Raw genomic sequence first — 281,869 nt, 5'->3', positions numbered from 1 at the left:
TAGGGGTGGCAGTGAGGGTCAGGGCCCCTCCCTGATACCTTTCCCGGTGAGGAAAGAGGCTGAGCAGCAGTGGTTCCTAAAGGTGTAAAAGGTGTTCCATGAGCGTGTGTTGTGCCAAAAGAAAAAAGAAAAGTTTGTAATCATGTACATTCAGGAACCGTGGATTGGCATACAGGAAGTTTATTTCCCACAGGCCTTCTCAGAGCCTTTATTATGCTAATGTGCATTGTGAGCCCCGCCCCCCACCCCACCACTCCTTCTAAGAAGGGCTACAGCTCACAGTGTTACCCTTACTTGGTTTTGACCTTGGGATGCCTTTGTCCCAGGACACCTTGATTGACTGTGTTACAGGATGCACGTTCCAGTGATAGTCTGAGACGTGGTGCCTCAGCCCTGGTCCTCTGCAACCAAGACTCTAGTTCCTTGACCACACCTCCCCACAGCCCTGTCACTGAGCAAGTCTGTTTAGAGAAAGACGGGGTGAAGCAGGTGTGGCCCTCTTCTCAGGGAAGGAGAACAAAGGCAGTGCCAGGGGACAGCCCTTTCTCCGACTCCGGGGACTTGCTGGGCTCCGTGGCACCAGACAGCAGCTGGGGCCACTGCTTCACTGAGAGCCTTGGGGCCCCAAAGTCTCCCTGGGATCACTGTTTTTGTTGCTGCAGGTTCTGAGATGGGACTGATCCACCAGTCATGGGTCACTCGAACGGTGGACTTGTTCTCATTTGTGTCTCTGAACCAGCACTGCCCGCAACAGAAGAAAGAAGGTGGGAGCAATTTTCTAAGAAATTAGAACAAGGACCATCAGATAATTCTTTTTTTTTTTAATTAATTAATTAATTTATTTTTGGCTGCGTTGGGTCTTAGTTGCTGCGCGTGGGCTTTCTCTAGTGGCGGCGAGCGGGGACTACTCTTGGTTGTGGTGCACAGGCTTCTCATTGCAGTGGCTTCCCTTGTTGCGGAGCGCGGGCTCTAGGCGTGCGCGCTTCAGTAGTTGTGGAGTGCGGGCTAATCAGTTGTGGCTCACGGGCTCTAGAGCGCAGGCTCAGTAGTTGTGGTGCACGGGCTTAGTTGCTCCGCGGCATGTGGGAACTTCCTGGACCAGGGCTCGAACCCGTGTCCCCTGCTTTGGCAGGCAAATTCTTAACCACTGCGCCACGAGGGAAATCCATCATCAGAGAATTCCTTACCAACTTGGACTTTGCAGCAAAGGCCCCAGAGTGGATTCTGTAGGAACCAGAAGTATATACGGCATGAACTCTAACATCCCTCAAGGAGCTTACAGCCCAGATTCCCAGAACCTCTTGGAAAGGGCACCAGGATCTCCAACCCTGGGTGAGAGTCCAGAGCACGGGAACCTTAGTCACAGCCCTGTGTTTGTTTCTCTGGAACGTGTCCCAGGCTGTGGGGTTAGCAATAACAACCCTTCTTAAGAAAATGATTCTCGAGCGTGAGATTGTCTCAGGGGAGAGGCAGGAGGCAGGAGAGCGAGGTGTAAGCAGGGAGAGTCCGAGTCAGCAGCTGGTCGGGAGAAGGAGCCCAGCCGGGAAGGCTGGGACTGCGGAAACAGGCAGAAGTAGCAACCTTCAACCCAGGACGGGGAAGGGACCCCATTGTCTTCTAGGGAATGGTCTGTGGGGAGAAAACCTCAGTCAGAGGGGAAGGGAGAGTAGCTGCCCCCACCTCAGCCCAGCCCAGCCCATATCTTCCTGGACTCTAGGTCCATGGCCGAACCTTCCACAGCCCTGCCACGTCGGCATCCCCGAGTGAGTCTCTGCAGGGATAAGACAGGGCCTGCCCGGGACACACTGGTGGAAACAGATCAGACGTACAGGACCTGAGGGGGACCTCACTTCTCTCCAGAACATTCTTTCCAACCCATATCATAGCCTGTATTTTCTCACTGATCCAAGTCTCTGCCACTGTGGTCACAGGCCTCCTGGATCTTAATGTGTCCCATGAGAAGCACTGAGGGGCAACCATGGAGCTGTGGGATTCATGTGGGGCCCAGGACCTCAGAGCAGACTAGGAAGGGCTCTTAGGGCTCTGCTGGTGCACAGGGAGGGTTCGGGGGAGAGGGCCAGATATGGACAGAAGCACGGGGACTGGCACTGAGGCAGAATGTGCCCCCGGCGAGGGTCAGGTAGAGCATTAGTGAGGACTCAGGAGGTCCAAGTGTGGTCTGGGCTTGACCACAGGCCTTGACAGGTCAGAGGACAATGAACACAGTGAGGGGCTGAGAACAGGAGCCCAGTCCAGGATGGCTTCCAGGTGGTGCTCCGACAAGTGGCTAAAAGGAATGGCTTCAGTTTTTGGCCAGGTTGCTGTAGCTAGCTGGCTGCAATGACTGGGGAACAGATCCATCTAGGGATACTAAGGAAGCCACTACAAGGACCCCGAGCGGGGGGCATTAGCTGTGCCCGTGCCTGAACCCCCCAGCCTGTCAGCCCCAGGGCAAGCCCCTGGGCTAGTTCAGTACCTTCTGCTGGGCATCTTGAAGGTCACTTCTCAGCATAGCCTGCAGATCAAAGGGGTGGGTGTTGGGTATGTAACTCGCTGTGACACGATTTTCCCCGGCCTTACTGGGCAAAGAAGGAAAAATAGGAAAGTGCTGGACCCTCCCCCTGCCCCCCTCCACCGAGGCCTGGCTCCTGGACAGCCAGGATCCTCACCACCAATTTCTTCCCTGCCTCCCCAGCACATTCACGTCCCTCTTTGTCACTCTTAATTCCTACCATGGCTCCACATGCTGGGGGTAGGGGTGGGGAAAGGCCTGCCTTAGGCCCCTCCTTCCTCATCAAGCATTTGAACAGCCAACAAGTGCTGGGCACTGTGGTGGCAAAGAAGCTATGGGCTGATGACCAACCAGGACTGGGGTGTGAACCGTGGAGGGACTGCTCAGCCCAGTAGGTCCCGTCTCATTCCACCAGCCTGCAACTGGCTGCAGAGCCTGCTGGATTGGGAAAGCCCCAGCTCAGGGGTGGGGCAGGAGAGCGGCTGAGGGAGGGTGTGCATGGACCTGGGTCCTCAAGGAGGTGAGCTGGGTCTTCCTTCTATGATGGCCTGATCACTGTTGTCTCCCAGGGTCAAGAGAAAGATGGTGAACCAGCGCCTAAAAGGGTGAAGCCCAGGATGGGGTTTGGAGAACAGGGGGTAAAGTGGGGCACATCCAAAGGAAAAGCAGTGAGCACCTTCTTGGGTCTTCTGCTTGATGGTGCTGCCTAATCCCGTCGTCTCCTACCCCACTGTCTCTCCCCCATCCCACTGACCTGTCTACTAAGAAAAAGCACTTAGGGCTGCCCTGTTTGATTCTGACCATGAGGAACCCCACCCCCATCCTGATTGCCCCATTACAGCTGAGGATGCTTTGGGGTCACTGAGGCTTGGGATAGTGCTGAGAAAGGTAAGCAATGCTGGGGATTACTTCTTATCTGAATGCCACTTTCACCCCGAACGTTACTTCTTATCTTGCTGCCAAGGACCCTCTGACTTTAGCCCCTTTTCAGATCTTCCACCCATGAGTCCACCTGAGTGGAGCTTCCCAATGGTGCCTGGAGAATAAAGGTTGCCAACAGCTCAGAAAAATTCTTCTGTCTGGGATCTTCCCAGACACGTATGTCCCTGTCTTTGGGACTGTTTTTTTAAAAAAAGTTCAAGTGTACTATTCATACAGTAAATTGTGCAAATCACAAGCGTGCAATCTGATGAGTTTTCGTAGCCTGAACAACAACAGCATCCAGGTCAAGAAACAGAGAGCAATAGCACACCTCCCTCCCTCGTAACCCCTTCCCGTCTGGGGCCGTGTTGTATTTCACTCAAAGATCGATCACAGAGCTCTGAAATGGTTCCACAGCAGTCTGCAAATGGCAATGGGATCCCAGAAGGCCAACACAGACTTGTGTCTGGCAATGCCAACACGGTGGCATATGCTGCTCTCTGGGGCTACTGGGGATGTGTTACCAGCAACCCCTGTGGCAGGGGCAGGGTGTGTGGAAATAAGTGGGGTTGTTTTCTTGTTTTGACTGAAGGAAAAATGTGAGGAAACAGCTCTGGGGGAGAAAGAACTCTTGAGGGCTTGGGCAAGGTGACCTTGATCGAAGTCTTGACGTGCCAGACCCCAGCATCTGCACTTGCAGAGGAAAGGCAGGAGGCTGGGAGAGGGTGAGGCTGGGTGAGGGTGAGGCATGGTCCTTCTCACTCGGACCAAGGCAAGACTGAGACCCTGGGCTCCTGACAAGAGTGGCTGCATACTCTCCAGTAAATCCCTAAACTTCAGCTTCCTCAGCTGCAAAACAAAGGGGAGGGACACTCAGGCTCCCACGTCCCTCCTTGCGCTGAGACCCTAGGCATCCTGTAACCCCTTTACAAGCATTTCAGGACAACTGGCACTCACCTTCAACTGCGATCAGTGAGGTAGCCGACCTCCAACGATCACTGCTTCCTGGCATTCGCACCCTGGTGTCATCCCCTCCTACATCTTATCAGGGCTGGTGTGTGTAAACAATAGGATACTGTAGACACGAGAGTATGTCATTTCTGAGATTAGCTTATGAAAGTCAATGCACCTCCATCTCAGTCTCTGTCTCTCTGGTCATTTGCTCTGGAGAAAGCCAGCAGCCCTCTGGAGAGGTCGGTGTGACAAGGAACTGAGTGAGCTCGAGGTGGAGCCAGGAGGCAGATCCAGGTCCAGGCAAAGCTTCAGATGACTGCGGTTCTGGCTGAGAGCTTGACTGCAACCTCAGGAGACAGCCTGAGCCAGAACTGCCCAGCTAAGTCAGTCTTGGAGTCCTGACTCTCAGAAATTGTGTGAGAGAACAAATATTTGTTGTTTTAGCCTGCTTAGTTTTGGGGTAACTTAACAGCATAAGTTAATACAATCCAGCCCTCGACCCATGTCCTAGGGTATTGAAAAAGTCCTCAGAGGAAGCCTGGGCCCCCAGCTCTGGCCTTCAGAGCAGCTTGCTCCCACATTCAGTGTCAGTGGCGTGCTGGAGCTGGCTCATGCTGGCTCGTGAGCGTCGAATGGGATCATACTGATGGTGTGAAATCAGCCATGGCAGAAGTATTTATGCCACAGAAATAGGTGACTACTGTAAATGACTCCTCTCTTGCAGCCAATTGTCAAACATTTATCAGCACACCACTGCCCTTGTCTCCATCCCTGTATCTCTTTAAACAATTATGATATATTTCAAGTTTAAAGAATAAAATAACAACCTCTTGTGTACTGATCACCCATTTTAAGAACTAAAGCACTCATCAATTCAGCAGACACCCCCTGTATCCCTAGTTTCACAAGCTCTTCCCTCCCAACGTGAAGTAAATCACTATTCTGAATTTTATGTTTATCAAGGCCATGCATTTTTGGGTACTTTTACTACATACAGATGTGTTCCTAAACAATATATTGTCCTTTGTGGTAGTAATGTACTGCATGTTTTAGAATTTTATATAAATGGCATTGTAGAGTATGTGTTCCCTGACATCCTACCTCTTTCTCTCAATGTTGTTTATGAGTCATCCATGTTGATATGATTAGCTTTATTTCATTTACTTTTACTTATATACAGTATATTCCATTGTATGACTAGACCACAATTTATCAAGCCACTCTCCTGTCGGTAGGCATTTAAGGTATTTTATTGGGTTGGCCAAAAAATTCGTTCAGGTTTTTCCATAAGATATTATGGAAAAACCCGAAAGAACCTTTTGGCCAACACAATATTTTATTTTTGCAATTAAAAAAATTATTTTTTTATTTTTGCAATTTTGAATAACACACCTATCGGCATTTTAAACTCCTGCCTCTTTTAACACGTGCGAAAGTTTCTCTAACACATTTCCCTGGGAGTGGCATTCCTGGGTCATAGAGTATACATACCTGCAACTTAACAACATTGCCAAATTGCTCACCAGAGTAGCTGTACTTCAAGTCAAGAATGTTCACAGCACCTTCATTCATGATAGTCCAGTTCACATTGCCAATCACTAGGAGAATGGGGAAACAAATATGGTATATCCATACAATGGAATACTACTTAGCAATAAAAAGGACTTAACTGCTGCTACCTGCAGCAACATGGATGAATCTCACAGATGCTATGTTGAATGAAAGAACCCAAAAGTTTATATGAAGTCCTAAAACAGGCAGAATGAGTCTGTGAGGAAAGCAGTTAGAATATTAGTTGTCTCAAGGAGAGGTGGATGAAGTGGGAAGAGGTATGATGGAACCCTTTGGGCTTCTGGAAGGATTCCATGCCTTGACGTGGGTGGTGGTTACCTGGGTATGTATGTAGGTAAAATACATCAAGCTGTATACCTAAGATTGTGCACTCTGTGTGCTCTCTGTACGTGGGTTGTTACCCCTCAATTTAAAAAATGTAGAAAACAAAAGCCACAACCAAAGTGGCTGAACCAGTTTACACCCTCACTGGCAGTGAGCCTGCTACTAGGATAGTGAGACTTTTCATTTTGCCTATCTAGGAGGTGTGAAATGGTATCCTACTATGTTTCCCTGGTTATTGGTGAGCCATTCCCATCTTTTGCCCATTTTTCTATTTGCCTCATTGTAAAGTTCTTATATATTTTGGCAATGAGTCCTTTGTAGATCATGTATTGCAAATATACCTTCTACCAGTGTATGACTTGTCTTTTCAAGTTTTAAACATCTTTTGATAAACCAAAGGTTTAAATTCCCATGTGATCAAATTTATCAATTTTCCTTTATACTCTGTGCTTGTTGTTCCATATTTACAGAATTTGCCTGCACTATGAGGTAATAAAAATATTCTCCTAATACTGTTTTCTAAAAAAATTTCCAAGTAATGCTGTATACATTTGTATTTTTAACCCACTTAAAATTTACATTTGTGTATGATGAAAGGTGGCGCTGATCTACTTTCTTTTATCCCACTTAAATGAGCAGGAAAAAGAACAACATGGTTTCTTCTGCACAGAGCTTGGCAAAAGCCAAGTAGACACTATGTGCTCACTTTACCTTGTGGTCTTGAGTTCCTAAATGAATCTCCCTTCTGAGCTTTTCCAACCAGGAAAATTATTTTCTCCCTGCAGTCTCTTTTCTTCTTTTAGCTCTCTGCCTGCTGTGGAGGCACTGAACACCTGAGAATATAAAAGAATACAGGGTCCCCCTAGTACATGCATTTAAAACTTAGTCCAGCCAATTACAGTTACACTTAAAACCTGTATTGTAAATCTGGGGCTTGACTGCAGAGATGGTGCCAGGCATAGCTGGGCTCAAAGGGTATTTGTTGACTGGGAGAATGGATAATGCTGCCTGTTTGTTCCTGCTACTTCTGCCAGTGACCAGCTGTGGGGACCTGACCAAGTCATTTAATGCCTCCACCTCTGCCCCTTTCCACACCCCTCCCTGTGGATCATGGACATCTTCTAGTCAGGGGTACTGTTCTTCCTGTATAACCTGCAAGCCTGGCCAAGTCAGGGCAGGGAGACAGGACTGACCAAACACATGACTATATGTGCACTCAGCCACCCTTTCCTTCACTGTCTGGTGAGGGCTGGGGTCAGTCAGAAAGAAGTGCACACATCAGGGTGCTGGACATTTTGTACTTAACTGGTTAAGGCTCCAGGCACTGAAGCCAGAAGACTGCCTGGGTTTGAGTCCTCACTCTTCCACTTCTAGCTGGGAATTCTTGAGCTAGTTACTTAATTTCTCTGAGCTTTAGTTTCCTTGTCTGCAAATGGGTTAACAGGTAAAACACTTAGAACTGTGCCAAGCACATAGTAAGTGCTCAGTGAAGATCAGCTATTACTATTACCTGCAACAGAAAGTTTAGGAAGAGGGATTTTATGCAGCAGAAATTTCTGTTCCACGTCACCTGAAAGATCATTTTCTTCTGGCTGGGAGTTTTAAAATATGAAAGAGCTCCCAGATACTGTTCCCTTGGGCACTGTTCCAGGTTTCGGATTCTTATCTTCCTCAGCTTTGGGTCAGGGAAGAGAAAGGGATGGAAAGGATGAGCTGCATGAGGCCCCTGGACATGCTGGGCTTGACTCTTTTAATTTGAATTAGTGACCAAATTTAAAATTAGGAAGATTTCACATTAAAAAAGAAAACAAAACTGCATTTCCAGCTTGTCTTGAAAGATCTGGCTGGGCTGGGACATCATTCCTGCACGGTATCCAACAGATAACTGCCCTTTTAGATGTGCCTTGGGTCTTCTTGGTGCTGTCATCCACCCTCACTTGGCTCCTGGGCTGTAGGTATTTGGGTGTGGCACCCCCTGAGAGGACAAGCAAGATACACTACCTCTGATGAGTTGTCCTATGCTGTTTGTGGGCCAGGGTGAGACTTGTGGGCGGGTTGCTCCTAGAGAAGGAAGAGCCCCAGGTAGGGCCTGGAGTGGGAGGGTTCCAGGGAAGCTAAACCAGAAGGTGTGGTTTCCTGGGCAGCTGAAATGGGCCATCTTGAGGAGGGAGGGCAAGTGGGTAAGGGGTGCCGGGGCCCCGTCTTGCTCTGCCCCTGCAGCCATCACCTCTCTGCCCATGACCTCAGCAACCCAAGGAAGCTCCTGAACGGGGATATTCTATGGATGGAGATTGGCCAACTCTCATTGCTAACACTGGGTCCTTCTGTGGACTTCTACTCCAGCATCTGTTTTTTTTTTTTTTTTTTTTTTTGCTGTACGCAGGCCTCTCACTGTTGTGGCCTCTCCCATTGCGGAGCACAGGCTCTGGACGCGCAGGCTCAGCGGCCATGGCTCACGGGCCTAGCCGCTCCGCGGCATGTGGGATCTTCCCGGACCGGGGCACGAACCCGTGTCCCTTGAATCGGCAGGCGGACTCTCAACCACTGTGCCACCAGGGAAGCCCTCCAGCATCTGTTCTTACCCTCACCTTCTCCCATTACTGTAATACTCCTGCAATCGTAGGCTAGACCTTGCCTTCCTCTCCTTCCATTGCCTCTGCACTCCCTCCCCTTAGCCATTAGATCCAGGCCAGCCTCACCAGCCTGCCGGGAAGGCAGCAGACTTGTCCTCTCAACTTCCAGGAAGAACCTTAAGCATAGTAAGTGCTTTATAAAATAGTATTTTGTTGATGAGGTAACACATGTACAACCCTTGGTAATGCTCAACAAACGCTGATTCCTTTCCTCCCCACCCCAATCCCTTGTTTCCCCCTTTTTTTCTGTCAAACCTCTACTAAGTCTCTAGTAACATCTCAAAATTTTGAGACCTGATACTGCCATTCCCCTGTTTACAATTCTTAATAGTTCCCTGCTGTCTGCAAAATAAAGGCCTTTCACAAAGTGGGCCCAAGCTTCCCTCCTGCGGTATCGGCACGCATTATCCTCCATCCTGGGCAGATTGAGCCACTCTGTTCAGTCCTCCTTCTCAGTCTTTGCTTGATCTCCCTGCCTGGAACGCCACCTCCGCCTCTGTGCCTGACTGGGGCTTTCGGTCCGCTCCCGCCCCGGCTACCCCAGGACGCCTTTCCTGACAACAGCCCAACCCACGGTGGTCTCTCTTGCCCTGTGACCCCCCCCGCTGTCTCTTGTCCCCTCTCCGAGAAGTTTCCTATTGCAGCCTGGAAAGAGCGTCGGAAGCAGTTTCGTCAGGTAACTGTGGTGCAGAGAGGACCCCTGGTGTCTTTGGAACTTTCCGGAATCCCCAGACGCCCGCGCACCCAACTCCCCACCCCACCCCCGTTCCAGCACACGGGGCAGCCAATCTAGAGTGAGTGTGCCTGCTGGAGCCTGGGAGTGAAGGCTCGGACATGGGCGCGTAGGGTGGGCTCTTGCCCTGGAGGGGTCCTTGGAATAAAAGGAGCGTGGACGCTGTAAAGGCGGCTTTACTGACAAAGCACATGGCCGCCCCGTCGCAGGAGCTTGTGAATCGCGTCCTATTTCATAAGGGTTAAACTGAGGCCCCAAAGAGGTAAATGACTTGACCAGGGTCACTAGGTGAGTGGCATGCCCCACTTGGGCCCCTGGCTCTCGTGTGTGTGTGCGTGTGTGTGCGTGTGTAAGCCGTCCGCAACGGCTGCAGCCGCCGAGCCCGCCTCCGTTCGGGAGCCCGCCTCCGTTCGGGAGCCCGGCTCTGGGTGGGCGGTGGAGCCCTCCGCCCGGCCTGGTGGAAGGGGCGGGGCCCCGGGCGGGGCCGACACAGGTGCTCCGCATACGGCCGGCGGGGGGGAAGGGGCGGCTCCGCGGGGCTTTATAAGCGGCCCCGGGTGCACGGCCGTGCGCGGCTCGCTGCAAAAATAGTGCCCACGTGTCTGTACGTCCCTCGCCGCGCCGGCCAGACGCCTGCCGGCCGGTCCGTCCGTCCCGCTGGGCCACGCCAGCCCCATGGCGTTCCCGCTGGTAAGAGCTGCTCACCGCCCGCCCGGGCGGGGCTGGGCGGGGCCGCGGTCCGTGTCGCGGCAGCTAACGGTCCGCGCGCAACCTCGGCCGGTCCGCGGTACCCTCCTTTCCCGCCCCCACCCGTGCGCGCAAGTCCCGGGCGGGGCGCGGGTCACGTGCCCGCGAGCGTGGGGCCTCGTGGAGGGGTGTGTGGCGAAGGGGGGGGGGTAGGGAGCCTCCTCGTGACTCAGGGCCTTTGGGCTTAAAGGCGCCGCGGCTCTCCGGGGGCGGCCGGTGGGGCCTCCGAGCTGCGTTGCAGACGCCCGTTGGCCTCGAGTGTCTGTCCAGACGGGAGCAGACCGGACGGAAGGGCGCCCCCGCGCCCGGAACATTTCCTTTTCCCGCAGCCGTCGCACGTGAGAGTCTAAGCCACAGGCGCTCCTGGGAGCTCACGCGCCTGGCAGCGACCCCCGCGAATCTCGTTCGTACCCAGTGGGCAGCGGGGAAGGGCGGCCGGGGCGGGGCGGGGCTGCTGGCGGCGAAGACCTTTGCGCTGGGCCTCGGTTCAAGGGACAGCGCCACGACGGCAGTGGGCGCGTCTCCTTTAAGGCGGAGGGATTAGGCCCCTCGTGCCGTCCGCGCGCGCTTCTTTGGCCCGTGAGGTCACGTGGCTTCACACGTTCGTTAGGCGCAGGAGCTGGAGTTCTGGGGCGGGGTTGGCTAGGTAGGGTCGGGCGCTGGAGGGTGGCCGGCACGTGCAAAGCGGCTTTGCGCTGGGGAGCCCCGCGGCACAGAGGTAGGTCCTGGGGGCATGGGCGGGGGTCCTGCAGGCCGCGGAGGTGCCCCAGGTGTGGAGCTGACCTAAGCCGCGCCAGCTTCGGTTTTTCCCACCCCGAGTTCTCTGACCGCGGAGAAGCGTGCGTGTGGCCTTGGCTTTGTCATTCTCTCAGCCCAAGACCAGACCAGGTTCCCAGACTCGGGTGGGTGTTGGCGCGGGCCCAGCGCTGGTTTCGGGTTTGGCGGAGCAGTGGCTGGGGGCACAGCCTGGTTGCTTCGCTTGGTCAGCACGCAGGTTAGAAAGGCCTGTGCCTGCACTGAGCCCCCGGGGCGGGGAGGGGGGGTACTCAGACCAGGAAAAGGTTACTCACCTTTGGTTGTCCCACTTGGCGTCATTCCCCGGTTTTTTCTTCGCGTGAGTGTTGTCTGCAGTCAAGTCGACCCTGACTTTCTTGCGTCATTCCCAGAGGACCCGGGCAGGCCAGGGTCCTTGTAAGTGGCCCAGCGCCGCCCACAGGACTGAGAAAGCCCGAGCGGATACTTGCGCTCTGGAGCACGTCCTCGCGTGCACGGGTTATTTTTTAGTGGCATTTCGCACGGTGCAAGCGGTCCTGCGCTATGATTGCGCTCGCGAAGCAAGTGGGAAGCACGGAGACTCCACGACAGCGCTCAGAGCCGGGGGTGCCGGCTGTGACCCCCTCCCCCACCCCACCCCGCAAGCCCGGCTCTGCTTAGCGCTGCATTTCGTTGGCAGCTGCCTCCTTTGGTCTCCCTGGCTACCGATCTGCTGCCTTGCTCTCTCGCTGGCACCTGAGTAAACTGCTGGGCGAGGGGCGAGGGGGGTTCGCTGGTATCCACAGGTGTACCGCCTGCCTCTGGTCTGCCCCTCAGGTGACGGTGCTGACATGTGCCAGCTGGAAGTGTCTGTCTCCTGAGAATAGTTTGCACCCTTAGGTTCAGGTTCTGTTTGAGCTTAGGGACACAGGCTGGGTTAAAAACAAAAATAAATCGCAACAGGCGGAAGGAAACCTTGGAAACTTCAGGCTGGTGGTGGTTTTCCTGGTTGGTTGATTGGTTTTTGTCGTAGGTAGAAGGGAAGTGGAAGGAAGTTCTGCTTCTGGAGCTCCGTGGAGCTCAGGGCTGTCGGAGCCCCTCAGGAGAGTAGAGTTCAGGGCTGACCGCGGGTCTTGGGAGCGTCCTCGTTGAGCTCGCTTTGAGCTGCACTGTATTCCCGTTGCTGCAGTTTGGCTTTTGCCACAGCGATGTAATTTAAACTTGAGGAGTGGTTTGGCAGTACGTGCTCGGTTTATAGAACTAGGATTAGGAAGTTGACTACTCTATAAAGTCAGTCTTTATAGTATAGAAATACTTGCCATCCCGCCTCCGGAGGGTTGTCTTATAAACATCCCGCTGGCCCAGGCTCCCCTGTGGGGAAGGGGAACTGTGCCGGCCTGTACAGCCGGCAGGAGGTTGGAGAGCGAATGCGTGTGTCGAGTGACCATGGAAACATGAGCAGTTTGGATTGAGCCTTAGGCACTTGGTGCAGGAATGTTTCTGTGGTCTTGTCTTTCTTTCCTGCGGTCCCAGTACCAGTGTCTGTGAGTCAGTAAGTGGAGGAAGGTGATAAAAGTAGTGCGGCTCCATGCTCAACACCCAACTTGTTAAGAGGTTAATGATAATAGCTGTCTTTGTAAGTTTTTTCAGGGGTGACCAAGCAACTTATTTTGTTTTTAATCCTTAAAATGGGTTGCAAACCCAAATCCCTACAGGGGCCTGAGGTAACAGAAATGAGTAAATGGAAAGAAAGTAGAGTAGTGCCTACTGAACTACAGAATTTGCTTAAAGGAGAGCCAGTAGCCTGGTTCTTGGCCATGCAGAAGTGTGGGCCCAGAGTTCATGAATCTTTGACTTTTTTCCTAGTTAAGCTGCCAATCTCTGTTTTTTACATGTAGCAATTAAAAAATTGAGAACACTGGATGGTTCAAAGTCTCTGAAGATTGGATTCAACCTGAGGGCTAGTTTGGGGTCTTTGTCTTAAAACATCCCTTTTCGATTTTCTCCCTATTTTGCAGATGATGAAACAGGCTTAGAAATCAAGTCAGGAGGCTATCAAGTGATAAAACCAGTGTGTGAACCTAGGTCTTTCTGGTGCCGTAGCTGAACCTATGGTATTATGTGTATTCCCGTATGTCAGAGGGGTCAAGGGGTTATTGGTGGTGTGCATTGTATAGAAATGCAGTGGTCTATGGGCTGGTCACATTCATAGGCAAAGTGAGCCTTAACTGCATTGGAGGGAATCTCTGGTTGCTGTGGAAGTCAGTGTGGGTCTTCTGAGCGTTAGCACAGCAGTGTTGATGTCAGGAGGAATGTGCTGTGTCTATCATTCCATAATGTGTGCCAGAGCAGTTAGCTGATTCTGAGAGAGCCAGAGGTCTGGAGAAGTCAGGCTCCTCCCACTGTGGGGGTGACCCTCCCAAACCTCTACACAAAAGACTGTCCTCTTTCAGGACAGTTAAATTTCAGCAACATTTCCCTTCTGAGACTAGGCATATTTGAAATTATGGTTTTGTAAGACCTGTGAAAGTAGAATGGGGCTTATTAAATCTCACCTTTTTTCTCTTAGCTAAAATTTCCATAATTCTGTCTTTTAGATTTCCAGGCAGAATTAATAAGGGTTTTAGCAGTATGTGGTAAAATCTGGGATAAGCTCCCAGGGCATAAAAGAGCCCTGCACCAGGACTAAGGAGCTGGCGTTTCATTCTGGGCAACACTTAGAATCTTAGTGTATAATCCACGGTAGCAGATGTAAAGGGATATGTACCTTTATTTCTGTATCTTATTCCCAAAGGATTTAAAGCATAAGGAAGTGAAGAGCATATTCTGAGATGTTGTCAAAGGAATATTTCAGTGAGAATGCAGACTCACATACACACCAGAAAACTTTTTTTTACCTGTGGTCTGGGAAGTTTTTGGAAAGATGGAAACTTTAAAATGTTACTTGTCCCCAGCTGCTGCTTTAGCTACCTTTACAGGCCAGGGTCTCAGCTGCGAGTTCAGTGTTTGTGAATTTGGTGAAGGGGAATCGTGAGATGACTCAAGTAGCTCTCTGCTCGTATTTTAGTGTTTATATGCTAGGTAATATCTGTGCAAAGCTTTTCATTCATTGTTTTCAGCTGAATGTTCCCTATAATTGTTAGCTGTTTGTTTAAAGGGCAGATTAATTAGTGGGTAGTACTTCTGGCTTGAAGTTTGGGATAGAAATGCATACCAAACCCAGATATTAGTGTTTAGGCTGCTGTCTTCAGTAGCTAGTGGTGGAGGCAGTAGAAGAATCATGGGCTCAAATAGCAAATTATTTTCTCTCATATGGAAGAGCTCTACTAATCCCATCCTGTTCTGCAAATCTGCTTTTCCTAGGCAGTATCTAAGCTGTACTGACTCTGGGGAGAACTTGCCAGAAAGCCTGGGGGTAGGGGATGAGGGATAGGAAGAGGGTTGGACTTAAGAGGTTGGAGTGGAGGAACTTACATAAAGAATTTTTGCTTCTCTCTGTTGTTTGAGTTAAAACCAAGATGCATTGCTTGCACCCTTTCAGTATTTGGATACTGCTGACCCCGCCTCCTTTGCCCCACATACTGCAGCTTTGAAAATGCCCTTTTTCTTTCCTGCCATTGTTGGAGCCTGATTTTAGTTATACCTGTGTATGAGAGCTTGTCATCTTCTGGAAGCACACAGATTCCAGGTGTTGAAAGTTTTTATGTTCAGGATAGGACCCCCCAAAACAAGGCATTTTTCAGTTACAGTAAACTGGCTGAAAAGATTGAACTAAAAAATACATAATATGTATAATATTTCATATTTTTCATAGGGAAATTACCTGACTTTGCATAAGAAGTCAGTATCCAAATTTGAGAGTGTTAAATTTACATTGTAGACAAAATTTTCAGAGTTTTGTTACTGAGATTTAAAAAGACTCCTGTTAGGAACTATTTTGTTTACTCAGCATATAATGTGTTTTTAAGTAACACAGGTGTGGGGGAAATATTCCTGGTTAAATAGGGTTGAGCTTTGCTTTCAGCGGTGCAGAAGAACACTTAGGCATGGATAGCTTTTGAATTCTACTTCACTTTTCAATATTCCTGTATGGTTAGAGTACCCTTTTGATTTTTAAGGCATTTTGTGATGACTTTCCTTGAGGTAATTGGAGAATTCCCAGAGGGCAGGTCTAAAGATTGATTTGTGTGCTAAAAATGGGTCACAGTTGTGTGTAGCTGCTGATTCTGGGAGTAACTTGACTTCTAATAGTGTGACTGGTTTCTTTATTCTTGGCCAGCATAATATGCTGACAAACTATCATCTTGACAGGCTTAGCGCCCTGAAGTTTTCTTTGATAAAGGTGGGGGAGTAGCTCTCCTCTTGTTGAAGGAAAGCATTTACCTTGAAGGGCAGGTTGGGTTTCTTTGTGTCTTTTGACAGAACACTTAATCTCTTACTACTTAACACCTGTGCTCTCTGCATTCTGGCTTTGTGCTCCTGGCTTCTGGCTCTGACACCATCTGTCTCCTGAGTCTGCCCTTTCTCCTGAGACTTTTTTAAGCTGTACGTTTGGAATTGTTTTGAAGCTCAGGAGGTGTTGGAGACCTGTCTGCCTCCCAGGTATAACTTGGAGTTGACACCAAGCCTGGATTATAGTGTCTCAGTATGTTCACGGATGAGGAGAATTAAGCTTAGCATGAAAAATGGTTATTTATACAGTGAGAGGATGATAGAACCAAAACTGGAACCCAGGTCTCTTTATTTCCAAACTAGTGTTATTTCTGGAATTCACGCACCTTGCTCTTTGTTATATTGATCTCTCATTATCTTTCATTTTACTTAAAATTTCCACTTGGTTCATAAGACTCTGGTTTCCTAGTTTTTCTTCTTTTCTCTGGTCTATTTCTCGTCCTGGCACTCACAGGCTTCCTCCTCCTCCCCGTGGATGCCACATTCCTCGTGGCTCATTCTGTTGGCTCATTTTTGTTCTCTTTTACAGAGGGCCTGTGTGTTCCTATAGCACCAGGTCACGTTTTAGGTTGAGCTCTTTTTGCCCTGATTGTTCTCAAGAACCATAGTTGTGATTAGCTTACTGAATGAATGTGTCTATCTGAGGCATATTAAACCTAGGAGGTCTCAAAACTACCAATTTCTTCCTTTTCCTCATCTTCTGGGGCTAATCTAATTATATCCCTTCTACCCAATTACTAGTCAGTTTTTTTCTGACTAGGGTCTAGTGTCCTCTTGGGGGAAAGAACTGTGTTTGGGTGTTTTTTTGTTTTAATTTTTTTTTTTAACCCTGAAGGCCCCAGTACAGATGGATGCTAGGTAAATACGTACTTGTAGCTTTCGTTCGGAAACCTCTCCCCAGTTTCTGTAACGATAAAGCCTTGATGTTATCTAACTCTTGTCTCCCTTAACTCCTGTGTATCCTTTTATCCGTTCTCCATTCCCATTGCTACCACTAGTTCAGGTCTCCCTTGGATGAATATTTTCAGTCTGCTTTTCTACCTTCCTCCTCAGTTATTCCTGCCTATTCAATATCTACCGCTCTGTGTGGAGCTGTGTCATAGTAATGTAATGGTCTTATTGTTCCCAGACACATTCCTCAGACCCGCAGTCCTTGGGTCTTTTTTATTTTTGGCTGTGTTGGGTCTTTGTTGCTGCGCACGGGCTTTCTGTAGTTGTGGCAAGTGGGGGCTATTCTTCGTTGCGGTGTGTGGGCTTCTCATTGCGGTGGCTTCTCGTTGTGGAGCACAGGCTCTAGGCTCTAGAGCGCAGACTCAGTAGTTGTGGCGCACTGGCTTAGTTGCTCAAATCTTACAGTTGCATGTGGGATCTTCTCGGACCAGGGCTCGAATCCGTGTCCCCTGCATTGGCAGGCGGATTCTTAACCACAGTGGCACCAGGGAAGCCCTGGTCCTTGGGTCTTAATGGGTGGTTGTATCTCCCAAGCTGAATAGTGAGCTCTGGATGAGAGGGTATTTTCCTGTATCCTTTCTCATCCCCTTTCTCATCCCCTACACACCTCTCCACGGAACAAATAGTGAGGTGTTGCTGATTAAATACAGGAATTTTAAAATGAAACTCAAACTTCCTTTGGATTTTTGGACTTGAAGAGGCTGAATTTGTCTCTGCCGGTCAGGAGCTTACGCCAGCTCCACCACCCTGCTGCTTTTCCCACTCATATTGCCCTGCCTGAGTTTGGGAGGCTCTCTTAATGCTAAAATTTCTGAATGTGTCAGATGGAGCTGAGAACAGTATTTCCCTGCCCTTGGAAGAGGCTCCCCCCACAGCTTCAGAGTTGGCACAGAGCAGTTCCCTGACCTGGTCTCTCCTCTCCTCCTCTCTTGTTTTTCAGGCTGCCTTGATGCAGAAGGAAGAGGAGAGCCAGGCTGGGATTCTGACTTGAGTACTAGTGCCCTGTTAACCTGGTTGACTTGCGGAAGATTTTCAGTTTTGCTAAGCATGTCTTTTTCTTTGTAATGAGACTCAGACAAGCTCATAAATTTTTGTGACGAACAAAGAAACTGGAGGGTCTGGATGGTTGGTTATATAGGCCCTTTTCTTGCCCTCTCCAGTTGGACTTAGCTTCCTTTACCATCCCTCTTTTCCGGTTATTGAAGGATTGTCCTCCTCCCTATTCAAAGAGCAGTTTTGTGTCTTGGTGTCCATCTTCTCTCATACCTTCAGGACCTCTTGGTCAGTTGTCCCTGCCACATCTTTTATCTCTGTCTGTAAACATGGTCATCTCTCTCTCATGTTTAGACTTTTCCTAGTACAACAGCCCCTCCAGCAACTAGCCTCACTGGCTTTTCTTAGCTTCCCCATCAAGCTTTTGTACAGAGTAACCTGCCCCCCCCCCCCCCCCGCAGTCTTTACTGCCTCACCCTTTATTCATCTCTTAAATCCTTGAGATCTGACATCATAGGATCCTGTTCCCTCTCACACATTCTGTTCTGAAACTCTTTTTAGCAAATTCATTTTGCCCTATCAAATCTTACAGACATATCTTGAGCCTTTCAGGATGTTTGCATTCCTGCTGAGATGTTCTTATAAGATCTTTGAAAAGTGCAAATTTGATCACCTATTCTATGAGGCAGTGGTTCTCAAACATTTTCATCTCAGGATTCCTTTATACTCTTAAAATTTTGAGGACCTCAGGAGCCTTCACGCATGTGAATCATATCTGTCACTATTTACCCATTAGAAATTTAAACTGAAAATAAATTTATCCATTAGTCATTTAAAAGTAACAAATCTATTACGTACTAACAATTGTATTTTCCAAAACAAAAAAAACTGAGAAAAGTAAGCATTTTTCTATACGTTTGTTAACCTTTTTAGTATCTGATTTAATAGAAGCTGGGTTTTGTTGTCTGCCTCTGTAATCTGTTGCCATACGTTGTTTTGGTAGATGTATATGAGGAAAATTTGGTCTCACATAGATATGTAGTTGGAAGAGGAGAAATATTTTAATAGCCTTTTCAGGTGATTTGGCTTTTCCTCTTTGGCGCCAACAAGTGGTAACTTCTTAAAGGTTCCAGTTGTCCTTCAGTATCCATGGGGGATTGGTTCCAGGACCCCCCATGGATTCCAAAATCCGGGATGCTCTAGTTCCCTATGTAAAATCACACAGTATTTGTTTATAACCCGCGCAATCCTTCCATATACCTCAGATCATCTCTAGATTACTTATAGTACCTAATACTATGTAAGTAATTGTAAATACAACATAAATGCCAGTTAAATAGTTGGCCAGTGCATGGCAAAATCAGCTTTTGCTTTTTGGAAATTTCTGGAATATTTTCCCCTAATAATTTTACCCTGTGGTTAGCTGAATCTGCAGATGAGGAACCCAAGGATATAAAGGTCCAACTGTAGTTGCAACATGAAATCTGAAGCCGTATGGATGTACTCTTCATGCTCTGTTATGTTAAAATGCATTGGTCTGTCTTGCACTTTGGATGTCATCTACCCATGTCTGATTTTGTAACATCATGTTTTAATCATTTGACAAATGTTGGTTCACTGAGTTGTGCAGTATTGCAAATACTGGTTAATAGCACCACCAGTCTCATCAGAAAAGTCTTTTAAAGTATTGAGGAAGGTGTCAAGTTCAAGTGGTGGCAAATACAGTTTTTCCAGAATTCTTATTTTTTTCTTCCAAGTTCAGATTTTATCGTTAGCAACAGATACTGACAATGATTTATCTTTTGAAGCTACTGGCTTAACTTTGTTTTCAAGAGAATGTTTGCCAAATACCCAAAATTGATAACCATAGTATGTCAGTTGTTTCAAGTATTACAAAAATTATTTCATGGGAAAAAAAAAGGCTAATTCTTCTTGAAACTCAAACACAAATACTTAAAAAAAATTTTTTTTTTTAAATTCTTATTTTTTGGCTGTGTTGGGTCTTCGTTGCTGCACGTGGGCTTTCTCTAGATGTGGCAAGCTGGGGCTACTCTTCGTCGCGGTGCATGGGCTTCTCATTGTGGTGGCTTCTCGTTGCGGAGCACGGGCTCTAGGCTCATGGGCTCTAGAGCGCAGGCTCAGTAGTTGTGGTTCACGGGCTCAGTTACTCCGCGGCATGTGGGATCTTCCCGGACCAGGGCTCGACCCGTGTCCCCTGCATTGGCAGGAGGATTCTTAACCACTGCACCACCAGGGAAGTCCCCTGTCTCAGAGAATATTAAAGGCATGTACTCAAGGGTTGAGATTTAGTAAAATTTTTACTGTTTACCCAAGGACATAGTAAATCTGGCTTTTTCTGGGAATTCATACCATAAGGAATACAATAAATTTTGCTACAGTTTATTGGCATTGCCTTGATTTCTGCTAAGGTGCCAGATTTACCTACTTCTATTGCTTTTGTATCATCAGTGCAAATGTCAACACAGTGAAAAAATAAACTGATATCTTAGAATTATGAAAATAGTTTTGTTTTCATGGACCTCTGAAAGGGTGGGTACCCAGACTCTGCTTTGAGAACTACTGCCACAGAATAAGGTCAAGTTCCTTAGTTAGTGTATAAAGTCTCTCATGGTCTGACTTCAGCTTAGTGGCCACGTTTGAGCCCTTGCTGGTCTATTCCTTGAACTTTTAAAAAATTGGGTAGTAACATACATGCAGTAAAAGGCACTAGTGTTAGTGTATAGCTTGATCAATTTTTACATGTTTATATAGTTTTATGTATTTTTACTTATTTATGTTTATTATTTTTATATATCACAAATCAAGATGCAGAACATTTCCAACACTCTGTAAGGTTCCTTTGTGCCTTTTATCCCTTCCCCTCTCCACACACACACACACACACACACACACACACACACACACAGTTAAATACTGTTCTGATTTCTGTTGTCATCAGTTGGCTTTGCCTGTTTTTGAACTTCTTATAAATGAAATCATGTAGCATGTACTCTTGAGTTTGGCCTTTTTTTTTTCCCCACAGTTCAGTTTCTGTGAGGTTTCTGTAAGTTGCAGTGTAGTACAGAAGTTTTGTTTTTGCTGTATAGTACTACATTAGAGATGTGAATAATTATCCATCTTACACGTTACAGATGTGAACAATTTAGACATGCTTATGGGTGTGCAGAAAAGAATTAACATAGCAGATCTCACTGCTGTCCTTTGGCTGGTGTCTGGGAACTTGGATTTTGAGTTGCCACCATTCCCAGAACTGGTTAAGAATGATTTACTCTACATAAACTATATTAGGTATAGTAAATCATTGGCTTTAAGTATAGCAATATGGTTTAGGTATAGTAATATGCCTGTTTGGCAAAACCTTTTAACCTTTTTACCTACCTACTATCCTTTCTAATTGCTGTGTATGTTTATTATTAGGCTTATGATATAGCATATAACTTAATTGTTTATGTGCTTGTGTTCCCATTAGACTAATTCCTTGGGAGCTGGGGCTGTCTTATTTATCCTCTCTCCTCAGAATAGCTCCTGGTGTATGGTGAGAATGTAATCAGTAAATATAATTGTAATCTTTGGGTCCCCAAGCACGAGGTCATATTGTTCATGGCTTCCTTGTTTTTTGTTCATGTGGAATTGTCTCTGCTCCAAACTTAAAATCCCAAATCCTGAAATGACTTTGAGTGGCCAAGAGCTTTGACAGTGAAAAGAGATAGAATTGATGAGTGAATATTGGTTTTGTTCTTGTCTTAATAATTAAGAAAGGAGTCACTACAATTTATGGAGGTTGTGATGGAGGTGGTAAAAATACCTATGAAATGAATATAATATGGGTCTGCTTTTCCTGTGGTATCTGTATTGAGTGCCTGCAAATTTAGCAGATATTATGTTGGGTGCTACTTTGATAAAGGCCTTGAACGATCTTACAGTTTATCAAATGCAGAGCTAACTATGCATACAGCAAACAGTTTGACAGGTAAGTGTGACAAGAGCTACAGTTATAGTGACCATGTGTTTTACGTATTCTTGAGCAGTCTTGGTATTAAATATTCCCTTAATGTTCTCATAAACCTGTCCTGGAAATTGTAGTATTTCCTTTTCCAGACTGAGTTTATAGAGCGAAAAGAATATTGGGCATTAAATGCATTCTGTAGAAACTGAAGAATAACCAGAAAAGTAAAGGGAGAGCCAGGAGAAAGTGGTTCCTGAATTAAATGAGTGGAGAGTAGCCGAGGATCAGATACCCAAAGATGTCAATCAAGTAAGATAGATTTGAAGTATCGGTTGGGTTTGGCAACTCAGGTCATTAATGTAGTTTCTTTTGGGGGGAGAAGGACATGCTGGCAGGATATTATGGGTTGAGAGGAAGGATGAACAGGAGGTTCAGAAGTAAATATGGCATATTTTCTAAAAGATTGGTGGTAGAGCAAAAGGAAGAAAGGCAGTGGCTTAACAGAATGTTTTAAATCAAGGAAGATGTGGTTTTTTTTAAGATGAGAGAGCCTTGAGCATACTTACTAATGGGAAGGAACCAGTGGAGAACAGAGAGGGAAGTGAGATCATGAATGAAGAGGAGGTGGTATCTTGAGTCTTGTATCTGGTCTCTTTCTGCAGATAAGGACCTGCAGCCTTATCTCCTTTATTCTTGGTGAGCCTCCCTGCCCAGTCTTGTTCCTGCACTCCCTTTCCTTGAATTTACTGGGTTCTGTATCCACTCTGTGCTTGTTCTTTGTCTATTATGTTCTTCTTCAGACTTGCTTATTGAAATTCTGCTTTTTCATTAATCCCTAGCTTAAAAGTCTGAATTGTTAAACCATCCTAGGTACCTTAAATATACTCATCTCTTCTGTAGTATTTTGTACTTACCTTGATCTCCACTTACCTAGCTGGTTGTCTGTCTTTCTCCCACTTAGCTCGTTCTCCCTAGGGCATGGATTATGTTTTACATATTTCAGTAATCTCAACATCTGACCTAGCAAGTTTTTAGTATTTATGAAATATTAGACTATGTGACACTGTCATTTTGTTGGTAGAAAAGGTAGGATATTGACAACTTCATATGGATCAACCAATAAATTTTTATTCCTTACATTCTTGCACAGAAGACTTGAGGTGGAAGTTTAAGAATGGACAAGCAAGGACCAAGGAGAAAGTTAGAGAAGCATTTCTTAACAGCTGTAGAGTCACTGAAATTCAAACAGAAACTGGCTTTGAGTGACCAGGAGACTAAAGCAAACATGGAAACTTGGCTAGATTTACGTTTTCCCATAATGTAAGGAAAACATCAGTTCCTTAGGGGAAACTGTAACATTTCCTTATCTTGGTCTGAATGACATTTTACTGAGTGGGTAGTCATACAAGTGCTGTTCGAAATTGTGGTAAACAGTATCCTCAAAATCCTGAGTGTACATGCTAAAGAGGTTTTATTCAGCTTTATTATTACTTACTAAAAAATTGAGACCAAATTGCCAAAGTACGTCTCAGAACCACTTTTTTTGGGATACCTAAGTATATTACTTTCTTTTGCTGTACAATAGGTTAAAAAAACCAAAATGTTCAAGACCAGTGCTATTAACTAAAAATATCTGATTAATTAGAAAACTTTATTCTCAGAAAAATTTTTAGCATGAACGGTTTTGCAAAGGGAGTCAGTGGATTCCAATCCATGGAACCCCAGGCTTAAAACTCCATCAGGAGGAGTAGATAAACTGTGTCCCATTCAGACAGTCTTCCATAAATCTTTCAGCTGGCTTTTGAGGACTCAGGTAATAGTCTTGAAGTGGTCTGCAGTGTAGATATTTTGTTGTTGATTAAAGGCAAACTTAATGAAAACAAACCCAGAAGGTGGTAGAGTTGGCATTCATTTGTGACAAATATCCACAAACCAGGATTTTGACCTGAAGGAATGGCCATTTCATCACCATGTTGATCCTGGGTTATACGGTATTTGAAGACAAGGCCAGGGTTTCTAAAATAGGGCAAATCTAGATTTGTTCTGGCATACAAATAGGTATAACATTTTAGGATCTTATTCCTGAACTAGCAAACATAGCTGCATGGTGTGGGTTCAGATTTTAAAGAATTATGAGTGGTAGTTTCAAACCATTAAGGCAAAAAACCCTCTAGTTATGTGCTATAAGCTTCTCTGTGAACTTGATTAGGATAAGTTGAAAGCATACTTATGAGTAACAGTGATGGAGTTGGGAGACATTTGTCCCTAATAAGTTACCGAGCGTATCCAGGCACTTTAATTTCTCATTACCACAAAGTCTGCAAGGTAGGTGGGTACTCCATTTTCTACCTAAGGCAACCAAGGCTCAAAGAAGTTACTTAAGTGGTAAACTTAGTATTTGTACTCCAAAGCATATAGACCTCCTTTCCAGTCTGCTCTATTCTCCCATACCTAACACTCGGCCATGCTGGACCACTTTTGATAATGCTGCTCTGTTCTCTGTGTTCTTCAGACCTTCGTCTTACCCTCACTTCCAGGCACATTCTCTTCCTCTGAGTCCCCTCAGCTCAGAGGACAGTGTATGTTTACAGCACATTGTAGCTTGTGTTGTGATTGTTCACGACATAATCAGGTCTTAGTTCCCTTTCTAGACTTCAAAAAATTTTTTTTGACTGAGTCTCTGTCTAACCTGCCTACCCTTAGAATGCTGCTGTAGATAGCAGGCAATTGGTTAATGGTTATTAGGCAGGGGATGAATGAAGCATGTAGCCTTAAGATCCGCAGATTGATTATAAGTGCTTATTATCTTAGCCCTTGTGAAGTTGCCTTAACGAAGTTGAAAATCATCTTAGAAATCTACAGTTGTGAAAAGGGCCTTGTGTCAGTGGATTTAACCATTCTCGGTGGGACCTCTCTGGAGGGCTTGGGAAAACAACCTTGCAGGACTCTTTCAAGAGCTTGAAAATGATATGGAACTCAAGTTTGTCCCTTTAAGGCCATCCTGCAGAGTTTATAAAATTGTAAATGTTTCTGGTCATTCTCATGCTTATACCTGGATTTTAATAGGTTAAACAAAATAACACCAGGCTTTTTAAATTTTGTTTTGAAGTTATCACCTACAAGATCTTAGGTGCTAGTTTCCTTACTTGGTCTGTTTCCCCCTGCCCCAAGGTAATTGGGAATGATATAACTGATGAGTCAGGCTCCCCTTAGAAGATTCAGTCTGTCAGCCAGTATCTCATTGCTTAAATGTCAGGCATGGGATGTGGTGAGCGAGGGAGATTGAAAAGTGAAGAATGGTACCTAGATTTCTGTCTAGGGCACCTGGAGGATGGTGGTGTTATTTGCTAAGACAGAGAATACCAAAAGAATCACTTGGGTGGGGATTCAGTTCATGTTTATGTATCTGGGAGTGCTTTTCTCATTCAGTAATGTCTTACCTGAGTTGTAAGTACTTTTAATGATCGTGTGGAATTGTATAACTTATTTAAACAATTCCCTTTGGGTGGTGTTTGTACCACTCTTGGTCCTGACCGTGTCTTTTCCTGTGATTATATCTTCAGATGTAAAAATGGTAGCTACCATATGCCAGCACCATCCTAAGTGCTGTAAACATCTCATCAGAAGGTTGGTAGGTACTCTTCTGCCATTTCACAAATGGGGAAACTGTGGCACAGAGATTAATAACTGCCAGTAAATGGCAGAACCAAACTTTTTAAACAACTGTATTGAGATATAATTTGCATAACCGTAAAGTTCACCTTTCAACTGTAAAGTAGGTGGTACTCCATTTTGTACCTAAGGCAACCAAGGCTCAAAGAAGATACTTAAGTGGTAAACTTAGTATTTGTACTCCAAAGCGTATACACCATCTTTCCATACATATATTTACAATATATGTATACATATATACATATATTTACATCACTGTAGTCTAATTTTAGAATATTTTCATAATCTCAAAAAGAAATTTTGTACCTATTAGACACGACCTTCTAACCTGCTCCCCACATCCCCAGTTGAAGGCAGCTAATCAACTTTATTTTTTTTTTATAAATTTATTTTATTTTAGTTTTGGCTGTGTTGGGTCTTTGTTGCTGCGTGCGGGCTTTCTCCAGTTGCGGCGAGTGGGGGCTACTCTTCGTTGCGGTGCACAGGCTTCTCATTGTGGTGGCTTCTCTTGCTGTGGAGCACGGGCTCTAGGTGCACAGGCTTCAGTAGTTGCAGCACGCAGGCTCAGTGGTTGTGGCTTGTGGGCTTTAGAGCGCAGGCTCAGTAGTTGTGGCACACGGGCTTAGTTGCTCCGCAGCACGTGGGATCTTCCTGGACCAGGACTGGAACCCGTGTCCCCTGCATTGGCAGGCGATTCTTAACCATTGCACCACCAGGGAAGCCCCAACTAATCTACTTTAGATTTGCCTATTCTGGATGTTTCATATAATTGGGCTCATATAATCTGTGGTCCTGTGTGACTGGTTTCTTTCACTTAATGTTTTTGAGGTTTACTTGTGTTGTAGTTTGTATCAGTACTTCATTCTTTTTTATTGCCAAATAATCTATTGTGTAGATAAATTCAAGATTTGAACCAGGTGTGTCTGGTTCTTAAAGCTCATGTTGCTGCTACCATGCCATTCTACTTCCTATACATGTCCCATTATGTTAGAAGGTTCTTGAGGCAGCATCTTACATTTCAGTGTTTCTCCCTCTTATGGTTCTCTCAGGGTGCCTTGCTTAGAGTGAAGTATTTTAATATATAGGCAAGAAACCCAAGTCCTTGTTAACTTTAACTTGTGGTGTTGGATTAGAAGAAAGGAGGTGTGAAGTCTCTATTAAAAGGGAGAGTAGAGGGCTTCCCTGGTGGCGCAGTGGTTGAGAGTCTACCTGCCGATGCATGGGACACGGGTTCGTGCCCCGGTCCGGGAAGATCCCACATGCCGCGGAGCGACTGGGCCCATGAGGCATGGCCGCTGAGCTTGCGCGTCCGGAGCCTGTGCTCCGCAATGGGAGAGGCCACAACAGTGAGAGGCCTGCGTACCGCAAAAAAAAAAAAAAAAAGAAAAAGGGAGAGTAGAAAATCTAAACATCTTTTTTCTGCGTCTAGGAGGAAGACGCAGGAAGGATAAAAGATTGCTGGGACAATCAGGAAGCACCTGCGCTCTCCACGTGTAGCAATGCCAATATCTTTCGAAGGATAAATGCCATATTGGATAATTCTCTGGATTTCAGTAGAGTCTGCACTACACCTGTAAATCGAGGAATCCATGATCATTTGCCAGGTGACTTATATTTGAAAACTTGGATGTGCTAGGCATGTGTACACAGCTGTTTCTAGGCAGCTTCCTGGTGACGCCTATGAAGAATGACCTTGAATCTCTGACAACACTTGCCCCTTTTGTAGTTTGCCTTGTGGATTGGGTCCCCTTTGGGGTGAAGACTTCCTTCGATTATAATACAGAAATCTTTTTTATGATTCACAAGACGATTAGGTGAAAAAGGATAGGTCAAAGTGACAGGGCTATTTATATATACAATTACAGTAGAGTCACATATGTTAAGGTAGGTTTTCTAATAGCTGCATTAGGAAAGTTTAAAAAAGTGTAATACTTGATCTAACCCAGCGTAGTCAAAATATCGTGTCAACATGTAATCAACATAAAAAACTTTTAATGAGATATTCTTTCGTTAGTACTAAGACTTCAAAATCCAGTGTATATTTTACATTTACAGCAGAGCTCAATTTGAATTAGCTTCATTTCAAGTGCTCAGTAGCCACATGTGACTAGTGGCTACTGTATGGGATGGTGCAGCTCTTCAGTGTTTTAATTTCTTTCAAAATGAGTGCAAGTCAACAAGCGTTTGATTTTTATGATATTTAGTATATTCCACAGAATAGTTGGGGAGAGGGGAGCATCTCCTGAAGATGATTCTTCACAAGGAGGCTTGGGTGTCCTAACAGTGTTTCATAATCTTTTTGTGGGAGTTGCAACATATTATAGGAATGTTGATGGAATATTTTTTGTTTGAATTATTTTAGATGAAAATGAACGTGTTTTTAATTTTGTAAACGGACCTTGAAAATATTTGGTAAAACACAGATTCTCAGAACAAGGACTGGTAATTGCTGTTTTTTAGTTACAAATTCTTTGATTTATTTTTAACTTGACCTTGGAAATAATTCCCACAAAGATGTAGGAGCATGTGAACATAAAGTAGCTAAATGTTTAAGGGAGAAGTCCATTAGGAAGGAGATGGCCCCATGGAATTTATTTATTAAATTGTGCTGGAAGGGAAATGAGAGAAGAGCATGGGGGCTGGGAGATACCGGTGGGTCTTGTCTCTTCTAACTTCCAAAAGAGTATACATGGGATGTTTTCTGTTATTTGGAGTCAGCTGTGAGCTAACCCTTATTCTTTAGCTTATGCTGAGTTAAAAATTCAGAGAACCTGCTTGCTATGTATGCATTGTTTTTTCCTTTTCAGAAAGTTGCATGAGTTACATTCCAATAAGAATGACACTCAACAATGACTTAAATTTCACTGGGTTGCTTCAGACATGCTGGAACTTTTATGGTTTATAGCAAAGTATTTTTCAGCTAATGCTAGGTTGTTGACTTGTGTGAGGGGAAGGCTCCTGGTCAGTGAGACAGGAGCTTTGAGGAGTGTACGTTTGCAGTTGGCCAGGGCGCCCGGTGGCCTCGCTGGCAAGATGCCAGGTGCTGGTGAAAGTGACCATCCCACTCTGCCCAGGTCACTGACTGGCCAGACTACAAGGTACAGACTTCTTGGCCTCTTCAGGGTCTTCTCAGGGCACGGGTTCAAGAAGAGTACCTTGAAGAAATAGGGAAACCTGGCTTGTAAGGTTGCCCTTGGGCAGTGAGATAAAGTAGATAGTTTTTCCAGCTGTAGGGCAGAATGGTACCTCCCCAAATGCCTCACAGAGTCCTCCTGGGGGGCTCAATAAGGAAAGCAGTACTGCAGTTTGAAGGGACCTCAAGGGATCGTAGGAGAGGTTCTGGTCAAGGTGTTCTGGGCTGTCCTTCGCACATATCTAGCCCCCACGGTATGGTCAGCTCTCTCCTTGTCCCCACCTGAGATGTTGGTGCAGGGCTGTGGGCTCTTGGTCTTGAGTGGTGAGGCAGGGCTGCCTGGCCTAGAGCAGAGAGCAGCTTTCCCAGGTTTCCCCAGCAGGAAAACCCACCTTGTGGTTAATGAGCAAGTAAACTTGGGCATGTATTTTCCATGAGGAACTTCAACGTGAATTTGCAGCTTCTGGTCAGAAGTAATCCTATTACCTAAGGAGATAATCAGAATGATAAAAACCTAAGAACAAGGGCTTCCCTGGTGGCGCAGTGGTTGAGAGTCTGCCTGCTGATGCAGGGGACGCGGGTTCGTGCCCCAGTCCGGGAAGATCCCACATGCCGCGGAGCGGCTGGGCCTGTGAGCCATGGCCCCTGAGCCTGCATGTTTGGAGCCTGTGCTCCGCAACGGGAGAGGCCACAACAGGGAGAGGCCCGCACTGCAAAAAACAAAAACAAACCTAAGAACAAGATTGGTTATCACAGTATTATAACTAGGGACAATTTGATGACAACAAAAGCTGAAGTAACTATGCAGTGGAATGCTCTGCAGTTATTGATATGATGTTTGTAGAAGACTACTTAATGATATAGATAATCACAGTACCTGAAGTGAAAAAGCAAAGTGCAAAACAGTATGGTCTCAGGTATGTATATATGTATAGAAAAAGACTGGAATGACAAGACATAAATGTAGCAGTGAAGGTGTAATGGGTAATTTGTTTTCTGTGTGCTTTCCCCTACTGGTTCTTCTGTGACAAACATGGGTTTTTTTAAAATAAATAAATTAATTTATATTTTTTGGCCTCATTGGGTCCTTGTTGCTGCACGTGGGCTTTCTCTCTAGTTGTGGCAAGTGGGGGCTACTCTTCATTGTGGTGCGTGGCCTTCTCATTGCGGTGGCTTCTGTTGTTGCGGAGCACAGGTTGTAGGTGCATGGGCTTCAGTAGTTGTGGCTCATGGGCTTAGTTGCTCCACGGCATGTGGGATCTTCCCGGACCAGGGCTCAAATCCGTGTCCCCTGCATTGGCAGGCAGATTCTTAACCACTGCGCCACCAGGGCAGTCCCCAAACATGTTTTATAATAAAAACAACTTGTTAAAAATGGTGTATGTTGGCACAGTGTTTCACATTGCTGTTTGAATTTTGCATAGGCGAATTTAATTTTAATTGCACACCTTGTTTCGTATAGGTATACCTAACTTTGCAATAGTTATGTATCATTTATTTTTTTCATTTGAGCAAATGTTTGCATTGTCATTTGCAAGGCTGTGTGTTAGCTGTGACAAAATTTCATTACATATAGTATGCAGTGAGAGTAGTATCAGAACTACACGCTCAGTTGATAAGGTATTATTGGGAAAGTGCTGTGGCAGGGTCAAAGGAAGGAGAGACTGTACTGGTTAGGGAACTAGGAAACACTTTTGGATGAAGTAGCATTTGAAACGTGCCTTGAAGAAGAGAAAGCCATTTCATTGTAACTGGATGTTGAGTAGATTTTTTTTTTTTTTTTTTTTTTTACTGTCGCTTCAGAATTAGCATTGGGGTCCAAAGCTGAAATTGAAGAGGTGTTGCTAAATGACCTGTGGTACAGTGACAGTCCCCAAGAGTTGGAGCCAGGTACACCTCACTGGCTTCACAGATACGAAGAGGTCACAGAGCTGTCCCTACTACCACAAACATCTCAGCCTTTCCCTGGTCTGTGTAAGAAGACTGCTTAGGGAGGGCAGCATTTGAAGTGATTCCCTCCCCTCTTAGTGGAGCACAGTGGGGCGCAATGCTGCTTCCGCTGTCAAGCCAAGCGAGTTTGGAAGTGTCTTCCAAGAGAAGCATTTGTATAGGTTGAGGGGGCTTCCAAGAAGGAAGGCAAGGTTGAGCCCATTGTTAGGCAGCAGACTTGCTCTCTGTCCTTGACTGAGTAGAGATGAAAGAGAAATTGAGAGAAGATGTGGGGCAGGGAGGGAGGAGGGTGGAGGGTGGCTGGAGCTGTCTGATTCCCACCAGTTGACACACAGGGAAGTTGTGACTTTCTGTGGTTCAGGAGAGGTTGCAGAAGGCCTGAGCTTTTGGGCTAGCATCCCACCAAGATGGCCCTTGTTGTTGTGTATGGGGTGGTAGGAGTTGGGATGGGGCTGGAAGGGTAGGCTAGAGCCGGATCTCTTACACAGCAATTCCTCATGAGAGGGGTGTCTGCTACCTAGAGGGCCCTTTCCCCACTCCCTGGTCCCTTAAACCATAATCTATCAATATTAAACAATGAGGAAGGAGGGAAATGGGCTGTAAATGGACATGTGATTAAAGCATAAATGAACTGAGTATTTATTTAGTGTCTGTAAAGTGTGAAAATTGGTAAGATGAGGTTAAGGGACATCTTAACTACTGGATGGGCTGGAGGCAGTGACTGGAGGAAAAAGTTTCACGTTAACTCCCTGAGAAAAGGGAAAGATTAGTCAAAGTAGTTCACAGTAAGGTGTGGGACTGAAACACTGATTAAGATTTTTTTATTTAAGTGTAATACACATACAGAAAAGTACATATCATAAGTGAAGAGCTCACACCGTCTCCAACTGAACACAAGCATGTAACTGGCACCCAGATCTAGATGAACTGCTGACTTTCAATTTAGGACCAAAGAAGTGTATAATTGTACAGATGTATTGAATTTCTGACTGAGATGGTTTCCTTTTTTATTCTGGAGTATCATCAGTAAATTGTCTGAAAAGCTATTCTGAAATAAATTTTACTGTATTCAGGGACTTCCCTGGTGGCACAGTGGTTGGGAATCTGCCGGCCGGTGCGGGGGACGCGGGTTCGAGCCCTGGTCCAGGAGGATCCCGCATGCCGCAGCGCGACTGAGCCCGTGTGCCACAACTACTGAGCCTGAGCTCTAGAACCCGTGCACCACAACTACTGGGCCCGTGTGCCACAACTGCTGAAGCCCGCACGCCTGGAGACTGTGCTCTGCAACGGGAGAGGCCGCCGTGGTGAGGGGCCCGCGCGCTACAGTGAAGAGTGGCCCCCGCTTGCCGCAAGTAGGGAAAGCCCGTGTGCAGCGACAAAGACCCAATGCAGCCAAAAAACAAATAATAATAATTTTACTATATTCAGCCCCAGCTAACAGGCGACAGTTGAAATTACTCTCGGGAAGTCTTGTTTCCCACGAAATAAATATTTTATAGAACCTTAATATATGGCTTTAGCAGTTAAAAATTTAACTTTTAATCCAGGTATAACATACATACAGAAAAGTATGTATGATACTTTTACTATGATAAATATGCAAATTCAATGAATTTTCACATACCAAACACATCTTGTATATATCCACTCATATATAGAGGCAATAGACCAGAAACCCCCAGAAACTCTGCAGGTTCTTAACTAGTGAAGGGTAAACCACCATGCTGACTTTTAGATGCATACATTAGTTCTGCCTGGTTTTGAACTTACATAAATAGAATCATAAATATATACTCTTCAGCTGTGAAATTCATCCATATCACAGCCAGTAGTTGTGGATCATTTGTTCCCACTGCTATACTGTATTCTGTTGTATGAATATTCATTCTGGCTTATTCATTCTACTGTTAATAGACATTTGGGGCCATTATGAATAGTGCTGCTATGAGCATGTCTTTTGGTGAACTTATTTCTTTTGGGTGTACTCCTAGGAGAGTGTTGGCTTATAGGGTATGTGTGATTTCAGCATTAATAGATGCTGCCAGTTTTTCACAGCAAGTGCACCGGTTTACACTTGTGACAATGTCAGGTGGTTTGGGTTAGTTCCACATCCTCACTAACAATTGGTATTGTCTTTTTCACTGGTCATTTTGGTGAGTATGTAATGGCATCTCTGTTGCGGTTTTAATTTTCATTTCCCTGATGACTCATGAAGTTGAACACCTTTTCATATGTCTGTTGACCTTTGGATATCCGCTTTCCTGAAGTGCCTTTTCAGGTCTTACCCTAATATTTCTTTATGGTTACCTGCCTTTTTCCTGTTTACTTGTTGCTCTTTCCTGTTTACTGTTTATATATTCTGCATATGAGTTCTTTGATATATAGAATAAAAATGTTTTCTTCCAACCTGTAGCTTGTCTTTATACTTTTTTTTTTTTTTTTGCGGTATGTGGGCCTCTCACTGTTGTGGCCTCTCCCGTTGCAGAGCACAGGCTCTGAACGCGCAGGCTCAGCGGCCATGGCTCACGGGCCCAGCCACTCCGTGGCATGTGGGATCCTCCCGGACCAGGGCACGAAGCCGTGTCCCCTGCATTGGCAGGCGGACTCTCAACCACTGCGCCACCAGGGAAGCCCTCTTTATGCTTTTAATTGGTATATTTTGAATAACATAATTTAAGTTTTAATGATGTCCAGTTTATCGACTTTTCAAATGTGGTTAATCCTTTGTGTCCTGTTTAAGAAATGTTTCCCTATTCCAAAGTCATGAAGATATTTTGTGTCTCATTTTAAAAACTTATTGTTTTACCTTTCACTCTTAGATTTCCAACCCATCTGGGATTAATTTTGTACATGGTGGAAGGTCAAGATTCATTTTTTTCTGTATAGATAGCCAGTTGACCCAGTACTATGTTGAAAAAAAAAAATCCCTTTTCATTGCACTGCTGTCACCTTTCTCATAAATCAAGTATATATGTTGTATGTGCATATTGATTTTCTTCCATTGAGCTGTTTATCTGTCCTTGTCTTAGTTACTACAACTTTATAGTAGATTTTGATATTTGGTAGTGAAGTCCTCTGGCTTTGTCCTTCATGATTCTTGGTTCCTCTTGGATTTTTGCATTTCCACATGGTCATAGATTTAGCTTGTCAGTATCACGTCGTTCCACCCCCCCAACCCCCACTCCCAAACGCTGCTGGAATTTTGATTGAGATTTCATTGAATCTATGAATAAATTTATAGAAAATTGGTATGTTGATGACAAATCTTTGAATTCATAAAGTTGGTGTATCCTTTCATTTATCAGGTCTTTAATTTTTCTCAATGTTTTATAGACATCTTGGACATCCTTTTTTAGGTTCATCTCTAGGTCTGGGTAGGTGTCTGTCTAATGCTACTGTAAATGATTTTTGTGTGTGTCGTTTTCTGTTTAGTTGCTGTTGCCTGATGGTCTTTTCTAATGTGGGCTCCAGAGCTGGATATACATACTGTTGAGTTTTGGAAATTTGAGTCCCTCTTACATGCAAATTTAAGTTTATGGTATTCTGTTTTCTAAATGTTCTGTAGTTTCAGTCTGCGAGTGGTTTTATTCACTTTTGTTGATCCATGTGGTTTTTGGAGGATATATGGAGAGATTTGTATTTAGGCAGCTGCCCATTTTCCAATAGGAACCAGGAAATCTGATCGTGCTGATCTTGTTTGAAAAAAAATATGCATGTGCGTGTACACACATACCTTGGCAAAATGTACACCAAAATTTTTTATATTAAAATATTAATGATGTACACACCTTTTAGAATGTCTGAAATTAAGAAGACTGACCATGCCAAGAATGACATGAATGTGGAAGATCTGGAACTTTCATAAACTGCTGGGGGGAATGCAAAATGGTACAACTGTTTGGAAAACAGTTTGGTAGATTCCTAAAAAGTTAAACACTTACCTACCATATGACCCAGCAGTTCTACTCATAGATTTTTTAAAGAAAATTTTGTTTTCGAATAGTTTTTGATTTATAGAAAAATTACAAAAGTAGTGCAAAGAGTTCTTGTATATATTCCTATCCAGTTTCCCCTGTTGTTAACATCTGACATTAGTATGGTGAATTTCTGTCACATTTGTCACAACTAATGAAACAGTATTGACACTATAGTGCATATTTAATTTTGATTTTCTTATTTTTTGCCTAATGTCCTTTTTCTGTACCAAGATCCCATATTATATTTAGTCCCATGTCTGTTTAGGCTCTTCTAGACTGTGACAGTTTCTCACTTCCCTTGTTTTTGATGACCTTGACAGTTTTAGGCAGTACTAGTCACACTCAACAGAAATGAAAGCATATATCCATAGACAGACTTGTACACAAACGTTCATAACCTCTTTATTTGTGATAGCCAACAAAGTGGACACAACCCCAATGTCCATCAGTTGGGAAATGGATAAACAAATGGTGGCATGTCCATACAAAAGAATATTATTTATCATTGTGTACCACAGCATAGATGAATCTCAGGATAATTATACTCAGTGAAAGAAGCCTGACAAAAAAAGAGAATATACTTAAAATTCCATTTACATAGAATTCTAGAAAATACAAACTAGTCTGTAGTGACAGAAAGCAGATCCGTAGTTTGCTGGGGAAAGGGGCACAGGGACGGGGAAGGGGAGGGATTACAAAGGGGCATGAGGAAACTTGGGGATGATGGATATATTCATTTTCTTGATTGTGGTGGTGGTTCCATGGAAGTAACATACTGAAACATCAAAATTTGCACTTTAAATATGTGCAGTTTATTAAGTCAATTATACCTCAGTAGATCTGTCAACATTTTTAAAACAGCAGTTATCTCTGAATGGTGGGATTTAAATGTACTTGTTTTGCTTTTGTAGAGAATTTTTTACTATTAAATATTTCAAAATAGAGAAACGAGTAGAAAATCAATTATCTCTGTGTATCTACCGCCCATCTTTAACAAATGTTAAGATTTTGACATGTTTGAAACTTTTTGAGGCAACATGAAACATCAAATAAAACTTTGCGTTTGTTGTGTTTGTCTGTTTCCCCTAGTCTCCTTGAGGCCAGCGCCATCTTTTTAAAAAAATATTTATTTATTTATTTGGCTGAGTCGGGTCTTTAGTTGCAACATGTGGGATCTTTTGTTGCAGTGCAAGGGCTCTTTGTTGCGGTGTGCATGCTTCTCTCTAGTTGTGGCATGTAGGCTCCGGAGTGCGTGGGCTCAGTAGCTGCAGCATGTAGGCTCTCTAGTTGGGGCACGCGGGCTCTAGAGTTCACGGGCCTAGTTGCCCCATGGTATGTGGGATCCTGGTTCCCCGAACAGGGATCCAACCCCCGTCCCCTGCTTTGGAAGACGGGTGCTTAACCACTGGACCACCAGGGAAGTCCCCCTACTCTTTCTTCTAGAGATAACAACTCTCCTAAAGTTGGTGTATTTCCTTTATACTTTTACGTATTTGTCCATAAACATTGCTTTGTGTGTTTTAATTTTTTATGTAAATAGAACATACATTCAGGAAAGTACACAAGTAAGTATACAATGGGGTGAATTATCACAAAGAAACACCCATGTAACCGTAGCTCAAATTAAGAAACAGAATGTTACCAGCACCTAAGAAGACCCCTTATACCTCTATCTAAATGTCGTGCTTTAAAGCAGCGGTCCCCAACCTTTTTGGCACCAGGGACCAGTTTTGTGGAAGACAGTTTTTCCTCGGATGGGGTCAGGGGAGGTGGTTCAGGCGGTAATGCGAGCGATGGGGAGCGGCAGCTCGCTCGCCTGCCTGCTGCTCATCTCCTGCTGTGTGGCCCGGTTCCTAACAGGCCGCAGACTGGTGCTGGTCCGAGGCCTGGGGGTTGGGGACCCCTGCTTTAAAGGTTTACATAAATAGTATAACATATATTGTCTTTCTGGTATATGCTACCCACCCCCAGTGTATCATTACATTTACACTGTGTCCATATTGATATTGAAGTCAAACCAGTGCATTTGAATTGCTGTGTATTAGTATTTTACATAAATATATACATTATTTACCTGATCCTCTGCTGGTAGATGTTTAGGTCTCTTCCAGTTTTCTGCTGTTGTAAACAGTATTTTGGTGAACATCCTTGTTTATATCTCCTTGTGTGCATGTAACAAGAATTTCTTTAGCATATGTGCCTAGATGTGAATTGCAGGGTAATTAGGTATACTATCTTTAAACTTTAAGTTGCTGACTTCTTTTTCAAAGTGAATTTATCAATTTACAATCCAGTCAGGATTTCATGAGAGCTTTTCTCCATATCTTTGCAGACCTTAATTATTGTCACACTTCAAAATTTCAGTCACTCAGGGTATAAAGCTAACTTAATTTTGTTTTTGTTCATATAAAATATTTTCTTCAGTTAAAAGAATACATGTAGCATATATGATCTGCTGTCAACCCAGAAAAGGTCTCTAGAACTGTGCCCCAGGGTTCTTTTCCTTTATACTGTCTGGTGCGTTTCTTGAGATTCTTTTATATATTAGTATATAATTAAAATCACTGAGTTAGGTGAAATCATGGAGGGAATGCTATTCTGGTACATAGAAGAATTGTTAAGCAGAATACTTAATTGAGTATTCTCTACCTAGAAAAAAAATCCTACCCTTTTTCAAGATTGGCTTGGTTACCACCTCTGAAAACTTTTTCACATTCTTCTGCCTAACGTGTTCCATTGTCTGTTTGATCTTGCTCCATCTAACAGAGCCATTCTTGGTTCTTCCAGATTGTTTGTTAACCCACTATATGGTGGTATAAATGTAAACACGTATTCTGAAGTGGGGAGGTTAAAGTATAGTTTTGAAAAAGCATATTAAATTTGCCCATTTCATAATAAACCTACACAAAGTAAAGTGCAGGCTCTGGTTGCAGGTTACTTGAGAACAAATGGTGGCTGTGTTACTGATTTGCTCTAACCATAGAGATTAAATTTCTGTAACACAGGCATAGTAATAGTACCCATTTATAGGATTTTTGTGAAGCTTAAGATACGTGTATTGAGTACCTAGAATAATGCCTATAACTACACTTACTAAATGGTGGCAGTGATTATGGTGGTGTGTGTATATGAAGAATGCAGTCATGAGAGCATTGCTGGGGTCATGTTTTGTTTTGTTTTTTTAATTAATTTATTATTTGTTTTTGGTCGCATTGGGTCTTTGTTGCTGTGCGCGGGCTTTCTCTAGTTGCGGCAAGTGGGGGCTACACTTCGTTGCGGTGCACAGGCTTCTCATTGCGGTGGCTTCTCGTTGTGGAGCATGGGCTCTAGGTGCACGGACTTAAGTAGTTGCAGCACATGGGCTCAGTAGTTGTGGCTCACAGACTCTAGAGTGCAGGTTCAGTAGTTGTGGTGCACGGGCTTAGTTGCTCCGTAGCATGTGAGATCTTCCCGGACCAGGGCGTGAACCTGTGTCTCCTGCATTGGCAGGCAGGTTCTTAACCACTGTGCCACCAGGGAAGCCCTGGGGTCATGTATTTTTAAAAGTTGAACTACTGGGACTTCCCTGGTGGTCCAGTGGTTAAGACTCTGCGCTTCCACTGCAGGGGGTGTGGGTTCAATCCCTGGTTGGGGAACTAAGATCCCTGCCTGCTGTGTGGTGCAGCCAAAAAAAAAAATTTCAAATAAAGTCTGCTCCCACATTCAGTATTGATAATATCTAAGCGTTTTTTCTTTTTTATTGTGGCAAAATAAAATTTAGCATCTTCACCATTGTTAAGTGTACAGTTCAGTGGTATTAGATACATTCACATAGTTGTGCAAAAGTCACCACCATCCATCTGCCTAACTCTCTTCATCTTGTAAAAAGGAAACTGTATACCTATTAAGCAATAACTCCCCATTCTTCCCTCCCCCCAGTCCTTGGCAACCCCCATTATATTTTATGTCTTTATGGTTTTGACTACCTCAGGTAAGTGGAATCATACAGTGTTTGTTTTTTGTGACTTACTTCACTCAGGATAATGTCCTCAAGGTTTATCCATGTTCTAGTATTTAGCAGAATTTCTTCCTTTTTCAGGCTGAATAATGTACTCCATTGTACATATGTACCACATTTTGCTTATTCATTCATTTATCGATGGATACTTGGGTTGCTTCCACATTTTATCTATTGTGAACAACGCTGCTGTGAATGAATATGGATGTACAAATATTTTTTTGAGATCCTGCTTTCAACTCTTTTGGGTATATACCAAGAGGTGTTATTGCTGGATCACATGGTAATTCTATTTTTAATTTTTTGAGGAATTGCCATACTGTTTTCCATAGAGGCTATACTGTTTTACATCCCTACCAGTAGTGCACAAGAGTTGCAGTTTCTCCACACCCTCACCAACACTTGTTTGCTTTTTTTTTTAATGTGGCCATCCTAATGGGTGTGAGGTGTTACCTTTTTTTTTTTGTTGTTGTTGTTGTTTTTTGCGGTACGCGGGCCTCTCACTGTTGTGGCCTCTCCCGTTGCGGAGCACAGGCTCTGGACGCGCAGGCTCAGCGGCCATGGCTCACGGGCCCAGCCGCTCCGCGGCATGTGGGATCCTCCCGGACTGGGGCACGAACCTGTGTCCCCTGCATCGGCAGGTGGACTCTCAACCACTGCGCCACCAGGGAAGCCCAGGTGTTATCTTATAGTATTGATTTTCATTTTTCTAGTGATTAGTGATGTTTAGCATCTTTTCATGTGCTTATTGGCCATTTCTGTATCTTCTTTGTAGAAGTGTCTATTACAAGCCCTTTGTCCACTTTTAAATTGGGTGGTTTGGTTTCTTGTTGAGTTTTAGGAGTTCTCTATATATTCTGGATATTAATTCCTTATTAGATGTATGATTTGCAAATATTTTCTCCAGTTCTGTGGGTTGACTTGTTACTCTGTGTCTCTTGATGTACAAAGTTTTTACATTTTCATGAAATCTGATTGTTTTTTCTTTTGTTATTTGTGCCTGTGGAGTCGTAGTCAAGAAATCATTGCTAAACCCAGTGTCATGAAGGTTTTGTCCTGTGTTTTCCTCCAAGAGTTTTATTGTTTTAGGTTTTATATTTTGGTCGTTGATCCACTTAGAGTAAAATGGTGTTGGGTGAGGGTCTAACTTCATTCTTTTGAAGGTGGATATCCAGTTCTCCAAGCACCATTTGTTGGAAAGACTGTACTTTCCCCCATTGAATAATCTTGGTATTCCTGTTAAAAATCATTTGACCATATATGCAAGGGTTTATTTCCAGGCCTTCTATTCCATTGGTCTATATGTCTGTCTTTATGCTAATATTATACTGTTTTGATTAGTGTAGCTTTGTAGTAAGTTTTAAAACCAGGAAACATGAGTCCTTGTGTTTTGTTGTTCTTCGTCAAGATTGTTTTGGCTATTCGGGTCACTTGAGATTCCATATGAATTTTAGGATGGATTTTTCTGTTTCTGCAAAAAAATGTTATTGGGGTTTTGATAGGGATTGCACTGAATCTTTAGATCACTTTGGGTAGTATTGACAATTTAACGATATTAAGTCTTGCAGTTCATGAACATAGGATGTGTTTACATTTACTTATGTCATCCTTAATTTCTTACAGCAGTGTTTTGTAGTTTTCATTGTACAAGTCTTTTATCTTCTTGGCTAAGTTAATTCCTAAGTATTTTACTCTTTTTGATGCTATTATAAATGGAATTGTTTTTGTAATTTCCTTTTCAGATTGTTCGTTATTTGTGTATATAATTGCAACTGGTTTTTGTGTGTTGGCTTCTTATCTGTTGCTTTGCTGAATTCATTTATTAGTTCTAACAGTATTTTTGTGGAGTCTAGGATTTTCTGCATATAAGAGTGTATTCTCCTCAGAGATAATTTTACTTCTTCCTTTCCAACTTGGATGCCTTTTATTTATTTTTCTTGCCTAATTAATTGCTCTGGGTGGAACTTCCAGTACTATGTTGAAAGAAATGTGAAAGCAGGCATCTTTGCCTTGTTCCTGATCTTAGAGAAAAAGCTTTCAGTCTTTCACCATTGAATATGATGTTTTCTGTGGGTTTTACATATATGGCATTTATTATGTGGAGGTAATTTCCTTCTATTCCTATTTTGTTGAGTGATCATGAAAAAGTGTTGAATTTTGACAAATGCTTTTCTGCATCAACTGAGTTGATCATGTGGTTTTTTTCCCTTCATTTTGTTGATGTGGTGTATTACACTGGCTTTTTGTTTTGTCTTTTTTGTGTGTGTGTTTTTATTTTTGTATGTTGAACCATCCTTGGCTCTCCAGGAATAAATCCAACTTGGTCATGGTGTATAATTCTTTTAGTGTGCTGTTGAATTCTGTTTGCTAGTATTTTGTTGGGGATTTTTACATCAGTGTTCATAAGGGGTATTGGTCTGTAGTTTTCTAGTAGTGTCTTTTTATAGTATCAGGATTATGCTGGTTTCATAGAATGAATTGGGAAGTGTTCCCTCCTCTTCAGTTTTTTGGAAAAGTTTGAGAAGAGTTGGTATTAATTATTGTTTAAATGTTTGATAGAATTCACCAGTGAAACCATCAGGTCCAGAAGTTTTCTTTGTTGGGAGAGTCTTGATTACTGATTCAATCTCCTTACTAGTAATACATAGATTCAGATTGTCTATTTGTTTGTGATTTAGTCTTTGTAAGTTACGTTTCTAGGAGTTTGTCCGCTGCATCTAGGTTATCAAATTTTGGGGTATATAGTTGTTCACAAGTACTCTTTTAATTCTTTTATTTCTGTGGAATAGGTAGTAACGTCCCCACCTTCATTATTGATTTAGAAATTGGAGTCTTCTCTCCAGGTTTTCTTAGTCCATCTAGATAAAGTTTCGTTTCTGTTGATCTTTTCAAAAAACCAACTTATGATTTTATTGACTTTTCTGTGTTGTTGTTTTGTTTTCTATGTTGTTTATTTCTGCTCTAATCTTTATTATTTTCTTCCTTCTCCTAGCTTTGGTTTAGTTTGTTCTTTTTTTTAGTTCCTTAAGTTGTAAAGTTAGGTTGTTGATTTGAGTTTTTTCTTGTTTTTAATATGATCTTTTATAGATATAAATTTCCTTCACTTTTGCTGCATCCCTTAAGTTTTTGTATGTTGTGTTTTTCTCATTTGTCTCTAAATGTTTTCTGATTTCCATTCTCATTTCTTCTTTGATCCATTGGTTGTTTAAAAGTATGTTATTCAGTTTCCACAGTTCTGTGAATTTTTCAGTTTTACTTTCGTTATTATTTCTAACTCCATCCTGTTGTTGTCAGAGAAGATACTTTGTATGATATGTTTTAAAATCTATTGAGACTTAATTTGTGGCCTAACATATGGAAAATGTCCCATATGCACTTGGGAATGTGCATTTGTTGTTGGGTAGAATGTTCCATATAGGTTTCTTAGATCTAGTTGGTTTATTTTGTTGCTGAGGTCTTGTATTTGCTTATTTAAATGTCTTCTGTCTGGTTGTTCTGTTCATTATTGTGAGTGGGATATTTAAATCTCCAGCTATTAGTGTAGAACCATCTATTTCTCCCTTCAATTCTTAGTTTGTGCTTCATATGTTTTGATGGTCTGTCATTAGGTGCATAAATGTTTATAAGTAGTATATATATCATCTAGCTATATTGAGTCTTTTATTAACATATAATGTCCTTTTTTGTCTGTTTTAACCTTTTTTGACTTAGTCTATTTCGTCTGACATTAGTATAGCCACCACTGCTCTCTTTTGGTTACTGTTTGCATGGAATATCTTTTTATGTCCTTTCACTTTCATTCTGTTTGTCTCTTTGGATCTTGAGTCTCTTGTAGACAGGACATATATGGGTCATATGTTTTTATCCATTCTGCATATCTGTCTTTTGATTGGAGAGTTTAATCCAGTGGTCCCCAACCTTTTTGGCACCAGGGACTGGTTTTGTGGAAGACGATTTTTCCACGGACGGGGCAGGGATGGTTTCGGGATGATTCAAGTGCATTACATTTATTGTGAACTTTATTTCTATTATTATTACATTGTAACATATAATTAAATAATTGTATGACTCACCATAAAGCAGAATCAGCAGCTGTAAATACAGATGAAGCTTCGCTTGCTTGCCCCCCGCTCACCTCCTGCCCTGTGGCCCAGTTCCTAACAGGCCATGGACTGGTACTGGTCTGTAGTCCAGGGGTTGGGGATCCCTGGTTTAATCCATTTACATCATTTAATTGCTGATAAGGAGAAGATTGACATTTGTCATTGTGTTGTTTTTTTCCTATATGCCTTATAGCCTAAATCATGTAGAAAAAGGATACAGCTACAAACCATGTTATAATCAAACTAGGTTTTATAATTGCCCGTGTATTTACCTTTATTGAGATCTTTTTTCCTCCATGCAGCTTCAGGTTCCTGTCCAGTGTCTTTTCATTTCACCTTTCAAGACTCCCTTGACTATTTCTTGCAGGACAGGTTGGTGGTCCTGAGCTCCCTCAGCTTTTGTTTCTGGAGCTGTCTTGATTTTTCCCTCACTTTGGAAGGACAGTTATGCTGGATACAGGATTCTCAGTTAACAGTTTTTTTCTTTTAGCAGTTTGAATATATCAGCCCTCAGTTTTCTGGCATCAAAACCTTTCGATAAGAAATCTGTTGATAATCTTACTGAGGATCCTTGTAAGTGATGATTTGCTTCTCTCTGCTCCTTTCAAGGTTCTCTTTGTCTTTGTCTCTTAAAAATTTGATTATAATGCGTCTTTTTTTTTGCGAAACGCGGGCCTCTCACTGTCGTGGCCTCTCCCGTTGCGGAGCAGCAGGCTCTGGACGCGCAGGCTCAGTGGCCATGGCTCACGGGTGCAGCCGCTCCGCGGCATGTGGGATCTTCCTGGACCAGGGCACAAACCTGTGTCCCCTGCATCGGCAGGTGGACTCTCAACCACTGCGCCACCAGGGAAGCCCATATAATGCATCTTGATGTGAGTCTCTCAGTTCACCTCACTTGGAGTATTTTGACCTTCAGTATTTATATTCATTTAAATCAAATCTCAGAAGTTTCCAACCATTATTTCTATAAATATTCTCTCCACTTCCCTCCCCACCACCCCACTCCTTCTCTTGGGCTTCCCATGATGCATTTGTTAGTCTACTTATGGTGTCCCACAGGTCCCTGAGGTTCTGTTCACATATCTTAAATCTTTTTTTCTTTCTGATCCTCAGCCTTTATAATTTTCATTGTCCCATCTTCAGGATCACTAATTCTTCTGCCTGCTCAAATATTCTTTTGAATCCCTTTAGTGAAATTTTCATTTCAGTTACAGCATTTTTCAGCTTCAGAATTTCTTTTTTTTTTTTTAGGCTGTCTTTTTTTTTTTTTTTTGGCTGCACTGTGTAGCTTGTGAGATCTTAGTTCCCTGACCAGGGATTGAACCTGGACCATTGGCAGTGAAAGGGTGGAGTCCTAACCACTGTACTGCCAGGGAATTCCCTAGGTTTTCTATTTCTTTATTGACATTTCCATTGTTCCATTTCACACATTGTCTTCTTGACTTTACATCTTCCTTTAGTTCTTTGAGTATTTTTAAGACCATTGTTTTAAATTCTTTGTCTAGCATATCTGCCATTAGGTCTTTTTCAGGGACAATTTTATTGATTTCTGTTTTTCCTTTTTTTTTTTTTTTGCGGTATGCGGGCCTCTCCCTGTTGTGGCCTCTCCCGTTGCGGAGCACAGGCTCCAGAAGCGCAGGCTCAGCGGCCATGGCTCATGGGCTTAGCCGCTCCGCGGCATGTGGGCTCTTCCCAGACTGGGGCACAAACCCGTGTCCCCTGCATTGGCAGGCGGACTCTCAACCACTGCGCCACCAGGGAAGCCCAGCATATATATATTTTTTTAACATTGAATTTTAAAAAATATTTATTTTATTTATCTTTGGCTGTGTTGGGTCTTCGTTGCTGCACATGGGCTTTCTCCAGTTGTGGAGAGCGGGGGCTACTCTTTGTTGTCATGCGCGGGCTTCTCATTGCGGTGGCCTCTCTTGCTGTGGAGCACCAGCTCCAGGTGCACTTCAGCAGTTGCAGCACGTGGGCTCAGTAGTTGTGACTCACGGGCTCCAGAGCACAGTCTCAGTAGTTGTGGCACACAGGCTTTGTTGCTCCGCACCATGTGGGATCTTCCCGGACCGGGACTCCAACCTGTGTCCCTTGCATTGGCAGGGAGATTCTCAACCACTGCATCACCAGGGAAGCCCACAGTACAGTACTATTAACTGTAGTCACCATGCTGTACATTACATCCCTTTGACTTATTTATTTTATAACTGGAAGTTTATACCTTTTGAGTTTCTTCACTCACTCCCCACTTCCCCCCACCCCACCTCTGACGACCACCAATCTATCTCTGTATCTGCGAGCTTGGTGGTAACTTTTTTTTTTTCATTTTTAGATTCCACATGTGAGTGAGATCATATAGTATTTGTCTTTCTTTGACTTATCTCACTTAGCATAATGCCCTCCGTACATGCTGTCACAAATGGCAAGCTTCACTTTTCTTTTACAGCTGAATAATATTCTTTGTATACACACACCCCCCACATTTTATTTACCCATTCATCTGTCCGTGAACACACGTAGGTTGTTTACATTTCTTGGCTCTTGTAAATAATGCCACTGTGAACATGGGGATGCATATATCTTTTCAAGTTAGTGTTTTCGTTTTCTTCAGATAAATACCCAGAAATAGAATTGCTGGATCATATGATAATTCTAGATTTAATTTGTTGAGGAACCTCCATACTGTTTCCTGTAGTGGCTACACCAATTTAAATTCTCACCGACAGTGCACAAGGGTTCCCTTTTCTCCACGTCCTCACCAACACTCATTACTTTTTGTCTTTTTGATAATAACCATTCTAACAAGTGTAAGGTGATAATCTCATTGTGGTGTTGATTTGCATATCCCTGATGATTAGTGGCATGTAGAGCATCTTTTTATATACTGCTTGGCCATCTGTATATCTTCTTTGGAAGATGTGTATTCAGATCCTCTGCTTATTCTTTCATTTAATTATTATTATTATTATTTTGCTATTGAGTTGTATAAATTTTCTATATATTTTGAATATTAACCTCTTATCGCATATGTGACTTGCAGGTATTTTCTTCCATTCAGTAGATTGCTGTTTCATTTTGTTGGTGGTAGAATTACTGACATGCTTGACATTGGTAATTTGTGCTTTTTTTTCTTTGTCAGGTTTATTAATTGTTTTAAAGATGAACTTTTGGCTTTGAATTTCTTACCCACTCTCATACTTTTATATGGCATTAGTTTTTTTCTTTTTTTCCTATTGCTTTCTTTGGGTTTTATTTACTGTTCTTTTTCTGACTTCTTGAAGTGGAGGTGCTTAGAGTATGACATTTTAGATAAAATTCATGTATAATATGTCCACCATTTTAAAATGTACAATTCAGTGGTTTTAGTGTGCTCACAAAATTCCGAAACCATCACCACTACCTAGTTCCAGAACATTTTCATCACACCAAAAAGAAAACCCCTACCCATTAAACATCACTCCCATCTGCAGTTCCCCCATTGCCTAGCAACCACTAATTTACTTTTGGTCTCTGTGGATTTGCCTACCCTGTATATTTCACGTATGGAATGATGTAATATGTGATCTTTCAAGTTTGGCTTCTTTCACTTAGCATAGTATTTTCAAGATCCATCCATGTTGTACCATGAATCAGTACATCATTCCTTTTTCTGGCTGAATAATATTCCATTATATGGACATGTTACATTTTCTTTATCCATTAAGATGATGGGTATTTGGGTTGTTTCTACTTTTGACTATTATGAATAACAAACACTGTTAAGAACATTCATATAGAAGTTTTTGTATGGAAATATGTTTTCAGTTTTCTTAGGTATATACCTGGAGTGAGTTTGTGGATCATGTGTAGTATCTCAGTGTTTAACTTTTTGAGAAACTGCCAAACTGTTTTCCAAAGCAGCTGCACCATTTTACATTCCCACCAGCAATGTATGAGGGTTTGAGTTTTTCCATATCCTCATCAGTACTTTTTATTATCTTTTTGATCTTTGTTGTGGTGCTTGGGCTTCTCACTGCAGTGGCTTCTCTTTGTTGCAGGGCATGGGCCCTAGAGCGTGTGGGCTTCAGTAGTTGTGGCTCGTGGGCTCTAGAGCACAGGCTCAGTAGTTATGGCACACGGGCTTAGTTGCTCCAAGGTATGTGGGATCTTCCAGGACCAGGGATTGAACCTGCACTGGCAGGCGAATTCTTAACCACTGCGCCACCAGTGGAGTCCCCCATTGTTTTTTTGATTTCTCTAAGGATGTTGAGCTTATGGGCTCTTTTATATTTTCTTTGGACAAATATCTCTTTAAATCCTTAGCTCATTTTATAATGAGGTGTTTTTTTTTTAACTGTTGAGCTATGAGTTCTTTATACATTCTAGATGTTAGACCCTGATGAGATGTATGATTTGCAAATATTTTCTTCATTCCGTGGGTTGTCTCTTTGCTTTCTTGATAGTGTCCTCCTTTGTAGCACAAAAGTTTTAAATTTTAACGAAGCTTTATTCATCTATTTTTGCCCCGCTTTGGTTGCTAGTATTTTTGGTGTCATATCTGAGACACCATTGCCTGATCCAGTGTTGCAAAGATTTATCCCTTTGTTTTCTTCTAAAAGTTTTCTAGTTACCACGCTTAGTTTTATGATCCATTTTTTGTTAATTTCTGTATGTGGTGTAAGGTAGGCGTCCAACTTCATTCTTTTGCATGTAGATACTCAGTTGTCCAAGAACTGTTTGTTGAAAAGAATATTCTTTCCCCATTGAATGATCTTGGCATCCTTGTAGAAAATCAGTTGACCATCAATACAAGGATTTATTTCTGAACTCGCAGTTCTATCCCATTGATAAAGCCAGTACCACACAGTCTTTATTACTGTAGCTTGGTGGTAAGTTTTGAAATTGGGAAATACGATTCTTCCAACACTGAGATGGTTTTGGGTATTCATGGTTACTTGCATTTCCATATGAATTTTAATATCAGCTTGTTAATTTCTCTCGAAAAGGCAGTTGCGACTTTGATCTGTAGATCGATTTGGAGACTGTTGCTATTTTAATAGTAAGTCTTTCAACGCATAAACATGAGGTAGCTTTAAGTTTAATTTCTTTCAACAGTGTTTTATAGGTTTCAGTGTGTAAGTCTTGCACTGTGTAAGTCTTTTTATTCTTTTCGATGCTGTCGTAAATTAAATTTTTTTCTTAATTTAATTTTCAGATTATTCATTGCTAGTGTATAGAAATAGAATTGATTTTTGTATATTGATGTTGTACCCTGCCACTTTGCTGAACTCATTTATTAGCTCTAATTGTTTTTTTTGTAGATATCTTAGGACCTTCGATATCCAAGATCATGTCTTCTGTGAATAGAGTTTTACTTTTTCCTTTCCAATCTAGATGTCTTTTGTTTTTCCTGCCTAATTGCCTTGACTAGAACCTTCAGTACAATTTTGAATAAAAATTACAAGAGTAGGCATTCTTGTCTTGTTCCCGTCATAGGGGACAGCTTTCAGTCTTTGACCATTAAATATAATGTTAGATATGGGGTTTTGGTAGAAGCACTTTATAAGGTTGAGATTGTTCCCTTCTGTCCCTAGTTTATTGAATTTCTTAAATCAGGAAAGAGTGTTCTGTTTTGTCAAATATAGTACTTTTTCTGGGTTGGTTGAGATGATTGTGTAATTTTTGTCCTGGTATGGTATATTTTACTGGTTGGTTAACATGTTGAATCAGCCTTGCATTCTTGGGAAAAGTCTCATTTGGTCATGGTGTATAATCCTTTTTATGTGCTACTACATTTGCTTTGTTAGTATTTTGTGAAGGATTTTTGTGTTTATATTCATAAGGGATATAGGTCTGATTTTTCTGGTGATGTCTTTATCTACTTTTGGTATCAGGATATACTGACCTCATGACTGAGTTGTAAAGTGTTCGCTCTTCCCTTTTTTGGGGGGGAAGATTTTATGTAGAATTGGTGTAATTTCTTTTTAAGCCTTGAAGAATTCACCAGTAAGGCCATTTGGTCCTGGACTTTTCTTTGTGGGAAGTTGTTGTTCAGGCTCTTCGCTTATCATAGGTGTATTCAAATTGCCTGTTTCTTCTTGTGTCAGTTTTGGTAGTTCGTGTCTTTGTAGAAATTTATTTCACATCGGTTTTCTAATTTGACTTACAGTTATACAATTTTACAAGAGATAGTAATCTCTTTTAGTTTCTGTAGTCCCTTTTTATTTCTGTAAGGTTGGTAGTAATGTCCCCACTTTCATTTCTGATTTTAGTAATTTGAGTCTTTGATCTTGTTTCATGATCAGTCTAGCTTAAGGTCTGTCAATTTTGCAGATGTTTCAAAGAACTAACTTTTGGTTTTGTTGATTTTTCTCTATATTTTTCTGGTCTTTATTTTATTTCTGCTTTAACCTTTGTTACTTCTTTTCTTCTGCTTGCTTTGTTTTGTTTCGTTGCTGTTTTTCTAGTTCCTTAAGGCATGTTGGGTTATTCAAGATCTTTTTTAATATAGGCACTTACAACTATAACTTTCCTTGCAAGTACTGCCTTCACTATATGCCATAAATTTTAGTATTTCATTTTTTTATTCAATTCATTCATTTTGCTTTTTCCCATGTGATTTCTTTCAGCCACTGATTGTTTAATTTCTATGTATTCATGAATTTTCCATTTTTCCTTCTGTTATAGATTTCTAACTCCATTGTGTTCAGAGAACATTCTTTGTGTGATTTGAGGCCTTTCAAATTTGTTGAGACTTGTTTTATGGAATTACATATGATCTGTCTTGGAGAATATTCAGTATCAACTTAAAAATATGTATTCTGCTGTTGTTGGATGGAGTGTTTTATAGGTATCTGTTCTAGTTGGTTTATAGTGTTCAAATCTTGTGTCCTTGGTGATCTTCTGTCTTCTTGTTCTGTTCATTGTTGAAATTGTGGTATTGATGTTTCAACTATTACTCTTGAAATATCTATTTATCCTATCAATTCTGTCAGTTTTTACTTCATATATTTTGGTGCTTTGTTCTTAGATTCACTTGTGTTTATAATTGTTATGTCTTCTTGATGGATTGACCCTTTTATCATTAGAGAAAGTCCTTATTTGTCTTTAATAACAATTTTTGTCTTAAGGTTTATTTTGTCTGATATTAGTATAGTCCCTCCAGTGGTCTTTTGATTACTCTTTGCAGGATATATATATTTCCATCTTTTTACTTTTAACTTATTTGTGTCTTTGAGTCTGAAGTTTGTCTCTTCTGTACAACATATATTTAGATCATGGTTTTCTAAAATCCATGTAAAAAAATCTGACTTATTTATTTATTTTTGGCTGCATTGGGTCTTCATTGCTGTGCGTGGGCTTTCTCTAGTTGTGGCGAGCGGGGGCTGCTCTTTGTTGCAGTGTGTGGGATTCTCATTGTGGTGGCTTCTTTTGTTGCGGAGCACGGGCTCTAGGCGCATGGGCTCCAATAGTTGTGGCATGTGGGCTCAGTAGTTGTGACTCGTGGGCTCTAGAACACAGGCTCAGTAGTTGTGGCGCACAGGCTTATTAGTTGCTCTGAGCCATATGGGATCTTCCCGGACCAGGGATTGAACCCATGTTCCCTGCATCGGCAGGCGGATTCTTAACCACTGTGCCACCAGGGAAGTCCCTAAAAATCTGACTTCTTAATTGGACAGTTTAGTCTACCTATATTTAATGTAATTAATGGCAAGGTAGGATATACATCTATCATTTTGCTGTTTGTTTTCCATTTATCGTATGTTTTTTCTTTCTCTATTCCTCATTAACTCTTTTAAGTAGATATTTTCTAGTGTACCATTTTAATTTCCTTGTCTTTTCTTTTAGAATATTTTTAGTTATTTTCTTAATGGCTGCCCTGGAGATTACAACTAGCATCTTAATTCATAACAGTCTAGTTCAGATTAATACCAATTTAATTTCAGTAGTACAGTTGACCCTGAATGTGGGTTTGAACTGCATGGAACCACTTATATGCAGATATTTTTCAGTAGTATATACTGCGGTATTACACAGTCTGTGGTTGGTTGAATTCTGTCAGTGTGGAGGAACCATGGATATGGAGGGCCGAGTATAAGTTATATAAGGTTAACCTCCACATTGTTCAAGGGTCAGCTGTATGTAAAAACTTTGCTCCAGTATTGCTACATTCCCTCTCTTTTGTGCTGTTAATGTCATATGAATTACATTATGTGCATTGTGTGCCCTTCAACACAGATTTATAATTACTGCTGTATTCATTTATCTTTTAATAAGATAGAAAAATTATGAACAGCTATATTTATGCTGTCTTTAATATTTACCTGTGTAGTTGGCTTTTCTGGTGTCTTTGTTACTTTGTGTGGATTAAAGTAACTTTCTAGTTTATCTTTTCATTTTAACCTGAAGGACTACCTTTAGTATTTATGTAGGGCAAGTTTGCTAGCAGCAAACTCTCTCAGGTTTTATTTGGGAATATCTTAATTTATTCATTTTCAAAGGAATGTTTTATTGGCCATAGAAATTCTGGGTTGAGTTTGTTCTTTCAACACTGTGAATGTGTCATCTTACTGCCTTCTGGCCTCCGTGGTTTCTGATGAGAAATCAGTTGTTAATCTTATTGAGGATATATGATGGGTTGCTTTTCTTTTGCACATTTCAAGATTCTCCTTGTCTCTGGCTTTCAACAGTTTGAGTATGATGTGTCTCATTGTGGCTCTCTTTGAATTTATCCTACTTGAAGTTCATTTAATTTCTTGGATGTATAGATTGATGGTTTTCATCAAATTTGGGATATTTTCTGTCATTTTTTTCTTCACATATTCTTCTTTCCCCTGTTTTCTCTGTCCTCTCCTTTTGGGACTTCTAGATTGTATCCCAGAGGTATCCGAGATTGCTCATTTTTCTTCATTACTTTTTCTTTCTCTTTCTCAGACTGGATAATCTCAGTGGACTTATCTCCAGGTTCACTGATTCTGTCTTCTGCCTGTTTAAATCCTGAGACCCTGTAGTGAATTTTTCATTTCAGTTACTGTACTTTGCAGTGCCACAATTTCTAACTGGTTCTTTTTTATAATTTCTCTTTCTTCATTGATATTGTTTGGCATGTCTACCACGAAAAACAGAAGGCTACAAATCAGAGTTTACTTGGAGTCTTAGTAATTGCAATTCAGGAGACACAGATTTAGGTAAAACTGAAAGAGTGTTCAGGGAAGAGCAGCAGTCAGGGGATTATAATGACAAAAGCCACAAGGGCTACAAGGTTGTCAAAATAGTCTGGCAAGAGTTATGATTGGGGCTTCCCTGGTGGTGCAGTGGTTGAGAGTCTGCCTGCCGATAAAGGGGACACGGGTTCGTGCCCCGGTCCCGGAAGATCCCACATGCCGTGGAGCGGCTGGGCCCGTGAGCCATGGCCGCTGAGCCTGCGCGTCTGGAGCCTGTGCTCCGCAACGGGAGAGGCCACAGCAGTGAGAGGCCCGCGTACCAGAAAAAAAAAAAAAAAAGGTATGATTGGCTCTGATACAAGAAAGGAGATGTTTGCCCTTAAGGGATAGGCTGTAATGAGTTATTTTAGGGTAAGCGTTCAGTAAGGATCTTGAGTTCTTGGAACACTGAGAAGATGTTCTGGATGCCCATGTTAAGACAATAAGTGGTCAAAAGGCCAGGTTCCATCCAGGCTGAGGCATGCATAAGTCACACTTCTCAGTGGCCTCCTGGCTCCATTTTAGAGAGCTCCCTTAGTAATACTGACTCGATTTTGATTTTCCTTTCACAGGTGAGACATTGTTCCTATGCATCCCTTTAGTCTTTTAGACATTTTTTCCTTTGGCTCCTCAAACGTAGTTAAAATAACTGATTGAAGTCTTGGTCTAGTACTTGAAATGCTTAGTCTAAGGTCATTTCTTTTGATTGACTGATTATTTTTCCCCCTGTGAATGGGTCATATTTTCTTGGTTTGTTTTTCTTTGCATATTTTGTAAATACTTCGTTGAAAAGGGGACACTAAATAGTTTAATACGACAAGTCTGGAAATCAGATTACCCCTTTTCCCCAGAGTTTGTTCTTTCTGTTTGTTGTTGTTTAGTGACTTTTCTCAACTAATTCTGTAAAGTTTTCCTTTTTACTTCTTAAAAAAATTTTTATTGCGGTATAGGTGCTTTAGAGTGTTGTGTTGGTTTCTACTGTACAGCAACATGAATCAGTTATACATATACATATATCCCCTCTTTTTTGGATTTCCTTCCCATTTAAGTCACCACAGAGCATTGAGTAGAGTTCCCTGTGCTATACAGTAGACTCTCATTAGTTGTTTATTTTATAATACTATCAATAGTGTATAATCTCTCTTTGGTTATCTTAGTGGTCAGCTAACGATTGGACGGAGGTTTCCTTACATGCCTGGAACCAGTAAGTCTTTCGTCCTTTGCCAAGGGGTCCAGCATGCCTTCCATGCTGATCCATACAGCTTAGTGAGTAGCCTTCACTTCCCTGCTTGTGCAGAGGCTCATGGTTAATCAGAAGTGAGAACTTAGGGCCTTCCAGTTTCACAGGGATATGTTGAACTTTTTAAAGCCCTCTGTGTGTATCTCATTCCTCAGCTTTTCCTTTTAAGCTTTTTTGGTAGTCTATTGTTTGCCTAAACTGTTACTTACTACCTGAGGCACCAGATGTTTAATGCTTGCCTTTGATTGTTTAACAGACTTCTCTCCTAGAGAAAGGCTGTTCATACTGGGTGAGCTCCAAGGCAGGACAAAGACAGCCTAGAAAAATGGAAGCTTCCATGGAACCACTGCAAAAATCAAGTAATGACAGTCTCTGGGGATGGGACTTGACCTCCAATCCTGTTCTGCCCCTTCTGGTGGCTTCCAGGATGCTAATTTTCACTGTGATTGTGGGCTCTTGGTTTTTAAGGTTACTGCAGAGCTAGAGAGGAGGTGGGAGTAGTGCAAGTTAAAAGGTCTGAAAGTGTACTCTTTTTACCAGGATTAGCTACTTTGTGATTTAAATATTCCTGATTACTGCAAGCCTTTGTTTAATTTTCAGAGTTCTGAAAAAGTTCAGTCTGACAGTTTTTGCTGGTGTTCTCACTTCTTTTATGGAGGAGAGAGGTCCTTGCTCTGCCATTCCACTGACATCATCCTGATCATTGATTTGTAATCTTTCGAATACATGCACCACAGGCTGTACGTTTCCTTCTAAGCATGGATTTAAGTGCATTCTGTGACCTGTGATGTGTTTTTACTTATCATTCAGTTAAAAATATTTTCTTAATTCCATTGGATGTCTTGTTGATCCCTGAAGAAGTGTGTGGTTTAACTTCAAAACATTTGGGACTTTTTGTTGTCTTTTTATAAATAGTGTTTTACCTTAATTGTACTATATTCATAGAAAATCTTCCATGTGGTTTTAGTCTTCAGAAGTTGTTGAGACTTCTTTATGCCCTGCTTTGTTAAAGGTTGTATGTACACTTGTGGAGAAAGTGTGTTGACCACATGTTCACTGCAGTGTTGTGTTTGTGTCAGTTAGGTCAGGTTTGTTAATTTTATGTTTGATCTTCCATATTCTTATTTGTGGTTATCTTATTCTATCAGTTACCAAGAGAAATGTGTTAAAATCACTAGCTTTTATTGTAGTCTTGACTATCTCTCATTTGAGGTTTGTTGATTTTTTTTTCTGTTATAGATTTTTATAGACTGTTGAGTTTTAGAATTATCCCTCTAGGGGATTGGTCCCTTTATACTCATGAAATGCCCTTCTTTATCTCTTATGTTTTTGCCTTAACATTATTTTGTTTGACATTTGTTTAGCTACACCAGCTTTCTTTGGTTAGTTTTGGCATGGCGTATCTTTTCTCATATTTTTCAACCTATCAGTAACCTTCTGTTTTTAAGACACGACTTTGGAAAGCAGCATATAGTTGAAATTTTGATTTTTAACTAATTCTACCAATATGTGTCTTAATTGCAGTTTGGGTTTTTTTAAAAAACATGTAGTTGAACTATTAATATACTTACAATATTAAGTATATCACCTTTATTGGGTCTTTGTCCTTCATGTTCTGTGTGGCCTTCTTTTGGGTTAATCAAGTGTTCCTTATTCATACTTAGCCTTCCTGTTGTATGATTTTTTTTTTTTTTACATCTTTATTGGAGTATAATTGCTTTACAATGGTATGTTAGTTTCAGCTTCACAACAAAATGAATCAGTTATATATATACATATGTTCCCATATCTCTTCCCGCTTGGGTCTCCCTCCCTCCCACCCTCCCTATCCCACCCCTCCAGGCGGTCACAAAGCACCGAGCTGATCTCCCTGTGCTATGCGGCTGCTTCCCACTAGCTATCTACCTTACGTTTGGTAGTGTATATATGTCCATGCCTCTCTCTCGCTTTGTCACCGTTTACCCTTCCCCCTCCCCATAGCCTCAAGTCCATTCTCTAGTAAGTCTGTGTCTTTATTCCTGTTTCACCCCTAGGTTTTTCATGACATTTTTTCCCCTTAAATTCCATATATATGTGTTAGCATACGGTATCTGTCTCTCTCTTTCTGACTTACTTCACTCTGTATGACAGATTCTAGATCTATCCACCTCATTACAGATAGCTCAATTTCGTTTCTTTTTATGGCTGAGTAATATTCCATTGTATATATGTGCCACGTCGTCTTTATCCATTCATCCGATGATGGACACTTAGGTTGTTTCCATCTCTGGGCTATTGTAAATAGAGCTGCAGTGAACATTTTGGTTCATGACTCTTTTTGAATTACGGTTTTCTCAGGGTATATGCCCAGTAGTGGGATTGCTGGGTCATATGGTAATTCTATTTTTAGTTTGTTAAGGAACCTCCATACTGTTCTCCACAGTGGCTGTATCAATTTACATTTCCACCAACAGTGCAAGAGTGTTCCCTTTTCTCCACACCCCCTCCAGCATTTATTGTTTCTAGATTTTTTGATGATGGCCATTCTGACTGGTGTGAGATGATATCTCATTGTAGTTTTGATTTGCATTTCTCTAATGATTAGTGATGTTGAGCATTCTTTCCTGTGTTTGTTGGCAGTCTGTATATCTTCTTTAGAGAAATGTCTATTTAGGTCTTCTGCCCATTTTTGGATTGGGTTGTTTGTTTTTTTGTTATTGAGCTGCATGAGCTGCTTCTAAATTTTGGAGATTAATCCTTTGTCAGTTGCTTCATTTGCAAATATTTCTCCTATTCTGAGGGTTGCCTTTTGGTCTTGTTTATGGTTTCCTTTGCTGTGCAAAAGCTTTTAAGTTTCATTAGGTCCCATTTGTTTATTTTTGTTTTTATTTCCATTTCTCTAGGAGGTGGGTCAAAAAGGACCTTGCTGTGATTTATGTCATAGAGTGTCCTGCCTATGTTTTCCTCTAAAAGTTTGATAGTTTCTGGCCTTACATTTAGGTCTTTAATCCATTTTGAGCTTATTTTTGTGGATGGTGTTAGGGAGTGATCTAATCTCATACTTTTACATGTACCTGTGCAGTTTTCCCAGCACCACTTATTGAAGAGGCTGTCCTTTCTCCACTGTACATTCCTGCCTCCTTTATCAAAGATAAGGTGACCATATGTGCGTGGGTTTATCTCTGGGCTTTCTATCCTGTTCCATTGATCTGTATTTCTGTTTTTGTGCCAGTACCATACTGTCTTGATTACTGTAGCTTTGTAGTATAGTCTGAAGTCAGGAAGCCTGATTCCTCCGGCTCCGTTTTTCGTTCTCAAGATTGCTTTGGCTATTCGGGGTCTTTTGTGTTTCCATACAAATTGTGAAATTTTTTGTTCCAGTTCTGTGAAAAATGCCAGTGGTAGTTTGATAGGCATTGCATTGAATCTGTAGATTGCTTTGGGTAGTAGAGTCATTTTCACAATGTTGATTCTTCCAATCCAAGAACATGGTATATCTCTCCATCTATTTGTATCATCTTTAATTTCTTTCATCAGTGTCTTATAATTTTCTGCATACAGGTCTTTTGTCTCCTTAGGTAGGTTTATTCCTAGATATTTTATTCTTTTTGTTGCAGTGGTAAATGGGAGTGTTTTCTTGATTTCACTTTCAGATTTTTCATCCTTAGTGTATAGGAATGCCAGAGATTTCTGTGCATTAATTTTGTATCCTGCTACTTTACCAGATTCATTGATTAGCTCTAGTAGTTTTCTGGTAGCATCTTTAGGATTCTCTATGTATAGTATCATGTCATCTGCAAAGAGTGACAGCTTTACTTCTTCTTTTCCGATTTGGATTCCTTTTATTTCCTTTTCTTCTCTGATTGCTGTGGCTAAAACTTCCAAAACTATGTTGAATAAGAGTGGTGAGAGTGGGCAGCCTTGTCTTGTTCCTGATCTTAGTGGAAATGCTTTCAGTTTTTCACCATTGAGGACGATGTTGTCTGTGGGTTTGTCATATATGGCCTTTATTACGTTGAGGAAAGTTCCCTCTATGCCTACTTTCTGCAGGGTTTTTTTTTTATCATAAATGGGTGTTGAATTTTGTCAAAAGCTTTCTCTGCATCTATTGAGATGATCATATGGTTTTTCTCCTTCAGTTTGTTAATATGGTGTATCACGTTGATTGATTTGCGTATATTGAAGAATCCTTGCATTCCTGGAATAAACCCCACTTGATCATGATGTATGATCCATTTAATGTGCTGTTGGATTCTGTTTGCTAGTATTTTGTTGAGGATTTTTGCATCTATGTTCATCAGTGATATTGGCCTGTAGTTTTCTTTCTTTGTGACATCCTTGTCTGGTTTTGGTATCAGGGTGATGGTGGCCTCGTAGAATGAGTTGGGGAGTGTTCCTCCCTCTGCTATATTTTGGAAGTGTTTGAGAAGGATAGGTGATAGCTCTTCTCTAAATGTTTGATAGAATTCGCCTGTGAAGCCATCTGATCCTGGGCTTTTGTTTGTTGGAAGATTTTTAATCACAGTTTCAATTTCAGTGCTTGTGATTGGTCTGTTCATATTTTCTATTTCTTCCTGATTCAGTCTTGGCAGGTTGTGCATTTCTAAGAATTTGTCCATTTCTTCCAGGTTGTCCATTTTATTGCCATAGAGTTGCTTGTAGTAATCTCTCATGATCTTTTGTATTTCTGCAGTGTCACTTGTTACTTCTTTTTCATTTCTAATTCTGTTGATTTGAGTCTTCTCCCTTTTTTTCTTCATGAGTCTGGCTAATGGTTTATCAATTTTGTTTATCTTCTTAAAGAACCAGCTTTTAGTTTTATTGATCTTTGCTATCGTTTCCTTCATTTCTTTTTCATTTATTTCTGATCTGATTTTTATGATTTCTTTCCTTCTGCTAACTTCGGGGTTTTTCTGTTCTTTCTCTAATTGCTTCAGGTGCAAGGTTAGGTTGTTTATTCGAGGTGTTTCCTGTTTCTTAAGGTAGGATTGTATTGCTATAAACTTCCCTCTTAGAACTGCTTTTGCTGCATCCCATAGATTTTGAGTCGTTGTGTCTTCATTGTCATTTGTTTCTAGGTATTTTTTGATTTCCTCTTTGATTTCTTCAGTGATCACTTCGTTATTAAGTAGTGTATTGTTTAGCCTCCATGTGTTTGTATTTTTTACAGATCTTTTCCTGTAATTGATGTCTAGTCTCATAGCGTTGTGGTCGGAAAAGATACTTGATACAATATCAGTTTTCTTAAATTTACCAAGGCTTGATTTGTGACCCAAGATATGATCTATCCTGGAGAATGTTCCATGAGCACTTGAGAAAAATGTGTATTCTGTTGTTTTTGGATGGAATGTCCTATAAATATCAATTAAGTCCATCTTGTTTAATGTATCATTTAAAGCTTCTGTTTCCTTATTTATTTTCATTTTGGATGATCTGTCCATTGGTGAAAGTGGGGTGTTAAAGTCCCCTAGTATGAATGTGTTACTGTCGATTTCCCCTTTTATGGCTGTTAGTATTTGCCTTATGTATTGAGGTGCTCCTATGTTGGGTGCATAAATATTTACAATTGGTATATCTTATTCTTGGATCGATCCCTTGATCATTATGTAGTGTCCTTCTTTGTCTCTTCTAATAGTCTTTATTTTAAAGTCTATTTTGTCTGATATGAGAATTGCTACTCCAGCTTTCTTTTGGTTTCCATTTGCATGAAATACCTTTTTCCATCCCCTTACTTTCAGTCTGTATGTGTCTCTAGGTCCGAAGTGGGTCTCTTGTAGACAGCAAATATATGGGTCTTGTTTTTGTATCCATTCAGCCAATCTGTGTCTTTTGGTGGGAGCATTTAGTCTATTTACATTTAAGGTAATTATCGATATGTATGTTCCCATTCCCATTTTCTTAATTGTTTTGAGTTCGTTATTGTAGGTCTTTTCCTTCTTTTGTGTTTCTTTTGTGTTTCTTGCCTAGAGAAGTTCCTTTAGCAGTTGTTGTAGAGCTGTCTCTCAGCTTTTGCTTGTCTGTAGAGGTTTTAATTTCTCCATCAAATCTGAATGAGATCCTTGCTGGGTAGAGTAATCTTGGTTGCAGGTTTTTCTCCTTCATCACTTTCAATATGTCCTGCCACTCCCTTCTGGCTTGCAGAGTTTCTGCTGAAAGATGAGCTGTTAACCTTATGGGGATTCCCTTGTGTGTTATTTGTTGTTTTTCCCTTGCTGCTTTTAATATGCTTTCTTTGTATTTAATTTTTGACAGTTTGATTAATATGTGTCTTGGCGTATTTCTCCTTGGATTTATCCTGTATGGGACTCTCTGTGCTTCCTGGACTTGATTAACTATTTCCTTTCCCATATTAGGGAAGTTTTCTACTGTAATCTCTTCAAATATTTTCTCAGTCCCTTTCTTTTTCTCTTCTTCTTCTGGAACCCCTATAATTCGAATGTTGGTGCGTTTAATGTTGTCCCAGAGGTCTCTGAGACTGTCCTCAGTTCTTTTCATTCTTTTTTCTTTATTCTGCTCTGCATGAGTTATTTCCACTATTTAATCTTCCAGGTCACTTATCCGTTCTTTTGCCTCAGTTATTCTGCTATTGATCCCATCTAGAGTATTTTTCATTTCATTTATTGTGTTGTTCATCATTGTTTGTTTCATCTTTAGTTCTTCTAGGTACTTGTTAAATGTTTCTTGTATTTTTTCTATTCTATTTCCAAGATTTTGGATCATCTTTACTATCATTATTCTGAATTCTTTTTCAGGTAGACTGCCTATTTCCTCTTCATTTGTTAGGTCTGGTGGGTTTTTATCTTGCTCCTTGATCTGCTGTGTGTTTTTCTGTCTTTTCATTTTGCTTATCTTACTGTGTTTGGGGTCTCCTTTTTCAGGCTGAAGGTTCGTAGTTCCTGTTGTTTTTAGTGTCTGTCCCCAGTGGCTAAGGTTGGTTCAGTGGGTTGTGTAGGCTTCCTGGTGGAGGGGACTAGTGCCTGTGTTCTGGTGGATGAGGCTGGATCTTGTCTTTCTGGTGGGCAGGTCCATGTCTGGTGGTGTGTTTTGGGGTGTCTGTAGACTTATTATGATTTTGGGCAGCCTCTCTGCTAATGGGTGGGGTTGTGTTCCTGTCTTGCTAGTTGTTTGGCGTAGGATGTCCAGCACTGTAGCTTGCTGGCCGTTGAGTGAAGCTGGGTGCTGGCGTTGAGATGGAGATCTCTGGGAGATTTTCGCCGTTTGATATTATGTTCAGCTGGGAGGCCTCTTGTGGACCAGTGTCCTGAAGTTGGCTCTCCCACCTCAGAGGCACAGCACTAACTCCTGGCTGCAGCACCAAGAGCCTTTCATCCACACGGCTCCTTAATTTGGGATGATTCGTTGTCTATTCATGTATTCCACAGATGCAGGGTTCATCACGTTGATTGTGGAGCTTTAATCCGCTGCTTCTGAGGCTGCTGGGAGAGATTTCCCTTTCTCTTCTTTGTTCTCACAGCCCCCAGGGGCTCAGCTTTGGATTTGGCCCCGCCTGTGCGTGTAGGTCACCGGAGGGCGTCTGTTCTTTGCTCAGACAGGACGGGGTTAAAGGAGCCGCTGATTCGGAGGCTCTGGCTCACTCAGGCCGGGGGAGCGGGGGTGGTGGTGGTGGTGGTGGTGGTGGTAGGGAGGGTCATGGAGTGCGGGGCGGGCCTGCGGCGGCAGAGGCCGGCGTGACGTTGCACCAGCCTGAGGCGCGCTGTGCGTTCTCCCGGGGAAGTTGTCCCTGGATCCCGGGACCCTGGCAGTGGCGGGCTGCACAGGCTTCCCGGAATGGGGGTGTGGATAGTGACCTGTGTTTGCACACAGGCTTCTTGGTGGCGGCAGCAGCGGCCTTAGCGTTTCATGTCTGTCTCTGGGGTCCGCACTTTTAGCCGCGGCTCGCGCCCATCTCTGGAGCTCCTTTAAGCAGCGTTCTTAATCCCCTCTACTCGCGCACCAGGAAATAAAGAGGGAAGAAAAAGTCTCTTGCCTCTTCGGCAGGTCCAGACTTTTCCCCCTGCAGGCTGTGTTCACGCCGCCAACCCCAGTCCTCTCCGGCGCTGCGACTGAAGCCGGAGCCTCAGCTCCCAGCCCCGCCCGCCCCGGCGGGTGAGCAGACAAGCCTCTCGGCTGGTGAGTGCCCGTCGGCCCTGATCCTCTGTGCTGCAATGTCTCCGCTTTGCCCTCCGCACCCCTGTTGCTGTGCTCTCCTCCGCGACTCCGAAGCTCCCCCACTCTGCCACCCGCAGTCTCCGCCCGCGAAGGGGCTTCCTAGTGTGTGGACACTTTTCCTCCTTCACAGCTCCCTCCCGCTGGTGCGGGTCCCGTCTCTATCCTTTTGTCTCTGTTTATTTTTTTCTTTTGCCCTAATCAGGTACGTGGGGGGTTTCTTGCCTTTTGGGAGGTCTGAGGTCTTCTGCCAGCGTTCAGTAGGTGTTCTGTAGGAGTTGTTCCACGTGTAGATGTATTTCTGGTGTATCTGTGGGGAGGAAGGTGATCTCCGCGTCTTACTCTTCCGCCATCTTCCCGGAAGTCTCCCACAGGTAGGAGACAGCTAAATATGCAAGTATCTCAGTGGCTTCTTAAGTGATGGGGAAGATGTGATGCACGAAGGACACCAACTCAAGTCTCACAGCTTAGTTCTGTGATCTTGGACCAGGCAGTTAACTTCTCTGTGCCTCAGATTTCCTTTCGTGCAGCACCTCCTCGCCGCAGAGGCCCAGTCAGGTGCGAGGGAAAGGCTGTCGCTTTCATGCCGCGCACGGAAGAAGCCCGCGAGGCTGGCGCAGGACGCTCGCGCATGACCCCTGTTGTATGATTAAACATTCTTTTACTGTTCTTTTTCTGGGTGCCCTAGGGATTACAGCGCACATCTTTGACTTATTAGTATCTCACAAATTAGTGCTTTCATCACTTCTGGAAAATGTGAAGACCTTATAGAACTCCAGTTAGCCTGTCCCCACAGTTTTTATGTTGCCGTTACTAAGCATTTTAATTGTGTATCTATCTATCTATCTATATATATATTTTTTTTTTTGCGGTATGCGTGCCTCTCACTGTTCTGGCCTCTCCCGTTGCGGAGCACAGGCTCCAGACGCGCAGGCTCAGCGGCCATGGCTCACGGGCCTAGCCGCTCCGTGGCATGTGGGATCTTCCCGGACCAGGGCACGAACCCTGCATTGGCAGGCAGACTCTCAACCACTGCACCACCAGGGAAGCCCTGTATATATATTTTTTAAATCCCAGAAGGAATTATTTTATATAATCATTATTTACTTAGTCTTGCTCACATATTTCCTATTTTCATTGTTCTTTTTTTCTGAATTTCTGTGCTTTCATGTGGGTTCATTCTCCTTCTGGCTGAGGAACATCTTTAGTGTGAGTGTACTGGTAATGAATTCTTTTTTATTTTCCCTGAAAATGTCTTTATTTCATCTTCCTTTCTTAGGCTATATTTGCTGGTTGTAGAATTCTGGCTTGGCTCATTCAGTCTGTATTTGTTGTTTATCTTCAGGCTTTCAAGGTTTTGTTGACAAATCAATCTTTTTTTGAAATCTCTTGTCTTTGTCTCTTCTGTTTGTTTTAATTTTCCCTGTGTTTTTTCTGCTATTTCACTCTTAGTCTACATGTGATACTTTTTTTTTGTTTGTTTTAATTTTAATTTTGTTTGTTTTAATTTTGTTTGTTTGTTTTAATTTTCCCTGTGTTTTTTCTGCTATTTCACTCTTAGTCTACATGTGATACTTCTTTTTTTTTTTTTTTTTTGCTTATGAGTTCTTGGTCTTCTTTTATGTATGGATTGGTATCTTCGGTACTCAGTTTACAGCCATTATCTCTTCATATATTTCCTCTGTTTCCTTTTGCTGTGACTCTAATTAAACATTTATTCTACTTTCATTTATTCTACTTTCTCATTCTGTCCTTCTCGCATCCTCTCTTTGGTATTTTCTTTTTTTGTTGTTTCTCCCCTTCATTTTGAATATTTTGGTGCTATGTTCTAGTTCACTTCTTTTCCCAAACTGTGCCTCATTTGCTGCCAAACTCCACCTTTGAGATTTAAATTTCCAGTATCTTGGCAGAGGTTTTGGGCCTTGATTTCATTCTGGTTCACTTTTACCCTGAGGTATTCTTGGGGATCTCAGCTCAATAGATACGGTGTCCTATTAGACTCCCTGCTGGGGCATGCTTTGAATCTTCTCTCCCTTTGCCTCTCCAGGCCTTAGAACCAAAACCCAACTTTGCTGAATGGGCATATACATTCATAGGATCAGTGATTTTGGTGCTCTGGTAATTTGCTTTCTCTTCTGGATTTTGGCTTTTCTTTTTTCCCCAGAATTAGGCTGGTTTTCCACTATCTTCTAAGATCTAAGATGTCTTTTTTATTAATTCAGGATTTTCTATTTTTAGGAAGAAGATTAATCTGAATAACCTTGTCATTACCGCAGATGAAACTTGAATGGTTTAAAATTTTTTTAACTCTTATTTTAATTGTCCTCTGGTACTAGTACCTATTGTGAACAGTTGCTATAAAGAGGAGTGAGATAGTACATGTAAAGAGCTTAGGAAGTGTCCAGTTGAATGGTAGTTTTGCAGTTTTCTTTCATTTTTCAACATATATTGTCCTCCTGCTTAATATAATTCTGGGAAAACTGCTTTGTCTTTCCACCTCACTATTAAGTTTTCAGGGTCTATCTTTTCTATCAGTCAGACCACATATTGACTTTACTTACATAATCACATTTTAACTTTCAGTGTCTCCAGTGGATGTTCTAGGATCTTTCTGGGAATACAATATTTATTTTAAAGTCTTGTTCTTGGCTTTATTTTCCTTTATTTCATCAAGTATAGGTTTTATGTTAAGATTTGCTGTCTCATTGAATCTGTTGGTTTTCTGAAAATATTTGGTCAGTACCGGTTGTAATTTGTATTTTAAAATGGGTTTTGTATTTGAGATTGCCTGAAGGCGTGTTTGCGTGCACTGTGTAAGTTTACTCCAGCCTGCCCTCAGAATGGAAAGAATACTTCATAGGTGATATTGGGTACTTCTGTAAATTGATCTTAGCAGCTATTGATCATTACTACCTAGTTGCATTAATTTATTAGGGGTTGCCAAATAGCAGTTTTCTAATTCTCATGCCTTTATTTATTAGCTGGTATACTTTTACAGAAGTAAACTTACTTTCATCAACTGTTTGGTTAACCTGAAAAATAGGACACTTAGAAAAGGCAGATAAACGCTTGATGATTATTCTCTATTTTCTTTCATAATATTGACCTGATTTTCCAGGGTTCTTCAAAGCTGACCAGTAAATTGTTTTTCAGTGTCACTGTGGACTCATGGATTTAGTGTGTTTGATGTGTCTTGATCCATTGCAGTCATCCTTTTTTGCTCAGATTATCTAGTCTTTGAACAGTTGAGCTTCTTCACGTCCAGTAGGATGGCTGTAAGGAAAAAAAAAAAGATAATAACCGTTATTGAAAAACTAGTACTCTCATACATTGCTAATGTGAAATATTCTAGCCGCTTTGGAAAACAGTTTGGCAGTTACTCCAAAGGTTAAACACAGAGTTACTGTATGACCCAGAAATTTGTTCCTGGGAGTATACTTAAGAGAAATGAAAGCATGTGTCCATGCAAGACTTGTACATGAATGTTTACAATATTTTTCATAGTGCCCAAAACATGGGGACAATTCAGATGTCAGTTGATGAGTGGTATAACAAAATGTGGTATATCCATACAGAGGAATAGTTGGCAGTAAGAAGGAATGAAGACCTGATTCATACTAAAGCATGGATGAACCTTAAACAGTATGCTAAAGTGAGAAAAGCTAGTTAAGAAAGATCACATATTATATCATTCCACCTATATGAGTTGCCCAGAATAGGCAAATACAGAGATTAATGGGTTGCTTAGGGCTGGGAGAGGTAGGAGGGAATTGAAGTGACTGCTGAAAGGGTATGGGTTTCTTTGTGGGGTGATGGAATGTTCTAAATTTAATTGTGATCATTGCACAACTCTGTGGAAATGTTAAAAACCATTGAATTATATGCTTTTAATGGGTGAATATGTGATCAAGGAGAAAAGATATTTGTACTACATAACAGGATTAAATTTCTTAAATTAGAGTATTCTTATGAATTTAATGAGACTAACAACCCTGTAAAAAGTTAAAACACACACGAAGAGACAGTTCTTTTAGTCAGCGTATAATAAACTGCTCTAGACGCTATGAATACAGTTGTGAACAGATATGCTCCTATAAAAGAGGTGTGAACTATACGTAACTACAGAAGTATGGTGGGGAATAGGAACAAATAATATTTCAGGTTACGCTAAGTAATAGGAAAGAAACTGAACAAGGGGACGTGATAAGGAATGACTGGGGTAGGGGATTAGTGGTTACATAAATTATTTCTCCACACATTATTGAGGGAAGGCCTCTGTCTGAGGAGGTGACATTTAAGCTGAAGACCTGCACGATGAGCCAGCCATGTAGAGAAACTGGTTTAACACCAGGATAAAACTGTTATAAGCAGAGGGAACAGGAAGGCCTTGGAGTGGGTGGATGGGCCTGAATTTGGTATATTTAAGGGGCGACAAGGCTTTTAAGGGTGTGGGAGGTGATAAAGCAGAGAGAACGGTTAGGAGACTGCTGCAGTAGTCCAGGTGAAAAGTGTGTTTGGCTTGGACTAGTATGGTAATAATGGAGACAAGGTAAGTGGACAGATTTAGTATGAATTTCACAAGTAGGTTTAATAAGACTTGCCAATTGTGGGGGCTGAAGGAGAGCAGAATCGAATTTTGTCTGGCAAACTTAAGTGGATCCATTTTCTGAAATGGGAACTATTGGGGGAAACGGGGACAAATAACAAATGAAAAAATGCTGAATTTTGTAAAAGTAAGTTAAAGAGATATGGTAGACCCTTGTCATTCAGTCTCAGAATCTTATCACAAATTTAAACAATGGGATTTTATTTTTTACCTGTCAGATTCATAAAAAGTAAAGTTTGGCAAGGGTGTGGAGAAATAGTCCTTAGTAGTTGGAAAAAATTTTTTAATTTATTTATTTTTTGGCTGTGTTGGGTCTTCGTTGCTGCACGTGGGCTTTCTCTAATTGCGGCGAGTGGGGGCTACTCTGTTTTGGTGCGTGGGCTTCTCATTGTGGTGGCTTCTCTTGTTGCGGAGCATGGGCTCTAGGCATGGGTTTCAGTAGTTGTGGTACACAGGCTCAGTAGTTGTGGCGCATGGGCTTAGTTGCTCTGCGGCATTTGGGATCTTCCAAGGCCAGGGCTCGAACCTGTGTCCCCTTGCAATGGCAGGCAGATTCTTAACCACTGCACCACCAGGGAAGTCCCTGTAGTTGGAAATGTAAACTGCTATGACTCTTGGGGCAGTTTTGGCCAATGTCTTATTGATTTAAACCTATTGGATCATGAGGTATTTGCACTTACCAAGTATGTTTGCCTGAGAAAGTCAAAAATAAATAGATGTTTATTGCCCTATTTTTATTTATTTATTTAGTTTTTTGAAGAACATGACCAAAGACACGTGATTTATTTGATTTGGAGTGGCAATAACATGATACCAAAATTTGATTTTCCCAACAAATAGATTTGAGAAATTGGGGTACCATTATTATAAATTCTAATCCCACCTTTGATACATTGAAAATACTCCAGATGATACCTCATTATGCAATTATTTTATGACTTATAATAATTAAATAACTTGCTTCTGTGAGCAAATGGTTTTCACCATACACTTAATCATATTACCAATTTAGTTAACGCAGAAGTCCTGCCCTTAGGGTCTAGTATTTTAAAAGACTGTAAATGGAATTTACAGTGTTTCAGGTAGACCAACATGGAAGTAACAAAAGAAACAATTTCCTATATCATCTTGGGTTATCTGCTAACCTCCTGAAGCATGAGATCTTACTACTCCTATAATTATTTTTGCCCTATTATTTTAGAAGAAGAAATAACTACTGGGAACAACCTGAATGTTCATCAATAGAGAAATAGTTGAATATATTTATTATGTTCATAAAATGGACTACTTGTCACAAAAGAAGAAAGTTGATCTCTGTACACATCTGGAAAGATATCCAAAATACATCATTTGAAAAAATTGTGAAATAGTGTATTTGACTTTCGGTGTATATTTTAAAATTTTTATTTTTTAAACTTTTTTTAGTATTTATTTTCCTTATTCTTTTAGCTGTATTGGGTCTTAGTTGCAGCACACAGTATCTTCGTTGAGGCGTGTGGGATCTTTCGTTATGACACACAGTCTCTGCGGCGCACAGGCTTTTCTCTAGCTGTGGCGTGCAGGTTTTCTCTCTAGTTGTAGTGCATGGGCTCCAGGGCCTGTGGGCTCTGTAGTTGTGGCACATGGGCTCCAGAGGGTATTGGCTCTGTAGTTTGTGACATGTGGGCTCTCTCGTCGAGCTCGGCACATGAGCTCAGTAGTTGTGGCACTTGGGCTTAGTTGCCCCATGGCCTGTGGGATCTCAGTTTCCCGACCAGGAACCAAACCTGCGTCTCCTGCATTGGAAGGCAGGTTCTTTACCACTGGACCACCAGGGAAGTCCCGGGTTTTTTTTTTGTTTTGTTTTTTAAAGAAACTGTGCATTTACATGTTTGTGTGCATGAAAGAATCTTCAAAAGGCACCTTGGGGCTGGGGAATTTGAGGAAGGAGATGATTCTCACTTCAGGTAAGAAAGGAAAATATGAAGTTGTGCATGCTATTATCAGTAACTTTTAATGTGGCAGTGAACTTCCCTGTAAGTCTTTGTATCTCATTCTCCTAATAGAATCCTGGAAGTACTAGACTACTAACATTTGTTCTGGATATAAACATAAAGAGATGAAGAGCATCCCAAAAGTTTTACCAAATCCTTTTTTTAAAGAAGACGGTTTGTTTTTATTTAAATGTTCTGTGTGTGGTTTTTTTTTTTTTTTTTTTTTTTTTTTTACCATATTGTGAGTTCCTTTGTCAGAGAGCCATACCCAGATTTTAAATTCTTAAAACCATTTTCTGAATTCTTTTTTGTAATTTATATTTGCTATAGACAATAGCAAATAGACTATTTGCTATTTACATTTGCTATAGACAATTTGGAAAATTCAAGTACAGATATATCCTACTACCTATAGTCTACTTCAGTTGTTTAGATGCTGTTAGAGTGTCTTTCTACATATTTCTGGATATTTTCATGCAGTTGTGATCTCTTTCCCCAACACTTGAGCATTCTTCTTTATCATGTACTGAGATATGAATTTTAATGTATAAGTTCCTACTCCAGAAAACTAGTTTTTCACCATTAATAGCTTTGTGACAGATATCTTTATAGGTAGATATTTCTCTGCATTTATGAGTATTTAATTAGCGATTTTTAGCAGTAAAGTTACTAGGTTGAACAGTTAATATTTTTAATGTTTTTGATGATTTATGGAAATGCTCTCTTTTTATGATCCCTGTAGTAGGTTAGAATGCTTATCTCACCATATATGCAGAGAAGGAAATTATCAAAATGACTGAGCACCGTTGAATATTATACCTTTAATTTTCCTAGTTCGGTAACCAGAATTCTTATTTTAATTTCCATTTCTTTCTTTTTTTTTTTTTTTTTTGTGCGGTACGCGGGCCTCTCACTGTTGCGGCCTCTCCCGTTGCGGAGCACAGGCTCCGGACGCGCAGGCTCAGCGGCCATGGCTCACGGGCCCAGCCGCTCCGCGACATGTAGGATCTTCCCAGACCGGGGCACAAACCCGTGTCCCCTGCATCAGCAGGCGGACTCTCAACCACTGCGCCATCAGGAAAGCCCATCCATTTCTTATAAAGTGGAATAAAATTTTTTTAGAAAAACACTACAAGTCCTGTATCTTTTTCCTTGTTGAATTTCCTGCTGACATTTTTTTTATGGCCGTGCCATGTGGCTTGCAGGGATTCAGGGATCGAACCCGTGCCCCTTGCAGGGGATGCAGGGAGTCTTAACCACTGCACTGCCAGGGAAGCCCCCAGACCTTTTTTTTTTTTTTTTTCTGTTGGGGCGGAAACTCCACAGGCAATCTGAAAAATCAGACTACCTTAAAGACAGTTGTGATTCCTTCCTTTGTAGTGAAGTTAAAAGAAGATATGTAGCTTTTTAATTCATTGTTACATAATTTCTAATGAATAAAATCCCAGGGGGAAATGCTTTAAAATGGGTTTAGACTGGCAAATATTCCTTACAGGCAGCTTTAACTCTGAAATGTTAATGATGGCTAGGAATAGTAATCGTCTTAAATTCACACCTGTGTAGTTCTATATCTCTGTGTACAAAGGTGTGTGTACAGGGGAGAATCCAAATTTAGAATAGCTGTGAAACCAGTTTGAACATATGTCCTTAGATTCTTTCCCCATAAACACAAAAGTACAAACTAACTTATAAGTGGTACTATTTATTCTTATGTGGATCAGTTTGGTTATTACTAGCAATCTGGCTATCCTAGACAAAATGTAACTTAATTAACTTTTTGTTCTGACCAAAACCCAGAGAGGGAGAGATCAAATTTATTTAATGTGCCCGTTTTTTTTAAAGGGAGGTAATATTTTTTTTTTAATTAATTAATTAATTTATTTTTGGCTGTGTTGGGTCTTCGTTTCTGTGCGAGGGCTTTCTCTAGTTGCGGCAAGCGAGGGGCCACTCTTCATCGCGGTGCGTGGGCCTCTCGCTGTCGCGGCCTCTCCCGTTGCAGAGCACAGGCTCCAGACGCGCAGGCTCAGTAGCTGTGGCGCACGGGCTTAGTTGCTCCGCGGCATGTGGGATCTTCCCAGACCAGGGCTCGAACCTGTGTCCCCTGCATTGGCAGGCGGACTCTCAGCCGCTGCGCCACCAGGGAATGCCAAAGGGAGGTAATATTTAAAACCAGAGACCTCTACAGACAGTGCCATAGTTTTAAAGTGCTTTACGTCTTACCAAGTGCTTAGAAAAATGTAGTCATAATGTTTTTAGAATATTCTTCTTCTTCTTTTTTTTTTTAATCCTTACAGAGCACAATAATACCAGCTTGCTAATGTAGGGGAAAGGCCACTGGATAAGAACTCATCCTCAAAGAAAAGAGGGCAGAGGAAATGAAATTGATAGCTACTGGCTGTTTTTTTCCTTCTGTTTGGAAAAAAATGCTTCAACTGTCTAATAATCAGATGTTGTAAATTAGATTAACAAGATATTTGAAAAGCATACTTAAGGAAATCTTAACCGACATTCCCCCATTAGGCCAGGGAACCCCCTTAATACTTTAATATCATCATATCTCTTTCCTTCCTAGCTCTTCACTCACATTATAGTTTATCACTTGTATGATTATTTAGATTGTCTTCACCACTAGATTGTCAGTCCATACAGGCAAGAGCTGTAGCTGGTTATCCTTACTTATCATATTCCTGTTGCCTAGCTAGTGCCTGACACATGAGACTCTCATTTAATAGGTAAATATTTTTTTTAACCTATTATTTTGGCAGAGCTTAAACGTTGGATATTATCAGTGTTGATAAAGGTGTTCACAAATGCATAGAAAATGGTATGAGAGGAATATATATTAAACTGTTAATTCAGAGGAGACTATAAGATTGAGAATGGAGGAGTGCTGCAAGAATGTGAAAATGATCTTTTCCTTTTTACTCTGTGTGTTGTCTTGATTTTTACCTTTTTTATTCTTTTTTAACACATAAAGTGTACTTCTACACTGAGTGCTAGCTGTGTCATCTTGCTCACATTGCTTTACTTCTTTTGAGCCTTGGTATCAATACTTGTAAAATGGACGTAGTGCCTTCTCCATATGGTATTTTAAAATTTTAATAGTATATTTTATTATATTCATCAATTTATTTATTTTTTTTTTAGATTTCACATAAAGGTGATATCATACGGTATTTACCTTTCTCTGTCAGACTTACTTCACTTGACACAATACCCTCCACGTCCATCCATGTTGTTGCAAGTGGCAAAATTTCATTCTTTTTTATGGCTGAGGAGTATTCCGTTGTTTATATCTACCCGTCTTCTTTATCCATTCATCTGTTGATGGACACTTAGGTTGCTAATAAAAAAGAAACAGGCTCACAGATACAGAGAGCAAACTAGTGGTTACCAGCGCAGGGGGTGGGGGAGGGAAGGGACAAGGTAGGGGTAGGGAATTAAGAGGTACAAACTATTATGTATAAAATAATCTACAAGGATGTACAACACAGAATATAGCCATATTTTATAATAACTATAAATGGAATATAACCTTTAAAAATTGTAAATTACTGTTTGTATACCTATAATTTATATAATATTGTACATCACCTGTACTTCAATTGAAACATATTTTTCTATTTAATATAAAATATTTTAAAATGTGATTTATATAAAAATTGAGGTATTTTATGATTTGCTTTTTTATACTAAGTCTTCAAAATGCAGAAATTAAAAAATTTTGAGATTATAATTGATGTACAATATTGTGTTAGTTTTAGGTGTACAACATAGTGATTGTATACATGTTTATTGTGAAATGATATACAGCTTATTTTCCTGATATGCGTTATATTTTATACTCACAGCTCATCTTGATTTGAACTATAAATTTTCATCTGAAGTAGTCGATACGTATTTAGGTGCCATAATGTTGAAAATGTAGATTCACGTATTCAGGTTGTTCTGAACCATACTTAAAAGTTTTCCAGTAACAGACTAGAATTACCAGATTTTTAATTTAAATTTCAATCAGTTAAAATTTAAAATTCCTTTCCCACTTGTAACAGCTACTTTTTAAGTGCTCAGTGGCTTCCTGTTGCTAGTGGGTTCCGAATTGGACGTGACAATTCCAGAGGAATATGTATTAGATTGACAGGACAGTGAGTGGTGTCCTTTTGTTCTCACTAGGGCTCTTCAATCCAGGTTTGCTCTTGTCCTTGGCTCTCTAAGAGAAATTCCCAGCTACCATATTTACTGTAGGGATGACTTCCATTGCGCCAATGTCTCGACAGACATTGATCAGGAAGCAGAACCACAATGAGTGTTGTGGACTAAGGGATTTATTATAGGACTTAACTCATTACACAGTTGAGGGAGGAGTGGGGTTTGGAAGATCAGGGAAGCTGCACTAACCAGCCTTCCTGAAGCACTGGCATAGGTGGACAGTTGGGGCCCACAGGGCACTCCAGAAAGCCAGGCCCATCTAGCTGCTAGAGTCAGGCCTGAAGGGTTGCTGGTGGAGAGTCTGTAGAAGGCTGTTGCCACTGCACCTGGTGGTGGGCCTGGGCTTGCTTTTGTCTTCAGGGCCTGTTGTAGGGTGGAGGAGTTGGATGTGGAGTGGAGGAGAACAAGCAGAGCTGGAACCTGCCAGCGTCTCAGTGTCTGTTCCTCACTGTGTCAGCGCTGCCGACCTGAGGTTCTTTTACTTTCTCAGCCAATTCCAGGCACAGTCACCTGTGGAGAGCGGGACAGAACAATACTTGGACTTGAGGAGTACAAGTGTGAAAGAGCTGCAGTGGAAAGTGGAGGGGTGTGTGTGTGTGTGTGTGTGTGTGCAACCTTAAGACTCCAATCCGTGAAAATAAATAAACCTTGTGCGATTGTTCTAGAGCCTTTCCACAGACTCTCCTCTTTTTCTCACTTTTTGAAGTAGGGAATGTGATGTTTAATTTCCGATATCCTTGGTCTGCATAGTACCATCCCCATCTGTTGCAATGTCGGGGCTTTACCACTAAAAGCCTAAGGCTTGATTATGTCTTGATCACAAGTAAGATTACTCCCACTTTAGTGTGTGCATTCTAGTTTTTGAATGTAGATGTTTTACATCTTTTTGACTGAAAAAGAAATGAGTACTATTAATGGGGGAAGAGGGAAACGTCAAGGATTAAGGCTTCTGGAATCAATCCAAGAGAGGGTGTTTCTGCTGTGAGTTGAGGGGCTTAGACTAAGTAGACTCCAAAGTCTCTTCTATTTTTAATATTCTGTGGTTTATTTTACTTTAATTGAATTTTAATCCTAATTTTATATTGTCATTGAACTCCTAATGTCAAATTTAAAATCTCTCTACATGAACTTTTCTTTGTAGAAATTTTTAATTTTTCAAATTTATTTAGGGGATGTTAAGTCTGAGTTACCCTTCTTAGTAACATGTATTTTTTTCTTATTATCATAATATGTTCATTGTAAAAATTTTGAAGAAAACAGATAATTAGAAGGAAAAAAATCATAGGTAATCCCGCTACCCAGATACAACTACTGTTAACATTTTAGTGTATCTCTCCAGTATTTTTCTTATATTTACTAAAGAGAAAGCTTTCTGAACATACTATGTAGTAATTTGCCTCTTTCTCTTCTTTTATCTTTTTGTGTCACTAACTTCCCATGTCTTTTTCAACGTTACATAGCATTTTACTTTGTAAGATTGACGCATTATGGGATTTTTAACCTGAGTCTGTGGATAGAATTCAGGGAGTCGAGTATCTTGGGCAGGGAAACACTTAGATATTTATTTTCACCAGCGTTTAACTGAAATGTAGCATTTCCTTCTAAATGTGGACAAAAAGTCAAAATAATATTAGCCGGACCTAATTCTTCGGCAATAATAATAATCATCAGTAGGATGATTAGACATTTCTTGTCTGATTGCTTTATAGTCATTGTACATATCTTGAGGTGTTGTACATTCATCACTACAAAATTATGATCACTATTGTACATATTTAACATTATTTTTAGAAGGTATCCATTCATAGGCTTTAGCACATTGCCAAATGGTTCATGGAACGAAAAGTTAAGAATTTCAAACTGTTGGAGATAGTTTGCTTAAATAGGTGTCTATTTTAAACACTAGTAGAAGTACCTGAAGTTAAACTTTTGCTTATATCTGTGATTATTTGGACATAGGATAAATCTCTAAAAGCAAAATTTTTTCATCAGATAAGTACTTTTAAAGCATTTAGTTAGATTGGCTTCCAGAAATGTTGTATTAGTTTACTATCTTACTAAACTATCTGAAAGCACCCAGTTCTTTCTAAATCATTAGCTTTTATATTCTCTAGATCTGTTATGATTGGCACTGTAATGGGTCTTCAATTTGGTGTAATGTTCAAGGAACTTCTGCAGATCCCAAAATTTGAACCAGTATAGCATCAGGCATAGTAACATTTTGTTGTGTTTAGATTATGCTAGTTTTATTTACAACTTGGGGACACCACCTGGACAGCATGTTGTATTCCAGGACTCTGTACCAGAGTCTTCAAAACATTCTGCTTCAGGAACTCCCACACCAGAGCCATAGATGAGGTGGAGCTAGACTTAAATCTGCAGTTTTCGTTTTTGTTCTCCATGAGGAAGAAATTGTCACCTTCAAAAACTATATATGTACATGGCAATGGAATCTTGGAAACACCAGAATGTGAAATTGACATTTTACTGAATAAGTGGGTGTTTAGGGGAAGGATGATAAGAAGGGGGAGGAGCTAGTATTGAGAGTTGAACTCCTGGTAGGATGGGATAGGTTTAGAACAGAGCTCCATAGGGACCTAACTGGAGAAAACAGAATCCATTAATAATTTACTGATAAAGCAAGTCTGATTTGGGGTAGTATGAGTGTAGACCTGGACCTGAGAAAGTGCCCTGGAGCAGGGGAGAGGCAGGAAAGCAGGTTGGTCCCTGGATTTGGATCCCACTTCTACCACTTAGTAGCTTTCTTGCTTTGGTCCTATCTGATCCTTGTTGGCTCACTAGTTTTAAAAAAAAAAAAAGAAGAAGAAGATGATTTAACCAGGTGGTCTTTTTAGCTCCTTTCTTGCTTTCCTTTATTGCTGACTCTCTCATCTGGTGCCGGCATCAGGGGCTTTGTCCAGAGATACTCATCCTGCCTGTAGTAATTACTTGTTTGGTCAGTCCTTGCTGAAGGGCTTGAATTACACAGAACACTCTTATTTGCAAATGATCAAACACCTAATTAGAATTAACTTTAGCAAAACGTGGGATGTGTTGGAAGGCTGTTGGTATATAGCTCACAGAACAGGAAGAAATTTTGTTGAGGTTGTATCTCTTTGCTGCCTCTCTTCCAGTGTGAGTTTCATTTTCTCCTTTTGCATAATTTTCTTTTATCTAAGGAAGGGGCTGTGTTCACATCCTCTGGCATCATGAAGTCAGGAAATGATTCTTTCTTTCCAATACCCAGTTAGAAAAATCTTAGGGAAAAAGTCTCAATTAGCTTGGCTTGAGTTATGCCCATACCAGGACTGGTCTCTGTAGTCATAGGGATGAGTTATTATGACCCAGGTTGGGTCAGATGCCCATCTGTGGACCATCACTGTAATCAGTGATGCAGAATCCAGCAAGAAGATGGCATTTGCCATTAGGACCACTTGGATGGTATAGAAAGAAAAACAGTTCAACAAAAACCTGGGGTGTTGGAAATTTTTAAAAACATGATCTTGGGGTTTCAGGGACTAAGCAGCAGCAGTCTTCAAACATTTGTATCTATCCAATTTTTAAAAAACAATGTACCCCACAGTGAGATCCAGTTCACACGCATTAGGATGGTCATTGTCCCCCGCCCTTCACAAAAAAAAAGCCCAGACAAACCAGAAAATAACAAGTGTTGGCAAGGATGTAGAGAAATTGAAACACTTACGCTTTGCAGAATGCAAAAGGGTGTAGATGCTGTGGTAAATAATGCAGTGGTTCCTAAAAAAAATATTCAACATAGAATTACTGTATGATCCAGCAGTTCCACTTCTAAGTATATATATGTAAAAGAAGTGAACTCAGGACGGGAACACATATTTTTACACTGATATTCATAGCAGTACTATTCATTCACAGTAGCCAAAAGGTGGAAAGAAATGGCCCAAATGTCCATGGACAGATAAATGGATAAACAAAATGTGGTACATACATCCAGTGGAATATTATTCATCCTTAAAAAGGAAGGAAAATTTGATACATGCTACAGTATGGATAAACCTTGAGGATATTCTGCTAAGCGAAATACGCCAGACGCAATAGACAAATATTGCATGACATTACTTCTTGGAGGTACCTGAAATAATGGAATTCAGAGGCAGAAAATGGCTACCAGAGACTGGGGGAAGAGTTAGTGAGGAGTTAGTATTTAATGGGTACAGAGTTTTAATTTGAGATGAAAAAGTTGTGGCAATGGTTAGTGGTAATAGGTGCGCAAAAATGTGAATGTACTCAATGCCTCTAAATTGAACACTTTAAAATGGTTATAATGGTAAAATTTTATGTTAGATATATTTTACCACAATAAAAAACATTAAAAAAACACAATGTACTCCTTGCACATTTAACTTGGTATCTAAAATTTCATCGAAAAATGTATCCAGTGGAATCAAAATTTGTAGAGATTTTTATCCATAATATCTGTTTAAAAAACTGTAAATTAGCTCTTTAATTAAAGTTAAAGCTCTTTAATTAAAGTGGGAAATTTCTCGTTATTCCTTTTCTCCTTTACTTGTATTTCTAGTCTACTTCTCGCACAGAACGTTATACTAATGAAATGTTTTACAGTTTTAGTCTTCTGTTGATCACGTGTTATACTTCTCTGCAACAAAAACTACATAAATTGAAAATTTAAATTATTTCCTGTGACTAAAAGGCTGTAAGTGTTTTGGATTGCTGTGGCCATTGATTGCTAGGACAATTGATTAAGACTTTATTGGAAATGCTTTTTAATGAGAGAAATGAGGCGTTTTTATAACTCATGTAATTTTGGATGACTCACGTATTGCCAGAATGACTCAGCATTTTCAACACCAAATACATTCCTCTTTTCTGTTTTTATAGATCTGTGCCCTACTGAGTAAACTTGTTCACATAAATAAGTAGATGGGAAATGAGGGTATTGTTATAGAGCAGTGTCATTCAGTTGTTTGAACTCCTTGACTTGTATGCAAAAAATCAGTCATCTATCATTATTTTTAGTCATTTACTTGCCAGCAGTTCCATTCACTCCTTCATATTTGTTGAAAAGAAGGAACTGGAAACCATCTAAGTTGTGAAAAGATTTGTTACCTGAGGCATCAGTCATTGAATTTCTCAGTTTTTTGGAAGTATTCCAAGAATGCTTATGGAGATTTCAGATGACTATGTTTTTCTTTCACTTAGAGACCTGTTTAACTCATTACCTGAAGGATTGAGAAAATTAAAAGGCTGTTAAGTTAAAAAATATACCCTTACGAATACAGTGTTTTTAAATGCTTTTTTTTTTGGCTGTGCCGTGTGGCTTGCGGGATCTTAGTTCCCCTACCAGGGATTGAACCCAGGCCCTTGGCAGTGAAAGTGTGGAGTCCTGACCACTGGACCGCCAGGGAATTCCCTTAAAATACTTTTTATCTTATCACTTGCTTTATGTTTTGTCAAAACCTTGGGTCTGTAGATCTTAACTCATTCTGTTTATGGAAAATGTCAACCATAAAATCTAATTTAATGAAGTTCGTTTTTATCATCAAACCAGTTACTGCTTTTAGTCAGAAAAAGTCTAACTTCATTTTCCCCCAGCGTTTTATTTTGAACATTTTCAAGCATACAGAAAACATGAATGAATTATAAAGTGAACACCCATAATACCCATCACCTAGACTCTGCAGTCAACATTTTGTCATATTTATTTCGCTCAGTGTAATTGAGATTCATCCATGTTGGTGTATGTATCAATAGTCTATTCTTTTTTATTGCTGAGTAATTTCTAGTATATGTATGTATACACCACATTTTATTCTTCTGTTAATGGTCACTTGGATTCATTCCAGGTTTTGGTGATTATGCATAAAGTTGCTATCACCATTCACGTACAGGTCTTTTTGTAGACATACACTTGCATTCCTCTTAGTTCAATACCTAGGAGTAGAATTTCTGGGTCATAGGATAGTATATGTATAATTGTATAAGAAATTGGCAGAGCTTTTTCAAAAGTGGTTGTACCATCATAAAATAATATATGGAAGTTCTGATCGGCAACACCAAATGTTGGCAGACTGTGGAGCAGTCTTTAATTTTAGCCATCTGGTGGGTATGTAGTAGTTTCTCATTGTGGTTTAATTTGCATTTCTTTGATGACTAATGGTGTTGAGCATTTTTTCTAGTGCTTATTGTCCAGTTCTGTATTTTTGTGTGAAATGCCTTTTGAAGATTTGTCTGCCCTTTTAAAAATTGATTTTTTCTTTTACTTTTGAGTTGTTAATATTTCTTATATACTCCACATACTAGCCATTTGTCAGGTATGGTTGCAGATACTTTCTACCATTTTGTAGGTTACTTAATTATTTTCTTAATGGTGTCTTGATGAGCAGACGTTTTTAATTTTGATAAGTCCAGCGTATCAAAACTTTCTGTAATGATCGTTGCTCTCTGTGTCCTCCGTAAGAAACATTGCTATGCATCCCCCTGGCCCCCCCGCCCTAGGTCAGAAAGATAGTCTGTATTTTCTTAGAGAAGCTTTAAAAAGTTAAAACTTTTACTTTTAGGTCTCTCTGATTAATATTAAATTAATGTTTGTAAATGGTGTGAGGTAGGGGGGTCAAGGTTCATTCTCCCCCCCCCCCCCCCGCCGCATATGGGTATTTGGCTGTTCCAGCACCATTTGTTAAAAATGTCGTCATTGAATTGCTTGAAGGCGTGTATATTACTGGGGTTGCATTGAGTATGTGGATCAATTTGGTGGGAAATGACTTTTTAATAATATTGAGGGCTTCCCTGGTGGCGCAGTGGTTGAGAGTCTGCCTGCCAATGCAGGGGACACAGGTTCATGCCCCGGTCCGGGAAGATCCCACGTGCCAATGCAGCGGCGGGGCCCGTAAGCCATGGCCACTGAGCCTGCGCGTCCGGAGCCTGTGCTCCGCAACGGGAGAGGCCACAACAGTGAGAGGCCCACGTACCGCAAAAAAAAAAAAAATAAAAAAAAAATAATAATAATAATATTGAATTTTCCAGTATGTAAACATGTTTATATGCCATTTTAAAATCTAAACATTGTTAATATTTATTTTCAGAAACATTATAGAAATTGCTTTGAAATAAATTACAGAATTCATTTGAAGATCATTAATGTGGTTGAGACTAAAATGAGCCAATGATCATATTTTTATGGTGGGAAGTACAAAGTAAACCTAATAACCTCTCATACCTTAATCTGTAATGTGGCTAAAGTATAGCTGAAATTATAAGGAAGCTTTCTTTGAACATCCTAGGCATCATGCATTCCCTCTCTTCTGAACTACTGTTATTAACACACAGGTTAACAGTACATGGTTCTCTTAGAGTGTGAACTTCCAGGGAGTTGTGATTGACTCAAGTTCAGCCTTTAAAGTTTGATGAATAGTGTGAGAGAAAGTTAGTAAGCCTGGAGATTGGCTTTGATCTGAGAGGCTACAGGGAGCCGTTGAAGGGCACTTGTTTAGGAGAATGAACACCATGAAGAGGGGGTGTTGTGTAAGAATGGGATGAATTACCTGGAAGAGAGAGTCTGGGGCAGGAAGACCATTTTAAACTCTTAATGCTCAAAGTGTGCTCAGCAAACCAGTAGTGTAAGATATCACTTGGGAGTAGGTTAAGAATGCAGATTCTGGGACCTGACCCACACCCACTGAGTTAGAGTCAGTGTTGTAAAGATTCCCAAGTCATTCCTATGCCCATGAAAGTCTGAGAAGTACTGCTTTAGGGAAACGTTCAGTCCCCCTGGTGTGAGTGGTTAAAGGGCCCCAGTGCACACAACAGTTGACATGATCGTGGCAGATGTCTGACTTCTTGCATGTTGGCTCTTTCTCTTTAGATTGTCAAAATGGATGTTTAGAATCATTTCTGTTTTCTTGAGTTGGCGGTGTGGGGGCAGGGGAATAGTCTTTCAAACAGTCTTTTTAGAAATACATTCTAAGAAATGCTACTTTATGGGCTTTTTAAAACTTCAGGAACCATATATCGTTGATTTAAGTAGCCTCAACAGACTGTAAGGTCAGTTATTTAAAAGAAATTTAATGGGGACAAGTGATTCAATGTCCTTTGCTATTCCCAGGGACTGGAATTTGGAGATGAAGTTGAGATTTTGTAGAAGATTTCAAGTGTGGTTGCTGTACAAATTGTAATAGTGCGCTTGTTGAAAGTCTAAAGAGAAAGAAAGGAGAAGACGGCTTTCGTTGTACAGTTTGTGCAATAACTAAAGTACAGTAAATCCACTAGCAGCCTGCTACCCTCACACATAAACTGTTTGTATTTTTCTGTACTCCTTTACCACCATCATCTGTCAACATACAAAATTTTCACATAGTTATATAATCATGATACAGATGCAACTTTGTAGTCTGCTTTACGTCATTTAACATATTACCCTGCTCCCCAGCTCCTCCTCTTCCCTCCTTATCCAGCTGTTCTGCCGTCTTCTTCCTTCTCTTTCCTCTCATCCCTTACCTCCCTGGCTGGCCTCCCTAGCTTGGATCTCTGGTTCATCTTGGGCCCTCTACCACATTATTTCTTATTTAAGAGTGTACAGAGATTTTCCACTGCATGCTTGAGCATCAGTTTGATATTCCTCAGTTCTCAGTTCTTCCTGGCTTGGCTAGCCCAAACACACGTTGCTTATTACCTTCTCCCCTATTACCTCCTCCGAACCAGGTCCCTTTCTGCCGAGGATCAGCTCTTGATGCATCTGCTGTGTGAAGCCATCTCTGGTTTCCCAGGGGCCTCAACAGACTTCTTGCAGTCACCATCTACCTTTATACAATGGAACCTGACTTAATGGTTTCATAAATGGGGGCTTACTGCTCTGCTCTTGTTTCATTTCCCTACTTGGCAGATGCTCAAGAATGATAGCTGCAGAGAACCCTGAGCAGCTTCATGCTAAGTTTTGTTGGCAGAGGAGTCATCAGAGGACAGACATGTTCTTATGCTGAGGATGGAAATGACTAGAGTTGAGGCTATACTACTCTGAGCCCTAGAGCCAGAGCCCCTGGGTCACCTCTGCATTTTGAGTCTGCCAGGGGTTACTGTATTTTAGACTGTGGCAGACTTTGGGTCAGTTTACTTGTTTCCATGAGTTGTCCAGTTGCTAAGAAGTTTGAGAGATTAACTATAAAGAAGATAACTGATATTTTCAAAGGGAGATGCTTTTAAATTTTTGAACCAAATTAAGAAACTTAAATCGGAAATGTTGTGTAGGTACTGATAGAGAAACGTGTAGGGTTAGGGTTAGGGTTGATGTAGAAAGCATTTAAGCTGAGACATTATTCAAATAGATATCCTTAGAAGGAGAAGTCTCACTTCATCATGTGCTCGTTCCCAGTTTTTAGTATCTTCGGAGTGTCTAGTTTGTGCTTGGCTAAAGGTTATAAAGAATATCCTCCCATAAAAAGGGTCAAGTTCCTGTCCAGCATCAGGTGTGAGTTTGAGAAGCAAAGATGGGCTTTACTTAGTAAAATCAGGCTTTGTGTTTCAGACCTTTCAACTTACTGAGTGTTATCCTGTGTTGACAGTTAACTTCTCAGACTTCCTGTCAATGTAGATCGAAGAGGTAGAACAGAATGGACATGTTTGGAGAGCTGGGATCAGGAAGCCATTAGAAAAGAGGCTTTTTGGGGTAAAATGTTTTTGAACACAAATGGCCGCAGATAAGAGTGATCGTGCCTACCAGTTCACCTAGGACTGTCTCTGTTCAAGCTTGCTGTCCTGGTATGATTATTAATATTTGCCCCCTTTCTCTCTCAAAAGTGCCTTCGTTTGGATGATAACTTATGTGGTCATCTACTAAAAGCAACATACTGATAAAATACTTTGTGCCAGACACTGTACCAAATGCTTTATGTAATCCTTGCAAAACACCTGAAAGGTAGCTGCTGTTGCCGCTTTACAGATGAAAAGATGCTCAGAAAGGTTTAGTAACTTGACCAAGATCACACGGTGGCAGACCTGGTGAGTAAAGCAAGGTCTATCAGACTTTTAAAGCGACTTAATTTTTCCCAGCCTGCCACACCAAGGGGTTAACAGGGTCTTCTATTAATTTGAGGAACTAGTGAAAGAATCCTACAATGGTAGTGCAAGCCTTTACCTAAAAGAAACAGTGGAATGGAGAATGTCTGGATAAAGATAAAAAGGTGATGTCTTAGTGGAAATGCTGGGATTAAAGGGAGAGAGTTACACTGTATTTAGATCTTCAGGCTCCTAGATGCTTGTAGCCATTTGTTTCTAAATGGACTTAAACTGATGTGCTGCTCAGGCCTGAGGTCTTTCTGCTTGGGTTTGGAAGTTCATGGTAGTTGTATAGATCAGTGCTACTCAAACTTTTATGTGCATTAATATCAACTGGGAGTCTTGTTAAAATGTAGATCAATTCCATAGGTCTCAAGTGGAGTCTGAGATTCTGTGTTTATAACAAGCACCTAGTGATGCTGATATTGCTGGTCTGCCACACTGTAGTTTGGGTAGCAAGAGTATAGTTGATTAGATTCTCTCTGCCTGGGGCATGAGGGTACCCATATCCACAAATGCCCTGATTTTAGATGGGGAAGGGAGGAACGATTGCTTCTAGTTGTAGGTGTGCTCACATTGTGGTGGAAGGGACTACATAGATAGCTGGTGTAGGTGGGGAATAGGTACTTAAATATGGATTTTTTAAAGGAAGCATTGTGTTTTTATAATTAATACATATGGATTATTTTTAAAGTATATCCTTAGCTTAGGGGAAAGGGGGACAGAGAAGCAGGAGGGAGTGGTCTGGGGTGGGGGCGACACCAGCATGGGTGAGTTCTTGCTCAGCCTGTGCAGTGGTGAAGAAGGCTTTGATAGACACAGACAGGGAGCAAGCAGAGTATCTACAGCCAGACAGGAATAATGTGGATGGATGACACAGCAGCAAAGCTCTTAAAAAAAAAAAAAAAAAGCCAAGGGGAGGAGTCCCTCCCACAGACTGGCCATTTTCCCCCTCTAGGCTATGCCTGAGTGCCTGTGGACAGAAGGGTATACTCAGGAGGCTCTGGCCAGCTGTTCCTGTGGATAACAGCATTATCCTCCACTCTGCCCACTTCGTAACCCTGTCCTGGGCGGTCCCAGGTGGGCATGCTTCCCGTATCTGGTTACTTCTTCTTGTAACATGGGAAAACAAGCAGGGTGGAGTGCTGCCTACCTGGTCTAGGTGCGAGCAGCGTGCTCGCTGAAGCTGGGACCTTCGCTTTACCCTCCTTTCTGAGGAAGAAGCCTTGTGACTGGAGGGCATGTTGGAAAAGGACTGATGCAGGAGAGTATGTTGGCAGACAGGAAATGGCAGTTTCCAGAAGCTCTGGGCAGAGCTGGACTTGGTGCTGGAGCTGTGAGTGGTCACCGAAATAGGGCTTTGGTCCTGGGCAGCACCCCTGAGAAGGGGGCCTGGGCAGCCAGAGGCATCAGTGATCCTTACAGCTGGCCAGTGTATCCTGAGTGCTCCTGGAAAAGCAAGAGAAACAGTATTGACAGAGACAGGTGATGTGAACTCCTGCACATGGGGTTTCTGATAAGGCATAGTCCTGCTTCTGAGACTGTTTCTCTTATTTCGGTCTGTCAGACACTGTTTTGGGAGTGTTTCCTCAGTCTGTACCTACACTTGCAGGAGGGAGGAGCTGGTCCTGCTGTATCTGCTCGTGATTGATGCCCATCCTTTTTGGGGTGAGGGAACTTGGGAGCAGGGAGTATCCTAGTCAGGACAGATCTTACTCTGGCATGTGGGTTGCCCAGTGACTCCCCCTCCCCCTGCCGAAGCTGACCCCCTTTCTCTGATCAGCTGCTCCTGACAAGCCTGGAGCACCAAGTGTTGTTCCCCAGGGTCTGAGTGTACAGTGTTTTTCTGAAGGTTGTCCCATCCTCAGTGGTAAACACTGCTGTGTCAGGGTACTGCTCAGGGGCCACTTGGAGCACATAGATTTTTGCTAGCAGAATTGTGAAGCTTTGCATCGGGCTGCAAAACCAGGGCTTGAGCAAGCAGCTGGAGAGAGTCCAGGACTAGAGTGTTTTTGGGTTTGGGGGGTGGAGAGCAGAGGGAGGGAAAGGGAGGGGCAGGAGGGCAGAGCTACACAAGCAGGCAGTCTGCTGCTTTGGCTTTGCTGTCGGCAGAGAGGACTTCAGTCGTGCCTGAGGGCCGCTTGGCCACTATTGCTGTAGACCGGAGGGCGCTGCCTCGCAACCCTGACTTACCGGCACTGCACCCGGACTGTTCCAAGTAGCTGTTGTGCTGTCTTTTCCCTGGGAGGCAAGTCTCCTCCCTGTTGTCCCCTCCTGCTCCTCCCCCGTTCTGTGAGGGATGATGCCGCTCTCTATTGCACGGCTCAGCCGGCTGATGTCACTGGCAGCGGGAAGCATCAGCAGCCTGATCACATGCTGGCCCAGTCTGTAATGCAGACGGGATAGGGGTGTGTATGTGGGGAGAGGGGCTGTATGGCAACTGCTCTTCCTCTGATACCCCCAAAAGTGCAGGGGCAGCGGCTGCAGCATCCAGCCAGCTTGGATGTCTGGTCCTTGAGCCTAAGGAAACTATTATTAATATTATTTATTGTTGATAATACTGGGGAAAACAGCCCTTAACTCTGGGGTTCTGCTGTCCTCCTGTCCAAAGCAGACTTCCAGGACTCTGAAGAAACAGTTACAAGCAGGATGCTTTTCCCCACCTCTGCGCAAGATTCTTCCCGTGGCCTCCCAGATGCAAATGACTTGTGCCTTGGCCTGCAGTCCCTCAGTCTCACAGGCTGGGACCGACCCTGGAGCACCCAGGACTCAGATTCTTCAGCCCAGAGCAGCACACACTCAGGTGAGTGCCAGAAAATGAGTTGGCTTGGGGTGGTGGTGGTGGTGTATGGGGTAGTGAGTGAAGATATCCACAGCAACAGTTGTTCTGTTCACCTTTGCATCTCCCCCCCTCCCCATACAACATGGAGCTGTTTTGCAAAAGATGGAAATGCTGGCTGTGAGTGTGGCAGGACAGATGGTTGCTTGTAAAAGCAGGCATGGCTTTTCCACTTACCCTGATAAATTCCCTGGAGTTGTTAGTCTGTACCTGAGGTGGCCCCGAGAAGGGTCCACAAGGTGACAGTCTTATGCAGAAAAGATCCAGCTAACCCCCTAGTGCCCAGGCCTGTCTTGGAGATGATGAAGCAAAACACTTTTAGGTGGGGGAGGGGACTTAAGGGGCTGATTACTGGATGTCCAGATTCTATTTCTCAGTGGCTTTTAAAACTAGGGAGCTATGTGTGAAGGATGGATGGTCCCTGAATCATGGCAAGGGAAGAATTTTAACCATAAGTGAGGCTGGGTAATACTGGGATATTGGAATTGGCTTAACATAAGGTTAAGAGCATTGATCCTGGAAAGGGGTAAGCAGGGTAAGTGGGGTGGAGTAACTCTCAGCTGCGGAGGCTTTTTTTTTCTTTCTTTGTGTTAAGGGTGACCAAGTAGATGAAGGAAGAACCACTCCCCTTTAGGATCCCTTGTCATCTTGGAAGGATTTGATGGGGACAAGTTGAAGGGGCTTCTTGGCAACCCCTTGAACTGCTTCTGCTCAGACCTTCCCATTGCCCGTTTATTTCCCTCCTGTGGTTCAAGGGGGAGGGTTGGCCAGATGCAAGGCTTGGAGTATTCAGGAAGAAATGTGAACTTAAGAAATACTGTAACTATACATAAAAATCTATGTATTTTCGCTTTACGTAAATTACACCTTAATAAAAAGAATATTGGCAGCAGGTACTTTAAAAAGATGGAAAGGGGGGGTGGGGGCGGCCATTTGCTGTTGGTGCTGACAGTGGGGTTCACAGAGCCTGCCATCCTTCCTTTCCTCCCATCTCCAGAAGCTGGCAGTCATGGCAGCAAGGTACTGTCTTGTTGATTTCTCTGGCCTCCACCCTGTTTGGCGCAGGTCTTTTTTTAGAATGCTTTGCAGAGCCTGGGACTGTTGTGTCTGTTGGCATTTTAATGCCCGGTTTTTTGGTAAATCCCATTTGATTGGGGGTAGAGGGTGGATTTTTTTTATTTGGCTGCAGGTGGGGAAGAGCTTCACCTTAGTTGAGTTGAGGTAGAATTTCTTGAAGTTACCAGCCTTTAGCTGACTCAGGTTTTTCCCTGGGCTGGGAAGTGTGGTGTCACTGTTTGGTATCCTGTGCCTGGAGATCTTGGCATGGAGGTAGTGGTAGTTTCTTTTATGTGGTATTACGAAGCCAGCCGGGGGGGGCGGCCTGTGAAGCTGACCTTGTCCCCACCCTCACTGCTGTATCTGAGCAAAAGACAGGGGAGCCCACCCAGGAGGCAGGCACGTGTCTGTGGTGATCAGTGTTTGACCAAGACAGTGTCTCTCACTGGCATCACGTTGGGTGTGGCCCTTATTTGGCTCTGGTTTCTCTTAGCTGCAGGGTTCCTTCTGAAATGTATTATAACAAATAGAAATGTAGGAGGGGCCAACTTGGGGCTTGGAGAGGGCCTGAAAGTCATTCTGAAATTAGGCTGTTAAAAAAAAAAAAAAATAGTTTGGGCCCAGCCATAATTTCCTCAGTGTCCCCACCACCTGAAAGGCCTGTTTGTAGTTATTTGTCTCTGAAGTGGGGGTGGATTTACTTCTCCATGTTCTGTGTCAGGCACTTAGGTAATAAACACTACATGATTTTTTGGATCAGGGAGGGCCTGTAATCTGTGGCCCTGGCATTCATGGGAACCCAGAGAGTTGCCCCAGAGGTGTGACTTAGCCAAGGGCAGGGTTAGTGTGTGTATGTCTTCCTTTCCGAGGGTTGAGGGCGCAGCCATCCCTGATCCCCACGTTATCCTTGGGAGCTGTGGTGATGGCCATCTCTCTCCTTTCTCTGAGCTCTGGGCCTTCTTGGAAAGCCCACATGAGGGTGCCGCCTCCTGGAGTAGGACGCAGCCCTCCCACCAGCCAGCTGCACCCTTGCCAGCAATGCAGGAACATGCAGCCCACATTCCAGTGCCTACACTGCCTCCCCATCTGAAGACCAACTAGCTCAGTTTCTTCAGGGAGGGAGGAGGTATTTCAACAGCTCTGGACAGTCTGGGAGTCATCACTGCAGACAGCCTGGTAGCTTGCTGTCTCTGCATGGAGCGCCTGGTGCAAGCTTCTTCCTTGGCCCTGCTGGGGGATATATTGCCCCATGTGGCTATGGGTTTACATCTGACCATTTTCCACAACTCTTTAAGTTTTCAGCAATGTGTAGGGGGCAAGGTTGGAGATAGCAGGGCTCTTGCCTGAAAAATCTTGGCTAAATTCATTCAACAAATACTTGAGCACTGGCTGTGTGCCAGGCACTGAAGATACATCAACGAATAAAATTATTGCCCTTAAAAATCCCCTTAACTATCAAGGGGAAATAGAACGAATACCAAATGCAGCATGATAGTTGCTGTGCTTGGGGGCTTTCATTTTCTCCCTTAAGGATTTTTTTGGCATTGGGGCAACATTTCATTGGATTCTCAGCATGAGACTGGTACATGGAGACCTGTCTCCAGGGGCTAAGGTCCTTCTGCTACATGGATTTCATTGGCCTGGGAGGCCTGCAGGAAGACCCTGGGGTGTAATCTGTTTTCGAGAGTTGTGCCTGTAAGGCCAGCATTGGTTTGGGTGTGGTACTCTGTGAGGTCCCTCCCTTCTAGACTCTGCCTACCCCTAAGGCCTCATCTCACGCTGGGAAAGGAGGCCTTCCTTCCCATCAGGGCGAGATGAATGTTAGAGGTGACCCCAGTGACATGTGTCTGGGGCTACCTTTGTCTTACTTGCAGTGTCCTAAGTCTTGTAATGGAACAGGAGGGCTATGAAAGCTATCCTCAATGTCCTGGGATGGGGGAGAGAGTGACTAATCACCATTTATCGACTACTTCCTATATGAAGTATATCACATGATTTAATGCTTTCACAATCCTGTGAAATGGGTACTATTATTGTTCCTATCTGAAAGATGAGGAAATAATGCTCACAGAGCTCGTGAAGTGCCAAAGGTGAAACAACGACCAGAATTCGAGCCTGGGTTTCTTTGATTCCAAGCCTCTTATGCTTCCTATCACACCTGTGTTCCTGTGGGCAGAACCCTAACGTGCTGAGCAAGAACACTTCCGGGAAGGTATCTCTGTATATACAACTCCAGGGCTGTTCAGCCATGATGTTTTCCTTTGCCGAGGGTCCCTCAAGGCTAGGGCACGAGACAGTTCTGACTCCCTCTTCACCCTGAGTCTCAGCTCATCAGCTGTGCCCCCCTCCCCGATGCATTTGTGTTCCTGCCTTCCCCCGGTGACTCTTGCATGCAGCATTACTCAGCAGGAAGTGGGGTGACTGAGAACCTACTTTAGGGGACCTGGAAACAAGGACTCCTAATGAAGGCCTTGTGCAGAAGCCCAGTGGGCAGACCAGACGCTCAGTCTAAGGATGCCAGAGGACGTGTCCTGTTTCCTCCCACTCTCCTTAGAAGTCCCTTGGAGATTAACCTGTTCACCCTCTTTGATTTCTGCCCTGACCAGTGAAGAGTATGTTCCCTGTGCTTTGTCACTTACAGGCTCCCCATTGGTCTGCAGGCTGAATCAGCCTGGGATGAGAGGGGAGTCTTCAGCATTTTGCTTCTGCTGCTGCTCTACTTCCAAATAACCTTTCTGAGGCAACGTTCAAAGTAGGGTTGGGTTCCTTCTCTGTGGAACATGGACTTCTGGGCCCAAACAAGTTCTCCTGCAAATCTACCTCAGCTGTCCAAGTCTTCACTGCTTACATTCCCAGTATGTAGCACAGAGCCTGGCTCCTGTCTTTTTAGTAAGTATTTACTGAGTGAATGATGAGTGCTGAGTTAATTCCGGGTAAGTTTGAACTACAGAGTTCAGACAAAGTCTCTTTCTCTTCTGCTTCCTACTTGTGTTGATCATCTGGACGGACCGATGGTTCAGTGATCAGTATCTCTGAGCCCTCATAGCTTTTAGGGCATGATGATGCATTTACAGAAAGTTTTTTTCATACACCGGAGCATGAATTCTGTCACGGAGTCAGGTAGTCTACTGAGGAGAATAGCTTTTAGTGCAGAGAGGAGGGAGGGCCTGAGGAGCAGTGTGACAACGTGGTACCTCCTAGGTGAGAAAGAAGTTGAGGTGGTTGGGTCCAGGGACCGAGTATGCTGACCTTACATGGGACTTGAGCATGTCATTTCTTCAGGTTAATGAAACTTGTCCAGTGATCAAGATCGGGGAGGAAGGCTATGTCGGGTACCACCTTGGACCTGTGGGATCCAGAGTTGGTGGAGGGAATTCAGACTCGCAGGATCACCGCCTGAGTTGGGGTGTGTTGTAGAGTTGCAGGGTTGGGGTCATAGGCAGAGAGCGTTGTTATACCTGCAATGAGTGCTCCTCACTTATGCCTTTAGGTAGATTTTGAGCAGGCAACCCAGGACCAAGGGTTGGGATAGGGAAGAAGGGTTCCAGGTGCAGCCTTGTGTCTCGGGCTGGAAATAATGGCTCCTGGTCTGGGTTTTTCCCATGATTACTCCTGTTAGACAGACTATGATGTCTCAGGCCTGGGCTCTCCCTGAGCTGAGCTCAAGCTCAGTGTCTTGCAGTGCAGGCATCTGGTGCCTGGCTCCTGCTGCCATTGCTGCTGCCGCCATCACTCTTGGGTGCCTTTGTACTCTTGGGGAAGGCTTCAGAAAATTCCAGCAGTGACTCAGCTGTAAAACCCACAGGAGCTGGCACAGAAGGGTGAAAGTGGAGAAAGTTAACAATCAGTCTAAAAATATTACTGCTGATTTGGTCTCTTGTACCCTCTGAGGTAGCATTAATGAGCTGGAACCCTCTGCCAGGTCCTCTTCTCCCCGTGACTTCTGTTAGAACTGTCTGTAGCTGATGCGGATTCCTGCCGGCATGTGAGTGGGGATGGGTGCCTGTGCTCCAGGGAGAGCATACTGTTTTTCTTAGTCACTTTTGGAAGATAAGGATTTGCCGTACACTTGGCCACCAGGGCTGGAGGCACCTGGTAAACCTCAGACTTCCTTTGATCCCTGAGTTGTAGAGGTCAAGATAGGAGCAGAGCAAAGAGGTCAGGGCCTTGGCCACCATTGAAAGGGACTATGGGACTTGTCTCCCCCCGCTTAGTCCATCTAGGTTAATACTCGACATCTGACTTTGATGAAGTTCTATGCCGTACGATGGGGAGTGTAGTTTGAGATCGGTCACTGGCCTACAGCATAAGGAACCTGTCACTTCCACTGGATTTTGGGTTATATGGCTTGAAGAGTGTGTCTTCCCAGGAGGTATACTTTATACTTCAAGTTAGGAAGAAGTGATTGCTCCTTCCCTCCTGATTCCCAGCTGGTGGGAATCAATGCTCCTTACTCAGCAACCTTATATAGGGGAATATAGTCTCATGGGCTGAGCTGGGAGCAAGACAGGCTCTGTCTCTTGAAACGAGGTCCCACCTTTCCAAGAAGCCCACTGTCTCTGCTGCTTTCCTCCCTTTGATCTGTAGATACTCAGAGAACTACATAGCCAGGTCATTTGTGAGGTTGGGCTATATAGAGGGCCAGTCAGGTCACTGTAGGGCATCTGACCATGAGTGACAGTTTCCAGAACTTGGCTCCTTCTGTGGGTTGAAGAAACTATCAAACCACCTAGAAAATCCTTGGCCTCTTGATACAGGTTTTCTTGTCTTCCCTATATCTTCTAGTCAAACTCCTGTATTCTTGGCCTCTTCCAATTTAATATTTGCAGGAAACTGATGTGGAGGTGCTGATGTGACCCAGGTGTGTTAATTCTGGTACACTCTGATGTTTCATGTTTGTCTGACAGCACTGTCCCTTTCCCGTTTTCCTGTGTGGTTGGAATTAGTGTTCAGTGGATACTCTTCCCTGCTCCTTGTATTTGAATGTAGAAGTATATTTCAGTGGTTGTGAGGATCCCAGGGAGAGTGACTCTCTTCAGCCTGTATCTATATATGTTTAGTTCTCTTTGAAGAAAGTATTTGAAACTAGTGGAAGGAATATTGTCACAAATTTGGTATGGCAAGTAACAGTACTTTCAGCTTCTGTTTTGGTGATGGGCTGGGCTGGGATGAACTAAGGTTTTTTCCCCTCTAATTCTGAATAGCATCTCAGTCAGCACTGTGTCCTTAAACTGAATAACCTTGATAGAAGGGGAGTAGCCTCAGTGAGCATACTGGCTCCTAGGGATATGATACTCCCTTTCTTTCAGTACTATTCATATTCAGCAAGCGTTGATCACCTGCTTTCTGCCAGGTGTTGAGCTAATTACTGCTGGAGTGGGGTGGTAAGGATGGCCCTTGGTGTGCTTGGTTGAGAAGGCAGAACTTTGTACCTAAGTGTGTCTGCAAATATCTATGCAAGTGTTTCTGATGCTTTAAAAAGCTTGTTTAAAAGAAGATGATTTCTCTTACAGGTAGAGACTCCAAAGGTACTCAGTTACCATTTTTTCCCCTGGGATTCTAGTCCCTATTGGTTGTGCTTGATTTCTGTTTTCTGGTCGGATCAGTTGCCTTGAAAAAGGTGAAGAAAGTCAAATGGGCATTGACTGGTTTTCCTTCGGTCATAAAAAAATTTTTTTGTTTGGAAATTTCAAATTTACAGAAGTCACAAATACAGGAGAATCTGGATAAATGAAATACAAGTAACCTTTGTATAATTTTTATTTTGTATTTCATTTATCCAGATTCTCCTGTTGTTGACATTTACCTCATTTGGTTTATCATTTTCAATTCTCTCTCTATATGTATATCTCTCTCTATAATTTCTTCCTGTACCATAAAGAATAATGTTCTAACGTACATTCATGTATAGCAAAAGCTATGAACTTCAGTCAACTTAAAATTGATATAATACTCTCATTAAACTGTTGTTCATATTCCAGTTTTCTCTGGTGACCCAATAGTGTCCTTAATAGCACTTTTCTCTCCTTTGTCTCTTAGCAGTTGTCTGCCTCAAGCAGTAGGCCCACGCTCTCTTTGTATTTGCTTGATATAAGCTTACAGAGTTCTTGTCTTGAATGTTTTTCACAATGTTCAGCTTCTTTCTGGCTGTCACTTTTCCTGAAACTATTATCACAGTCCATGCCAATTTTTTTAATATTAATTATTTTTCCTGGTTAGGTCTCTTTCCCTCCCTCCTCTCCTCCAGCACCCCCTCCCCACACCGGTGGGGGTCGGGGGGGTTGGGGGGCATGTTTCAGAGATCAGACTCTTTGGGAAATGTCCTACATAGCCACCTTGGGTTCTTTTTTCCTCCTGTGTATTAGTTGCCATTGTGCTGTAAGAGCTGTATTTGAATAACCTACAGTTTTTTAAGTCAAGGAACTAATTACATACAAAAGGTTCTGGGGTGTGGTAAGGGGACTGATTAGAAGCTTGAAGTAGCAAGCCTCAGATTTTTCTAGATTAGTGCCTCTCAGACTTTAATGTGCACACAAATCTCCTGGGGATCTTGTTAAAATGCAGGTTCTGATTCAGTAGGTCTGGAGTGGGGCCCAAGATACATTTTTAATGAGTTCCTGGAGCAGCAAGGTCCTAGAGAAGTTTTAAGACCTGGATGATTTAGATCCCAAGGTATTGACCTCTGGAACCCGAGATGGCTTGTCTGTAGTTGATGGTCTTACAGGAATTTGAACAAAAGAGAGGTGTCAAGAACATGAAGACAAGAAGATGTAAAGTCCTGAGTATTAAAAAAAAAAAAAAAAAAAAAAGTAGGGAATGGTGTGTTACAAAGGATAAAGCAAGGAATCAGAAAGAATTGGGTCCCACTCTGTCACTAATTAGCTGACAAACTCACTACAAACACTTGCCCTTTAAGCGTTGGTTTCCTTTTGTTAAGATGGGGTAATAATACCCCCTTCTTAGGATGCAGGGAAGATTATTTACCTAAAGTGCTTCTGACACAGTATCTGGCATATACTAGATGTGCAGCATGTGGAAGCTGCTATTAGTGAATGGTCGGAGCTTGACTGCACCTGTTCCAGACTGGAGAACAGATGATTGACCATGAACTCTGAGCACTTAAGGAAGTGGAGTTCATTAGTGGCCATTGTGGGTTGTCATGCCATTTTCTTTTTAGACAGGCTTATTATCAGATTAGAGGAGTGTTACAGACATAATCGCTAGCTTTGACACAGGAATTTGACAAAGCCTCAAGATATACCTTTGTGGGCATGTCAAAAAAAAATTGTAGGTTAGTTGAGGTAGATGGATTTGTGGGTGTTAGAACAGATGTATCAACACAGTCATGAATACAGGTTGTTGTAAATGAGAAAGGTGGTCTACACTGGCACCCATATTGCTTTTTGACTCTTTCAAATACACTATTTTAAAATCTTGGGTAAAGACGTAGTTACTGTGGCCCATACTTATCCTCCTTGATGCCCCCCTGACACAAGTCCTTTGGGCCAGCCATCTCCTTGAGCGTTTTTCTGCATCCTGCTTAATGCTGTGTTTCCCTGACAACTCTTGGAGCTCTGCTGTGCCACCCTTCCTAGGATTAACAAACTGCCCTTTATCTTGTTTGTCTCTGGCGAACGCTCCTGCCAACTTCTGCCTCCGCTGAAGGTTTTTTCCTTCAGGATGTCACTTTCTCAAGTGGAGGCTGCATGTTCTCCCAGCCTTATCTACCTCAGGGTCATTCTTTTTGTTGTTGTTACCAATTCCCCCGTCCTTTCCCTTTTCTGAAGATCTCAATATGTGTTTTCTGTTTGTTTTAACCCCAGGCCCACTTGTCACTGTGGGTCCCTTTAACGTCCACGTGAATGACCTATCCAGTATTTTAGCCTCCACACAGTCCACCTCAACCACCTGTGGTCGCACACCCTGGACCGCACCGTCCTCAGGACTTTGGACTTCACTGTTCCCCTCTTCCTGTTTCTCCTGTCTGCCCCTCCCCTCCTCTGGTAGCTGTCAGCACATGGGCCATTGCTGCTTCTCCATTTGCTTCCAGCATCTTGACTCTCTCCTGTCTTTCACCTGTAATGCATGACCCCTTCTTCATCTCTGTTGCTGGGACCATCAACCCTGTTGTCTCATTTCCTCCTTCACACCCTCTTTGGGAAAAACCCGCAGCCCTGTATGGGTGCAGTGTCCACCCAGGTTCCCAACGCTGCTGGAGAGAGTCACCCAAGTCTGATTTAATACTCAGTCCCAGCCGGGCACTGGGTACCGGCACTGTCCTCCCCAGTGTCCCTGCTCAGCCTCCTTGGCTGTCCCCATGGCAGCTCCCCAGTATCTCCCACTTACCTTCAGGATAAAATCTAAACACCCTAATTTGGTTTTCGAAGCTCTCTGTGATGTGACTGTTACCTCATCATTCACCGCTCTAACCTTGTTTCCGTAAAATGTGAAGAAAGGTGAGGCCCTCTTAGGGCAATGGTACCACTTTTAAGACCAATACATGTGATATGTTAGTTTTCACAGTGCTTTTTTTTTTTTTTTGACACGTCTTGCAGCAGCAGGTAGGAGCCTGGAATAAATCTTCACATCTCCTGCCCTCTCAGGGCGTGAATTCCAGGGGCTTGGGCTCGGTGTTTCATTGAGGTAGGGGTTTGTCAGGAGTATTTGAGAAATTTGACAAAAGTATTTCTGATGGGTGTCAGAATCTAAGCGTTGAGGGACACTTAGTTTCAGCATACCTGTGCATATTCAGTGCCTGTGCTTGGGAAACTGCTTTGAAAGTCCTAGTTTTAAAAGAATGTTTCCTTAAGAAAGGAAGTCATAAACTAAGTAATAAACTCCTTGCTGAAGATGGTAAAGCTCCCCCCTCCCCAGCACACATACATGTTAGACTGGCTAGATTTAAAAAACCAACCCTACTTAGTGTTGGCCAGCATGTGGAGGGACTGAAATTCATCAATGCTGGTGGGAGGGTAAAATGGTACATCTGCTTTGGAGAACAGTAGGACAGTTTCTTTAAAAATCAAGGATAAATAAACACAATAAAATAAACACATCCACACTGTTCCCTGCATTTAAAAAAAAAAATTGATACACCTACCTTATTTTGAGCTGAGAGGGAGGTGGTTGGCCAACGGAGAGCAGGTTGGTCTGATCTTGCACATACCCTCTGTCATGAATACCCTGAAAGAATGCTTTCACTTTGATTTCATGCTTAGAGAGGTTTATTCCTGCCTCAGGAGGCTCACCACAGCCCCAGCCAGACATTCAGGCTGACTTTCAGGCTGACTTGGACCCTGAAAGAAAACCAGCTTTGGTGACCTGTGTCTCACTCAGGTACTGGTGAGTAATTATGAGGTAGAGCCAGTCACAGCCACCGTTTATTGAACACTTTCATATGTAAACGCATTATTTTGGTTTCACCTCACAGCCTTTTTGAGGGGGATGTTTTCCCCTTTCTCCAGATGAAAAAACAAAATCAGATTAATATGGCTTCTTTCTTACCTAGCTTTGGTGCCACCATAGCTCCATGGCCAAAGCCCTCTTCCACCCCCTCCTCATGGATAAAAGGGTGTTTTGCTTTGCTTTGGATTCCTTATTTCCCCAAGGCCAAGTGTGGGAAAATGCTGCTCTCCCTTGCCGTCCTCTTTACCTCCCTTATCTTTCCTGGCCTCTGCTTCACTCTTTTTTGATGTTTAATATTTAAATATTGTGCACTGGGTACTGCTGTGCTGAGCACTCCATCTGCTGTCTTAATTATTGAACCCTCCTGACAATGTTATGAAATAGTTGGTATTCCACCCAAGATGCCATGAGAAAATGGAGACTCAGAGAGCTTCCCCGAGCACGCAGCCATATAAAGGTGCGTCAGACCCAGGGTTTCACCCCAAGATTGTCGTAAGCCAGAGCCGGCTTAACCACAGCATCACTCTGCTTCCATCCTAAATGTGTGAAGTCCAAGGGTGCATAGAAGAGAATCTGCATATGCTAGAATTTTGCATAAAGGAATCTCTTAGATGAGGTGGTATGTCATGCTCTACCAGACTTCTGGGATGTGCCATGAAGTTCTGTATTTTAGCTATGTAGTGTTAGAAAGGTGGGAGTTCCTCTAATAAACATAGTAAGGAAGGAGTATGGTTTGGGCTTCCTAATTGTGCTGAAGGCATCTCCTATGGCAACACGGGCATGTGTGTCCAGACATTAATAGCAGTTGTGACCAGGGTCCCCAGTGGTACAGGTTCCCAGATGCTGGCCCTGACCCGCAAGCCTGGGTGGCAGAGAGCAGGAGTTTTGCTGCTTCTGTTGCAGCAGGAACTTGGGTCTTCAGAATGCCATCCTGTCCCTTCCGCTCATGGACCCCGGGTGTCTGTCTGCTCGTTACACTCTTAACTGCGGCTCTGTCATGCTTTCGGTGGTCGTGGCTTGGTCCATCTTGCTGGGTGGCTGTGGGAGGGAAAGGCAAGGGCTCTTGGCTGGAAAGAAAACTAAGAGGTCATGAGACTTCCTTTTTATTTCCTCCCTTTTTTTTTTCTCTCTTCCTAGTATTGAGCATGCTCCACAATCCATTGGGCAGTGTCCTGGGGAAACCCCCCTTGAGCTTCCTGCCTCTGGACCCCCTTGGATCTGACTTGGTGGACAAGTTTCCAGCACCCTCCGTTAGAGGATCCCGCCTGGACACCCGGCCCATCCTGGACTCCCGTTCTAGCAGCCCCTCTGACTCAGACACCAGTGGCTTCAGCTCTGGATCAGATCATCTCTCAGATTTGATTGTATGTAACTTGCTGCAGAGTGGCGTGGGGAGAGCACGTGAGCTGGAGGTGGGATGCATGCCCACTAGAATGCAGGCCGCGAGGTGGCATGATGGGAGGTGTGGAGACATGTATAGAGCTTTCCATCCTCGACAGAATAGAGGGTGCCTCGTATACCCATTATGTGCATTGAGCAGTACATTTCGGGACCTGACCTGAGGACTCTACAGGTTGCTCCAAGAGCCCTTGGGAAAGTTAGTTTCAAAAATAAATATGGGAGTCCTGGCAGTGTTCTGTTTCTTGACCTCCATGGGTGTTTTCTTAGCCTTTAAACAATATCATTTATGTACCTTTATGTATGATACCTCAAATATTTTAACTGATGATTTTAAGAATCACAAGTTAGTAATCAGTGGGTCTAGGGTTTTAATCCGGATCTGACTCCAGCTCTTTTTCAGAGGCCATGACGAATCCATGAAATAATGTCTCAGAGTTAATCTTTGCATCTCCTGCTCTGCATCTACAGCCACGTGTGACATGTGTGGCACTCGTGCTAAAGGGAGTTGGAAAGTGGATTACGATAGATGAGGAATAGGGGATATTAGAAGTAAATATATAGGAATGGCAGGGAGAAATCATCCTAAAGTAAAATTCAATTTAAGGTGCCTTCTGAGCCGCCTTCTCTACTACCAAAGCCACTGAGCTGACTGTTCAATGAATATAATGGCTATTTTCCTTCCCCCTTCTCTTCCGTATCCAAGACTGGCAACGCTGGTTGTTGCCACGTCCCATTCATAACATGACCTCTTAGGGCCCACCTTGCCTCCCGCCAGTCTGTCCTAGGATATGAAAGCTGGCATTGGTGTCCCCACTACTCCCTGGTTTTATCTGTTCAGGATGTGTTTCCAGAAAGGTAACTACAAGCAGGGCTCCTTTGATTCTCTGGGCTGCAGTTTTTATTCCCCTATAAAATGGGATTAGATGGGATGCTTATATATATATATTTTTTTTTATAATTCTTTTCATTACTTTATATGGGCCTTAGTCTTGGAAATTTGCCTCATAACCAGCTTTAATGTTTTGGGATTTTGTTTAAAGAACTTTTCTCTGATTCCCACCCCAAAGGTTAATTGATGAAGGGGTATGAACAGACAAGTCACAGAAGAGGAAATAGAGGCAGTATTTGAACTTACAGGAAATATTCTATTGAGTGATTATTTTAGTTCATTTTTTGATAATGTGGTATCATTTCTACCCACTTAAATTAGTAGAATTTAGAGCCTTGACACAAGCTTGTTGTTTTTAGAAACTTGTGTTCTCATATATTTCTAATAGAACACAGAACCTTCATAGAAAGCATTTTGGTATTCTACGTCTAGGAATCTGACCAGAGAACACACAAAATATGAAGAAGCTACGTTTTATTTAAATGTTTTTTAAATAAAGTTTAAAGCTTTTATTTATAATCCTGAAAACTTGCAAAGTATCTAAATGTTTAACAGTAGGGGGAATAGGTCAGTGGAGTGTAGCTTGTTCCCGAAATAGAATATCATAAATTAATTAAAAATGGTTATGAAGACTGGCAACGTGGAGAAAAAGACTGAACTGGGGAGAAAAGAATTTGTTTAAATTATGGTATAAGGACAGCTAATCTTAAGAACGCATAGGAAGAAAGTCTAAACGAAAATATATCAAATATTGGTATTTTTCATAATTTCTATAGTGTGATTATTACTTTTGTAACAACTGTTCTTTAAAAACCTATCTTCCTTTTTTCTTCCCTAGTCAAGCCTCCGAATTTCTCCTCCCCTGCCCTTCCTGTCTCTGACGGGGGGTGGTCCCAGAGACCCTTTAAAGATGGGGGTTGGGTCCCGGCTGGACCAAGAGCAAGCTGCTCTGGCTGCAGTCACGCCCTCCCCAACCAGCGCATCAAAGAGATGGCCAGGAGCTTCTGTGTGGCCGTCCTGGGACCTCCTTGAAGCCCCCAAAGACCCCTTCAGCATAGAGAGAGAGGCCAGGCTACACAGGCAAGCTGCAGGTGAGTGTGGCTGTGGGCCTGCTGGGGGCCTGGGGCCTCATTCTCGGGCAGTGAATAAAAGTGACCTTAGTTCACAGACTGGGGAACTGTCCACAAGAGGACTTGACTGCATGGTGACGTCTGCTTCTGCACAGAGTGGTCTATTCTGAGGAGTGAGTGCTAATGCGGACACACTCGGTAACCTTTTTGAGGCTGAGCAGAGAGGAACAATAGATAATCTGGCACACTGGGTTGTGCCTATTAGGGGTCGGATCCATCTCTGACTTCTGCTCTTCTGTGGAGATTGTGCACTGCTCTCGCTTTTGATTCTTTTCACAGGTGCATGTGTTCAAGAGAAACCCTGGAAATGGTGCCTAGAATTTTGTCTCCCTCCCCCTTTCTAATTCAAAGACATGTCACGCACAACCCACGCTGGAGCTTTCTTCCCCAGGGCTGTCTGATTGGTATACACAGGGATGCACTGGGGGGGGGGGGGTGGTCCATTTGTCAACCTCCAAGGTAAGGGATGTCCCCAGGTGTACTGGTCTCTCAGGAACCCTTAGATTCTGTCGTTTAAGTTACCTTAAAATCCATTATTAAATCTGTTCATCTTATACCAGTACTCGGAAGCAAATGAGCTGTATATGTCATTGTTTACTAGTGCTTCAGGGAGATGCTCACTGACCACTATTGTAAGGTTCTGGAATTGATTAAATGAATGTTCGGTTTCTCCATTCCCTTTGTTTCCATAGGTTTCAATATGTCTGTCTTTCTACTCACAGAGCTAGACCTGATCTCATTCTCCCTAGCAGTGCTCCTGCCCTATTTTAATGGTTTCGGCAATCTGTGTTTGTACTTTCTCTGTTGCCATTGTTTTCCTGTGAAATGACTTTACTGTGCTTTTGGATGAGGCCATTATATCGACTTCTGTTTTTGTTTGCAAAATATTGCTGATGGTGCCTAATTTCTTGCTGTAGCAACACATTGGGCCTATGCCTTTTAGAGAATGACCTTCCATGTTATTGTCCTGAATGAAAATGGTGGTTCATTTCATTAGCTGTCTGCTCCAGTGCTGGAGGAGGAGAGTAAAATAGGCGAGGACTAGCCAGTTCCCACTAAGGTCAGTCTCTGATCTGGAAGGGCACGGACTGAGTGGGGACAGGATTAAAGACCGATACGATAGAAGGCCCGGTGGTGTCTCTTTAGGTACCATAACGATAGCTTTGGAAATGATGGGGAATTGTTCTGACTTGGAACAGTTGTGACATTCTTATCTTGGGTTGCTGGTGCTGGTTTTTATTGGCAATGTCCTAACTTCTGTGAGTGATGAGTTCAGGGAAACAGTATAATGTTCCTTATTTGAACATTTGGGGAGAAGGTCCATTTGGACCAGTAAGCATTTAGGATGTTGTATGAAAAATTGCCCTGTTTACTTTCAAGTACAGGCATACCTTGTTTGATTGAGCTTCACTTTATTGCACTTCACAAATGCACTTCACTGCATTTTTAAAAAAATTTTTATTTTATTTTGGAGTGTAGTTGATATACAATGTTGTATTAGTTTCAGGTGTACAGCAAAGTGATTCCGTTATACATGCACATGTATCTATTCTTTTTCAAATTCTTTTCCCATTTAGGTTATTACAGAATATTGAGCAGAGTCCCCTGTGCTATACAGTAGGTCCTTGTTGGTTATCTGTTTTAAATATAGCAATGTGTACATGTCAGTCCCAAACTCCCAATCTATTGATACTGCATTTTGGTTTTTTTATATACAAATTGGAGGTTTGTGGCAACCCTGTGTTGTCAGATGATGGTTAGCGATTTTTAGCCATAAAGTATTTTTAAATTAAGGTAGGTACATTGTTTTTTTTAGGCATAATGCTATTGCACACTTAATAGACTACAGTATAGTGTAAATGTAACTTTTATATGCACTGGAAAACCAGAAGATTTGTGTGACTAGCTTTATTGCAATATTCATTTTATTGTGGTGATTTGGAACAAAACCCTGCAGTATCTCTGAGGTGTGCCTATAATTACAAATTTAAATTAATTAGTATTGCAAGCAATGACTAGATAAAACTGCTTTCTGGTTATATGTTATATGTATGAAAATAGCTTGAGTTGTGATCATTTTTACCCTACACATCTGGTTTGCTATTCCTCTCAGTTTTAGTGGAGACAGAACTAGTGAATTAGGGTTATCATACTGGGCTGACTGGTTTGGTGAGGTGTAAGTTTTCTTGCTTTTCAGAGTAGTCACGGATGTTGTCCCAGGCAGCCAGACTAGGACTGTGGCCTCTCTCCTCCTTCCTGGATAAAAGTTCACCACAGAGAAGGGCAGTGACTTTGTTAATTCTTTGACTCCTGTTTTCTCTTTGTCTTCTGCCAAAGCTGTGAATGAAGCCACCTGTACCTGGAGTGGCCAGCTTCCTCCCCGGAACTACAAGAACCCCATCTACTCTTGCAAGGTGTTCCTAGGAGGTGTCCCTTGGGATATTACGGAAGGTGAGCTCTGAGACCTTCTGCTTCAAGTGTTGAAGGTGGGGCATGTCTTTCAGGAACAAGAAACTTGGACTTGAGGCCAAGAACTGAACCTCTGCCTGGGCACAGGGTATTACAGGAGCAACTGTGATGGGAAAGGTGCACTTCATAGACTCCTACAGTGCTTCTGTGTCTGTTGCATACAGTTGTCACCTGAGACCAAAGGTCAATTCTGAGTTGTCTGTCAAGGAGGATGAGCCCAAGAGAATACTAGTGGCCCTGTGCCTTCCTCGGGAGGATGGTGTCTCAGTTTCTGTCATTCTTTTCATCTCTTTGCAGCTGGATTGGTTAACACCTTCCGTGTTTTTGGCTCTTTGAGTGTGGAGTGGCCTGGTAAGGATGGCAAGCACCCCCGGTGTCCTCCCAAAGGTAATATGCCTAAAGGTAATAAAGACATGGTAGGAGCTTTTTTTCCCTCCTTAGTATGTAATTGCACTGAGGGACGCTGGGGTGTCACAGCTGCATGATGATAAGAAGGTTTGGGCACTCCACAGCACAGAACTTTCAGCTCTCGGCACTCCTTCTCAACCTCACACATCCTTCTGTTTCTTCTGAGCCAGTGTTCCATCTGTCCAAACTCACACTGCGGTTGGAGCTCCCTGTGAAACGGCCTTGTGCACTTCCCTCCAAACCTGAACCCCAGCCGTTCCTGACCTCTCAAAATGAGGCGTTTGAAAAGCTTTCCTTTACTTGCCTTTCCTTCCCAGTTACGTTGTTGCCTGACCTAATTCTGAGCTCCCTTTGGAGTTAGCAGGAATGAGGACCAAGCATCTGATTTCTCACTGGTCTGAAATGAGATCCCTTCCCTGTAGAAAGGAGCAAGTGCTATTTTCACTCTGCCCCATCTTCACTGAAAGTGTTCCGATGAACTGAGCCAGTGGTCTAACTAGGCTTTTAAAGGAATACCTCCATCCCCTGGCCCCAGACCTGTCATCGCTCCTGCCCCCAGGAAAGCCAGGCTTGCTGACCTGAACATGCTTTGTGTTGTGGGATAAAGAGCTATGTGGTAATGATAGGATCCTCTGTCCTACTTTGCCAATCCCTTCCCTTACTAGGGTGGGAGATGGTGTGCTTCTCCCTCCGTTGGCCTGGTTGTCCAGCATAGCAAATGCTTCCATTCAACAAGACTTTCAGGAGTAGGACAAAAACGTGTCTCACCCATAAGGCATCTTTCTCGGAAGAAACTCCCTGCCGCAAAACCAAGGCTGAGGAGTTAGCCACCTGAGGGATGTTAATGCAGTTTCTCCTTCCATTGGATATAGGGTATGTGTATCTGGTCTTCGAACTAGAGAAGTCTGTCCGGGCCTTGCTTCAGGCTTGCTCTCATGACCCGCTGAGCCCAGATGGCCTGAGTGAATATTACTTCAAGATGTCTAGCCGGAGGATGCGCTGCAAGGAGGTGAGTTGGCACAGCGTCCTTTCTGGATCGGGTGATTGGCATATGAGGCAGTGGATTTCATGGGGTGGGTGGATACACAGGCTGCAGACAAGTATCCCTACTGAGGCAAGAGGGCTGCTCTTCTTGCCCCACGTTGAATACAACAGAACACTCTCAGCTGCATTAACCCCCCACCCCGCACCTTTGGGCCGTAATGGTATGTATGTGCTTCTGCCCATGGAAATCAAACTGTCTCCCAGATCTCCTTCTATTCTAGCCAGTGCTTCTGTCCCAGACCTCTTGTCTTAGAAATGAAATTGAAATTAGCAGCTTTCTCTGCTTGGACTTAACTGAAAATCTACAGTTGTTTCTCCCTCGTCCTGCTCTCAGGATGTGCCTTCTCACCTCCTAATCTGTGGTGCGTAGACCCCTCTGAAGCCCACATCCATGGATGACTTCTTCACTGCCATTCAGGGCTTTATTACTATCTAGTTTCCTCCATCTGGTTCTCTCTCCTTAGGCCGTCTCTGGTATCAGCCTCAGCATCGTGAGTCTCTAGCATAGAGCCATCCTGCCTGGGAGCCTCGTTGCATATTCTTGGACCCTATCTCAGGCTTACTAAGTCAGTTTGGGTGGAGTTTAAGAATCTCCACTTTAGGACTTCCCTGGTGGCGCAGTGGTTGAGAATCTGCCTGCCAATGCAGGGGACGCATTGGGGTTCGTGCCCCGGTCCGGAAAGATCCCACATGCCGAGGAGTGGCTGGACCCGTGAGCCATGGCTGCTGAGCCTGTGCGTCCGGAGCCTGTGCTCCGCAACGGGAGAGGCCACAACAGTGAGAGGCCCGCATACCGCCAAAAAAAAGAAAAAAAAAAAGAATCTCCACTTTAACCAAGTTCCCCATTGGTGCTAGTGGGTGGTGTTTGAGAACCACTTGTCAAAGGAAGTTTTGAACTCCGGAATCAGTGTTATTTTTTAAAATTTGGTTCCAGAGTACATTACTTTTGTGATATTGGATGAGATATTTAATATCATGAAACTTCATTTCCTCATCTATAAAATGGAAAATTGAAATGCCTCTTTTAGTAAGAAGATTAGCAGTTGCCAGGGGTTATGAGGGTAGAGGGGATGAATAGGCAAAGCACAGAGGATTTTGAGGATGGTGAAGATACTCTCTGTGATACTGTAATGGTAGATACATGCCATTATACATTTGCCAAAAACCCATAGAGTTACAGTGGTAAAACAAACCCCAAGTGTGAACCCTAATGTAAACCATGGATTTTGGACAATACTGACGTGTCAGCGTAGGTTTCCTGATTGCAGCAGGTGTGCCAGTCCTGTGAGGAGTGTTGAGAGTGGGGGAGGCTGTTCGTGTATGGAGGCGGGGGGCGGTTATATAGGAACCCCACATTTTCAGCTCAGTTTTGCTGTGAACTGGAAGCTGCTCTAGAAAGTAAAGTCTACTAAAATCTGTAGGGTAATAGAGAAAATGCCTGTTTTATTGAGATAGTCACATCGGATTTAAAATAAATGATGCATGTGACAAAGTTGGCTCTTTGTTCTACGATGTTTCCTGGTGTTAGTTCACATTGATTTTGTCCTCTGGCTGTGCACGGTGCCCCACAGTTTCCCTGCCTTCTTTCTTGCTGTGTGGAGCTTATGTAGTTATCACAACTTATGCTCTGGGACTTAACAACATGCTCCTTCTTCCCTATCCCCTGCTTTCACAGTGAGAGGCTGCCATTGCAGCACCACAGGCCCTCACCCTCCTCAGTGCCCTGCAGACACCTTCCTGCTCCTAGTCCCTCGTCACCGCATCGCACAGTGTTTGAATAGCTTTCTTTGATGCATGGGCTGTAGGCAGCTCTGGTTCTCATCTCTCTCTGACCCTCTATTTCCTTTGTGTTTCCCCCTCCACACCAGAGTAGTAGGTATTTGATTCCCCCCTGTCTTCTTCCCCATGTCAGACAAGTTACTCACTTGTGTGGCTCTGCTCTTACCTTTAGACCACACTCACCTCTCTAGTCTCATGTCCTACTTGAGCCCCACCTTCCTGTGGGGCCTTTCTTTGGCATGTCCTATAATTATAAACTCCTACTTTTAAGAAAGCTTGGAAAGCGTGGTGGCTGTTGGGATGTGAACCAAGATTGTGATACTTTCCCATGGTAATGGAAAAAGCAAGATGGGCTTTTGCATCTTCCAATGAAATTGGCTCCCCCTGGTAACTTCTCCCAGGCTCTCTCATCTCAAGGTTATCTAGGTCTAGAACCCATCAGACCTGATTCTTGTTTTCCCACCATGCCCAGGCAGTCTGAATTCTGCAGATTCTCCTGTTGAAGAATCTTCTTGATCTTGGCCTGTTCTTTGCCCAGTACCACCAGCCTTCTCCAGGTCTTTTTCAGCTGTCCTGTGAACTACTGTTCTGCCTCCTTGCTGGTTTATGCCTCAGGTCTCTTCCTGCTTTGAGACCTTTTTTTTTTTTTTTTTTAAAAAAAAATCTTCACAGATTAATCTTCCAAAAACACTTACTGATCATCTGTCAACTCACTTCATTCTGGAGCCTTCTGTCTGCTATGCCAGGTTTTGTTCTAGGCTCAGGATTTGGAAGCAGAGGACATGGTCAGTTCCTGCCCTAGTGTCACTCTGCCCTGCAGAACCTCAGTGTTTTCCTGTGTGTGACTTTTCACACTACCTCTCTCCAGTTACTCCCACTGCTCCTGTCACAAGCCCTCTAGTGAGTACATTGGGCCAGTAACCATCTCACACAGATACCTTCAGCAACCCTACTCTCTGTCCTTCAAGCTCCTATCCTGTCGTTCTCTGTGAATCCTTCCTGTCCCAAGGACTCTAGACCATGCTGTCTGTTCATCAGTGTCCATGGTCCTTTGTTGGAACCACATGGTTGAAGGTTGTAACAGTGCTAGGTTCCTGGGTATGACAGTTTGGGACTATTTTGCTTACTCTTCAGAATGGGTAGACTACTACTCTACCATTTTTTTTAAAAAACCATTTTGGACTCACGGACTTAGTAAAATTCAAGTCTAGTTGTGTTGGGGTGAGGGTGGCTTGCCGAGTACCTGTGTGTCTGGGAGTGTATGGGGCTCAGCTTAGCATCTCCAGAGCATGTGCCTCTCCATACGAGAGCCTTTTTCTGGCTCCCTACCAGGGCTGATATACCTTTGGGTGGTTTTTAGGTACAAGTGATCCCCTGGGTCTTGGCCGACAGCAACTTTGTTCAGAGCCCATCTCAGAGACTTGACCCCAGCAGGACGGTATTTGTTGGTGCTCTGCACGGGATGCTGAATGCCGAGGCCCTGGCAGCCATTCTGAACGACCTATTTGGTGGTGTGGTGTATGCTGGGATTGACACAGATAAGCACAAGTATCCCATTGGTAAGTGTCCCACTTCTGTGTGGGAAAGCTGGGTGGCCCCTGGGATGTAGACCAAGATTGTGATACTTCCCTATGGGAGTGGAGGGGGAGACCTGACTCACACCTGCAGCTCAGCATATACCAGCAGTATAGCATCTTTTTCTAGACAAGCCACCAGTACTGACCCCTCTGTACCCATCCCTCTCCCACCACTTCCCTTGAAGGGGAGAAAAATTGATAGGAGGTGAAAATGAAACAGGAACTTTGGTTGGAAGCTCAGAGTTAACAGCCAAACCAGTCTGAGACAGACAACAGGTAATATTTCATTAAAAGGTCAGGACTTTCCTGAACTTGCTTGGTTTCCTTTGTTAAGAGGCCTTGAAAAGCGGCCTTGTCTAGGGTCAGAGACCACGTGAGGCTGAAGGAAGACTCTGGGTGACTCAGCCAACAGAGTATGGTCATGGCCTATGCTGTCCTAGTGTAGGGGAGTCTGGGGGCCTAACCACTGGGTTTTGGTCAGCCCCACTGGGAAAGGAGGGCAGTTTCCCAGTCGTGGTAGAATAATCTTAGTGGTGGGGTTTGGAGGTGGAGCAGAGCTTCAGCTTCCTGATCAACACATGGCTAATCCACCTTCCCACATGCTTCTTCGTCTGCCCACCCACACAGAATCTGGTCAGGAAGGAGCATCTTGTGCCTTTCAGTGCCGCACCGCAGATTGAGAACAGGGACTTCAGAGGCTGCAGGGGCAGAGGCGGCACTTGGCAGGATGAGGCTGCTTCTGGCTCCCCTGCTAGGCTCTGGAGTACCTCCAGGCCAGGAGGGCCTTGACTGCTGGGCCTGCCTTCAGAGAGGTGTTCTATCTGCATCTTGCTTTCCACTCTGAACCCTTGTAACCGTGCCTGTGCATCTGCTTACACAGAGGAGTCTCTTCCCTCCTCCTTGTGGTCAGCAAGTCCTCCCCCCATTCCTGAGGGGGTTGTGCCATCATGGTCTACAGCTACACTGTCTGATACAGTGCCACCAGCTGAATGTGACTCTGAGTGCTTGAAGTGTGCCTAATGCCACATGTTGAAATGATAATATTTTGGATATATTGGGGTAAAGAAAATTAATTAAAATTAATTCCACTACATTTTTCTTCTTCATTCCACTACATTCATTAAATGCGGCTACTAGAAAACTTAAAATTACATAAGTAGCCCATACTATATTTCTATTGGACAGCACAGCACTGATCTAGGAACAGGGTTTCCTGAGCGTTGACAAGTGGTGTTCGGGAGAATTTGGCTGGAAGGTAAGTTTTCCTGTTTTTCCTAGGGTCTGGTCGCGTGACTTTCAATAACCAACGTAGTTACCTGAAAGCAGTCAGTGCTGCTTTTGTGGAGATCAAAACCACCAAGTTCACCAAGAAGGTGAGTGGGCTGGTCTGTACCCTCACTCTGGGCCATCTGAGAGGGGTCTGGGCCAGCCACTACCCAGGGCAGGCCTGAGACGGAAGCTGTCCCTGTGCTGGATATGCTTTGGGGAATGAGCCAAGCTTCTGAGGACACACTTGAGGTGAGGTTTGGGTTTGGGAGGGGCCTGGTCTTGGTCCACTCGGGGGGATGGGAGCTTGGGACTGTTGAGCCTCCTCAACATGTGGGGTGCCTTCCTGTGCTGTGTTATTTGGCCAGCCTTGCAAGGCAGCCTGACTTCTATTCTCCAGCCTGACCTGCATTTTCTGATTGCTTACTTGTTGCTGGATGATAGAGTGCCATGGTCCGGTTTGCCGAGAAGACCAGGCAGTAGTGTGTGTGGTTGCACACACTTTGTAGAGCCAGCCTGGCAGCTTCTGCAGTTTGGGCACCTGCCATCAAGGATCTCTGTACTCTCTGCCTATAGTTCTCTCTGGGCCCCCCTTAAAACAGGAAGCCCCCTGTATTCATATGGATGGCCCATGACATGCCCTTCTCTTCTGGCCCATTTGGCCTCCTGGTGAGAAGCAACCACTTCATTATCCTGTTTTGCTTTGTGCAGGTTCAGATTGACCCCTACTTAGAAGATTCTCTGTGTCATATCTGCAGTTCTCAGCCTGGTCCTTTTTTCTGTCGAGATCAGGTGAGTCCCCTGGGCACTTGAGATGTTTATAAAATCCCCGCCTTCAGTTAAAGATTGTCATGTCTCATTTGTCACAGGGAATGTTGGAGTTCTCAGGTGCCTTGCGGTTGTCTTAAGAGCATAGAAGAGGCAGCAGTAATGTTTGCTGATGATTAGACCAGAGACACACTTGACCCAAAACTGTTGGGAAAGCTCGTTGAGTCTTGATACTTTGGCCTTCTCCTTGCCTGGGATGTTGGTTTTCAGTGTGGCACTATTGGTAATGGTGATTTTTGAGGATGATAGGAACCTGCTGGGCGTGGTCAGCAGTACCTATGAGCCAGGCACTGTTGTTCTAAGTCTAAGGCCTTCTAGATGGATTTTCCCCTATGCATGGAAGCTTGCTTTTTTTACTTCTGAACCTCTGGACTGTTTTGATATTTGTACCTGGTTTGTACCCAGTTGTCAGAAGCAGGCAGAAAGCAGCATGGCAGTTTTTGTTGAGTGTTTCTGGGTGGTGGAGCACAGATCTGGATGTATTTGGGCAGTGCTTCTCATAGTCTAACGTATATACGCATCACCTAAGGATCTTGTGTAAATGCAGATTCTGATTCAGTAGGTTTGGAGTGTGGCCTGAGATGCCTTGTTTCTGACAGGTTTCCAAGTAGTGCCAGTGTTGCTGGCAACAAGACAAGTTTGGGATGTGTTTGAATACTAGCAGTGCATCCATACTTAGTTATTTTTGCAGTGGTGCTGTCACTCAGGTTTGGAGTCTCTGGGTAGACAGTAGTTAAACTGAGGCTGCAAAATGAGGATATGAAGTGAGTTTGGGTTGCTGGGTAAAGCCGGAGAATAAGTGTATCTCTGAATAGCCTCTTCTAGCAGGCTTTTGTGTGTGTGTATCTTCCACAGATGATCCCCATTTTTGGATAATGGCTCAGAAGTTTAGTGGCTTGCCCGGGCTTACACAGCCAGCGGGAGTGTGGGCCTGGGACTGAGGTAGTGCCCAGTGACCTCTCCTCACTTAGTGTGACGAGGGAGCCGTGCTGCCCGGCATTAGGATCTGGAGTCACTGTCTTTAAATGTTCTCCCATGTTAGCAGGCGTGTGCTACAGCTGCTCCATAGGAGGTAGGAAGGGCAGGGGACTGGAAGAGCAGCTGTGGTGCTAAGAGGAGATGAGGGAAGCTGGCACAGTCTCTACACAATAGGAGCCCAGCATGCTGGATTAAGTCTGGGCACCCATAGAAACAGGCAGTGGATTTGCCATGGTTTGGTCAGGCCTCTGTTGGGGATGAGAGGGATCCCCAGGACCATCTCTTCTAACCCCACAGAGGCCATCAGGAATCCCCCACTTGCTCTTGGGCAGAGCAGGCAGCTCATGCAGCTGCCCCCCTGGCTGGTGCTGACACAGGCCTGGCTTCTCTCTGTTTTTCTCCGCTCCACCCAGGTGTGCTTCAAGTACTTCTGCCGGAGCTGCTGGCACTGGCGGCACAGCATGGAGGGCCTGCGCCATCACAGCCCCCTGATGCGGAACCAGAAGAACCGAGATTCCAGCTAGAGGAGCTGGCCTTGCCCAGTGGCCTGTGGCGCCTGAGGCTGGCAGGTCAGGCAGTAGCCTGCACCACCCTGCTGCCACTGGCCACCAGGGAGCTGGCTTCCCGAGGACAAGGGAAAATCGTAGTCACCTTTGCACTTGCTGAATCTGTCTTTGTTTCTGCACTAATTAATGCACAATGAGTTTTGTCGGATTTTGTTTTCAGGGGGTGTACCAGGGCAAGGACCCTTAGGCTCACCCTCCAAGCGACTCTGTAGTTTTCCCAGATTTTAGTTCCTCATTTTGCCGATGAAAAAGCAAAAAAGAACTACGTGTCCAGAAGGTATTGACACGATGCCTACATCTAGGTTTATTTATTAAAAGCGCTTTTTTACATTCCTTGCAATACTGATGGTGATGATGTGCAGGTCTCATTGGTTTCATTCTTGCAGTTGCCATACAGTGCCTTTCCATTTATTTAACCCCCACCTGAACGGCATAAACTGAGTGTTCAGCTGGTGTTTTTTACTGTAAACAACAAGGAGACTTTGCTCTTCATTTAAACCAAAATCATATTTCATATTTTACGCTCGAGGGTTTTTACCGGTTCCTTTTTACACTCCTTAAAACAGTTTTTAAGTCGTTTGGAACAAGAGATTTTTTTTTCTTTCCTGGCAGCTTTTAACATTATAGCAAATTTGTGTCTGGGGACTGCTGGTCACTGTTTCTCAGAGTTGCAAATCAAGGCATTTGCAACCAAGAAAAAAAAATTTTTTTGGATTTGAAACTGGACCTGATAAACGGTGTTTGAGTGGCTGCTGTATATAGTTTTAAATGGTTTATTGCACCTTCTTAAGTTGCACTTACTTGGGGGGGGAGGGTTGATAGAAGTTTTTAATCACAAAGTCACAGGACTTTTTTCTTTTGTAACTGAGCTAAAAAGGGCTGCTTTTTGGTGGGGGCAGATGAAGGCTCACAGGAGCCCTTTCTCTCAGAGGGGACAAGTACCCTTCCCTTATTTCTTTCATTTGAGAAATGTATGAAGCAACAGTTGCAGTTGACTGAAATGCTACTGGAATTTGAAAACTTGACTTTTCTTTTTTTTTTTTTTTTTTAAAAAAAAGACTTGCCCCTCTTTGGGAAGCTGTGTGCCAAAGAACCAGTGTCATAACCCCCCCTCCTCCCTCCTGCTGAGCTGACGTTGCATTGTTGCATATCCCAGCTACTCTGTGGGTTTTGTGAAGCTGTGTGTGAAGTCTCTACCTCATTGTAGTATATGCAGGCAAGACTGCACTCTCCTACAGATGTGTGGAGTAAGCTGTGGTGTAGTTTTTTTGGCACATAATAAACACGTTGCAGCAGAGTTCTGGTTTTGTCTCTGTGTCTGAGCTGTGGGAAAAAGGGGGCAGTGGGACACCAAGATTCCAGAGTAAAAACCCACATTTCCTTGGATCTTCTGTGATGAGATTCCAGCCCAGGTTGATAGTGGGGCCATGTGGGGACTTGCCCCTGTAAGTCCTTCTTGGTCACTTCCGTGGTCAAATGCACCTCGGAGGTGCCTCTCTAGTAAGTGGGTACCTCTAGTCTAGGTATGTAAAAAGCCCTCACAAATAAACTTCCTGGGGCTCCTCTTTTCATAATCCTAGACTCAGCTTGGAGGAACTGGAGGCATAGCTCCCCAGAGGTCGGCACGAGCCACTTGTTCTCAGCTTCTCCTGTAAGCCTCAGAGCTGATTCTTCTTCTTGGGAGGCTTCCTATCTCTTGGAGTCAGCTGTGCTGACCCAGTTCTTTACTGAGTGGGAGTAAATTTTTGCTGTTCTTCAGGACTATCATCTGGACTCTTTCTCACAGGCGGGATGCCAGGATTTTTGAAAGGGTCTGCTGATGATTTTTTCAGGTAGGTTGTTCCTGGGCCCAGCTGCTGAAGTGATCTTTGGAAGATTCCATTTTAGTCTGCGGTGGAGGGAGCCCTGCACACTGAAGCATCCGTTCCGTGAGAGGTGCAAGAAGTCACTATCTGAGGGGGTGGGGAGTCCCTTCGGCCAAGAATGAGAGGCCTCATCTTTCCCTTGAGGCCTGATGGCAGCAGCATAGTTTGAAGTGTGCAGGTAAAGTAAACTGCATCTCTCTTGAAGGAGAGTCTGACTCTCCCTTTTGGTGTCCTGGTCTGTCCTGTCCTATTCAGAGAGTCATCTCTTCTCCCCTTTGGTCCCTCTTTTGTCCAGGTGCTACTTTCAGGGTAAGGGCTCCCTGTCCTTCAGCCTTCCATTCTCAGTCAGTTCAGAGACTGACTGGACTGTCCAAGGTGACCAGGAGTTGAGTTGGGGGATGAAGCACAGCCTGGTGCCCCTTAACTCATCCAAACTGGGCAGCCCAGTCTTTCTTTAAGTCAGGCGGGGACTTGGAACCCACTTAAGCCAAGTTGGAGATAAGGAGCAGGGCACTCCCGAGGCTAATGAGGCTACCAGGGGTAGCCTGTGCTGGTGGCCTCAGAAGGACCTGGTTTGCGGATGGGTACAGCAGGAACAGCCTTATGACGGTGGTGGTTGGAGAGAGTGCCTCAGCTGGGAGCGCTACGGGTGAACTGGGCCCTTCACTTAAACATTTGAGAACTTGCTTTGTGCCGGGCACTGTTCAAGGCAAATACTGCCATGGAACTCATCCTTAGCTGAGAAAATTGAGACAAGTCACTGTGACGTGCTAAGAAATACTAGAGCAACTTTAAAAGGCTAGCAATGCTAAATGATAAAAGGATAGCAGTGTTACTTTGTATAAATTGGAGGGAAAGTTCCTCTGATAAGGTGACGTTTGAGCAAAGACTCGGAAGAAGTGAGATAATTCTTTCCCAGTTGTACCTGTGTCTCCACCAGGCTAGACACAAGTCTGTGACCCATGGATTGGGTGGGGATCCTGTGCACGGCGCCATCCCCTACTTCCTCACTTTTCCGCGCTCCCGCCTTCCTGATGGCTCTTAAGCCTTCATCCCTCTCCGCATCATGTGTGGGAGAGATACGCCGCCGCTCTTAGTCTAGGGCACTTTAATGGGCGACCTAACCACTGAAGAAGGGTCTAGAGAAACCTGCGTAAGACCACCCTAGTTGGGGCGGGCCGGGGCGGGTCAGCCACTCGCTACGCCCACTGGATGGCAATTGGCCATACTTCCGTTCCATTCCGCCCCGCCCCTCTAGGGGTCGCTGTGCCGCGCTTACAGTCGGCTCAGCGCATTTCAGACTAGGCGGAAGCGGCTTTCTGGCCTGCGCTTTATAGGCCTCTCGTGCTTCCTGTTTCCTCTTTTACCAAGGACCCGCCGACATGGTAGGTGTTTTTGTTTCCAATCTGGTACCCCCCACAATCGTCCTCCATCCGCCGCTTTGCACGGCCCCCAGCCCGCGAGGAGGGGCGCAATACCCTGTGAGGCCGAAGCCTCCGTGGGCCGCTGGCTTCCGCGTTGACCCCGCGCTCCAGCACTGCCCGGCCGGCCTTCTCCCCATCCTGGGCTCAGACCCAGCCCACGAACCCCGCTCCGGTTAGGGCGTGACGCCGTGCTGTTCCCCGGAGGGGGTTCCTGAGTCGCGAGTGACCCTGTGTTCTCCACTTGCAGGGCCGCGTTCGCACCAAAACCGTGAAGAAGGCGGCCCGGGTCATCATTGAGAAGTATTACACGCGCCTGGGCAACGACTTTCACACCAACAAGCGCGTGTGCGAGGAGATCGCCATCATTCCCAGCAAGAAGCTCCGCAACAAGATCGCAGGGTGAGTTCAGCCGGCGCTCGGCCTCCAGGGCCTGCTGGGAGACGGAGAGTCGTGGCCCCGCGGGTGGGTCGTGGGAGCTGGGTTAGCACTAGTCTCCCGCTGCTCCGAGAAGAGCGCTGGAGGTGTGCCTTTGCCGGGTTTCTTGGTGGGGTTGTCTTATGTTCGCGTTGTATTTGGCGGTTTGACTGGCGGGGGCGCTTGGACGAGGTTAGCCACAGTCGACCTCTGGAAGACTAACGTTAAGTAAGGGTGTACTCGATTTAATGCTAACTTATGTACACTGGAATTCGAAGTAAAGGAAATGAAGGTTGGGAGGAGGGGTTGTGAAGGTTTGTTGGGAGTACTTGGTAGCTTTGAAAGCGAATTTGAATAGAGAGGATGTGCGACACCAAAGGGACAGGCATGCCTAGGTAAGTGGAGCTGCGTGTGGAGGTTTTGTGTATGTAGGAGGTTCAGAGTCAGGGCCCCCAAGGTGAATCTTCTCCCTTCTCACTGCGGGAAGAGAACTAAAATACACATGCAGACGTTCTGGGTACCAGTGGGAGCCAATGTGTGTTCTTGGGCATTTGTTCTTTGTAGCTATGTCACACATCTGATGAAGCGGATTCAGAGAGGCCCAGTGAGAGGTATCTCCATCAAGCTGCAGGAGGAGGAGAGAGAGAGGAGGGATAATTACGTGCCTGAGGTAAACTTTCTGGGTCTTATTCTGGATCTCTTGTTCATCCTGAAAGATAAAGCAGGTTCTTGAGAACCGTTTCAGGTACCTGGTTTTCAAAGGGACCTCAGCTGAGTCTTCATATACCCTTTGACCAGCTGTAGGTGCCTATAATTTACTTGCCTGTATGTTAGGTTCTGTTCTGCCCTGTTGGGATCATGTAAGTCCATTCTGTTTTATACATGAGAGCCTTTTAATGATGTTTGTTTGGTGACTTATGTCTTCTGGTTTGATTATTTGCCCTAGCATAGTATTTCTGCAGTATAAACCCAATCTTAAGGTTTTCTAAATACTGGATTCGTGGGATCCTACTGTATCCTCTCTATGCCACCCATCCCCGTCCCCCACCCCCTTTTTTTGTTCCTCATTTAAGAATCTTAGAGAAAAGGCAGGGAAGGTGAGAGATAACTCATTGCTATTTGGGGCCTGCCTTGTTCCTTACAGGTCTCAGCCCTGGATCAGGAAATCATTGAAGTAGATCCTGACACTAAGGAAATGCTGAAGCTCTTGGTAAGTGTTTGCTGAATTCCTAAAGTAGGGCTTCCCTGGTCACCATCCATCAGTAGCTTTCTACTGTGGGTAATACTTCTAGGTAACACTTACTGAGTCTTTAAAATATATCAAGTAATCTCAATGTTTCTATATGGCGTTTCCCTTTTCCTCAGTGTGTCCCATGAGGCACATCCTGTTATTTACATTTTATAGATGATGAAATGGTAATTTCAAGGTGAGTAGGTGGCAGGGATGGGAATCCATCCACCCTTCTAACCACTAACCTAGACTGCCTTCAGAGTGGGTTTAGCTAGTTAGTGAAGGTTCATTTTGCTCTCCACACGAGGATAACTCCCAAATCCAGTGGCTGTTCTTCCAGGACTTCCAGAACACCCCTTCTCTCAGTTCCTTCTGTTCTCTTCTCGATTTTGTGGCTGGCTTCTCACATTTACCCCCTTGGTTCCATCCTTAGTTCTCTTTTCAGTCTGCCTCCTTACTTCTATATCTGTATGCTAATCACTCAAATGAGCTGTGGTCTCATTTCCAGTTGCTAACTGGGCACTACTTGGGTAGTTCAGCTATCTTCAATACAATCTGATAAGTGTCTCTTCTGTGACATATCTTAGTACTTTAGTAGTTTGGTGAAAGCATGAGCTTCAAAGTCCAGGAGGCAGTTAGTGATTTAGAGCAACTTTATTTTTCCTTTTTATGATCATGAAACGTCTTAAGACGTTCAGAAAGGTAATGAATAGAGTGAACACCCATATACTACCACCTGGTCTCAGAAAAACATAACCAGTACAGCTAACGCCTGCTACAGATCATTTTGTCCTGAAATACTACTCTGGAATGCATCTTTTTAATTTCAACTGTAAAATTGGTTTTTGAGGATAAAATGAGGAATTAAATTCTGGTTATATGGTGGGCCCTTGGGTTCTTTTTTCTTTTTAACATCTTTATTGGAGTATAATTGCTTTATAGTGGTGTGTTAGTTTCTGCTTTATAACAGTGAATCAGCTATACACATGCTCTTGGGTTCTTTGCACTTAGATTGAGCCACCTTAAAGGCAGGCCCTGACCTTGTCCTACCACTATTCTACCCGGGCCCTTCACAAATGTTGATTGCATAAGTGATGCCTCCTACCTGAGGGCTGGTCTTGGAAATGAAGTGGCACTGTATATGCCTTAGAGGAGTGATTCTCAAAGGGACAGATTTTGCACCCCACAGGGAACATTTGGTAATATCTGGACACATTTTTGGTTGTCACAACTGGGGGATACTAGCAGACATTAGTGTGCATAGAGTCCAGGAATGCTGTCAAATGTCTTAAAGTGCACAGGACAGCTCCTTCATGGCTGACTGTGGAGGATCCTTCAGATCGCAGGTAGACCCCCTATAGAGTTTTATTGCTCTGGGGTGGGGAGGAGAAGGCTCTCTTGGTTTTCTGCAGGGTCCCACCAATCTGACCCCAAGGTTGTGGAGGCTGACAGAAGCATAGCCTAATGGTGGTGCCGGGGCTCTGGACACAGATCTCACCAGTACAGCCACACTAAGCCCCTTTTTATTGTTCCAGGACTTTGGCAGTCTGTCCAACCTGCAGGTCACTCAGCCTACAGTTGGGATGAATTTCAAAACACCACGTGGAGCCGTTTGAATCTTTCTGCTGTGCTGTAATATTTTCAATAAACCTCGGACAACAACCGTGCCTGTGTCATCTGTGGGGTTGGGTGCCGGTGGAGCTAAGGGCAGGAGTTCTTTCTCAAGGGAGATGTATCCTGAAGAAGAGCGGTCTGCAGTGTGACGCATCTGTAAGTGGCCTATGGGCAGCGCCCATACAGATTATGGATGTGGTAGGAGGCCTGAGCCTGGACACCTGCATCACTTCTTTGGTTGCCAGCTCTACCCTTCTTGGTCCTCCCAGGCCCTGAGCACGCACTCTGGCTTCAGACAAAAGTCAGGAGATGCTTTTCCCTCCTCACCCTGTAGGCCCTGCTTCAGCCTCCTCCGAGTACATGCAGTTTGGGTTAATGAACCTGCCGGTCTTGAAAGGGTAACGCTCCTCATGTGTGTGAGGGTTGGGCTTTCTGTGGGTGGGAGATAGGATGGGTGTGGAGGCCAGTACTTGGAGCATAGGAGATTGAATGAGTGTGAATGGATGTGTGGGGGAGGATCAGTGAAACACAAGCGGATGTGTCAGTTCAAGGGAGGCTGAGCTCAGTGGGTGGATCCCGGGTGGGTGGATCTGAGCTTGGGGAGCTGCTGAGGCTGTGGGTCCAACTCTGTTGTGGAGAGTGCTGGGTTGGGCTGGTCCCTGCTGAGCAGTGGGAGGACAGCTTGCAGCACAGGCTCCTCTGCTTGACTGTCCTGGGCTGAGCTGGGCCTGTTTGTGTACATGTGCATGTCAAGATCTCTGCAAGGTAGTGGCAGGACCTAGGTCAGTCTGGCTCTCCATTGATCCTTTGCACATCTGGTTCTGTGAGGCAGATACGTGCAACAAACATCCTAAAAATGTGTATTGTAGCAGTACAAAAATTGTAACAATTTTGATTCAATTTCAGACTTGAAAAGTTGCAAGAATATATAGCACAAAGAACTTTAAAATACTCTTACCCGACCTCAGCTCACATTTTGCCCCAATTGCTTTAATTCTGTCTCTATACACACTTTTTTTTTCTGATCCATTAGGATCAAGTTAGAGATGGGCCCTTTTGTTCCAAATATTTTATGGTCAGTTTGCTAAGAACAAGCATAACTGCAGATCAATGATCATAATCGGGAAGTCTAACATTGATATCATACTGTTACCTAATCCATAGTCCACTGTAAAATCTTGCCAATTTTCCCAATAATATCTTCCATAGTTTTCTTTCCTGGTTCAGAATCCAACCCAGAATTACTACAGCTAGTTCTCATGTCCTTCAGCCTTCTTTCCATGTCTGTCTTGGAAAAGTATTGGCTGATTTTGTAGAATGTCCTTCAATTTGGGTTTGATGTCGGCTCACAATTAGATTTAATTGAGCTTTTTTGTGTAGGAATACAGATGGTCCCTGACTTAAAATGGTTCGATTTAAGATTTTTTGACTTTAGGATGGTGTGAAAGTGATATTATTCAGTAGAAACTACTTCAGATACGGAATTTTGATCTTTTCCCAGGCTAGTGATACGTGGTAGGGCTCATGATTCTGGGCGGTGGCAGTGAGCCACAGACCCTAGTCAGCTATGTGATCTCAAAGGTAAACCCAACAATACACAACTCTTTTTTTGTACCCATACAAACATTGTTTCACTTTCAGTACAGCATTCAATACGTGAGATACCCAATACTTTATTATAAAATGGGCTTTGTGTTAGATGATTTTGCCTAACTGTAGGCTAATGTGTTAGGACATTAGAAGTAGCCTCAGCTAAGCTATGATGATCAGTAGGTTGTGTATTAAATGTATTTGTGACTTAGGGTATTTTCAATCTACGATGGGTTTATTGCAACATAACCCCATCATAAGTCAAGGAAGATGTGTACCACAGAAGAGATATTGTGTACTTGATGCATCATATTGGGAGGCACAGAATACTTGGTGAGTTTTAGTGATGTTTACTTTGAGCACTTGGATTAAGGGGCATCTGTCAAGTTTCTCCACTGTAAGTTATAAGGAGGTATTTCGAGGCTAAATATCCTGTTCTTCAACTTTTCACTCACTAGTTAATAGCATCTATTAATATTTTAACTCCATTATTACCTTTATATTTATTAGTATTGTACAGTAAGGAAGAGCTTTCTCTTAAAACTTTTTCTTTCCATTTTTTGATGTGGAGTCGGGCATTCTCAGCAAATACTCTTGCCTTCTAAATACAGCTCCGTATAAAGAAGCCTTTCCTCTTGGTTTTTGGTGTCAGTGATGAGGAAAGGGGTGGGCTTTCTGTATGGGGGGAGAAATTAGAGCTGGGTTAAAATTACCAATGGGTAAGAAAATTAACAAAATGCCAAACCAGCAACAAGGCCGTTTGCTGTGATGTTTGCCACACTCGCCTACTAGGAGGCAGTGTCATTGCTATTCCACATCTGCCTGGCTCCTCTACCTCTAGGCCCTGTGCTCTAGATAACTTAAGATGAGGGATGGGAAGGGTTGGGGGAGGAGGAGGGAGCCGACTTGGGCTGCACGAAGAAGCTGTTTATCTTCCATCAGTGTTGAGGAGCTTCTCTAGGCCTTAGTTCTTTCATCTGTAAAATAAGACCTGTGCTCATTAGAACTTCCTGTGGAGCTTGTTAAAAGCAGGTGGCCAGGCCCTGCCCCTGATTTGGGCTGTGATTTGTGTGTTCAGGAGGTGGGTGGGGCCTGCGTGGGTGTTTCCACAGGTACTTGCTGGCAGTTCCAATCCCAGTTGGGTTTGGAAACTGCCAGCCTAGCAACTAGCACTGGCTGGCCCACGGTGCAGTCTCCCATGTTTGGGGTCAGATAATGCTCTTCGCATAAAATAGACAAGAGAGTCTTCTGCCTTCTGTGTCACAGATTCTGCTTCTTCAAGATTTGAAGGGCCCCAGGAAAGTTTTGGAGGTAATTATCTTCTTTTTTTCTATATTGCCCTTAGTTGTGTTAAAGTATAATTTTCAACAAAGTGAAATGGCTCTCATACAGATGGATATAAAATGAACACATGTTAAGCATTTTTAAAAACTCAAAGAACTGAGATGTTACAGTCAGTTCAAAGGAGAAGTCAAGGACAAATTTGGAGTAAAAGACCGTTGAAATGAATTTATAAATGGACACGAGACTGACTTCTTCCACAGGAGGGAAGTCAGCTGAACCTCTACCCAACAGAATTTATTTATTTGCCTTTGTCTATAGATAAGAATTATTTGTATTATCAGGTATCTATAACTTACAGAGTTGTAAAATAGCTCCAAGGCAGTGAAAGGTGCAGAGCCTCTCTATAGAATCCAAATCAAAACCCAGGTTGTTGCTCTTAACAGTTGAAGCACAAATTTCCCCCTCTATCTGTAAATTCATATTCTCTGTATTGCTTATGTTGTTAATATTTTTAATTTTATTAGTATATAATTAATTATAGTTTTCTCATAATTAGGAAAACTCCGTTATTATGTGTCATTTTAAATGTTATGTTTGTTTTCTTTTCTAAATTAAACTTGTCAGATGTTTATTTTATCCATAGTTTCAAAGAACTAGCACTTGGAGATGTAACTTTCTTTTTACTTTACTTTTACTTTCCTCATTAGATACTGGAAAAAAACATGGATTCAATTGTGAGGAATGTGAGTAAAGCTCATTTTCTTTTTCAACTGCAGGGGTCAGCAAACTATGCGCAGCTGCCTGTTTATGGGTAAGCCGTGAACTAAGAATGGTTTTTCACATTTCTAAATGCTTTAAAACAATAGCAACAACAAGAGGAGAATACTGTGGCCTGTGGAAACTATACGAAATTCAAATCAGTGTCTACATACAGAGTTTCATTGGGGTGCAGCCACATTCATTTGTTTACAAATTGTAGATGGCTGTTTTCCTGATGCACTGGCTGAATTAAATAGTTGCCACAGAGACAGTACGCAGCAGTGTTATCACTTTGCAGTACAGACTGCAGTTATACATTTATAACTCAGTAGTGTTATGAGGGCCATACCTATCACCATATCGTGACATTTAATTTTTTTAAAATTATTAGTGCATACTTAACGTTAAAGAAAAAAGAGCCCCCCCCCGCCCCGTCTAAGAACGTGCAGGGCGACGGCGGCCGGGGTGGGGGTGCGCATGTGCCCTGGGCCCGGGCCCCCCGGGAGCCATAATCCTGGAGGGACCCGCTCCCAGGAGTCATGTCCCTGCGCCCCGGCCCCCGGGAGACATAATCCATGCTCCCCGGCCGGGCCCCTAGGAACCGTGTATACAAGTCCCGGGGGCCGGCGTGGCAGGGGCCGGCGTGGCAGGTGCTGGGCTCACTCCGGGAGGCGGCAGGCGCTGTGAGCCCCTTCCCGCAGGAGCGCCTGTGCCGCGGACCGGCGGCCGGGGATCGCGGGGATCGCGGGGGACAGGAGCGCAGCGGACAGAGAGGCCTGGGCGCCGCCGGTTCATGTTGCTGTTTACGCTGCGGGCGCGCAGTGCCCCCTGCCCGCCCGCCAGCCCGCTGCTCCCCCGCCCGCTCCAACATGCCCTCAGTGCGCCTGCCGCTGCGCCCCCAGGCGCTAGACCGCGCGGCCGCCATGGGGAATGGGATGAACAAGATCCTGTCTGGCCTGTATATCGGCAACTTCAAAGATGCCAGAGAAGAACAAGATGACACACATTCTGTCTCTGCACTACAGCGCCAGGCCAACATTGGAGGGGGTTAAATACCTGTGCATACCAGCAGCGGATTCACCGTCTCAAAACCTGACAAGACATTTCAAAGAAAGTATTAAATTCATCCACTAGTGCCGCCTGCGAGGTGAGGGCTGCCTTGTTCACTGCCTGGCCGGCGTCTCCAGGAGTGTGAGTCTGGTGGTTGCATACATCATGACGGTCACCGACTTCGGCTGGGAAGATGCCCTGTGCACTGTGCATGCAGGGAGGTCCTGTGCAAACCCCAACCTGGGCTTCCAGAGGCAGCTCCAGGAGTTTGAGGAGCACCAGGTCCATCACTTCCGCCAGTGGCTGAAGGAGGAGTACGGAGAGAGCCCTTTGCGGGATGCGGAAGAAACCAGAGGCATTCTGGCCACCCCAGGAATTCTGAAGTACTGGGCCTCTCTCAGAAGACTGTAATGTACCTGAAATATTGCAAAGCCAGAGTTTAGGTGCTGCCCAGAAGAAAAGCAGACAGAGTTTAGGTGCTGCCCAGAAGAAAAGCAACCAGAGTTCATTTTTCAGCGTCCAGAAGTAATTTGTGAACTCGCCTGTTTTCATTTTAAACAATATATATGCAATTGTGTCATCAAAAGAAAGAAAAAGAGAAAACTGGGCTTTAAATGTTATGTTTTTAAGGTATGAGTAACCCATTCATTCGGTAGGCAAGGGAAGCTGTTTACCAATGGTGAGTTAATTTCTCTGGAAGAAACATGTGCAGAGTAAGTAAACTTATTTAAAACTATTAGCCTTTGGGTGAGAATGGTTGCTTAAAGGGGTGAGAATCGTTGCTTAAAGGGTTGAGAACATTGGGAGCAATATCAGTAGTCAATTCAAAACAAGGCAAATGATTTTGAATGGTTTTCCTTGGTTCTTGATGAGTCAAATGTTACCAATACTGCTCAGCTGTTATGCAAGGGTCAATGCCAACTTTGAAGAGTAAAGAATTAGCCTCTAGAATAATCTGCGTAGAACAGCTACAGGTGAGAATAATTTTAAAGATGAGAAATCACTGATTCAGTATAACCTGAAGTGGGAATTGGCTGAGCTAATGTTACAGCTGATTGTGGTAGAAGTACATGCAGAGCAGAAAGGGCTTATTTGGACAGACTTCAAAGCTTGCAGAAAGGTAAAGTGTTTAAAACCTGTGTTATTCATTTTGTTACTCATTAATACGTATTCTGTAGAAAATACCTAAATTTCAATTATTGAACCAGTACTGTTAGCAGTGAATTTTACTCTCATAGAGTTAACCATCATCAGTTCCATGAATTTTGGTAGTTGTATTTAATTGTGGTAATGTTTTTTTAAACATATAATATTTGTTATTTTAACCATTCATAATTGTATAATTAGAGGCAATAAATATGTTTACGGTGTTATGGTAACCATCATCACTATGTCTAAAACTTTTTCCTCATCCCCAGCAAAAACCGTGTACTCGGTAAACAATAACTCCCTATTCCCCATATCACATTTTGTTTATCCATTCATATTTTGGTGGACATTTTGGTTGCTTCTGCTTTTTGGTTGTTGTGCAGAATGCTGCTATGAACATGGGTGTACAAATATCTGTTTAAATCCCTGCTTTCAGTTATTTTGAGTATATCCAAGAACTGGAATTGCTAGTTCATGTGGTAAATCTATGTTTAATTTTTTAAGGAAATGCCGTACTATTTTCCACAGCAACTGCACTATTTTACATTCCTACCAGCAGTGTACAAGTTTCTCCACATCCTTTCCAAAACTTGTTACTTTCTGGGGTTTTTCTTGGTTTTGATTTTGTTCTTTTGATAATAGCCATCCTTGTGAGTGTGAAGTGGTATCTCATTGTAGTTTTGATTTGCATTTCCATAATGATAGTGATATTGAGCATCTTTTTAGGTGTTTATTGGCCATATGTATATCTTCTATGAAGAAATGTCTGTTCAAGTTCTTTGTCAGTTTTTAAATTGGTTGTTACTGAGTTGTAGGAGTTCTTTGTATATTCTGGATATTAATTCTTTATCAGATATGATTTGCAAATATTTTCCCTCATTCTGTGTGTTGTCTTTTCTCTCTGTTGATAATGTCCTTTGATACACAAAAGTTTTAACTTTTGACAGAGTTCAATGTGTTATTTTTTCTTTTATTGCTTATGCTTTTGGTGTCATATCTAAGAATCCTTTGCCAAATCCACAGGCATGAAGAATTACTCCTATGTTTTCTTTCAAGAATTTTATGGTTTTAGCCCTTATATTTAATCCTTTGATACATTTTGTGTTAATTTTTGTATATGGTATGAGGTAGGGGTCCAACTTCATTCTCTTGCATATGGAAGTCCTGTTGTCCCAGCATCATCTGTTAAAGAGACTATTCCTTTCCCATTGATTGGACTTGAGACCCTTGTCAAAAATCAGTTAGCCATAAATGTATGGGTTTGTTTCTGAACTCTCAGTTCTATTCCATTGGTCTATAAGTCTGTCCTTCTGTCAGTCCACAGCATTTTGATTACTGTAGCTTTGTAGTGAGCTACGAAGTGTGGGTCCTTCCACTTTGTTCTTTTTTAAGATTTTTTTTTTTTGTCTACCTGGGCTGTATAAGTTTGCTAGTGCTGCCATACAGAATACCACAGACTTAAACGGAGATTTATTTTCTTACAGTTCTGGAGGCTAGAAGTCCAAGATGAAGATGTAAGCAGGTTTGATTTCTCCCGAGGCCTCTCTTCTTGCCTTGGAGCTGGCTGTCTTCTTGCTATGTCCTCACATGCTCTTAGCCCTGGTCTCTCTGTATCCAAATTTCCTCATCTAATAAGGACACCGGTCAGATTAGACTAGGGCCCACCCTAATGGACTCACTGTAACATAATTACCTCTTTAAAGGCCCTGTCTGCAAATATAGTCACATTCTGAGGTACTGGAGTTAAGGCTTCTGCATATGAATTTTGGGGAATGCAGTTCAGCCTATTACATGGACTCCATGCACTGAATTTGAGAATCAGCTTTTCCATTTCTGCAAAAAAAAGCCCACTGGAATTTTAATAGGAGTTGCTCTGAATTTTGTAGATGGCTTTGGGTAGTATTGACATCTCGACAGTATTAAGTCTTCCAGTCCATGAGCATGGGATCTCTTTCCACTTATTTAGATCTTCTTTAATTTCTTAGAGGAATATTTTGTAATTTTCAGGGAACAAGCCTTTCACTCCTTGCTTAAGTTTATTCCCAGGCATTTTATTCTTTTAGATTGTGCTATTGTAGTATAATAAGAAATACATATTTGGTCTTTCTCCCCAGTTCTTGGCATAAAATCTTCTAAAACCCTTGGAATTTCCTGAGTATTATTCATAATAAGCCCCTTTCAACCATACCTGAGTTTATGCTAATGAGGTGACTCTTGGTGGGCTGTAGATCACTTCAGGATGGGGGCTAGTTGCTAGAGGAACCAACCATGTGAATAGAGGATTGGAACTTTTTAGCCCCACCCCCTGACCTCTGTGGAGGGGAGGGGGCTGGAAATTGAGTTAATCACCAATAGCCAATGATTTAATCCATCACGTCTACATATTTGAACCTCCATAAAAACTCTTAAGTGATGGGGTTTGGAGAGCTTCTAGGTTGGTGAATGTGTGCTGGGAGGGTGGCACATCCCAAACTCCTTGGGGACAGAAAATCCTGTGCTGAGGATCCTTCCAGACCTCACCCTATGTACCTCTTGGTCTGGCTGTTCATTTGTATCCTTTATAATAAACCAGTAATAGTAAAGTTTATCTCCAAGTTCTGTGAGCTGTTATAGCAAATTACTGAACCTGAGTTGGAGTCATGGGAACCCCCAGTTTGTAGCCAAATCAGACAGAAGTATGGGTAACCTGGGGACTCAAAACTTGTGACTAGCCTCTGAAGTAGGGGAATTGAGATTTTAATCTGTGGGGTCTGTGCTAACTCTGGGTAGTGAGTGTCAGAAGTGAAATAAGTTGTAGGGCACCCAGTTGGTGTCTACAGAGAACTGGCGAATTGCTTGGTGTGGAAAACCCACACATAGATATTATTGTAAATTGAATTGATTTCTCAGTTTTCTTTTCTAATTATTCATCACTGGTATATAGAAACAACTGATTTTTGCAATTTTGCTGAATTTGTTGATTCACTCTAGTAACTTTCTTGTACATTCCTTGGGATTTTCCATGTGTAGGATCATGTCACCTGCAGATAGTTTTACTTCTTCATTCCCAATTTGGATGCCTTTTATTTCTTTTCTTGTTTAATTGCTCTGCTAGAATTTCTAGTACAGTGTTAAATAGCAGTGGTGAAAGCAGGCATTCTTGTCTCATTCATGAAATTACAAGTAAAAAGCTTTCAATCTCTCATCGTGAAGCATAATGTTAGCTGTGGTTTTTTTCATAAATGCCCTTTATCATGTTGAGGAATCTTCCCTCTATTCCTAGTTTTTCTGAGAGTTTTTATAATGAAAGAGTGTTGGCTTTTGTAAATGCCTTTTCTGTATCAATTGAGATGACAGTATGTTGTTTTTTTCTTCTACTGCTGTGATATATTACATTCATTTTTCTCTTATGTTGAACCCTTGCATTTCTATTATAAATTCCACTTTGTCATGGTATATAATCCTTTTAATGTGCTCAGTTTGGTTTGCTAGTATTTTGTTGAGGATCTTTGCATTGATATTCATAACGGATTGATTTGTAATTTTCTTTTTTGTGATGGTCTTAATATGGCTTTGGTATTAGGGAAATGCTGACCCCATAGAACGAGATGGAAAGTGTTCTCCTAGTCTATTTCTTTGAAGAGTTTGAGAAGGACTGGTGTTAATTGTTCTTTAAATTTTTGGTAGAATTTACCAGTGAATCCATGTGGTCCTCGACTTTTCTTTGTTGGGAAATTTTTGATTACTGATTCAATGTTTTTACTTGTTATAGGTCTAGTGAGATTTTCTGTTTCTTCAGTCAATTTAGGTAATTTGTGTGTTTCTAGGAATTTGTCCGTTTCATCTAGGTTATCCAATTTTAGAACCCAAAGAAGGATTCCAGTTTTTTTGTTGTTGTTGTTTGTTGTATTTATTTTTGGCTGTGTTGGGTCTTCGTTTCTGTGCAAGGGCTTTCTCCAGTTGCGGCAAGTGGGGGCCATTCTTCATCACGGTGCGCGGGCCTCTCACTGTCGCGGCCTCTCCTGTTGCGGAGCACAGGCTCCAGACGCGCAGGCTCAGTAGTTGTGTCTCACGGGCTTAGTTGCTCTGTGGTATGTGGGATCTTCCCAGACCAGGGCTCGAACCCGTGTCCCCTGCATTGGCAGGCAGATTGTTAACCACTGCGCCACCAGGGAAGCCCTCCAGTTTTTTCTTCTGTTAAACCTTGGCTATTAGGAGCTAGGGAGTGAGAAAATGTGTATGTATGCATGGATAGTTGAATATAAATATATAAAAATGTATTTTTATTTATAAAAGTGCAATTTGATTTAGGACTTCAACCTAACAAATTCAGCTAGCAAAGCAAGATATTTTCCTTCTTAAAAGAAAATGAATTTTTTTAAATTTTTAAGATTGTTTTTAATTATTTGAACAGGCAGCACGTCACATGGTTCACAATTCAAAAGATAAAAATGAGCTTACAGTGAGCAATCTCCATCCAACTCATGTCCTCCAGCCTTCTAGTTCCCCCTTTGCACATGGAGCCCTGTTGTCAGTTTCTTTTGTGTCCTAGATATGTTACATGTATATGTGATGGGTTTTAAAGTGTGTCCACACATTATTAAAGCCCCCTCCCTTCCAGAGGTGTAGGTTTCATCCCTCCTCTTGGTTATGGACTGGACTTAGTGACTCCCTTATAACTAATAGAACATGACAGAAGTGATAGTGTGTAACATCCAAGACTAAGTCATCAATATATTTTGTGACCTCCTCCTTGCTCTTTCTTGGATCAATTGCTCTGCGGCAAGCCAGCTGCCATGTTGCAAAGACACTGAGGAACTGAGGCCTCCTGGTAACAGCAATGTAAGAAACTCATCTTGGAAGTAGACAGACCCTTCAGCCCCAGTGAAACTTTCAGATGACTGCAGCCTGGATAACACCTTTTTTTTCTTTTTAAAGAGTTCCCGGGTTTCTATTTTATTTTATTTTTTTGGCCACGCCGTGCAGCTTGTAAGATCTTAGTTTCCCAACCAGGGATCAAACCCGTGCCCCCAGCAGTGGAAGCATGGGGTCCCAACCACTGGACCGCCAGGGAAGTCCCAACATCTTATTTTTAAAAATTGAGATATAATTCATATACCATATAATTTTCCCTTTTGAAGTATAAATATAGTGGTTTTTAGTATATTCACAAAATTGTGCAACTCTCACTGCTGTATAACTTCAGAACATGTTCAGTACCTCCAAAAGAAGCCTCAATTCACTCCCCATCTCCCCACCCCCAGCCCATGGCAACCACTAATCTACTCTTAATTTCTGTGGATTTGCCTGGAAGTTTCATATAAATGGAATTGTATAATATATGGCCTTTTGTGTCTGGCTTCCTTCACTTAGCATAATGTTTTCAAGGTTCATCCATGTTGTACTTCATTCCTTTGTATGGCTGGATAATATTCCAGTGTATGGATAGTACCACATTTTGTTCATCAGTTTATGAACATTTGGGTTGTTTCCATTTTTTAGTTATTGTGAATAATGCTGCTATGAAATGTATAAAAATTTTTGTGTGAACATATGTTTTCATTTCACTTGAGTATATTACTTAGGAGTGCAATTGTTGGGGTCACATGGTAACTTGATGTTTAACTTCTTGAAAAATTGCAAAACTGTTTTCCAAAGTAGCTGCGCCATTTTACATTCCAACCAGCAACGTATGGGGATTCCAGTTCCTCCACATTCTCACCAAAACTTGTTATTAACTGCCTTTTTTGATGACGCCATCCTAATATGTGTGAAGTGGTATCTTATTGTAGTTTTGTTTTGCATTTCTCTGGTGGTTAAGGATGTTGAGCATCTGCTCATGTGCTTATTGACCATTTGTATATATTCTTTGAAGAAATGTCTATTCAAATCCTTTGCTCATTTAAAAACTGGATTATTTATCTTTTATTGTTGAGTTGTAAGAATTCTTTATATATTCTGATTTCTACGACCTTATCAGATACATGATTTGCAAATACTTTCTCTCATTCTATCAATTGTTTTTTCACATTTCTGATAGTGTCCTTTGAAGCACAGAGTTCTAAGTTTTGATGAAATCCAATTTATGTTTTTTAAAGTTTTGTAGTTTTAGCTCACATGTTTAGGTTCTTGACCTGTTTTGTGTTAATTTTTGTATGTTGTGTGAGGTAGTGGGTCCAATTTCATTCTTTTGTGTGTAGATATACAGTTATCCCAGCCCCATTTGTTGAAGACTGTTCTCTTCCCCATTGAAAGGTCTTGGCACCCTTGTAGGAAATCAGTTAATCATAAATGTAAGGGTTTATTTCTGGACTCTGAATTCTATTCCATTAACTTATGCCTATCCTTATGCCAGTATTACACAGTCTTGATTACTGTAGCTTTATAGAAAGTTTCAGGAACTGTGTGTATTCCAACTTCGTTATTCTTTTTCAAGATTGTTTTGGTTATTAGGTCTTCAGTATTTCCATATGAATTTTTAGGATCAGCTTGTCAGTTACTGCAAAAAAAAAAAAAAAAAAAAAGGCAGTTGGGCCTTTAAAAGGGATTGCATTGAATCCATAAATCAATTTGTGGACTTTATTAGTTTCCTAGGGCTGCCATAGTAAAAACCACAAACTGGGTGGCTTAAAACAATAGAAATTTATTGTCTTATAGTTCTGGAGGTTAGAAGTCTGAAATCAAGGTGTCTTCAGCGCCATGCTTCCTCTGAAACCTATAGGTGAATCCTTTCTTGTCTCTTCCTGGCATCTTTTTATAAGGACACCAACCATATTGATTTAGGGGCACACCCTATTCCAGTATGACCTCATCTTAACTAATTACATTTACAAATGACCCTATTACAAATAAGGTCACATTCTGAGGCACTAGGGTTAAGATGTGAACGTATCGTTTTGGGGAGGACACAGTTCAACCCTTAACGGGGACTACTGTGTGCCTAACAGTATTAAGTCTCCCAATGCATGAACATGGGATATTTTCAACTTATTTATTTCAGTGATATTTTGTAGTTTTCAGTATACAAGCCTTGTACTTCTTTATTCCTAAGTAATTTTATTCTTTTTGATGCTATTATAAATGGAATTTTCTTAATTTCATTTTTTGAAATTGAAGTGTAGTTGATTTACAATATTGTGTTAGTTTCGGGCGTACAGCAAAGTGATTCGGTCATACATATATATGTGTGTGTATATATATTCTTTTTTTCGATTCTTTCCCATTATAGTTTATTACAAGATTTTGAATATAGTTCCTTAACTTCATTTTTTGATTCTATAGCAATAGACTTGTTGACTTTTTTTCTTTTTGCTGCACTAGGTCTTATTTGCAGCATGCGGGATCTTTTAGTTGCAGCATGTGAACTCTTAGTTGCTGCATGTGAGATATAGTTCCCTGACCAGGGATCGAACCTGGGCCCCCTGCATTGGGAGCACAGAGTCTTAGGCAGTGGACCACCAGGGAAGTCCCTACACTTGATTTTTATATTATTGAAATTGTATCTTGCAACCTTGCTACTGTTGGGGAGAAGGACATTTCCCCCCTACCCCTCTTGAGTTCTTCAGGCTGGTATAATAATTAAATTGACACAAAACAGATTAACAGGAGGAAAAAAAAATAATTTGTACACGTGGAGGTCTCATAGAAATGGGACCCTCAAAGTGACCAAAGCAGGCTGTTTATATATCATTTTTAAACAAAGAAACAAGTATTTGTGAAAATTTTAAAAAGGGTCTTGTGCTTGGGGTTGCAGAGTAATAAAGAAGTAGCAAAATGTGTTTATACAGCTTTCTTAGCCTTGAATTCTCTAGCTCTGATGATAAGGATACTTTCTATCTTCTTGGTATAGGGAGGATACTTACACATGGGAGATTTTTTCCCCCCCTTTCAGGGGGAAATAGGTCAGAGTATTTTTTATATCATTTTTTCCGCTAGCTGTTTCTTAAGTAATTTTAATTCAAAAAAATCAATATGCCGTGTGACATACCTTGTGGTGGCCTGCTCTGAGCCCCAACCCTAGCTCTTATGGGTTTTTGTGTGTGTGTATTCCTTAAGATTTTCTATATACAAGATTATATTATCTGCAAATAGACATAATTTTTCCTTTCCAATCTGTAGGCCTTTTCTTTCTTTCTTTTTTCTTTTTTTGCCTATTTGTCCTAGTGAGTACCTCCAGTACATTGCCTCAGAACAGTGTTGAATAGAAGTAGTGAGAGCCAGATATCTTTGATCTTAGGGAGAGAGTTTCCAGTATTTCACCATTAAGCATGATGTCAGCTGTGGGTTTTTTGTGATGCCCTTTATCAGGTTGAGGAAGTTCCCTTCTATTCCTAGTTTATTAGTGTTTTTATCATAAGAGAGAGTTGAATTTTGTCAAATGCTTTTTCTGTGCTTATTGAGACAATCATGTAGTTATTCTTTATTCTATCAATAAAATGTTTTACAATGATTTTCCTACATTGGACCAATCTTGCATTCCTGAGATAAATATCACTTTTTTGTATGTTGCTGCATTCAGTTTGCTGTTTTTTAGTAGAGGGTTTTTACATTTATATTCATAAATGATATTGGTTTATAGTTCTCTTGTGATATCTTTGTCTGGTTTTGGTATCAGGGTAATACCTCACAAAATGAGTTTGGAAGTGTTCCTTCCTCTTCTGTTTCTAGGAAGAATTTGAGAGGGATTGGTCTTAATTCTTTTTCAGGTGTTTGGTAGAATTCAGGGGTGAAGCCATCTGGTCCTGAGTTTTTCTTTGTGGGAAACTTTTTGATCATTCATTCTATCTCTGCTTATTGTAGGTCTATTCAACTTTTCTATTTTTTACTGAGTCAGTTTCATTCATTTGTATCTTTCTAGGAATTTGTACATTTCACCTGGTTATCTAATGTGTTGTTATATAGTTATTCATAGTATTCTCTTATAAAACTTCTTATTTCTGTAAGGTTGGTAGCAGTGTGACCACACACACACCCCCCATCTTTCATTCATGATTTTAACAGTTTACGTCTTTTCTCTTTTTTATTTGTCAGTCTAGCCTGAAGTTTTTCAATTTGTTCTTCTTTCAAAGAATCAACTTCTGGTCTTGTTGATTTTTCTCTATAGTTTTCCTATTTTTATTGCATTTACTTCTGCTATAATCTTTATTATTTCTTTCCTAATGTTTGCTTTGGTTAGTTTGCACTTCTTTTATTGGGTTGGCCAAAAAGTTCATCGGGGTTTTCCCATAACATCTGAATAAACTTTTTGGCCAACCCAAACACTAACGTATTAAGAACCTACTGATTTGAGTTGTCTTCTTTTTTATTGTATGATTTACAGCTGTAAATTTTTCTGTAAGCACTACTTTCACTCCATTCCATAAATTTTAGCCTCTTATGTTTTCATTTTCATTCATCTCAAAGTATTTTCTAATTTCTCTTCTGACTTATTCACTGATCTATTGGTGATTTAAGATTGTGTTAATTTCCGCATATTTGTGAATTTCCAAATTTTCCTGTTACTGATTTCTAGTTTCATTCCATTTTGGTCAGAGAAAGTACTTTGTATGAGTTCAATTCTTTTAGACTTATTGAGACTTACATCATGGCCTATCATATGGCATATCCTGAAGAATGTTCCATGTATAATAGAGAGGAATGTGTATACTTCTGTTGTTGGATGCAGTGTTCTATAGATGCATTCTAAGTGGTTGCCTTATAGTGTTGTTCAAATCGTCTGTTTCCTTGTTGATCTTCTGTCTACTCATTTTATCCATAATTGAAAGTGGAGTATTAAAGACTCCAACAATTATTGTTAAATTGTCTAATTCTCCCTTCAGTTCTGTCAGTTTTTGCTTCATGTATTTTGGTGTTCTGTTATTAGGAACATATGTTTATAATTGTTATATCTTCTTGAGAGATTGTCCCTTTTATCATGATAAAATGTCCTTCTTTGTCCCTAGTAACAATTTTTGTTTTAAAGTGTATTTTGTCTGATATTAGTATAGCCACTTCAGTTCTCTTTCAGTTACTGTCTGAATGGTATATTGTTTTCTCTCCTTTTAGTTTCAACCTATTTGTGTCTGAATCTAAAGTGTGTCTCTTGTAGATAGCGTAAGGTTTCATTGTTTTTTAAAAATCCCTTATGACAATCTCCACCTTAATTGTAGTGTTTAATCCGTTTATATTGAGTGTACTCAATGTAAAGGTGGAATTTATGCCTTCCTTTGGCTCTTTGTTTCCTGTATGTCTTATGTCTTTTTTATTCCTCTGTTTCTCCATGACTGCCTTCTTTGTGTTAAGTACATATTCTCTAGTGCACCATTTTAATACCTTGTCATTTCTTTTATTATATAATATCTTTTGAGTTATTTTCTTAGTGGTTGTTCTGGATATCTTAATTTATAATAATCTATTCAATAGTTAAGATTAATTTTATTTCAGTAATATACAAAATTTTGCTCCTATATAGCTCTATTTCTCCCTTCCTTTGTGTTATTATCATCCACATTAGATCTTTATATATTGGATGCCCATCCACATCTCACTGCCATGTCATGTCACTGCCTTCTGGCTTCCACAGTTTATGATGAGAAATCAGCTGCTAATCTTATTGAGGATGTCTTGCACATGATATGTGCCATTTCTCTCTGGTGGCCTTTAAGATTCTCTCCTTGTCTCCAGCTTTCAATAGTTTGATTATAATGTGTCTTGGTATGGCTCTCTTTGAGTTTATCCTACTTGGAGTTCATTGAGCTTCTTGGGTCTGTAGGCAAATGTTTTTCATCAAATTTGGGAAATTTTCTGCCATTATTCCTTTAAATATTCTTTCTGGTCTTTCTTTTCTCCTTCTAGTATTCTCATTATGCATATGTTGGTACACTTGATGCTGTCCCAGAGGTCTCTGAGGCTTTGTTCAGTTTTCTTTATTTTTTTTCTCCTTTCTATTCCTCAAGACTGGTAAGCCCAATTTACCTATCTTCAAGATCACTGATTCCTTCCTCCACCTGCTGAAATCTGCTGATGAACACCTCTAGTGAATTTCTCATTTCAGTCATTATACTTCTCAACTCTAGAATTTCTGTATGGTTCTTTATTTATAATTTCTATCTCTTTATTGATATTCTCTTTGGTAATACATTTTTTTTAATACTTTCCTTTAGTTTTTCAGATAGTATTTCCTTTAGTTCTTTGAACATATTTTAAATAGCTGATTTAAAGTCTTTGGTCTGGGGAATTCCCGGGAAGTCCAGTGGTTAGGACTCCAGGCTTTCACTGCCGAGGGCCCAGGTTCAATCCCTGGTTGGGGAACTAAGATCCCTGCAAGCCATGTGGTGTGGCCAAAAAATAAATAAATAAAGTCAGTCTTTGGTTTTCCTCAGGAACTGTTTCTGTTGATAGCTTCCCCTGCCCCATATGGATCACACTTTTTTTTCTTTGCATGTCTTGTAACATTTTGTTGAAAACTGGGCATTTAAATTGATATAATGTGGGAACTCTGGAAATCGGGTTCTCCCCTCATCCTCAAAGGTTTTCGTAGTTGCTGGGGTTGTTTGTTTAATGATTTTTCTGAACTGTTTTTGTAAGGTCTGTATTCTTTTTTGTGTGTGGCCACTGAAGTCTCTGCCTAGTTAGATTAGTGGCCAGCTAATGACTGGTCAGAGATTTCCTTTAATATCTGGAACCAGTAAATCACCCAGTCATTGCCAATGGGTTCTGTATGCTTGTTGTGGCATGCCTTCAACACTCGGCCAGACACTTGACAACTCTGCCTTAGACTTCACTCTCTCCTTGTAAGGAGCCTCAACGTCGGCTAGAGGTGACAGCATTCTCAGTTCTCTTCTGAGCATGCACACAGTCCTACATATACCTTAACCTTATAGGTTCTGAGGAGTATGTCAGATTTTCACAGCCCTTATGGGCATCTCCTTCCCTAGATCTAACTTTTAAGCTTTTTGGGTAGCCTGTTGTTTGCCCCAATTGTTATCCACTGCCTACAGCAGCCATAAAATCAAACAATTGCATTGAAATGTTTTTACCAACACCTCCAGGGAAAAGATTTTCACACTGGGCAAGCTCCAAGTCTAATCAGTAAAGACGGCCTTGCAAGTAGAGTCTTCCAGGGAGCCACCAGACAGGTCATATAATGACAGTTCTACGGGAATGAAGCTTTTAAGTAGCTCCAACCCTGATTCACCTCTTCTGTTGTCTGCCAGGCTGCTATTTTTCACTTGTGACTGTTGATTTTCAAGGCTGTCATGGAGCTGGAGAGAGGGGGATGAAAATAGGACAAGTTAATTGCCACAAAGCTCGCTGTTGTTATTGAGATTTAGATACTTTTCTTGATTAAAACTCCTCATATTGCTGCAATCTTTTGGTTAACTTCCAGAGTTCTGAAAAATTTGTTCTGACAATTTTTGTCAGTTTTCTTATTGCCTTTATGGAGGTTATAATTTTTGAAGGTCCTTATTACTCCATTTTCACTGGTATCACTCACCAGCCAACATCTTGACTATAATCCCATGAGAGACACCTATTAAGCCACTCCCAAATTCCTGACCCACAGAAACTGAGATAATGAATGTTTGTTCTTTTAAGTTGCTAAGTGTTTGAGTAATTTATTATGTAGCAATGGATTATTAATACCATTAGCAAAAAAATACATATATTTCTCTCTTTTTAAATACATTTTTAAAAATAAATTTATTTATTTATTTTTGGCTGCCTTGGGTCTTTGTTGTTGCACGCGGCCTTTCTCTAGTTGCAGTGAGCAGGGGCTACTCTCTGTTACGGTGCGCGGGCTTCTCATTGCAGTGGCTTCTCTTGTTGTGGAGCATGGGCTCTGGGCACGTGGGCTTCAGTAGTTGTGGCACGCAGGCTCAGTAGTTGTGGTGCACAGGCTTAGTTGCTCTGCGGCATGTGGGATCTTCCTGGACCAGGGCTCGAACCCATGTCCCCTGCATTGGCAGGTGGATTCTTAACCACTGCGCCACCAGGGAAGTCCCCATATTTCTTTTTATTTAAAAAAATATTTATTTATTTTTAAATTAATTATTTATTTTTGCTGCACCAAGTCTTAGTTGCAGCATGCGGGATCTTTAGTTGTGGCATGTGTGCAGGATCTAGTTCCCCCACCAGGGATCAAACCTGGGTCGCCTGCATTGGAAGTGTGGAGTCTTACCCACTGGACCACTAGGGAAGTCCCTTAAATACATATTAGAGCACACTATACACAGTGCCCTACACTTTTTTCACTTAGTGAATACTGGTTTCTTTCCCATTCCTTTTTTTTTTAAAAAACATCTTTACTGGAGTATAATTGCTTTACATTGTTGTTAGTTTCTGCGGTATAACAAAGTGAATCAGCTATACGTATACATATATCCCCATATCCCCTCCCTCTTGCATCTCCCTCCCACCCTCCCTATTCCACTCCTCTAGGTGGTCACAAACCACCAAGCTGATCTCCCTGTGCTATGCGGCTGCTTCCCACTAGCTATCTGTTTTACATTTGGTAGTGTATATATGTCCATGCCACTCTCTCACTTCGTCCCAGCCTACCCTTCCCCCTCCCTGTGTCCTCAAGTCCATTCTTTACGTCTGCATCTTTATTCCTGTCCTGCCCCTAGGTTCTTCAGAACCTGTTTTTTTTTTTTTAGATTCCATATATATGTGTTAGCATATGGTATTTGTTTTTCTGTTTCTGACTTACTTCCCTCTGTATGACAGACTCTAGGTCCGTCCACCTCACTACAAATAACTCAATTTCGTTTTTTATGACTGAGTAATATCCCATTGTATATATGTGCCACATCTTCTTTATCCATTCATCTGTCGATGGACGCTTGGGTTGCTTCCATGTCCTGGCTATTGTAAATAGTGCTGCAGTGAACACTGTGGTACATGACTTTTTGAATTACGGTTTTCTCAGGGTATATGCCCAGTAGTGGAATGGCTGGGTCATATGGTAGTTCTATTTTTAGTTTTTTAAGGAACCTCCATACTGTTCTCCATAGTGGCTATATCAAATCTACATTCCCACGAACAGTGCAAAAGGATTCCCTTTTCTCCACACTGTCTCTAGCATTTATTGTTTGTAGATTTTTTGATGATGGCCATTCTGACGGGTGTGAGGTGATACCTCATTGTAGTTTTGATTTGCATTCTATAATGATTAGTGATGTTAGGCATCCTCACTTGTTTGTTGGCAATCTGTATATCTTCTTTGGAGAAATGTCTATTTAGTCTTCGGCCCAGTGTTTGATTGGGTTGTTTGTTTTTTTGATATTGAGCTGCATGAGCTGCTTTGTATATTTTGGAGATTATCCCATTCCTTTTTTATGGCTCTTTGAGATTCCACTGTGCATGCATCTGACTAATGATTTATGATGGATATCTGTCTCCACTCACTTAACGATGTATTTTAAGATTATATCCAGTCTTCTGCTCTTTCAGATAATGCTGGGATGAAATAGTCTTATTTATGCAAGATTTCTCTTGTGTGTCGAAAATTCCCATTTCTAATTCTGTATTTGCCCTCTAAAAATTGGGCTTTTACATTTTGTTTCCATAGAAATGAAAACCCTGAATGAATCTAGTGGAAACAAGATTCATGAACAGGAATGAACAGGATTCATTCATTCATAAGGACAGGCAATTATCTCACTGAACAGGTAGTCTAGAGTTTTGAGGGTTCCGGGAGTGGTTGATAAACACTGACCCAGGTTTCTTCCATCCTTCAGCACTGTCACTGTTGGAGGTGGCTTCATCCTTGGACTGCAGTATGGCTGCAGCAGTCCCAAGTGTCACATCCAGACCCAGCCCACCTAGAGAGAGAGGAGATGGTCTTTTCCTGTAGCTCTCTGGTGGGAGTGAGAACTTGATTCAGAATCATCCTTGTAGACTTCTCTTTGTGGCGTATTGGGCAGAATAGGGTCACCTGTCCACTGCTGGAGCAGTCAGCGGTAGATAGAGGGTAATCATCTGGTGGGAGAGGTAACCCCAGTGTCGGTGAAGCAGAGACGGTGGACTTCCTGCAGGCAGTGAGTGTCAACATTAAACCTGAACTTGGAGCTTTGTTCTAAGGTCTTTTTAAAAAGTGTGTGTGTGTGTATGTGTGTGTGTGTGTGTGTGTGTGTGTGTGTGTGTGTATTAATTAATTAATTAATTAATTTTTGGGCTGTGCCAGGTCTTAGTTGTAGCATGCAGGATCTTCGTTGTGGCATTCAGGCTTCTTAGTTGCAGCATGTGAACTCTTAGTTGAGGCATGCACGCAGGATCTAGTTCCCCGACCAGAGATTGAACCTGGGCCCCTTGCAGTGGGAGCAGGGAGTCTTACCCACTGGACCACCAGGGAAGTCCCCAGTTCTAAGGTCTTGATGTCATAGTACAAGTACAGCATTTAGTCAGAAGTACCAGAACTACCTTACAGAGTATCCCACAGGAGAAATTTTCTCAAATCTCTAAGAAAAGACTTCCAGAGTTTCCTGCTTATTGTGTTGTTATCAATTTTGAACTGATCTTGTTCTAATTGTTACTTTGGCTGCTAGGAAACTCCAAGCTAAATTTGCTGCTACTTGTAGCAATTATGAAACATTGTAGCATGTTTTATCCTCCCTTTAGCTTGTTTTAATCTTCATTTTTAATCTTGTGTGAAATTCTGGAAACTATACATTTTTGGAATGGAGCATACTAAAAAATATTTAATTTTCAATTTTTAAAAGTTAATCTTAAGGGAAACTTGAGTCTTTTTATAAAATCATTTCGAACATAAATCACTTTTTTTCCTTCTGAAATCATTTTCTTTTTGAGAGTTCCACCCCGCCTACAGGCCATGGCCTTAAACCAGGTTTGTGGCCAAATTGCTAGGTACTTTGGGATAATTTGAGCTGAACAATAGAGTGAGAAACCAGTGCCTCATGTGAGGCCAGTCTCTCTGTCTGGAAGGAAACTTATTTTTAATATCTGAAAATCCTCAGATAAGTTCTTAAACCATTATTTCTATTTTTATAAAAACACTGCCCAGTCCACCCTCCACATGTAATTTGCACTCGGGCCTCCTTTCTGTCTTAGTGACCAAAACCGCCCAGCTAAGCTGCCTTGATCCTCCCCACGCCGCCTCTTGCATTGTTCTCCGTCTGCAGTGTTGTTTTTGGCCCCTAAGTTAACGCTATTGCTTCCTGATGGCCGAGTGTGTTTCCTCCTTTTCTAGATTAAATAGGATCTATTCCATGGGACAAGAATGGGGCCTTTCAGCTGGGGTTTGAGGCGCTGGTGAAGTGGGGGTGAGAGGAAGTGGGAAGGGTGGCTTGTGAAAACACCTTGTTGCAGGGTGCTTTTCATTTTGCACAGAGAGCGTCTGTTAAACCACGCTTTTCAAAATCAGTGTGCTGGGGACCGAGGGAGACAGACTGCTGAAATGCAGGTTCTGGGCAGCAGGTCTGTGGGCCCAGAGGGCTGCGTGTCCAGCCAGCGCCCACACTGCCGGTGCACTGCCCCCACTGTGAGAGGTGAGGGGCTGAGGGCTTTGTTTTCTTGCGCATAGGCCTTTGGGAAGGAGTGAAGACATTCTTGTTTCTCTCGTGATTTGAGACCGTGTCAGTGGAATGAAAGGGCGTGTAACTGTACACACGTGATGGTTCTTAACTTTCCGAAATTTCCTCTTTTTATAGCAGGATGAGACAAATTGTTCAAAGTTTATTCAGCTTCTTCCTGAGCTTGTTGTGAACTGATGGTTTTAATAATTCCTTTCCCCATTGTTTCTGATCCCAATCCTTGGGGAAAAGGTTTCCTTGTGACTCAGAAGCCAGTTCTTCCACATCAAATTATTTCTTTGAAGAACATGGGGGAGCAAAACTACTTCTTACTTTTCTTTGGCCTTTTTCTCTCCTTTATGGAAAGGTTCAGCTCAAACAAGGTGGGCACACAAACCTCCTCCTCCCAGGTTGGTAACTTTTGCTTCACTGCTTGGCCCCTCTCTGCCCCCAAGGACATGCTAGCAGAGCCCACTCGCCACTGTCCTTTCCAGCTGGGAGGCCACAGTCCTCTGTGAGGTTGCTCAGACAGGAGGTGAAAAATCTGGAACACTGTCATTGCTCTGCTCCTCTCCAGCCTTGGGAGGCCCTGGGGGTTCAGGCCTCATCTGTGGCTGCCCTGTGGACCCTGACAGCAGGGTTTACAGCTGTGCCCTTCAGCTGTTCCCTCCCCACCTTGCCCTTGACTACTTCAAGGCTTGTGTCATGTCCACAGAGCTAAACACGACACAGGCTTCACTACAGAGTCCAGGCCTCACTTCCAGCTGGCTCCCTCCTTGGGTGTCCACAGGCCATCAGAGCGGTTACGTCCAAGTCTGGACTGGCCGTCTCCCCTCTTGAGTCCTAGTTACGTGACTCACACCACCTTCTCCGTCATTCAGATTTCAAACCTTAGGGCCTTCTAACTATAGAAATAATCACATGTATTAAGTTTGGGGAAACCCGGAAAAGCACAAGGTGGGCAATGAAGCCCCAGTAACCCCAGTCTCCAGAGGTAACAACCCTTGCAAACATGCCGGTGCATTTCCTTCTAGTCTTTTTTTTTTTTTTTCTAATCACATGTATCTTCCCCTCTTCCTCCAAAATGGGTCATTCCATATTCTTCAACGAGTTTTCACTTAATAACACCGCCTTGAGTTTGCCCCATTTCACTGAATAATTTTCTAAATCATTATTTTTTACTGGCTGCAAAGATCTCCAGTTTGGAATCATACCAAACTTTTCTTCTTAATACTCACCTATTGCTGGGCATTTTGGTTGTTTCCAAACTTATGAACAGCTGTAATGCACACGCATGAGTTTTCTGCATGGTGCCCATGGTTGCTTGAGTTAGTGCCGTGTGCCAACTTCACCATCTCTCTCTGCCCACTGCTGGCCCTGGCCCAGGGGCAGACTGTCTTTTCTCTTAAACTCGGGTGAAATTAGCAGGGTTTCGTTGCTTTGTTTTGAAATAAACTCTGGATTTTTTTTTAACGTCTTTATTGGAGTATAATTGCTTTACAATGTTGTGTTAGTTTCTGCTGTATAACGAAGTGAATTAAACTCTGGATTTTATATCATGCCTTTTCCACTGTGAGATGATAAAGATAGTTTCTTCATGGTTTTTTCTAATACTTCTATGTTTAATTTTCACTTCTAAAGCATTGGTACATTAAGAATCAGTTTCTCAGATAGCCACGTAGTCATCCCAACACCATTTATTGAATAAATCCATCTTTCCTCCAGTGATGTGAAGCAGCACCTTTAATATTCTACTAAACTCCTGGGTGTGTTTGGTTATATTTCTGGCTCTATTCAGTTCCATTTACTCATTTGCAGGGGTCAGTGTCTCAGTGGTTTAATCATGGCAGCTTTATGATATGTTTGCATGTCTTGGGCTAGTCCTCTCTCTTTACTCTTCATTTTCAGAATTTTCCTTTCCTTCATACAATAGATGAACATTAGAATGACAGCTAGATTAAAAAGATTGTTTTAAAATTGGGAATCATTCTGAATTCATAGAATAATTTAGGGAGAAATTGACATTTTTACAAAATTAACTCGTGAAAATAGGGTTTGCGCCTTTTCATTTATTCAAACCTTTTGTATTCATCAGGAGCACTGTTCAGAATTCACATATGGACATAGAACGAAGAGTCTTCCCCTAGGCTATGACTGCTAGTCACCAGAGGCAGTCCATGTCACTTGTTTCTTGTGTGCACATCCAGAGATTTTAAACTTATTTAGCATTTAAACAAATGCTAGCATATATGTATATTCCGTGTTATGCTCTTTTTCCACGTATTAATATATGTTGGCAATCTCTTAATATCAGCACACAAAGAACCTTCTCGTTCTTTTTTTATTTATTTTTGGCTGCGTTGGGTCTTAGTTGCGGCACGCAGGATCTTCGTTGAGGTATGCAGAATCTTTTGTTGTGGCACAACTGCTTCTCTCTAGTTGTGCTTGTGGGTTTTCTCTAATTGTGGCACACAGGCTTCAGGGCATGTGGGCTCTGTAGTTTGTGGCATGCAGGCTCTCTAGTTGAAGCGCGCGAGCTCAGTAGCTGTGTTGTGCGAGCTTGGTCACCCCACGGCACATGGGATCTCAGTTCCCTGACCAGGGATTGAACCCGCCTCCCTTGCATTGGAAGGCAGATTCCAGACCACCAGGGAAGTCCCCTTCTCATTCTTTTTCATACCTAAAAAAGCGTAGGGTTCTATTGTAGGGACATACTATCATTTATTTACGTAATTACTCTTCTTTAATGATAGACATCTGTTTCCAATCTTTTACTATTACAAGCATGGCTGTCATAAATAATTCTGTATACGTATCATTTCCCATGTGTGAGTATATCTTTGGAAGATATTTCTGGAAATTGATTTCTGGAAGTAGAGTTGCTGGGCCACAACACACATATATTTGTGATTTGGCTGGATTTGGCAACGTTGCCCTCCATGGAGGTTGTACTAATTTACACTCACCTGCCATGTATGAGCGTGCCTGTGTCCACACCTTTCTCAACACACTGTTATCAAGCTCTTTGTTCCTTACTAATCTTAAAAGTGAGAAATATCTCAAATTGGTTCTAATTTGCATTTCAATTACTATTAGATTTAGCATAAACGTTAAGAATCTTTTTATACTTTTTTCTATGACTTTCTGTTCATGTCATTTCTGTTCATATCATATCCTATTTCTTCCTACTATTTATGTTAAAAGTTTCCAAAAATCAGTATTGTAGGGCTTCCCTGGTGGCGCAGTGGTTGAGAGTCCGCCTGCCAATGCAGGGGAGGCGGGTTCATGCCCCAGTCCGGGAAGATCCCACGTGCTGCGGAGTGGCTGGGCCCGTGAGCCATGGCCGCTGGGCCTGCGCGTCCGGAGCCTGTGCTCCGCAATGGGAGAGGCCCCAACAGTGAGAGGCCCGCGTACCAAAAAAAAAAAAAAAAAAAAAATCAGTATTCTAGAAGTAAGCTTTTTGTAGAATGAATTACAAACATTTCCCTTTTTTTTCTTTTTAAACAGAGAACAGGAGTATTTATTTAAAATTTTATTTATTTATTTAGGGCTGTGTTGGGTCTTCGTTTCTGTGCGATGGCTTTCTCTAGTTGTGGCAAGCGGGGGCCACTCACTATCGCGGCCTCTTTCGTGGCGGAGCACAGGCTGCGGACGCGCAGGCTCAGTAATTGTGGGTCACGGGCCCAGCTGCTCTGCGGCATGTGGGATCCTCCTAGATCAGGGCTCGAACCCGTGTCCCCTGCATTAGCAGGCAGATTCTCAACCACTGCACCACCAGGGAAGCCCCTCCCTGTTTCTTTTTTCTTTTTCCTTTTTTAAAGTTGGAAGATATTTAAATTTATTTTTACTTTCCCACATCACTAATCATGGGTATGAGTGGCTTGTATCTCCATCCAGAAAACATAGCACTATCAAGTTACTATTATATCCAGTGGAGAACTCAGTCTTTGGTCACATCCCTGTTTCTTTTATTGTGTTTGGTATCTAGAATATGTTTATTTTATAATTGAGTTCATTATTTTTTCATATGGTTTCCCTGTTTTGTATACTACTTAGACTTTGTCAAAGATAAAATATTCTCCTAGCCATCTTATCACCAGGCATGATCTCCACATTAAAAAAAAGACTATGAAATATTTCAACATTTAGAAAAGTGTAGTGATATATTTTTAAACAACTGATATACCCATCACCAGAATCACTGTTAATATTTTGCTGTGTCTGCTTTAGATTTCTTGCCTTTGAAACCAAAAGGTACAGATAGTTCCCTTTGAAGTCTCCCCAGTACCAGTGCCTCCCCTGCCCGAGGTAACTGCCTTCGTGAAGTTGGAGTGTGTGTCCTAGTGGTCATGGTCAAGAGCCTTTATTTTGAGACCGGAGAACCCCCTCTGGCTAGTTGAAGTGGAAGGGATTTATCAGTGGAAGGGCTAAAGAAACAGACTCGTGACTGAGTTTCCTGGAAAGTCTCCCTAAACCACACTTGAGGGCTGGGACGCCCAGGCAGCTGCTGCAGCCCCAGAGGCTCACTGCTTCTACTGCAGTCAGAGCTGCTGGTGGAGAGAAATTTCAAAACCCGATGCCTCTACGTGTGCTCTCCGTTGTTGACGCATTTCTAAATCAGAGCCTTGCATCTGACAGGGGAACCTAAATTAGATACAGAAACCTGGTGCAAGGGAGTGTGGAGGGAAATTTTGTGGTTTTCTAGTTTGTGTGTACACCAGGGGCTTAGTGTCGCACAAGCCAGTTCACAGTATTTGTAAACTCCCTGAGCATTTGAATGCTCCTACTATTAATTTTTCCATGAACTATAGTGTATTGCTTTGGGTATGCAAAAAATGGACGCAAATGCTGTCATAATGCAACTTAGCCTTTTCATTCAATATTATTATTAAGCCTTTCCCAGTTGACATCTGTAGCTCTGCTTCATTCCTTTTAACTGCTGTGTATCGTATGTGTATTAATTGTTACCCTGTAACAAATTACCGTAGTTTACTGGCATAAAATTAGCTGTTTACCCTCTCACGGTTTCTGTGGGTAGGAACCCAGGTGTGGCGAAGTTGGGTCCTCTGGCTCAGGGTCTCTCATAAGGTTGTGGTCAGTGTGTCTGCTGGAGCTGTGGCGGAATCTGCTTCTAACACACTCCTGTGGTTGCTGGCATATGACTCAGTTCCATGGTGGCTGTGGGCTGGAGGCTGCCCTTGCTTCCTTGCCATGTATTAGGCCTCCCCATGGGGCAGCGCGCAGCACAGCAGCTTGCTTCATCAGAGCAGGCAGCTAAGAACAGGAGTGTGTGCACAAGATGGATATCACCGTCTGTAACGGGCTGGATAGTGTCCCCCAAAATTCAGATACCCTGGAACCTCAGGATGTGACCCAGTTCTTGCTGTTATTTTTTCCCCCACTCAGATATACCTGCTTAGTTTTGTCTGGATGTTTACCAGTGTCTGTTTACCACTGCTTTCTATACCCTACTTCTTCTTTCTGAACTCATGTTAACGAAGTATCTCTTCCAGCAGTTTTTTCCACAGTGTATCACTCCTTTGTCTTTTGGTTGTTGCACGTGAGAAGAAGTCTGATGGCAGTCTAACACTGGTTCCTTTGTAAGCCATCTGTCTTCTCTCACAGCTTTTACTCTTGGAGCTCAATGCTCTGCAGTTTTACTGTGTTGTTTATTCCTCCTACTTGGGATTTGATGTGCCCTGTAAATACGCGGACTTGCATCTGTCAAGTCCTGAGGGACTCGCAGGCTTCCTCTGGATAGTGCTTCTCCCCATTTCTTCTCCCCTCTGGATCACCTAGTTTCGACACATTTTGAAGCATTTCATTCTACCCTCCGTATTTTAACTTTGCCTTCACATTTTCCATTTTTAATCTCTGTGCTGCATGCTGAGTCATTTCCTTAAGTCTTCCAATTTACTAATTCTCTCTTTAGTTATGTCTGGTTTCCTGTTAAGCCTGTACAGAAGTTTTCCTTTTTAAAAAAAACAAACAAACAAACACATTTATTTATTTATTTATTCATTTGGCTGTGCTGGTCTTAGGTGCGGCATGAGGGATCTTTTAGTTGTGGCATGCGGGATCTTTAGTTGTGGCATGTGGCTCTTAGTTGCGATATGCATGGGGGATCTAGCTCCCTGATCAGGGATGGAACCTGGGCCCCCTGCATTGGGAGAGTGGAGTCTTAGCCACTGGACCACCAGGGAAGTCCCTCCATTTGTTTTGATGACTGTATCCTTCATACCTAGAATGTCTCTTTGGTTCTTTTTCAAATCTTATTTTTTTCAAAACTACTTTGGTTTACCTTATGGTTTCTATTGCTTCTTGTACCTCTTCAAACATGTTAAGATACTTAAAGTCTCCTTCTGATTTTTCTGTCTCTACCTCATGATGGTTGAGTTCCTTGTGGGATCATTTCCTTTTCTTTCCTGGCACCTAGAGGAGCGGAGAGGGCTTTCTTCCCACATCAGTCCACAGTTATCAACTTAGGTCACATGTCTCCACACAGGAAAAAGGGGCCTTTGTTTCTTTAGACAAAGAGACCCCTGAGGGGCTGGCCTTGTCAGACCTCCAGAGTGCCCTGACATCTCTGAATGGGCATCAGGTACCCAGGACCCATCCCTGAGAGCCCCTCCAGGGTGCATGATCTCTCTGAATGGGTACCAACTGGTGAATTAATTAAGGTATCTGAGAATTTGTCAACATATTCACCTGGCCCTTTGTGACCCTGAAAAGGTCATTTAACCATTCATCTTTTTTCTGTAAAATAAAGGTATCTATCTTCTTTATTTGCAGGGAGAAAAAAAAAGTATTTTAAGTAGTATAAAACTTCAAAGAAAAGGTGGCACATTTTGTCTTAAAAACAAATAGTTTAATTTCACTTTTATCTGGAACAAAACAAGTTTAAAAGGAAAGAGCAAGCGCTTTGACATGTCATCACGTGTCATTTTTTATGGTACTACTTTTGTTCAAAATGTGAAGACACAGAACCTTTATACATTTCAGGAAGCAAAATGCAGATGAAAACAGATTGGTTATAAAATGTCAATTCACTAAATACTGCATTTTCTCTGTTTTTATGGAGAATATTTCATAGAAACACTGTATAAAATAAGGCAGACTTTTGGAAATTCAATTATAAAATTTTAGGAAAAAAGTGTGAAGTCCTAGTTTCTTTCACTTTGGGGAGTCACCTGCAGAGCCCGTCAGACAACTAGAGCAGTTTCTGAGCTCTGGTTGCTGTACAGGAGCCCTTCTCCTTGAGTGCTTCTAGAATCAGACCCACCCACAAAACAGCTTTTCCCAATTAGCATCAATCAGGAAAGTTTAACATACACAAATATTTCTATAGTGCAGTAAAAATGTGTCATTTTGTATTTTAAATTTGCATTATGAAAATAAGTCTGTACACAAAGTAATACATATTTAATGAATATGAATCATGTAAATTTGGTTATGGCATTTAAAAGTTGGCTTTGGCTTTGAAGTATTTTTAAATTCATAGAAAATATTGAACTTCTAATAAAATAAATAAAACATTTTAATAATTGATATTAATAACTTCAAAATTTCTTTGCATTTTCTGTTCAATTTTAAAAGAGAAGTCATTGCACCTTCTACGATGTGAAAAAATCCGATTGCCATTGCCATCCGATTGTTCTTTAGTGCTGAACATAACAGAGAAACTGCAACAAGACACTCTCTGTCACTGGCAGGAAATCCAGCACCGTCCCTCGCGGGGGCAGTCCCGAGCTCATGTTTTAACGGGCGTGAATGCAAACCATGGTTCTCACGTGACTTTCTGAGGCCCCCCCCCGCAGCAGGCCCAGGTACCTTGAGTGGACTAAGTCTCACTTTATGGCAATGGCATCAGATGGTGGCTACAGAAGGTTGCCGACGTCCCTGTGTGCTCTTACAGGCTCTGCAGACCGGGGGACGAAAGGACCAAGGAAATCTGACTGCCCTCAGGAATCCCAAGTGACTGGAGGGACACAGCGTCAGGGCCCCAGGCAGTGCTGCCCACTATTCAGGAGGTGGGCGGAGGCTCCGCAGCTTCATTTCGTCCAGTCCCTTCCAGTATTTAAAATTGTTGTCAAGATGCTGCATTAACTCAGGCAGGTCTACAAAGGCTAGAGAAAAAAGATGGCACTGTGATACCCTTTCACAGCCTCAGTAAATTTAGACTTTGAGGCTTTCTAAGGAGAGAGCATTTTACGGAAGAGGGGCAGACAGGAGCAGACAACTGCACAGTGCTCAGCAGACACAGCAAACCCAGTGGCCGGAATGAACTAAAGCCAAGTCCTGTGCTCAGTGCCAGCAGCTCCTCTGTAACCACCTGGTGAGCTGACAACTGGTAGGTGAAGCAGAAGGGGAGCTCATCTGCATACTCACCATTTGATCAGCACCTTTGGGGCCCAGGGTGCCAGGAGCCAGGCCCTAGGCCCTGACTGGCTCTCCTGGGAGTTCTCCCTGCTTCCCCCCCCCCAATTTATACCACCATCTTCCACCTGCAGCACATGCCCTAGGGCATGAGTGGGGAGCAAGTCATTTTACATACGAAGAAAATGGGGCCAGGAGAGGCCATGAATCTGGACTCAAGGAGCTGCAGAGCCTGCAGTCTGGCCCCAAAGCTGCAGCTCTTTCCACCGTCTGAGTTGTCCTTCCCCCACCTCCCAGCACCCTGAGATGGGGGTTTGTCTCCTGCCCATGGATCTGGACAGGGAGTATTAGTGGGGCCCCTTCCCTGAGAGTCCTTTACGTGACAGGCTCCTGCAGGCACCTGAGGTTAAAGAAGAGGGACGTGTACCCGTCAGAGACCAGCCTGCTCTCGGGTCGGCTACCACGTGAGGCGGGAGAAGCTGGGGGAGCAGATGGCAAAAGGGCTCCCACAGAACGACGTGGGCTTTGGAGTCAACGTAAGTGTTTCTGAATCCTGGGCTCTCCACCACCGGCTGTGCAGCCCCAAGTTCAATCCTCTCATCTATGAAACCGGCACAACAACGTCTAGCCCCTGGGGCCAGGGGCAGCTGAGGAGGAAGAGTACAGAGAGCATCCCGCCCTCACGGCCCTCGGTGTCAGCTCACTGCTTCTCCTCAGCCCTTCTTCAAAGTCTGAGCCCCCAAACATATATCTACAGTCAAAAACTACACTATGCACTACTTAATACGCAGTTCCCCGTTACTGAGGGAAATATGCTCAAAGCGTTCTTACCGTCCCAAGCAGCAAACATGTCTGTGATGAAGTAGTCAATGAAAGAGATTTGGGATTTGGGGATGCTGCAGGTATTTCTGTCAAAAACTGGCATCACCACAGGCAAGTCCTGTCGCTTCTCTTCATCAGTCTGCAAAGCAGAAAATGCCAGAATTACGAGACTCCAGTATCTGGCTCCACTCCCCGTCAGCAGCAACCCCTCTGCCAAAAGCCTCTCCTGGCAGCCCAGAGTGCTCGTGGGGAGAAGCCGATCGCAGCACCAGCCAACAACCCGGATCTGCCACTACATACCACGTCGTCCCCGATGGGGGCTGCTCTATGCCAGGGGCACCAAGGACACCCCAACCCAACCCACATTTTCAACATCTGGAAACCTCTTGCTGAAGCTCCTGAGGTACGACTGCAAATGGTACCTGCGGTGCATGAGCACACTAGTCAGCTCAGCCATCCTCCCACCCAGCAGGCGTTTCAAGGGCCTGATCCAGGGCGGCAGTGGTGAGTGAGAAACAGCCCCCTTCACAGAGAAGGGACAAGTGGCTGCTTCTCATCTTGGGCCAAATTATTTTATTTGAAAAAGTTATGAACACGCTTGAGGTAAAAAAGAGCTCTGGGATGAGTTTTTTATGTACTTTGATAGACGCTTCCAGAACATCTTCAGGATTCCAGAAAGATTTGTAAAAAACTGAAAATATAATTAAGATCCTGGGGGGAAAGGCAAGTATATCTTGAAAGATATAAAGGAGTTTCTTGTTCTTTTTATTCATAAGGTTGCTTTCATCAAAGGATCCTGGAGAAAAGGATGAGGGGATGCCTGGAGGGTGATGATGAAGCAGGAGGTCTTCCTGGAACGAGGTGGGAATGAGGTGCGATTAGAATCACCGAGAGGTCCCTGCTGGAGCAGGCAACCAGGGCTGAGAGTTAAGCAGACGGTCACACCAGGGGCAGGGTGAGGGGGACTGAGTGTAGGACAAGTAAGGCCGGGGCGGGCCTGGCTAGAAGGGCTGGAGCCATCCTCTGGCTCTGGAAGGCACAGCTGTCCTCAGGGGCACCTGGATCATTGTTCCTGATGGTCCGGGCAGGCTGCCCTGTTGGGCCAGGCATAGTGAGAAGATGACAAGACGGGTGGCGATCCTGGGACGAGATAAATTGTTGACCAGTCGTGGCCTGTGGAGGGCCGGTCAGTGAGAGCAAGGGCTGAGGACAGGAGGTACGTGGTGTGCTCGGCCATCTGCCAGAAGCCTGACTCTGGTGGCTGAACTCTGTGGGCCATCTGGGGCTGTGGGAGAGTGGAGGACATTTCTTGAGCAGCCAGCACTGGGACAAGAATTCAGGTGTTCAGCGGGACCACAAGAAAACCTACTCTTGGGGCTTGGGAGCCTGTCCATCCAACTCTTACCCCTGGAACTGTTCTCACAGGGCAAACTGGGCCAGTCCCCCTTGTTGATCTTGACAACTGGCCAGCAGCTGCCTCCCCTGTTCCGTTCCACTTCTGTTCTGCTGTCTTGGCCGAGGCCTGGCAATCATCAGCAGGGCCGCAGGGACTGGTTAGAAGCCACCTTGCCCTGCACAAAGGTGGATCCGAGGCCCGGGCGACTGGAAGAACTAGGCCCCACAGCTAACGGCAGGTGACTTTCCCTGGAAGTGACAATGACTCACTACAGCTCTCAACATGGAATCTCCACTTGGGGGCAGCAGGTAACCTTTGGGGGTTTTCCTAGGAGGGACTGTACCTAGCACTGTGCTGCAGAGATGTACTTATGCTAGGTGGGTGTTGAGGGTGCCGGGGACAGGGCTAAGAAAGAGGCCTGTGCTCCGTGTTCAGGTGGATGGTGCTAGACTATGGGTCAGGGCAGAAGCCAGCAGTAAGAGCCCCTGCCGCTCCAGGCCAGGGAGCCAAGTCACACACACTTGACTAGGATTGTACAGGCCAGGGAGCCCTGAGAGGCAGGGCAGAGACTGACTACACCAGTTGTCCAGCCAGGAGCACACTCCAGGAGGTGTGGAAGGTAGGGTGAGGGTGCTCTGGGAAGAGACTAAGTAGGGAATACTGCCAAGTCTTGGCCTCTGCTGGCTGGTGAAGCCTCTGCTGTTAGGCCACAGGCTGGCAGCCCCGTCCCCCAGTGCTGTCGCAGAAAATTGCAGGGTTAGCTCTACGTGAGTCTCTGCCCTGGTGTGTATGGGAAGGGGTGGAGGGTGCTGGAATAGCCTCAGGTTCACAGCCCACTGGCCTGTCTGGCTCAGAGAGCAGTACCACAGGGTGGGTGCTCTCCTGGCACTCCCCCCCTGGTCGTGCTGGATAATGAACCAGCTCTCTTGGGAAAGCCATAGCAGAGGCTCACTGAGCTCAGCAGTTCATGGCTCCAGAGGCTTTTCTGTCAGTGCTGCACTCTAGGCCTGCCCTCCCCTCCACATGGAAGCAGCTGCCTTGTTGAAGGGCAATGAAAACGCTCATGCTTGTATTTCTTCTCTCTGGCCCAATGTGACAGGTACATGGAGCTTCTCAGGCCCTATTCGCTTTTGAAGACCACTGTTTGCCAATGAAGTCCTCCGTGCCCATGCCCCACTTCTAGGCCATCAATGAGATCTCCATGCCTGGGAGACAGTCAAAGATTCTACAGTAACCAAGTGAATCTCCAATCAAGAAAAAGCCATATTCAAAATGGTAGGAAGTGTCATGGTATTTTTACTCACCCTTGCCCCACTCCTCCCTAGCACAGTCTTGGTCCGGATGAGACAGCAGCCCAGCTCTCAACTGTTTAAATCGAACTGGAAGGAGTGTAGAGCTGACCTCATTTACAACATTACAACCTGTCTGGAGTTTGTCTAAAGGACTAGCCTCTATTTCACCTAATCCAGCTCTCAGGTGGAAAAGCAATGGTTACTGCCTGGGAAAGCTGCATGGAGATGACAGACACACAGATGCCTGGGGTAAGAGATTACAGGTGGAGACAAACAAATGCACCATTTAAGGCCCCAAGGAAAAGCCTCTTGGGGAAATTAAGATATTCAAAAGCAGCTGTATATAGAGGGGAAGACATGCTCAGAAAAGACCTGAAGAGACCATAAGCTTTCACACTGGGCTAACCCCAAGACTCAGAGCATGCCCAGATAATTAGCAAAAGAAAGACTTTCCTGGCACAGAGCCAAAGTGCAAAGACTGGGAGAGGTGGCTGTTTTTTCAAACGTCCAATTTTCAACAACAAAAGAAATCACAAGCCCAAAGAAACAGAAAAACATAACCCATTCAAAAGAAGAAAATAAATTGGCAGAAACCATCCCTGAAGAGGTACCCGCAATGATTTATTAAAGACTTCATTCAAAACAACTATCTTAAATATGCACTAGTGCTAAAAGAAAACATGGATTAAATGCTAAAGGAAATCAGGAAAATGATATATGAACAAAATGAGAGTATCAATAAAGAGATAGAAATTATAAAGAAGAGCCGAATAACAATTCTGCAGCTGAAAAACACAAAAAGTGAATTGAAAAATTCACTAGAGGGGGTTCAACAGCAGATCTGAGCAGGTAGAAGAAAGAATCAATAAAAATTTGAAGATAGGACATTTGAAATTATCAAGTCTGAAAAGGAGAAAGAAAAAGAAATAAAAGTGACAAGACCCTAAGTAATTTACAGGAAACCTCAAACAAATACATGCATTATCAGAGTGTAGGAAAGAGAAAAGAGAGAAAAAAAAAAAAAGGAGCAGAGATTATTTAAAGAAATAATAGCCCACTGGGCATATACCCAGAGAAAACCATAATTCAAAAAGACAAATGCACCCAGTGTTCACTGCAGCACTATTTACAATAGCCAGGTCATGGAAGCAACCTAAATGCCCACTGACAGACGAATGAATAAAGAAGATGTGGTACATGTATACAATGGAATATTACTCAGCCATAAAAAGGAACGAAACTGGGTCATTTGCAGAGACGTGGATGGACCTAGAGTCTGTCATACAGAGTGAAGTAAGTCAGAAAGAGAAAAATAACGCATATATGTGGAATCTAGAAAAATGGTAGATGAACCAGTTTGCAAGGCAGAAATAGAGACACAGATGTAGAGAACAAACGTATGGATACCAAGCGGGGAAAGCGGGGGCATGGATAGTGTTGGTGGGATGAACTGGGAGATTGGTATTGACAATATATACACCAATATGTACAAAATAGATAACTAATGATCCTGCTTTATAAAAAAAAATAAATTCAAAAAAAAGAGGAAGAAATAGCCTGTAACTGCCGTAACTTGAAGAGAAACACACATCTACAAATCCAAGAAGGTAAACGACTCCAAGTAGGATAAACCCCAAAACAACCATATTGAAACACATTATAACCAAACTGTCAAAAGCCAAGACAAAGTGAGAATCTCAAAAGCAGCAAGAGGAAAGCGACTCATCACATACACACAAGAAGACAGTCTCAATAAGACGATCAGCTGATTTCTCAGCAGAAACCTTGGAGGCCAGTAGGCACTGGGATAATTACATAAGGGGCTAAAAGAAAAAAAAAACTGTCAACCCAGAATTCTATATCTGGCAGAACTGTCCTTCAAAAATGAGGAAGAAATGAAGACATTCCCAGATAAACAAAAGCAGAGAAAATTTATTACCACTAGATCTAGCCTACAAGAAATGATCAAAGGGAGTCTTTTCAGGTTGAAATGAAAGGAAGCTAGATGGCAACTTAAAGTCATAAAGATATAAAGATCTCCAGTAAAGGTAAATACATAAGCACATATGAAAAAGAGTATTATTGCAATTTTGGCTTGAAATACCACTTTTTATTTTCTACAGGATTTAAAAGACAAGTGCATAAAAATTACAAATCTGTGTTAATAGGCACACAATATATAAACTGTGACATCAAGAACATATTTGTGACATCAAGAACAAAGTGGGGGACCTCCTTGGTGCCACAGTAGTTAAGAATCCACCTGCCAATGCAGGGGGCATGGGTTCGAGCCCTGGTCTGGGAAGATCCCACATGCCGCGGAGCAACTAAGCCTGTGCGCCACAACTACTGAGCCTGCACTCTAGAGCCCTTGAGCCACAACTACTGAAGCCCGCGCACCTAGAGCCCGTGCTCTGCAATAAGAAGCCACCGCAATGAGAAGACCACGCATTGCAATGAAGAGTAGCCCCCGCTCACCGCAACCAGAGAAAGCCTGTGCCCAGCGACGAAAACCCAATGCAGCCAAAAAATAAATGTATTAAAAAAAAAAAAAAAGAAGGTGGGGTGGAGAAACAGAGCTGTAGAGGAGTTTGTGTATACAACTGAAATATAGGCTGGTATCAACTTAACATAAACTGCTAGAACTTCAGGATGTTATAATGTAATTTCTACGGTGACAGTAAAAAAAAGTTACCCATAGAATATCTGCAAAGGAAATGAGAAGTGGATCAAACATGGTGCCACAAAAAGAATCAAACACAAAGGCGGTAATGGAAAAAATGAGGGACAAAAAAGCTATAAGACATGCATAAGACAAAGTGGCAAAAGTATGTCCTTCTCTGTCAGTAATTATTTTAAATGTAAATGGATTAAACTCCCCAATCTAAAGGCACAGCTGGCAGAATTGATAAAAACACATGATCCAACTATATTTTGTCTACAAAAACTCACTTACATTAGATACCAGGACATAGGTTGAAAGTGAAAGGATGGAAAAAGATATTCCATGCAGATAACCAAAAGGAAGCTGAGGTGGCTTTGGTAATATCAGACAAAAAAGACTTTAAGTCAAAAATGGTTCTAAGAGACAAAGGACATTATTAATAAATGGGTCAATTCACCAAGAAGATTTAACAATTATAAGCACATATGGACCAAACAATTGGAGTTCCAAAATATATGAAGAAAACACTGACAACTGAAGGGAGAAACAGACACTTCTACAATAATAGTTGGAGACTTCAATAACACACTTTGAATAATGGATAGAACAGCCAGATCAATAAGGAACTAAGGACTTGAACAACACTGTTAACCAACTGGACCCAATAGACATAGAGAACATTCACCCAAAAACAGAACATATTTTTCTCAAGTGCAGATGGAACATTCTCCAGGATAGAATATATGTATGTTAGGCCACAAAACAAGTCAATGAATTTTAAAAGATCAAAATCATACAAAGTACTTTTTCCAATAACTCGTCTGTAAATGTTTGATAGAATTTGCCTGTGAAGCCCTCTGGTCCTGGACTTTTGTTTGTTGGAAGATTTTTAATCACAGTTTCAATTTCATTACTTGTGATTGGTCTGTTCATATTTTCTATTTCTTCCTGGTTCAGTCTGGGAAGGTTGTACCTTTCTAAGAATTTGTCCATTTCTTCTAGGTTGTCGAGTTTATTGGCATATGATTGCCTGGAGTAGTCTCTTATGATCCTTTGTATTTCTGTGTTGTCAGTTGTAACTTCTTTTTCATTTCTAATTTTATCAATTTGAGCCCTCTCCCTTTTTGTCTTGATGAGTTTTATCAAGAAAAAGGTTTATCAATTTTGTTTATCTTTTCACAGAACCAGCTTTTAGTGTCATTGATTTTTTTCTGTTTTCTTCATTTCTATTTCATTTATTTCTGCTCTGATCTTTGTGATTTCTTTCCCTCTACTAACTTTGGGTTTTGTTTTGTTCTTCTTTCTCTAGTTGCTTTAGGTGTAAGTTTAGGTTGTTTACTTGAGATTTTTTTCTTGTTTCCTGAGGTAAAATTGTATACCTATAAAATTCCCTCTTAGAACTTCTTTAGCTATGTCCCATAGGTTCTGGATTGTCATGCTTTCGTTTTCATTTGTCTCTAGGTATTTTTTGATTTCCTCTTTGATCTCATCAGTGATCCACTGGTTGTTTACTAACATATTGTTTGGCCTCCACGTGTTTGTGTTTTTTAGTTTCTATTTCTTGTAGTTGATTTCTAATCTTATAGCCTTGTGGTTGGAAAAGATGCTTGATATGATTTCAGTTTTCTTAAATTTACTGAGGCTTGCTCTATAGCCCAGCATGTGATCTATCCTGGAGAATTTCCATGTGCACTTGAGAAGAATGGGTATTCTGCTGCTTTTGGATGGAATGCTCTATAAATATCGATTAAGTCCATCTGCTCTAATGTGTCATTTAAGGCCTGTGTTTCCTTACTGATTTTCTGTCTGGATAATCTGTCCAGTGATGTAAGTGGGGTGTTAAAGTCCCTCACTATTATTGTGTTACTGCTGATTTCTCCTGTTATGGCTGTTAGCAATTTGCCTTATATCATGAAGTGCTCCTATGTTGGGTGCATATATATTTACAAGTATTATATCTTTTTCTTGGACTGATCCCTTGATCATTTTGTAGTGTCCTTCTTTGTCTCTTATAACAGTCTTTAAAGTCTATTTTGTCTGATATGAGTATTGCTACTCCAGCTTTCTTTTGATTTCCATTTGCATAGAATACCTTTTTCCATCTCCTCACTTTCAGTCTGTATGTGTCCCTAGATCTGAAGTGGGTCTCTTGTAGACAGCATATATAGGGGGTCTTGTTTTTGTAACCATTCAGCCAGTCTATGTCTTTTGGTTGGAGCATTCAATCCATTTACATTTAAGGTAATTATCGATATGTATGTTAACTGTTTTAGATTTGTTTTCGTAGGTCTTTTTTCTTCCGTACCTCTTTTGTTCTCCTGTGATTTGATGGCCATCTTTAGTATTGTGTTTGGATTGCTTTTTCTTTTTTGTTTATCTATTGTAGTTTTTTGGTTTGCGGTTACCATGACGTTTTGATATAGCCGTCTATATATATACAAGATTGTTTTAAGTTGCTGGTCTCTTAGTTTCAAATGGATTTCCAATATCCTGTGTTTGTACTCTCCTCAAAACCTCTTTGCTGGTTTTGATATCATATTTGTGTGTGGATGATCCCCTACCTTTACTGTATGTTTGCCTTTACTGGTGAGCTCTCCCATTTGTAATTGTTTGTAGTTGTAAATCTCCTTTAGCATTTGTTGTAAAGCTGGTTTGGTGGTACTGAATTCTCTCAGCTTTTGCTTGTCTGTAAAGCTTTTGATTTCTCCATCAAATCTGAATGAGAGCATTGCTGGGTAGAGTATTCTTGGTTGTAGGTTTTTCCCTTTCATCACTTTAAATATATCTTGCCCCTCTCTTCTGGCCTGCAGAATTTCTGCTGAAAAATTGGGGATTCCCTTGTATGCTATTTGTTGCTTTTCTCTGTCTTTAATTTTTGTCAGTTTTATTAATATGTGTCTCAGTGCGTTCCTCCTTGGGTTTAACCTGTATGGGACTCTCTGCGTTTCCTGGACTTGAGTGTTTCCTTTCCTGTGTTAGGGAAGTTTTCGGTTATTATCTCTTCAGATATTTTCTCAGGCCCTTTCTCTCTCTCTTCTCCTTCTGGGACCCCTATAATGTGAATTTTGGTGCATTTAATGTTGTCCCAGAGGTCTCTGAGATTGTCTTCATTTCTTTTCATTGTTTCTTCTCTTTTCTGTTCCGCAGCAGTGATTTCCACCAACCTGTTTTCCAGCTCCCTTATTTGTTCTACTACTTCATTTATTCTGCTGTTGATTCCTTCTACTGTATTTTTCATTTCAGTTATTGTATTGTTCATCTCTGTTTGTTCTTTAAATCTTCTAGCTCTTTGTTAAACATTTCTTGTATCTTCTCAGTCTGTGCCTCCATTCTTTTTCCATGATCTTGGATCATCTTTACTATTGTTATTCTGAATTCTTTTTCAGGCAGACTACCTATCTCCACTTCACTTAGTTGTTGTTCCAGGGTTTTATCTTGTTCCGTTGTCTGGAACATATTTCTCTGCCATCTCATTTTGTCTAACTTTCTGTGTTTGTGGGCTCCATTCCTTGGGCTGCAGGACTGTAGTTCTTCTTGCTTCTGGTGTGTGCCCCCTGGTGGGTGAGGTTGGTCCAGGGGCTTGTGCAGGTTTCTTCATGGGAGGGACTGGTGTCTGCCCATTTGTGGGTGGAGCTGGATCTTGTCCCTCTGATGGGCAGGGCCATGTCAAGGGGTGTGTCTAGAGGTGGCTGTGAGCTCAGGACAACTTCAGGCAGCCTGTCTGTTGATGGCTGGGGCTGTGTTCCCACCCTGTTGGTAGTTTGGCCTGAGGCATCCCAGCACTGGATCCTGCAGGCTGTTGGGTGGGGCCAGGTCTCAGTGCCAAAATGGCAACCTCCAGGAGAGCTCACACCAAGGAATATCCCGTAGGGGCCTCTGCCGCCAGTGTCCTTGCCCTGGCAGTGGGCCACAGATGACCCCCATCTCCTCAGGAGACCCTCCAAGACCCACAGGTAGGTCTGGCCCAAGCTCATATGGAGTCACTGCTTTGCCCTGGGTTCCAGTGGATGTGAAACCTTGTGTGTGCCCTGCGAGAGTGGAGTCTGTTTCCCCCAGTCCTGTGGAGCTCCTGCACTCAAGCCCCACTGGCCTTCAAAGTCAAATGTTCTGGGAGCTCCTCCTCCTGATGCCAGACCCCCAGGCTGGGGAGGCCTGACGTGGGGTTTAGAACTCTCACTCCTGTTGGAGAGCCTCTATGATATATATTTTCCAGTTTGTGGGTCGCCCACCTGGTGGGTATGGGATTTGATTATATTGTGAAAGTGCCCCTCCTACCATCTCGTTGTGGCTTTTTGTCTTTGGATGTTGAATATCTTTTTTGGTAGGTTCCAGTCTTTTTTTGTTGATGGTTGTTAAGCAGTCAGTTGTGATTTTTGTGTTTTCGTAAGAGAAGATGCACTCAAGTCCTTTCTACTCCACCATCTTGTCTCCTGTAATTTTTTCTACTGTCTGTTTTCTATTTCCTCATTTTTTGCTCTTATATTTATTATTTCTTTCTTACTTACTTTGGCTTTACTTTGTCTTCTTTTTCTAGTTTCTTAAAGAGAAATCTAAGTCATTAACTTTAGGGCTTTTTCTCTAATTATAAATGTCCCTTCTAATCACTTTTAGTTGCATCCCACAACTTTAATATACTTTTATTAACATTTACTTCTATATATTTTCTAACTTCCTTTATCTGACCTATGGATTATATAGGAATGTGTTGTCAATTTCTGAATAGTCGGTGTTTACCTAGATACCTTACTGTTACTGATTTCTGATTTAATTCCACTGTGGCTGGAGAACATATTCTGTATGATTTAAATTATTTTATCCTCTACAATGCAATGTTATAATTTGTGCTTAAAATAGCTCTATGTATTTAGAGAAATTAAAAGGAGGAAAAAATCTTTTATAGTTACCCAGCTGTTTACCATTTTTTAAAGTGTTTTGTCTTTTTATTTTTATTTAGTTATAATTGACATACAACACTATATTAGTTTCAGGTGTACAACATAATGATCCAATATTTGCATATATTGCAAAATGATCACCATAATAAACCTAGTTAACATCTGACACCATATATAGTTACAGAATTTTCTTCTGGTAATAACAACTTTTAACATCTACTCTTTTAGCAACCTTCAAATATACAGTACTGTATTAACTACAGTTGCCATGTTGTACATTATAACCCCGTGACTTATTTACTTCATAACTAGGAGTTTGTACCCTTTTGACTCCCTTCACCAATTTTGCATCCCAACTCACTCATCTGGCAACCACCAATCTGTTCTCTGTAAGATTCCACATATAAGTAAGATCATATGGTATCTGTCTTTTTCGCTTAGCATAAAGCCCTTAAGGTCCATCCATGTTGTCAAAAATGGCAAGAGTTCATTCTCTTTTAACGGCTAAATACTGCGTGTGTGTGTGTGTGTGTGTGTGTGTGTATACACACACACACACACATCTTCTTACCCACTTGACCCATCAGTAGATGTTTAGGTTGTTTCCAACTTGGCTATTGTAAATAATGCTGCAATGAACATGGGGGTGTGTACAGCTTTTGGGGTTCGTGTTTTTGTTTTCTTTGGATAAATACCCAGAAGTAGAATCGCTGGATTATAGGGTAGTTCTATTTTTAATTTTTTGAGGAACCTCTATACTGGCTGCACCAATTTACATTCCCACCAACAATGCGTAAGGGCTCTCTTTTCTCCACATCCTTGACAACACTTGTTATTTCTTATCTTTTTGATAATAGCCATTCTGACAGATATGAGGTGATATTTCATTGTGGTTTTGCTAGTTACCATTTTTGGTGCTTTTCATTCCTTCCTGAAGATCCAAGTTTATATCTAGTATCATTTCCTTTCAGCCTTAAGAACTTCCTTTAGCATTTCTTACATTGCAGGTTTACTGGTGATGAATTCTGTTAGCTTTTCCTTGTCTCACAATGTGTTTCTTTTGCCTTCATTCTTGAAGGATATTTTCATTGGATACAGAATTCCAGGGTGACAGTTTTCTCCTAACAGCATTTTAAAGATGTTGTTCCACAGTGTCTTCTGGCCTGCATAGTTTCTGACATGAATTTATAAAAGATGAGAATCACTCTTCTCTTTATAAGTAATCTATCATTTTTCTCTGGGTGGTTTCAAAATTTCTTCTGTATCTTTGGCTTGTAGCTGCTTGACTGTGACGTGCCTGGGCATGGGTTAGGAGTTGTTGGGTTTCTTAAATCTGTATGTATGTATCTTTCACTAAATTTGGAAAAATTTTAGCCACTATATTTTCTAATTTTTTTTCTGCCTCACAAGAAATTTTTCCTACCCAGAGAGACTATGAAGGGCAGACAACAGTGTAACTAACATCTTTAAAGTCCTATTAGGAGAAAATGTCAAATATCCAGTGAAAATATCTGGCAAGAATGAAGGCAAAATAAAATACATTTTCAGACAAGGGAAAACTAATAGAATTATAACCAGTAAGCCTGTAATACAGGCAATGTTCTTCAAGGACAGAATTGCATTTAGAACTCTACTTCCTAGTTTTAAGTCCATTACTTCTTACGGTCCTTATGGTGTTTCTCTCTCTTTTACTTAAGGAATTAAGAAGCTGCATCTTACCTGAGAAAAATATTCTTCTGAGATACGTGCGGCCCACTCAATGCACTGTTCCAGGGGTCGGCAGGGATTGGACACATCAGCACACTTAATCAGCATTCGTTTGATCAAACTGCGGTTGTCTGGAGTTCTGAGCATAGTGATTATGGCTTCTTGATTTTTATCAGTTTCCTAAAACATGAGTGGAATTCAAAGCAATCAAAATGGGGCCCCAGGTACCAAGCCGGTTTACTCCTGCGGTCCCACTGTAACCACAGTAAGGCACTGCCCAGGATCTACAAGTTAGGATCTCACAAACAGTGCGGAGGATACTCTGCGGATTGAGCTTGGCCCCTTACTCTACAAACGGGAAAACCAAGGCCTAGTGAGATTCCAGCAGGACCCAGAAGTAGAGGGTAGCGCTGGAGGTTGGCGTATCTGCCTTTCCTCTTCTTTTTGGCTCTTCCTCTCACTCTCACAGTTACCTTTTCTTTCTGTTCTATTATGTCTATCATGCTCCCTTGGTAAGCACTCAAAAGACTGGCTTTATCTTTTATTATATTCACTAAAAAACAGAGTGAACTGAAAAATAAAAGATTTCTCTGCCCTCATAACAAAGCATCTTATAGTCCACCAGGGGCTCTGCTTCTCACACGCCAATCTCCAGTCACCTAGCTCTGTGAGAGGTATGATCTTGGGAACTAGCTGTCCGTGTACCAAGGCTGTGTCAGATATAGTGATACGTCCTCAACACTGCCCTAACATTTTATGGTGTACAGAGGACTTAGTCATTCTCTTTTGGTCTGCACTCACAAAAAGGTCCTGTGGTAGGCATGAAAATCAGTATTATTTACACTATTACATTTTACAGATGAGAACCCTGGGACCCTGAGAGGTGAAGAAACTTGTCCAAAGCTACCCAGCTGAGCCAGGATAGGAACCTAAGTTCTACCTTTAGTCCTGGATTCTGTCTATTCACAGTACCACATGCGATCTGATTCGCAAGGAGCCCCTCTGGATATGGAATCTCAATCCAGGGTGTGAGGGACTCTCTGCTTATTGGCCCCCTGAAGCAAATTCAGATTGGAAGAGGGAGTCCTGGGGCAAAGAACGTGGTAAGAGGCATGAGCAAGCATCTCCTCATTCTGATCCTGTGCCCATCGGGCAACTTTCCAGAGGAGTCAGTCATGTGATTTCTGTGCGTAGTCACAGTAGTCTAAGAAGGCCTGATGATCCTGTCTCAGTGGGGACAGATCTACCATCAAGATGGGTAGGAGGCATCCCGAGCCCAGGCTGCCTAGTCTCCTGGAGAGCGCCAGAGTGGACACTGCGAGTGTCCTCAGCAGTTCTCCTTGTTTCCCACTGCCAACCAGGTTTGTGCTGACCCCTCTCTCTTCAGGTGTGTGACTACAGTACTGCCAGCTGGAAACCATTTTCTTTCATGATACTTTGTCCCTGCTCTGACCCACTGGATACTGATTTCCAGTCTCTCAGAAGTAACTCCAAGTACCGACAAAAGAGATGAGAAACGTTGACTGGCAAGTGGAATGGAAGACTCAGCTAAGTCTAGGAACTTCCCAGAATAGATGGAGGAAACCCAAGTCTACGAGGTATGTGGTTTCTTTCTGTGGGAACGGGGTCAGCCAGGAGCAGTAGCCCAGGCAATAACCAGCCCTCTCCAGGATGGCAGGGCATGAGTCAGTGAGAGGCTGGTGTGGGTGCCTCTGCTCTGCAAGTCCTTGGGAAGGGAGTGAAGTAAAAGGCAGACTGACAAACTGGAGAACAGGGAAGGGTGAAGGGAGCAGAGTTCTCAACAGGTTTCCAATCAGGTGAAACAGGAACAAGGGTGAAGGGTAATAAGCTAGAAAGCCAGGGATAGTCAAAAGCCATGGCCTAACACATGAGTTGCAGAAGTAGAGTTAGAATTCAAGGAGCTGTCATCCTAGCCTGAGGATAAGTCATCCCTGTGCGTGGTGACAGGCGCTGGGGAGGAGGAATGTGGAAAAGGCTGTGAGCTGATGCCGAGATGTTCAGTGCACATGGGGTGGTAGGGCAGGCACGTGGGCCTCAAAGGAAGAGGGTTCATGAGAAGAGCATGTTCTCTAGGTGCTGCTCTCACCTTGAATCTAGTATAACAGATACCATCTATTCAGTGCCTACCTTGTGCCATGCCCATCAGTCCTATGCCTTGAGACCTGTTATACCCATTCTACAGACGAGGAAGTGGTGAAGGAGAACGAGGATGAGAACTCAGACTGGGCTGCTTCCTCAGCCGTGGTCTCCTGCCTGGGGAAAGGGTTAATGTTCTCCTTCCCAGGAAGTTGTTCTGGGCTCCATGCCTCAAATCCAAAAATGAGGAGCAACGATAATGTCACCCTTGTGGTCCAAATACAGAATCCTTCCCAACCCCACCCTCCTCTGACACAGACCAACAGAGGACAGCTGCTGCTACCACAGAATATGCACGGCAGGGCGTGGCTGGTGAGAGACCTCATGGGCTCCAACGGACCCCAAAATGCGCAAGAAGAGGGGAAGGGGGCAACTGTTGAGAAAGGGCTCAGGAATGGCCCACCCAGCTAAAGGTAGTTTATCTAAAACCTGACCCTCCCTTCAGAGTTTTCATATCTATTTTTGTATATCCTATTTTTTTTTCCTTCCAAGTTTTTGTACTTTAACTTTTTAACCAATGGAAATTAAATTCAGTGAGCCCAATGGGGGTAATGATAACACTCGTGATATCCTAGGCCCATGCTTCCCCACAACACATAGGAATAAGGGCCCCAAACACAAGCTCCCTTTGCAACCAGCTCGCTTACCCCATCTTCCTCTAATGCTGCCAAGGGCTTGTTGATGCTGTTGACAAATTTGTTGACGTGCTCAAAGTGCTTTGTCATTTCTGTGGCTAAGACCATGTCGATAATACTCTGGCGCAGCATCCGGTAGTCATTCCTGTTTCAGACAACAAACGAGAGAGGCTGCTGCCGGTTACTGATCCAGACCAGACAGATATTCCTGAAAACAAGCTATTATCTAGGACACATGTCCACTGTGGCTAAAATTCTAATGCACTGGAAGTCAGTGGCAGGGCATACTTTAAAAGAATGTGGAAGTTAAAGGTTTTACTGCCTAGATTGCTGTTAGCAAGGGGAACCTGAACAGAAGTTAAAATCAGAAGCTTATGGGTAAGACTATAGACACAATGTTCACGGTGTTGTCGTTCTGAAGTAAAAAGCACATAGTTCTTAAGATAAAAAAAGATGGAATGCAGCAGGGGTGACCAAAGCCAGCTCTCTGAATGAAGACGGAGGTCTGGGTTATGAAGAATGTACTCTACACAGAGGAACCTTGAGACCCAATAATTTTAGTGCCCAGAAACGTAGAGGGCAGACCTTCTGAAAGCTGAGAGAATCACAGGGCATACTTGATTACCTCTTCCTCCAGCCCTTGTTTTTATTTAATTACTTTAAAGTTGTTATTTTTTGAGGATGGAAATGATATAATTAAAAATTCAAAAGGTACATAAACTGCCATCTCCATTCAGCCCCAGCTGCCCTGCTCTCTTCCCTGGAGACAACCAAAGTTATCAGGGTCTTGTGACTTTTTCCAGAGGTAACTGATATATATACAGGCAACTACGAATAAGACCAACTTTAAGTCCACGTATGAAATTCTAAAACATGGCAAAAGGGAGTTATTTTTTAAATCCCTTAAAAGTTTAAAAGCCTTCCTTAAAAATCCAAATTGGTAAGTGTTCCTGACAGATCACTTCTTCCACCTAACAGTTATCAGGCCCCATACTAGACACTGAGGGCACAGTGAGGAAGAGAAGACATATGACACTGTGATCTTACAGCGCTTAGCAGTCAAACCAGAATCAGGCAAACGAAGGAACCTGGGACTGAACAATTAATGTGAGGGGTCAGGGAAGGCTTCCGCAAAGAAGTGACGTGTGAACAGAGACAACGACGAGACGTCTGCTGGGCAGAGTGGAGTCTTCCAGGCAGAGATGTAAGGTGACAGCTTCTCTGGGTCTCTCGAGGTGTCTGCCTTATACTTTGTCGTCTTGGAATGTCAAGACACAAAGGAACTGAACCTTGAAAACATCGTGCTAAGTGACAGAAGCCAGACACAAAAGACACATATTGGGGATGCTTCCATTTATGTGAAATGTGCAGAACTGCCAAATCTATGGAGAGGGAAAGTAGACCTAGAGCTGTGGGAGTTGAGGGGGGAATGGGGAGAGACTGCCAGTGAGCTCGAGGTTCTTTTGCGGGGTGATGGAAATGTTCTAAATTTCGACTGTAGTGATGGTCACACAACTCTGAATAGAAGAAAAACCACTGTACACTTTAAACGGGTGAACCGTAGAGTACGTGAATTATATCTTAATAAAATTGTTTTTAAAAAAAAGAGAGAGGAAACATACTTTCCAACTCGTTGTTCTTACCTCTCCATGTTTTTAAAGATGTTGCATTTATCATCACCAGTGGTCAGCTGGAAGGCCAAGGCCGCGTGGTGTCTCTCGAGCACAGCAGTGTCGTTATACAGAATGGCCAGCTCACTCCCAGCATTGCACAGGAAGGAGTTTGTTCTCCCGGGGTGGTCCAGGTCATGGACAGTGGCTGCAATGAGGGCAGTGACCTCATCAAGTGGATCTAAAGTTTGCTGAAAACAAGAGATCATTTAAAAATTGGGGCAAGGCATTGAAAGCAAGGTAGCCTTCTGGGTAGTAGTTTTCTTTCTGCCCTATTACTTTAAGGTAAGGATATTTCGGATTTCTGAGAAAAGCATAATGTTGAGCAAACTCAGTTTTCCCATCTCCACTCAGACACAGTTTCATCTTTGCATGTTTATTAGGAAACATTATCTGATTCTCAGTCTCACAAGTTAAGGACTTAACAAGACACAGGTGTCCTCAACAGACAGGAGTCACCTCCTCAGAAAGTCTGTCTCTAGACCCATCACAAAAAAAGGCCTTTAGTCTGAGATATTGACTTAGACCAACATAAACTAGTATTACTGAATAAAAGAGAGAAATAATTTTTTAAGTTATGCATCTCTTACATTAACTGGGGATTGGTCTATAGTTTTCTCCCCCCTTCTGCTGCTACCTTTGTCAGGTTGATTTCAGGGTTTTGTGACTCTGTAAAATGATCTGGACGTTTTCCATCTTTTTCAAGACTTTGAAACGGTTTATGTAACATGGAAAAATTCCTTAGAGGGCTAAAGAACTCACCTGTCCATCTGGGTCAGGAGCCAGGTTTTGAAGAAATTAGTTGATAGTTTAAAAACAACTCCCATGGTACTGACCTCTCTCTTGGTTTTCTACTTCCAGCATTAATTTGATTTAAAACTCTAAGTACAGAAGTGTATGGTACTTTCTTCTATTAATCTCCATTTCAAATGCGTGTATTTCTGTGTTTACTGTGTTTCTGATTAGTTTGGCTAGAACTTAATTCTCTTGGTGTTTCAAAGAATCATTCTGGATTATCACTTTGCTCTTCCCATTTTACAGGTTTTGATACATAGGCTTCTCATTTTGTTGTTTTCTAAACTGTTATTTTTGGCTTTATTTCCTTGCTTATCCCTAAATTGTTTGAAATATTTTCTCATTTGTAGTGACTAACATTTTTTATTTAACTTTTAGTTATTAAATTCTAGTTTTTGTTGTGGTTAGAAAATATAGTCTATGAAATTTCGAAGTTTATCAAGACAGTAATTGTGTCCTAGTATAAGATCATTTTTGGAAATATTCTACAAACACTTGAAAACAAGGTGTATATCTAATAAATCAGTCTTGTAAAATTTACTTAAATTGAAATTCAACAGTTTTATCTTTAAATGGGTGAATTTTATGATGTGAATTATATCAATGCTATTAAAAATTAATAAGTTAGCTTTCTGAATATATATTTGTATGTTATCTATAGAGGAGTTCAAAATCAATAAATTACAGCAAAAGTTAGGTTGTCTTTATATGCTGAACCATATTGACACAGACATCTCTCCTCTGCCATTTGTCTTCATGCTTTATAAAAACAGCCCTCTCTCTGGACTCTTATTATGCCTACAGTCTGTTGTTATTAAAACAACAACAACAACAACAAAACCCGAAAAACCAAACTAGAGGGAAAGAGAAAGCGCAAATGGGAGACCCAGCTCTGAGAAGATAGGATTTCAGGGTGAGGAGTGACTCAACATGACCACGTGCTGGAATCATCCCCGCACGCTGCTCTCCTCCCTACAACTAACTAGTCGCAGGTACAGATGAGGTAGTGGGACCGGGATGCACTGGCCCTCACTCTGCTGACTGCCAGGGCTGGTCCTGGCCACCATGTGGCCTTCCTCAGATGCCAGGACATCAGGCAGTGATGCCTCACTGTCTCATTCCTCACGAGGCCCTGTTTCCTTAGGTACAAAACCAACAGTTTGATTCAACTGCTCTCAAGTATACAATACTTCTGAAAGTGAAATGGCCACGCACTAGAGCTCCCTGGACCCTCTGTACCATTTTATGATGGATGCTGAAGGAAATAACACAAATACTTTGGCAAATCAGTGAAGGTCTAGTTGCTGCTTCGAAAATTTCCCCAATGAAATAATTGACAACGTGAAAAGGCTTTCTAAGGAAGCTTGGTTTGGGAGTGGGCAGTAACATTCCCTGAATGGAACCTTTCTCCCATGACGCCCTCCTTACTGGGACCTACTCCCATCCCCCTATGGCCTCAAAGCTGGAGCTAAAGCTGCTACATGGCCCCCAGGCAGATCCTGGGCCAGTTGTGAACGGCCACCAGTAGGTGCCAGTGGCCACTGCACCTGATGCTAGGAGCCTCGCCCTTCCTCCCCTGCGCCGACGAGATGGAGCAGGACAGGCACTGGGCTACGAAAGGAGCCTGCCGTCCAAATGAAGTGGACGGTACAATCAGGAGGTACCCAGGAGGGTGTGGGGACACGGAGGAGGGTGCCCCAGGGAGGGCTTCCTAGAGGAATGAAGGCTGGTGTTGATTCCTGAAGGGCAGGGGGAGATGTGAGGGAAGCCGGCACCAGCAAAGGGAATGGCATGTCAAGGGCAGGAGCGTTAGAAACTAAAGTGGCTCAGCACAGCCCAAACATGGCCTGTGTGTTGCGAGTGGTGCACACCACCTGTGGGGTTTGAAGCTTAAATCCTGTGGGAGATGGGAGGCTGCTCCTGGGACCCATATGGTCAGAGCGAGTTCCCTAGGAGGCCGGGCAGCCAGGAGTTCTTGTTTGGTACCATCTAGACGACAAATGACGGGGCCCTGACCGGGACGGCGGCAGGGGCATTGCGAGGAGAAGACGATTCTGAGAACACTCAGGGGTTGTAGTCAGCAAGGTCAGATGACCTACCAGGTGCTGGGGGCTGGAGGAGAGGAGAGAACTGAAGATGACCCCAGGCTTCTGACGTGGGTATCTGCTTGGATGATGGATGGGACTCTGGGCCAGGCAGGTGACCCTGGGTGGGAGCAGTGCTGGGCAAAGATGATGAACTTGGTCTCAAACACCGCTGACTCTGAGGGATGCGGGGGGCCCTAAAGGGGCCATATCCAACCTTGCCTGCAGGGTCAGAGTAAGACCCCTCAGAAAAACAGCCTTCTCCTGTTCTTGCTGGCCTCCTCCCCGGAGAACAAACCCTGCTCCTTATTCTTCCAGGAATGGCTGGAGTCATGTCATGAATTCATTATCAACTCCCCAGAGCCACAGCGTGGCCTCCTGCCTGACTTCTCCTGTGGCCGCCCCTTTCCTGGGCCAGGCTGCACCCGTGCCGGGCCCTCCTGAGCAGTGACACTGCACAGCAGCCCGCCCCACTGCTCCTGCCTGTTAAGCGTGGAGCACAAACCCAGCTCACCTTTATCCTCTCCTTGCAGAGAAAATAGGCAGTGGCGTGAAGCACGTCGGCAGAATGTGTAGAATTGTGGTAGGGGTTAGAAGCATGATAATTGGCTTCGATAATTTGCAGCCAGGATCTCAGCGTTGTCTCAGAGCATCTTAAGACTTCACAGACTCCAAAGCGAGCAAATATTTTGAGACCAAGATAAATCAAAGGCCTACAGAGAAAAACATCCACAGTGTTAAAACAAAGCAAAGAAACAGGCAAAGTGTTGGATCTACTCAGATCCAACAAGCAAACCCGAGCCAGGCTTCAGAGAGTGCGCAGGGCAGCAGAGTGGAGCCTGTGCAGGTGGCACGTGGGTGGCACGCGGGTGGCGCTCTGTTGCCCTCTCTCCTGGTAGCCAATGCCAACCTTTGGGTGGAGCCCAGCTCCAATTCTGGGAGCATTCATTCACCTGGTGCGCCCCACTGGCTGGGGCGAGGTTTGTTCACCCTGCCCTTCCTGATGCAGACTCCTACTGACACTAGTAGAGTCTTCAAATCAACATGCTGCCAGGCTAAACCTGCTCCAGCTTAAACCCTATCCTCTCCTTTGGACCTGCTGGACCTATGTCATTGGCCAAATGTCCTGTGTGGGAGAAAACAACAGTTCCTGATGACAGCCTATGAGCCAGAGGCTGTCACATGTCATGTGACGGTCTCGACAATCTGGAAGTGGGTGTTACAGTATGAGGAGGTTTCCCCAGAGAAGCTGACGAACTGGCCAGCAAATCAGGCCCTTCCTTGAGAAGTCACCTTCATCCAGCACCTGGCCTTTGCTTGGAAGATCAAGAAACTTGGCTCTGCTGAGGCAGTATCCAGAGGTGGTCGGGCTCACAGGACTTGAACAGACCTGCCTTGTCCCAGGTTCACACGAACACAACGTACCAGTAATGTAAACCAGGTACCCAAAGCTCTGTTTGCCACGGGCATATTCTTTTCTACAGTCCTTGGCTGTGTGGGGTACCTGGACACAGAATGTTTTAGAGGGTCGACTCACTGTGAGCATATGAGCCAAGGGTAGGGGCTGGCTTGGGGACCGTCACCCAGACTGGGATGAGACCCGATGAGTTATCCCACGGCCAGCAGAGCACCCCTCTCCTGCAGTGGCCTTCCGTCTGCCAGGGTCCGGACCTCACCCTCCTGAAGGTTAACGCTGGCTGGCAGCAGGCCGGGACACCCTTTCCTGTGTGCCAAGCCAACCACACGCCTTTGCTTGACCGTTCTTCTCCAGCAAGGTACAAAACTGAAGGTAAAATCCCAATCCCACCCTACTCTCGGTGACCACGTTCAGATCAGGATGGCTGGAGTTTGGGGTGTCCCCATGCCTGTCACCAACACAGCAACCAAGATCTGGGGACAGCTCTTAACAACGTGTATGTCTGTGTATTTCTAATTTTTAGTTCTAGGCTCTGAGTGGGGCTCTTTGCTGCTATCTCAACATATCACTACCTACAGGAGAAATTAATAACCCTATTTTACAGAAAAAGAAACCTCTGCTATTTGGAGAGGTTAAATCACTTGCTCAATCTCACGCTTGCTCTCTCTGCGGAAGTCACCGCCAGGCAGACTCCCCTTGGCTTCTCACTGATCCCCTCGTTGAGGCCTAGGCCTGGTGACTCAGGGCACCTGCTGCCCTGCTGTGCTTTCCTGAGCCTCCTCCCTGACCAGGGACTGGCTCTGTGCAGAAACCATACTCCTTGGGTGGCTTTCTCCACACCGGCCCTTGGAATCAAGCTCTCTGTCTGCCGAGCTCCATGTGGACTCACCTTTTGTGAGTGGCAGCCTCCAGTTCAAAAATATCAAAGTCCCAGGATTCCTCATTTTCCATGGCCTGAGTTATCTGTGATGGGATGTCGTGAAGGGAGGTGGGGGTGATCACACTGCTGGAAGCCTGCTGAAGGTCTGCAAAGTGATGTGATTCAGAGAACAAAATTAAGAGGCTTTACAGCATTAACTGTTCCTTAGGGAGAACAGTTCTGCTTCAGGGGGTGGTTGCTTTGTTTCTCATTTTTGATGATACACCAAAAAACTTCTTACTGATAAAAAAAAAATTATCTTAAAACTTTTACCTGAAAAAATTATTTTCATCACTTAAGCATGGCTATAATAGTAATAGTGGTCCAAAAAACTAAAAAGGAGAAACTTACTTTTTGTTGAAAGAACATACTCATTCCTGGATGGTCTTCGAAAAACGTCCTGATAAAAATCAAGGAAAGAAGAGAAAGGGAAGTCACAGCTATTCTGTACTCCCTGAAAACCCCAGGACAGCGGGCCCCAGAGGACGCTGCGGACAGCCCTCCCCATCAGTGCGTGCCGAGGCTTCCCTGTGCTCACCTCTGCGGCCAACCCCGAGCTCAGTCACTCACCCAGGAGCACACAGCCTGACGCTGCATGGACCTGCTCAACTCGGGGGTAGGGGCATCGCCAGGACGGCGAGCTCGGGAGACTCCCCAGAGCCCAGCGTCCTGCTGGCACTCAGGACCGGATGACGCCCCTCTGCCCTCAACCCTTTCCCCCCGTTTCCTGCCACCCTCCTCAACGCTCGTGGACACCAGCCTTCCTCAGGAAAACTAGATTCTTCCCTGCTCTCTAAGCACCCTTGCTCTACCCCCGAGCCCCGGAGCGGCCCCTCTCCTCAGCCCTGCGGTGCTTTCTCCCCATGCTGCCTCTCTTCACCCCTCACCCCCGGGCACTATCGCACCCCGGCCCTCATCCTTTCTCCCCACCCCCTCACCTACAGGCTGGAGGAGCCTCTGTCTCAAACAGACAAGACCACAACTAGACATCATCATCGCTGGGAACCCTCTACCCAACTGATTTTTGCTTAAAACCTTATTTTTATGAAATCAAGTGACTTTAGAAAGCAGGAATTAGGAGGGGGGATGAATTTTTACTTCTGAATTTTGTCACCAAGACAAAAAAGGTGACAGATGGCAATGGAATGATCTGTTTTCCACAAGTTGTTCTTCCCCTGTAAGGCCTCTGTACTAGATGGGGTGGAGGAGGCATCTAGACCCCTCAAGAGCCCATGGTATAAAGCCTCCTTCTAATGAAATGGTTCCAAGGCCTTCCTTCCCATGAAGTCACCAAATCTGTATAGGATGCTCTAGAGGGAAACCACGCCCCATTCACTGGTGCCTCTTTTTTGGGGGGGGGGGGGTTGGGGGGTGGCGCCACGCTGTGCGGCTTGTGGGAATCTTAGTTCCTGGACCAGGGATCGAACCCATACCCTCTGCAACGGAAGCACGGAGTGCTAACCACTGGACCACCAGGGAAGTCCCCCTGGTGCCTCTTTAGACATAGACAGTCATTCTGTTTTGTACTATGGTATGAAATATTTCATAAATTTTTCTTTTCTGCCCATCTTCAAAATCTTAAAACTAGCTAGCTGTCTAGAATGTGCTCCTCCCTTCTCTGCTTCAAGCTGCGGTCCCCCTGGGCGGCAGGCAGCAGGTGGGTGATGGCTCAGCCAGAGGGCAGCAATGGAGGGTTTAGGCCTTGACTGAGCCCCACACAAAGAGCGCTGTGTAGGCCAGCACGTAAACAAATAACCTCTGAGAAAACAAATGAGAACAGCAGGATCTAGCCAGCAGCTTGGTCAACTATACTTACAGACATTAAGCCCCCAACAAGGTCGATGGCATGAGGATCATCGTCCTTAGCATCGAATTGTGGTGAATATAATTCAGTGGTTCTTAGAATTTCCAGCACACGATCTAAGGCTTCTGTCACAGGCATGGGACTGCTTTCCTGGGCAGCACTGATGATATTGATTGCCTATAATACGGAAAGAAAACGACCTGAGTTTCATAATCTTAAAGACGATGGGAAAGCAATCCAGAGAGTCAGGCTGGCAGTAGGGCTCAACGCTAACTTAAGGCTGGTTAAAGTGCTCATGTCCCGCATCCTCTCTCTTCAGACGAGGCAGCTCCATACAACTAGGAGCATCGTTATTGTTGTGGGTCCCTTGGTGGTTCTTCTTGCTGAAAACAATCAACCAGGAGAACAAGGGACTCCCATGCTCAATGGAGACGGACCACAAACTGTTTCACCTTGGTGATGGGCGCCTCGATCTTCATGGAATGTATCCGGGCCGTGGAGGAGCGTCGTCTCTGGCTGGAAACTGTGGAGAGATCACGTGATACAGAAATCAGGGTGTTCACAGCCTTGGGTATCTGTCTCCCTTCCCGCCCCAGGCCCCACCCAGCGTGCTCAGCTGCACAATGAAGGGGTAGGACCAGAACTACCTGGTCGCTGAGCTTCCTTCCCATCCTAACAAGCCTGGGATTCTGGCATCACCAACTCTGCTTCCTTCAGCTCTAGGCACTAGGTTGCACGTGCACCCACAGACTGAAGTTCTGAGGTCACAGGCCAGAGAGAAAACAGAGGAAACAATCTAGCAAGTCAGGGCCAAACAGTGAGCCTCTTTTTGTGTTTCTAACAATAAGGCTTTATAATTATTCCGCTTGCTGCTCTCCAGGAGTGAAAATGTTCTGAAAGACAATGCCACAGAGGCTCCTTGTTTCATATATGGCGGGAGCAATAAATACAACTCAATTAACTGAAATACATGAATTTCTGGTTCAATTTTTCAAGGCATCCTTTGGTGCTTTCCACTGTTCTGCTCAATCTAGACGGGTTAGGTAAATATCTTAAGTGAGGCAGGCAGCAAATCTTAGACTCTAAAGTTTGTTAATTTTTTTGTTGCTCCTGTCAAGATCCAGTTCCTTTGGGGTGGGGAGAAGCCTGGGCAGTGAACTGGCAGGAAAACATATTCACATAGTGTTCTGTGTCTCTCCCTGAAAGCCCCACTGTCAGGCCAAATGCTGTTTACCAAAGGTCTTAAAGGACCACAGACTGTTCCACAGCCTTATGCGTCAGCCTTATTTTACCAAACTGGGGCCCAAGGAGAAACAACCAAGATTAACCAACTCAGGGGCTCTCAAATGCTCTAAATTTCAGAGACCAACAAAACTCCTTAAATCTAATTTTGGTGATCAGCACATGGTTGCCATCTTTCCATTTTACCCAACAAGGTCATTAAACCAAAAATAAAAACCACTCTTCTATCACTATGTCATAAAAAGACTTGTTCTCATTTAGAAATATAATGAAAGTGACATATACTTATAAAGACCAAACAATAGTGTGAATGCAATAAAGTAAGAAAAAGAAATAAAAGGTATAAAGATTGTCATGACTGTGTATGCAGAAAGTGAAAGAATCTACAAACGCTACTCTTATAATCAATAAGCTAGTTTATCAAGGTTACTGGGTACAAGGTCAATACATAAAAATTCAATTATATTTCTATATACTAGCAACAAACAATTGGAAACTGAAATAAATAAACACCATATGACAGCATCATAAAAATCAATATTTAGGAATAAATCTAATGGAAAGATATGTAAGATTTATACACTGAAAATGCAAAACATTGCTGAGAAAAAATAAAAGGCAACCTAAATAAAGACAAAGAGCATGTTTACGTTTTGGAAGACTCAGTGTTGCCGAGATTTCAATTTTCCCCAAATTGTTCTATAGATTTAAGACACTCCCAAATAAACTCCCAAGAAGCTGTGTGTGTGTAAACTAACAAGCTGATTCTAAATGTTATATGGAAATGCAAAGGACCTAGAATAGCCAAGATAATCTTGAAGAACTTTATACTACCAGATATCAATACTTACCATATGACTGTAGTAATCGATCGTGGTATCAGTGTAAGCAAGGACTAACAGAACAATGAAATAGAGTCCAGAAACAGGCCATATATTTATAGTCAACTGGTTTACAATAATGATACTACTGCAAAAGATGGTTTTTCAACATGGTGATGGGCCAGCTGGGTTTCCCAGTGTGGGGGGGATATTAATCTTTGATCTCTACCTTCACTAGATGTAAAAATTAATTTGAAATGGATCACAGACCCCAAGTGAAAGATAAAACAATAAAGCTTCTAGAAGAAAACATGGGGGAATATTCTTCATAACCTTGGGATAGAGAAAGATTTCTTAAACAGGACACAAAAAAGCACTAGCTATAACAGAAAACACTGATAAAATGAACTTTAAGATTCATTAAGAACCTCTGTTCATTAAAAGACCATTAAGAGAGTGAAAAAGCAATCCACAGACTAAGAACAGTATATTTGGAATACTTATATCCATATCTAGAATATAAAAAGAATTCCTACAAACCAACAAGAAAAAGATAAACAACCCAGTGATAAAAATGGGCAAAAGGGGCTTCCCTGGTGGTGCAGTGGTTGAGAGTCCGCCTGCTGATGCAGGGGACACGGGTTCGTGCCCCAGTCCAGGAAGATCCCACATGCTGCGGAGCGGCTGGGCCCGTGAGCCATGGCCGCTGAGCCTGCGCGTCCGGAGCCTGTGCTCCGCAACGGGAGAGGCCACAGCAGTGAGAGGCCCACATACCGCAAAAAAAAAAAAAAAAAAGGGGCAAAATATTTGAACATTCACGTCACAAAAGAGGATATCCAATGGCCAGTAAGCATATGAAAGGGGTGCTCAACCTCATTAGTCATCAGGAAAATTAAAGTTAAAACCACATCCAGTAGAATAGCTAGAGTTTAGAACACTGGTATAACCAAGTGTGGGAGGATGCAGAGCAACTGGAACTCTCATAGGTTAGTGATGGTACATGGTACAACCCACAATGGAGAATTGTCTGCAGCTGCACAAAGGCCCAGCTATTCCACTCCTAGGTAGGAGATGAACACACATGTCCACACACACACAAAATACTTGCATAAAAATATTCACAGCAGCCTTACTCTGAACAGCCCCAAAGTGGAAAGGTGAACAGAAAGGGCCATTAATAACAGAATGGATAAGCAAATTGTGGCACAGTCATACAGTGGAGTACTACCAAGCTATAAAGAAGAACGGTAGCACCTAGCAACAAGGATGAATCTCAAGAACACTAAAATGAGTGAAAGATGCCAGACACACAGACAGTGCATACTATACGACTCCATTTCTATGAAGCGCAAGAAGAGGCCAAATTAACTTATGGTGCAAGAAATCAGTGGATGCCTCTGTGTGGTGAAATATGTGCGCAAGTGCAGGCCCGCACGTATTTTCTGTATCTATTTTGAGCTGGGTGGTTACAGTCTACACAGTTCAATGTACAGCACTGTCAAAACCTATTGAACTCAACACTTAATATGAATTGTATTATATGTAAATTATAAGTCAATTAAAAAGAACAGTGGTTAAAACCCACAAACATTAAAAGAAAAGTGTTTTAACTCTCAAAAATACAGAAATGGACAAAGTAATCCAAAGGATGAACAGAAGTCAGCGTGTGGCGGTAAAGACAGTTTGGGGCACGAGTGACCTCGCCTCTGCTCTGCTGTGCCCGAGGGCCATGACCATGAGGGCCACAGTGAGGACGGTGACAGCTGCTGCCACGACGCTGGCCAGGCACCACGCTCACTCATTTCATCCTTACGTGGTCCTCTGTGGACAGCATAATGATCCCCATATGATGATGAGGAAATGGAAGCACAAACGTCTACCCCCAAGGTTGCACAGAAAGTAGATGAAGCTGGGACCTGAATCAAAGCAATGCTGAGGCCGAAGTCCATACTCTTCCCTGTAACACCACTTTGCTCCCTGCCCTTGCAGCAGGAGTGGGATCCGTTTCGTCTTTTCAGTGCAAGGGACACACGGCATATTTTCCGGTCCTCACGACCAACCCATGAGAGAAGTGAGGCACTGGATCTCCACTGTAACATCTGCAAAGTTTTCGCTGTTAATCTAGTAACAATCAGCTCCCTATTGCTTCCCAATTCATCTCTGAGTCAAAGAAAGTACATAGCTAGCAGTAATATTTGCCTCCACACTATCTATAGATAATTTTCATTGCATTTTTGAAACTTCTAGATCATTCAGGCCACATATCTACATAACCGTTAAAAAATTATATTCCACTTACAACTTAAATAATATTTGCTTATGAAAAGTCTTTCACATCCCCAAATGCAGCTCACTTACTTCCCCACCAAAAGGTAAGCTTCCATGGCAAACTGCAACCCACAATGGAATATATCGCTGAGAACTTCCAAATGCATTACTCATACAGTTACAACAGATAAACTGACATCTGCTGTTACAGTTTAGAAAATCAACTAGAGGACTTCCCTGGTGGTCCAGTGGTTAAGAATCTGCCTGCCAATCTGCCCCCTGCCTGCAGGGGACACGGGTTCGATCCCTGGTCTGGGAAGATCCCATATGCCACAAAGCAACTAATAAGCCTGTGCGCCACAACTACTGAGCCTGCGCTCTACAGTCCTCGCGCCACAACTACCGAAGGCCCGGTGTGCCTAGAGCCCGTGCTCCACAACAAGAGAAGCCACTGCAATGAGAAGCCCACACACCGCAACGAAGAGTAGCCCCCACTCGCTGCAACCAGAGAAAAGCCCATGCAGAGCAGCGAAGACCCAACTCAGCCAAAAATAAATTAATTAATTAATTTAAAAAAAATCAACTAGAGAACAGACGGTAAAATGTCTCTTTTTCTTTTTCTTTATTCCCTGACTCCATCAAAAGGGTCAGAATGGAACCCACTGGCAAAGGAGTTGGGGGTGAGGGAGAAATGGACACAGACTGCTAGAGGGTCCCCTTCCCTCTCCTGAGCTGGAGGGGGGCAGTGACCCAGAGATCAGACTGGGGAGGGAGTGTCACACGTCTCCATGGGTTCAACACTCACAGGACCATGCTTTCTCCTCTTGTCTTTGTCACCTACCTTTGCTTGTTCGAGAGGCAGCAGTTCTGACATCTAGTGAGCTTTTCCTCCTGTCGTTATGTTTGCCTGACTGATGATCTGTGGAAACAATTAAATTATACATTACCTCTGCAAAGGGATTTTAACAACATATTAGGAAACTTACCAATATAAAGGTTTTAAAAAACAAAATTTAAGCATTAGAATACCATTTAGGAAGCCACAAAAATCAACGGAGTGCACAGAGATAAAGGCTGTGAACAATTACGTTTTAAGGGACGCTGACTTTCTCAAAATGTCCCACCTGGTGCAGTCATAAAGTAGTGCTTTTCAGTTTCCAGATTATGTAATCACAGAGTCCCACGATGCAAAAACTAGCAGAAATGAACTCAAGAGAATTTCACCTATTATATTTCTATGTAATTGAATAAAGTGGTGGGAAAATTTTGATCTCCATCCACCCTTGCCCCAAAGGGAAAAAAAAAAACAAAAATCTTTTTTTGTATTTTTTTTCTACAATACAAGCTCTAAAATGTCCCTGGGAGGAATGTGCCTCTCTCTGGGAGGGTGGCACAGGAGCACTAGTCCGGGGCGCACTTCTCTGCCCCTCCTCCCGTGGATGGCACCACTGCATTTCGAGGCCCAAACAGGGCTTGTCTTTGACACCTCTCTCCCTCACTCCACGCCAATCAATGACAAGGCAAAGCTGACCTTCCTTCTCGTGCCCTCCTCTGTGCACCTGCCACGTGTCACACGTGGTGGCAAGCCTCCCCAACCCGTCCCCATTTCACAGACGAGGAGACTGGGAGCCGCTGTGCGGACAAGTGAGCACACAGCCGGCGCTCGAGCTCAGCTCTCCGCACCTGCAGCTGCTTCTGTCTTCTCTGCCTTCTCCCGGCTTCCTCATCTGGATTCCTGCTCACAAACAGGATCCAAAGGCAGGCCCTTGGTACTCCTCCCCACCATCCGGAACCTTCTCCACTTGCTATCTGCTACCTTCTCTTCCATGTGGGCACTGGCAGTGACCTTGTCAAGGTCACTGATGACCTCCCTGTTGCTATATCTGAAGGACACCGTTCACTTCTTACCTGACTTGTGGTACTAGACACAACTGATCATGCTTCCTGGAGACTCCTGGTTTGCACAAGTCCAACGCTGGCTTTCCTTGCACCTCTTACTGTTCCTTCCTAGTTTCCATCACGATTCATTCTCTCTTCCTCAGCACCCCTGGTGTTCCCAAAGGTTCAGTCCTCTTAGCCCTCCCTCTCAGACAACGCAATCTCCTCAGGAGACCTCATCCTTTTCTACAGCTTTTCCCAATTCCTGTGTTGCTGTCTTAATGCCAGGCCTTTCTCCTGAGCTCCAGACTTAACATCTTAACTGGCCACTCGTCACCTCCATCTGGACACCCTCGGGAATTTCACACGAGCTCACTACCCAGATGAACTCAGTATCTTCTCCTAAATCACTGCTTATCCCAGGCTGCTGAACGGCATCTACCTTTTTGCTTAAGTTGGAGACAAGTCATCCATGACTCCTCCTTGTTCCTTGCCCTCAAGTGGTCAGATAAATCTATGGATTCAACCTCCTAAACACCTCTTTAATCTACCCCTGTTCTGTCCCTGTCCTGGCTCAGACACCTGTCATCCACCTCTGGATTATAATGACAGCCTCCCCTCATTGGTCCTACCGGCCCCAACTTTGCCCCCTTCAACCCATTCTCCATAGGCAGCCAAGTGATCCTTCTGAAACAAAAATCTGATCAGATCACTCTCCCAATTAAAACATTTTAATGGTTCATCACTGTTTTTAGGATCAGATTTAAATTCCCCAGTGTGGCACCCAGAGTCCTGTGATATCTGGACCTCCTCTCTCCAGCCATCATGAACTATTTATGATGTGCTAGTTCACCTCCCAAACCTCTCTGCCTTGGTGTAAACTGCTTACCCCCACCTAGGAAGGCACCCCTCCCTTGACGCCTCCTTCACCTGGTTAACTCTCGATCCTCTTTGAAGATGCAGGTAAGATGCAGCTCAGGTATCATCACCTCTGGGAAATCCTGCCCTAATGCCTCACCCCCAACATTGCTGGTAACCGCCTGCTTTACTGACTTGACTGACTTCCTCACTAGCTGTGAATGACACGAGGGCACTCAACAAACATTTACTGGGCACCTACCACGTGTCAGGCTCTAAGCCAGGCACTAGGGGTGTGAGGATGAATATAGTAGGGTCCATGCCCTCAAAGGGGGTAGTCGGAGGGGAACAAACACGGGTGAACTAAGAGTGACAGTCTTGATGCTGGGGAGCAAAAGGAGCCCCAGGAGGAAGGGGCAGGTCTCCTCTGGGAGGGGGGCAGAGAGGAGATGAGGCATGTTTTGCAGCGGGAGGCCGGCAGAGGAGGAAGGCACTTCCTGGAGGAGGACGCTGCCTGCACAGACGGGGCAGAGCTGGCTGGAGGGAAGCAAGGAGCAACGTGTCCCAAGGCCAGGGCTGTGGCAGGTGTGGAGGGAGGCGAAGCAGGCTTGAACTTCTACTCAGCGTTTAAGTGACTCCCCTAAGGCAAGACCAGACCTTCCTGTGACCGCCCTGTTCAGCCCGCTTCTCTTCCTCTGTCTGAGTCCCTGCAGAGCTCTGCAGCTGGTTCTTAAGGTACCTCCACCTGCTGGGCTGCTGCTCCTGGGCCGAGGGGCTCGCAGCAGGGTGACCTTGACCTCTCAACCAGCCCACAGCCTGAACGAGCCCGCGCACAGGCCCTCCTGCCTCGAGAGGGCTCCACGCCCACGAATGACCCGAGACCTGAGGCAGCCGCGCGCCGCAGGAGGGAATGCTCAACAGGCCTTGGCCGCCGAGCCAGCTCAGGCTCAGCACCGCCCGCGACTTCACGTGTCTGCACTCGGCTTCCTGTTCCAGAAAATTGCGATCCTTCGCACTGCCCATCTTTTTAGGAGAGGAAGGTTAGCAGGGTTTCCTTGGCCTGCTGGGCAAATCCAGGAGACCCTGGAGAAGCCGTGAGGAGCAGGAACCATCCCGCAGCCCCGCGAACGGGCAGCCTCCATCCCAACACCAACACCGTGGTCCCCCGGGGGGAGGAAGCAGAGAACCAGGTTTCTTGCATGACTTGCCCCAAAGTCACTCTGCTGGGAACAGACTTTCAGAGAACTTTCTCAGACACTCTCAACCGTCCAAGCCTTTAAGGAGGGCCTGCCCTGCACCGGGACACCCCCTCCCCCCGCCTCGGGGTCTCACCGACCCCACACTGCCAAGCCTCCAGCCGCTGCCCAACCGCGGGTTCCCTGCGGCCTCGCACACGGGGAGCTCCCTCCTCCTGCGCCTGAGAAAGCTCACTTTCTCCAGATCCAGAGTAACACTCCTTTCAGGTCTGCCCAGCCCCCGCCCTGGCAGCGCACGAGGACACCTGTAAAATACGCTGAAGCCCTGCTCTGCACCACCCGACCCGGAACCTGGCACGTTGCTGGCAAGGCCCTTCCGGACCCCCTCCTCCTCCCCTGTGCTACCCATCCCCCTGCTAAGAAGCACAGACAGCAGGCTTCGCCAAGCAGAGACAGTCACTTGGCCTGGCACGTGGTGCCCGTGCACTGTTTTGGATGAATTATGCCCTGGCCTGTTTTCTCTCCTCTACACGATGGCAATGCTGGTATTCTCATCTCTGGTCCCTCCTTCCATGTAATCTGTTACATACAGGCTCTAAAAGCTTAGAGCTCAGGCGTCATTATACTATTCCCTTGCTCAAAAATCCTCAAACTCCCACTGCCTACCGATGAAAATCCTGATTTCCCACCTAGCATCTAAGGATCCTTCACGATCCCAACTCCCTTCCACACTGACCTTTTTTATACCAGTCAGAATTCTAACCCTGCTCTTGCTCTTTCTAGAACACACTCTGTACTTTCCCTGTTCAATAACTGTATGTATTTCTGGAATGCTTTTCCTCTCACACCCATCTTCTTACTCAAATCCACCTCTCCCTGTCTGGAACGTCCCCCTCCCTCTTCCTCTGCCTTTCTCACCCACTAATGATCACTTCTTATCACTTGCTATGTGTCCCTTCGTGTCAGTATGTCTCTCCTCTTTTCCGATTCAAGCCTGATTACTCTTGGGGCGCCCACAAGAACTGTTCCAGCATGTGCTTCAGAGCTTCTGGAGTTGGCCATCTGGATTTGAGTGCCAACTCTCCCACTTCCTAGATGGATATCCCTGGGCAAATTAGGTAGCCTTTCAGTTTCCTTATCTGTAAAAAGGGAACTTCATCTATTAAGCGTCTATCCCTCTGGGTTATTGCAAGGCTTCAACTAAATACACCGTAAGTTAAGCACTCAGCACAGTGCCTTGTACACAACAAACACTCAGAAAAACTTGTGGGAAACATTCCTAGAATGAATGAGTGAACTGTGCCGGTACTGCTGAAAGCACACCATCAACAGCTGACGGTATGGAAGACAAAGTCTTCTCCTTGGAGGCTCTTACAGACCAGCTGGGCAACCAGAGCACTGCCTGGGCATGGCAGGGTGCTATAAAGCACCCACACAGGCTGGATGGAGAACCTCTGGCATGGAGCCGGAGAGGACCTGCACCATCACAGGTAACGGCCAGAGTAGGAAAGTGGCTTGCTGAAGCCATGATATATGCTGGAAGGAAACAGGTGATTCCAGGCCAGGCAAAAACATAGACATGGGGTGAGCGGATGGTGTCCAAAGCACATCAAGTCCTCACGAGACGGATACGACGTGAGGCAGGTCTGATGGGGTCCACCTACCTCCCCGTAGGCTGGTGGTGAAAGCATCCCTGCTAAAGCACTGTAGTCTGAAACCAACACAGTTGCCTCTTCGAGCACAGATGATGCCAACAGACCACACTCCACTCAACACATCTTCACAAAAGTTCATGCAATGGAGGTGACCAGTTCTCTCCCCACAGGCTGAGACCCACCCCAGGACACCTGTCGTATCGCCCACCTGTGCTCGGGTCCTCTGACTCATAAACCAGCCTGGGAGTCAGGGAGAGAAATGCTGCCACGGTGCTAGGAAAATACAGTCCCACCTACGCAACAGACAAGCTCGTCAGAGGCAGGGCCTGTTTTTATTTTTTTATTTTTTCAAAAGCTCAGTGAACCCTAAGAATGAATATGGGGCACCATACCTGTATGAGTGTCAGACTGAACACATTCAGCTATTTTCGTAGCCTAAAAATGAATTTTAGAAGACATTAGTTTTGAGTGCCTAGTTATACGGTAAGGGAAATCTTGCTGGGTCCCTGGGGTCCCAAGGGCTCTCCTTACATACCTTATTGTTGCCATTGCATGCTCTGACAATGGACACATAGTGTCTAATTTTTCTGCAAGTAGAAAACAATGTATTATTTCTCTCCTGGCTCTCTATTCTGGTGGATATCTAGCTAATTTTTCATTAGGAAAGGAGCATCTCTCTTTCACAATACATACAATGCTTGGAGGACAGCAGTTCTATTTGTGTGTGGCCAAGGCCACCAATAAACAAACAAGAGTCTACAAGCATCCTCTGGTGTCTCTGTAGAAGAGAAGTTGACTCTTCAGTGAAAACAACAAAATCCTTCTGAGTCATCACGACACACAATAAAAAGTACCTAGGTTTTAAAAATGTACTACATGTTAACCAACCCAAAGCCTCTAATTCCTTAACATGTTTTCACAGTTTCACAGCCCTCTCTTTTGATGCTCTTCTTGAAGTTTCAGCAAACAATCTGCTCACAGTCATTCATGGAAACAGCCACAGGCCACACTGGGGCCGAATGTGCGAGTCTAGAACAAAGCAACTGGGGCTTATCTCAGAAGATGCTGACTCTCCTCACTTATTTTCGATTTTTCAGCTTTTCCCCTTGATAATCCAATCCCTACAGTTATCCTCCCCCAATTTGGAAAGGCCAAAAAAGGCAGAGAATCAGAACAGAGAGCCCACACAGAGCCGTCTCCCTGGGGCAATCGCCAGCCGGCAGCAGAGCCTGGTGACCAAGCACGTGAGCCATGCGGTCAACGCAGAGGCCTGCAGCCCAGCTCCGCTGAGCGCTGGCGGCTGGACTCTGCGCCAGCCTCACCTCTCTAAGCCTCAGGCTCCTCGTCTGTCAAACAGAGACGGTCACAGTGCCGACATCATGGGGCTGTGGCCAGGATGAAATGAAGTGACACCTACCAGGCACTGAGAGCCTGCCCAGGGAGCGAAGGGCTCACGGACAGCGGCAGTTGTTACAACCATCATCGCTACACCTCCTCCTGGTCTTTTTGTCCCTCGTTCATGTTCATGACTGAGAGCGTACACTAGGTACGATTTTACATTTTGACTTTTGCATTTATCAAAAACATTTTCCCCTATAATTTAATTTTCTATGATCATCATTTCTAATGGTTGCATATTTTATCGTTGGGTATTCTACAGTTCACGTTCATAATTTTCCACTGTTCGTATTATTTAAGATAGATTCTGAGACAAACCATATGACATTTTCAGGCTCCTGATATACACTGCCTTCCAATCTGTGGTCACATCTGCTTCATGTGCGTTTCCGTAAATGAGAGTATTTAAAATACTTTTATCTAATTTGATAGTTCTGTGCAGAAATAACACATAGGCTATCAAATTAGATAAAAATCTTTTAAACACAGGGAGTCCACCAGTGAGTGTTCTTAGCACACAGCTCAGTAAAGTGGCATTCAGATTGAAATACTTTAGTCTCTTATGTGTTCACACAGCTTAAGACTGTCGGAGGGTGGCGGCTCTGGGTCACCAGCTGGAGGGTCAGGCTGTGACTATGAGGAAGCCACCCTGGAAGGCCATCCTTTGATGGTACCTGACCTTGTTACAAGTCTTTCTTATAAATTTCTGCATGCAGTTCTCAACTTACTTAAGTATTCAAAACACATTTTGCAATAAGCCGAACATGGTATGTTGATTGAAGTACTCGTTTTTTCCACTTACCCTCCCTGCCCGATGACAGGTAGTATCTTCACATTTTGTTGTACATTATCTCCGTTCTTCTCTTTGGCAGAGCAAATTCCTTGCCATTCCTATAAATGGAATGTAGACATCATTATACATTGTGTTCAAAACATAAACCCAACAGCATTTTCCACCTCAGGTTTCCACACCTTTACCATGGCCACTAAAGCTATTAGGATAATAAAATCATCCCAACCCCAAAGGCAATTTTGGGTAATCGGACATTTCTTTCTCAACCTCCCAAGTCCATCTCCTCCCTAGACTGACAACAAAAGCCAGGTCAGCACAGTCTAAATGGCCATATGTTTTCAGTGGCTTTCTGCCGGCAAGAGAGGCCCTGGGCCCATGAATGAGGAACACCCTTCTCGTCCAGGTTCCTCCTCTCACAACTCCTACCTGCCGCAGTGGAGGGGGGAAGTGTGGCCTCTGCCCCTGCATTTGGGAGGGGGAGAGTCTCAGACTGGGGCAGAGAAGGAGCCACCCTCTGTGCTGTGTACCCTCTGCAGGTAGGGTGGGGATAATGAGGTAACAGCCAGGACTGGGCTCAGGCAGAATAACCAAGTGAGACCTTAGAAGCCAGAGCTGCCATTCCAGAATGGAGCTGCACTGGGAGAGCAGGTGTGCCCAGGCTATGACCACAGTGAGCAGACAGGGGCTACAGGTGGCTCCCCTACTCTGAGGGTGGTGGAGACAAGCGTGGGACGGAGCTGGGTTTTGTGACCACCTAAAACGTTCTGAATTTCTCCAAGAGTCATCAAGGTCCTTAAGCTAGAAAAATCCCTAAAACCCTCTGTAGGACCTTGAACTCCCAGGGCGTTTCATACCCTTCTCGACCTTCCAGAGTCCCACAGGGGCTAAAGCTGACCCAGGTGGGAAGGGGAACACCATGGCAGCCTGGCTCAAGTCTCCTGTCCATACTCTTACACAAAGTCAATTCTGGAATCTGTGCTTGGGGCGTGGTGACCTGCATGCAAATGCTAATGGTAAAATCCCATCTTCAGACTCCTCTGGCAAAGTGGATCCAAGAGAAACCAGGACACTGACAGAAGCAAAGGATGGTTACTGGGGCTTCCCGACGTCCTTCTGAAAACAATGGGCGCCAAGAAAGGACTAAATTAAAAAACAGCCCAAGAGCCCGCTAGGTGCTTACTTGCCCTGGAGCAGAAGGGAGGTGTGGGCCTTCCTCACTCCAGTTCTGAGGGGAGAGTGGCCTGGGCCCGAATCGGGCAAGGACTAGACAGGGATCCCTGGGCAGGAATTTGGAGCCTGTCCTCCACGTCCACAGCCCCATGCAGCCACCAGAGAAGGCTTCAGCAGACAGGTCTAAGAGTTACTTCTGAAGCTCACTATCAAGAGAAATACGGGAAGCTGACTGAGGTGATATTTGCAAAACTCTGTGAACATACTAACCACCACTGAACTGTATACTTTAAATGGATGGAGTGTATGGCATGTGAATTATCTCTCAACAGAGCTGTTACATAAAAAGAGAGGGAAAATACGGGAGACCGATTCGGTCAATCAATCAGCACTTCAAAACACATATTCAGGATTTTCTCCTTCAATCCTTTCTGAACAGAGTGGGTGGCTGCCGGACCCCAAGTCAAGGCGTAAGAAGCCACGTCAGCCAGCGCTGGACGGTCCAGCTAATGGAGGACAACTTAGCCAATGACTTTGCTTAGATAACAGAGTTGCCTGTAAGTCTTCCAGTCAACAATGGAAACAAAAAATATTCACTTAACACAGATCATATTTCTTATCAAAAATACATCAAAAATCGAAGTTTCAGTTCCTAAAAATAGTAAAGTCCTACCTAGCATGCTGTTATGAAGAATAAATCTGGTAACACACATAAATTCTTAGCCAAGTCCTGACACGCGGCAAATGTCCAGTACGTGGCCTGTTTGGTTTCGCACAGGTGTCTGTCTGTCTCTCTCAGGCTGAGCTCCTCTCAGAACTACACTGAGGCGTGCACCTCCCTTCTACTCCGGGGCAAGCTCAGCACCGAGCTGGACTTCGCTGACTACTGAGACAGTTCCTTCTTGGTGTGTGCCCACTGGCTTAAGAATTAAATCATCATCATCCAGCTGTCCTATCCCAGGGGCTAGCACTGTGCTGGCAGGTGGTAAACAGTCAAAGAACACTTGGGGCTTTTGTTTACGGAATGGAAAAGTGAGGCCAAAGTCAGATCACGGAATCCTGGCACCCAGGATAAGGGACTTGAGCTCTACACAGAGGGAGTGACATGATCAAAGTGGTGATCTGGTGAGACAAATCTCCAGTAGCGTAGGGTGGAATGGCCAGAAGTGGAGGGTCCTGGGACAGGGAGGCCTAACTGCATTCAGCCACCGCAGTCTCAGGGTGTGGGAAGGGGGCTCTGAACACGGTCAGGCCCAGGCAGTGGACTCTCAAAGGCAGGGGTTTAACAGACATCAAGCCTTGGTGATGGATTTGATGGAGGGGGCTAAAGGGTAGGGAGAAACCAAAACTATTCCAGGAATCAAAGTCCAGGCAACTGTGTGGACGGTCAACGAGCAGTAGACAGAAGAGGTGGAGGGGGATCGGGCTTTTTGTTAATGGGGGATGAGAGAAAATCACCGTTATATAAGGTGATACCAAAATGACAGCAGGATGTTGAAACAGACCTTGGAAAAGACACTGTGGCTAAAACTGGGAAGGTGGGAGACATCTATGCAGAGCAGGAAAGATGCTCAACAACAAAGGGAGCTTTCTGAGGAACCAGCAGGGGACAAAGAGCCCTGGTAAACCTGGGAGGAAAGAGATGGGGGAAAAGTGGGAGAAGAGGGGAGGCGGCGAGGGAGGAAGGCTCCTGGCTTCCCAGGAGCTGGGGAAGGTAAAAGGTGCGAAGAGCTAAAGGGCTCTGCGACTGCACATCATTATCGGAGGCAGCCAGCCGAGCAGCCAACATTCCTTCAGCACCTGCAAGACAGTTTCTGAGGGGAAAAAAATGCAAAATTTCTAAAAGAGAAGAGGCAATATAAGGCTCAGGTATCTGAGAAGATAGGAGGCCAGGGGTTCTAGGGCCCTGACAGAGAAGACCTGGGGAAGAAGAAACAGGAGGAGAGCCAAGAAGGATACATAAAGGGAGGAAGGAAGCAGGAGTGTGGGACTGAAAATCAAGGTGCCTCATAGTATCAGTTTTACCTGAAAGGGGAGCCAGTGGCTGAGAACAGCAGGCAGAGGAGGTTTATAGAGAGCGGTGTTCGCAGTGTTCTCTGTTTGAACATCATCAGAATTTCTCCTCTGCCCCCAAGAATATCCAACTGGCTGGACACCTAGAATCTGACATTCCAAAGCCCCTCCCGGTCATCTGACCACTTCCAAAGGCTCCATCCTGGTTCCCAGCACGTGTCTGAACTCTCTCCACTGACCATGGTACCATTGTTTGCCAAGGGCTGGCTGATTCTCAACAAGCCCTTCTTCTCCCGAGGGAGACTTGATTAGAAAGGCCATATATCTTTCTCCTCAAAAAATTGCCCAGCTAAGTGGTCTGTCCTGCTGCAGTGTTGCCCGTGAACCCGCAGGGTACCAACAAAGGACAAACAGCAGCTTTTGCACTCTCCCCAAGAACTTGCAATCATGCAAAACAAATGCCCTGGTTCCTTTTCTTTTTCTTTTTTTTTTTTTTAAACATCTTTATTGGAGTATAAATGCTTTACAAGGGTGTGTTAGTTTCTGCTGTATAACAAAGTGAATCAGCTATACATATACATATATCCCCACCTGGTTTCTTTTTGAAATAAAGCAGTACAGAGGCTGACAATGCGATAACCTTTCAATTATTCTCTGCTCATAGCAAATACAGACTTTAGAGAGCAGGTGTCCGGCTGTCGAGGCCCTTTGCACCTGGTGCCCAGTGGCATACCTCGGGAGGCAAGATGCTGCTCACAGGGATCTGGGTGAATCCCAGGGCCTACAGCTAATCCACTGGGTGCCCCCACCCCCATCTCAACTTGCTCTCCTCACTGCAAGGGCAGCTGCCAGATCAAGGAGCATGAGAGCCACCATCTGCTTCACACCCTGCTGAACCTCACAGCAGAACTGCTGGCTGACCCAGTGGCAGCACTGGACCAAACCGCCAGGACTGGGGAGGCCATGGTAAAGCCCCTCAAAGGCTGCAGGGGTCTGGAATGGCTGCCGTTCTGGAGCTGCCTTCCGAGGACGCCCCTCTCGGCCCAGGCAGGGAACACTGGTGGGCCTGAACACCTAAGGGTCTGTCTCTTCATTCATCTCAGCCTTCATTTCTCTATCCAGAGGACCTGCCACTCTCTCTAGCAAGAAAATCATCATCCTGACAGAAAAGCTGAAGGCAAAATAGGATTCAAGCAGTGCCCATTTTTGTGATTCCCCTGAGAGTGCATCACCGGGCCCCGCCGCTGGCCTGTTCTTTCCCTGTTCTCACTGCAAAGCCATCTCGTGTGCTCAGAGCCGCGGGAAAGCAAAGGACAGCAGCCCACTCACGGTGTCTTCGAGGGGCCCAAGCCAAGTGGGGGTATAAGCTTTGCATAGCCCTTCTGCCCCCTCTGGCAGACTGCCCTTGTGTGCTAAGGGATAGGCACCAGAGAAAGGGCATCACTTCCACAGGGCCTCCAGACAGCCAGCAAGAGAGCAGGTCACCAATTTTTCAAATGTTCCGAATAATCAGATTCACAGTCCCAACTTCTAAAAGTTAAAAAGAGCCCAGCAGAAAAGCCTAAGAATGACTATGGAAAGCAGTAGCCTTTTCCTTCTCATCATATTTTAAAACCTAATGTAACAGTGAGGTGCTGTCAGAAGCCACAGTTCAGAGAGAGAAATAACCTTTCAGACTGAGCCTGCCTTGCTTTGTCTACCCCTTCAGCACCAGGGTGCTGTAACTTCTCACATCACAATGCAATGACTACTTTTATCTGTCTGTTTTGCACCCTGGAATGAGTTCTCTAAGGGATTTTTGTTTTGCCCTTCTTTCTATACCAGAACCTAGCACACCTGGCATTCAAAAAATGCTGAATGAATGAACGAGGCTCAGAGAACCGATGGGCTCCAATGTGCTCTGAGAATGTGTTAACTCACTGGCAATCCTTTACCCAGACCATTTGCCAACAGCTACCACTTAGAAGATCAATTATTAGAAAGATCAACTTAACTCACTTATTACAAAAATGAAAACAATGATGTTAAGTGTCAAAGTTACTCTTATTGGCTGGTCAGGTTTTATATACTTTCTTGGCCTCAATTTCCTCATCTGCAAAATGGGCATAACAGAGAAAACACTACCTACACTTCCCCAGGCTTCTGGGAAGAGTGAGACTGAGATCACCTGGCTCTAGCAGTGCTCAGTGAGCGCTAGGTCTCCTTCCTTCCCTCTTTGTTATGTGAGAGTAACAAGGGTAGTGACCTCTTACTTACCTTGCCTATCCTGATGCATGAATTTATAGTATCGAGCAAATCAGGCTTTTTTTCATTTACAGGCACTTCTGCTAAATCCTTCCCTATTAATTCACCTGACTCATAGCCCATTGTTGTTTCAAATGCTGGATTTGCATACTGGGGGGAGACAAAGGAAAAAACATCATGTGAGTTAAAAGAAATTTTGAAAAGAGGACAATCAAAGATGTTCAACCTAAACCATCATATTTTTCCCCCAGAAAGCCCAGGGGCCTGGCGCTCACTACGACGGTTCTAAAGCCACAAGAGCACAACCCCAGAAAAACCTTGGAGTCTGGAGAAGCCTCTGCTCCGATGACACCGGGCTGGGCTTGCTGCCTTGTTCTCCTGAGGCTGCAGGGAGGGCAGCAGGCCCACTCCACTTAAACACCAGCAGAGGAAAGAAGCTGCATGGAGACAGACCCAGGGCTGCTACAAAAGGGCTGTTGAGATTATGATACAGTGGAAGAAAGCACCAGACTGGGAGTCTGCAAACCCAGGGGCTACTCCCACAAGTCACTTAACCCCTCCAAGTCTCAGTCTGCACATCCGTTTAATGGGAATGAAACACTTATTTCGCCTCTCTCATATGATGCAAATGAATAATGAGTTTGGAAAGCAGGCTGTGAACTAGGAAGTGTTTACAAATGCAAGGCTTTATGGTTAAGTTTCAAATAGGGCTGTAAGACTAGAAGAAAATGTATGGGAAAGCTGTGCATGTGCTGATAGGAATAACAAATAATGACGATGATAAAACAATAATCATACTGTTTAAGGTCTGTTTTCCTTGCTAGGCACTGTAGTAAAAGCACTTCACACACAGTAACACATTTAATCCTCAGAACATCCTTACAAAAGGTAAGTCGTTGTTAGCGTTAATATTATTCCCATTTGTACAAATGAGACAGCAAATTCAGACAGATTAAGTCACCTGCCCGAAGATGCCCAGCTAGGAAGGGGCCGAGGCTGACTGGAAGCCAGGCCTGACTGATACCAAGCCTGTGCCCTCAAGCACTGGCCAATGTCGCCTGTCAGGGCACCATCCTGAATGCTAACATCATCAACTCTTTACCAAGAAAGTCACTAGTTCGATTAAAGTGAAGAACTGGAGTGCTCAGAACTAAAATCAAAGTGGGGCTCATTCTCAGACAAAAGGCACATTCCCCTGGCACAACTCCCTCTTTTGCTGTTATATGAAAATACATGTTACCTGTTTGCTGTTATCTGAAAGCCATGTTATCTTCAGTCACTTACATGAAGCCACTTTTCTAATAATGGATAATTTGTGAAGTAATTGCTAGTTTATTTTTGAAATTTTGAGTAGTTTCTAGTAAATTCCTATAGGTGTAAACTATCTTCAAAAACAGTAAGAAAGGTGAGAGCGTGCAGCCCTTATGGGCAGAGCCTCTCCTTGCTCCAACAGTCTCTCTCTACCCCACTCCGCCGCAGAAACCATCCTCTGGATAAAAGTCCCTCCTTGCTAAGTAAATAAATATGCAAAAAAGTGAGAAACAGCAAATGCTAATTGCATTTACAGAATATTTTCTAGCACATTAAGTAATTATTGGAACCTTTTCTTACCTATAGGGAACTTATTTTAAATTATATATTTTATAGATTTTGTTCTGATAATCCTCTAAGGAAAAACTGGTCCCTTGAACTTCAAAGAGAGGAAAAAAACACAAAAAAACATACTGAAGGGGTTCAATCTTAAAAATGCAAACAAACCAGAAATTCAGCAGGACAAGCTTCCAAAACAACAAACCTGTACAATGTGGTCTTCACTTGTAATTTCAATTGCTTCTTGACTTTTCTCTAATGCAGTGAACGTTGAGTTACAAGCCCTTTATGGGTGGAAAAGAAAAAGGACTGCTTAATGTAAATATTATAAAATGTAATACAATCTTGGAATATTACATTAACTTACTTAAATGTGTTCTTTGATTATAAAGGTAACTAATGCTAACTCAAGAAAAAGTAGGGGGAAATACTAAAAAGCATAAGGAAGAAATAAGCACCTCCTGCCACCTCAGTACTTGGGATCATGACTACGCACAATCTGGTGCCTTTCCTTCATTCTAAGGACAAGTGGACCCGGTGGAACACACCCCAGGGTCTGATCACAGCCCTTCGCTGGCTGTGGGACATGACTGAACCACCCTGGGTCTCTGCCTTCTCACCATCTGAAGGGTCCGCGTGAGGACTCAATGAGAAAATGGAGTCAAGAAGCCCACACGAAGCCGGGTAGAAAGGAGGCGGCCCACCATCTGTAGCTATTATCACTTTCAACAAATCCTTTGCTCAAAACTGGGATCATCGGGATCATGAGCTTTGTTTTCTGCTTCCACTTAGCCTTATATTGCGAGCATTCTCCCTTGTCCTCAGTGTTTGAAAACATTTTTAAATTGCACAGGTAACTAAAGGTTTATTTTTTAAAAATTAGAAAATAATAATAAATGAGATACTACATCATACCCACTAGGATATCTACAATCAAAAACAGAGATAAAAACAAGTGTTGGTGAGGAAGCCTCATACACTGCTGGTGGGAGTGTAAAATGGTGCAGCTAGCTGCTTTGGAAAACAGTCTGGCAGTTCCTCAGGCTGTTAAACATAGAGTTACCATATGGCCTAGCAATTTTACTCCTAGGTAGATACCCTACAGAAATGAAAACATACATCCACACAAAAACTTATAGCCCACAGGTGGAAACAACCCTAAAGTCCATCAACTGATGAATGGATGAATAAAATGTGGTCTAGCCATACAATGGAATACTATGCAGATATAAAAAGAAATAAAGCCCTGATGCATGCCAAGATATGGACGAACCCTGAAAAACATTATGCTAAGTTAGAAGGACCACATATTGTATGATTCTATTTATATGAAATGTCCAGAAGAGGCAAATCTATGTATAGAGAGAAATTAGATTAGTGGTTATCTAGGGCTGGGGGTAATGAAAATATTCTAAAATTGTGGCAGTGGTTGCACAACTCTGTGAATACATTAAAAGCCATTGAACTGTGTACTTTAAATAGGTGAACTGTATAGAATGTCAATTTTATCTCGATAAATCTGTTTAAAAATAAGTGAGATTAAATCATCTGAAATCCCAACACCTACGCATATCAACTGGTGTTCTAGGCAATTTCTTGTGTAAATATACATGTAATACATATACTTATAAAAACAGGATCATAGTCGACAGTTTTATCATCTGCTTGTACCACTGAACCATATACATTAACATCTTTCCATATCAATAATTAGTTCCTTATCATCACTCTTAATAACTATATAATATTCTATTGTAAAATTATACCATAATTTAGTCAAACAAATTCCCCATAACTGGGGAATGCTTTCAGTTTTTTTCTTGTATATGCCTCAGAAGATGAAAAAGAGAAAGCAACTGTCTACTTGTTCATAAAGTGCAGAGATTACATTTATAAAACCAATAATTACAATGCTTTTACTTTATTCCTGGTATTACTAAACTGTCTAGCTAAATAAGACAAAGCAGCTTTAGCCAATAAAAATTAGCTCTTCTTTCTTGGCATATAAAAATCAAGTGAATTACCTCAATAAAGCTGTTATTTAAAAAAACAAGAACCAAAAAACAACGAGAAGTAAGTTCCCACCTCTGATATAACAAGTTTGGAGGAGATGGATCTGTGAGAAGCCCTACTGGGTTTTATCACTCTTTTTTAATTTTTGCAGATGTGGTAAATATAAAATGGTACATCATTTTCATTTCTTTGGTTACTAGTGAAGCTGAACATTTTTTTCATGTTTATTGGCCATTAATATCTCCTACAAACTGCTTGTTCACAACATGTCCTTTTAAATTTTTTCTACTGGGTGTTTCCATTTTTAAACGGATTCATCAAAGCTCTTTACGTATTTAGGATATTAACCTATCTGTCCTGTATGTTAAGAATGTATTTTTCCCAGTTTGTTATTTGTCTAAATTTTTAACATTATTTAAGGTATACTTACTGAGACAAGCTTAACATTTTTATGTTGTCTAATCTGATTCTCTTTCTTTATAAAATTTGGCTTTCACACCATTCTGAGTTTAAAAAGACTTCATTATCCAAATACATATGCTCACTTACATTTTTAGTACTTATGTGGCCACACTTTTTAACATTATGCACACTGGAATTTATTTTGGGACTGGGTGTGAGATCGGGATATAACTTAATTTTCTTTCCAGTTAATAAGTTGTCACAATTCTATTCATTGAAAAGTCCACCCTTTCCTGTGTGGATTTAAATTGCCATGTTGAACACATATACTTATGTTCCTAATTCTTAAATACATGCACGTCTACTTCTAGACTTTACATTCTAGTTTACTGATCTAGCAGTAACACAAAGATGCTTGTTATAGCTTTTTAGTGCATTTTAATATCTCTCAGAACAAGTCTTTCTCTACTGCTCCCAATTCTCTAGCCCCACATTTACCCCTTTTCTTCATTATCAATATTTTCATATCTCCCTTCATAGTGGACATCTCCCTTTAGCTGTCAGCTGGCACACAGAGAACAAAGTAGAGCATGAGGAGAGACCATGAGTGCAGTTTTGAAAATGGGGGTTACAACCTAAAGGACTACCTTTGCCACGTGCCGCGTGGGAGATCTTGGATGTAAGTCAGTTAACCTCCCTGGGTCTCGGTTTTTGCATCGTGATTCGTGATTTGATGAAATAGGCTCTAACATCACCTCCTGCTCCACAGTTCCGCTCTCCTCTCAGAGAGGGCAGCAGCCCAGCTCACTGTGGGAGTGCTGCAGCCAGGCTGCGGAAGACCCAGGAATGAGAAGGAGGCAGGCCCAAGGCCAACCATCCATCTCAAGTTTCCCTGAAAACTCTGGCAATAAAAAGGAGCTCTTCTGTAGACCTCACTAGCCCTGAAACATCTCTGCTCAGCAGCACTTCTTTGCTACCTCACACTTCATTTTGTCTATGAAGTATTTTCTTCTCTGCATGTGATACCCTGTGCTGGTCCCTACCAACATTAGTACCCCAAATTCTAATCCCCTTATCTCTGCCTTGGGCACATATGAACAGAATGATTTCATTCTCTCTTTGATCCTGGTAAAGGAAATGTTAAAGAATAGTAGACCACCCAAGGAAGAGACCTAGGATGATACAGAGAGACTGACATTTTTTTCACTTCTGTCAACCTCATATAATTTTACCAATTTTTCTGCTTTTCTCACTCTACAAAGAACTAGGTTTCTACTCATCAGTTAAAAAAAAAAACAAAAACTGCTGAGCAAGAGCAAATTACAAAATGCTTATTGTAGAGAAGAAAACATGTCACCTACCAGAGATAATAATGTTAACGGGTTGGGTGTATGTGTACATTAAAAGTAATTTTTTAATTAAAAAACAAAACAGATAATTCAGTATATATACTTTCGCATCCTGCTTTTTCATTTGCTATTATTTTGTTGCCCCATCCTTTTCTTTCTTTTTCTGGCCACGTCATGTGGCTTGTGTTATCCTCCCCAACCAGGGATCAAACCCAGGGCCCCGGCAGTGACAGTGTCAAGTTTTAACCACTGGACCGCCAGGAAGTCCCCCCACTGGAGCCCCATCTTTAAATGCTGAGTCTCCAATCACTAACATAACCACCTATTAGACATCCAGGCAGACTCCGAAAGCATTTTGTGAGGAGAGATGCCTTCCCACCACCCCATCCCATTTTAGCAGGAGGTCAGTTACAGCCAAAATATAGCCGCCCACAACCGAAGTCCTCACTTGCAACAATGCTCTGTGTGGTATGGTCGGCTTACCAGAAGCAGCAGAATTACCTGAGTTTCAGCTGTGGGCGCACCAATCCAAACTCCATCTGGAGCAGTTCATTGTAACAGGCCATGGCGCTGGGGTTTTCTACATACCTCTACAAACAGAAAGAGGATTTTGTGGATAAACAAATGTGCACCTTTAAATGATTAAATACTTATATAAAAAATAATTCTTTCCAACAGGCTTCTCAACTTGGTACCTGAAATCTAAAAAATAATTTATCTTTCATGATGAACAGGAAATGAGAGATGAAAACTTATGGGTACCAAATTAGCTTTTAAAAAATAGTACTTGCACATATCTGAGAATATATTAAGAAACCACTGAGTTGTACACTTTAAGTGGCTGAATCGATCAACTATACCTCAATAAAGAGAAAAAAAGGCAGAAAGAAGGAAGGAAGGAAGGGGGGAGGGAGAGAGGGAGGAAGGAAGGAAGGGAAAGAAAGGCAGAAAGGGCAAGGTATTTGCTGGAAAGAGAAAAAAATAAAATAATTTTTTAAATAAATTAATGTAAAAAACTATAGTATACTATAATATAACCATTTAATAGAACAGCATGCAGCTATTACATGCACTTATATGGAATGATGTACGAGACACACTGTCAAGTAAAATGAGGAAATGGAAAATTGCATTATAATTATTTTACATTTTTATAAAAATATTACATCAAGTTTAAAATAAATAAATAGCTGAATTACATGGTATATGAATAGTATCTCAATAAAGTAGTAAATAAATGGAATTAGAAAAAAATAGGCCTCCATTCCTGGGCATATATCCAGAGAAAACTATAATTCAAAAAGATACATGCACCCCAACATTCATAGCAATACTATTTACAATAGCCAAGACATGGAAGCAACCTCCTATTTCTGTGACACCCCTATTTCCATCGACAGAGGAATGCATAAAGAAGATGTGGTGTGTGTGTGTGTTTATATATGTACAGTATGTACAATGGAATGTTACTCAGCCATAAAAAAGAATGAAATAATGCCATTTGTAGCAACATGAATGGACCTAGAGATTATCATACCAAGTGAAGTAAGTCAGACAGAGAAAGGCAAATATCATATGATATCACCTATATGTGGGAATCTAAAAAAAAAATACAAATGAACTTATTTACAAAACAGAAATAGACTGACACACATAGAAAACACACTTATGGTTACCAAAGGGGAAAGGATGGGGAGAGGGATAAATTAGGAGTTTGGGATTAACAGATATACACTACTGTATGTGAAACAGGTAAACAACAAGGTCCTACTGTATATCACAGGAAACTATTCAATATCTTGTAATAACCTTTAATGGAAAAGAATCTGAAAAAGTATAAATATGTATATATATACATATGTATATATATATGACTGAATCACTTTGCTGTACACATGAAACTAACACAATATTTAATTCCACTAAAAAAAAAAGTTCAAGGAAAAAGAAGAGCGCTTAAGAATGCTTTTCTGGGCTTCCCTGGTGGCGCAGTGGTTGAGAGTCCGCCTGCTGATGCAGGGGACACGGGTTCATGCCCTGATCCAGGAATATCCCACATGCTGTGGAGCGGCTGGGCCCGTGGGCCATGGCTGCTGAGCCTGTGCATCCAGAGCCTGTGCTCTGCAGCGGGAGAGGCCACAACAGTGAGAGGCCCGCGTCCGGCCAAAAAAAAAAATGCTTTTCTTTCACTGCCTTGAAGTAAGAGGATTTTTGATGTCTACATGTTACTAGCAGAGCCTAGAATATACAGGAGGAGGAAATTTATTAACTAAAGTCCTACCTATATTAACTTTCAGAGTCTATTCACCTATTCAAGAGCAATATGTTGTCCTCTTTCGAGCTGTACAAGCTCACGGTAAGCAAAAATATGCTTGCACATCTCTTTGCAGCTGAGTTTCACAGAGGTAACTCGCACTCAGGCAATTCTCCTACAGTCACTTCAAACAGCAGCTCAACTAAGCTGACAAAGGATTACCCTCCACGGCAGAGGTACTGGCAGAGCCATGGCTTTGCCCAGTCTTTCTTATTGCTGTGGACAGTAACTGTTTTGTATAATAACCTTTACAATAATGGAAACATCTCAACAAAGCAAATTTACATGGGAATGGGAAGCCTGAGCACCACCAAATTATGTATTTCATGAAGACATCTTACAAGTCGCTACGTTCTGTCACGTAGTTACATTCAGATGTAAAAAAATATTTGTGAACATTTACTCACCCCTATTTCTGTGAACAGCTCTTGCTTTCACCTGCTCAATACATGGATAATACTCTATCTCACCGAGGAGGAAGCTGAGGCTAAGAGGCAGGGCATCTGCAGGCCACTATCAACAAGCCAAAGCCGGACCAATCTAGGGGACAGGGCCCCTTGTGGAGCGCCTTCTACTGCCAGTGAAGGCAGATACCCCTGTATGGACAGTGCTCAGGGTCTTGTCTTTGTGTCAAGAAACCTAAAAATCCAGCCCCAAGTTCATGCCTTAAAAGCTGTATGATGCTCCATGAGGCCCTTAACCTTCCTGAGCCTGCTTCCTCACCTGCAAAACAAGACACCCTGCTCCACCACAGACGACCATGAGGAAGCACTCTAACTTGTAAACTGTTGCACAAACATAAAGCACAGTGACTGCCGTCCTCTGGGAGGGAAGGTAAGGCCTGCTGGCCATGGACATGATGGTTCCCGGGTCTGCAGGCCAAACACAGCCCTTCTTACCCACAGAAGTCTGAGAGAGGTGACATGCCTACCAGCTCCCCGCTGCTGAGAGGGGAGGAGAGTGCTGGCCCTGCCGCTCCCTCCTCAGTCAGCCATGACCCCTCAGGCACATCCAGGAACACTGCCCACCTGCAGAGGTGCCCACTGCGGACCAGGCAGGAATAGGGAGGAGAGATTTCCGGGTATAGTGCTTGTGCCACTCCAGGAGACAAGGGGTGGGGGACAGGTGTCTCCAGCTGTCCACGCACTTGCCTGGCTTCACCTGCTCTGCAGGCGACATCTTGGGACACGGAGCCATGTGTATTATGTGTCATGGCCTCCCATGCACGCAACCAGAGTTTTCACTGGGTGTGAATGTACATATCCAAACTTTTTTACCCCAAAGGTGGGCATCATGGCTAAAAACAAGCACATGTGACTAAAAGTACAGCATCTTGCCCCTGCTACCTGCCCCTCCCCCTCGCTACCTCTGCTTTGTTCTGTGTATCTAAATATCCTGTCTTTCCTGCCCTTCTCCACCTTTCATTCATGTCCCAAGGATTCCACAGGGCATGGAGGGTGGAGAAGGGCAGCAGGTCCAGGGATCTTCAGGCATCAGGCTGCTATTCCCTCTGCTTGAACAGCAGCTGGTCTCCCCTCCCCAACCCATCCCACAAGAGGGGCCGGGGCCACAAGTCCTGCAGACTCCTGAGACAACTGGGCCTTGCTTTCTCCAGAGCATACCACACCCACCTTGCTGGGCCCCACCCAGTGGTTCTCAACCCTTGGCTGCATATTAGAATTCCCTGCAATCTTAAAAAATAATACCAACGTGCAGGCTCCTCCCCACACCAACTGAAACAGGGTCTCCGGGGAAGCCTTTCGGGGGTTCTAACGCACAACCAGTGTTGAGAGATACCAAACCCTAACCTTCGAGATTTTAGTCAGCAAAAGCTCAGCTGCCAAGTCCACCTGAGGAGGCAAGTAGGTCTCCATCCATCCATCCTGAACTCCTGAACTACGGCCAATCCACAGAATAGCTGACTGCCCCCTGAATCCCAGAGTTCTCACTGTGGTGATGGCTTTCAGGTCCAGGGCTGGGTTCAAGCATGGGCCCCACTGCCTCCCAGCCATGAGACTCTGGAGAATCGCCTTCCCTCCAGGTCTGGATGCTCTGCTCTGTCTCCGTGCCCTCTGTCACCTCACTATCCTTTTGTTACCTGAGGGTACAGGACTCTGCATGAGAAGAGTTAGCACGTGTAGTCTCTGAGGACTGGTCACTGACTTGGATTCGTCACTTATAAAGTGGTGAGGCTGCTGCTATCTCCATACTTCCTAAGTCACAGACCTCTAAAATGACTACTTTAAATTAAACCCTTTGTGTTTTTTGCATGGGAGTGTTTTCGCAGAGACATGCACTTAACCGTGGTTCCCAGCAAACGCTTCGGGGGGACACCTTGATTAAGTTGTACGGGTGAGAGGGCAGGCAAAGTGTGTATGTCGGTTACTTTTGAATTTTCAAATTAGTTTCATGATAACTCAATTATACTAGGAAAATACAAAGTCCATGGCTAACTAGACTTTCTACCAGGACACGCTTCCCAGTCCACGAAGCTGTGCTGATGGACTTCCTTGTGCAGAATTTCAAACACACAATTTCCAACACTGCATCTATGACCTCGTACAAATAAAAAGCTTAATGACTGCTGGTGGCTGTAGGTAAGCAAACAACCCAAGGCAAGATGAATAATCTATCCCACAAGTTTCACTAGTTTCACTGCAAAGTGGAAGCATCGAAGGTCTTTGTTAAGAATAGCCAGTTCTGGGCTTCCCTGGTGGCGCAGTGGTTGAGGGTCCGCCTGCCGATGCAGGGGACACGGGTTCGTGTCCCGGTCCAGGAAGATCCCACATGCCGCCGAGCGGCTGGGCCCGTGAGCCATGGCCACTGAGCCTGTGCGTCTGGAGCCTGTGCTCCGCAACGGGAGAGGCCACAACAGTGAGAGGCCCGCGTACTGCAAAAAAAAAAAAAAAAAAAAAAAGGATAGCCAGTTCTGCAGCTTAAGAGTAATAATATAAAGATCTTCAAAGTTATCTGGGAAAGTTTTTTGCCTCTTGTGAATGCTTCCCTAAGCAGTTTAAGGAGGGATGACCTAACGATTCTTGGGAATAGGTGATCCACAACTTCTAACCTGGGATTCTTAAAGGAATGCTCACCTTCACGCTGGCTGATGTGGTTTTTCTCATACTAGCTCACATGGATTAGTGGAGGTCAGGGAATGGGGACAGGCACTGATATGTGTGAATGTTGTCGGAGTGTCAAAAAGGGAGAACCAAAAAACTATGTAATAATAATAATCTAAAATTTTTATATAAAATTATGTGTGTACAAAACAAGGTCTTAAGTTCCACCTTATCTGATGTTAATATTGGAATTCCTGTGTTCCTTTTGTCTGCATTTATTTGCTACCTCTTTGTTTCTTTATTATTAAGCTCCTTTTATCACTGTCTTATAAACATCATATAATTGTACTTTTGTAATCCAATCTAATGGCTTATCCTTTAATGGGAGAATTCAGCCCATTCCCATGCACTTGATTTTATTCTTATCTTAGTGTTTATGATTGCTTTCACACTGTTGTTTCCCCTTCCTTGGATCTGCCAATTTGATCAAGTTGCTATAAATTCCATATGTTTTTTTTTTTTGTTTTTTGGCCGCGCTGAGCAGCTTGCGGGATCTTGGTTCCCTGACCAGGGATTGAACTCGGGCCCTCGGCAGTGAAAGCGTGGAGTCCTAACCACTGGACCCCCAGGGAATTCCCGCAAATTCCATATTTTGTTAATTTGGAAGTTTACTTAAACTTCTCTGTTAATGGTTACTTTCCTTTTCAACGATCTCAAAAGCAGACATAGATTTCTTTACTATTATTTGAAAACAAGATACCAATTACCTCCAGAACAAAGTATCTCCCACCAGCACATTTCCCATAAAGAAGCAAACTTCAGAATACTTTCACTGCCCACCCCCATTCCCTGTCTGCTAGGTGAGGTCACGAGAATCCTTTTACCTCTACTTCCTCCCCCGAAACCTTGAAGACACCTAGGGTTTGTTCAGATAGTCTAGAATTTAAATACTGAGATATTATTGGATGTTATGTAATAATAATTACATATAAACATATATATTCTACATTGCACACACATACCCGTACCTGTGTATGTACACACGCAGACACAGAAAGAAGGAGGGCTCGAGAAGGAGGGAGGAGCAGGGGAGCATGTGCGCAGGGCAGGCTCACCTCCCATCACTTCTCTCTACTGCTCTCTCCCTCATCTTAGAGTTTCTGTTCCAGTTCATTTGTTCTATGGTTGAAGTCCTTACTCAATTATTTTCCTCAGACAGGGCTACTGGGGAAATACATCTCTGAATTTTATGTATATCCCCCAAAAGGAATATCTCTTTTGCCCTAAAGGGCACGAACAATAACTTAGCCGGGTGTGTGACTCAGGTCACAGTCCTTTTCTCACCGTAATCTCTAATCAGATGAGACATTATTACTGTTTTGTACAGTAAATATGTGTTTATAATGACCCCACATTCACATTTTCTTGTTCCTCATCCCTTCTTGCCTTTCAGGCCTCCCACTTGGGATTTACCTTGCTTCTGTTTGAAGTACCTCCTTACGAATTTCCTTGTGAGAATCTGCTACTTACAAACTGCCTCAATTTTCATATTTCTGAAAGTCTTTATTACACCTTCATTTTTGAAAGTATTTAGGCTTGGTATAACAATCTAGGTTGGCAGTTATTTTCTTTTATCACACTGAAAATATTATTCCACTGTTTTCTATCTTCCGTTTATTGCTGCTGAGAAGCTAGCTGTTAGTCTGTTATTCTTTTGAAGGTTAATCTTTTTTCTCTGGCAATTTTAAGATCTTCTCTTTGTTTTTTCACTATGATGTGTCCTCTCTATTTACTCTACTTTGGAATTTTGGAATCTGTGGACTAAAGTCTTCCATCATTGCTGGAGAATTCTCTTCAAATACACTGCCCCATTCTCTCTCCTGTCCTTCTGGAACTCCAGTTATATACATGCTAAACCGTACATTCTACCTCCACATTTCTAAACCTCTGTAACTTATTTTCTATTTTTTTAACTTTGTGCTACATGCTGGATAACTTCTTCTGACCTACTAAGTTTTCAAATTTTCAGTTATTATATGTACACCTCTCAAAATTCAATTACGTTCTACCTAAAATGTACTGTCACTTTTTATACTTTCTTATTCCTTGCAGATATTTCCAAGCTTGTCTTGTCTTTATTTCTTTACATATAATAGGCATAATTGTTTTACAATTCATATCTGATCATTCTAATTTCTGAGGACTGTGAGGGTCTGTTCCTGCTGTCTTTCTCCCCCCGCTAGTTCTCACTTGCAATGCCTTGTCTCCTGGTGGACTGGTTAATGCTGAGTGCTGCCTGCTGCCCCTGACTGATTATTTGCAGAGATTCTCTGAGGCCAAAGAAGGAGGTGTCTTTCTCTGGGAGGATTTGTAATTTGCTTCTTCTGAATACTTGGGAGTGCTACCATCCAGAATCACCTTATTTATTATTTTTTTAATACATTCATTTATTTTATTTTATTTTTAGCTGCGTTGGGTCTTCATTGCTGCGCACGGGTTTCTCTCTAGTTGCAGCGAGCGGGGCTACTCTTCATTGCGGTGCACAGATTTCTCACTGTGGTGGCTTCTCTTGCTGCGGAGCACGGGCTCTAGGCGTGCAGTCTTCAGTAGTTGTGGAGCACAGGCTCAGTAGTTGTGGCTCACAGGCTCTAGACGCAGGCTCAGTAGTTGTGGTGCACGGGCTTAGTTGCTCCACAGCGTGTGGGATCTTCCCGGACCAGGGCTCAAACCCATGTCCCCTGCATTGGCAGGCGGATTCTTAACCACTGTGCCACCAGGGAAGCCCCAGAATCACTTTAAACTAAGTTCAAGGCTTGAGGTTTCTGGACTACGTCACTGATAATATTAATTTGGGCTACAAATCTGCCCAACAATCAGCCTTACATAAGCTCTCTCCATCATGATTCCCAAGGCTCATTGCCAACCAGCTGACCAAAGCCTTCAGAAGCTTTTTGGCTTAAGAGAAACCAACAGACTGGAGCCAGTGGTGGAAAGAAAGGGAGCCACGTTGGGGAGGTCTTACTTCCAGAATCCTTAAACTGGCTTTAAAGTTGCATGTATACATGTAAGCATTATAACAACACATCCTATGGTATAATTTTTAATGAGTAAGCCATTAAAGGAGATTTTAGTATGTTTAGATGACTTTAGCAGGCATAATTTTGAGAGACTAAGAAAGCAAAGTGTTGTGGATTATGAGATTACCAGATTATAAAGTTAAACCAAACTGTAACACAGCATAAGGACAATTTTTTTTCTTCAAATTAATTCAAAACTATTGCTGGGCTCTAAACTGAGATAAAATACCTTCTCATGCTGAATTACACTTGTATAACAAAAAAGTGGGTACCTACCCTTGTAAAGCCAGCCTCAATGAGGGACATTACAGATGACTCTTCTCTAACCGCCCTTCAAAAGAATACAGTAAATGGTTAGAGACAGTTTTTATCAATTACATCTCACATCTTTAACTACTCATTAATTTACATAATATTATAATTGTCACATAATGAGCCCCTTTAGATGAATTAGATTAACATACAAATCAAACGTATAAAGTCGAAAACAGTTTTCTGTTTTAGTTTCACACTAGGCTTTTTGGCAGTGTGTATTATTGCCTGAAATACAGAGATTACACTAACAGCCAGGACACAGGAGTGACTGTATATCTATTTGATACGTAAAACTTTTAACTTAAACTAAATTACTTCTGTTCTTTCCTTACCTCCAATTTTAAAATGAAATATAAGATTTCCCCCAATTATGTATAATTCAAATCTGCATAGATATTTGGAGTTTGAGGTCCCTAGGAAATACGCCTGGAAAACATTCATACTTTAGGAATGGAATTCTCTCGTGGTTTGCCTATTTCTAAAGGGAAAGGCAGTCCAAAATCACAAAACCTAGTATGAGAGTACAAACTCCAGCCATGAATTTAACTGCCAAAGTGAAAGAAAATAAGAAAGAGTAAAGAAAAAAAAGGCCCAACTAAAAAGGGTGAGGCCTGTCACGGCCCACAAGCTGTTATTTGGGCCTCTGTTAAAAGCAAACATTACACTGACACCTGAATTTCAACATCAAAAAAGAAGGAAAGAAGGAAGTATCTTACCTGCGTACTACACCAACAATAACTGTGTTTTCTGAGAGTTCTGATGATCTGATAGACCTTTAAAAAAAAAGTTTTAAAATAAATTTAAAGCAATTCTTTAAAAACTAAATATACCTAAACGATTTTGGTAGACCAATTAAAGTTGGGGAGAGGGAGAAGGAAGAGCAAAAGATCCCTTCATATGCTGGAGTCACCTTCTTAGCTACTTGATCTTTCTCTCTTTGGAGGACAAACTCCTAACCAGTGGCCTATGGTAACCCTGACAATTATGGAGTGTGAAGATAGTGCAAATGATGTGCCTTCTACTTGTTCTGCTCTTTGTTAACCTAAGCTGTTTCAAGCGGAAAATTTTCCCTACCTGGGGCTTACATGAAAGGGGTTACTCATCTCTTCCTACCAAAGGAAAATGCAAGTTTATGTATATTACCACTAGCTGATGGCGACAATTCCAGTGGGGGTGAAGAAGCCCAAGGGTCAGCTCTCCACTGTATTCTAAGCAGTGCAAAGAAGGGTTCCCAAGTAGAATGCAGGCAAAAACAGTAACAATAAATATTCAAAGCTTGGAAATGCAAGATATTCTTATCAGTCAGAAAGAGGAGAATCAACACCTGACAGGAAAAATTAAGAATGGAAGACTGGTTGAGAAAAGTAGGAGACACTGCTCCACTTAAATGACCCACGGAGTATGAGTCTGCCCGCAGGGACTGAATTTAACCTTCCGGAGAAGCAGCTTCCCAGAAAGTCACGGGGAATGAAAATCCAGCCAAAAGATGAGAGAGGGCAGAGATAAATGTGACAGAGAGGAGCAGGAGGAAAAGAAGTTGCTCCACTGGAGATATGCAATGGCTTTGACCCATCCTACCCTGGGGAAGAAAGCTGGCCTATCCAGAGAAGAAGAGCCAGGACACAGGGAGGGAGGGAGGAACTCGGCCCCTGGCCGGGAAGGAAGAGGACTCACACCGGAGGGTGACTTCAGACGGAGGAGATGGAGAGGACTGGATCCAGACTGCCCCAGCCAAGTCAGAAGTGCGCTGGCCCCTGGACAATGTGTCCGGGATGAGACAAAGAGTAGCCCAGACTTACTGCCTTACTTCAGTTCTGCTGGTTCAAGAATCACTTGTGTCAATTCTGAATCACTAAACACGGAAACTGATTTGAGTGACTATTTCTCAATTCTCCCAAGGATGGTTCATAACATAACCATTCCAGATGCATAAGAGAAAAGTCAATTCATCATATACAACGGATGCCTCAGTTTTGGCAAAATTTCTCTGTAAAGGGCCAGATAATAAATATTTTAGGCTTTTTGGGCCATACAGACTCTGTCACTACTCAATTCTGCCATTGTAGCACGAAAGCAGCCACAGACAATACATAAACAAATGGGCCTGACTGTGTTCCCCTTTGCCTATCCCTGCCTCAGGGCACTGAGGCTTAATTTTCTCATGGAGCTCAGGGTGAGAAAGGCTGAAGTCCAACGACAGATGCAGACTAGCTCTGGGGTTGGGAAGTTGCTCAGGGATGGAAAAGCAGCCCTAGGGACCAGCCAGTCTCTCTCCTGGACCACGTAGCTCGTAACACTCTCTCTCTCGCTCGCTCTCTCTGTGTCAACACTTCTGCTTCTCCTAGGGTCCACTGTACTCCTCCAGCTTCTATTTGCCTACCATCTCCAGAGGGAGCCAACCTAAAGGGCACTGGCTACCTGGTTCTACCAGAAGAGCCCTCTTGAAAGGTCGCTGAAGGGCTTGCTGACCAGGTGCCAGGCCCTGGTTCAAACATGGTCTCCCTGCCTAGAAAATAGCCAAGCTCACCTTCCTGGAGAAGGAGCCATGGGAAGGGCTGTTTCGGCTCGGGAGGGTGACTGGCATGGCAGACCCTCACACAACAGACAAGGCCAGGTCACTTTTCAAACCTGTTGGCTAATACTCACCCTAGCACTAATCTTAGACAGGGAATGAAAGACATGGACTCACGAATGGTATTTCCATGACTTCTTAGGACACTGTAGTTGTTCTTACATTTATACTTCTATCATATCACGAAGATTTAGAGGGAGAAAAGGCAATTTAAGTATGCAGCCAGCCATTTCAAACTAGCTCTCATCTTTTTACAAGAAAAACAGAGATCTGAGTGGTATAATAGCAAGTACGCAACCACGTAGATGGTCTCAGTTAAGTAGATTTGAATACACAGATGAGGGGCACTGGGCTAAGGACAAAGTAGAAGGAAAGACCATGTTTCCTGGAGACAAGCAGATCCCTGCAAAGGAGGTCTAACACGGTATGAAAAGGCAGAGGTGTATTCTTAACTTTCTCTGGTCCATAAGAAGGAAGAACCAGCTAGAAAATAGAAATGTCAGGAACCCGGGTTGCAAAATAACACCCTTTACTTTAGAATTCATGAAAACTAAGAAAGAAATGACATGGCCTCATCAAAATATACACCCGGACATTCGGAAGGAAGATTTCAAGAAGTCAGAAAAAAGGATGGGGCGTGAGGGACTTCCCTGGCGGTCTGGTGGCTAAGACTTTGCCTTCCAATGCAGGGGGTGTGGGTTCGATCCCTGGCCAGGGAGCTAAGATCCCACATGCCTCCTGGGCAAAAAAAACATAAAACAGAAGCAATATTGTAACAAATTCAATAAAGACTTAAAAAAAAAAAGGTCCACATCAAAAAAAAATCTTAAAAAAAGAGTAAAAATAGAAAGATGGGCCGTGAGTCTACAGCATGAGATTCTGAAAGGCTGCACAAGCATACTGGGAAGCTCTCAGAACCATGCTACCTGGTGAAACATTTGCATTTGATTTGGTTATGCACAACAGAAAACTCCAGAGAAAGTGGCTTAAACAAGACTTGTCTCCCACATGCAAGGTGTGCAGAGGTGAGCAGTCCAAGCTGCAATGGCACTCTGCAGCATCAGGAACCGGGCTCCTTCTGTCTTACGTTCCTCTATTATTGTCTGTACGTGGTTTCTTCCTCATGGTCCAAGACAGATGCTGAGCTCTAGCCATAACATCCATGTTCCAGACAGCAGGAAGAAGGACATGCATATTCCCTTCATGGACACTTTTCAGAAGATGCACATGACACTTCCATTGGCCAGCTGCAAGAAAAGCTAGGGAATGCAGTATATTTTCTAGGTGGTCGTATTCCCACCTAAACACTAGATATTCTGCTATTAAGAGTAGAAATGGATATTGGGGGGCAACTACCAGTCTCCAGATACACTAGGAAACTACAAGTAATTCTGATGATGGTCTTGATACAAAACTAGAAAAAAGGCCACATGCTGGAGGCTTACTGTATGAACATAGCAAAGCTCTTCAACGACTTAAATTTTACAAAACCACAACTCCATTACTTGTACTATGCCACTGTTCCCTCTGCCACGTGGAATGAGTTTCACATTGAAAAGAATGGAATTTACGATAGTAAAAAGGACGTTCAGACCAAGGTAAATCCAGAGATTGTTATGAAAGCACCCAGCACTCTGCGTTCAATCTTGCTTCTGCATTCAACACAGACTTTTTTTAAAAAACATCTTTATTGGCGTATAATTTCTTTACAATGTCGTGTTTCTGCTTTATAAAAAAGTGAATCAGCTATACATATACATATATCCCCATATCTCCTCCCTCTTGCGTCTCCCTCCCACCCTCCCTATCTCACCCCTCTAGGTGGTCACAAACCACCGAGCTGATCTCCCTGTGCTATGTGGCTGCTTCCCACTAGCTATCTATTTTACACTTGGTAGTGTATATATGTCCATGCCACTCTCTCACTTTGTCCCAGCTTACCCTTCCCCCTCCCCGTGTCCTCAAGTCCATTCTCTACACCTGCGTCTTTATTCCTGTCCTGCCCCTAGGTTCATTGGAACCTTTTTTTTTTAGATTCCATAAATATGTGTTAGCATACGGTATTTGTTTTTCTCTTTCTGACTTACTGCACTCTGTATGACAGACTCTAGGTCCATCCACCTCACTACAGATAATTCAATTTCATTTCTTTTTATGGCTGAGTAATATTCCATTGTATATACGTGCCACATCTTCTTTATCCATTCATCTGTTGATGGACACTTAGGTTGCTTCCATGTCCTGGCAACTGTAAATAGTGCTGCAATGAACATTGTGGCACATGACTCTTTTTGAATTATGGTTTTCTCAGGGTATATGCCCAGTAGTGGGATGGCTGGGTCGTATGGTAGTTCTATTTCTAGTATTTTAAGGAATCTCCATACTGTTCTCCACAGTGGCTGTATCAATCTACATTCCCACCAACAGAGCAAGAGGGTTCCCTTTTCTCCACACCCTCTCCAGCACTTATTGTCTGTAGATTTTTTGATGATGGCCATTCTGACTGGTGTGAGGTGATACCTCATTGTAATTTTGACTTGCATTTCTCTAATGATTAGTGATGTTGAGCATCCTTTCACGCCAACACAGACTTAATTCTGTTAACTTATGTTGGGTTTCTACGCAGTGCTTTACTTCCTCCATCTCCCTTTATAAAAATCTTCCCTTTCATTACAGAGCCCTGCTCCTGTTGCACAGAGGACTAGCTCTTCATTTCTTCTGAGTACACTAAGCATATGTCTTCTAAAAGGTTCTTCAGTTTCTTATAGAAAACAATTTTCTTTGTCTTCAGGCTGTTCTTTCCCCCTCCATAATTTGGCAGCTTTTTGGTCCCCTTCTTTATCCTTGAACGGGAGCAACATCCACCCAGGCAGACTGTCTGCAGCAGAGATGGTCAGAGGAGTCTCCCTTGCACCCCCCTTGGGGTTAGCAGCCGTCCTCCTCTGAGGTCTGGACCTGCAGATCAGGTCAACAGGTGCAAGTTTGTGCTCAGAGAGCGCTGCCAGCAGGCATGAACGGCTCTGCTGCACAGAGGGGACTCCTGGCCTGCCCTCTGCCATTCTCTGGCTAAACCTGACAACTGATGCAGTTTGCTGTTTTGAAACTGCAATATGTGAAGGAATGTTCCCAGGCTCCTTATGCCTCTGCCCCTTCTTACAACATGGCAGGAAAAACCACGTCTTTGTCCATCTCCCTCTGCTCCCTGTCTTGGGTTCCTAGTGGATGTAGAAAGTAAATCACAGAAGTGATGGTGCTCGGCTCTGGTCGGTGCAACTCCAGCTTCCCAGGCTCAGCAGGACACAGTGGGAGTAAAGCAAAGCCTCTTCCCACTTCCTTCCTGCAGGGCCATTGGAATTTCAGCTTCAGAGGCTGAAGTATGCAGAGGACATTCCAGGAACAGGCTTCTTTATTGGTCCCCATAGCACAAGAGATACAGTGAGAATCCCTGTCCTTTTCAGTCTCCCAACTTCTGACATATCTGTCATCTTATCTTTGGTTCGTTCATTGCTGTGGTCAGTTTTTGTCTCTACAGAAAGTTGGGAGGAGGCCCTGACCTCAGCCTCACAGCTGGCTGACAGGCCTCCACTCCTTCCATCTCCCTCTCCACTCTCCAGGCGGCAGCCACAGTGCTCTGGCAGTGCACTCCGGACACTCCCCTGCATAGAATACGCAGACTACCCCAGGGTCTCAACTGCCTACAGGGCAGACTCCAAAGCCTTTGGCTCAGCACACAAGGCCCTCCAGATCAGGCTCGTCTGCTGCTCCAGCCTCACCCTGAGGCAGGGCCCGTACCTGCTGGATCCAGCAGCCACCCGACACCAGGTAGAGGAGCCCTGGACACCCTGCCCGGTCCTACACATGCTGCTTCCTCCACCCAGAATGTTTTTTCTCCACCATCCTTCCTTTCAGAACTCCCGCTTATCCTTTGGGACTCAACTCAAACACCCCCTTGTGAAGCCCTCCGAGACAAAGGCACCCGCAGCATACCTCCTCTGTGGGCATCTATGAGCTGTGCTGAAATCGCTCGCTTGCCCCTGCCAACAAAAGCATTTGTTCCTCAGAGGCAAGAATGATGTCTTATTCACCTGTGTAGCTCTGGTAACAAGCACAGTGTCCTGAACCAAGAAGACCTGCCAAGTAGGGTTCTCTCAACTGGTGAGTTTGAAAATATCGCAGACACAGAATATCTAACCTCTAGGAAGGCATCTGATAAGGAGTGTAAGGAGTTCCACATGCCCCCAGTAGAGAGATACAGCTGAATGTTAATCATTTAGACACATCAGCAACTGACGAAAAACCCTTCACAGGGGGTGTTGATCAGGTATCCCAAAAGGAAGAAGAAGGGACAGACGGGGCTCTGCCAGGGCTAAGGTCTCTTAGGGAGCAGTGTAAGTGGAGAGAGAGGGCGAGCAGGTTCAGGAGGGACGGCCTGGAAAGATTCCTTGAAGGAACAGTCCACAGTGGGCAGGCACCCTTAAAAGGGATGATCTTAAGGGAGATAAACCAGGTAAGGGCCAGAACTGAGATGAAACTGACTAGGAAAGTAAATCAGGGCCCACTCCTGCCTCTAGAAAACTCACTACAAATGGCACAAGGACTCCCCCCGCCCCTTGTCCTCCAAATCCTCAGCCAACAAGACAAAAGTGACGTGGTAGAACACAGCTAGCAAGAAAGACTTCCGATTCCTGGCCAGGGCTGTGACACAGCTGTCAGGAAAGGAGCGTGACCGGGGTGCCTTTGTAGAGGTCTGCTCTCTAGCTAACACAGCGGGGTGACGGCTCTGCTTACTCTACGCTCACCTACCCAAACCCGTGAGCTTCTCGGGTCGGGAGCCACGCCTACAAGAGATCTTGATTGGAAGAAGGTACTCAGAGGAGGCCTCCTTGATGGGGCTGGAATATGAAACCACACTCTGTGAGAAGCCGCTGACAGCAGTGAGGATGTGCTCCAACCAGAAAAGACCACTCCTGTCCTCAAATGTTGGAAATCTGGGGCCAAATATGGACAGAGCTGGACTCAACATGGAGGAGAACTTATGAAACTCAGAACTCTCCCTTGGGAAACCCTAACCCCCATCAGAGGCTGGATGGAGGGTGGTGGGGACTTGGTAGAAGGCATGCACTCATGACAGTCTAAGCTTCTCTAAAACCGCATGTTAAGCAACCCAGGTCACTTTCTCTGTTTTAAAACTGTATTAAGTTGTAAATTTATAAATTTGCTGAATGAGTTACCCTATTTGTTTAGAATATTCCCAAAATGTGTAACAACAGTACTTTCTCCTCCTTCAAAAAGTGGAGCATAATTGTATGTTATGTGTACCTTACCACAATAAAAAAAAGTAGACCATAACTACCACAACTTAGTTTTTCTTTTATAACACAGGACGGTCTAGCAGAGCCATCTTTATGAGTATGAATGTCATTGTCCAGCACATACCTGTGGCCAGGACAAGACTGTGAAGGAAGCCAAGTTGTCCTCAGCACCTCACCCCCCTTCACCTTTTCTGTTTGGGCTCTTTGGCTCTCCTTAGATATTTCTCCGGCCTAGCAGCAGTCTACCAAGACTAAAAGCACCACGTAACTAAGATATTTTCTTCCCTTCCTCTGAGTGCTATCCATCAAATGCTAGAGAGAGAAGGGATCGTGGAAACCAAGTGTTCCAAATTTACAGCTGAGAAAACACATCCTCAGAGAAGACAGAGAGTTACCCAAAGGCAGCTGGGCAAGGGAAGAGCCGAGCATAGGACCCAGGGTCAGAGCTCTCTCCACATCTCCACATCCCTCATGGGTGTGCTGTCAGATAACACGCCAAACAAGTCTGGGCTACAGTGACAATGGCTAACTGCCATCAACCAGACAGAAACAGGAAAGGAACACAGGCAGCATGGCAGGCAACACAGAGCAAGGCCCGAGCGAAGCTTTACTGGAGGTGGATTGCACCTGGGTAAAAGCCACCTCATCTGACTACCTGAAAGGTGAACTCTCAAGTACATGGAAATCACCATGTACCTGTAAACAACCTTCTGAGAGGATGTCATTTTCCTGTCAGCTCAGTTTTTAACTCCTGTTATATTTGGTTTTCAACCTTTTCTATCTCCTAAAAGTCAACATTTAAATGTCCTTAAAATTAATACATTATAAAATTTTACATTATATTGAAATTATGATTTGTCTTCCCCAACATAAAAGTTTTCTTTCAAATAAAATTGATATTTCACTTTCGCCTTGCTTCCATCAGCGGCAAATGACTTTCTTTAGAAAGTACTTTTCTTAGATTTATGTCTGCTACCCAAATTCTCTCATGATATTGATATTCTGCAAGTATGAGAAACAAGGCACATACACCTAACATTAGAAGACAATTTTCAAAATTTTTATAACTTTAAAAACATCTAGAAAACTATAATAACTCTTGTTGCAGTACTATGCAGGTGACAGTTGTGGTTAATTACATACAGGATTTCATCTTAACCCTTAACGGTTCACATTCAGATTTTCTTACTGTTTTAAGCAAAGCAAAACAAAACAAAAGAGATAGAGATCCCTCCCAGAAATAATAATATTCTAATGTCTTGCTTACTTTATTTGCATGGAAGGCAACTTAAAAGACACTGAATTTAACCTAATGTATTTGGGGCTGCGTTTACTGTCACAAATGCCAGCGGGACTCTTGAGGCCTGAGTCTCAGGCTTACCTGCACAGCACCTCCCCGTCCAGCTGTTGGGGATTTCTGTGGTCAATGATGATGATGTCATGATGTTTGTCCAGGAAACAGGCAAGGGCCGTCTGAGCCTCCTTGATAACTGTACACTTAAACCCTGCTTTTTCACATGCCCTACAGAATCCATTACACTGCTTATCTTCTTTGGGAAACACTAAAAGTACCTGAATCAAAAAAGCATGAACACTTTTAAAAAAAAAAAAAAAAGAAAGGTGTCGTTAGAATTGTCATTTCTTAACAAGCCACAGAAAACTCCCAAGTGTTTTCAAGGCAAGTACACAGATGTGAGCATAACGATGTGTTGAGTAAATCCTTTTCGTACATGTAACTCTGGGACGTTATCACTCAGCTCCCTGAAATGAGTGCTATCCTATCTGTTCTTAGTCTGGAAGTCAGTGCATGGATCATAGGCTTATTTCTTTTGCTAATAAGCCCACTGGAAGAACTCAACAAAGACTTGATTAAGTACTTTATCTTAAAACTGAATCAATTAAAAAACACAAATATTTATTTTAGTTAACAGTAAGTTAACTAGGTAAGTCCTTAGATAGCAAACACCAATATTTCAGTCAAACTCCCAGAATACTTAATACTTTAAATAATACATTTAAGTATTCTGACTCAAGACTTTATGTAATTCCTCCAAGTTAAAAAAAAAAATTCCTTTGATTATAAGAGAGGAAACTTAAAGTAGACCAAAACGTTACAACTCAAAAACTGCCCGTTTAGTGACACAAAAATAGAACCAGGTGCAAGAGACAGCTGGCTGTCCTCGCGCCTGGCCTGGATGGGCGAGGCCTGCGTCTGCTGCCCTTTCCCCTGCGCAGCCAAGCCACCACGCCAAACCTGGGGCAGGAGCGCACTGCTCCATCCCTTCACACTCAGACTGACTAACAGGGGGAAACTGTGGTACGTTGTACAGTCAAGGTGGGACAGCCTAAGGGAAAGAGACTGCAAAGCTGACAGAAACCCCATTCCCCAAGACTCAGTCCCTCTAAGCTTACCCAGGTGCATAAATACCACAAGTGCAAAGAGTTAAGAGAGCACATTTCTTCTGTGCTGCACAGCATGTGGGATCTTAGTTCCCTGACCAGGGATCAAACCCAGGCCCCCTGCATTGGGACCGTGGAGTCTTAACCACTGGACCACCAGGCAAGTCCCAAGAGCACATTTCTGCAAGTCCTTTTCACATTTTAAAAAATGTAACAGTGAGCATGCGTTTGTGTACAGGAAGCATCAAGTAACGCTGGAGCTAAATTTCAATTGGTTATTTTAATATTTTGGATTAGAAAATTTATAGATATTTTCTCTCTGCTAAAGCTGATTCAGTAACAGGAGACCATGCTTTTACTCTCTGTATTGGAAAATTTCAAACCTACAAAAAGTCATGAATGACAATAAATGCTAGAACACCCTTCTTCTAGTTTCATCAATTGTTAACATTTTGCCACCTTTGCTTTCTCTCTCTCTCCACATACATACTACACACGTACGCACACACACAATTATATATATTATTTTATTGCTGAACCTTTTAAAGTAGGTTGCAGACATTTCACCTCTAAATACCTCAATGTGTATTTCTAAGAAGAGTACATTCCCTGATATAACTGTAGTACTGCTATCAAGTTCAGGGAATTCAATATTGATCCAATATTTTATCTAAAACAGAAGATTATTTTCAATGTGTAACTTTAGATCCTCTCCCTCCCCGTCTTTAAAGAAAATCAAGGTGAAAATTACAGCATGGTATATTATTACCTGGAGCTGATCTGGATGAAATCTCATGGGGCCAAACTGTATATCAGCTACTGCTACCTGCAAGAAAAAGATCTGCTTAAAAATGAAAAGAGAAAAAAAAAAAAGACAAGCTTGCTTAAATTTTTCTCTCATCAGTGCCACAGATGAAAATGAAATTTCTACTCTAGAGAAAAATTATGTAAATACTTATTAGACACAGGGATCTCAGTTATCTCCTTATAAACCCCAGGAAAGGTGGAGAGCAGAGAAGGACACATAAAATGAGTCTGATCCCGGCTTTTCTTTTCCTAGCTGTGTGTAAGTAATTTACCCAACCTTCAGCCTCAGTTCCTCATGTGTTAAAGAGATCACGTGAGATTACAATATAAAGAGCCCCCAAAGATTAGACACTGAACGAACATTGGTTTCTTCCATCTTTCCCCTGATGGACAATGAAATCTTACATCTAAAATGGCACACACACAAAAAAGAAATCCAGCTATCAGAACCATGGGACCTCAAAGACTCCTTGTTGAGAAACGGTTAACACTTTCATTTTACAGACAAGCACGGTGCTTATCAATAAATGCTTATTGGGAATTTCCCTGGTGGTCCAGCGGTTAGGACTCTGTACTCTCACTGCTGGGGGGCCCGGGTTTGATCCCTGTTCAGGGAACTAAGATCCCACAAGCCTCGTGGTGCGGCCAAAAAAAAAAAAAAAAAAAAAAAGCTTATCTATTTGAGAACTTAACACCAACACACAAAGATAAATACAGTGTCATAACCAAACCCCAACAAGTAATAGAATCATAGCACCAATGGAGGGCTCAGCATATACTGGGCACTGTGCTAAGGGCTGAACATACGTTATCTCGCTGAACCTTTGCAACATGTTGAGAGTTTACTTTGGAAAGCTGAGGTTCCAAGTACTTTGTTTAAGGCCACACAGCAGCAAGTGGCATCTGGGATTCCACTGACCAGTCTGTTTAGTTTTATAAACCGTGCTGCAAACCCAGGGCCACTGGAAGGTTTGGGAAGTCTGTGCACTGCACAAAGGAGCACAAGGGAGGGAGAATGGAGAGCTAAAATCCAGCCCCAAGCCATGAACCCTGGCCTTGGGTTGCTACCTGGAGGAAGGGACACATTTTGCAATTTTTCCAGAAACACTGTATATATGTGTTGAGGGGATCCCTACCCTACTCCAGGCCGCTGGGTGACGGGTGTGATTTCATACCTAAAACACAGCAGCAGCAGAACTAGATCTATAAACCTTCCCACAAGATACTTCCTAACTGCCTGCCACCTCCCATCTCTCCCCTCAAGCAGTGATCTCTCCTACAGTAAACATATGCAACAAAACCTGCTTAGTGATGGAGGAAGTCCATGTATATTTTTAACTGCTAGAAGCTGATGTCTACTAATTATGGGACACTGGCTCAGTTTCTGATTTGCTTTGTAGTAACTTCATCTCTCAGAAGGTGTAGAATGAGGGTCGCTACTACTCTAGACCTGAGACTGAGGAGGAGGGCTTTGCAGTAGGGTGGAAGGGTGAGCACAGACATCCCACAGCACCGTCTATCCTCCAGAGCTGGGCAGTCACCGGCCTCATCAAGAGGCACAGCTGGATGCCAAAGCCAGAATTTCTGACGGAATATGATCCAGGAGGTCCAAGAGAGTCTTAAAAGAGAGAGATGTGCTCTACGTAATCATACTCCCACAGTGCAGTGAGAAGGAAGGCAAGAGGCACCGAGAGAGACCAATCTGAACAATGACTATTTTGTTGGTTTTTATGAACAAAGTTTAAAGAAATGAATGAATGAAAGAACAAGAAATGATACAGGCCTACTGCTTGGAGAAGACAGTGAAACTACTCAGGAAAAAGAAAGAGAAGGAAGAAAATGACAGGAAAAAGAAGGGAAATCATTTTGCTGATTTTCTACAGTGTTGGGGCAGGGTGGAGTTGCACAAAAGAAACCAGAAAACCCATCAACAGGAGCGCTGTGCCACTGCCTAGGATGAAGCGGTTGCTGGACAGCACTTGGGTCCTCTGTGTGAAACGGCGGCTGCAGCCTCTCACAGAGGATACTCATGAAATTTGCTATGAAGGATCAAGGAGACAAAAGATAAAGTCTGAACGGACAGAAAGAAAATATTTATAAATATCGTAAAAACATATACTAGGTCACAAAGAAAACTTTAAAACATATTCCTTGTACAGCCTTTATTTCCAACCATAAGGCAATCAAACCAAAATTAAAAACAGAAGAAATACCCCCTCCTTGGAAATTTTTAAACTCATGTAACTGCCGGATCAGAGAGGGAAATGCAAACTATGCCTACAGATTGCTTGGAAAATAATAAAAATGAGAATGTCATGTAATAAAACCTACAGGATACTAGTAAATTTTACTCAGAGGCAAAATTCACAGTCTTAGATCTTTCTGTCATGAAACAAGAATTAATATACTAAGCTTTCAAATCACTAAATTTGAGAAAGTCAACAGTACAAACTTAAGGAAACCAGGAGGAGAAAAATAAGCTAAAGGCTATAATAATTAATAAAACTTTAAAATGTTAACGACTAGCTTGATTTTAAAAAACACATACTATATAGTGTCGGTCACAAGCTGAGGGACGAGATAAAAGAATGGACAGCTATATGCTAACACATATATATGCAATCTAAAAAAAAAAAGTGGTTCTGAAGAACCTAGGGGCAGGACAGGAATAAAGTCATAGATGTAGAAAATGGACTTGAGGAAACAGAGGGGGAAGGGTAAGCTGGGACGAAGTGAGAGAGTGGCACTGACATATATACCCTACCAAATGTAAAATAGATAGCTAGTGGGAAGCAGCTGCATAGCACAGGGAGATCAGCTCATGCTTTGTGACCACCTAGAGGGGTGGGATAGGGAGAGTGGGAGGGAGACGCAAGAGGTAGGGAATATAGGGATATATGTATACGTATAGCTGATTCACCTTGTTATACAGCAGCAACTAACACAACAATATAAAGCAATTATACTCCGATGAAGATGTTAAATAAATTAATAAATAATAAATAAATAAAAAGAATGGACAGCTAAGGGCAAAAGTCTCATTCTTCCTGGGAAAACAATTCTGAGTACATGGTCTACACCCAAAGTGGGTGAAATAACTTTTACAAACAAAGGACAGAGTAACTTTATGATCTCAACTTGTAAAAATAACTCACCGCCACATTAATTCTAAGAAATAAAAGAAGATATAGATTAATTTTTTTAAAGAGCATGGATTCTACTTCAGTATAATTTTAGCAGTATCATTTTAAAACATTAATGTTTCAGCAACTCTATTTTACCATTGAATACTTTCTTTATTTACTTAACTAGATTGCATTTTAACCTTACATCCTGTCTGCGGGGTATATCCGGCTCTCAGGACCTCTGTCAAGCGGTGTCCCAGCAGAGCCGGACAATTACTTACACCACTGCCCCCCCCAAAATAACCACCACCAGGAAATCTGATGACATTACTCAGTGAGCAGACGTCAGCAGTGGGCCCTCAAAGAGTAAACAACTTCCCAACTGCTCTGGATAAGGGGATCGGAACTACTAGAATTCGTGCATTCATCCTTTCTTTGTGTATGAAAATCAGAATCAAACTGACCTAATGCTTCAGGCCATAGCCCTCTTAATAATTATTTATTTTTCACATTAATATTTAGAAGGGAATAGTCATTTTCAAATCAGTTTTAATAACAGCTTTCAGCTTCAAAAGCAACTGATATTTTTAGGTAACACAGGAGCAATAATATATTCATGAACTGATATCAGTAATTATACAAGTTGTTGAATTTAGTCTTTTGGGTTTTTAAATATTTATATATTTATTAAGATTTATTGTTAAAAAAAGACTGTTAAACTGGGATATCAGATAAGAATGATGTCTGTTTGTATTTTATTATTTTAAAGTAATTTTTTGTTAATGGCTGATGGAAATCTGAAATACATTATTATTAGACACCTTGATGAACCACCTATCAGTTTTCTTTTGTTTGCCTAACTGACCTAACTGCGGGGCAAAGTTACTATGTTACCAATCTTGATCACCAGTGGGGGTAGGAGAGGAAAGAGATATATAATTCCAACCTGTCTAAATATTCTACTCCTCTGACCCTCCCTTATCCCTTGCCTGCTTTTTTATTTCTGCAGCTTTAGTTACCATTTGCCCCACTACATATTTTATTCTCTTCTTATTAAAGGAGTGTCTCTCCCATGAGAATGCAAGTTCTACGAAGACAGGGATTATCTGCTTTATTTATTGCTATATTTCCAGTACCCAAAACAGTGCCTAGCACATGGCAGACATTCAAAAAATATTTCTGAATGAATGTTTGCCCAACAGCTAATCTTTTTTTATCTCTGTATTTAAATTTTTATTTTATTAAGTCTTTTGAAAATGTAATATATTTATTTTTTAACATCTTTATTGGAGTATAATTGCTTTACAATGAGCTAATCTTTTTGAACCAATCATTTATCTAAAAATCATACTCATACCAGCTTATACATATACACATGTATATAATACAGCACTTCCAGTTTTCAGAGTATTTTCATATATATTTTATATTGTAAAGGAACAGAAAGGAAGGAAGCAATCTTAGGAAAAGCCTAAGCACTAGGAACCACAAATGAATCATGTGATCTTTTTCCTACATCCTTTTATTAGAAACAGAAAGTTATGCTGGGATCAATTTATATTAATTGCTTACAAACCTAGGAACTATAGCAAAGACATAAATCAGATTTTGTCTTGAGCCATACTGTCCCTCCAGGCTTTCCCTGTACAGCCAGTGGCCATCTTGTCTCTCTCTGGGCAAAGAGTGGTAAATTGATCAAAGGGGCACAGCCTGGACAAGAGTCAGGAGACACCAGTTCTTAGGTGGGGAGAGTCAAAATTAACCCAGACATTTGGGGACCACCTACTTACTATGTTATAAGCCAAGCACAGAGGTAGGTACTGAGAGTGCAAAGACCAAATGCCTACCCTGTCCTGAGTAGGAGAAGGGGAAAACGTAAATTATGACAACATGGTGCAGATTTAATATAGAAAGAAGGTGTCTAGTATGTGCTAAAGACTTTGCTTCCAAACATATTTAAATCCAATTTAGTCCTTACCCTATGAGTAAGGGAAGCTCATTAACTCCATTTTATTGATGACCAAACTGAAGCTCAGAGCCGTATTATTAAAGCGCTGGTAAGTGGCAATGGTGGGAACTGGGCCCAATTCACAGGAACTTAATTCCTGTCGTCTTTTTTTTTAAAATAATAAATTTATTTATTTATTTTTGGCTGCGTTGGGTCTTCGTTGCTGCGCGCAGGCTTTCTCTAGTTGCAGCGAGCGGGGGCTACTCTTCCTTGCGGTGCGTGGGCTTCTTATTGCGGTGGCTTCTCTTGTTGCGGAGCACGGGCTCTAGGCGCGTGCGCTTCAGTAGTTGTGGCTCGCGGGCTCCAGAGTGTAGGCTCAGTAGTTGTGGGACACGGACTTAGATGCTCCGTGGCATGTGGGATCTTCCCGAACCAGGGTGTGAACCTGTGTTCCCTGCACTGGCAGGTGGATTCTTTTTTTTTTCTGCGGTACGCGGGCCTCTCACTGTTGTGGCCTCTCCCGTTGCGGAGCACAGGCTCCGGACGCGCAGGCTCAGCGGCCATGGCTCACGGGCCCAGCCGCTCCGCGGCATGTGGGATCTTGCCGGACCGGGGCACGAACCCGTGTCCCCTGCATCGGCAGGCGGACTCTCAACCACTGCACCACGAGGGAGGCCCCCTGTGGTCTTTTCATGCTTCACTGGGAAAGGCCTAAAGTTACCTGACCCTAACCTGTATCTAGCTGAAATAAGACCAAGAACCTGGAAAGCAGCATCCATCCATTTGACAAATCTCTGTTGAACACTCACTGTGTATCAGATGGTTTCCTAGGCACTGGGCATTCAACAGAGAACAAGACAGATAATATTGCTACACAGCAGGGAGGGGTTTGATGGAGAGTAACTGGGTTACTGTTTTGAATCAGAGTCAAGGAAGGCCTCTCTGAGGGGGAACTGTGGAAGGCGAGATCTGAATGACGAGGAGTCAGCCACGCCAGGAGTGGAGGAGGGAGCACCAGGCAGAGCACAGGACTGAAGGTGGGAACAGGGTGGACATTTGAGGAAAGGAGAGGGAAGAGTGCCGAGATGAGCTCACGGCTAGGCAGGAGCTGTAAGATGCGGAGCTTTCTAAGCCAGAACAAGAAAACTGGGTTTTATTCTAAATTTCATGAAGAGCCACTAGAAAGTTTTATACAAGGAAATGATATGATCTGATTTTTATTCTTTTAAGATCCCTTTGGGGACTTCCCTGGCAGTGCAGTGGTTAAGACTCCACGCTCCCAATGCAGGGGGCCCGGGTTTGACCCCTGGTCGGGGAACTAAAATCCTGCATACTGTGCAGTGCAGCCAATAATAATAATAATAATAATAAAATAAATGAATGAATGATCCCTTTGGCTACCTGTGGAAAACAGTCAGTGAGAGAGTGAGAGTAGAGGCAAAGAGACAGTAAGGAAGCTTCTGTAGTAGTCCAAGTGAGAGACGATGGTAGCCTGGCCTAGCAGTTGCCACGGAGATGAGTAGATGAATCTGGGGTGTGTTTTGCAGGTGGAGTGATCAGGACTTGCTAATGGACAGAACACAACCAAATCCACCGATTCCAAGACCAGAATCCTGATATCTGACTTGAAGTTTTACGTCAGTGCTGTGTGGAAATTTGGGGTTCTGCAGGGCATCCTAGTAGAAGCTGGTGTGGATCTGCTTGGTCCTTTCCAGATCCACCCACAAGATGGCACCAAGATCTACCCTGAGGCAAAGCTCCTTCCTAGCCGCTTCCCCTGGTCCTTCTCCCAGAGCAAGCAAAATACTCCATTATCCATCCTCAATGTCCCAGTCTCTTTTTTCTCCCCTTACCTGGTCTTAATATGCCCTTCAGTCAATTTAAACAGCACATATTTACAAGAAGGCTTTTATGTTACCTTGGATGCCAAAATCAAGTCACATGCTAGGGTGAAACAGTTCAGGTCCTTTTTTCCCAAACCCATAGTGCTGGGCAAAAAATGGTGTCTGGATTAAATGAACTATTTCAAGAGCTTATCACAGGGCTTCCCTGGTGGTGCAGTGGTTGAGAGTCCTCCTGCCAATGCAGGGGACACGGGTTCGTGCCCCGGTCTGGGAAAATCCCACATGCCGCGGAGCGCATGGGCCCGTGAGCCATGGCCGCTGAGCCTGCGTGTCCGGAGCCTGTGCTCCGCAACGGGAGAGGCCACAGCAGTGAGAGGCCCGCGTAACGCAAATAAATAAATAAATAAATAAATAAAATAAAGAGCTTATCACAATTCCTGACAGTAAGCAAATGCCCAATAAATTCTAAATATCTACAGAAAAGGTTTTCCAAGAAGTTTTTGCTATGAAACTATAATTTTACACACCCAGAGCTATTTCTTTCAGAGCACTTAGGTAATCTCTAATAAGAACCATTAACATCACAGTACCTTGAAATACTGTACAAAATAGGACCCACTTCTTAAATATTATGTTAATGTAGTTGATACAGGGGACAAATAAAGGTTTTCTAGAAACCCTGCAAGGAGACTGCCTCGGAAGGTGAAAACAGAATCAACCCAGAAAAATTGAGGATAGCCAACTGAAGGATTAACCCAACCCATGAGCCTCTCTTTCACTGTGTCAGTGAAATTTAAGAATCCTCAAATCCAACTGCAGAAATCTAGCTATAACATCATGGAGGCAAGACCAGAATCTACTTCTTCCCCACCCCCTCCAAAAAGAGAAGACTGACCACTTGGATCTTCCCGTCAGAATGAGGAGGGTGTACAGGCAGCCCAGCAGAGGGAAGCCAGAGGTTGAGAACTCAGTGCTATTGATTCAGCTCCCTCCCAGAGAAAAACTGAATCCAGCAGGCATGGATGATCTAGATATCAAAAGGAATATTCCTAGCTTATAAATTAATAAATTAGCATCCTGCCTTTCTCTGGGACAAGTCTATTTCAGGCGTATTTACATTTATCAGTCGTGTTTATCTCACACCCTGCACACTCAGACAGCAGTGAGCCTTATTCAGAAGGCTCCACAGCTGCTTGCCCGCCCACATGACCACTCCCACAAACCCGACTGCAAGCCCCAGCCTAGATTTTACTGGGTTTGCTTAATGGACCTCAGTGCTGTCTGAAGGGGATTACACTGAGAATGACAACCCACGCAACACAGTGAATTATCCAGAATCATCCAAACTTCCCTTCACCAGTACTCCTGAGGTGGGACACATATGGGTTTGAACTCTGACTCCTCTCCCCTGAAAAACTGTAACTTTAGGCAAGTTTCTTCACTTTGCTAAATCTCACCTGGAAATTAGTGACTGTGAAGATGAAATGAGTAACAGATATGCAGCTCTCTGCATGGTGCCTGGCATACAGTTAAGTGCTCCATAGCGAGCAGCCATTATCACTAGTGAAAGGGGATGCATGAGCATTCACGATGCCCCTGGTTTGGTTCTAGAGCAATGAAGAAATCCTTACTAGGTATGGAAGCTAAAAACGTAGGTTTTGACAGAAAGTGGGTTTCCAAACTCAGTTGTGGCACGCAGGCCCTAGAGTGCGCAGACTTCAGTAGTTGCAGTGCGTGGGTTCAGCAGTTGTAGCTCGCAGGCTCTAGGGTGCAGGCTCAGTAGCTGTGGCGCACGGGCTTAGTTGCTCCGCGGCATGTGGGATCTTCCCGGACCAGGGCTCGAACCCGTGTCCCCTGCATTGGCAAGCGGATTCTTAACCACTGTGCCACCAGGGAAGTCCTAAGGTAAAATCTTGACCAGAAGTTGTCTGGTATTTATGTTTCTAAAATGTATATCTACATCCACCAAACTAAATATATTTTTAAGACTTTTTTCAGAGTACTTTTAGGTTTACAACAAAATTAAGAGGGAGGTACAAAAATTTCCATTATACCCCCGCCCCCACACAGGCACAGCCTCTGCCATCATTAACATCACTCACCAGAACAATACATTTTTTAACCAAGGATGAACCTACACTGACACATCATAATCACCCCAAATCCATACTCTACCTTAGGGTTCACTCTTGGTGTTGTACATTCTATGGGTTTGGACAAATATACAGTGATGTGTATCCATTATAATATCCTATAGAGTATTTTCACTGCCCTAAAAATCCTCTGTACTCTACCTGTTCATCCCTCCCCACCCCCTACCACTGGCAACCATTTATCTTCTTATTGTCTCCATAGTTTTTTGCCTTTTCTAGACTACCATATAGTTGGAATCATACAAGTATGTAGCCTTTTCATATTGGCTTCTTTCACTTAGTAATACGGATTTAAGGTTCCTCCATGTCTTTTTTGTGGCTTGATAGCTCATTTCTTTTTAGTACTGAATAATATTCCACTGTCTGGATGTACCAAATTTATCCATTCACCTACTGGAGGACATCTTGGTTGCTTCTAAGTTTTGACACTTATGAATAAAGCTGCTATAAACATGCTTACGCCGGTGTTTGTATAGATATGTTTTCAACTCCTTTGGGTAAATACCAAGGAGAGCAATTGCTAGATCGTATGATAAGAGTATGTTTAGTATTGTAAGAAACTGCCAATCTGTCTTCCAAAGTGGCTATGCCATTTTGCATTCCCCCTAGCACTGTTTGCACCCTCCAACCCCATTGCTCCACATCCTTGTCAGTATTTGGTGTTGTCAGTGTTCCAGATTTTGGCCATTTAAATAGGTGTAGAGTAGTATCTTACTGTTGTTTTAATCTGCATTTCCCTGACGACACATGATGTTGGGCATCTTTTCATATGCTTATTTGCCATCTGTATATCTTCTTCGGAGGTGGCTGTTAAGGTCTTTGGCCCATTTTTTAATCAGATTGTTCATTTTCTAACTGTTGCGTTTTTAAGAGTTCTTTATGTATTTTGGACACCAGTCTCTTATCAGACACATCTTTTGCATATATTTTTCCCAGTCTGTGGCTTGTCTTCTAATTCTTTTGATATTGTCTTTCACAGAGCAGAAGTTTTTAATTTTAATGAAGTCCAGTGTATCAATTATTTCTTTCATGGATTACATCTTTGGTGTTGTATCTAAAAAAGCATCACTATAACCAAGGTCATCTAGGTCTTCTTCTATGTTATCTTCTAGGAGTTTTATAGTTTTACATTTTACTTTCAGGCCTATGATCCACCCTGAGTTAATTTTTGTGAAGGGTGTGACAACTGTATCTAAATCCATTATTTGGGATATGGCTGTCCAGTTGTTCCAGCACCATTTGTTGAAGTGACAATCTTTGTTCCATTGTATTGCCTTTGCTCCTTTGTCAAAGATCAGTTGGCTATATTTATGTGTGTCTATTTCTGGGCTTCCAACTTTGTTCTTTAATATTGTATAGCTATTCCGGGTCTTTCGCCTCTCCATGTAAATGCTTTAATCAGTTTGTTAATATCCATAAAGTAACTTGCTGAGATTTTGACTGGGATTGCATTGAATCTATAGATCAAGTTGGGAAGAACTGACATCTTGACAGTATTGAGCCTCCCTACCCACAAACATGGAATATCTCTCCATTTACTTGGTTCATCTTTGATTTTCTTCAGAATTTTTTAGTTTTCCTCATATAGATCTTGCACATATTTTGTTAGATTTATACCTAAGTTTTTTTTGTTGTTTTTTGGGTGCTAATGTAAATGGTATTGTGTTTTTATTTTCAAATTGTGCTCGCTCATTGTTAGTATATAGGAAAGCAATTGACTTCTGTATATTAGTCGTGTATCCTGCAACCTTGCTACAATCACTTACTAGTTTCCGGAGTTCTTCTGTCTGTTGTTTTGGATTTTCTACACAGACAATCATGTCATCTGTGAACAATGACAGTTTTATGTCTTCCTTCCCAAGCTGTATACCTTTTATATCCTTTTCTTGACTTTTTGCATTAGCAAGGACTTTCAGTATGATGTTAAAAAGAAGTGGTGAGAGGGGACATCACTACCCTGTACCTGATTTTAACAGGAAAGCTTCAAGTTTCTCGCCATTTAAGTATGATATGAGCTGTAGGTTTTTTGCAGATATTCTTTACCAGGTTGAGGGAGTTCCCCTCTAATCCTAGTTCGCTGAGCAACTTTTATCATGAATGGGTTTTGGATTCTGTCAAATGTTTTCTCTATCTACTGATATGATCATGTGATTTTTCTTTTTTAGTCAGTTGATGTTGTGGATTAATTTTCTGATGTAGGAGCAGTCTTGTTTACCTGGGTCTGTTTATATCTTTTTTATTTGATTTGCTAATACTTTGTTGAAAAATTTTGCATCTATGTTCAGGAGAGATGTTGGTCTACAGTTTTCTTTTCTTGTAACGTCTTTGTCTGGTTTTGGCATGAGGGAAATGCTGGCTTCATAGAATGAGTTAGAAAGTACTCCCTCTTCTTCTATCTTCTGAAAGAGATTGGAGAGAACTGGTATAATTTCTTCCTTAAATGTTTGGTAGAAATGATCATATGGTTTTTATTCCTCAGTTTGTTGATGTGGTGTAACACTGATTGATTTGCGAATACTGAAGAAACTTTGCATCCCTGGGATAAATCCCACTTGATCATGGTGTATGCTCCTTTTAAAGTATTGTTGGATTCACACTGCTAGTATTTTGTTGAGGATTTCTGCATCTATGTTCATCAGTGATATTGGCCTATAATTTTCTTTTTTGTGGTATCTTTGTTTTTGGTATCAGGGTGATGGTGGCCTCACAGATGAGTTTGGGAGTATTCCTTCCTCTGCAATTTCTTGGAATAGTTTCAGAAGGAGAGGTGTTAACTCTTCTCTAAATGTTGATAAAATTCGCCTGTGAAGCCATTTGGTCCTGGACTTTTGTTTGTTGAGAGGTTTTGGCTTTTGTTTTTCTTTGGCTGTGCTGCTACACAGCTTGCGGGATCTTAGTTCCCCGACCAGGGACTGAATCCGGGCCCTCGGCACTGAAACCGCAGTCTTAACCATTGGACCACCAGGGAATTCCCTTGTTGGGAGTATTTTAATCACAGTTTCAATGTCAGTACTTGTGATTGGTCAGTTCATATTTTCTATTTCTTCCTGGTTCAGTCTTGGAAGGTTGTACCTTTCTAAGAATTTGTCCATTTCTTCCAGGTTGTCCATTTTATTGGCATATAGTTGCTTGTAGTAGTCTCTAACGATCCTTTGTATTTCTGTGGTGTCCATTGTAACTTCTCCTTTTTCATTTCTTATCTTATTGCTTTGAGCCCTCTCCCTTTTTTTCTTGATGAGTCTGGCTAAAGGTTTATCCATTTTGTTTATCTTTTCAAAGAACCAGCTTTTAGTTCATTAATCTTTTCTATTGTTTTCTTCGTTTCTGTTTCATTTATTTCTGCTCTGATCTTTATGATATCTTTCCTTCTACTAGCTTTGGGTTTTGTTTCTTCTTCTCTCTCTAGTTGCTTTAGGTGTAAGGTTAGTTTGTTTATGTGTGATTTTTCTTGTTTCCTGAGATAAGATTGTACAGTATTGCTATAAACTTCCCTGTTAGTACTGCTTTTGCTGCAACCCATCGGGTTTTGGATCATCGTGCTTATGTTTTCATTTGTCTCTAGGTATTTTTTGATTTCCTCTTTGATTTCTTCAGTGATCCATTGGTTGTTTAGTAGCATACTGTTTAGCCTCCATGTGTTTGTGGGTTTTACAGCTTTTTTCTTGTAGTTGATTTCTAATCTCAAAGTGCTGTGGTCAGAAAAGATGGTTGATATGATTTCAATTTTCTTAAGTTTCCTGAGGCTCGCTTTGTGGCCCAACATGCAATCAATCCTGGAGAATGTTCCATGTGCACTGGAGAAAAATGTGCGTTCTGCTGCTTTTGGATGCAATGCTCTATAAATCTCAATTAAGTCCATCTGGTCTAATGTGTAATTTAAGGTCTGTGTTTACTTATTTATTTTCTGTCTGGATGATCTGTCCATTGATGAAAGTAGGGTGTTAAAGTACCCCACTATTATTGTGTTACTGTTGATTTCTCCTTTTATGACTGTTAATATTTGCCTTATATAGTGAGATCCTCCTATGTTGGGTGCATATATATTTATAATTGTTGTATCTTCTTCTTGAATTGATCCCTTGATCATTATGTAGTGTCCTTCTTTGGAAGAATCAATATTGTCAAAATGACTATACCACCCAAGGCAATCTACAGATTCAATGCAATCCCTATCAAATTACCAATGGCATTTTTCACAGGACTAGAACAAAAAAATCTTAAAATCTGTATGGAGACACAAACGATCCTGAATAGCCAAAGCAATCTTCAGAAAGAAAAACAGAGTTGGAGGAATCAGGCACCCGGACTTCAGACTACACTACAAAGCTACAGTCATCAAAATGGTATGGTACTGGCACAAAAACAGAAATACAGATCAGTGGAACAGGATAGAAAGTCCAGAAATAAACCCACACACACCTACGGTCAATTAATCTACAACAAAGGAGGCAAGACTATACAATGAAGAAAAGACAGTCTCTTCAATAAATGGTGCTGGGAACACTGGACAGCTACACTTAAAAATAAATGAAATTAGAACATTCTTTAACACCATACACAAAAGTAAACTCAAAATGGATTAAAGACCTAAATTTAAGACCGGATACTATAAAACTCTTAGAGGAAAACATAGGCAGAACACTCTTTGACAAAAATCGCAGCAATATCTTTTTCAATCCGTCTCCTAGAGTAATGGAAATAAAAACAAAATAAACAAATGGAACCTAATTAAACTCAAAGGTTTTTGCACAGCTAAGGAAACCATAAACAAAATGAAAAGACAATCCACAGAATGGGAGAAAATATTTGCAAACAATGTAACCTAGAAGGGATTAGTCTCCAAAATTTACAAATAGCTCATGCCATTTAATATCAAAAAAACAAACAACCCAATCAAAAAATGGGCAGAAGACCTGAATAGACATTTCTCTAAAGGACACATACAGATGGCCAAGAGGCACAAGAAAAGATGCTCAACATCGCTAATTATTAGAGAAATGCAAATCAAAACTACAATGGGAGAGCACCTCACACCAGTCAGAATGGCCATCATCAAAAAATCTACAAACAGGGCTTCCCTGGTGACGCAGTGGTTGAGAGTCCGCCTGCCGATGTAGGGGACACGGGTTCGTGCCCCGGTCTGGGAAGATCCCACATGCCGTGGAGCGGCTAGGCCCGTGAGCCACGGCCGCTGAGCCTGCGTGTCCGGAGCCTGTGCTCCACAACAGGAGAGGCCACAACAGTTGAGAGGTCCGCGTACCACAAAAGAAAAAAAAAATCTACAAACAATAAATGCTGGCGAGGGTGTGGAGAAAAGGGAACTCTCCTACACTGTTGGTGGGAATGTAAACTGGTATACCCACTATGGAGAACAGTTATCGAGGTACCTTAAAAAGCTAAAAATAGAGCTACCATATGATCCCACAATCCCACTCCTAGGCATATATGCGGAGGAAACCACGGTTTGAAAGGATACATGCACCCCAATGTTCACTGCAGCACTGTCTACAATAGCCAAGACATGGAAGCAACCTAAATGTCCATTGACAGATGAATGGATAAGAAGATGTGGTACATGGACTTCCCTGGTGGCGCAGTGGTTAAGAATCCACCTGCCAATGCAGTGGACACAGGTTTGAGCACTGGTCCAGGAAGATCCCACATGCCGTGGAGCAACTAAGCCCGTGCGCCACAACTACGGAGCCTGCGCTCTAGAGCCCGTAAGCCACAACTACTGAGCCCGTGTGCCACAACTACTGAAGCCCAAGCGCCTAGAGCCCGTGCTCCAAAACAAGAGAAGCCACTGCAATGAGAAGCCTGCGCACCACAACGAAGAGTAGCCCCCTCTTGCTGCAACTAGAGTAAGCCCGCACGCAGCAACAAAGACCCAATGCAGGGCTTCCCTGGTGGCACGGTGATTGAGAGTCCACCTGCCGATGCAGGAGACACGGGTTTGTGCCCCGGTCCCGGAAGATCCCACATGCCGTGGAGCGGCTGGGCCCGTAAGCCATGGCCGCTGAGCCTGCACGTCCGGAGCCTGTGTTCCGCAACGGGAGAGGCCACAACAGTGAGAGGCCCGCATACCCCAAAAAAATAAATAAAAATAAAAATTGAATGTTTAAAAAAAAAAAAGACCCAATGCAGCCAAAAATAAATTAATTTTAAAAAAAAAGATGTGGTACGTATATACAATGGAATATTACTCGGCCATTGTAAAGAATGAAATAATGGGACTCCCCTGGTGGCGCAGTGTATAAGACTCCATGCTCCCAACGCAGGGGGCCCAGGTTCGATCCTCCCTGGTGAGGGAACTAGATCCCATGTGCATGACACATCTAAGAGTTCGCATGTCACAACTAAGGAGCCCGCATGCTGCAACTAAGGAGGTGGCGAGCCGCAACTAAGGAGCCCACCTGCCACAACTGAGGAGCCTACGTGCTGCAACTAAGTAGCTGGTGAGCTGCGATTAAACAGCCCACGAACCGCAACTAAGGAGCCCAGCAGCCGCAACTAAGACCCAGTGCAGCCAAATAAATAAAAGAATGAAATAACGCCATTTGCAGCAACATGGATGGACCTGGAAATTATCATACTAAGTGAAGTAAGTCAGACAAAGACAAATGTCATATGATATTGCTTATGTGCAGAATCTATTTAAAAAACGATACAAATGAGCTTATTTACAAAACACAGACAGACTCACAGACTTAGAGAACAAACTTATGGTTACCAGGAGGGAAGGGTGGAGAGGAGGGATAGACTGGGAGTTTGGGACTGACATGTACACCCTGCTATATTTAAAATAGATAACCAACAAGGACCTATGGTATAGCACAGGGAACTGTGCTCAATATACTGAAATAACCTAAATTGGAAAAGAAGCTGAAAAAGAATAGATACATGTATATGTATAACTGAATCACTTTGCTGTATACCTGAAACTAACACAACATTGTTAATCAACTATACTCCAATAGAAAATACAAATTAAAAAAAATGTTTGGTAGAATTCACCAATGAAACCATACGGGACTGGTGCTCTCTGCTGTGGAAGGTTATTAACTACTGACTCAATTTCTTCAATAGATATAGGTCTATTCAGATCTATTCCTTCTCACGTGAGTTTTGGCAGATAGCGTCTTTGAAGGAATTTGTCCATTTCATCTATGTAATCAAATGTGTGGGCACAGAGCTGGTTCACAGTATTCTTTTACTAACCTTTCAGTTTCCGTGGGCTCTGCAGTGAAGTCTACTCCTTCATTTCTGATATTAATCATTTGTGTCTTCTTTTTTAGTTAGCCTTCTATAGAGGCTTATAGATTTTATTGATCTTTTCAAAGAACCAGCTTTTGGTTTCAAGGATTTTCTCTACTGATTTCCTGTTTTCAATTTCATTGATTTCTGCTCTAATTCTTATTATTTCTTTTCTTCTGCTTACTTTGGATTTAATTTGCTCTTCCTTTTCCCTAAGTTTTCTAAAGTGAAAACTTAGATTACTGATTTTAGATCTTTCCTCTTTTCCAATATATGTATTCAATGCCACAAATTTTTCTCTAAGCACTGCTTTTGCTGCATCCCACAAATCTTGATAAATTGTATCATTTTCATTTAGTTCAAAATATTTTAAAATTTCTCTTGAGATTTCTTGTTTGACCCATGTGTTATTTAGAAGTGTACTGTTTAATCTCCACATATTTTGGGATTTTCCAGTTACCTTTCTGTTATTGATTTCTAGTTTAATTCCATTGTGGTCTGAGGACAGACATTGTATGACTTCTATTCTTTTAAATTTGTTAAGGTGTTGTGGCCCAGAATGTGGTCTATCTTAGTGAGGGTTCCATATGAGCTTAAGAAAAATGTACATTCTGCTGTTGCTGGATAAAGTAGTCAATAGATGTCAATTTTATCCAGTTAACTGATGGTACTGTCGAGTTCAACTATGTCGTTCCATAGTTTTGCCTGCTGGATTTGTCCATTTCTGAAATGGGGTGCTGAAGTTTCCTACTGTGATAGAAGAATCCACTATCTCTCCTTGCAGTTCTATTGGTTTTTGCCTGATGCAGTTTGATGCTCTGTTGTTGGGTGCATATACATCAAGAATTGTTGTGACTTCTTGGAGAGCTGACCTCTTTGTCATATGTAGTACCCTTCTTTATCCCTGATAACTTTCCTTACTTTGATGTCCGCCCTGTCTGAAATTAATGTAGCTAGTCTGCTTGCTTTTGATTAGTGTTAGCGTGGTACATCTTTCTCTATCCACTTTACTTTTAATGTATATGCGCTTTTATATTTAAAGTGGATTTCTTGTAGATAACATTTTTTTCTGCTATTTACTGTGGGAATCTGCTCAAGCTCCTGCAGATAAATCTCACAATGTCGTGGGGGCCGCCATGCCACGGTTCCCCTGGAGATTTTAACTCTGAGTTACCTGCACTGAGCTGCCAGCAATTCACTAGTCACAGTTCAGGTTTTCCTACCTGGCACTGTTTGGTGTGGAGGTTTCTCTGCACGCGTCTCTGGTAAGCAGTGACTCCCTGTATTTGCCTAGCTATCCAATCTCGGGGGCAACAGTTTACCCTGTGCCTTCCCCTCTATTATGGATTTAAGAACAGTTGTTAACTTTTCAGTCTGTTCAGCTTTAATTGTTGTTAGGACAGAGTGTTGACTTCCAAGCTCCTTATGTACAGAACTGGAAACCAGAAGTCTAATACATTTTGAACAAAATTAGGTGCAGGAAGTCTCAATTTACAGTCCGAATATACTTGTTAGATCATAGTAGTCATAACTGTATAAGAGTGCTGGAAAGCAGGGAGTGTCAAAGGGAATGTCATCTCTGAAACTGGTGCAGAGAGCATCCCAGCACCATCCTCCCTGAGACCGCTCTCTGCTTCCTTTGACAGGTTACGGGGGGGAGGGGAAGGGGGGCAGGCAAATTGACCTTATTAGCGCATTCAGAGCAACCACTTGTTAATAACTATTGGTGATTAAAAAGTGTTATTTTAAGCATTTTACATTCTAATATGCTAGACTTATTCATGTACAGTGGTTTAGTAAGTTACAGTTATGCTTTAGGAAATAAGTTCAGGGTTTTGAGTTGACTTATAATGAATTGTAATTTTTCCCATTCAAAACAGTAAGAAATGACTCCTAGTTGAAATTTTCACTTAGAGTATGTGATGTTCAGGAACCAATCACTAAGGTTACGCCAAAACTGCCTATGCATACCCTATGTCCCAGAAGTGAGAATTTTGGGTCTATTCACATAGATCTTTAAGGGGACATGAGCAAAGATGCCTGTCCAGGGTTATGCGTAGTGGTGGCAAGGAATTGCAAGCAATATGGGTATGTCTAACTGGGGGACAGTAATATAGTAGATCTTTTCTTTTCTTTCTTTTTTCTTTTTTTTTGGCCACACCATGTGGCATGCGGGGTCTTAACTCCCCAGCCAGGGATTGAACCCGTGCTCCCTACAGTGGAAGCTCAGAGTCCTAACCACTGGACCACCAGGGAATTCCAATATGGTAGATCTTAAAAGCATATGCTAAGTGAAAAAAGTAAGAAAACAGAATGGGATCTGTAATACAATACCACTTACATAAATTAAAATACATAAGCACATTAACAGTACATACTTTATAAGAACACATAAAAACAAAATGACATACATTAAACACATTAGAATGGTGGGCACGGAGGGAGTGGAGAACCAGATATAAATAAACCAAGCAACAAAAAAAGAGAGGAATCTTGGGAAGTAGGCAAGGATTTTTAAACACAAAAAGCAATAACCATTAAGGAAAAGATTGATAAACTAGATTTTTAAATTAAGAATTTTGTTCATCAAAAGACCCCAGTCAGGGACTAAAAAGGTAAGTCACAGAATGGGAGAACGTATTTGCAAAACATATAACCGACAAAGGACTCATACCCATAATATATAATGAATGCCTGAAGATCAGTGAGACAAAACTAGACAACCCAACTGGAGAGAGCCTTGCACAGGCAGATGATGTTAATACTCTAAGAACTAAGAAGGATAATTCAATCCTCTGCGTCAGAATTTCAACCAGGAAAAGAAAGTGAGCTCATCAACAATTTTTAAGTCTTAACAATTTTACAAAAATCCATGTAAGCAGGAAATCTGAACAGTTATTTTAAACTTTATATAAAGTTTAAAGTTATATATAAAACATATAAACAAATGTCATTGGCTAAAGTCTCTTCTGTTTTAAGGGAGTTCTTGACAGAATGGAAAAAGAAGCATGTGCATCTACAATTTGTGTATCTACCAGGGGAAATGAGTTATTTATGCAATTACTACACAGTAGAAAGCTTTGTTTCCATAGAGATTATGACACAACTGATTTAGGCCTTAAATTAGAATATTCCGATTTGAATTGAGAAATGATCCTTTTGTCTAAATGAATAGTGTATTCAGTGCGAATAAAAGCTCCACACATCTGCTGATATCATTTCCTCTTCACTTCAGTAATAATTAATAATGAGAATACATCCACACAAGTCCTAAAAAGGAATTCATACCCCTAAAGTTTCACAAGTGCCTGAAAACATATAGGGAATGACATTTTTACAGGATGTACAAAAATACATAAAGAACACAAAACATTTCAAAATATCTTTCTGCTCATTTCATATCTATTACACTTAAACAGTCTCTTGTACTAACGGTGTGAACAGCAAGACAAAAAAGTCAGTTCTATCTTCCTTCTGTCATCACTACCTGAATTTAATAGATAAACTGTATACTGTCGGTGTTGGGAGGGGGTGAGGAATCCATTTAATCCAAAGCAGAAAAACATCAGAATGTTACGTTTCAAAAGGAGGGAAATATATGACCCATAAATATAGTACATGTAAAATCCTTCAGGGGCTCCACATTGCCCTACATAAAGCCTGGACACTCTGATATAGCATTCAAGGCTCCTGTAGTGCTTGAAGCCTAAGCTTCAGCTGCCCCAACCACTTAGAACTCCTTGAAAGCCCACGTCGCTTGCCGTGGCCATGTCACTCATTCAGTGTGGCACACTCCTGCTTTCTTCCTCTTCTCCTCTAATTCCTCCTCATCTTTCTAAACCCAATCATGGGGAAACCCTACCTATGCCTCTGGCCCCAACCCTTATCTGGATGAGCTGCCACACCTATGTGTTTCCAAGGCATCCTGGGTTTATCTTCATCACAGTGGGATTATATGCACTTGTCTCCCCACCTACCAGACTGGCTTCTGAGTTCTATTCACTTTCATAAAACTGGAACCTAGGAAAGTACAGTGCTCAGTAACTGCTGAATGAATTACTGAATTCTGAATTCAATTACTAAATAACTATAATCCCCAACATTTCCCCATGTTTTCATAATAAATGTTCCTAAAGGAAATACCTAAGGAAAAAAAGAAAAGAATAAATCCCAGCTGTTAGAGTAAAATCAAGATTGACTAGGTTTCCTGATAGGCTTATATTATATCATTCTGTTCTCTTTCCAATTTCACTGTGAGATCTTTCCAGCTGAATGGCTATTCTACCTCTCTCTCAAAGGTCTCCAAAGAAATGATCCAATCTTTAATTTTGTTACAGTTGAGTGTCTTCTCAATTAGCCAAATACTCAAGAGAAGTTCTGCTTGATTAGATTCTTATCTTGTTGCTACTCTGGGTATTTTGGCTCCCCAGGTCAACTGCTATTGTCAACATTTTGTTTAGATATCATAGAAAGTGCCTGACCTCTTTTTGAAAAATTGTTTGCCATTAAATTATAACATATAATAAGTGAAAAACAGCACTGGTTTTGAGCACACATAATTGAATCTCAAAAGAAAGCATGATATACAAAAAACTGGAAGTAAGCCTTCTCTAGTTCATTCAAAGGCACAATTCTCATATAAAAATGTTAGGATGTGGGCTTCCCTGGTGACGCAGTGGTTGAGAGTCCGCCTGCCGATGCAGGGGACACGGGTTCGTGCCCCAGCCCGGGAGGATCCCACATGCCGCGGAGCGGCTGGGCCCGTAAGCCATGGCCGCTGAGCCTGCGCGTCCAGAGCCTGTGCTCCGCAATGGGAGATGCCGCAACAGTGAGAGGCCGGCGTACGGCCAAAAAAAAAAAAAAAAAAAAGGTTAGGATGTGACCACATGATTTTGTAGAAAAATTTGTAAGACCAATAACAAATAACAGCAAAACTATTTTGGAGATTAATAATAAATTTTGAATGTATATCTATATATACTCAAAATATCTTTATGTATCAAGCTAAATGAAACTTTAATTTTATCATGCTGACTTAAAATTTTTCCAGTAAAAAGAGTTATTAGAGGGCTTCTCTGGTGGTACAGTGGTTAAGAATCTGCCTGCCAATGCAGGAGTCACAGGTTCGAGCCCTGGTCCAGGAAGAAACCACATGCTGCAGAGCAACTAAGCCCATGCGCCACAACTACTGAACCTGCGTTCTAGAGCCCATGAGCCACAACTACTGAGCCCACTTGCCACAACTACTGAAGCCCACACACCTAGAGCCTATGCTCTTCAACAAGAGAGGCCACCGCAATGAGAAGCCTGTGCACCGCAAGGAAGAGTAGCCCCAGCTCACTGCAACTAGAGGAAAGCCACGTGCAGCAACGAAGACCCAAAGCAGCCAAAAAAATTAATTATTTTTAAAAGAGTTATTAGAGAAAGTATTAGATAACGTAACAAACATACATGGCAGTGATAAGGAATAAATCTAAAACATGAAGCTATATTCATGAATTATCCTCAGAAATGAAATTAGGGCAGATGACTTCTGTAAGTAGCTAGTTTCACCTATTATATGTTACTTTTTCCTAAATAGTTTTCAGTAAACAGGTAGCTGAGGACTTGAGGAAACATACAGATTCCTAGCACACTGAAGACTTTTCAAGAGAATGACACTGTGGGACAGGTCCATGGGGCTGGCTTAACCCACCATACCACAGGTGGTTTGAAGAAAGACTTTTAACAGGAGAGAACAAAAAGTTTGAATACGTGGTTTTGTTTTTACGACCTTTTAACTTGGATTAGCTTTATGTACTGCATGGCAGAGAGGGCATGTGAACTTGCGGGCTTGTGACCTGTGGTGGGTCTGAGGACAGGGCCCCATCAGGAATCCCTGAAGAACTTCTCACAGAACCCACTTCCAGAGGTGAATGTGCTTGGGAACATGGGACTCAGAATAAAGAGCCTGGTAGTGAATGCAATGCATGAAATAAATCTGGGGAAAGTCTTATCTCCACTGCCCTTCTGGAAGGTGAACATTTGAGAGTCTGATATTCCAGTGAGCCAATAGTTTGCTTCTATAATTGGTACGTTGAATATGCAAGGCTCTTGCAGGGTAAACAAAAGGGTCTTTAAGTCATTTTCCGGCTTTAAACCTGTTTAATGGAAGTAGTGCTTCCTCCACTCCTAAAATGAGGACAAGTCTCATAAATTTTCTGCCCTCTCTTTCTTAATACTCAGTCCTAGAGTTGCATTTTATTAGTTTCCTAAGGCTGTTGTAACAAATTACCACAAACTAGGTGGTTTAAAACAATAGAAAGCTATTCTCTCACAGTTCAGGAGGCCAGAAGTCCAAAATCAAGGTGTAGGCAGGGGTGCTTCCTTCTGTAGGATCTGAGGGAGAAGCTATTTCACGCCTGTCTCCCAGCTTCTGGTGGTTGCCGGGAATACTTGGCTTTCCTTGGCTTGTAGCTGCATCACTCCCATCTCTGCCTCTGCCATGGCATGAACTTCTTACAAGGCCAACAGTCACTGGACTTAGGGCCCAGCCTAATCCAGTATGACCTTGTCTTAACTAATTACATCTGCAAAGACTATTTCCAAATAAGTCACATTCTGAGGTTCCAGTGGACATTAAATTTGAGAGGACACTATTCAACCCCGTACACTCATTAAGTCACAAATACATCCTCAATTTAGTAATTAAAAGTGATCAGTCTACTTCATTTACATAAAGTTCAAATCAGGCAAAACTAATCTACAGCATATTTTGGCGGGGGTGGGGGTAGCCTAGTAGGTGACTGAAAGAGAGTATCAGGAAGACTTATAGGTTCCTGGAATATTCTACTTCTTGGTCTGGATGCTAGTTACATGTACAAGAATTCATCGAGTTGTACACTGATGAGTTATGCATTAACTGCATTAACTTTCAAAAAGAGTTTAGGTACTTTAAAAAGAAAACGATCAGTCCAGTAGCTTAACAGCACTTCAGTTTTCATCTGAAGAAGATTCTCTCTCCACCAGCAGGGCCAGTTGCGGGGCAGCACGCCTTTGGAGAAGCAGGTGCTGCTTCTCTCCCCCTCACTTCCTCCCCTACCTGCCAGCTGCTGTTTCTGCGGCAGGGAGCATAAGAAAGGACCAGGGAGAAGGTCTCATGCGACTGGTTCTATTAGACGATTTCTCACTCTAGGAGCCTGATGGATTTTTAAAGCTTTTCCTCTTATGGAGGGAGCATTTTTGTGGTTTCTCTGGAGTGTCCTGCTGTGTCCCTCCCACTGCAGCGCCTCTTCTGTTAGGGAACCATATTAGTGCAGTATGTGATTCGACTTCCTGATGACCAAGCTGATGACCTCCAATTTCCATTTATATTTACTGATATGACAGATAGTGGCCTTAGTTCTATCAATTATTTTTGTTATCCTTTGTAGAGACTGTTCATTTTCCTTTGTGTGTATATTTTGATATTTCAGATGGTTTATTTTTTAATCTATTGGTTACTTTTATTAATATCTGAAAGCCTTTATTTCTTTAGACAGTATCTATTTAATCCCCCATGAGAAATAATAAAATTAAGATATTTTCTTCTCTTGCACCATCCCTCCACTGTCCTATTTTAGTCCATCATACTACATCCTGTTTAACTTTGTACTCTTAAATATACCTAAACCTCCAGTAGTTTGTCTGTTAGCTTTAAACGATACCCTTTTGAACCCTACCTATTAAAGATGAGGAAAGAATATTCTAAATTTACTACCATCTTCTTTCCTCTTCTCCTCTCAGATTCGGTTAGATAATTTCATATTGTCAGGTCATACAACCGTCACATTCTGTTCTATTGCACTAATCTCCAAATTTGTTTTAATCTACAGGTAAACAGACTTGATCAATGCTTTTAACGGTTCTTTTGCTGGAGTTTTTCCAGTTACCGCTTGGTGGACTGAAGTTTGTCTTTCACTAGATTCCTCAAGAAGAGTTCATGGGGATATTTTTTCTCAAGATCTTATATTTAAAAACTTGGGTTTTTTTGTTGTTTGTTTTTTTGTGGGTTTTTTTTGCGGTACGCGGGTCTCTCACTGTTGTGGCCTCTCCCATTGCGAAGCACAGGCTCCAGATGCGCAGGCTCAGCGGCCGTGGCTCACGGGCCCAGCTGCTCCCTGGCATGTGGGATCCTCCCAGACTGGGGCACGAACCCGTGTCCCCTGCATCGGCAGGCGGACTCTCAACCACTGCGCCATCAGGGAAGCCCAAAACTTGTTTTTTAAAAAAATACAATTTCAATGAATATAAAATCCTTGGGTCAATCTTACTCTTCTTAAGGATTTTGTCAGTCTTCTCCCATGTTGATTGATGATAAGGAACAGCCAAATTTTCCCCTTTTATAAGTTAGTTGATCTTTTGGCCTGGCCGTCCAAATAATTCTTTAATTATTTAAAGAATTAAATTAAATTAAATTCTTTAATTTAAGTCCAATAACTTTACTGGGATACACTGCAATGCTGACGGTTCTATGTTAATTTTTCCTGGGTATACAGTGCGTCCTTTCAAACTGTAGATTCAAGTTCTCCTTTCTGGAAACCTTTAAATTTTTATTTTGTCTATTATTTGTTTCCTTCTTCAGGGAATTTTTGTACTTTTCATTCATAAGTCTAAACTATTTCTGTTTTCACTTTGCTCACTCCTTTTCTGTTTTCTATACACTATCTTGGTTAATATTTTTTTTTTTTTTTTGCAGTACGCGGGCCTCTCACTATCGTGGCCTCTCCCGTTGCGGAGCACAGGCTCCAGACGCGCAGGCTCAGCGGCCATGGCTCACAGGCCCAGCCGCTCCGCTGCATGTGGGATCTTGCCGGACAGGGGCACGAACCCGTGTCCCCTGCATTGGCAGGCAGACTCTCAACCACTGTGCCACCAGGGAAGCCCTGTCTTGGTTAACTTTTAACTTGCCTTCATTTCTTTGATGGGTTTTATTTTTCCCTTCACTTTCTTTCTTGAACTTAGGTTTTTTTGCCTACTGACTTGCCATTTCTTCCCTGAGCTCCTGTACTTCCGATTTGTGCTCCAGCTATTTACAGCAGTAAACTGACATTTTTCTTTAATTTGTGAAATATTTCATCATAATTTCACTTGTTCTGTGCCAGTGTTTTTCTAGTGAGTGCTGGTCATCATCATCTTTCTGTTTTTTCATGTTTCTTCATCTTCTTTTAAGTAATTATGTTTGACTAGATCCTGAACTGGTCCATTTTTGATTACTCATTTTTGAAGGTGGTTTATTCTAGACCAGTTATTTGAAGAAGACTCACTTGGGAGAAGAGCCAGAGCCATGTTCAGAGGAACGGGAGTGTTCTTTCTTTTTCTGGCGGGATGGTATACGTGGACACACAGAATGGGGACGGGTATTCCTGAGCTTCTCTCTCTCTCTCCAAAGAGACAGGCAGCTGTGAGGGCTGTTCACAGCACAGAGTCCTCTCCTTCCTGTCGTCACAGCTCAGCCTGCTCCCCACAAATGTTACTTGAGATAAGTCCTCCTTCAGTCCATGCTCCTCTGCATCTTGGTATCAAACTGCACCCGGTGAAGCTTCTGCCACCAGCCTGTGCACTCATTTCCACCATTTCAAACTAAACATTTTGGTTTTGAACCCCAGGGTGCATCCCTCACCTTAGAAAGTACTATTTGCTACTTGAGTTTTCTTTTCCTAAGTTCTGCAGCTGCAAGTGTCTTCTGTCTACTTCCTCTCATACTCCTGGTCCAATCTTTCAAAAACCCTTTCCACTTATTTTCTGGTTTGGGGTTTCAGACATCTCCTAATTTCTTCAAAGACAGAGTTTTCATTTCTGGGTTTTTCTTCCCCCTCCTAGTTGCTTGGGGTAATTTTCCAGGGGAGAAAGAAGAAAGGCTTACTTCACAAACTGTCCCAGTAAGAATGCTTAATAAAAAATTAACTTTGTTCTGCTGAATGCTTCAAAAATCGCGTTTCTGATACTATTTTCTAATTACATATGCTTCAGGTACAACATGCATGCTAATGAAAGTGAACCTCAAATACATGTGCAATGAAGCAAAGCTGATGTTCCAGATTACATTTTAATAGTCCCAAAGAAAATGGAAAACTGCAACTGCATGCTTGTGCAAAGCTGACAGAGGGAAAACGCAACACGGTGGTAGGGTCCAGTACCCCGGCTTCACAGTGCTAGCCGACCTTCCCTTTCCACCACGAGAACCAAAGGAACAAAGTTCACACTGACTTAACGTTCAGGGTCGCGCCAGAATATCCTGGGGCGGGGCGGGGGGGGGGGGTTCCTCTGTTTGGGAGGTAATGGATGCAACCGCCTGGGTCAAGTTCACAGAGGTCCCTCCTGCTCGACACGTCGGGTCGGATGTGTCCCAGGAACCGAAGCCGCGGCTCGGAAAGCGTCTTAAGCACAACTCTACTAAGCACGGTGCCCAGGACTAGGGTTGGTACGCCTCCGGTCGCTGCCCTGGCAAGACGGCGCGCTGGCGTCCGTCAAAGTCATCCAAAGCCGGGCGACAGGGCACCGCGGCCCAGGAGGGAGCCCCACCAATCCCTGTGGGAAAGCTGCCGCAACGCAGGGCCCGAATTTCACCGCAGACCGCAGCCTCGGAGCACCCGCCCTCCCGGCACTCCTTACCGCGTTGCCGATGCTGCTGCCGCTGCCGCTGCTTGGCTCGGACTCCACGAGGCTGGAGCCACAGGACCGGGCCGAGGCAGCCGTCGTCTGGCCGGGTGGGAGGCGCGGCCCGCCGGGCTGCAACGGCGGCGCCGCGGGGCCCGGCGCGTCCTCGGCCTCGTTGCCGCCGTGGTACACAACCCGGCTCTCGGAAGCGTGGATGCTCTGGGCACAGCCCATGCTGGAGGCGGCGTCTCCGACACGCTGGCGGGTAGCCGCGAAACGGTCAGTAAACGGCCGGCCCAGTGCCTCGCGGCTGCCGCGAGCGCCCTGTCATCGCCGCCTGGGCGGGAGCCGGCGAGCGCGGGTCTCGCGCCAGGAAGTGCGGCCGCCCCTTTTATCGCGGTGCGGGAGCAGCAGCTGCGGCGGTGGGGAGGGGCCGGTGGGAAGGGGGCGGTGGGGCGGGCAGCGCACCGCGGCCGCCCCTCCGAACATGCCCTTCCTGAAGCGGGAGCCCTTAGCCTCCTCCCTCACATCGCCGCGCTCGCCTCTGCCGAGCCGCGCTTCCGGGGAATTTCGGGGGAGGAGATTTGAGCTCTCCCGACCCGAGTGTAGACGAGTCCCCCGAGGGAGGTGAGATCCCTGCTGCGCCCGCTCACGGCCCGTTCCCGCTCCGCGGCGCTTTAGCAGCCAACTCTCGAGGCTCGGGCACCCACGCCGCTCCGCCTGCCGCCCCGCGAATAAATGCTCCTGGTGTCAGGGCTGGTGGCGGAGAAAGCTAGCCTAGATCTCTCGCCGTTGAGGGGTAGGGGCCAAAGGAAGCCGGTTGGGGCGACGAGGCAGCGTCCGCCCGGGTAGGGAAGGAGAGACCTCGGCTCCAGTCGGATCTGAAGCCGTGCCGTCGAGAAGCACTGAAGCGGCGGCGCTCACCCGGGAGCTGCGGACGGAGCGGCTCCGGCTCCGTTAACCGGGCCGGGTCTTCCCGGCAGCACGCCGCGCCCAGCCCCCAGCTGTGACCTCCAGCGGGTGCTGGCGTCAATGCAAAGCAGCTGGGACGCCCGCTGCCTCCTCCCGGGCCCCTCCCGCCACTGAGCAGGCGCGGCCACAACGGGAGGGGCGCTGCCTGGCTGCGGGGAGAAAGACTTGCCCAAGGCCACACACAGCCACCCCGAGCCGGTGGGCTCTGATCTCGGGCCTGCGGCCACCAAAACCCAGACCAATGGGTTCGAAACCGGCTCCGGCTTGTAACTTAGCAGCTGCATGACTAATACATAAGTAGAGATAACGGTCACTATCTCTGAGCTATTAAAGAGGCCGGTGGAAGGACCTCTGTTTCCGGTGGTCCCAGGCAGATGGGGTCCGGGCGTCATTGTCGGGGGCCGCAGTCCTTGTGCGTTCCCTCTGGCGCCAAGACCTGGAGCACCATGCCCGCCTACACAGGCGACCGGGAGGCTGTGATGCTGGGATGCTAAGAAGCTACATTTAGGGGCAAGCTGGGGATGCCGTCCCACTCTCCTCTTAACCAAAGGACGGGGCGCCCAAGGCCCCAAAGGCTCCTTGCTTGCGGGAGCAGAACCAGGTGTCCGCCGTGCCGGGCGCGGCCTGTGATGACGCGAGACGCGTTGGCAGAACTACATCCCACACATATCGCCAGCGGCTCGCTGTGTGACTTTGAGCGAATCACTTAGCCTCTCTGTGCCTGGGTCTCCTCCCACGATCAGCGAGAGGGTGGCACTCCTGGGCGTCCATCAAGGACCCCGGAGCAGCCCACCTCGGACCCGCCCTTTCTCCCGCCCTCCCTGCGGCTCCCGGTCAGCCGAGACCCCGACGCGACGGGTCCCTTTCCTCTCCCGCCGTCCACACCTTTCCTAGCGCGGCCCTGGCAAGACCCTGAGGTGCCAGGGCTCCCGCCTCCAGCCCGGCTACTGTAAAGACCCGGACGCGTGCTCCGGGCTGGAGTCCCTGTTGCAGCGCTGAGACTGCCAGACGGGCTCAGGAGGCGGGTTCCCTGCGGTGACTCGGGCTTCAAGACGAGCCTAAGATCCACAGCCCTGGCGCCCCTCGAGCCGGGATATTCCGGGCCGGAGGTGCGCAACGGGCAGTTTCCTGAGGGCGGCAGAGCTCAAAGGCCGGGTAACCCGAGGGCAGTTTTGTGCTATTGGCCCTCTTTACTAGCCCGAGCGGGCCCAAACCACTGGCACCTGACTTACACTATCAAGTTTAAGCACATTTAGCATAAGCACATTTAGCAATCTTATGTGTGCCTCCACGCCTTATAAAAGTACCAGCGGCTCAAAGAAGATGTCTTGAAAGACACAGAAAAAGAAATTTACCATCAATTGTAGTGTTTTCTGCCTCTCTTTTGCTGGGTTTTGAACGTAATTTTTCCAGGCAGAATCTGCACTCTTCTAAATAAACAGTAACTGGTGAAGAAAACGCTTTGAACCGTCAGAGTGCTTGAAAGTCTATCTCACGCCCTCTGTCCTCCCCTCCCCACCTCACTGAGAAGCCGGGCCTTGATGACTCCCGGCACTGACCTTGCCTCCTCCAGGGGCTTCAGGCTGCCCTCTGGGCTCCCCTTCGCAGGTAGGACCTCGGTTTCCTGGGCTCACCTTGGAAATCCTTGATCCCTGCTCTAATTCGGGGTGGGGACCCTTATCCCCAGCCCCGCCTCGCTGGCCTCCTGCGCTGCCCTTTGCTGTCCTGAGCTGGACTCTTGCCCTCTCTGTTGCCAGAGACCTGTTGGATGGCAGCATTAACTGATTTCCAGCTCTGCAATTTGGAGACTCTAGACTTAGAAAGCTAAGGCTAAGAACAAAGCAGGAGCAGACAGCAACGGCAGGAGTCCTCTGCCCACTTCTGGGGTCACAAGGAACAACCGCCCACTCACTTTCATCCATACTCTGGAACTCAGCCTGGGACACTCCAGGAAGTCACAGTCTCTCCCTGCCACCCCCCATCTCAGCTTCAACTGCCTAACATCAGTTCCACCCCACCCCTCCTTCCCTGGCCATAATCTGCACCTTGAGGTCCCTGAACACTTCTCTACCCAGTTTCCCCAGACCTCAGTGACAGGGGACACAAAAGGGGTCACAATGACAGAACTAACCCAAACCTCACTGGCATGGGCCACCCACTGGCTCACCCAGGACTCCTGATCCCCTATGAAGAATTCCAGCCCGTGCGGTATGTAGGGGGCTCACGAACCATCCCACTCCTGCTGCAGGAGAGGCACCCCCAGCCATGTGGGTACCCGGAAGTTCCATGGCACGCAGGAGAACATACTCCTCCACCACCCCCCCAATCCATTCCCCCAAGCAGAGGTGCTTGACGCCCACCAGGCTCAGAATTGTAGTTGAAGGTCAACTTCAATTTGGTGGTTTTTTTTTTTTTTTTTTTTTTTTTTGCAGTACGCGGGCCTCTCACTGTTGTGGCCTCTCCCGTTGCAGAGCACAGGCTCCGGATGCGCAGGCTCAGCGGCCATGGCTCACGGGCACAGCCACTCCGCGGCATGTGGGATCTTCCCAGACCGGGGCACGAACCCGTGTCCCCTGCATCAGCAGGCGGACTCTCAACCACTGCGCCACCTGGGAAGCCCCCAGTTTGGTTTTTGTTTTTTTTAATGTGGACCATTTTTAAAGTCTTTATTGTATTTGTTACAATATTGCTCCTGTTTTGTGTTTTGGCTCCTTCGCCGGAGGCAAGTGGATCCCAGCTCCCCAACCAGGGATCCAACCGGCACTCCACCCCACCCCACCCACATAGCCCTGCACTGGAAGGAGAAGTCTCAACCACTGGATCGCCAGGGAAGTCCCCTCGAGCAGTTCTTACTCTGCGGTCTCAGGCATGAGGTCAGTGGGGCTGGGAAAGAAGTCACCCAAGGGACAGAGGCCAGCCTGGGCCCCCACCCACCCACCCACTAGCACAGGCCATTCCCAGGAGACTCCTCAGTCCTCATGGCCGCTTCACCAGTTCATGAGAGACATGAAGATGCAGGGTCCCACACAGCTTTATTCTATCTAAAACCCAAACCGACTCCGTTTCCACACCTCTTACACTTAAGCTGACCCTTTTTACAACCGATGCTCCCTCCTGGCTTTATTTCCTCCTCCACCCAGGAGTCAGCGTTCAAAGACTGCTATTGGCACTCAGTTTTCTACTCCTCTCCTCGCCTTCCCCATTGAACTGGACTTGAAGCAGCCACAAGTGGGAGAGATCCTGCACCCTGAGGTGTGAACCCCAACCCTGCCAAACATCCCCTCTCCAAGCTGCTTTCCTCTACTGTAAATCTGGGATTAAGGGTATCTACCTCTCAGGGATTAAATGGGCTAACTGACATCAGGTGCCTAGAATAATTACTGAGCGCCTGCATCTTAGCTCCCACCTTCTCCTGGGTCCTTTCCACACCACCTTCCTCCAGGCCTCCGCACAGACTGCCAGCAACTGCTGGAGGAAATGAAATGACCCCGAGGTTCAATACCCCTACAAATCTGTGGCATCAGACTTCACCAGGTTCATTTCTCTAGCTTTCACACTTTTGTACAATGTAATTTTTTTAATGTCTTTATTGGAGTATAATTGCTTTACAATGTTGGTTAGTTTCTGCTGTATAACAAAGTGAATCAGCTGTATATATACATATATCCCCATATCCCCTCCCACTTGCGTCTCCCTCCCACCCTCCCTATCGCACCCTTCTAAGTGATCACAAAGCACCGAGCTGATCTCCCCGTTCGATGCAGATGCTTCCCACTAGCTAGCTATTTTACATTTGGTAGTGTATATATGTCAATTCTATTCTCTCACTTCGTCCCAGCTTACCCTTTCCCCTCTCCGTATCCTCAAGTCCATTCTCTACGTCTGCGTCTTTATTCCTGTCCTGCCCTAGATTTCTACAATGGAATTTTTAAATTGTTTTAAAATTACACATTTTATAATTTACACATTAATACGTGCTAGAAAAATAGTAAAAAAAAAAAAAATCAAACTTAGCAGAAGTATATAAAGTGTGCAGAGGCAAAGGAGAGTCTCTCTTCCTTCCCACTCCCTTCCTTCCGTAGAGGTAACTACTGTTAACAGTTTGGACCATATGCTGCCAGACCTGCTTCTATGTTAAATATTACACACACACACACACACACACACACACACACACACACAGCTATTAGGATATCAGAAACAGGGCTGCCGTGAACATCCTTGAATGTATCTTTTTCTGTAAGGTGGACTGCTAAAAGTTGAATTGCTTGGTGAAAAAGTTATGTACCCCTCAGCCCACCGCAGCTCCAGAAGGGATGAGGGGAAATGAAAACATAGAGCCTGGCTGAGCTGAGGGACTGAGAAGGGGGAGCTCTTTGGACATGCCCTCTGCTCCTGGATAAGGGGGATCCAGCCACCCCCAGATGCAAGGCCTCTGTTGATCATCCTCTCCAGGCCCCTGGCCTCCTTATCTTTATTTCTGTCCGTACTCCCAAGCCTTTAGTAAAGTGTTTGAACGTTCCAGCCTTTCTCAGATAAGGGAGGGAATGGATGATCCACCCCTAGGCCAGAACTGTAAGGAGGGAGCAGCACTTCCTATAGGTGAGAACAGTAGAGAGAAGCCCCCAGATGCTGTCCTCTCGCTCCAGAATTCAGACGTACACCTGCATTTCTCTCCTCTATTTGGCTCCAGACCTTGGTACTCGTGGTTCTCCTGGAGCTCAGGATTGACAACCTAATGTGGACCCCCTTCCTCAAAACGACCTTATTAGCTCCGGCCGTCTCAGACTCCTCCACTCCCAACAAGGAGCTCTGCCCCCAGTGCCAGCTCCCTGGCTCCATCCACACTTGCCCACCACACCAGGGGGTCATATCCTCTCCCACCTACTGGAGAAAGTCCCAAATTCCTAACACTGCTATATTTGTTTGTAAAGGTCAGAGACCAACTCCACTAGCTCAGCCAGGGTAGGTATTTACTGCTTCATTTCCCAAGAATACCAGAAGGGAAGAATACAGGGACCCAGATGCCACTAGGACCGTCTCGCTGTCCTGACACCTCAGCTCTCCAGATGCAGTTTGCTGTGATGCTGCGAGCATGGCCTTTGGGAGCCCTAGTCTCTACCTCCACAGCCGCACAGCAACACCGTTGCTTTCCACACCACAGGGAGTTCCTTGTCCCAAGTTCCTAATTTGTTCTGTCCCTAATCCCAGGCCCCCATCACAGGGCCCCATGCTTACAAGGGTCCCAATCTCGGTTTAATGCTCAGCTGTGACCATCTTAAAATTCTTAATAAGTGCTGAATGAGGAGCCCCATATTTTCATGTCGCACTGGATCCCACAAATTCTGTGGCCAGTTCTGCCTACCTCCTCTGAAAAGTACACTGTCCAGGTGTGTGCAGGGGGAGACAAGCATGGGGCAGTGCGGGGGAGGAATCTGGTATCTTGGGGGAAATTCACAGGGTCTGCCCTGCAGGTCATGTTGTTATTTAATAAAAACAGTCCATGCCTCCCTCTATCCTGGACCCAGTGCCCCAGCCCTGGCTCCGTCCCTGGCCTCACTCCACCTCCCGGGTAGGTGGGACCGGCCTCAGGTTTCCTCAGGAATGGCCGTCTCAAGAAGCAGGTCACAGGGGGTCAAGTGACACGCCAAGGTCACACAGCTGGATGGGCCACAGCCAGGACCCATGAAGTCCTCCAGCTCTTGTTCTTTCCCTGGGGGCTCATCCCAACCCACCCAGCCTCCCAACCGCCCAGCCTGTGGCTCTCAGCCAAATTCTACCTGAAAAGAGCACTTGGTTTCTGGGGGCCAGGATCGCTGTTGACTGCCCCTCCTTCAGGGCAGGAGCAGGGGAGCAACACAGGGTCTCCTGGCCTGGAGGAGGAGAGCAGTGTGTCCAGACAGCCCTGAGATGGAACCTGTGACAGCGATGACACCGGCCAGCCTGTGTGACAAGCACTTCACATGTGTGAGCTCACGTATTCCTCAAAACGGCCCCATGAAGTGGTTACTATTGCTCCTCCCACTCCCCTACCCCTGCCCCCATTTTACAGACGAAGACACTGAGGTTTCTTAGAACGAGAGCTGATGCAGGTCTTTAATAACCCAATACCCACCCTTTACAAAGGCTCTTAAAAACAGAAGATGCTTCTTTAATACAATGAAGCATATTTATTTCCAGCTAAGAGCTTTCAAGATATTTAATAATGAAGCACTAGAACACTCCCCAGGGCTGGGACTCAGCGGGTCTACTCTAAAGAGTGCCCCAAGACCAAGAAGCACTTGACTAGAGCATAATTAATGGATTCAGAAATAAAACAAAAGGCAACAACCAGCGCTGCTATTAGCCAATGTTATCTAGATGGTCTGAGAAGTGCAATGAGACGTGGCTTAGAAAATAGAGCACAGATATTGGAACTGGAGATAAAATTGATCATTAATGGCAAGTAATGTCGCTTTATACTCAGGATACGCAGAAATCAATTCAAGAGTTATCAACATGAAAGGTTTCCCTACAGTGACCAGATTAAAAGTAAAAAGTAGTACTCTAGACTATCAATGGCCCAATAGAAAATATAATGACAAAAATCACACTAAGTGCCGGGTTCTGGCTCGGCCCTTATATGGAACCCATGTTTCCCCAGACCTCACCTTGGTCACCATGTGGTAATGACCCACATTTTGCTGGCTCTTTCCCCCTCTACTAAGGCAGGCCTCCAGCCTCCTGCAACGTTTCAGCCAGTTGCTTCTGGGAGTGTCTGAGGGGGTCTGGGGTGAGGCAGTGAGATCACCCCCCACTCTCTCTCTTCTGCTGGCACCCCACACCATGTTAACAGCTGGGCCCTGGCACCGACTCCTGAGGCTGTGAAAGCTGAGGCCCTGGAGTCCTCAGGGTGCTGAAGCTCCTCTGGGCTCCAGGCACAAGTCGGGGAAAAGACACACTTACAGGGTCACCAGCCGCGTCTCAGGTTGCCCAAGACTCTCCTCTCCAGCTTTTCACACTGAAAGTCCTGCACCCTGGGAAACCCTCAATCCCAGGCAAACCAGGCCGACCGGTCACCCTACACCTTCATACACACGCGTGTGCGCACACACACAGTGTCTCACTTTGTCTCCTAGGCCCTGAAGGCATGCTGTTTGCGCCCTGTGTCTGGCAGAGTTTATATCTGGGCAAAGAGCCCTTCCAGCATCAGTTCACAGATTTTCTACAGGGGACTCAGACTCAGGCTCACCCCTGGGTAGAGCAGGGAGACCCCAGAGCCCTGCGGCTTCCCCGTTCTCCTCCCTCTCCTGTCGCACATGCTCCTTCCCACCCCTTCCATCCACCTGCCACAGCTTTGGTTAAACCTGGAATTTGCACTACAAAGAAGCATCCCCGTCTAAATATCCCCAAAGCCCTGAGAGGATGATGTTCTCATCTTTTCGCTATTGGAGAGAACATGGAGGCTCGGGGAGGTTAAGTAACTTGTCCTAGGTCACACAGAGAGCAGACGGCAGAACCTGGGTGCACACTGTGCCCTAACTGACGCCAAAGCCCAACCTGTCCCTACTGTGCAAGCACTTCCATGAAAATAAGTTTTGGCGACAGTAAGTTACATACGGGAAACTGAGGAGCCAAACATCACTGATGGTTGAGAAGCAGAAAGTGAAATATGATACACCCCAGAGCGACTGTGGGCTGCTTCAGTCCCAGGATAAACGGGAGGCAAAATGCAAAGCAGCACACTGTTCACCAAAAGTATTTGGGGCTTTTTAAATGTCAGCCGCAATGATCATGAATCACTCCTCTTAAAGCTCTTAATCCAAAGTAACCCTCCTTTTTCCTCTGGCCTCTCTCCTGATTCATCAAGTTGCTTCTGATGGCCTGAATCACCCGCCCTGAGTTCTGGGTCTCAGGCCTCCCACCTCCCATGGGAAAACTGTCATTCTCTTCTCTCGGGAGGGGTGTCCTGTATAAGTGTGCCCAAGCCTGCTTGCAGGGGAGAGAAGACTTTGGAGGGGAAAGACTCCAGCCTAAGAAGCAGTGCAGCTGGAAAAAGTCACAGTAGCAGGCTGGGCCTCATAATAACCGGGGTCCCAGATTCATTCCTTCACGTACAGACTCTGTTGAGCGTCTAGCAAGTGTAGGCACTGGGCTGGATACTGACGATACAGTGATGGCCAAATAGCCCCTGCCTATCAATGGAGCTCATAATCTGGGGTGGAAGGCAGGCTCCTTCATTCAACTCCATCAGAGTATAATTATAAGCTGATGAATGCTGTGACGTCCAAGGAGCTCTGATTGTGTAGCACAGTGGGAAATGACTTAACCTTGAACAGAGGAGAGTGAGCACCAGGATGTTTTCCCTGAGCTGAAATATGAATGGATAGCTGTTTTTCCTGCCCAGCACCCATTCATCCTTATAGCTACCTAATTTTCCTCTGGGAAACCACAGTCACGCCTAGTATCAACTCAAATTATTTGGGTGGAATGTTTAGTATGTACCACATCCCCAGCCACAGAAATTGATTTCGAGATAGGCACATGATCCAATCCAGAGTTAATGTGTGTTGATGTTACTGCTTGAACCCCTGATCAAGCCATACCTGAAGTCCGAACTATGCTGGGACTTTTCGGCTTTAACCACTTCTGCTTTTGATTAAGCCTCTTTGGGTCTAAATTTTGGTCTCTTGCAATTAAAAATGTCCTATCTGGGCTACAAAGTAATTACATTAAAAAGTATATAGGAAGGAACATTCCAGGCAGAGGTAAGAGAAAGCACAGAGTACAAAGGCCCTGAAGTGAGAGGCAGGAGCAGGGTAGGTTCAGGAACTAGCCCCTTCTAAGCTGTTGGCCACTTTTCTGAAGCTCCTTACGATCATTTCCTTTTGAGCCTTCACAAGCACTCTGAGATGAGTATTACCATTCCTATTTTATAGATGAGGAAACTAAAACTCACACAGGGGAGGTGACCTGCTCCAGGTCACAGAATAAGGACACCAACCCAGGCCTCTCTGACTCTGAGATCCATGCTGTTGACCTTCATCTCACGTGTTTCTGTCCCACATACGATCTAACGGGACCTCCGTCCCTTCTTTTCCATCCCACTCCTCTGACCAGCTGGTTTCTAGTTGGGTTCAGCGCATGGAGGCACAGAAGAGGTTAGAATGCAGGAGGAAGGGGAAAGCCAGTCTGGCTCTGGCAGCATCACGGCAGTGGCTGCAGCTGGGTTGGTGGCAACAGTAGCTGGCGGTGAGCATCGGGGCGGCACCTCTAGCAGCTCAGCAGCAAGGTGTGTGTCCTCCTGGGGCCTGGCAGCTTCCTGATCCCTTTGGAAACACCCTTGTCATGCTTCTGTGTCTCCCGCTCTTCCAACACCTTTTAGCCAATTCCTCTCATCAACACTGCTTTGCCTGAGATATCTCGAGTGGTTTGTATTTTGCTGGCTGGCCATGGATTGATGTAATCATTGATGGGGTGACTGTTATGAACAGTCTCACTGGCAGAAGGTGTTACTGCCAGCTGCTGCCGGGGTAGTCCGCTGGGCTCAACAAACAGCAGATAAGGCAGGGATGGCAGGGATGGGGTCTGATCTTGCTCTGCCTGCCTTCAGAGCTTTTAAGTACCGAGCCATAGCAACTTCTCATTAAGGCAGGGAAGCCTGTCTGCCTCCTACTGAGCCAAACATCAAGGGCTTGAGTTAACTCTGGAGAATTATGTCCCAGGCTGGCCATGGACTTAAGGTGACTCTAGAGAGAAAAGTTTTCAGAGAGAATCAGAATTTTAGTTCCAGACTCAAGATCACCTAGGCCAGGACCAACAGGTTGTGATGAAATAGCCTGCCCAAGAGTCAGAACTGCATTCACCCCTGACTGCCCCCAGCTCCTGTGTGACCTGACTTGAGAAAGTTCCCCTCCCCCTCCAGTCCCCACCTATGAAAGGAGGAGCTGAGCCATGGCAGACACGGTGTGTTTCCTCCCCAACACACCGTGAACGGCCTGGGGAGCCGTTCTCCTCTCACCTGCTTCCCAGGCCCTTCCCAGCCCATGGCGTGATGCTTGATGGGTTCCAGCCAATCGCAGTCACTCCTTTCCCCGTGTCAGGGATTGGTTTAGTCATGAGCACGCGACACACCCCTGGTCAATGGGATGTAGGGGGTCTCTGGGGGATGGTGCGGAGAGGGGTTTCTGGGAGGGTTTTCCTCACTCTGAAAATAGAGACACGAGAGAGACACCTGACTGCTTTCTGCCTACAGAATGGCTGGGCAAGAAAGGGATGCCTGGTGCTGTTTCAGCAACCTGACCACCGTGAGGGAGAGCTGCCAACACCTGAGGGCGGCAGAGTGGAAAGATGGACAGAACCTGTGTCCTCGCTATCCTGAGTGTAATCCCATAACCGCCCAACATCTGAACTCCTTGTTAGGTGGCGTAAAACAGTTTTGTTGTGTAAGCTATTTTTAGTTGGGCCTTCTGTTATCTGCAGCCCAAAGCCTTCCACCTGACATGTGAGGCCACCCGATGAACTTCCCTGTCCTTTTTAGATCTAACATTTTGTGATCCAGCTCCTCTTTTCAAAGGGGCAAGAGGGGACTTGTCCAAGGCCACACCATGCGTGTGGTGGAGCCAGGACCCCAAGCTGCTGCATTCTCTCCCACCATATACCCCTTTACCCCTTTGCGCGAGCCCTTCACGCAGTGATGGACATCACTTATTGTTTCTAAGAAATGCTTCATTTGTCACCCACAACTTCTCTGAGTTGAAAGGGAGTATGGGGCTGGATAAAGATGACCCTAGAGGACTTCCCTGGTGGCGGCGCAGTGGTTAAGAATCTGACTGCCAACGTAGGGGACACGGGTTCAAGCCCTGATCCAGGATGATCCCACATGCCGCAGAGCAACTAAGCCCCTGCGCCACAACTACCGAAACCTGCATGCCTAGAGCCCGTGCTCTGCAACAAGAGAAGCCACCGCAATAAGAAGCCCGTGTACCGCAACGAAGAGTTGCCCCCACTCGCTGCAACTAGAGAAAGTCCGCGCGCAGCAACGAACACCCAGCGCAGCCAACAATAAATACATACATACATAAATTTATTAAAATGAAAAAAGATGACCCTATATAATTTCCCACCCTGCAGCCTGTCCCTCTGCATGGGTGCCCTTGGGACCCAGCAGAATACAGAAGTCTGGGTGGGGTCTGACTCTTTCCCAGCACATAATTACTAAGCTTGGCAGTGATGGTGCTGCTAGCGTCCATGGGCCACCCAACTACCGTGCTCCCAGCTGCAGCTGATCCAGAAGATCAGAGAAGGTGAGCTCAAAGAGGCTCCTCTTCCTTCTGAAATGTGAAAACTTGCCAGTCCCACATGAAGGCTACAGAGAGCTCAGAGAATCCTGATTTCTGGCCTCCCTTTGGTAGGAGACCAGACTTGTGTAAATTTAGTGTTCTCCTGGCCCACGGTAGCAACTTGTGAGATCCTCCTGGTTGCTGGCCACCCAAGGGATAGAACCTGGGAATCTCTGCTGGAATCAGCCCCATCCCAAAGGGAAGCAGGGAATCTCAGCCCGGAGAGAAAGGAGAAGGATTCCATCCCTCCACAGAGACTCAGCCACAGAGCTAGCTGGAGAATCAGGCAGAATCAAAGTCGTGTCACTGCAGCAAGGATTTTTCTTTAGTATTTTTACCTAACTATGACTATTTAGGCAGAGAAAAGCCGGGTTGTCTCTCCCCTCACAGTGCTTATTCTTAGACCCTGGACAACCAGGTCACATTTGTGAGGTTTGGAGTGACAGTCACAGAGGATGCCTGCAGCCCAGGAGCCCAACTTTCCCTCTTCAAGGCTGATGGTCTAAACTTACTCTCTGGTATCAGTCAAGGACTTTAGTTTGTAAGTCACAGAATCCAACACTGGCTGTTTTAAGCAAAAAAACGAAGGACTTTTGGGGAAGGGCTATCAGGATGCTTTGGGCTGTAAGCAGCAGAATAACAACAGGACTTCTTATGTCACATGACAAGAAGTCAGGCAACAGATGCTCCAGGACTGGTTCAGCGGTTGTGCGGTCACGTGGTCCCAACCCCCAACAGAGCCTGACGAGCCCCACTTCCTGGTACTTGCACCCTTGTGTAGCCCCTGCCCTGCTGTGAGGACTTCCCTGGTGGTCTGGAGGTTAAGACTCTGGGCTTCCACTGCAGGGGGGACGGGTTCCGTCTCTGGTTGGGGAACTAAGATCCCGTGTGCTGCACGGTGCGGCAAAAAAAAAAAAACATACTAAAAAATAGCGCAGGGCTGTGTGGCCTGTAGGACACTGCAGGAATGACGGCATGTGACTTCAAGGCTGGCTACATGGTAAAAGTCACTGTGGTTTCCACCTCATTCTGTCCCTTGGATCATTTGCTCTGGAGGAAGCCAGCTGCTGTGGGGTGAAGACACTCAGGCAGCTGTAGGAGAGGCCCATGTAGAGAGGAACTGAGGCCTCTTACCAACAGCCTCGTGGGTGAGCCATCTTAGAAGTGGATCCTCTGGCCTGATCAGGCCTTCAACGGTCTGCAGCCCCGACCAACAGTTTGACCACAACCTTGTGAGAGAACCGGACCGGAGCCACCGGCTTAGCCACACCAAGCTGGGCCTTGGACTGAGTTTTTGCACATCACCCTCACCACGTGCATGCAGTAGGCATTATTATTTTCCTCATGCTGCAGAGCAGGAAACGGCACAACCAGGAGGTGGCTGAGATAGGATAAGACAAAGCCCTCCCTTTAGGGGTCAGGCTGGGAGAGCTGCCCCATCTCCTGCTTAACTGTAGCACTTCAGGGACCCCCTGTTCTAGGCCACTTGCCCTGGGTGTCTTGGACCCCAGTTATTCCTCCAGTATAGGGCTCTGCTAGTACCTCCCAAACTGCCTAGCTTTCTGGTGGGGCCAGTGGGAAATCTTTACTCCCAGGTTCGCTGAATCCATGTCTGCACTTACCCCTGCCTTGTGCATCCCCGAGCTGACAACTCACCCTCAGCCTTATCCACAAACCCAGACAGTTCCCGGGTTGCACAGGTGCTCCTGAAGGCAGTAGGTCCAGGAACAGCGATGCTTTGTTAGAAACAAGGCCACCTGAGGCATGATGCAGCACCCCCAGGAGTAGATTCCATCCCAAAGTGGCCCTCGGGGAGGTCCCTGCAACAGCAAGGCCCATACAGGGCTGCTGCCAGCGACATCGTCTGGTGCCAGGTCTCTCCTGGGGGTTTAGGCTTATGCAACTCTTTCTAGGATTTAATTTCCTTTTTCTTTTTTGGTCTCTATGTTCGTTACTATGCCCATGTCTGAATGAGTTTTGTGCAACTCCTATGTAAGCGGGTAAGAAGTAGCTAAACAGCCGGGAGCGGTAGGGTCGGAGAAGGACAGTGGGTCAGGCTGTCACCATTCATTGGAGAACCAGTGGCTTTCAAGTTGCTTCTTAGGAAGGGAACAATTTTGTCAAAGGATATAAGCGCAGGAAGCACTGAAGCCTTTGGCGAGATGGGAGTAGAAACCTGACCACTCATCAGTCCCTCACTCCCAGGGGCAGCCCCCGAGGCAGCTCTGCGGAGAACAGTGAGCACTTTCAGGACTGCCCACCAAGCCCCCACCCCCTGCACAACTGGCAGCGCAACAAACCAGCATCTGTCAAGGCTTTAGTCCTGTTTCCCTACCATTAGGATTAGGTGCAGCTTCATGTGCCAGAGAAGCCTAATTAACAGCAGCCTATACAGCACAGACGTTGATTTTTCTCACTGGTCAACAAAGCCCAAAGGGAGTAATCAGAGATGCAGGCTCAGGTGATCCAGACTCAGGACCATCTGAGTGGCCGGAACTCACTGTGCAGGCACCGGTCTAGCAGCCCAGCCTTCTCGATCCCCAGCACGTGGCTGCGTCTCATGGTTCCAGGCCGCTTTCTCTCACGTTCACATGCTGGCCAGAAGGAGGTGACTGACTCCCCTGGTTTGCCCAGGACAGAGGGATGGCCCAGGACGTGGCACTTTCCGTGCTAAAACCAGGAGAGTCTCAGGCAAACCAGGACGAGTGGGTCGCCCTAGACGAAGGGCACGGACCCTCCCTTCAGGACACTTTGTGGAAGTCATACAACATGTTTCTTCTATCTCACTGGCCAAAACTTAATCACGTGGCCCCGTTTAGCTGCACGGGAGGCCGGGAAATGCCGATTTTATTCTGGTGGCCATATGTTCAGTTAAACACTTAATATAAGAAAAGAGGGGGAAACAGATATTGGGATCAACAAGCAGTCCCTGCTGGTGTCCCTCCTTCATCCCAACCCGCCCTCTGAGCACGTCCTGCTGCTGCACCTCACACAGATGCAGGCTTTCCCCTTGCCTCTGACTTTTATTTTTCTGCTTGGCTGCAGTTAAAATTTCCCTCCGGCAATGTGGCTCCCAGCTGCCCTGGGTATCGTCACCCCAGCCTGTGCTTAATCCAGGCCGGAGACTGGACTGCTGGAGTCACAGCCTCCCGAACCACCTCAACTAAACTGCCACCCAGGCCGGATGCTAGGCTTCCTTATTGAAGAGCTTCAAAGGCAAGGAAGTCTCAAGGTTCGTCGGCAAGGCAAGAAGGGCAAAAACAGCCGTCTCTTTCCTCCCCTCCCCTCCCTTCTCTTTCTCTTCCTTCCCTTTCCCTTTCCATCCTCCTTATCAGACATCAGGTACTAAAGGTACCATGATAAATGAAACAGACACAGTTCCTGCATCCAAGAGATTACACAATAGCCTATGGAACAGACAGTGAAACAATCCTGTATAACAGGTATGACAAGGACCAAGATAGAAAACCAGTGCTGTGGGGTGCCTAGAACAGATCCCCAATCCAGATTTGGGGGTTCGGAGGGTTTCCTAGAACAGAAGACCAAATTTGGTCCTGAGGGACAAGTAGGGGCTGAGTCCTGACGGATGAGTAGAATGAGCTAAGTGGGAGAAGGGAGTGTTCCAGTACAGGAGGCAGCCTGTAGAAAAGCCACAAGGCAGGAGAGAATGTGGTCCCTTCAAGGGACTGGAAGCAGCTCAGGGAGGTTGGAACTAGGAGAAGGGAGGGGCTGTGCTGGGAAGTGGCTAGAGATGAAATGAGGGCGGTCATCAGGGGCTGGATCACAACCGTCCTCATGAGCCATGATGAGGAGTTGGCACTTTGCCTGAAAGGACCACCTGGGCCATCTGCCTCTTAACCACCCAGTTGCCCTTGTACTCTCAGTTGTCATCCAGGGCTTGTCCTGGGTCAATCCCATCATGAACTGGCCTGGTGGGCAGTGGCTGATAGAAGACAAGAGTGTAGCTGGACCCCTAGGAAGGTATCCTGCCTGGTCAGGCCAGAGCTGAAGATGAGCCAGCCCTGCCCACTGCCACGCTGTGGGGTGACAGATGTCCCACCCTGTGCCCCATGCCCGCCATTGGGTGGTTTAGCCTCTCCCCTGCTCCCAGACCTGGGCCCTGCTTCCCCACCTCCCTCTGGTCAGGAAATGTTCTGACAGCCCATTCTAGCAGGACCTCAGGATGGAGGATTTGGGGGCCCCTCGCCCAGGGACATGCAATTGGTCGGCCTCCACTCCTGAGGGGAGGGTTGCAAGGAGCTTCCCGTCCGGTAGCCACTTGCTTGCTGGCGGGCATGGGAGCGAGCGGTGGGGTTAGGGACTGCCTGAGGGATTGCAAAGCTGCAGCGGTCTGGCATACTTCTTTATTTTTTCTAATTCAATTTAAAGCTGACTCTAAATCACTATCCCACTGAGCTGGTAAGAAATTCAATCTCAGACATATCATTGAGCTTCCCTCCCCCAACTCCAATGTTTTGTCAAGGTGCCAGGGGTCTTCTTAGACAGTACCAAACCCTTGGGGTGACCCCTCTGGTCATACCAGTGGTTGCAGGACTGTCCCCTATCCCAGCCCTTGTACCCCCTCAGGTGTGGGGACTCAGCTGATCTGGGGTGCCCCTCGGGGTGTGGGAATTGCAGGCAAGAGGTGTGCACTCTGCGTCTAGCGGACCCTCCCTGAGTGTACCTGGCAGCCTTTCCCTCCAAGGCCTTGTCACCTCCTGCACACTGCCTAGAATCAAGGCGTGGGGACTCTCCCTACACTTCCCTGCCCTAATCACACTCTGCCCCTTTCCCGACTTGGGTAGAAATCTCTCTCTCTCCCTCCTTTTAGCTCTTAAAAGCCCACCCTTTCTTCCTCTTCTAGGATGTGTCACAGAATCTCCACAGACCCAAGGTTATTACAAAAGAGAGCCATCGACTTCCAGAAGCTTCTGTGCTCTGACCACCCAAAATACCCAAAGCAAGGAAATACCAAGAGACTGGCTCCTTGCTTGAAAGAGCCAGGGGACGGAGGAATACAAAGTTAATATCTCCACAAATCATCTGGCCTCTTCTGCATGAGGAAGGGCACGTCTCTTACTGTCACAGGTACTGCTGTTGTCAGTCTCACACACTTCCTGGCTCTGTCAATCTGCCAGTCTTACCTGGTGACTTTCCCTGGTTGGAGCTTCCCTCACCCAACATCATCCTGGGGTACTCGGACCCCCTTAGGCTGCTGCTGTATTAGTCAGCTTTCGTTACGTTATGCTGCAGTGACAGGCAAACTCAGAGTCTTAGTGGTTTACAACTATATAATGTTTAGCATACTATGCTTCCAACCTTGCAGTGAAATAATGCAGTTTTTTTTTCATTTTCGATGTGATAAAAATCAACTCTGTTATGAAATTAAATGACTCCTAATGGACTGCAATCACAAAATGTATGTAAATGTAACTTTGCGACTTGAATTATAAAAAGGAAACATCTATTTAAATGTGGAAGTATACCTACTCTGTCAGAGGATAAAGATTAAGGTAGCTTGATGATTATTGACTCTACTTTGTGTCACCCACTAAGTCAAAAATGCTAACTGAAAACATTTTTATTTTATTTGTTTAATTTAATATTTTATGTTATTTATTTCTTTAGGCTGAACCAGGTCTTAGTTGCAACATGTGGGATCTTTTTTTGTAGCTGCGGCATGCATGTGGCATCTAGTTCCCTGACCATGGATTCGGGCAGACAGTCAAGTGAGGGCGGAGAGTCACGGTTGGGTGGTAGGATCTCATCCTTGGGGCCTACAGTCAAAAAAGGGGGATGGCCAAATGCAAAGGAGGCCTCAGCTGTGGGGAAGCCAGGGCACTGGCAGGGAACTAGGATAGAATATAAGAGCAAGACCCATACCCGGCAGTGGAATTAAAGATGGCAGTGTGTCCGCAGCAACAAGGGCCAGTTACTAGAAATGAGACTGTCCCAGAGCGTGGAAATAGGATGACTTTAATTTCCTGCAACTAAATTGGTGGGGGGGGGGCATTACACAGTGAGGAGGAAGGGTCTGTCTGGTGGGTCAAAACAAATCTAGCCAAGGTCCAAGGAGAAAGGCAGTGACAGGGAGCCAGGCAGACCACCACAGGTATCAGCCGACTGAGAACGGAATTCGGAAAATACACTGGAGCAGATGTAATTAACCTATATTTCACTGTCACAACACAGCGAATGTCACCTGGCTTCTGACACCTCTCTGTGCCACTAACTACGCAACAGAGAGACTGCTGGGAAAGCCCTGGAATAAAACTCCGCAAAGCCCACAGCTGCCCGCCTCCAGACCACTCTGTCAGAGAGAGGCTGCTCCTGATGCCCCCACTGTCACTCCCAGACAGCCACCCCAGCTCTGACCCTCTGAGACTCACATCACCCCGCGAGGCCACCGGCTACTCACACTCACTAGGGGCCTTGGGACTTGACATCAGTCTTCTCCACCTCACGTCCTAGGCAAGGTCAAGGTTCACGTGGCGACGCCACCCCACAACAGTTCCTTCCGTTTAGTTCTAACTGACCCCCGGTCCGGTCCACCCAACCCCACTCAGGCACCACTGCATGGCCACACTCAGGACATCATCTGACAGAATGTCCACTAGCTTTCTCTGACCACAACTTCCCAGTTCATCAGTTCTCTCTCATACCTCTTCGCTTTATAATAGCAATAACCATTATTAACCAAAATAACTAATAATAGGGAGTGTTTACTATTTGCTAGGCACTATTCAGAGCACTTGACATGTATTGAGTCATTTAATCCTCACAGCACGCCTAGGGTCTAAGTGCTATTATTATCCTCATTTTACATGATTTGAAGTCTGAGGCACAGAGAGGTTCAATAATTTTCCCAAGGTCCCACAGCTATAAAGTGGCTATAAAGAGCTGGGATTTGAAAACAGGTGGTCTGGCACCGAAGTGTGCACTCACTCTCTCTTTCATTTCTTTACATTTTATTGAACACAGAGAAAAGTACATATATCATAAGTGTACAAACAGATGAATTTTCACAAACTGAACACCCCTGTATAACCAGCACCCAGATGGAGAAGCAACACTACCAGCATACTGGAAGCTCCTCGGGCCCCCCTTCCAGTGCCACCCTGTGCCCTCCGACAGCAGGATTTGTTTACCCGTCTTTGGGCCTCTGTGGCTGGCCTCTTCTGTCGTCCTCACTGCTCACCGCCAGCGCACGCTGCTGGGAGACTTAGTGGTACTGAGCAGTTCTACACAGCAGGCGCTGTGCTGAGCACGAGGCTTGTGTGCCTTCCACTGAGATTACCAGGCCTTAGCTCACCTGTTATCCTAAACTCCCAGATCTCTTCTTGGGTCAGCTACTTCTGTCAAACCCAAACTCACAGCCTTTACTCTTGCTCTCTTGTGTGCCTTGTCAATAGCTAGTGGACATTCTGAGAAAAGCAAAACTCCAATTCCAGATCAGCCCAACTGTCCTGCTCATGCCCACATACACAAGAGTGGCAGAGCCCTGCCGGAGAGTAACACGACCTTGCAGAATGGAATGTAAATGCGTGACGTCCAAAGGCAGCTGGGTGCCACGTGCTGCCCAGGGTGCTTTCTCCACGCCCCCGACCACACCTTCTCCCCTTCTTAGAGAGGCTATTCCAAACGTTCCCCCTTCTCAGGCCAGCTTCCCTAACCCCATCCTCCCACTCCCAGCACAACTGCTTATCCCATTTCAGTAAGCAATCCTAGAAACATTTGCCATAAGCAAATTTAAAAGGCAAACTAGGAAAAAAAGTTAGTAACCATAAGTGGCAAATGGACTAATAATATTCGTAACTTTAAAAAAAATTACGTACAAATTGAAAAAAAAAACCCTCTAGTTCTCCAATAGGAAATCGCCAAAGTAACAGACAATACACAAAAGAGAAATTACAAATCGCTGATAAACATTTGGCAAAAGACTAATCTTCACTTCTAATCAAAAAAATGTAAATAAAATTGGCCAAGATTAAAAATTGATAATGTCACATTCTTCCAAACAGACTAAATTTTAATTCCTGAATCCAATTAGCAGGGTGCCTGGGTCCACTTGCTCTGGCCTGACCTGGAGTCCACAAGTATCACGCCCTCAGCTTGCACTGAGGGACACTCACCACCATATTTATTATGGGAACATTGTTGACAGCCCTGACCCTTAAAAAGGGAGAGTGATTTCTTCAGGCCTAGGCTCAGAAACTACACTTCTCCTGAGTCACTGGCTTCTGTTAAATCTCAGGAACTCTGGGGCTGCTTTCCTATCTGTTGAGGCTGTAGAAGCTCAGAGCCAAATGTGTGACCCAACCCCCTGGCGACCATGCAAGTCTCTGCGGCATGCATTGCCACATACGACCTGACACCTGACTCAACTGATTAGTCTACCCCTGTGTTCCCTTGGCCCCAGTTCTCTTTATCTGCTTCCTTTTTAATCCTACAGTAAGTATTCTTTACCTCAAATCTTTTTTGAATAAGCAAAGGAGGGCAGTTCTAATGAAGAGGTCGTCAGCCCTCTGCTGTTCTCCATACTCTGAATGAGTCAGGTTGGACCTTCAGGTTCACATTTGTCACCACAGCAGTATGAGGTGTCTGTGCACTGAGCTAACGGCTTCTGGCTGTGCAAGTTAGTTTCTTGAACAACAATTCCTAAATACTTAACAGGTTATTTTCAACTGCCTTACTGAATATCATATAATTTTCTCAAAATGTTCTTTCAGGAACACCATGTGGCATTCTTTTTCAAGACGGAGGTGCTATAAAATCAACAAATTTGATAAACTGTTCAAATTTCAAAAGGGCTTGGAACATTTCAACTCAAGAAATAAAGAAGGCCTATATAATACAGAGACAATACCCAGCTATATAAACCAAATGTCTTCTGCAATGTGTACATTTATTCCATATATTTTCTTGATGAAAAGGCAAACTTTAGAGAAGTTGCTGAAATAAAACATGGGAAAAGAAAGCATATGAACTATGCTCTGTTCACTTTGGTAGAAGACAAATAAAATGTCCAAATTGATCCTTCAATGAAACTGTCATTCAATCCAGAGAGAAATTATTGTTTAAAGGTAGAAAAAAGAAGAATGTTAAAAAATAGTTATCTCAGCTGTAATTCCAGGGAACTCAGAAGTCAAACTAGGATAACATCCATTCGGACCCTGCCTGGGTGTTCAAGTATTTGGAGAAACATCACAGACGTGGTAGCAACGAGCCAAAGCAGAACTTAGACATCCAGACTCTATCCTTTCTCTCTCCCTGCTCCCCTTCCCTTTCTTAAGTTCTATCAGTCAGGATGCTTCTGGCTGCAAGTAAGGAAAATTAACCTCAAATTATTGTGTGATAAAGTCGATTTATCGACTCATGCAAACACGAAGTGCAGAGTGAGATCTTTCGAGCCTCAGGAGAGGTTCGGTAGGGACTCTGGCTCTGGGATTCTGCAATTCTCCGAGCTTGTTCTTGCCCAGGAGCTGGCGTTGTCCTCACTGGGGGGTGGGGACATCTATCCCATAACCACTCCAGTCCAATTGAGACATATCACATGCCTGCCTTTGAACCAGTGACTGGGACCAGAGGACTTCATGTCCTGTCTGGCTTAGGCCTGGGTTATGCATCTATTACTGAATAAATAACTGTGGCAACAAGCACATGAGGGACCACCCTGGCGCTGGAGGTGGGCTCAATCCCACCCAAACTTCACAACTGCTATGCACAGGAGAGGGGAAAAGGAGAAGAATTACAAAAGTTACCAAAGAGAAGTGGTAGAGACTGGCTGGCTGTTCAAAGACAGTTCCTCTCCTTCCTGGGCACAAACAGATACAGATGGATCACATTTCCCAGCCTCCAGGGCGGTCAGGTGTGGCCAAGTGGCCAATGGAACAGACAAGGACTATTTCCAGATCTGGTCCCTAAAAACCTCTCACCCACAGTCCTTCATGCTCTTTCCCCTTCTGCAAGCTGTCCGTGCAGACGTGCACAATGATCTTGGGGAGCCATGTGTTGAAGATGGCAGAGCCACAAGATGGAAGGAGCCTTGGTCCCTGAATCGCCACTTAGAGAAGAGTCCTCCACTGATCAGGAACACCTATCTTAAACTTCACGTGACTGAGCAACTTCTTTCAAGTTGAGACTTTTGTATATTTGGGGGTTTGTTACAACAGTCAGCCTATCCTAACAGTTGAAGGAATTAAGGTCCACAAGGTTGGATGACTTGCCCAAGATACAGTTAACTGACGAAACAAACACAAAAACACAGAATGCAGTGATCTTGCCACTGGAATGCAAAAACAGAATAGAAAAAGTAATAGTTATGAAACCACAGGATAAAAAGAGACGTAATGAGCAATACAGCATCACTAAGTATCTTTTAGGCAGAATGCACAAGTAAGGAAGCGGGTCAACTGGAAAGCCCTTTCTATGTCAAAACTTGTGGAAATTTTCCCACAAGTTATCTCCCACAAGTTATCCATTCTTCTCTTAGCAAACAGAATTACTGGAAAGTTTCTCTGATAACTGAGAGTGCAAACTGCCTCAGAGTCAGAATTAGGAATAATAACTGTCATTACACATAAAAAGCAGTATTAATTCTCAAGCTGAAAAGCATTTGTGGGGCTTGGGCTGAACCCCAGTGCAGGGGCAGCTACCATCTGTCTGACCAGCACCCTCCCCTTCCTCTGAGAGCTGCTCCCCATCCAACTACCTACTTCTGTGAAAGCTGTTGCTCATCACAGAAGCCACCAGGGGCCGCTGGGCAGGCAGGTGTTCCAAGCCAGGCTGTCCTGGCTCTTCCCAGGGACTCTCAAATTGGAATCAAAGGAAGAGGCTCAGTCCCTCCCCATTAATGAAGCTGTGAAATATGAGGCCAGGAGCTATTGGGGGGCACTGTTTCTTGCCGAGCAGAAAGCAGCAGCCCAAGAAAATGAAGATGACACCACAGGAAAGGGAAAGATGGAGAAGGGTCCTGGTTTCACGTGGCCCAGAGGCAGGCACACCCCTGTCCTTCCCATGGTTTGGTTACGTAAGCCAGGCCATGGTGGCCCACAGATTTCACTTTGGGCCTCAGCTTGTTTAGATTAGGTTGATGTAACTTGCAATCAAAAGAATCCTGACCAACAGAATCAGGAAAATTGCCTCAAAAAACAGATAAACAAAAAAATTCACAATATCTCACAAATCTCCAAAAGTAAAATGAAAAGTACAGAAGTATCAATGTCGAGTATGGACTCAGAAATCAGTGTACTGGGATTGAATCCAGGTGCTGCCAGTTTCTAGCCAGGAAACCTCGGGGAAATTGTTAAGCCTCCCACTTGCCTCAGTTTTCTTACTCTTAAAGGTGAACCTTTAGGGTGACACCAAGCCCACTGGGTTTTCTTAAAGATTAAATTAGTTAATACACATAAAGTACTTAGAACAGTACCTGGTATGTAGTAAACATTCAATACATGATGGTTTTATTGTTACATTTGATCAATTTGAGTTGATTTTCAGGTTAGTGTCCCATGTTTTCAGTAAGTCAAGGTGGAACCAGCCAGGTGAAAATAGGTGCTGACCAGAGAAAAAAGCATGTTTGTCCCACACAACCTGACCCTCAGCAGTGCCCCATCAAATCCAGATGCTCTTTCATTTGTAATGAAGGGACTTCTTCAGGGGCCCACCAAGGAAAGACCAGTTCGGCAGTCTCAGACCCCTCCAGGAGGTGAGCAAGGATAAGCTGTATCAGCCACCAGCACGCTCCTCTGCTCCCTAGGACATCCATTCTCTCCGACCTCCTTCAACTCCCCGGGCCCTCAGGGCCACAGTGAAACAGGCAGGAGGGTAAATGCTGCCCCAGCGCAGCCTATAGGGACCTCTCCATCTTCTGAGCATGCATGACCTCGACAGTTAGAACCCTTCGTCCCATCTTAGGCTTGTCTTTTTTTTTTTTTTTAGTAATGGAATTTCACAAACACAAAAATTTGACGGCATTTTTTCCAGACACAAGATACTTCCTACAGAGCTCTACCTTCGCCAAAGTTCTTCTGCTATTTCTGCTGATTAAGTTGGGGAGAAAGTGTCAGCAGAGCACTTTCGTGGAAACTGCACAGTCAAAAGCCCAGAGGTCTTTAAGTGCCTAGAAGTATAAGTAAGTATTTGAAGCATTCAGTCTGTAAAAGCATGGGATAAAGCTAGAGAAGCGGGCAGAAGGTACACCAGGCTGGGCTTTGAGGTCATGGAAAGGAGTCTGAATCTGGCAGTGGGAAGCCACAGAGGGTTTGAAGCAGGGAATGGCATAATCAGGTCTGCATCTGATCACCCTGCACCTCCTCTGAACCATCTGCTAGCAGATGTCTCAGACGTCTGCATGTGGGATCAGCTTATCTAGGAACCAGAGAAATAAGGTCTGAAGACATGTTTTTCAGAAGAATAGCTTAGGTAGGGTAGAAATTCCAGAAATTTTCCTCATGACGGAGAAATAAGAAGAAGGTAGATCATTTTAGCAACCTGGCTCTAGAGTAGTAGAGAAGGCTGAGAATACTGGGAGCGGGGCAAAGCCTTCATGCCACCGATTAGAAACCACTGACTCCAAAGCAACCTGGTGGGGAAGAGCCAGGGCCCAGAGAAAGTGTCACGCTCGCAGGGCTTTCTAGAGCCTGGCAATGGGACAGGCACGCTGCTCCAATTGGCCAGAGACTGCCCACTGGAAGAACAAGTTCAATTCCTACTAGCCCTGACCAGAGACCCTCTCCAGCCAGCCTACGTTATTTTACTCCAGCAAAAAACTGAGCACAGTAAGCAAACTTGACATTGTAGCAAAGCTAGCCTTGTAAACAAGTGAACCCAAACCAAAACTGTGCCATTACCAGAGAGATTCATGTGGGATCTGAAGCTGTCCTACGTTGCAGAAATATTCTTGGCCTCTCAAGACAAACATAGCTTTTGGCACTGAAAACTGTTTTTTGGTTTACAGGCCAGAAAACCACTGCACCCGTTTATTTTCCACAAAAAAAAAAAAAAGTGTATATAATTAATATACTCAAAAAGATAACGAGTATGCTGTAACAAAACAAAACAAAAAAACCCATGAATAAGCAGTTATAAAAAGAACACACCACAAATCTTGAACACAAAAACTGTCCAATTTAAAAACTCAAAGGGTGGCTCAGTGGTTAAGAAGCCGCCTGCCAATGCAGGGGACACGGGTTCGAGCCCTAGTCCGGGAAGATCCCACATGCGGCGGAGCAACTAAGCCCGTGCGCCACAACTACTGAGCCTGCGCTCTACAGCCCGTGCTCCGCAACAAGAGAAGCCACTGTTCGCCTCAACTAGAGCAAAGCCCACACGCAGCAACAAAGGCTAAGTGCAGCCAAAAATAAAATAAATTTAAAAAACAAAAACTCAAAGGGCTAGATAGCTGAGTAGACCCTGAGGAATGAATCAATGAGCTAGGAGAGTGAGCTAAAGAACCCTCCCAGACTATAGCACAGAGATGGGAAGTAAAAGAAAACTGAAGAGATACAGAGGACAGATCAAAGATGTGCCTAAATCCGATCATTTGGAGGAATCTGCAGAAGGGAAGGAGGAAATGGACGGGGGGGACAACATTTGAAGAAATAACTATTAAATGTTTCCTAGAACTAAAAGAATAAAACCATTTTAAAAAATAGTTTTTAATTACAGTTATTTAAAGTGATCTACATGGATGGAAGGAAACATACTACCATTTTATGAGTAGCTATCTCCTGATTATGCAATTTAAGGTCCTTTTCTTTTTCAAGTTTTCTAAAATGAACATTACTTTTGTAAGAGAAAAAGTAATAAAAGTTAACTTTTATAAAATAAATCCAGAACCAAGATACAAGAAAGGCTTTTAAAAATTCCCTCTCTTTCCTCTGACTTCTACCCTATGCTATTATAGTGGACCTGTTTCTGTAAGCAGTCACCACAAACTTGGGCAAGTCATTTGATCTCTTTAAATTTCTGCTTCTTTTAGGTCTTCAACAGGGAAAATAAAATCCCTCCTTCCTACCTCACAGGAGTTTGGTGAACATCAAATGAGATGATGTATAAAAATTGCACTCAGTATACTCTGATTTCTCTTCAGATCAAATAAATCTTTCGCCTTTTACTAAAGATTTCCATGGAGAGAAACAATTCTGAGACTCACAGACATTAGAAAACAAACTTACTGTTACCAAAGGGGAAGGGGGGAGGGATAAATTAGGAGTTCTGGATTAGCAGATACAAACTACTACATATAAAATAGATCAACAACTAGGTTCTACTGTATATCACAGGGAACTATATTCACTATCTTGTAATAAACTACAATGGAAAAGGATATGAAAAAGAATATATATGTGTGTGTGTGTGTGTGTGTATATATATATATATATATATATATATATATATATAAAATCAGTTTGCTGTATACCAGAAAACACAGCATTGTAAATCAACACAACATTGTAAATCAACTATACTTCAGTTAAAAAAAAAAAAATAGCGCCCAGTCAACTATACGGCACTGCAGAAATTGAGCATGTTATCACAGTCCTTCTAAGCTGGTAAACCCCAACCTCTGAGTCACCCTCCACTTCCCTCATCCCTCACTCCCCAAATCCAATCCATTCCCTAGCCTGCCAGCTCTTCCTTCCTTCCTTTCCCAAACCACTGTACTACCTAGTTACACCTGGTCATACCTTGTGCCTGAACCACCACGATAGCCCCCTGGGTGATGCCCTGCCTCTAACTTTTCCTTACCCCACCCAGTGCACTTTCCTCCTAAAACTTAATCTTCATAAAATACATTCATCCTGTAACTACAGTGCTGAAAATGAAAGTTCTCTGAAGTTTACAGGATGGACTTCAAACTCCTTAACCTGGCTTTCAAGCCTTCCCTCCTATCCCTGGTCAACCTCCTCGCTGTTTGTGGAACAAGGCAGCAACCCCCCCCACCCCATACACACCCCCATTCTCTACCCATCCAGGTCCTCCCAGTCTTCTTAGCCCAGGCCAAACCCCTCCCTCCCTTCCTCCCTCTGCACCTTCTGACCAATTGAGACCAAGCTCCTGCCAGTTCTCAGAACACCCACTCCATCCCTCAGGCCTCATCCTCACTTCCAGGTCAGAGGCCTGCCCCACACTTCCAGAGAGGACTCTTTCTGCCCTGAGGGCAGGGCCTCCTGCTTGGCTCCTGTATCTTCTGTACTAGGCACTCAAATTAACCTGCTAATCATTTTAGTCTGTAAAATAAACTTTCTCTGCCTAACTGAATTTTATTGTAATTATTTCTTTAGTTTTCTTTATAGTTTTAATATCTATAGGTACATCACATATATTCCTATATAACATACGATTTAGCTATTAAACTTTAAATAAAAAGAATTATACTTTATAAATTCTTCTATAAGTTCTTTCTTTCAACATTGTTTTTGAGATTGATCTATGTTCATATCTGTACCTATAAGCCATTCATTTTCTCTTCTTTTTTTTTTTTAAGCCATTCATTTTCAAAGCTGAAAAGCATTCCTTTGCATATCACAACTTATTCATCCATTATGTTGCTGAGAGATATTTGGGTTTTATCAGAAAGTTTGCTATTAAAGGCAATGCTCCTATGAACATTCTTATGCATGTTTCAATACACATATGTGTCTCTAGGACTGAAATTGCAAGGTCATAGGGTCACATGTTTAACTCTACTTGGTAATGACAATGGTTTTCCAATCGGTTTTCCAACCGATTTATGCTTTTACTTACAGTGTTGAAGAATTCCTCAAAAATACTGTCAGGCTTTTAAACATTTGCCCATTTGGTGGGTGTAAAATGTTATTTCATTGTGGTTTTAATTTGCATTTCCCCAGTGAGGCTGACATCTTTTCACACATGTATTGGTCATTTGGTTTCCTCTTTGATAAGCTCCCTGAGTCTTTGTGTATTTTTCAACTGGGCTGTCCTTTTCTTATCTACTGTAAGAGTTCTATATTTATTCTGGATACCAATCCTTCACTGGTGTTATGTGTTGCAAATATCTTCTTCCAGTTTATGGTTTCCTTCCTTTTCACTCTCTTTTGATGAGAAGTTCTTTATTTTAACTTAGTTGAATTTATTAACCCTTTCCTTTATGGTAACTGCTTTGTGTAACTTGTTTAATAAGTCCTTCCCCTACCCAGAGATCATGAAAACATTTATATTTCCTTTTAATAAAAAACAGTTAAAATAAAAACTTCAAAAAGGAAGTTATATAAACAATCAATTAGCACATGAAAACATACTCAAAATTATTAGCCATCAAGGAAATGAAAATCAAAACCACAAGGAGACACCACTACACACCCACCAAAATGCTTAAATTAAAAGACTGATAACACCAAACGGTGGCAAGGACGTAGACCAACGACATTTTTGTCATATACTGTTGGCAGGAGTGTGGCATTGTATAACCCTGGAGAAAGGTCAAGCAGTTTCTTAAAAAGCTAAATATAATAGCTATCTTATGACCCAGCAATTCTACTTCTTGGTAGTTACCCAAGAAAAATGAAAGCATATGCCCACATTATGATTTATACTAGAATATTCATAGCAGCTGTATTCTTAATAGCCCAAAATTAAGAGCGGCCCTACCATCCCTCAACAACAGAATGAACAAGTGAATTGTGATCTAGTCACACAACAGAATAATACTCAGCAAGAAAAAAAAGCAACATAGATGAATCTCAAAAATACTATGCTGGGGCTTCCCTGGTGGCACAGTGGCTAAGAATCTGCCTGCCAATGCAGGAGACACGGGTTCGAGCCCTGGTCTGGGAAGATCCCACATGCCGCGGAGCACCTAAGCCCGTCCGCCACAACTACTGAGCCTGCGCTCTAGACGCTTCGAGCCACGGCTGCTGAAGCCCACGTGCCTAGAGCCCGTCCTCTGAAACAGGAGAAGCCACCGCAATAAGAAGCCCATGTACCGCAACAAGGAGTAGCCCCCACTCGCTGAAACTAGAGAAAGCCTGCACACAGCAACAAAGACCCAACTGAGCCAAAAATAAATAAATGAATAAATTTATTAAAAAAAAAATACTACGCTGAATGAAAAAAGCCTTACACAAAAGAATACATTCTTTAAGATTCTATTTATATGACACCTAGAACAGGCAAAAATAATTTACAATGGGAAAAAAAAACTGTGGTTGTAGACAAAGAAGGACACTACATAAAGATCAAGGGATCAATCCAAGAATAAGATATAACAATTGTAAATATTTATGCACCCAACATAGGAGCACCTCAATACATAAGGCAAATACTAACAGCCATAAAAGGGGAAATCGACAGTAACACATTCATACTAGGGGACTTTAACACCCCACTTTCACCAATGGACAGACCATCCAAAAAGAAAATAAATAAGGAAACAGAAGCTTTAAATGATACATTAAACAAGATAGACTTAATTGATATTCATAGGACATTCCATCCAAAAACAACAGAATACACATTTTTCTCAAGTGCTCATGGAACATTCTCCAGGATAGATCATATCTTGGGTCACAAATCAAGCCTTGGTAAATTTAAGAAAACTGATATTGTATCAAGTATCTTTTCCGACCACAATGCTATGAGACTAGATATCAATTACAGGAAAAGATCTGTAAAAAATACAAACACATGGAGGCTAAACAATACACTACTTAATAATGAAGTGATCACCGAAGAACTCAAAGAGGAAATCAAAAAATACCTAGAAACAAATGACAAGGGAAACACGATGACCCAAAACCTATAGGATGCAGCAAAAGGAGTTCTAAGAGGGAAGTTTATAGCAATACAACTCTACCTTAAGAAACAGGAAACATCTCGAACAAACAACCTAACCTTGCACCTAAAGCAATTAGAGAAAGAAGAACAAAAAAACCCCAAAGTTAGCAGAAGGAAAGAAATCATAAAAATCAGATCAGAAATAAATGAAAAAGAAATAAAGGAAACGATAGCAAAGATCAATAAAACTAAAAGCTGGTTCTTTGAGAAGATAAACAAAATTGATAAACCATTAGCCAGACTCCTCAAGAAAAAAAGGGAGAAGACTCAAATCAACAGAATTAGAAATGAAAAAGAAGTAACAAGTGACACTGCAGAAATACAAAAGATCATGAGAGATTACTACAAGCAACTCTATGCCAATAAAATGGACAACCTGGAAGAAATGGACAAATTCTTAGAAATGCACAACCTGCCAAGACTGAATCAGGAAGAAACAGAAAATATGAACAGACCACTCACAAGCACTGAAACTGAAACCGTGATTAAAAATCTTCCAACAAACGAAAGCCCAGGACCAGATGGCTTCACAGGCAAATTCTATCAAACATTTAGAGAAGAGTTAACACCTATCCTTCACAAACTCTTCCAAAATATAGCAGAGGGAGGAACACTCCCAAACTCATTCTACGAGGCCACCATCACTCTGATACCAAAACCAGACAAGGATGCCACAAAGAAAGAAAACTACAGGCCAATATCACTGATGAACATAGATGCAAAAATCCTCAACAAAATACTAGCAAACAGAATCCAAAGGCACATTAAAAGGATCATACACCATGATCAAGTGGGGTTTATTCCAGAAATGCAAGGATTCTTCAATATATGCAAATCAATCAATGTGATACACCATATTAACAAACTGAAGGAGAAAAACCATATGATCATCTCAATAGATGCAGAGAAAGCTTTTGACAAAATTCAACACCCATTTATGATAAAAACCCTGCAGAAAGTAGGCATAGAGGGAACATTCCTCAACATAATAAAGGCCATATATGACAAGCCCACAGCCAACATCGTCCTCAATGGTGAAAAACTGAAACCATTTCCACTAAGATCAGGAACGAGACAAGGTTGCCCACTCTCATCACTCTTATTCAACATAGTTTTGGAAGTTTTAGCCACAGCAATCAAAGAAGGAAAGGAAATAAAAGGAATCCAAATCGGAAAAGAAGTAGTAAAGCTGTCACTGTTTGCAGATGACATGATACTATACATAGAGAATCCTAAAGATGCTACCAGAAAACTACTAGAGCTAATCAATGAATTTGGTAAAGTAGCAGGATACAAAATTAATGCACAGAAATCTCTGGCATTCCTATACACTAAGGATGAAAAATCTGAAAGTGAAATCAAGCAAACACTCCCATTTACCACTGCAACAAAAAGAATAAAATATCTAGGAATAAACCTACCTAAGGAGGCAAAAGACCTGTATGCAGAAAATTATAAGACACTGATGAAAGAAATTAAAGATGATATAAATAGATGGAGAGAGATATACCATGTTCTTGGATTGGAAGAATCAACATTGTGAAAATGACTCTACTACCCAGAGCAATCTACAGATTCAATGCAATCCCTATCAAACTACCATTGGCATTTTTCACAGAACTAGAACAAAAAATTTCACAATTTGTATGGAAACACAAAAGACCCCGAATAGCCAAAGCAATCTTGAGAACGAAAAACGGAGCTGGAGGAATCAGGCTCCCTGACTTCAGACTATAATACAAAGCTACAGTAATCAAGACAGTATGGTACTGGCACAAAAACAGAAATATAGATCAATGGAACAGGATAGAAAGCCCAGAGATAAACCCACACACATATGGTCACCTTATCTTTGATAAAGGAGGCAGGAATGTACAGTGGAGAAAGGACAGCCTCTTCAATAAGTGGTGCTGGGAAAACTGGACAGGTACATGTAAAAGTATGAGATTAGATCACTCCCTAACACCATAGACAAAAATAAGCTCAAAATGGATTAAAGACCTACATGTAAGGCCAGAAACTATCAAACTTTTAGAGGAAAACATAGGCAGAACACTCTATGACATAAATCACAGCAAGATCCTTTTTGACCCACCTCCTAGAGAAATGGAAATAAAAACAAAAATAAACAAATGGGACCTAATGAAATTCCAAACCTTTTGCACAGCAAAGAAACCATAAACAAGACCAAAAGACAACCCTTAGAATCGGAGAAAATATTTGCAAATAAAGCAACTGACAAAGGATTAATCTCCAAAATTTAGAAGCAGCTCATGCAGCTCAATAACAAAAAAACAAACAACCCAATCCAAAAATGGGCAGAAGACCTAAATAGACCTTTCTCCAAAGAAGACATACAGACTACCAACAAACACATGAAAGCAATGCTCAACATCATTAATCATTAGAGAAATGCAAATCAAAACTACAATGAGATATCATCTCACACCAGTCAGAATGGCCATCATCAAAAAATCTACAAACAATAAATGCTGGAGAGGGTGTGGAGAAAAGGGAACACTCTTGCACTGCTGGTGGGAACGTGAATTGGTACAGCCACTATGGAGAACAGTACGGAGGTTCCTTAAAAAACTACAAATAGAACTACCATATGACCCAGCAATCCCACTACTGGGCATATACCCTGAGAAAACCATAATTCGAAAAGAGTCATGTACCAAAGTGTTCATTGCAGCTCTATTTACAATAGCCAGGAGATGGAAATGGAAACAACCTAAGTGTCCATTGACAAATGAATGGATAAAGAAGATGTGGCACATATATACAATGGAATATTACTCAGCCATAAAAAGAAACGAAATTGAGCTATTTGTAATGAGGTGGATGAACCTAGAGTCTGTCATAGAGAGTGAAGTAAGTCAGAAAGAGAAAGACAAATACCGTATGCTAACACATATATATGGAAGTTAAGAAAAAAAAATGTCATGAAGAACCTAGGGGTAAGACAGGCATAAAGACACAGACCTACTAGAGAATGGACTTGAGGATATGGGGAGGGGGAAGGGTAAGCTGTGACAAAGCGAGAGAGAGGCATGGACATATATACACTACCAAACGTAAAATAGATAGCTAGTGGGAAGCAGCCGCATAGCACAGGGAGATCAGCTCGGTGGTTTGTGACCACCTAGAAGGGTGGGATAGGGAGGGTGGGCGACACAAGACGGAAGACATATGGGAACATATGTATAACTGATTCACTTTGTTATAAAGCAGAAACTAACACACCGTTGTAAAGCAATTATACTCCAATAAAGATGTTAAAAAAAAAAACCTGTGGTTGTTAGTGGGTGGGGTTAGGAATGCAAGAGGAACACAGAGAACTTTCTGGGGTGATGGTAATATTCTGTATCCTGACAGAGATTTGCATTACACGAGCATACACACTTGTACAAAAAAAAAAAAGGTAAATTTTTAATTCTAGGTGATATGCATACTGAAGTGTTCAGGAGTCACGTATACTGATATGTGGAACTTACTTGGAAATGACTCCAAAAGTAAAATGGATTTCTGGGTGGATAAAGGGATAGAGAGAAGTGGTAAAGCAAATAAAAGAAAGTGTTAACAGCAGAATCTAGGTGGTAGGTAATTAGGGAAAAGACAAAAATATATTTTAAAAAGGAAGAGATGTGCTTTAAAAAATAAGCAGATAGGGACTTCCCTGATGGTCCAGTGGTTAAGACTTTGCCTTCCAAAGCAAGTGGTGTGGGTTCGATCCCTGGTCGGGGAGCTAAGATCCCACATGCCTCGCAGTCCAAAAACCAAAACATAAAACAGAAGCGATGTTGCAATAAATTCAATAAAGACTTTAAAAATGGTCCACATCAAAAAACAAAAATCTTAAAAAAAATTTAGCAAAAAAACAAAAAGAAGCATATATATTGGAGCAAAGTTTGCCTTTGAAAAAGGTAACTGAAAGAAAAAGATCAATCCTTATATGTACTGGTGCTTTGGAGTTTACAAAACACTTTCACACAGATTATTTTAAGTGATCCTCACCAAAACCCAGGTATTCTAGTCTCATTTTATGCTTGAGAAAACTTAGGATCAGAACTTGCCAAATATTACACAGCTGGTACCTCACAGTGCTGGACTTAAAAACAAACACCTCCGGCTCCTCCACCTCCGTTCTTTCAAACACACCTCACGAGGGACCTGCCGGCAACCGCAAACATTTGAAGACCACGTGGAAACTGCTGATGTGCCACCAGCCCTTTGCTTGTCCCATGAGCAGAGTGACAAGGCTGAAGCAGCTGTTGTACTTACACTAGCAGGACACGAAAGGGAGAGGCACGCAGACAGTAAATGAGCATGAACTCAACAGACTGAAGGTGTGCTTCCAACCCACACAGAATAAAAGAACTGGCAAGCCCCCCTTGCTGAGTTCTTTGAGGCCATCCCCAAAGTCTGGGGAAATCTGTGATATCCTTCCTGTCTATATAGATGGACAAACTGCATACGAGGCCTGTAGCTAAGAAACTGCAACACAAAACTTGTCAAAACAGCTCTCTGACAAGATATTCCACCACTCTTCTTACCAGAGCAGAACAAAAGTAGAAGAGAAGGACGAGACCCAGGAACACTGCTCAACCCTGACACGGCCAAAATGAGAGGCAAAAGCTTTACTAATCCCTCCACAGATGAATCACTGGCTTCAGGGTATTTTGGCTTTTTATTAAAACATTTAACAACACACTCCAATAATTTTGGTTAAATTTAAACAGGTGAGATAGACCCGTGGAATATGAATAAAAGCCCTTTCAGCCTTAGAGACTGGTGTATTTATCCGAACATTTACTTAGTGTGCGAAACACTTGGGGAACCGTAATGAAACTAGGACACAGTCCTTGCCCTTAAGTGGCCTATAATCCAGCCGGAGGCTCAAAAGAGAAAACCGAGCCCACAAGGGCTATAGGAGAAAGTCCCAAGAGCAGGGGAAAGAGAGTGCAAGTATAACCAGGGCCTCAAGAAAGACTTCAGCTGGGCCTAAGTCTGGGAGGATATGTATGTGCAGAACTGTGGGCAGAAGAAGGGGGCGAGGGGCTGCACTCCAGGCTGGCTCCTACGGAGGTCCTGGCTAAGGAAGGCTACCTGCAGCCTGAGCACGAGGGAGAGGAAAAAGTACCCCTGAGGGATGCCTGCCAACTCATTTTAGAGAGTGAAGAGGACAGATCAGAGGGCCTCACAAAATGCCTTACTTGAGGAGTTAACTGGGATAGGGCTGAATATGGCTGCGACTTCCACAAACATGGGAACCTAAGGTAGGCCTGGAACCAACTGCCCCAGGAAGTCAGGATGCCTGCTTAAAACCCAGGTGGACCTGCGATGTCTGTTGCCTAGCAGAAGGCCACAGAATGGTAGATGTAATAGAGACAGGTGGTTCTCAGAGCAACAAGCCAGGAGGTAAGCACCAGGAGCAATGGCTTTGAATCCCAGCTTAATGTATGGCCTTGGGTGAGTTTCTAACCTCTGGCGCCTTATCTGCAAAAGGGAAATGACACTAGCCACCTCACAGGGTTGAAAGGAGATTATATCTGAAAGGCATCCAGCACAGTGCCTACCACGTAGGAGGCATCAAGGAAAGGGGGATATTACTCATATGAACAGTCTACTCTCTAAGAACTTCAGAGTCCAATGCCTCCTACCATTCCACTGTGTTGAGAAACCAGGCTGAAGCCACTGACTTTGGATACCACCAAGGGCTTACTCATGTCCTAAGCAACTTCTCCCTCTGTTCTTTGATTTCTTTTTATGTTAATTTTTAAAAATACTCTGCCCATTAAGGCATTTTAGGTTATTCTGAGATGTCTGCCTCACCCTGCGGTCTCACATCACAAACCTTCCCTTACTGAAGAACTCAATCCAAACAGGCAAGCCGTCCAAGGGAAAACCAGTGTCATAAGCCACTTCACAGGGAACATTTGTGCCAGAAGGGACCACAGGTCCCATCCCAACACTCACTTCAGCAAGGATAGGGCCAGGGCCAGCCCAGGGCAGGTCTGAGCCGATAGAGCTGTGACATTCATAACATCACTCTTAAGAACCAAACTTAGAGTTATAGTGGCAATGATATTAAGCACTAAATATATAGATAGATAGATAGATAGATAGATAGATAGATAGATAGATATAAAATACAAAGCACTTTATGTATATAATAGGCATTCAAGAAAAATTTTAAAAGCAGTTATCTTTATAGCTAGGCCTGGCAAGATAATGAGATTCTATATACCAAAAGGCATAAGAACACAGTGATGACAGAACTCACAGCCCATAAGCTCAAGATAAAATTATAGTCACTATTTCAGGAACAGAAAGTTGGGTCTCATTTTCTCAACCACACTTTCACAGGGAAACTTTCAGTAACTCCAATCATCTATGAAGGGCCGGTGACCCCTAGTTGCAGGGGTGGGGGTCACTCAGGTCACACACAAAGAAAAATTCACTTTCTTTTAGGAAAATATAAAAATTTGATTAATCCACGCTGTATGTCAAGAGCAGGCAACAAATTTTATTCCATAGCTAGGAAACACCAAGAAACCACTAAACTTTGGTGGACTAGGGTGGGTAATTTCACCAGTTTTGTGGAGGATGGTGGGCTGGCAGGGAAAAGGAGGGAGGAAGACTAGGAGGAAGGGAAAGGTGGTGAAAAATAAGAGAAAACTACGTGGGGGAAAAAAATGACACAAGCAAATACTAGAGATAGACAAATGGAGAATCGGTCTGAGAGCTGAAGGCAGTAACCCCTGGTTAGAGGTTAGCGTGTGACCACGCCATCATCTGACACCTGTTGTGTTCTGCCCACCCAGCTGCACTAATCCTTAAATCTCTATAGGGAAATCTACTGGGCTTACCAGGGTGGAAATACATTATTCTCTGAGCACAAATGCTCTGAAAGAGCAGTACCAGAGACTTCCAAAAACCAAATCTAAATTCTACAGCCTCCACTCTAGTTAAAACTGGTTTCTATTTCTCCTTTATATGGGCTGGCTGTCTAGTCCACACAATTCTCCAATTCAACCAATGTTTGTGGAAGGCCTAATGTGTGGGGGGACACAGCAGGGAACAAAACAGACGTGACTGCCCCTCACAGAGCTGATCAGTGACACACGGTGGGGAGGGCATCCGTCTTCAGCCGTGCACTAGGTGTTCGCAAAAAGGGAGGGAGGGTGAGCGTAGGGTCTCCTCGGATACTCACATAAATCTTTCAAGGGCAACTCAAAGTCCTAGCTAAGGAAAGGGAAAACGGAGTAAATCTAAAGACTGACAAGAAAATATTAAATGTTACAGTTTAGAGTGCATCCTGATACAAAACTGTAAGTGTTCAAACTGAACACAGCATTCATTATCTGTAACCACATAGACTATAACTCCTGAAATGGATAAACAGCCAGAGTATTTTTTAGTAATACTTAAATACGTTCATAAAGATGACCCAGTCTAATGTATTACAAGATCCTAAAGTACCTTTGGAATCATTAAGAAGCAGATTATGTTTATTGAGTTTTACTGTTAAGTACATTTCTTGTACTTTGAATATCGGTATCTCATGTTAGGAATCGTGTCTTAACATGTGGCCTAAGATATACCTCAACAAATGGGCTCCATAATCAAACACGTTTGGGAAATGTTGCACACTCTAAACACCACTTGGAGATTCACAGTGCATTTTAGGAAATTAAGCTTTCTGACAAATCCTGTATGAAAGAAATCTGCCAAACTTAGTCTGAGCCAGTAATTCCCAAACTAATTTGACCACGGACACTTTATTCATTTAATACTTATTAACAGTCCACAAATTGCTTCATGGAACACATGTGGGATACGCTACAGGTGTAGGGGATGATTAATCGGAGAACGCAATTGATTATCAACTCCCAAGCATTCTGATGAACTGGAGTTTACTATATGCTACAGAAATACAAAAACTTCCCCAATGAATTTCTGACTGGAATTCACTCAACAATAACCTAACTTAATATATTTTTAAGAAAAATATTTTTAATGAACTAAAATTGGATCTTGATATGTTAATATAAAGGAATTCAAATTCATTATACAATAATTTGACTTTGCTAAACTGCTGAAAACTTATCTTCCCTAAACATGGGTTTTTAAATTTCCAAAGTATATTGAATATCTTAATTTCAAGATTCATTTCCTTAAAGAAAAAATACTGAACTAAAAAAATGCTGATATTTACCTCTGCCTATTATCTGATATGCCTAATTACAAATATCTGTAACTGAGATGTGGTATCAACATATATAGTTCATGAATAACAAGCATGGGACTATTATTTCTATGGTTGTGGGGTTATTTATAATTTGACTCCTCCTCCTGAAAAACCTAACCTTAAAGCCTACATTGGAGGTTTCATGGAATCCAATTCCAGGGACTGAAAAAGTTTCTTCAGTTAACAACAAAAATAAAACTCAACAAACATTTATTTAGCACCACTATACGCATACCAGTGGATTAAGCACTGTAATGATGAATGTATTTTTCTGGACCCTAACTCAAGACAATGGTCTGACAATGGGCAGAATACTTGAGACTCTTAGAAACACAGGGGACCTCTAGGCAATGTGGATGGCAGAAGAGCAAGCTGCTACACTGGAAATGCTTACAAGACACCTGGGTGAATTCAGGACCCAGGACCCAGGACTCTTTCTTAAAAAGCTACGTTAGTGACTAAAAGTTTAATACTACTTAATGCAAGATAACCAATATCAGATTTGGGTCAAACACTTGAAAGCTGTTAAAGCTTCCATATTCAACTTCACCTGTGACGTCTTTTTTTTTTTTTAAGCCAGTTAGGTAGCTTAACATACAAGCATTACAGTGACATTAAGAGCAGCTTAGGTTAATAGTTTAAAACTATCACAGGTTTCTACAAAGACTCTGTAGGAGAAGGAATCCAAATCTGATCATCAGAATAAATTTGAATTTTCAGATAGCGCAAGACAGGGGGAGAAATCACTTCATCTGTGTTATGCAACACTGAAAAAGACTTTTCACTTTTATAGAAAAGGCACGATGACTGCTAGTAATTTAAGACAGAAAATGAACCAATTTCTATCCCTCTAATTTGGGAGGTCTAGCAGTACTCAATAAGCAAGAAAATCAAGACAGTTTTGCAAATGACTCTTAAAACACAGCAGCAACCAGAGGGATGATCCTCAACAATCTGCAGCCATTCATACAGGAATATTTTCCCCTAGTTTAATAATACATAAACCAACGCGTGAATTCCAGCTCTAACATTTCAAATCAGAGAACCCGAAAGCTGCTGCAGTCTGCCTTCATGAACATTGTTTTCCTTTTTCTAAAAAGGAAAAATACCTTCCCTTTAGAAAACCTTAACAAAGACTAAGCCCAGAAACTCTGACAAAACATAGCCAAGGGATTAGGCGCTGGAGAAGACATGCAATTTAAAAACACAGTCACAAACTGTCCCAGTAAGACCGCTTAATAAAAAATTAACTTTGTTCTGCTGAACGCTTCAAAAATCGCGTTTCTGATACTATTTTCTAATTACATATGCTTCAGGTACAACATGCATGCTAATGAAAGTGAACCTCAAATACATGTGCAATGAAGCAAAGCTGATGTTCCAGATTACATTTTAATAGTCCCAAAGAAAATGGAAAACTGCAACTGCATGCTTGTGCAAAGCTGACAGAGGGAAAACGCAACACGGTGGTAGGGTCCAGTACCCCGGCTTCACAGTGCCAGCCAGCCTTCCCTTTCCACCACGAGAACCAAAGGAACAAAGTTCACACTGACTTAACGTTCAGGGTCGCGCCAGAATATCCTGGGCTGGTGTCGGGGGGGGGGGGGGGGGGGAGGGGGGCGGTGTTCCTCTGTACCCGCTGTTTGGGAGGTAATGGATTCAAGAGCCTGGGTCAAGTTCACAGAGGTCCCTCCTGCTCGACACGTCGGGTCGGATGTGTCCCAGGGACCGAAGCCGCGGCTCGGAAAGCGTCCTAAGCACAACTCTACTAAGCACGGTGCCCAGGACTAGGGTTGGTCCGCCTCCGGTCGCTGCCCTGGCAAGACGGCCCGCTGGCGTCCGTCAAAGTCATCCAAAGCCGGGCGACAGGGCACCGCGGCCCGGGAGGGAGCCCCACCCGTCCCTGTGGGAAACCTGCCGCGCCACGGAGCCCGAATTTCACCGCGGACCAAAGCCTCGAAGCCCCTGCCCGCCCGGCACCCCTTACCGTGCTGCCGTTGCTGCTGCCAACGCTTGACTCGGACTCCACGAGGCTGGAGCCGCAGGACCGGGCCGATGCGGTCGTCGTCTGGCCGGGTGGGAGGCGCGGCCCGCCGGGCTGCAACGGCGGCGCCGCGGGGCCCGGCGCGTCCTCGGCCTCGTTGCCGCCGTGGTACACCACCCGGCTCTCGGAAGCGTGGATGCTCTGGGCACAGCCCATGCTGGAGGCGGCGTCGCCGACACGCTGGCGGGTAGCCGCGAAACGGTCAGTAAACGGCCAGCCCGGCGCCTCGCAGCCGCCTGAGCGGGCGGCGGCGAGCGCCGGTCTCGCGCCAGGAAGTGCGGCCGCACCTTTTATCGCAGTGCGGGAGCAGCAGCTGCGGCGGTGGGGAGGGGCCGGTGGGAAGGGGGCGGTGGGGCGGGCAGCGCACCGCGGCCGCCCCTCCGAACATGCCCTTCCTGAAGCAGGAGCCGTTAGCCTCCTCCCTTACATCGCCGCGCTCGCCTCGGCCGCGCCGCGCTTCCGGGGAATTTCGGGGGAGGAGATTTGAGCTCTCCCGACCCGAGAGCAGGCGAGTCCGCGCCGTGGGGCGGCACGACCCCCGAGGGAGGTGAGTTTCCTGCTGCGCCCGCTCACCGCCCCGTTCCCGCTCCGCGGCGCTTTAGCAGCCGACTCTCGAGGCTCGGGCACCCACGCCGCTCCGCGAATAAATAAATGCTCCTGGTCCCAGGGCTGGTGGCGGAGAAAGCTAGCCTAGATCTCTCGCCGTTGAGGGGTAGGGGCCGGAGGAAGCCGGTCGGGGCGGCGAGGCAGCGTCCGCCCGGGTAGGGAAGGAGAGACCTCGGCTCCAGTCGGATCTGAAGCCGTGCCGTCGAGAAGCACTGAAGCGGCGGCGCTCACCCGGGAGCTGCGGACGGAGCGGCTCCGGCTCCGTTAACCGGGCCGGGTCTTCCCGGCAGCACGCCGC

General features: G+C 43.7%; 3 protein-coding genes and 1 pseudogene across 5 annotated transcripts; 3 read left to right on the top strand and 1 right to left on the bottom strand.

The window, feature by feature from the left end:
- Positions 1 to 26,698: 26,698 nt before the first annotated feature.
- CPEB1 (cytoplasmic polyadenylation element binding protein 1) lies at positions 26,699 to 109,342 on the top strand (the record flags this gene model as incomplete). 2 transcript variants are annotated; one of them, XM_082649047.1, is made up of 11 exons in its annotated part: positions 26,699 to 26,788; positions 84,364 to 84,552; positions 96,187 to 96,413; positions 98,178 to 98,430; positions 100,807 to 100,920; positions 101,236 to 101,325; positions 102,219 to 102,355; positions 105,530 to 105,728; positions 107,025 to 107,119; positions 107,724 to 107,804; positions 109,232 to 109,342. In XM_082649047.1, exons 2-11 carry the CDS (start codon positions 84,399 to 84,401, stop codon positions 109,340 to 109,342), a joined length of 1,461 nt encoding a protein of 486 aa, XP_082505173.1. In that variant the 5' UTR covers positions 26,699 to 26,788; positions 84,364 to 84,398. The 2 variants fall into 2 exon arrangements, with proteins under 2 accessions (XP_082505173.1, XP_082505174.1); XM_082649048.1 differs by having other exon boundaries at positions 101,236 to 101,340.
- Positions 109,343 to 112,537: 3,195 nt separating this feature from the next.
- On the top strand, positions 112,538 to 115,981 carry RPS17 (ribosomal protein S17). Its single transcript, XM_082648040.1, has 5 exons — positions 112,538 to 112,634; positions 112,921 to 113,072; positions 113,652 to 113,757; positions 114,232 to 114,297; positions 115,854 to 115,981. The coding sequence occupies exons 1-5, from the start codon at positions 112,632 to 112,634 to the stop codon at positions 115,932 to 115,934; spliced, it is 408 nt and encodes a 135-aa protein (XP_082504166.1). The 5' UTR covers positions 112,538 to 112,631; the 3' UTR covers positions 115,935 to 115,981.
- A 4,507-nt stretch (positions 115,982 to 120,488) lies between these two features.
- Positions 120,489 to 121,063, top strand: LOC309819413 (dual specificity protein phosphatase 22-like; annotated as a pseudogene). Its single transcript has one exon. The product of its transcript is annotated as a dual specificity protein phosphatase 22-like (transcript).
- Positions 121,064 to 145,144: 24,081 nt separating this feature from the next.
- Positions 145,145 to 280,992, bottom strand: PDE8A (phosphodiesterase 8A). Its single transcript, XM_082649261.1, has 22 exons — positions 280,909 to 280,992; positions 213,597 to 213,653; positions 211,809 to 211,999; positions 203,260 to 203,316; positions 202,505 to 202,559; positions 194,280 to 194,368; positions 190,220 to 190,298; positions 188,437 to 188,574; positions 183,007 to 183,095; positions 181,342 to 181,393; positions 181,199 to 181,241; positions 176,061 to 176,138; positions 171,341 to 171,411; positions 170,901 to 171,065; positions 169,436 to 169,484; positions 169,055 to 169,190; positions 167,263 to 167,461; positions 163,843 to 164,060; positions 162,212 to 162,344; positions 159,420 to 159,587; positions 147,462 to 147,591; positions 145,145 to 146,380 (listed from the first exon to the last, which is right to left on the bottom strand). Exons 2-22 carry the CDS (start codon positions 213,621 to 213,623, stop codon positions 146,274 to 146,276), a joined length of 2,274 nt encoding a protein of 757 aa, XP_082505387.1. The 5' UTR covers positions 213,624 to 213,653; positions 280,909 to 280,992; the 3' UTR covers positions 145,145 to 146,273.
- Positions 280,993 to 281,869: the final 877 nt, after the last annotated feature.

The sequence above is a fragment of the Grampus griseus genome (assembly GCF_964374135.1).
Source record: "Grampus griseus genome assembly, chromosome: 2".
NCBI classification, from domain to species: Eukaryota; Metazoa; Chordata; class Mammalia; order Artiodactyla; family Delphinidae; genus Grampus; species Grampus griseus.
This window is presented reverse-complemented; position numbering and strand designations above follow the sequence as displayed.

Coding starts and splice junctions, on each gene's coding strand:
- PDE8A (XM_082649261.1), bottom strand. CDS start 213,623: ATGAGATTTCATCCAGATCAGCTCCAG. Junction 190,299..194,279: donor CGCCCACAGCTGAAACTCAG/GTAATTCTGCTG, acceptor CCACCCATAAAG/GGCTTGTAACTCAACGTTCA. Junction 162,345..163,842: donor ATCTTTAAAAACATGGAGAG/GTAAGAACAACG, acceptor TGTCTGAAACAG/GAATGACTACCGGATGCTGC.
- RPS17 (XM_082648040.1), top strand. Junction 113,073..113,651: donor CTCCGCAACAAGATCGCAGG/GTGAGTTCAGCC, acceptor TGTTCTTTGTAG/CTATGTCACACATCTGATGA. Junction 113,758..114,231: donor GGGATAATTACGTGCCTGAG/GTAAACTTTCTG, acceptor TGTTCCTTACAG/GTCTCAGCCCTGGATCAGGA.